General features: G+C 38.3%; 1 protein-coding gene across 7 annotated transcripts; it reads right to left on the reverse strand.

Moving 5' to 3' along the window:
- Nucleotides 1-58899: 58899 nt before the first annotated feature.
- ATP2B2 (ATPase plasma membrane Ca2+ transporting 2) lies at nucleotides 58900-223321 on the reverse strand (the record flags this gene model as incomplete). 7 transcript variants are annotated; one of them, XM_080350817.1, is made up of 22 exons in its annotated part: nucleotides 58900-59494; nucleotides 75882-76064; nucleotides 79192-79299; nucleotides 80140-80351; nucleotides 84669-84882; nucleotides 92825-93016; nucleotides 93751-93857; nucleotides 101335-101422; nucleotides 102477-102656; nucleotides 108354-108588; nucleotides 109173-109414; nucleotides 129190-129432; nucleotides 130851-131065; nucleotides 133299-133463; nucleotides 135187-135228; nucleotides 140029-140088; nucleotides 141510-141542; nucleotides 143354-143479; nucleotides 150345-150470; nucleotides 151409-151666; nucleotides 172404-172595; nucleotides 223117-223321. In XM_080350817.1, the coding sequence occupies 22 exons, from the start codon at nucleotides 223319-223321 to the stop codon at nucleotides 59183-59185; spliced, it is 3738 nt and encodes a 1245-aa protein (XP_080206943.1). In that variant the 3' UTR covers nucleotides 58900-59182. The 7 variants fall into 7 exon arrangements, with proteins under 7 accessions (XP_080206943.1, XP_080206944.1, XP_080206945.1 ...); XM_080350818.1 differs by lacking the exons at nucleotides 140029-140088; nucleotides 141510-141542 and adding an exon at nucleotides 69683-69769 and having other exon boundaries at nucleotides 172404-172601; nucleotides 223123-223321; XM_080350819.1 differs by lacking the exons at nucleotides 140029-140088; nucleotides 141510-141542 and having other exon boundaries at nucleotides 172404-172601; nucleotides 223123-223321.
- Between the last annotated feature and the right edge of the window lie 65037 nt (nucleotides 223322-288358).

Consider the following 288358-nt stretch of genomic DNA (forward strand, 5'->3'; position numbering starts at 1 on the left):
GCAGCTTCTCCCTGTCAAATGGCAAGACCCAACTGAGGTTCAACTTCAAATCTTCACTGAGATACAGACTCCCAGTTGCAGCTACGATCACCAATGTTTTGCTCTGCAACCCCAGAAGATGCGCTTTGGAACACTGTCTCTTAAATCCAGGATTTAATCCAACATTTAAGGTGTTGGCCCAGAGACAGCATCCATGTGAATTCTCTCCCAGTTGCCCTCCAGCTCCCTGGACTTTTCACACCGCCAGGAAAACTGATACCCAGTGAAGACAGTAGAAAGATGCCCATGGATAGATTTTATATTAACTTGAGCTAACTTTGGAAGCTAGAGCCTGATCATACCCTGCTTATACACATAGCTTCAAGTGCAGTTACACATTGAACCTCCTACTGTGGTTAAAGTTTTTGGGATTCTGCTTTTAAATTATTCATGCCACAAGAGTGGGTGTTGGGGCCTCACCCTATATTTTCTGTCAACTATATATCACATAAACACTTGCACCTAACAGGATGAGGCCCTTTCTCTTCTTATTGATACCGACATACATAGCACTAGTCAAATGTATCTCATGAAATGAAAAACTGTGAGTAGTAAAACTATGATAAAACCACAATTCTGATTTTTTTTTTTTTAAAGTATCCTCCACAGATATCATTATCAGAGCTCAGTTTGGTTTTGGGTGGTCTTTCATTCTGTTTTGTTTTTAATGCAGCTGGTATTCATTAACTGAGCATGGAATACTTCAATTTTTCCGAACCTGGCTTTGTACAAACCTAACTCAACTTTGAAGATTTTTGTTGTTTTATTTTTTCCCCTTTTTTCATGTCTAGTTTTCAGCAGGGATCAAAACAGGCACTGTTTTCTGTATTCCAGCCAGGCTGAGCAGGCTCAACAGGACACACTTAAACATCAAAGCTGAAGCTGAATTCTTATTTCATTCCTGAGAGTAATTCTAAAAATTGAGGGAAGCTAAGGGACAGTAAACATTTGACTGATGATTCCATACATGGGAGAGACCAGTCTTATTCAAATAGGCTAATGATACCAAGTCGAAGGGGCCTGCCCCAAAGAACAGTCTATAGGAAGGGTGTCAAACTTTTCACGGGCGGCCACATCAGCCTCGCGGTTGCCTTCAAGGGCGGAATGTAATTTTAGGACTATATACATTCAGCCCTTTGAAGGCAACCGCGAGGCTGACGTGGCCCCCTGGTCTATAGGATGGCTGGCAGGTGCAAAAGGTGTTTAATCACTGCTGATTTGTTCAGTATTGGAAATTAATTCCTAGTGACAGGTATTTTATCCACTGCTGTATTCTTGCACTGATTCCCATGCAGTTTCCTACCTATTGAAGGGTTTATGGAAGTAATTGCTAGCTGATAATCTTTGTGAATAATGAATGGGGGAAAATGTTTGCAACATGAAATTTCCCAAATTTTATAAGAGGTTGATAACCCTGTTTTTTGTTTTTTGTTTTTTGTTTTTTTTTATCTGGTTGAGCCTTCTCTATTGCAATGAAAGAAATTCTCAAGATTACAGTTTACATATCAGTTCCTGCACTAACCTAGCATATCTCATGCTCCTCATAATGAATTCATGCCTGCTTCTGTCAGGCTGTTGGGAGAACTGCACACAGCATGCACTGAGAGCTCAACTCGGTGGCTGGGATGAGAGCAAACCTTGCAACATGGCTGTACTGTAAGACAAGAGACTGATAGTTACCAATATCACAAGGCTGTTACTAGTAAAACTAATATCTACTACTACACATTAGTTGATTAACTAAAACATTAGTGCATATTCTGTAGAAGGGCTAACAGTATCGTACATCAAGTTATCTAGTTATGTCCAAGTAGATCTCTTCTGCATTGTCTACTCCATTCCTGATAACGTAGCATCAGTTCTGCGGGAACATTTAGAATTGTTGCCTCCAACACTCTCACCAAAAGTAAGTTTCTGGCCATTTCTCTAGAGTCCCACATTAAAATTATGTGACCTAAGAAAGCAGTTCAAGTTTTGCCTTATTCACATTTATCTCCTCACACCCAAAGAAGCCATTAGAAATCTGTGTAGGAAGTTGACTGGCATGGGAGTGGAAACCAGATGTTTCTGCTAGCCAAAGAAAGGTGCTGTGAATTACCACATGTTCTAAGACTCTATTTATTTAGGTTTATAAACTAAAATTAATAAAGATGAGAAATCAATACATAGAGTAACTTGATAAAAGAACCTCCAAGAAAAAGCAGGTTTCTGCTAGGATGCTAAAATACATGGGCCAGATACACTGAGGAATATGCACTGTACCCAGGCTTTGCTTACTGCCAGAAGTCATGTTGAGCCTGTTTTTCCATTTATTCTGTTCTGGGACTTACATCGGGTCCATTCTTTCAAGACACAAATACACAGATTGTTAAGACATACCAACACAAGTGGAGAATTAACACTCTCACTTTTTTTTTCTCCTTAGCATCGAACCCCTACACAGTTCAGAAGGCACATGAAAAAAGTGCATGATAAAGTTGCACATTTTGCTTCTTATGGTTTGGATGTTAACTTTTCTTGGAAATCAGGATGCTTTGCTTGTCTGGCACTTTGGATCCTAGTTAGGATGCCTCCTTTTCTGTAGCACTACAGTTGGACAAGCGTGAAGTCTCTGCTACACTATGTAATCTTTTGGCCCACATATGTGCCTCTAGATTTTTGCATTTTTCCTGACTAAAACAAAGAGGTAATAACTACCTGTCCAAACAAAGACTTCTCATTAGGATTAAAGCCATCATGAACAGAGCTAATTTCCTATAACAGATCAGTGCAATGTTCATGTAAGCATTTAATTAGAGGAAAAGTCATGTTCTATAACTTTGGAACTGAAAAGGCTTGAGCTTGGCTCCACTTCTCCTTATTAAACCACAGTAACTCTGTATTGTTTCAACAATATAGAATTCTTTGTAAATATAATTGAAGGGAGGAGGGAACTACAATCCTCTCCAGATTTAAAAGGTTTATTTTAGATTTGATAGAAGCAAAATCTGCACAAGCCATATGTAAAGATTTCAGAAAAGCTCTTCATGGGTAAAATAGCTACACAAAAGAGAATAAATATAGTAAGAATTTCATTAGTGATAGTGATCTGACAACATTTTCAATCAAAAGCCTAAGATCATGAAACAATTTGTGAACAAGTAGGACACCTTTAGCTATGCTATTACACACTGGACTTAAGTCAAAAGCAATAGGCTGTCTGTACCTAATCAGTTTTCTGCAATGGGAAAAAAGATTTATTTGTTGTATATAATAACTTTAAGCTAAACAACAACTGATTGCTGGGGTTCTATTTAGAAAGGCTTAACCTACAATGACAACTGTACCTCTCACCCTGTGAGGCTAAATTCAGAGTTCAAGAGAGCTGTGAAAACCACTTTTTCATTTATTGGTGTGGCCCTTTGGGGGCCTTCTCTTGTCCCTTGCTGTCAGTCTGACATCCATATTTTCTTTCTCTTACATGCATTTTATCTTCCAGACCATCTTATCTTCTAAAGAGGGGTGGGTGAAACACTCCACAACACAGGTTTTCTGCTACAGACTTCTGCTAACAGGTCTTCAGCTTTGGATCACCTCTGAGGCATCTTGCTGTGAAAGGGTTAACTTCAGTTCGCTTGCAGGGTTCCTTAGTGCCTTTTGTAAGACTTTCCCACCATTATTTGCTGACTACTTATATTTTAATATATGACAAAGTGATCTAACGTCTCACAAAAAATAAGAGTGATTCCCATTGTGTTTTATGGAGACACCCCTCTGCTTATGTAGCTAATAGTATATCTTGAGCTTCCTGAACAGGAGGTTTACAGACAGACAGCACTTGGAGGAAACCTCCAATAGTGAGGCTTATACACAACTTCCAAGAGTTGGCAGTCATCTATCCAAACTGAACAGAGACGCTTTCTATGTTGTGTCAAAGTCATACCTGCTGACTTGGCTAACAAAACCATGTTTTTACTTTTGCTAGTGCTTACAGCAGCAAGAAAATAAACAATAAGCAATAAGTTATTTTTTATAAGAAAAGCATCCTCATGCCTCTGACTGTAAAACTTGAGGCACTGTACTTCTGAATAAGAAAACATGAAGTATATTTATATATCTTGACAAAAAATAACCACGCTCCAAGGACTTCAACAAATATATGCAGCTAACGTCGTCCAACAAGACAAAGAGAAAGCAAAACGCACTAGTTTTTGTAAAGATAGGAAAATATCCATACAAATAACAGAACTAGAAGATACTTATGGAATAATGTTTTCATGTGACTTACAAGTAAGACCAAATAAAAGAAATATCAAATAACACCACAACTGCCTTAATAGTAGCAGTTACTAGTCAATCGTTCTTTCAGATCCAAAACTGAACTTGCAGTCTCCATGCAGCTATGCATATCGTCAGTATGCCAAACTCATACTTACTGAGCGGTGCTACCACCCAGAAAATGAATGAACTCTGACAAAAGTTGGTGCTCAGATCCTCTGGGCATATTTACAATTATATTAAGATTCCACAGTTCCTAGTATTGAAAATAGTGATTATTAAAATAAAGGCAGAATTTAATTCAGATTATAGATGCCCTCTGCAGGTACCTAAAGTGCTTTATCTCACTCCAGAGATTGATTCTTACGGTAGATAAAGAGTACAGTAAGGAGTTGCTTTGTGCATTGTATGCTCCACGTTAATTTGGGGAGACTGTTCATATTTACCAGGTTCAAACAGTTTAACAGCTCTCCACCTCAGGTGAGAAAGCGTAGACCTGATAGGAAGCAGCATCTCCCCCAGCCCCTAGGTAATGATTGCATTGCACTGCTGCACAATCAGCCCATATAGGGAGGCTTTGGGTTAATCCATGAATTCCACACAAGTTAACTTGGCATTCAGGCTTTAGATTGAGTCTATTAAAAAGTAATTTAAAAAAATTTCCATCTTATAAGTTAAGTTAAAATAGGTAAACACAGAAACATAAATATCTTGCAATTATATGCCTCCATATATACTATATTTTTAAATGTACATGTCAAGTAACAGAAACATTTATTGATGAAAATTAATTTGTAATGATTCAAGAGCTTAGTATGCTCATGTGTCTAACTTTCCTACTGTACTGGGTTTGGCTGAGATAGTTAATTTTCTTCATAGTACCTGGTATGGAGCTATACCTTGGATTTGTGACCAAAACAGCGTCAAAAACACACTGATATTTTACCTGTTCCTGAACAGTGCTTACACAGCATCAAGTCCTTTCCTGTTTTTCACATTGCTCCACCTGTGAGTAGGCTGGAGTGCAGAAGCTGGGAGAGGACAGAGCTGGGACAGCTGACCCCAGCTGACCAAAGGGATATTCCACACCACATGACATCACGCTCAGCAGTAAAAGCTGGGGGGCAGAGGGAGGAAGGTAGGACGATGATTTGAGTTATGACATTTGTCTTCCCAAGTAACAGTTACACATGATGAAGCCCTGCTTCCCTGGCAATGGCTAAACGTCTACCTATGGATGGGAAATAGTGGATTAATACCTTATTTTGCATAGCTTGCACAGCCGCTTTGTTTTAGCTATTAAATTGTCTTTACCTCAAGATGTGAGCTTTCTCACTTTTGCCCTTCTGATTCTCTACTCCATCCGCCTGGGGGCAAATGAGAGAGCAGCTCCATGGTGCTTAGCTGCCTACTGGGATTAAACCACACCGCCTATCCAGCAGCAAAAGACCAGTGTTCAGTCTTGAACATACAGTGAAGTGTCTAATTGTCCCTCACAAACATGGTAATCTATGCAATACCCATGCTGAGTGAAGGGTGGCAGCAACACTGTACACAGTCTGCCAAATGTAGTTTAAAAAAACCCAAACCAAAACACATGAGAATGAACATTGCAAGTTAACATAAGAAATGCAGTCACAAGATGTGAATGAGGGAGCAGTTTCATTCAATTTCAACTCCAAAAGAAAGGATAACTCATAAGGAAGATGATTTACTTTTCTGCATAAGAAATACATCTGGCAAGTTACTCCCAAAATTCTGTTGAACTCAATCGTATGTGTTACTTTTGGTATTTTATATGTTTGAAAATGAAATGCAATACCAATATATTGCTTCACAATGAAAAAAAGAGGTCTCTCATTTTCAAAATGTTTCCTTTATTGACATTTTTTTGGCTGAAGCTGCATGTTAGTAAAACAAAGCATTTGCCTGAAAACTTTTGACCAGCTCTTATCAAACACAGCCTATCATATTCAGTATTTGCTTACATTTTAGTAGTGTAAACACTTGAACACTTGCAAATCTGGAGTTTCAGAGAAGGTTTTATGTTCTCTAAAGCAGACCTGGTATATTCATACAGCCACTAAGCTACTGCAATGGCTCTGTCACATAAATTACATATGACAAGCTGGACTAACTCAGCAAACAATCCTCTTTCGAGCTGTCTGCTGGCACATTGCTAATTAACAATTAATTGCCTTCAACAAGATTCCTGCAGAGCAGATGATGTGATACTGCAGATGTTTCAGCCAAGTTGCATTTCTGTCCACTGTTGAAAAGTACCTAGGGAGTTTTTACTGCTTTGCTTTTTGGCATATTTTTAATCAGAATTACATTTTGTTCATGAAGGCTTTGGGGTTCTGGTGGTGGTGATTTTGTTTGTGTATGCGATTTTTGTGTTTGTTTAAGATATTGCAGTATTTGAGTAATGAAGAAACTCCTCTTACTAAAATATCTTTACAGCTGTGAAAATCAGCTGTTAATTGACATTAAGCCAACACCTGTAGATTTATATTCTGTGACTGGGTTGATCTAGAACTTACCTAGTAGACCAGAAAAAACAAACCTGCTGTAAAACCACACCCCACTGTGTCCAGCAATGGCAACATCTCAGTGTTTTAAGAGACAAAATATAGAATACTCTCAAACTACGGGATATTCCGTTACTAAAAAGTATAGTGCCAGTCTTGGTGCACGGACTTCTTTGTCTTTCACGGCTAAAAGAGGGAGTAGCTGTTCATGTGGACTCTCATTTAATCCACTGGAAAGGGAGAAGATACAAGAGTACCAGATTGCACATAATTTCATATTGGCTGGACAATTATTTTCCCCAGTGACTTTTTAAAAGTGAGCAAAGAAAATCAATGCTAGAAGACCCTCACAGCAAAAAGGTGTACATCACATTTATGTGAGCAAAGCTCTGTGTCTAGAAGAACAGTAGATAGATTCCTACTTTGCTGACACATTTCAGAAGCCTGATGATGGGTATGGAGGGAGGGCAAGAGAAAACACATATGAATTGCTGCTGCACTCTTTCAGAAATGGATGGCATCTATTTGGGTGTTATGATTCAGGCACAGAAGACAATATGGGCAGATTCTTATGAGCAGGTAAAAGCTTTCCAGAAACTTTTAAGGAAGTCATAGGAGAGTTATTTTAACATCATGTTTAAAGCAGAGGTGTGAAGAATATTATCTAGATGATTCAGAACACTTTTTGTATTTTCTACTCCAGCTCATCCTCTATTCCTATTCTGTTTACAGGAAAGCTGGAACTGATCCTACAGTGTGTGACTACATTGACAAGAGAAATTTGAAATACACTTGTCTCAAATTCTTTTCTAAATGTCTGACGCTAGGTAGAATGATAATACCAGAAACATTAAGCCTAATCCATAGAAAACGAAATGTATAAGAAACTTTTCAGAAGGTGATTTTATGCATAACTTGTGCCAAAGCCTTACATTTGACTTTCTCAACACCCTAGCGTTTATAGAGCAAGTTATAGGCAACATACCACACAGAATGGAGACATTTCATACTTCCTGAGACATGTAGTTCTTCTGGCTTCAGAGCATGAAGATGAACGAGAAGTTTGGCTCATTTTTGTTTACAATCTGAAATAAGAAAGGTGGTAGTAGAACTGCTCAGTGGAAGGAAATAATCAGTTGGTATTCTGCTGTGCTCCCACCATGATGCTTTAGTTCAGGCATAATGTCTGGTGAAGGCAACCCCTGAAGCAGTATCCTATTTCTTAAAATCCTTCTCTAAACAGATTGTCACTGAAAATATGGAGGCAAATGGACCTTTATTCATTATCTTCTATGGAAATTCTTACACTCCAAAAGCTCAGAAAAGCATCACAGTACCTATTGCTATTAGCAAGGTGCCTGAGCTACAAATATAAACCTGATTTATCACTAGAGGTTGAATCCTCAACTGAAGCTACATGCTTTACTCAACGCCTTTTGTTAGCATGACGTTGTATAGTCAGCGATACCTTGATGAACAAGCTCAAAACTATGCTGAACAGATCATTGCAGGAAATGTTTTGTATTGTTGCAATGGAAAATAATGGGTCATTGATTTCTGGAGTGAGGGAGCAATGTAAACCTTAGAATGAAATAAAGTATTATTCTGATTCATTACATCCAGGAAATCTTTGAGATAAGAAAGTCAGGGTACAAGTGGACCTTTTAAATACTTAAAAGGTTAAAAGTTTATAATTTCACCTGACACTGAAAGGACTAATGTCTTCCTATTACAGTTTGCAATTCATCTTGGACTATAATGTAATTCTATTAGTTTCTATAAAACTATGCCCTCAATTAATTTGTTCCAATATCTGTAAGGATAAAAATTGATTTTGCTTTTTCTGTAGAAATAAATTCCTTATGCTGAGGAATGCTAGGCATCAATTTAAAAAACTTTTTTTTTTAAGTTTTTATTCAAAAAACTTTTCTCTGAATATTGTTCTAGTCATCATTTCCTGATGACTACAAGTGTCTAGTTAACTAAAACAGGAAGAGTACTAATATAACTGTCACCAGAAGTAAGGTCTCCCTGCTAGGTGTCAAATTCTCTACTCATCCCACTGAAAAAGGAAGTATTTGGTGATGGAGTTAAGGCAAACAGACCAGTATGTCCTGAAGTGTAAGAGCACAAGTGACAGAGTAGCATATTCACAAACAGCAGATCTTCATTAGCCCTGATATTCACAAGTGTACAACTTTTGAGAGTATCATTCTGTGTTTTGCAATCAGCTTCTCAACCTGTTACTGAGATTAAGTATCATTTGAGAGCAGAAAATCACATACTGAGGAGGAAAACAGTTTATTCTGCAGGGGTATACATAATCACAGCCTTTCAACCTTTTACTGGCTACAGAATATGCTGCAGGTAAATACCATGACATTTTGACCACTGCATCATTTACAAACTTTTCCTCACACTCAACTTTTATTGCCTGAAATTCATTTCTTAATAGACACTGATTGCGGATTTGGGGCCTAAAGATAAAGTTTTCAGGAGCTAAATTTCCAAGGTGGTCTTTTCTGCTGAAGGGGGCCAGAACACGGCACTTGATTAGCTGTTCGCAGTTTGAAAGGGGTTTGTGCATCTTAAATATTGACAGCTGGGATGATTAAAGTAGCTGAGGCTAAGGAGATATGGCTCTGTATCTCCTGGCACTGTAAGTGCATTTATCTTTCCAGAAAGTGTGATAGTTTCCTCAATTCTTTACTAATATTACATACATAATAGAAAGAAAGGTTTTAAATCAGGCAATGGTTTCTTTTGAGGTTTGTTTTTAAGAAGCAGTAAGGGTTTGGAGGAGTTGGCTATTAATGTAACTGATTTCAGGTCCTTGTTAGCAATGATAAGATAGTAATAAATTTCAGATGCTTGCATTAAATGGAGTTTCAATTGTAAGTTTGTTTCTATTTTAAGTCTGTTTAAGCTTATTAAGGGTTTACCAGTTCAGTCCTGGGTTTGACAAGAGCCTTGAACAAGGAGCAGAGAAGAATGTCCCTGTTCTGCAGCTGAGCTAGTCACCCCTTTGAGACAGAGTGATGGTTCCACCTGCTTTCAATACAGAGAAAACTTCTAAGTGCAACAGCTGTTCTTATACAGGGAGAGACAGGAGTTTCCAAAGCAGCTGCTTTCTAAGGGACTGCTTGCATATTCAGCTGAAAGGAATAACAATGTATGTTCATTTGCTGTAAGGAAAATAAATCTGCATCACAGACTGCACCTATTAAACAGGGATTTTGCAAACTGTAACACAAATCACTGTATACCAAATGCTACTATCTGCTGGAAAACACACTGGGTTTTTTGCACTGACCTTTATTGCAGGACTATGATTGTGTCACAGCGTGTTAACCAGTGAAAGCAGAGTGGCATCCTCTGGCAAGACATCAATTTAGTTGTGCTGATTGCTACATGAGAGTGTTCATACTGTATACTCTCACGTATACATAGTTTTTTTAAACACAGTGGCTCTACATGATTCCTTGAATAATTTGTTTCAGTGCTACTTTGCTAACAGCCTCCTGAAGTTCTAAGTCCCCTTTTATGTTTGCAAATCAGAATCCTGGCCAGACACAGAAAACAACCCATCTATGAGTCCATTTGATTAAAACAAAATTTGGCTGCTGCCTAATGCCTTCCTCAGGAAGTGTTGGGGTTGCATTAAAATGAAGAGGCCAAAGAAAGTTCCTGAGCTGCATTCAAAATCTGATGTTAAAGGTCAAAATACCATAGTGAATGGCACCTAATCTGTATAATGGCAAAGCAGAAGTTTTCAGGAGCTTTTATCACCTTCAAAATTTACCAAAATTTACTTTATTCCTAGCTGAAGCAGATATAAATTACATTTTCATATTAACAAATAAAAGACATTCAAGAAAGCTTCTTTGAAGAAATAGTAGCTAAATGCAATACTTAACACACACTTAAGTTGTGTGTTTCATATGATTTTTCCATAGATAGCTTACTCGTGATGAGGACTATTGTTTTACAAGACATTATTTAACACAAGTGTTGTTATGAGCTCCCATCAGGTAGGCTGAAATATCTGAAAATCTGTCCACATCTACAATTTCCACTATAAAAACATCTTTCTGTTCTAATTCTTTGTCTGCTTTTACAGCTGTGAAAGAATTAAAATAATTAACAGCAGTGCTAAGCCTCCATTCTCAAATATTGCAAAAAATAAAATATAGTTAAACCTCCTGCATTCCAAGTTCTAATTTAGGTCTGTTAGAAGAGATAGATAGATCTTACATCTATGTTTGTATTAAATCCAAAAAAGGGTTGCATTACAGTGCATTGTGCTTATGTTTAGTTTCTTCACATGCACCCCTTGCATTTTCAGTCTCTACGATATTCTTAACATGTCCTTTCCCAAATAATTTCTCATCAATTGTTCCTCACCCTATCATATCCACCCCTCCAAACCCTATATAGCAGAGCCTTACTCAAACAGAAAGCGCCTCCATGCAATTATAGTAGAGGGAGAACATAATGCTAGTTATTTTATTTAAGGATTTGGAGTAGTGGGGTGTTTAAAAAGCATCTCCTGATAAGAGTCCCTTTCAATAACAATAATAGTCTTTCCTTTCTCATCAATGCATCCCTGAAGTATGGGAAAAGTAGTGCCTGCAAACTCCATTCGAGTTCTAAGTATGACACTGGAAACTAAATGGCAATAGTAGAACATAATGGTCATTTAAAAATAGTCCCAAAATTATAGTGTACTTCAGTTCCTATTGACATAAGTAAAATAAGTTTCCCAAGATTTTTCAAAAAACTTGCACAACTAAAACTTACATGGCAAATCAAGGCCCATTTTTCTTTCACTTTCAATATTTCATTCATTTTACACTAGTTTTGTGTTGTCTGTTTTTTCCAAGTAAAATCTTCTAAGTTTTTTCAGTTCATAATTTTGAACAAGAGTTTGAATGTTACAAAATTCTTCACAGATATTAATATTTTTAAAGCTAATTTTAATCAAAGATTTTCAGAAGTAGCAAAACACTTAGATCTTCAGAAAACTTTTTAAAAGACTGAATTTCAAATGCTATGTAATGACCTCTGGAAAGACAGGTCCTTTCAAAAGGTAACAGTCTGAGTACACAAAACCACTGCTCATGTTGGCCCAACGGTTTCGCCAGTCAGCTCTAAAGCCAAATATGACAGTCAGTGCAGAGCATTCATTCATTCCACCTTCAAAAATCACATACGTACATACACAGCAATTGCCCCAAATTTGAAAAAACTCATTCACAGAAAATGTATTAGAGTGTATCAGAATAAGACAACAGTTAAGAATATTATTTTTAAAGTGGCTAACAGTATAATGTTACATACATACTAATGGATAAATGGTTTAGGTTGGGCTTTTGGGGGTTTCTTGGGATGGGAATTTATTTTTTTATTTCAATTTTTTAAAATAGGCATAGTCATAAAAACTGAACTGCCACCCTAATCAGCCGCAATTAAAAGTAACAATCACCAGATCAGCTTTCTCAGGCCGGACTGCCCTGTCAGCATTTCATCTTCATTTCAGTTAATGCTTGATAATGCCTTTCAGAGCAAAATTTAATATTTGTTTGCAAGGCATAATTACCTGAATGTAATCAGATACATCTTTTCCATGAATTGATTTAAATATGTCTCAGAGCCATAATTATTTCTGTATTGCTTAATATTATGTTACGCCATTGTTTTAGTTATTATTTAACATATTTAACATTATTTATTGTATTTTTAAATTTATTTAATATTTAAATAATTTAACCTCTAAATGTAATCCTTAAATCCTTTTTCTGCAATTTTAACTCTATAATTATGTTAATGAAATTCTTTATTCAAGTTAATTTCAAGATTTTCTGGTAAGAGGTTTGTATGTTAAGATTACTAAGATTTGGAAAGGACTGAAAGCTGCTCAAGAACTTGTACTTTTCATTAGAAGAGCAGTACTTCTGTTTGTCAGATGGACAACCAAGATCCTACTGCAAATAGGCCAAAGCCAAACCCAAACCCTGGAGAAATTAAATGAAACCTTGGATTTAATTTTGCTTTTGATTTCTTCTCTTGAGATTAGGTCTAACTATATTCACAAACAACAACAAAAAAAAACCTCTACATTTTGTTAGCATAGGAAAGGATGTTAGCATACAAGGTCTACATGTAGACATGATTAATTCTGTAGCTCCTGGCTTAAAATGGGCCTCCCATTTTACACTGTATTCTTTTATTAATATTGACTGACTTACTACAACATATTCCAGATCAGGCTGTGTGTTTGTACCACTTTCTAAATGTAACATATAACAATTTGTAAATGGAGTATTTCTGTAGTTTGCTACACTATTTCTACAGGTAAAGAATGTAAACATGCTACAAATAGGAAGCCCATTGCTCATCTACAAAATTTTGCTGTTCATGTTCTTTGCTTGGGAGCACTATGCCTAATTGCTGTAAGGAGTGATTCATAGAGCTGAACAAATCTTGGCAGTTAAGAAAGAAACTAAGCCAAACTTGTCCCTTGTCAGCACCAGCTATGAACTCTGACCAAATGTGCTGTGATCTAATGGACCTTTAAAGGGAATCTGTGCAGCAACTAAATTCTGCATCAAAACCAGGTACACCCCAGTGGCTGAAGCAGAGTTTTCACATCAGTATTTGGATGCTATCAGATACCACAAACTAATTATTAAATCTCACCTAGACAGAAAACAAATCATAAAATCCCGGGTTGGATGACACCAGAAGGATTACCTGGTCCAACCTCTCTGTAGAAACAAAAATTTTACTTCATCAAGGACAAACAATGTGCCACAGTTGATTTCTGAGAGAGGTAGCATCAGGGATCCTCAGGGGAGAGAACTTCCCCAGCCACAAGAGTTCTTTACCTGTGCAAACCAGAAGTGCCTCAACATTACTTTCCTGTTACCTTTTCCAAAGAGCCTGGTTAAATCTCCCACTGGCTCTAGAAACAGCTTCGAAAATTTATTCTATGACTGTTCCCTCAAAGGGTTGAAATCTACAGTTTATAGCTAAATCTTTGTTACATTATTTATTTTTAAAAAGAAAAGCCTCCTATTGCCAAATTGTCATGTGTTGAGAGAATGGAAAGGTACACTTGTTTTTAAATGTGTGGTTTGCAGCACTTGGTTAATTAGCGTTAACAGCTATAAAAACAGGTCATATCACTCGTTCCCTTGAAAACTGCTTACTGCAATACTAACAGATATCACTGAATGCTGGTAATGTAGTAGAAGTTACTTGCTACATGCTGCTATTTAACACTGCTCCAGCAACAGAGCTTTCTGAACAGTCGCCTTCCTCCATCCCCCTGTACACTTGAGTGGTCACTATTATCTAGAAAATGGGTTTCTCAGCAGGAGGTGTATGACAACAAAATGGGCCCTTGGCTCAGCAGCTCGATGTTGTCAGAGCTGAATATCTGGCTGGAACAGGACTTGATATTCCTTAAAATAAGTTCATTAACTGTTTGACCTTTTCTACTTCCTAGGAAGATAAAAGTATCAATGCAAACTAAATGCAACACTGGACCACCTAGGATGCCATTACATCCGTTTATAAACAGAAATGTGTGTAAAAGTAGGAACCAGCCTCCTCTCGCACACTGACCAGAAAGTACATCAAATGCAATGAAACCAACCAAAAGTCATTAACATTCTCAAACACTTTTCTGGTAGGTACACTGCTACGGAAATACACTTTGTCTGTCGAGTCACAGTACAGACAGTCCCTTTGCCCAAACATCCCCACCTCCTGCTGAATTCCCCAGCTGACAAGTTGCTTCTATGTTTATCACTTTTACAAGTAACAAAATCACTGGAAAACAGTAATAAGTCTGCTTGTGCTCCAGTACTGCACATTTTGTTGCTGCTGTTAATCTTAGTAACAGTCTAAGCTGAGCAACTACATATCCGTGGATTCCATTAACTCGAATGCAATAACGTCAGACTTCCCAGTGCTTTATCTTCATAATAACATACTTCAATACATTTTCAGATACAATTACATGAGTGATATATGATGAAAAAAATGGATAAGAAGAAATTACATTCACCCTGAATGCTTTCTTGAATTATTTTCCAAAGGCTTTTCATGAAGACCATCATGAATTTGTCAAGTACGCCAGAAATCAAATTACTCAGTGGCCTTGTTCTGTATAAATCTCATCTTTACTTTGTGCATTCACTCTCTTTGTTCCCCAAGACACCACTAACTGCAGCCGCGGGCCTTCAAGTCTAGAACACATGACTAGTGTCAAACATTTAAGAAATCCAAATGACATCTATTAACAACTAGAAAACAAAAAATCTCATGTTATATACTGGTTGCAAGAGACACAACATATAATGAATGCTCACTGACAACTATTTCTTCTGTAGTTTCTGGAATCACTGTGCTAAAACAAATAGAAAATGAGTTTTTACTCATAGCCAATCTGTACCATTCTGCTGTCATTTCAAGTTGAGGAAAAGGTGATCTGCTTCATCCTGTACTAGATATGAATGATTAAACATTTACACAATACCAGAAAAACCTCAAAATAACTTCTTCTGGCATAACCAAAACCAAATCAAGTTTCTGAATACATATCAGTTCAAATGACAAAGGAATTCTTACCTTAAACTTACTTCACATACAAACATTAAAGTCAATACATCCTGATTTCTCAGATGACTGTAGCCTGAAGTCTTTGATCTACCTATGGCAAGTTCGTGTTGTGTAAATACTATTAAGAAAAAAATGAAACTTGTTTTAAAAATCCATATTACTATTGATTTCAAGTGCCAAGTATACAGGGGAAAACTCAGACCAGAAGTTAGGAAGTTCAAATCTGGATTTTACATTACAAAGCAACTTTGAGGTCAATGGAGTAAAGCTGTAATCTCCCAAACTCCTTTCATTTCCAATGCAAGAGGAATAACAGTTATAATACCAATACAATAACAGGGAACAAAATAATGAGAACACACTTATGTATAAGAGGTCAGAGAGATCCTAATTCTGCTCCCAGACCATGTATGCAAAAATGCAAAACCTCCCAAATGTATATTATCTTGGAAAAAAAACCCCAACACAACAGACAGCAATTTGTCAGCACTGTCAAAGCCACAATTCTTGATGGCATCCCTGGTGTTATGGGTTTCACTAGAAGGAAAATGGTCAGAGCAGGTAATCAAAGCAGTCCTCCTGGATTAATAACTTTCAGATTTAAATCACGTGCAGTGGGTTGACCCCAGCTGGTAGGTGAGCCCCCACCAAGTCACTTGCTCACTCCCTCAGCAGAATGAGGGAAGAAACTGGAAAGGTAAAAGCAAAAAAGCCCAGCCCTCACAGGCTGAAATAGAGACAGTTTAATACCTGAAGGAGAACATGGGTGGGTGGGGAACCAACCAAACAACAAACCCACCAAAGAAGCAATGCCAAAGCAACTACTCAGCACCACCAGGCTGATGCCCAGCCAGGCTGCAGGCAATGGCTACTACAGTCAAAACACTTTTAATGGTAGGATACCAATATTGTTTTGGTCACAAAGGTAAAACACAGCACTCTGTAAGCTGCTACAAAGAAAATTAACTCCATCGCAAACAGACTCAGTACAACATGTAATATTATGTTCTCATGCTTGCTGCTTACAAAATTTGTAATGTTTTGACAAGAAATTAACAGAAGAATTATTTATATTCATAGACAATTTACAAAGCTGAAGACAGTAAGAGCTTCCTACTAGAGCTACCAAACGGAATGTGAGTACCTAACAAACCCCCCATCCAATTGAAAAGAAAAATCTTTTCAGAGATTCATTAATTCATACCTCATACTTGTCTAGATAAATATTTTCACAGCCAGAATATATTTACCTATGAAAAACTGTTTGTTACTAAACACCAAGTATTATATGGCTATATAACCTTGATAAACTTCATTTGCATGCCAAAGAAATAATGGATTTCTTCTCAAATGCTTCCATTACTCTCAGTAATTGCATTTTTATAAACACATTAAAACTGACTTCATTCTATTCTGCTTTATGAGCAAAGAAAACATAGCTATTTTACTTCTAGCAGGGTAAAATACAGTCTTTCAGTCAGAAAAGGAAATAGCCAGAACAAACTTAATTCTCAACCAGAACATTTCTTGATCAAAAATGTCAAAGAGCAATACCCAAAACATTATATGTATTGCAAGCATAAATATCCATCTTTTCATCAAAAGATATTTATACCCTCTACTAATTTTACTTGTTTTACTTTCAGTTGAAGCATCTTATTTTCATTTGGCTTGGCAAACAGAGAATGCTCATAATTGTTACACAAGAAATATGTTAAATCCTGTAACATGGAGTCAAACAACTACTTTTATTGCTACTTTTGTGAAGTCCCACATCAACCTTTCTGACAGAAAGGTTACCCAACATATTATAAAGCAGACATGGGAGCACAAGAGCAAGAAGTGGACAAGCTATAGGCAAGAAAGAGCAGCATAGACTAAAAGAGACATTAAGAATAAATGCTAGGCATGAAAAACTAGCTAAAATCATTAAGAAGCAGAGCACTGACATTGTCAGGAGCTACGGCACAGGGAGAAATTCAGTCTATAAGCATGAGGCATTAATGCCAGAAGGGTTTTCTAAAGGGCTAAATAAACCAGTAATGCCAATGTTAAAGACTTTGCAGCAGAACAAGGACATCGCCTAGCCAGTGGAAACCTCATGTCCTATTGCAACAGCCACCAGGAATTGTCTCAAAGTTGATCAGCATCTGTGATTAAGCTGTGATCATTCTGTGCTTAGACCGGATCAGAACAAAGTAAGGCTCACCTCATCTGTCCCTGCAGGGACAGGTAGACACAACGGACTGGCTGAGCAGCCAGTGCTTTTGGAAACCCACAAGAAGAGTTCTGAAATGCAGAGTTTGAAAAGGGACATTCCTGCTCTGTCCATAGCGGGTTTGCACGTACAGCAGAGGCAAGACCAGCAGTAACAATTAGAGAAAGAATCATTGTTGAGAATTAGTATATGACTGAGTCATTTAGTTTGATGCTTTACAAATTGTTAGCTTCTTCCTGCCAAAATACAAAGAGAATTTTGTTTCCTGTAATCTTCTGGAACATGTACAATGCTAATCCTGCTAATGCTGAGCAGGACTTGAGGGATATTTTCTTTTTAAATTGACACATTTGCTGTAATACTCTCAGCCTAGTGTATATTTGAGTAGCTTTATGAGGTTTACAAGCAATTATTCCCTGGCCCAAACTGTGTCAAGTTCAACTCTCCATAGGACAATGAGGGACTATTTTTTTTTGTACGATAAAAATGATTTGATGTATTTGTAATTTCATTCCATGGCTACATTTATCTGCTTACATCACAGTTAAGGTTATTTGCGATTACGTTGAGTTCTGTTGTGATTTACTTATTTCGGTAATAGTCTTCTGCATTACTAAAACTGATTTTTACACAGCACAATCACTTAAGATACTCAGCAATCCTTAAGAATACACCCAGTTTTTTAACACATATATATGTAATGTGTTTTTATATATATATAAGGCTGAAAACACAGCAATATGTGGATAAAGCATGCTTAAAGAAGAAATGGAATTTGCCTTGTTCTTTTCTAAACATGATTAGATGTAACAACTGTTCAGTGAGGATTCACTAGGTATTGTGGTTACTAGGACACAGATTTTCCATATACATGGTGGAGAACTTATATCAAACTCCTTCGAAAAATTTAGCTGAGGAATATTCAGCCAGTTGAGTTTCATTCCTTGGATGATGAATACTTCACAAAAGAGTGTGACCCTTAGCTATCTATAATAAAATACAGTCTAGATTTGCAACACATCTGTTAAGCTGCAGGAGAGATTTTTAATAATTCATGTGTAATTTCACATCACTACAGAAATATTTCTAAATTCTGCTGCTGACAAAGAAAAATGTTATAACCAGCAGCTTAATGTTCTTTGCAAGTTATAATTTTCCTTGCAGGCAATAAACAGTGGCTGCAATAAGCAGCAGGTCACCGGAAGACAGCGTGACCTGTTCAGATTTTTTTAAAGCATGTTTTAGACAGCTATTAAAGCAAGTCAGCCAATACACAAGCATTGACTTCTAAAGTTAGGTACAGTTGAATATACATACCTCTGTGATCTTTTTTTAATTAGAAGATGAGCATTAGTTTATTTTAGAAAGCTGAAAGCCTAGTTCTAAATGAAAAGTTGAGGTAAATTAATGAATGATCTTGCAATACAAAAATCTTTGTTTCAGTGAATTTCAAAGTGTATTTATCTGCATTTTCATTTTTGTTTGTCATGTTGTCAGAGAACCCAGTGTATGATATGGTGTTATCACACACTACATTTATAAATTTTTCTGATAGTACAAAATTGGTTCTGAATGAACCTCAGGTTTTTATATTGATATTTTAAACAACGGTTCAGCAAGGAGATCTCAATGGCTAAAAGTATCTGTGCAAAGTTCAAGGGGTGAAGGAAAAGGTTCCAAAGGGTGCTGGACACTGGAACAGGCTCCCCAGGGAGGTGTCACGGCCCCAAGCCTGACAGTATTCTACAAGCATTCAGATAACACCCTCAGAAACACAGTGTTAACTTTGGGGACATTTTTAAGGACATTTAAAAAACAAAACCAAAAACTTATAAAGCAGGAATCACCAAGACAGGAAAAGACAAAAGTTTGTGTGAGGGTGCATTGAGTGCATTCAGTAATACACGGGAATTATTGCTTAGCCTTGGTACACATGGCCAGACTATGGAAACATTTGATCTCAGCATTTTAAAAGCAGCATTAAGCCTTCCTACTTCCCTGTAATTAGAAAATGTGTATGTGGAAACTTGTATTATCACAGTTAATATATATAGCAAAAAGACATTGTCTAGAACAAACAACCAAACAAAGTAACAATTAGACACAATTACAGGCATCCATTCAATGGTCCAAAATAGAGCTTATTAGTGTTGTTCATAAATTCTAGACTTTTGTTCTCAGACAGGTCAAGAGTTTGTTTTGCAGAGATGACATACAGGAAGTAACCTGTATTACTTTCACTCATTTAATTAAAAACTAATTGAACCACAGAGTTCATAAATACCTGTTACAAAGTTAAATACCTTGAATGAAATGGTCTGAAGTTAAACAAAGTTATTCTTTGTCAAGAAATTAGAGCTATTTTAATCTTTGTAAGTTTTTCTTCCTCACATCTCTCTTTTCTCTAAAAAGAAATGGAGTGGCTTCATATGGAGCCAGTACATCATGTTACTATGTTTTAGAGTGAGGTCTTGGAAAAAAAATGCTAGCTACCTGACGTGTAGATATTTTTAGAAGCTGAACATATCATCTGAAAAGTCTGTTCTGCAATCCCAGAGCCAAGATGATGTGTCACACTCAGCTTGGATGCGTTTCTGAAGCCTGCAGGCAGGGATCCACTAGTGACAGTGCATATCAGCGCTGAAACCGAACAGGAGGACCACAGTGCAAACTATAAAATTACTTCAGGCAGCCAGAAAACACACTGGAGAAAAGAAAACGTTGAAATTGCATTCTTTGTATTCATTCTTGCACTTTTTACCAAGAAAGGCAGAATAGGAATACACCTAATAGCAGCTAGATCACTGCGATAAAAGCAGAGAAGCTTAATGTGGCTTATTACAGGAATAGAAACTTGAACACAGTTTGTCCCCTTAACAGGAAGAGAAGCAATCATCTAGAGGACAGGAAGGACAGAACCATCATTGAAATGGCCTTAAATTAAAAGAAAATTAACTATAACTACTGGAGGACCTTGCATTCACATTGCAGGTCAGGCACACAAAATGACGCTCAGTGTGCAGTTGCAATCTTGGTTCCACAAGGGGTACAACTCCTTCGAGTGGAGCAGTAAGGCATTTGAGTGCTGCCACCAAGACACCAATTACAGCCTCAGGCTAAATATTTCACCTCAAAAACCCCTTTAGTCCATTGACTTGCTAATGTGAACACACCCATAATTCTCCTCTGAGACCCTGGGAAAGTTCCCTTCTTCCCTCCCCCCTGAGATTTTTGCTTTGGATCTCAGTCCTATTTTAAGCAAACCCTTTCCCTTCTGTTGGAACCTCCCAGGCTTAAAGGGTTTGCTTCACAGCCACAGCCCTCCAGATACAAGGTACACACTAGTTTTGGAAAGGAACCATCTCACTCTCCCAGCAGAAGTTCAGCCTGATCTAGAAAACAGATGAGGCTACATGAATATGCAACCAGTGCAACAGTCTTCAAATGGCAAATGGAAAACAAACACAGTAAAGTTGTATTGTTCATTGCAAACTGAAGATAAGATACTTAAGTGTCCCTGTTTAAAATACTGATATTTTAAAAATATTAACTGCAGCAGTAATTAATGTGAAAACAAAGTGTTAAACTTTCTGTACTACCTGCAATACTAGCAATCTTAGATAAGATGCTCTGGAATTATTAAAATAATCCTGACATAACTGGTAGCATGGATACATGGATAAATGATTCATATCAAACACTACATTAATTGCTATAACTATGTAAGAAGGCTTAGGACAGAAGTAGAGGGAATGCCATTCCAGATCATAGCCAATCATTTCTTGTTTTCAAGACCTGAAATTAAAGTATCTTCAGTATCAATGTTCTAGTGGACAAAGCACAAAGTGGATTGCTAGTTATTGTCTCCTCCACTCTATAAAACCACACTAAATCAACTTTTTGGCCACATACCCACAATGAGTAAGCTAACAAAAGCCAAACTTTTCGTGCAGATTTTCAATATCCTCAAAAGACAGGAAAGGTCTGAATGACTGGGAAGAAAAAGCTGTGCTAATATTCTTTTAAGAAAAAATGGAAATCAACTGTAGAAATGGTAGCCAGTGATTCTTCCTAGTCAGAACAACCAAAGAGATCCTAGCAGAACCCAAACTAAAAGAACTACAGAATACAAACCAAATAAAGCTCCATTTATGGAAAACAGAGACTGCAAAGCAAACCTGTTATCTTTGATGCTCTTATGAGTTTGGGCAAAAGTGGCAATATCTTGTAGCTCTATCTATTACATTCTAGCCTTTGCTCTTTGATTTGTTTTCAAGAGCTTTACAAAAGCACAGTATTTTAGTTTTTAACCTCAAAGTCAAATCTGTTTGAATTTAACAAATTGGTTTAAAACTATCGCAAAAATGATGGACAGGCAGACTCATACCTAACACGCTCTCCTTCAGAAACCAGACAGAAAAACTAACAAGATCTTAAGGCCCGTCAGCAGCAGTTGCCAAGTCACTGCTCTTCTTCTATTGGAACCATCTGCAGCATGCTCTTTGCTTGCTGTGGACTGCTCTCAGGATATGCAGATAGAAGCACAAACTTTAAAGGAATTCATTTTGGGAGTCATGGCAGACTCCCCGAAGGAAGCAGAGGAACACAAAACAAAACAAACCCCAAACAATCAAACAAAAAAACCCAACCAAACAAACAAACAAAAAACACACAAAACAAACAAAAAAACCCCAACCCACACCAACATATACAGGTAAAAGCAGCAGTACCTGTGTTAGTGTCGCACAAGCACAGTGGGTTAGCTGCAAGACTAGAAAGGAGCATGTCTCCAGAGATTGCAACGATTATTGGACAGCAGGGTGCTACCATGCTCCCAATTATAGCACTGGAGCCCCCTCGAAATAGATGAAATATTTACAATGTCAGAAGCAAACCACAATAATTAAAGAAGAGTTAATAAGGTAGTAAATGCAGGAATGTAAATTGCAGAGCCGTTTATTGAAACCAATCTACACATAAGGACAGTGCTATCCCACTCAGACAACATAACAAAGAATCAGACAACATCAGCAAAAACCAATTTTCTGACTGCCTTCCAGATCAGGGTAGTTGACTCTGTGTGCTGTCAGGCATATTGCCTCTGCTCACCTCTTGCTCTATGGCAGTTGCTCATGCACAGCACCATTGCAAGTGTGTTTTAAAATAAACCTCAAAATGAACAATCGTACCACTACAATTCCAAACACCAGTGTGTTTTGTTATGTTTCTGTGACTTTTAAATCTTAATAAATTACCTATATATGATGCAGCCTTGTTAGACAGGATCATCTTCCATTTTATATAAAAGAAACAAAGGCTGAACCACTTGCCAGAGGTATTGTGCATTATTAAATGATCAGTCTCTCTCAAATTCTAAAAATGTTATGAAAAACAAAAGATCTCTTTCCCTCACAAAAAGATAAGCGGTCCTTGGTAGTCCTCACCATCATTTATGGCAGCAGAACTCCAGTGACCATGCTTAGAAAACCATGCACTGAATTTAGCAAGAAGTTTGACTATTATTTAAAACTGCTATAAAAATGGATGGATTTATTAGCCTCATATATACGTACAGTGAATCCTCTGTGGGTCTGCCTAGAAAAGGATTCTACCTGAACTTCAGCAGCATAAAATGCCCAGGATTGCCCCTCCATCTTTTCTTCGACATTTGCAGGGAGGTATCAGCACAGGAGATGGAGCATTTTCATTACTGTAGTGATGACCCATTGTTTATCTAGTCAGACTAGGATCTTTGTTTGGTTTTGATGAATTACATAATAACTATAATCAGAAGTTGAGGATGCTTCCTAGACAAGAAAACATAGGCAAAAGCTTTTGTGTAGAAGTAAGTGCTGGTAATTAAGTATCACCCATTCTTCCCTTTATTTGGTAAAGCTGCACACAGAATATCGATTGAAACTCCCAAAGTAACCACCACAAGGTCCAAGCTGACCTAATTTGACTCGTCTCTTAGCACGACTGTACTAGTGTAACCAAAACTACCCCGCAAATGGGACACAAAGAAGCAGACACGTCCACACAGGTACGTGTACTAAAAATTCAAACATACACGACGCATCCACTTGTTGTCTTCTTTTATCAGCTGAATTAGGGAACAAGCTTACTTACACAATTTATAGAAGTTATATTTGCTGGTCAAGATAAACGTGCCTGAGGAACTGCTTGCCAAACGTAAAACTGAGTAGGGTTTTGGAAGCCTTGCTTTCTCCATTTTCTTCTGTGCACTAACATGCCCTTTTCCCTCCACATCCCTCAGGCGAACTTCTCTGAGGTAAAATACCTTCTAATTCCTACCAAAAGAAGACATTGCCGGGCTAGCTGCGCTAAACCACCCAGCTCAGCTGTGGCGAATTAACCGCGTAACAGACACAGTTCCTATTTCTCATATTCTGAGGTGAAAAGGTGCAGCTGTCCCCACAGAGCGCGGGCTGGAACCTTCCAGAAGGGCGGGGAGCGGCACAGGCAGCTGGCGCTGTGCGCGGTACTGCCAGAGAGCCGTGAGACACAGGGACATAACGCACATTCTGAGGAAAACGCTGGTCAGGTATGTGTTGTGTAAAATAATTTACGGGAAAAAAATGGGTTATAACGGGGAAAACACTCACCTCAGGTCTGTGGGCATGAGGGGAAAGACTTCCATCGCTTGCTGTTTGCAGTGCTTCCCCAGTGCCAAATCCAGAGGTAATGTCCTGGAGGTAGGCTCAGCAAGCAGAACATTCCCTTGTGCCCGATATGCAGCCTCAAGTATTTGTTTGAGGTAAAACTCCCTGTTGGCCCCTTCAGTCGTTTGTTCCTTGGTGGCTGCTTTTCGGCAAACTCGCTCCTCTCCAGCACGGCCGGGTGGGGCCTCTTGCCCATGGCGGCCTGGGGGCGGGAAAGGAGGGACAGAGGGGAACAGCTTCGGGTTTTATCTCCTTGCTTTGGCTTTTAAAGGTATGTGTTGTGCAATAAGGATAACAAGGAGTCGGCCACGTGCTCCCATTCAATGGTCCCCTCCGGTGCTCCATTATCAGGTCATTGATTGCAATTACACCAATTAACCTAGGGAATGTGGGGAAGGGGACTGACTGAAGGGTTGGTGGTTTTGTTGTTAATACTGAAGCCGTGATGTGCGAACTCCAGTAGTCTTTAATAGTTGTTTTCTTCTATATTATTGGGATTTAACAAGCTTGAAGTATAGCAGCTTTGAGCAACCTTGCTGTATGAGAGACAAACCGTGGATCATGGATGAAATATGAAATACGCCCTTGGAAAAATTTTCTGAGGGCAACCTCTTTTGCTGTAGCCTTTATTAAACATAACTTGTGTAGCCCGTGCCCTGGCTATATCAAGGCATTCCAGCAATGCACTCTTTCACTTTATGATGCATCGGAAAAATATGTGAGGGGGAAGTTTCCCAAATCCTTTCTGGCAGGGGGGCAGTTCCCATCTGGTTTTCCGTGCCCTTTCCCAGCTGCTGTTGCAGACAAGGGGCAAGTCCAGTGCCCACTGCAGGCGCGGGGAACACTGGAGTGTGGCTGGTTCCTCATGTGGGTGTTTGGTTTACCAGCCCAGAAAGGTAGAAGTCTAAATTAGGAATGGAAGGGGAATAGCTATAGAACTTTTTACAAACGATAAGACTTGGCCGCTGTTGAAGCTGTCAGTTTTTAGCATAGCTGTACAGTTAGCATGGAAAGCACAGTTAACACAAGTCAGTCTATCTGATAGCAAAGCAGGTTTGTGGGGTTTTTTTATTTGGTTGTTTTGTTTTGTTGGGGTTTTTTTTGTCCCAATGGGATCACTGTTGTACAAAATCAGCAATGCAGGCTCCCTCTGGTGGCTGATTTCCATAAACGACAGTTTTTTTCCTTCAAAAAACAGTGAAGGGTAGTCCAACTGATTTGAGTCAGCCTGATGAGGTAGAACCTGTATTTGAGAACACGTAGGTTTAGGAAGGTGTAGTTTTCTATAAGCACGGATCAAGTAAATGCTTTTACTATGAGTAGTTTTACGGATACGGGAATTATACAGGGTTTATTTTTTTGCTATGTAAATTGTGAAAGCATACAAAAATGTTCAGTTTTTAAATGAAAGGCTTCAGAATAAGTATATTAACAACAAAATAAATTAAAATTCAGCCTTTTACAAATATTATTAATTCCATCCCTGCTGTATGGAATTTGGAAAATTACCATCCTTGTAATTACCTCAAAGTAGCTATTCTCTTATGGAGATATAGGAATAAAATGAGGCTTAGAATTAAAAAAGGTTTTTAAAACAAACGAAGAGCATAAATACTTGCAAAAGCTGATCGTGGACAAGCATCCATGTTGAGCATGTCTTGTAGCTCAACAAGAACTCTAAATTAACCCAAAGCAAACCTTACCCCTACAAAAACAAATTAAAAAGAAAAACCACCAAAACCCAGGTGATTGTATAACTAACATGATCAGACAGCTTCCAGCAGTTGTGCTGGGCTGTTCAGCCTTAATCCCATGGGACATACCCAAGACCTACCAGATTTTGACTTAAGTAGTTAAAATTTCATAAACGGCTAAATATAGCCTCCTAGTTAGGAAATGCTATTTGTTTTAAAACCTTCTAGCAGGTCAGAAGCAAGCATTTAGTTGAAAAGGGTAACTTGAGCACATTAAAGGACTTGTCCCTGAGTCTTTGTATGGCATGTTTCCTAGTTCTGAGATAACCCTTTATGAAGGTTAAGCCTAGACTGAAGTGAATTCAGTCTAATATTTCATAGCATTACACACTGTTAGAAGTTATTTCAGGGTTGTTTCTCTGCTGCTTGTCCCCTCTCCCTTAAAATGTGTTGGAATTGTCAGAATATTATTAAAGCAAGTTGTGCCTTTAAGAAATGTTCTTCTGTCAGTTTGGTTTATATTTTAGGCCAATGTCTCTAGAATCCTTACCTAACCTTTACCATTCTAGAGAAAGATGGGGGGGAGTGGTTGCTAGGATACTTGCAAAAAGGCAAATTAGCTGCACTAGAACTAAAACAAAAGGATTAAAGATTTCTAACCTTTTGAGCTAAACATCTGGTTTCAACAACTGCCAAAATTTTGTGGTTCTTCTCTGTGAGACAAAAAAATGCAAAATATTAATAACCCCAGTTTCACAGGCATATGGTATTTTAAAGCATTGCCCTAGTGAATCAAGTCTAAGATATGCCAAACTGTATGAGAAGTTTCTTTTGCTGTTTTCAGAAGATTTGATCGTTATTTGTAAGTCTTTTGATATTTTTATATCCATGTTTGGATGTGTAGCTTCTGAGTTCTAGGTCTTCAATAAAACAGTTAGCTCCCAGTTCATGAACACTTACCATTTTGTTTTCAGTGCTCTCGTCTAGTTCCAATCTTGCGATGTTTTTGCTGCCACATAAACATTAAATAGATAAAGCAGGTCCTCCTCACACACGCACAAGCACGCAGCCCTTGCCCGCAGCTCAAGGTGAACAAACAAAATCTCTGGGTAAATGGTGGGCAGAAGGCACAGATGGGGTTCGAACAAACCTAAATCCCTGAAAACAAGTAGAATCTCAGGCTTCAGTGGAAGACTTCCTTTTTGACAGTGCTGTTTAATTCTCATTTTACATCATCCTAGTTCTGCTGAGCTTTTCTCCAGTTATAGCTTTGGCAGCAAAAATCAACAAGACAAAGCTGACAATCTAGATGCATTTTTTTCACTAAAACATGCATTGTCTTGATGAAAACTCTGACAAGAAATCATTCTTTGAACATTTTTCTGCCTCTTCAGTAAAATTCCTGCTTATTTCAGGAATATATTTTTATATATTCAAATCCATTGCAACAGAAAGCTCTCTGTAATTGTCACTACTACACATTAACTCTGCTGTAGATCAAGTACTCATAGAAGGCTATTAGAATTACTAAAGCATATATTTTTTTAGGGCTCCCTATTCCACTGAGGCAGATTCATGTAAAGAATGAAGGCATCATTACTTTGTATAGTGATCTCCTGCCATCTGGCCCCTACAAACCACATAAAATCATGCTTTGTGGTCTAGCAAGTACACCTGCATTAATGGCCCTTTCTTGTTTCCCGTTTACCCTGAATAATGTCTGCAGCATAGCCCTTGCCCTCACTACATGTGTGAGACATTTTCTGGAACACAGGACAGCTTGGGTATTTTTTGTGTTGAGGTGCAGAGAGATGACTATACAAAATTTACTCCAAATATGATAGTGGTCAGCAAGAGGAAACAAGACAGAGTAATGTCAAGCTTTAGCAAGTTACTATTTTTCATGAAAATGTAGCAGGAAAAGCTCCTTGCTGTCAAGTCACAGACAGGATGGATTGCTGGCCTCAGTGCATGGTTAAAGAGAGATGAATGCATGCCAGCTGTCTACACGGCAGATGCTATATCATAAAATGCACCTCTGTTTTTTTTCACATTGTCAAAACTTGTCAGGATTCACTTTTCCTAAATAGCTAGGGATAACTTTTAAAAACTTTAAGGGAAGAAGAATACTGCTAGTTCCGTAATCAGTTCCCGTGACTATGTACTCTTCCGTTCTGATGTCTGATGCCAGTAAGAATTTGTTTTGCATGTTCTGCACCTGTCCTGATGCTGCATAAGTCACAGAGGAAAGATTAGGAGTTCCTTGCTTACAGAAGGAATTGGAGATTATTATTAGACTGCTCTGGCTTGACTATTTCCTTTCTCCAGCTGAGTCAGAACAAAATATTTCACATATAAAAGATGTATACCAGGACCCTTCCCTGATACATCTATTTTCTTATTTAGCCCTTTGACTCTTTTGCAGCTGTATATTTTTCTTTCTCTTCTGCTTGCAGTTATGTGAGTTGCAAGAATAAGGTTGAAGGTTTGGTTATTTTTATTAAAAAACTCACAAAAACATGATCATGTCTGCATAAATGGAACTGGGCTATTCACAGTCTGAGATGGCAAACTGGTAAGAATCCAAATGCAGCTGCATAAAGACAGGGAACAACAAATTGGAATGGAAGCACACTTGGATAATTATAAACATGCCAAATTGGGGAATGTAAATCTCTGTTTAAAAAAAAAATAAAATTAAGAAGTACTGTGGTCTAACAGGCAGGTAATTTTATAACTCCAGAAAACCAGTGTCAGGGCACTATAAGGGCTCGCTGCTCCCTAAGGGATGGGAAGAAAACCATGCCCCAAGTGGAAGGAGGGTCACCAGCCTGTCCCATAGTGCCCAAGCAAGGCAAGCAGTTGGACCCAGAGATGGTAGTCAGGGTCAGCCAGAAAGCCAGATCTTCAGACAAGTCCAAGGTGATGAAGTGTGTTCAGGATCAGAGCAGGAGCACAAGTTCCCAAGTCAGGGTCAGAATCAGATCTAACGATGGTAAGCAGGGTCAGACATAAGCAGTAATTAGCTGGTACATCCATAGGAATTAGACAGGTCCTAGGTCAAGCTGAGAAGTCAGTCTGCAGGTCAGGGTTTAGACCTGCAGCATCCATGGCCAGGCACGACTACAGCATAGCTGGAGACAAACACCCCAACAGCGTAGCTCAGGGTGCGACTAAGTGCCAGGCCTGAGATTAAATGGAGTTCCTGGGCCCATGGACAGGGGCTGCGACCAGGGGCCTCTGGTGAGGCTGGTTAGTGCAGTTGAGGTGCACTCGAGCACTCAAAACAAATCTAAAAGGAGCTCTGGGTCATTCTGTATTATTACATTTATATTATCTTAGAAGTAACTGTGAATGCTGAAGAAAAATAACCATACTTGGGCACTAGGAATACTGCAGCCTTGATCATCCAAATGCTAGTGAAAAAATGGGACTAAAACTTGGCTGACAGTACAATTTCATTACAGCAGATGTTGTGGACATGACCCTATTTTAACAATGTGGAATTGGAGATAACAGAGGTTAAAATAAATCAAACCTATATGGATTTACATGCTCTCAGATGAATGACATTTCCATCAGAACAGAATCAGGTATTCTAACTCTGGCACAATGTAAACTCGAATTTCAGAACTAGCAGAAGTGCTCCAGAATTACTGAAATTACTCTGTTCTTTAGTCTGCTTGAAATTGTGGTTAATGCACATAGATTTATTTTTTTAGAAACAATCTTAAAATAAAATCTCAATATATTTAACAAATAACGCACTGTATGTTAGGAACTCAACAACCTTATTAAAAATACTAAGGCTATTTAGAAACTCTTATGTGTAAACCAAAAATTAATTACATTTTCTATTCTAAAATCCATTAAATACCTTTCTCTTAAGGAGGGTATATATGGTAATCTGTGCAAGATGCCGGTTCTTGAAATACTTTCAATACTTTCAATACTTTCTTGAAATATTTTTTTTCTGTAGTGATAATATTTTCATTTGGTATGCAGTTTAGAAGGCATTAAATAGAGTACATATTCTTCACAGGGCAAATAGACTTTAAATATGCCAGACATTTTTGGGGTATTATTAATAATTTAAGTCATTATAGTACTTGATTAAGCCTGTATGAATTTCAAATTATTTATTAGGTAATTGGAGTAGTTCTTCTTCAGAATATCTATTTCTGTCTTAGAATCATAAGATCCAAATGACTGGTGTATCTCTTGTTTAGTCAAAAAGGTTCAAAGACAGCAAATGAACTTGAACTAATTTAGCCTGATCTAAACATGCGAGTCCTCACCTGGGGAACAGAGAGAACCTGAAAATATAGTAGGCATTACCACAGAAACTTTTAGTAATAATTCGTGTTTGGTAGAAAAAATTTCAAAATCAGACATGGCTGAGGGTGATATGCTATCATGCCAGTGAAATCCAACATAGTTGTGTTATTCTGTATACAAATGTGACATAAGGTTTGGGAGGATCTAACAGTTTGCAACCAGAAAATGGATTTCAGTATAAATGAGAAAACGATAAACCTCGTAGGAAACATGGGAACCTGTGGGTGTTTGGTTGTTGTTGTTGGTTGTTGTATTGTGGGTTTTTTTTGTTTGGTTTGGTTGTTTTGTGTGTTGTTGGTTGTTGTTTTTTTTTTTTTTTTCTGCAGAAACTTCTTCAGTTTTTAATCACATTATAAATCTTCTCCAAGCAGTGTTGTTAGTGAATGCATTGAACCATAAGAGAGGTAGATTGCAGTTGGGCTGAATATGTATATTCAGAGGTATAGTCTTTCCCACTGATTATTTGCTGTGGTATTCCTATTTCCATATTTAACCATTGTCTGATCTAGTATAATAGTTAGCAGATAATTGCTTTCTATTACTTAAAAATGGCGTGCAATGCAGATACTAAGACTCACTGAACTTGCAAACCATTGTCTTAAGAAAACTTTGACCTGTTAATAATGAGTATGTCCTCCCACAAGAAGGTCAGGTTGTTGAAATTCTGGTGGTTCACAGTAAAGTATAACAAAGTAATATCTAGATTTCTCTGAAGTAGTAGATATTTTTGTAGCCAGAAAATATGCATTAAACCATTTTAAAATAGGATACAGTGATACCACTGCGGTACACTATTCAAGTACTTTTCTGCTGTCATCAGAATGAGATGCAAAGGAACACTTTTGGTGATATTGTTGGAGGTTTCAGTGATTATAGACAGAAGATTTCTAAGAGATGCTAATAAAACATTTTCTCTACATCAAGTAACATGCTGACACAGTCTAGAGTCACAGTGAACAGGGGACCGCTTGCTGTGATTTTAGAATTTATATAATAATTTTTTAAAATTATCATGCAAACTCTCTGAAAGAGTCAAGTATGATATTCTTACTGACATGATACTTTTACCTCAGAACACAGCTAAGCTACTAAAAATAAAACATCTGTAGAAACAGAGAAGTTAGTATTGACCTGCCCCCATAGTTTTTCATGTTTCCAGCAGGAATTAGTTTCATTTTTACCCTGTTTAGAAGCTGGCATTAGGACTTTACAGGCCTTTTTCAGACCTTCTTTGTAACGCTGAACTGTTTTCAGGGATTTCTTCTTAAGGGATGAAAACTTTTTTTTTTCCTTTTTTTTCTTCTATGGCCAAATAGCAGTTTTATCTACATTTTTCTTCTGAAACAGGAGGACTGTATTGTGTAAATGTACTCAAACTACCACTTTGCTGCTCTGTGTGTATTGCATAGCCTGTCTGCTTTGAAGAAAAATTAAATCTGCACAATGGCAAGTCTGCTCAACCATTTTGTTGGTGTTGGTGTGGTTGCAACTTCTGAGGCTTCTTTGCCCTGTGCTCCTAATGCTGCTCCTGAATTCCCCTGTGAGGTTCATCTCAGGACATATTTCTGTGCTAAAGTGCTCCTTGCTAAAATATCATGCTTATGTGATGTTTCTTATCTCACTGTAAACACACAACAGCACTAGAATAAGAAGATTAATACCTTAACACCTCTTCAAAGAGATGAATCTACAAACAAAATATAAAATAAATACTTCAGCAGGACAGCGTGTAAGAATTGAATTTTTCATTGAGCTCATTCTAAAGACTTTTTCAAAAATCCTTTTTCCTTTAACAACACATTTGACTTGTTCCTTCCCTCTGTATTTGTTGAAGATTTTGCATAATGAAGTGTTACTAGAAACTTTGTCTATTTAAGAACCACCAAAAGTCTCTCTAGAATAGAGTTTCTGAGCGAAACCGAAAAGACTAAGTGGCTGAATAACAACTTCAAAAAAAGGGGATATGGCCAGTTGCTGTGGAAGAAAAGTCCATTCAGTTGCCAGAGGACTTGGAGATGTTAAGACCACCCGGAAGGCAAGGGGCCTGCCAAACCAAAATCAAAAGTACACCGTGCACCGAGGGCTGCAGTTTGCTTTGAGAACTCTCAGGACTACTGTGAATTCACTTTTCGTGCTTAAGTATTTTGAGCCACAAAGGAGACCCTGCATCTGAAATTTTATTTTATGATTATGTAATCCCATCTGTATGAAAAAGTAATAGACAATAATAAGAGCAGAAGCAGAGGTGAGGTGAGAAGTGCCCCCATTGTGAAACTCGGGCACTGAGAGTTCGCAGTTATTGTAATATCGAGGTGGCTGAGTTTTCCTACTCCAGTGTGCACTTACTATACACAGCATACAACTGAAACAGAAGCAGGTGCAAGAAGAGGTAATAGTAAGAACAGAAGCAGCGTTGTAGCAGAACAGGGTGATTACGGCATTACTAGTGCCATTTAGAAAAAGTTTTGAAAAATGCCACATGAACTCTACCCAGAGTTGAGAGGTTTTTGCACTCGTAATCCCTCAATTTCCAGCTATGTCCTTACTCAATTTCAAATTCCCCTGAATTGGACACCAATTCAAACAAAGCAAAGCAAATGATGAATTTTTTCTAGCCCTTAGAGACATTTGTGTCCAGTATCTGAAACCACCTGTAGTTTTATGTGTCAATGAATAGGAGAATAGCACTATCAGAAATGTTGGAAGATACATAGTGGTGGCAGTAGCGGCTGTTCTATGTTTGGGATTGTCTTCGGAGTTCCCTTTCTGTTAAAACGAGTTTTTAAATTGAGGAATATAAGAACATAGTTCACGCTTTCACTTTAAGATGTAATGATCTGATAAAACATTCAGTTATGTTTATAAATGAACATTCATTTTTAAGATGTTTAATATTTTCCAGGTCTAACTAAAGCAGCTGAATATTCTTCCTGAACACTTGATTAAAAAACCCTCAAAGAAAGACCAATCTATTATTTGAAAACTGAAAACATTTGATTCTTCAATAGGATGACTTACCTTATGCTGAGGCAAGATTTAAACTAACTGCAGATTACCCTAAAACTCATAGACAGAAGGCTATGACCATTCCACCAAACAAACTGCTGTGCTGTTTATTTTAGACAATCTGTTTAATTTTCCTTTGCTTTCATTTTGATGTATTGAAGATCACAACCCTCCAATATGTGCAATTTAAGTTTTCATTGGTGATGACAAGTTGAAATTGGGAATAGTTTTGTAAAATTATGAGTGTCAGTACAGAACAGAAAAATGTAATTATCTACAGAGCAAATCATTAAAGCTAGATAAGAAAAGAAACTGAAAATCAGCTGCAAAAGCAGACGTTTTTTGAGCTTAGCAGCCTCATGAATGGCTTCATATTTAGAGCTGAGCTGCTAGCATCACAAATTAATTCATTATTAATGTTTTTATCAGTCCTTATGTATATGAGTATAACAATGGAGCTTTACCAGTTTGAGAAACTTGGAGCAACAGTAAGACTGTACTTTTTTTTTCTTCTTTTTTTTTTTTCTTTTTAATTTAATTGATACAAGGCTATAATTCTATTCAGTTTTGCCCTTTGGACAATCAGTTTTATAGGACCACTGCAGATATTCACAGAAGGTGGCTGTTGCAAATTGCACATAGCAGATCCGTAAATATTGTAGGGAAGTATCTCAACCCATCATGGGTAGAAATTTTTTGAAAGCTGTTACATTTTCTATTTAAAGTTACAGGATTGTATAACTAGAGCAGGGTGGTTTTTTTTTGTTTTTTTGTTTTGCTTATAGAAATGAACAGACAGAAAACAAAACAAATAAAATTTGCTCCTCATTGGCAAATGAAAAATTTAAAAACACCTGGTTTTGACCCTACATAGTTCACGTCAACAAAATATTTTGTGAGAAAGGGAAATAAGGAAATTAAGGGAACTGTGGTCTCCCTTCATAGTGCTTATAGAGTTTGCCAAGGATAGTTGCAAATCTCTCTTGGTACCCAAGAGGACTTATACCAAATATTATGTGTACATATATCCTGATCCTCAGGCTGGAGTCCATCCTGAAGAGAGAGGGGAAAAAAAGAAAAAAATAAAGAAAAAAAAGAAAGCTGCTAGAAGTTATTCATTGACACTACTGTACTTTGTACGATCAAACGTACAATGCTTTTGGGACCAGAAAATAGGCAGATTTCACCTACCAGTTGAAAGTCCTACCAAAAAAGCTGGCAGAGCTTTCTGTATTTGCTTGTGGCCATGACAGTCTTAAGTATTTTATACAACATGAGACTGCTCCAGCAGAAAGAATTTCAGAGGTTTCTCCTCTCAACATCCACAAGCTGCTTCATAATAAGAAAAAGTGTGAGTTACAACACCTGCAATGAGAGGCTGTGGTGGGATTTCAGTATCGACATTTGTGATGTGTTCTTATTCCTCTCTTACTTAGTAATTCTAGGATACATTGGTTTTTTTGGTGATGGAGGGAGTATATCCTCATTGATGCTTTTTTAGCTGAAATCTATTAGGAAATTTACGTCTGGAAAGGGTATTGGAATAAATATTTTTTTTCCTACAAAAATCACCATTGCCCCCAAAATACTTCTAGCTCCATTTTTTATTTTTACTGTTGGGATGTCTTTAGCCATCATTTCGGGTTTTGCTGGCCAGTACAGGGTGTGCAAAGAGTTATGATGGTTCTTGACTTGTTTTCTAGCACGCAGTTAGCTGTTTTCAGGCTCTATAGCATAGCGGCTCTCTTCTTAGTTTCTTGTACTTTCAATAGAAATGGCAGAGCATTGATTGTGAATGAGACCCATCTCCATCTATCCAAACTATCTGTCATGTCTGCTTAGAGAACAGAAAGAACTACATGAGATAGTAAATGAGGACAATTTTCATGATGACCTTTGTCTGGGTTGGTGGGTGTGATAAATCGAAGCCCATTTTCTTCCATTCATTTCACTTGGATGTATCCTTGGTGCAGCAATGAGCAAGACTGTTGGAGCAATATGGCTCATGAAATTGGGAATAAAATGTTCAACAAAAAAACAAAGTACTGCTTCTATTAGCAGTTCACGGCTCTCCCCAGTTTACACAGTCAACTTGCTGTGCTGTAAAGAATGGCAATGGCTGTAGCTCATACTACCAAATGGGTACCCCCATGAAGCAAGTACAGACATCTGATGAATTGTCACTGCACTGAGCCTTGTAACCATCTTGTAACTCCCTCCTTTGTGGGTATTATGTGATACTAAACTTTCCCGATTTTCTTTCTCAGCCTGTTCAATAGCCTTTGAATATGAAAGCCCTCGTGGTTAGGTTACTGGGGGCAGGAAGAAAGGCACAAGGAGTTTTTCTCAATTACTTCTGACATCTAGTTTAGCTATAAATCTCTGCATGTAGCTGGAGTGCATATACTTCTAAGCTCTAAGGAAGATCTAAGCAATGAAAAGTTCAAGAAAGAGGGTAATTATTTTTCAAGTAAAACAAAACCTTTTAAGGAGTTCCTTCTTAGTTTCCTTATTATGAGTGAAGCATATGGTATGGCAATGTTGTTAAGAGTCATGAAAGACTGTAGTCCAGCAATACCAAGTCATGCACCAGGGACAACAGAATTCTAACCTCTATCCTGTAGTTTTTTAAAAAAATATATATATTAATATATGTGTGTATAACCCTATATATATATAGAGGCTTCAGTTTGGGCTATTTTTAAAGGACCATCAGAAACATCTACCTCTGTTTAGCACTGAAAAACAAGTGTGATTCAAGCGAGCTCCAACAGAGGTCTTATTCTTTAGGGAAATCAGATTGGGTATGGACTTGAATAAATTCAGATTTAAACTCCAGGAGCCTGTGGGAGTCTGTGTATGGCTCATCATGTATTCAAGACACACTGTTAGGTACAAATGCCAACCAACAGAGCTGCAGTACAGCGATCAGACTCTTTTTCCATCTTAAAGCAATGTTTTCTTTACTAAAAAGATACTAACAACAATCCTGCAAAGACTGAGTATTTTTCCTTATCTAATAGTTGGGCTTTTTCTTATTTCAATTAAAGTACTGTCAGTATACCAAGGCTGTAAACAAGGAAAAAGAAACAGTTCACAAACAGAGTTGAAATGATGGAGAAAAATTCTCGTTTATCTGTTTTGACAGATAATAGCTTGTTGCTGTGATCTGTCTTTTGGCTAATTTTTCCCTTCTAACTGGGTGAAATTAATTTTGCTGAGATTTCTTTTGAAAGTCTACATGCGGGGAGGCTGAACTTTCCCACAGGAAAAAGTGCATGGTTTGTTCCATGTTAATCAAGATTTTAGCACTAGCGGTATCCAACGCTGCCAATCACCTGTACTGTGCTTTTACATATGAGGCAAATTAAGCACCTCTCAGTGCTGCAGTTGACAGCAGGAAATCTGGCGGAGATTTCAGAACAAAAGAAGAAAAATTAGCCTGATTTATTTATGCATTGAGCATGCTCCACTAGCACTGTGCATCATGTGATGCTTTGTTTCTAAGGAAATAACTATGATGCTGAGCACATACTCTTCTATCATGCACTGCAGGATATTTTTTTTTGTCCTCAGAGAATTTTTTTAATACATAAATCTGAAATTATTTGCTGCGCTTGAATGGCATTGATTTATATTTGCAAACATATAATTCTTAAGTGATTATACATCTATGCCGAAATTAACTACAATAAATATAGAGCACAGTTAAATTAATTTAATTATATTTGGAATTGAATTGCCCCAGCTTACAAGAGTATAAAGACATTATACAATTGCTGTCCCTAGATGGTGCTTTTACTTTGATTCTTTGCCTTCTTTGAAGGGATAATTTGCATTATGGCTGACTCATAATTTAAAAAAAAGCAGAGAACAACTATTCAAATTCTGCTTTCCTCAGCAGCTGCTTCCAGGAAAGCTGTCTAGATCTCCGAGATATTGCACCTCGGATAGCAATGGGTAATGTAGAAAGGATGGCAACAAATTCGATAGAAATGATGCTTTTATGTATCAGTTGGTGTGAATTGCTAAAATAAAGTAGAAAGGATTTACACATGCACAGTAGCTACAGAAAACATTTCAGTACAACAATAAGGGTACACTTGAAGGATATTCTTTCCCCATTGTTACTAAGCTAACCACTGGCCAAGCAGCTGTAAAGTCTTCAGGCCTGGAATCTAACTCAAAAGGTAGTTTTTATGAAGTTAAAACTTGTTTAAATATGATTGTAGAGTTGCAGTAATTAGGTTGGGTAAGTTGCCTATTGAGTTATTCTAAGCTATGGACTCTTTTTTAATTTATTTATTTGTTTCCAGCATGCTTGGTTTTTTTTGCTGTGTGTGAGTATCATTAGTACAATAAATTACATTATTAAATTCTCTGCAGATTAATTTGTAATTAAGGTAAAGAAATCCACTGAATCAGAAATAAATAGAAAGTGCAAATAAACCTTAATAAAACTATAAATCTAGAAAGATATTAGAATAGATAATTTCTATTGTCAGGAGCACTTGTAGGAGGGCTCTGAGATATCCAGGCAATTGCTCTTTTTAACAGAGGATGCATTTACATCCTGGAAACAAACACTCAGAAGATCACAAAAGAACCAAGACAGAAGTAGAAAGTAGCCAAACAACTAGGAATTATTCTGTGCAGAGGTAGACAGAAACTAGGATGCCTTTTGCCATGCCTTCTTTTGCAATCTGTTTTGGCTTAAAGAAGTTTCTGCCGGAACAATGTTGTTGTTAAGCAAGCATAGCAGTTCTGTGTGGTCCTAGAGGTAAAGGTGCTCCTACCAGTTGGCATCACCTGGCAGAAAATCTGCTCAGAGCACTGGATATAGCAGATGGTACTTGATGTTACCAGGAGATGTGGTCAGCAAATACCACTAGTAGGTGTAATAGCTACCAGAACTTACGAGAGAAATGGAGTTAAATGAACATATTTCGATGTAGATGTAGCCTTGACTGTCCTGTAAGGTTAACCATGAAGGAAAAATGTACTACATTTTTTTCCTAATTCAGCCATAAGAGAAGTTTTAGTGAATGAGTGGAGAACCACATCTGATTGGATGGCTAGCACTCAGGATTAAATGCGAAAATAAATTATTGGTACAGATTGGAAATCTTCAGGTCTTTGACTCATCTCAAACTGGCAACTGAATGAACAGTAAAGTGGGCAGTCATCTCATTTGCAAAAACAGCCTAGCATCTCCATGTGAAGGGACAGATAAAATCCAGCCATTCCATCTTTACTCAGCCTGAGCTTCATTGAAACCATCTGGGTTGCACCAAACTCTGCAGTACAGGGACAGGATACAGGGGGTGAGCACAGTGAAAAGGTGATCGGTGATTTGTAGTATAAAGAGGACTCACTTCTATTTTAGCTGTAACATCAGGAATGCCTCTTAAAGGAGTCTCAAAAACATTAAATTGCCATGACTGGAACATTTCTAATAAGTCATTACAATATACTGTCATGAATTGAGTTGAACTCATGAACTAGGCTGATGACACAAGTTTAGTGCTGTGAAGGAAGTACTATATCTACTTGAAGATAGTTTAGCTCTCTGCTTAACATCTATGCCAAAAAACCCTGTTTAGATTCCCAGGAGATGATTTTTTTACTTGTTTAATCAGAAGGATTTTTTTACTGACTCTGAAATTGCTGCTCTTTCCCCCCCCTTTCCTTCTGTCTTTATGAAAACACTTCCTGGTAATGGGTTTTATAGCAGCAGGGATTTTAATAGGCTAAGCTGGTTATGTTTGCACATTTGATGAAGAGGAACATAATTTCCTCTGGCATGTTAAAAATCAAGCAAGACACAGTGGAGCTTGTAGACATCTTTAGTTTGTATTTTTCAATACTTGTGGTCTTTAGCCTTAAATGCTTTCTGTGTGTGTTTTGTTTGTTTTTATTACACTAAGGAAGATGAATACTGCACAAGAGGCTATTTAATAAGTTAATAGCTGTCAAGCCATAGAGTGAATTTCCATTTTTATAAGTGGCATTGTTACTGTATATCACATTTGACTCCAAATGCTTCCTGGCTTATCTCCAATTTGAAAGCTGATATTGTAGTTGATATTAACTGGCCTCTATTGACTAGCATTCAGGGAGGAGAATTATGCCTGTGCTTTAGGAAGGGACATAAAAATCACAGGACCTAAGCACATAATTTACTTCAAACGTACTATATTTGTCATTCTGAGTAAAGCTGTTTGCTTGAATCAGGATCCTCTTAGGCTGTCTAGTTAAATAGCTTTCTGCTCTGAGAAAAGAATCCCTCAACAAATTCATTGTCTGTTTTAAAGCTTGTGTGATGAAGATTATAGTCTTTTATGGAGAAATTCTTGCTTTATTATATTCTGTTCATAAGCAGAGATACACAAAATTAAAATATATCTATGGAGGTTTTTAGACAAAAATATTAGTCTAGCCTTGTTCATTTGCTTTTACTGGTGGTTGAAAGAGAATGAGTCTTAGCAGTAGACACACCCCAAAATTCATTTTAGCGGCAAAATGCTTGAAAAACTTCACATGAAGGGAAAACAAAAGTTAACAGTAATTTTGCAAGTTGAGACTGCACTTAGGTGCTCTCATCAGTTTTATTAAATATTCAATAGTTTCTTCTTCAGTATTGAATACAATAGAATTAGTGCAGCTTTGCAACATCACCAAACTATTTTGATTTTCATTGCAAAAACGCTCTGTCAAAAAGATTATCCTGTTGAGCTTTATCTTGAATGGGGCCTAGATCTCCAGGCTACTCCATTTTGAAAAATATCTTGAACCTGGATTGATTTTGAAACAGAGCGCGAGCATGGACAAACTGGCAGGGAAACGGCACTCAAAAGCAATCTTCCCTTTAAAAGTCTGCAACTTCTTGGACATTTATCTTGCCAGAAAGCCACTAATATATTTTTGTGTGTGCATTTAATGCTTTTTTTTCTTAAATATAATGCAATACATAAAAAAAAAAAAAAATCATGGCTCATTTTTGTCCTCCTTACAGCATTTTTCCTCCTTGGAAACATCCCAGACTCTCCCAGGAGGGCACCAGGTGGGGCTTTGATGACTTGCCAATCCCACTCAAATCAAATATACTGCAAGACAACAACAGCTTCGTTCTCCTGTAAACACTAGTCCTGCTGTATGGTGTTCTAGGTAAGAACAGAAATGCTCACATTGCCTTCTTTTCATTAATTCCTGAAAGAAACATATATATATAATATCTTACTCTTCATATTGTAGCTATTCTGTTTTCTGATGTGTGTGTATGTTCTTTTAAAGTATGTTTTAATCATAGTAGATACTTTTCAGGCTTTCCTTCCATTATTTGCAACTGTTGTTCTAAGACTTCTTAGAAAGAGGCTTCATTTTAAAATAAAAATAAATAAATAGAGGAGGATAACTTTTCACTGTTCATACATAAATATTTCATTTTAGCAGTTCCAGCTATTTATGAAAAGTATTTTTGAGACTTCTCTTCCACAAATCAATGTGGAGACAGTAGGTTGAGCACTCCAGCAATTTAGGAAAGGCCAACAGATAAGAAGGAGTCAACAAGAAAGCCAACAACATCCATGTTTGTTGTTTGGAGACTGAAATATGCAAAAATAAAAATATATGTTTATTGTATATAATTACATTTGTCAAAATGAATAGTGACAAAAGCTTAGAGAGGATAACTAGTACCAAAGCTAGTTAATTTATTTAACCAAAGCACACTCTGAAATCTTTCTTTGTAAGCAGTAGCACTCAACCAAGTACTGTGAGTGAAGCTCTATTTTATACAAGATACTAATTGCACTGGTATTTGAAATTCAGATTCTGGTAACAAACTATATCAATTCCTTACATATAACCCTTCTAGAGACATCTTAATCTTGTGGAGGATTTCTGAGCTGCTGAATGGTCCTCAGGACATGCATGCCTTTAGGTATTAGAAATCTGTGTTCTTCAGTTTCCCTCCATGGTTCACATTTAACCAGTATTAATTTTAGGTGAACTAAAAAGCCTGTTCACTGCTGTATCCAGGCCATAAACTTTCAGACACGGGCCAACCCACAAGGATTTAAGTCTTACATAAAAATTTATTTACAAGCAATAGATTGGAAGAATGTAAGGCTATACCATGAAGGAAGCTTCTACAGTCAGGAGGCATGGGATGTGCTAAATTATCGTTTCATTTTTCTTTGAAGCACAGTTCAGCAGCTCTGTTGCTGCCTTTTGGCTCTGTCATCTCTTGCACTTTTTTAGGAGCAATCAGAACTGGCAATGTAAACATGGTAACATGAGTGTTTATTAAGAGAGTGGTTTTATTGCTGAAAGGATGGGGGCGGAAGTTCTACTTAAATTCTAGCTATCATCGCTACCACTCTTTTTCAAAGGGAAAGCAGCCCAAAATATCAAAATAAAGATGGGTTTATATCTCCATGGCATTGTTATTTAACACTTATAAAAATGAATAAACAGTTTAACAGAGCTTTCTCTAAATTTACCCAGATTTAATGAACTGATTTCACTGTTTTATTTCCTTGAGCATATAGCCAATATTTAAGGAACATTTAGCAAAACCCAGAATTTTAAAGACTATTAGGAAATATTTTCAGAAAGCAAGTTGCATGTCTATCATTACCCATAGTCTGGAACCTCTGAGTCAGATTTAATCTTCACTAATTTATATTAATATAGCATTGTATATAGAAAGACAGAAGTTCTCCAAAATATAAGCTGAAGCTTGGCAATCTCTTTCAATAAATATTATTCACCTCTAAGGAGTGACTTCACTTTCTCTCCTGGTAGTGAGTAACAGCTTTGAACGGGGCCCTACAGTGTATAATACCAAGAGTTTAATAACAAGAATTGTTCTTTGGGAGATTCATGTCTCTCTGGAAGGAGTTACCAATTGGAGCTTTTGTTATCCAGTACAATCACTGTATTACACTTGATACACATTGGTCTGTGTGATCATACATCGTGGGGAAACAGGATCCAGATAAATCTCATTTTTAGAATTCCTCTGGTAACAACAACATTCTGATTTTCTTACTGTGGTTGGATGGAGTCCTTAAGCATTGAAGTTTGTTCCTGTCTATCTCCCTGCCAGACTATGGTGATAGTTTTAATCTTCTCATTAATTTGGCAGAAGCAAAAGGACACAAATGTAATCAAAAGCACTGTATTAAATGTGCCTGCTCATGAATTGTTTGTTGTCAGCTATTGCTATCAAGAGTGCTGTAGGCCTTCTGCATTATGTACCAGTTACCTTAACCATGAGTGTCTATTACTTTTCATAAGTAGTGTATCTTGTTAGTATTTTTAATATTTAGGCTGCTGTGGAGAGTAAGGGTACACTTTGAATCTCAGTTCACTCCACATCCATATGTCCATAACCTCTGTCTGCAGCTGGATTTTAATGCCACTATAGTTTTGGAGGAAGCTTTCGTGATATTTTTGGATTTAGATCTTTTCTTGGGGGTTGGAACTAGATGATCTTGAAACTCCCTTCCAACCCAAACCAGTCTATGGTCTGTGATCTCAAACGTGCTTTGTAACTTTTGCTTTATGTTTTTTAAAAAAGTAAAATTTAAAAGTGATCAGTCTTTCAAGATGCCTCTATTACCTAGGTCTAAATCTGGACATTACAAACTTCATATGAAATTAAAGCTTTGTGGGGCAAATGTAATTCCAGGAATATAAACCAGCTTATGCTCCAAATACTTACAGTAACCAAGCACAGGGAAGTCAAATGAGGTTTTGCTTTGGGACCTACTTTGAAGCATCACTGGAGTAACTTAGCAGAATAAACCTAAATACTTATATTTCAAACGTCTGGAAAAGTGTTTTTGACATGTAATCACTAGAAATGTGAAACACTAGAGTTAGCACTTTCTCTGTAGATATAAAAAGTATAGAGGCCAAGATCTCAAGCAGAAATGCTGATCACAGCAGGAAGCACTGCAGATGGCTCTTGTCCAAAGTTTCAGGAACACCTGAGGATGTCTTGATTCTGGCTACAGATGTGTCTTACAGGATGAAATAGATTCCCCTTGAGAGCTTATTAATTTATTTAGGAGTAGTAATGTATCTCCAGACTATTTCAAGTACAACTTCTCCAAGCTAGTGATTAGGCAGAATGCCTTTTATTAGACTTTTTGATGGTCTAGGGTGACACTATGTGGCTAATCTAAGCACTGAAATGTCAATAGCAAGTTATCTACTGGAATAACTTGGAATAACACTGACCTCACCTCTTAATTCTAACACTAAACAGGCAAGGTCAGAGCATATCAGGTTTAAGAGGTATGTTGTATGAAGTGGTAAGCATGTCTGAACTTTTTGCTCTTAACTGTAACCATCACAGAAAATCCCTTGATGTACTTGTGCGCAACAATGGAACACATGATCACACTGCAAGTATGTATAGTCTGACTTAAAAGGGCTAGAAGAGTTAGCCTGTGGTCTAACCCTTTTAGAAAGATAAAAGATATGTATAGAATGTCTTTGATGCTATCCTCTTTATCATCTGTTTTGCTAAGGCTTTTAGGAAACAAGCAGTAGGCAATGTTTGTAAGCTAACATCTTGAACTCTTTCCTGTTAGCTTAAAGTTAATTTTGTTTCCTTTGTCCCTGCCTCACCTTCCCTATGGCTGCAGAATGGCAGCCATAAGCTTTTAATACTCTATCAGTTTCTGTCTGAAACTTTTCAGCATGTACCAGCATATCACCTGAGAAAAAACAGTCTGAATCTGTTTGGAAGTGATGCTGTATGATCTGTTCTGGTGACCCTGCTTTAGCAGGTGGGTTGGACTAGATGATCTCCAGAGGTTCCTTCCAACCCCACCCATCCTGTGGTTCTGTGATTGTGCAGCACCTTCCAAGTGAGTGTCTCAACCTGACATGTAACCATCACTTTAAATTGTCTCAGGCCTTATCTTGCTATGAAAACAACTCTCTTCTGTTGTCCTTCAGATACAGCTCCATTTGCAGGTGTCCGCATTTATAGTAGAAAACCATATGGTAGTTTGAGTCTGCTACAGTGTTCAGGGATCATTTATTGCAGCAATGAGTAAGGGTTTTTCATAATTAATTCAAGCAGTTTTGTCTAATCTCTACATAATTAGATTCTGCTCTTCCTTCTCGCTCCCCTTCTCTTGACTTAAACTGAGTGAGGCAATTTTAATAGTGGTTATACTTCTTTGCAATTTCTCCAAAGGCTTGCCAGCCCCCTTCCTGATTTGCTGGAGTGTTTCCCTTAGAACCTGCGTAAAACTGTTTTGCATTCAGAGACTGTCCTAAACCACACTGTCTCCTCAGCTGTTATACTTGTCCCATATTTAAACCTGAGCTGGAACAAATCTACTAAAAATTCTGGGAACAGATCTTCCTTGTTGTCTCTTCCTAGCTCTTTTGAACACCAGTATTTACCACATGCACTGATGCCCTTTGTGACCATGGGTGCCTGTCTCATTCTTTTCAGCTTGTTGGAGACACTCAGCAACTGTAAGTCTATCCCTCATTCAGAGCCATGGAAATTTTGCTGATTAAGGATCACCTGAGATGTTGACTCTCAAACCAGATTTCAGTCACTTCCTTAACTATAACTGCTGCTATTAGAATTTCTATCCCTAGATAATATTTTTACAGCAGAACCGTTCCTTTCCAGTTTGTTTACCCAAAGGGACTTTCTACAGTTAGTTTGCTAGACACCCTTCCTCGTGTTTATCACATAGCTACATAGTAAAAGCCAACCTATTTTGGCTGTCTGTAACTCTCACTTAAATTTTAACACTGACTTCCAAAAATTAGAACTTAAATGTTCTAAGTCATCATCATGTTACAGTCACATTTAAGAGGACCTAGATATTTCTAGTGGGAGCTAGGGGAAGGGGGTGGGTAGAAGTAATGCCTAATGCTTTTGAAGTAGGTCTGGTTTCCTATTTTCTTAGCTGAGCCAAACAGTTCTAGGTATTCTATTGATCCAAGGCATAAGGAAAAGATAGAACTCCAAAGTTTATCCCCTAAAGCTTAGTCTCCTCAATCTCTGGTGGAGGGGCTTTCACTAAGACAGTAAAAGAGTGTCCAAGTGCTATGTTACAGCAGTTTTTTTGAGCAGTTCCCTTCAGTAGTAGCAATCCATTGTGTTCTCAATTACTGGTCTAGAAATTGAGTGATCCTGCTAGCCAGCTAGAATTATCATTTAGTCTATTTCTGTAGTCAAGGAAATGTACTGAACACAACTTACAGTGTTCACTTTCCATCTTCTGCACAAACAGATATTTTTGCCATTGTAAAGACAGACTCAAGTTCTGACACAATTGTGACCAACTTTTCAAACATTATTGACCTTGAAGCTCTCTGCTGGTCATGATTTGTAAGCAACAAACAGGCCAAGTAAATTGATCAGTTGTCCATTTATCTTCCTTATTATTACCTGGTTCACTGCCTCTCCTGGAATCTTTCATCTCAACCATCTACAGCCAGTCCGCTACCTACACTGCTGGTAGGCTTCTTAATGACATTTCAAGTCAAGTCTTAGAACTAAATGGAGTAAATTTAGGCCCTTTTCTGGTTGCACATTTGACTGGATTTTTAAAGATCTGACTTTAAGCTGTATGCTGGAAGCCCAACAATTAATTTTCCTAGATTTTCGTATGGACTATATCGATAACGAGACAAACAAGTATCCTATTGAGTTTTCCACTAGAAGGAAGCTGTATTGTCCCTCTGTTCCCTTGTCACCACCGGTTTCAGTAAACTATTCCACAGAGCAACCTGATTGCTTTTTAAAAGTGTGAAATCAGAAGCGTAGCTGTTTAATGAAGCTTAGATGATCTGCATAAACAGTGAGTATTTGAAGGTCCATGCTTAAAAATATGATACGAAGATACAACAAAAAGATGATCAGAAGAGAGCTAGTCTGTTTAAATGATTAGAAATGAATTTAGACTTGCTGGAGGGTATGTCATTCCACTACTTTGAAAGAGATCAGAAGTATTCCTGCTCTGAACTTATTGCCACATTTACATGGTATGTAGAAACATCATGTTCTCATATCTGGGACAAAAAGTTCTGGCTGTAGGAACCCAGTTTACAGTCTCAAGTCCTGTACACTCTGCAAGCCAGGAATTCTCCACCTTGACAAAGATCTTTGGCCTCAACAACTTGCAGCTTCCCACGCTTAGTCCATCCTCCTTGTCATGCCCTCTGAATGTTCTTCTGTCATTTGCCCTATGTATTCAGTAGGGGAGTAACAGAATTTCCTCCTCTGGCATAGTGTTTTTGATGTGTATTATGCTTATCTATGCTACCAGCAGATCCCGTGCTTCTACAATACACTGTGGATCACACACAGGAATTGCTGGATATGAAAAAGACTACTCTTTCAGCTCAATATAAAAATAACAATGCTTTGAACTTGTTTGTTCATCATTCTTATCCTCGAGATGAATGATTTAATAATTATTTCAGCAGAAAAGATTTAAGTATTATTTCTAAAAATTTAAAATTCTATTACTCAGTAATTAGACTATTATCAACCTTTTTTGCAGACATATTTAAGCTAAATGAAAAAAGAATCCCAAAACATAAAAAAATTCAAAGACATTTATATCACCAGCTGCATTGCTATTGAGCATGTTATTTTATTTTTTTTTTTTAAACAAACCACCCCAAACCTCCTTAATAGGTGCCTAATCTAGTGGTTTGATTTTTTGGTTGTTTTATTTGGAAAATCCAGTTACCAAAAACAGAATACTACCCAGAGGAGTTTAGAACAAAACCAACACCACCACCACCACCGGTAAAAGGGAAAGGAAAAAAAATCAGAAAGCAAAAGCAATTCTTAGAAACAGTTCTTCCTTTTGATCAGAATAACTTCACATCTAAGGCACTGCTTCAAAGCTCAGCAGTTTTCTGGGAATTATTGAAGCTTGAAGAGAGTGTTTCAAGTGATAATCTGCTGTTTTCGGGATGGTGGTGGACTGCACAAAATGACGTTAATGCAATTCAGCTCTAATGTTGTATGTCTTTATAGCTGTATTTTAATCTGCGCTGAGGTCATCCAAAATGGGTGACTGAACGCAATTTCCATTCTATAGAAATAAAAATTCATTTTGAAGATGAAGTTTAGATAACTTGTAAATTACTTTTTCTCCATACAAAAGTGCTAATGTGCTGGAAGTAAGGGTTATGTGTAGGGTATTCATTAAATCTGCTGAAGAATAGGCAGAAATCATTGCTCTTTGGTGACATTATGCAGTAGTGTTGTGCAATGCAGGCTGTAGGACCTGCGGAGAATTTGAGCCCTACTGATTTTACACTCTTGCCCTCTATTGTTATTCATAACACATTCTTCAAATCAAGGTTGTATTAGCTGTATTTTCAACTCCATTTGAAAGAGTATTTCTTATAGCATGCACCATTACCTTTGTGCAGAATGCCTTCTCCCCACATTGGTACCAGATCAGAGGATTGCATTTGTATAATGAAAACTAAATATTGGGAATCATTACAATTACCATCACGTGCATCACCATAGTCCATCAATTCTGGAGCATTCAGGCTGTGTTATACTGTACAATGCTTAAAAGCAGCTTTCAATTTTTAATATTACATCCCTGGGGCATTGTTCTTCCAATGCAGCATGATGTTTTCCTCCTGTGACTCTCAAACACAAAGCACAGCCTTTCTATAACCTTAAAAACAAATGCAATCCAAATTTTCAGAGAACAAGTTCTGATTCGTATTCTGTCCAGTATCCCTTCTGCCATCCCTCTGTGACAACTGTTTCTCTGTATGGATGTGTTCTCAGGGTTAATGGGTATTGCACAAATCTGACAGGTTTACAAGCCTTTGTGTGACAGTGTACACGTGCAGTGTCTGTTTTTAAAATCACAAACCTCTTAGGGTTTGTCAGAGATCGTAGAGACAAGAAGAGATCACCATAGTTTTTGGAAATGTAATACTGCTATTTATTTTTTCAGCTTTCTGTACCAAAAAACTCTGTACTCTAACTGGAAATTAACTGTGTTTTATTAAAATATCTGTTCCTGGCATTTCCCTATGACCGAACCCAAAATATATTAATCTTGTGGCAACAATTCACTGCATTGCTATACTGTTACCTCAGCCTTTCATGCCACAAGAAGCACACACATTAGTTGCATGCTTTCTTACTTTCAGTGTCATAATCTGAAGAATAGGTTGAAAAACCTAACACAGAAAGTTACTCCAAGAAACAGAATATGGCTTGGTTGAAATGGAAAATTATCATTGCAAAGGACAATGGAGATCCACTATGTAAGAGGAGGTCTTGAAAACCATCGCCCTTAGTGCTTAAAGCTAAGTGTCCATTCTCTGCATGAACAGATTTTAAAATATTTAACATCAATACTAAAGACACTATTGCTTGCATTATTATTTACTAAGATAGGCAGTTTAAGATTAAGCACAAAAATAAGCAGTAAGGGAGTCTGATGGAGTTTAGTTTTTCAATAAATTTTGAGATTTATCAGAAGGATCATTAAAATCTCATTGATTTCCAGTGTAGGTAATTCCTACCTTAATTCTGCTTCCCTATATACACAGCAATACATCACAACATTGATTTATGCCTTGCGTATAATCAAGGATTGTTTTTAAACACAGAACATGGCTGCTCACCCTGAGATTCTCTGTGCTTCCACATCAGTGAAGATATCCTAAAAAGCAAACAACTACAAAATTAAACTACAAGTCCATACTTCTCCTGCACCCTTAACTGGCCTTCTATCTTATCAAGCAACATACAAAAAGCACCGATAGCCACTGGTAGTACTAATGAGAAAGCTTATGCGTAGGTGAACTCACAGCAGGGAAGAGATGGCTACTGAAAAAAGTAAAATCTGTGGTCTGCCAGTTGAAATGTGAAATAAAGAGTAATAGTAACTGAGCTAGAGAACAACATATTAAAATCTGGAACACTGTAATTTTTTGTTATTTATAAAAATTACATCAATTATAGGTCTCCAAGTGTGATTTCAAACCACAACAGATTAGAACAGAAGTGAAAAGCAACGACAACAAATGAAATAATTTTCCAAAGAAGTGAAATATTTTTTGTGGATCTGGACTAAGAGGCTGTAAATGGCCATTATTGCCATCAAAGGTAATCATGATTTTGGGATGAGAGAATAAAAGCAGTATTACCTCAGAGGAGCTTTGCTGCACTATTCTGACCCATAAAATCCCAAATCTTAGCAGGAAGTTTCTGCAAGTGTCTAATTACAAGCAGCAGAATGAGACAAACAAAAAGGGCAAGAATATGATAAGACTGTAAATGAAAGCAGTGGTGGAGAGCACCTATTGAAGCCATAGAAAACACTTCATTTCACCAGGAACACCACATCATCTTCCAACCTTGCAGTGTTTGACTAACACACTGCAGGTTAAAATAATCCTGAAGGACACAATATTTGAACAGGAGTTCAAAGCCTTGCCAAGAAATAAAATGGTGTAAACTCCACCACATTGTCAATTCATTAACTGTACCTTGTCAGCAAACCAGGGCATAGCTGTTGGAGCTGCAGTTTGTCCCATAACACCATCACACAGCAGAATTCTTCTTCCCTGCTTCCCCAACAAAGCACCCTCTGTGAATGTGCTTGTTTGCTGTTACATCAGTACTTTGAGTAGCTCACACACCTGCAACTGCTCCATCTATTCAAGCTGACCTTCAATTTTTGGTGATTTTGATGTGCATTATAGCTGCAAATTAGATACATATATGACTGTAGGAGAAATCATTAGCTCAGAGGTTTGATTTTAATAATTGCTTAGATGTATATTACTCTCAACAACATTGTATTTTCTGGATACCTAGTACTTCTGCTGAATAGGACTTCAAATGATTTCCTTTTGCACCTGCTGTTTTTGTTGGTTTGCAAATGCCAACAGTCCCGCTAATCACAAGATTTCAAACACTTGTACCTTTTGACTTAGCCTGTAATTGAGCTTCAGCCACTTAAGTCTTGAAAAAGTCTCTAATGGGTGTTAGCTACAGGCTTCTTTAAATAAATTAACCTTTTATTTCTGTGTTGAAATTATCTCGATCACTGTTGGAGCTTTAGTGGCTTTGAAATAACACAGGACTTTTTGAGAAGACTGTTGTTTAAAGCACAGAAAAAAAAATTGCTTTTCAACTTTGCAAGGTTAGTAACCATAGTAAAATTCTATGTGTTGTAAGGGAGGACAAGTGCAGTAGTTTCATTCTTAGTTTGGCATGACTTTGCAAAGTAGCCTTTGAAATTATAAAGTCTATGAAGACATTACTAAAAAAGACTTATCAGAAATTAAAAAAAAAAAGAGACCTATCTTTTAAAGAAAAATAATTTTCTAATAAAGCATATACTTTTGATTTATTTTGAAGCAAACTTGCATATTATTTCAGGAATTTTGTAACTATTTACAAAAATGATCTTAATAGACATTTTTGCAAGGTGCTCTTCATGTGACATTTTCAAAGCTCATTTTTCTTAGGGCCATAGTGATGAGAACAAGTGGAGGAAGTTATACTGACTTTTCTGCCATTCTGACACCGTTTAGTTGCAGCCTCAGGAAAAAGCACAATATTTTGTTATAGTTGCTACCGTGGTAAAAACAGGATTTCTTCTCCTCTCCTTTGTGATAATACCTGCAAAGGCTTAACATCAAAAATAGGTGTTTTCTGAGCCCAGGGTAATTCAATGACTAGTTGCTATTTTTTAACACCAGACATGGTTTGTATGGGTAGCACATGAACTACTGAACAAAGGCAACTCAATTTGTAACTACAGTTTTGTCCCATTTCAGGATTCAAGAATACAAATGAACACTTAAGTATGGCAAGACTGCTGGGGTTCTCTGTTGATAAAGAATGTAAATCTTAAGCAAACACTGTATTGACTTCCACTAGGCAGCAAAGTATTCCTCTGATGCAATTTGAAGTTGTATCAGCTATTATTTTTAGTGGCTGGTGTTTGGAGGGATGGCAGATTTCCACTCTGCTGGCCTAGCTCACTATTAGCATAAGGATGCTCTGCCAGGGGCAGATCGCAGATCAGCCTGCAAATTTTCAAGAACAAAATGTACTGGCAGCATCAGACAGGCAGGAACACGGAGGAGACAAAATGCTTTGTCACTATTAGGTAGTGCATCTATCCTTAAACATGAAAATGAAAAGAAAGGCAATTGAATCATCCCTACAGCACACTCAACCTGTGTGGTTTTTCTCTGTGTTTTCTTATACTGTGAAAATACAAGTTATATCCAGAAGACATGGGATATAGGAGGCTATTGACATTAATACAATGAAATAGATTAAAAGGTGTATTTTACTAAGACTGTTTTTATCACCTCAGGCTTACAGGTAACAGCACAGAAAATGTAATGGAAAAATACTGAAAATATCCAAATCCCTCACAGGCAGAGAAAATAGGATAATAAAACCCACTAGAATTGATTTTAAATCTCGCTGGTAGATTAAACTCCACCAAAAAAGGTCCATGTGTAATCAGAAATGGCTTGCCTAGAGAGAGACGAAGTTTTACATCCTACAGCTCTCAAAAGAGGTCGGTCTCCCCAGCCTTGCTCGTCCTTCCAGCAAGAATGGAAGTTAATGTGAAACATGATGGTGTTTTGCCAGATGCAAGCACCTGCCTGGCGGAAAATCATTTTGCTTTACAGCAGCCACTGAGCAGATGCTCGTGACTCTGCAGTTCTGCTTCTGAAATTTGAATTCTCTACAATAGGCTTGGTACGTTGATGGTAACACAGACAGTAAAAAGCACTGTGTGCTCAGTCCTTGGGGGATGGAGAACTCTGGAAGCATCTGTTCAGTTCCCTGTGCTGTAGGCCTGGTAGAACACTCATTTTAATCTGAAATAATCGTGGCTTGATTCTCTGATGAGTTGTTGCTGCTGCTCCTCTGCCCCAGCCAAACCATATGGTGAGACCAGCCATGGGACTGGCTAGAAAGCAACTGACGTTATCCAGCAACAATTAAAAAAAAAAGAGTGGATAAGCAGTCTGCTCCAGCCCATGTACCTACATAAACACCAGTGCTGGCATGTAAGAGAGTGCACACAAAGCTTTTTGGTTGAACAGCAAGTTTATCATAGTTAGCTATGTAACACTCAGGCTATAGCATGTTCATTTGTGACAGCATTCTATTTGATAGAGTTCTTTCCCAAATGTAAAGCACTGTTTAGGTACAAAATGACAGTCAGCCCTGCTCTATAACTGCAGTAATCTTTGTGTTTCATAAAAGAATTCCAAACATGGGTCAACTTAACAATTATACCTATACAAAATAAGCATAAGAAAGCTTTCCTGGTTGGCGTGCTTCGATAGGAAAGCATTAGTGACTTACCGATGTTATTTGTCATCAAATAATGGTTATCTTATTTTCTTTAATATTTTTAGAGAATAATTCGAAGTGCCTCTTGTGAAACTTGATTCTGAAATAATTTGATATAACCCATTGATGAAGGCACTAGGAGGCTTTACAAATATATAGGGTCATCTCAAACAGATGATATAAACATTCTATAAAGTTTTTTTCAAGAAAGCTAGATAACTTGTTTTTCTAATTTTCGTAAGTGTAGACTTACTTGTAAAAAATTATTTCACTGGCTATGCGCCAACACTTATACCAGTTCAACTCCTAATGATTCTTAAATGCACATGCATACACAAGGGGTAGAGGCAAGTGCTTTATAATTTGCCTGAGAAGTGAACAGATCCATCCCAGGCAGAATAAGTGGAGACGTATATTGCCTTGGAATTTAACACTTCAGTTGGTACCAGGCAAACATAGTCACCCAGATACACACATAATCAAAGTTTACGTGAACATTTGGGAGAAAATGTTGTTGTAATTATTTCCTTTGATTTGTGTTTTTCAACAGTCTGTCTTGTTTAATAAATAAGTTGTTTAATCATCCTTCTAGTCAGTTTCCATCAGGTCAGATCATAGTATGCCTGCTAATACCTGTTTGTAAAAAAGAAAAATAGCATCAGACACTTCTCTGCTTTATTCAGTGCCTCTTATATCAATGTGCTGGTGCACAAAACTGAGCATTACCTGAACAGATTTCACGTACTGATAAAATTAGAAATGTGGATTTGTAGTTTATAATCCAGGGTTTGGACCCTAGTACTGATCTGAGCCATGAATAAATTTTATTATGTATTTTATTGTTTTCTTATGTCAATGTCTCACGCTGCTGCAGGAATACAAACACAAATAGGAAATGTCTATTGCTTACCTTTCTGTGGTTCCTCAAAAGCAACTATAACAATACTGTAAGACCAGCAGGAAGGTTGAAGTGTTGAACCCTGGTCCTCTCACAGCCCGTGTGAGTAGTGCACTACTGCAGTGAAGTAAACCAATACCACAGATTGTGTCATTTATTTTCCTATCACAGCATAATAGAAAAAAAAATATGTTGGAAGGCGATTCTGGAGATGATGTACTTCTCATCAACCTTCTGGTCAGAGAGATGTCAGGTTTGGGGTAACAGCTGAGCAAGGGTTTTGTAAATCCGTGTTTTCCCACTGGAGGTCTAGCCCTCACTTTGGGACCTCAGCCTATTCAAGAGTTTGGACTTCAGTTGGAAGAGGCTGGTAGAGAAAGAATACTATTTGATTAACCCTTGTTTTAGAACTCCATGTCTAGATCAAGCCAATAATAAGCAATTAGGATTTTATGTCATTTCATTTCAGTTTATAGTGAACTATACATGCACCTGTATCTTCTTCCACTTTCTCCCTGCTTTTCTCTTTTTCGCTCTCCTTCCACTATTTAAGAACCATTTTGCCCATTCCATGTCACTGCAGCATGTCATGACAAATACCTATGGTGGCATTTAGAGTAGCATCAGCATACATCATCAGCACCTGATTTTCTATCTAGGCATGTGTGACTACCCTCATTATCTTCTTAGCACTATACATGGTATGAGCAAAAGAATACCAATAATAAAATCTGGCATTCTTTTTTTGCATCAGAATATCAGTCTTAAGTTCTCTCTGAAGGACTAATAACTTCAAATACTATGTGCCTTTCTAAATCTCCAATTTGATACAAAGAATAGGAAGTTAGTGTAGTGGGGAATTTCATCCCTGTTATTCTTCTAAATTTACATGTACAACTCTCATCCATGCAGTGCTAAGAAAGTACTTTCCACAATCTTTAAAAGGTGCCGCTCATAAAACAGATCTCTGATAGAAACTTAACATATCCCAGTGCTCTTTCTTAGCAACACCTCAATACACACAGACTTTTTTGTAGAGATGAAGAGTCCTGCCAAAAAGCACTTGGACTAGGGCTGTAAATAAAGTTACGTGTGTAGGAAGGAGGTCAATGAGTGACAGAGAAGAATAAAAATATTTTCAGATTGTTATTTAGACTGAGCTCACAAAATCAAAGCAGAAAACAGTTTAAATCCAAAGCAGCTGTAAAGTTCCAAAAATCCAAGAAATCCATCTTAACTAATAACTGTTTTCTGTACGGTTTTTGGTTGAATTCACTGTGTTTAATATATTTTTATTTACTGGTAACTTTTCTCCCAGTGTAGCACTATTCCGTTGTAGTTTTGGCCACTAACAGATACTTTGTCACACAGAATTTGTGGATAAAAGCTTTAAATCTAGGTGACAAGACAGGAAAATCTGTAATTTGAAGCACTTTACCTTTAAAAATGAGATTATACAACAGTTACCTCCCACCTTGTGTGAGGAGTTCAACCCAGTATGTCTGTTTAGCTCATCTGTAAACCTTGCTGCTGCTAGAGCAATAATACTGGATGGTCACAGGCTGTATTGTATGAATAGTTCATGGAACAACCGCATTAGTCTAAGCTTGGAGGAAAAAAAAGAAAAAGGAAAAACCAAACAAAACCCCCCATAATTCTTGGCTGAGCGTCTGAGCACCAGAATGGGAATTCCCTCGTTTTCCCCAGCACTGCATACACACATTTTTTAAGATATTAAGTAGCAGGATCTGAGTCTGGGACAGAACTCCACAGTTCTAGAACAGATGAGGAGAGCAATTAAAAAATATATCTATCTAAATGGAGGAATATATCATATGGGCCAAAGTGACAGGAAAACAGACTGATGTTTGTTGGTCCAAGATTAAACTAGTTCGTTCTTATGCAAATGCACAGGGTCTTCATCCATTTTACTTATTCTTTACTTTACTTACTCTGTATTCAATTTCAGCTGACTTCACTGCAGCTTTCACATCAGCCACTCCCACCACCTTGCACCACCACACCATGGACCAAGTTAGCTTGACCCATAGCCAGACAATGAATTAAAAGCGCTCTGGGCTGACTCATTAGCTGGGTATAATGGAAGTGGAAGCCCTGACTGGTGAGCAGGCTTCTGACTGCCAGCCCAGAAGATCTACATACACCTTCACATGAAAACATCCCAGTGGGAATCCAGAGCTACATCTGATGACTTCAGGTGAAAATAAAGAAAGCTGTTACGTTCAGACCATTATTGTTCATGCTGCTTTGTGAATTTATTTCTTTAAATTTTCCACTTGTGCTCCTGCCAAGAGAGATCTATTAGACAGAAAGCAGCAAGAGTAAAACTGTATCATTTTGTTTCAAACTATAAAATAATTTACATCACATATTTTACTTTTTACTTACTTTTGTCTTTTTTTTTTTTTTTTTGAAACCACAAACATTCCAGCATCACACTGTAGGAATAAGAATAACAATAGAAAGCATAACCTTTTGCATAGTATTAAATGAACAGACAGAGTAAGTTCTTTATTTACAATTATTGTCTAGATAAAAAAATTCATAAAAACAGATGAATGAACATATATTAATAACCCCTAGTGGGATGGATTGCCAATGTACCACTGTATTGTTGTCCACAAATCTCATGCTGCTAAGTACAGTACGTAGAGAGCGAGCATTTATATATTGCAGGGAATTTTAACAAACTGATCATTTTGGTTTTTGATCCATTGTTCCCATCACAGAGAGGTCAAGCAATAAAAGAAAGGAATTGTGATGCACGACTTGTAGTTGAAAGGTCATAGCTATTCTGCTTTAAAAAAAGAGATCTATAATTTATCATATACATAAAGCACAGTCTCTGCTCACAAAAGCCCAAGTTTTCTATGCATCTCAGTTTATATATGATTTGCTATATATACACAGAACGCAGTGTTTGTTTTCTTAACAGTTTTCAAGTCTGAAAATGGTACCTTAGGGAGGAGTACTCCTATAGGAAAATTAAAAAAAAAAATGAAACCAAGAAAAAATATGAAGTGTTTGAAAATAAAAAGGCAAACAGTCAGTGTTAAAATGCTGAAAATAAATTGTTCCAGTATTAATAGCTTCTGTAGATGTTCAAGTCCAAAGCTAGAGGCTTCCCTGTAAATAGGTAACATTTTTTTTTCTTCTGAATATGATATCCCAAATAGGCCATAGAAACCAAATACATGTTGTACAAAGGTTAATCACCGTATTTACAAAGCGAACAATCCTGACTGATTTTCAATCACTTTGTTGCTAGGACTTACCTAAAATAACGATGTTTTCATGCTAGCTTTTTACTGTTAAGAAACGGGTCACACTATCTGGAACAGAGAGTTGTCTACGCCTTCAAAGACCTGTTCTGTTGTTCACTGGAAAGTCTGAATCAGAGAGCAAACTAAGAGTTTGAGCCAAAAACATTCAAGCTTCTACACAAGAGTCCGGAAGCTGGCAAGTCAAGCTGATTAGAGCTTTACCTGGCTGAATAGTCCTGATGCACCCTGAAAACATCTGAGTTCTGTCTGCAGTTTGGCCATGAGTCTACGCTTGGTTTGGAGAGTTCTGGCTTGGTTTAGTTCTTGTGACTGCAGAGATGCACCACTTTAGGAATCAACTTTAAGACAACCAGTAACGCCTTAACAAATCAATTTATCAAGCTAGTTTGAGAGTGTTTTTCAACACATCTGGCAGAATCAATTGTGTGATTCAAAATGTCTGTTGCACTGTACAGTTATGGAAAAGATCATATGCTGAAAAGTCTCCAAGCAAACTTTATATTAAATACAAAAATTATTTATGAAAAATCTGTGATCCACAAAGTGCTTAGCATTCAAGTGGTTGACATAGCAATTATATAAGCTCATAGATTTTAAGTTACCAGGGCTGTTACCATCTTGAAAAATATTTGTCACCCTCCATACTGCAGGTTTTCAAAACAGCTTTCTTCGTAGAAAGCTCAAGATAAAAGAACATATTACTGTGTTACAGTATACCTTGTGACTACAGGAAGACAAGCTTAGGTAAAAAAAGAAAATCACACAAAGCACATCTTAATATACAATTAATAAAGCTTCATTCAGACCTAATAGTGCAGAAATTATATTTTTCTTAAAAAAAAAAAAAAAATCAAAGCAACAACCTACAGTGATTTTCATCCAAAATGCCAACAGCCCATACTTTGTAAGTAATAAGGAAAGAATTGCCTAAATTACTAACTGAAAAGGATTAACACAATATATCACAATACTTCAACATTAGTTTTATCTCCATATAGACAAACCAAATATAACTTATTTTAAATTATATTTATAAACTCAACTCAGTTTCAGATACTATCTCTCTAAAATAGTTTTGGAAGCCATTGCCATATGCTTAAAGAATGAAATAGCCTCCATTATTGTATGTTGCACCAAAACAAATCCAAGCAGATTATCAGAAGGGGAAAAAAAAATAAAAGGAGAGAGAACCTGATCATTTTGATTTTTATTTGAAACAAAGGAAGCCTGTTTTACCTCCCTGTATATAGGATCACAATGCTACATCCAATGTGTTATATTTTGGCTTCTTTTGTTATTTACTAGCAGTATCTACATTATTTAACAACCAAAAAAAAAAAAATCAGCCAGAAATCAGAACACGGTTGTAATAAAATATCCAGGGTGCGATATTACAGACGTTTTCAATGAGCTGAGCTGAGCCATTTTTATACTACTTCGGCAGGAAGTGCTTTCTTAACCCTACAGATAGTTAAGGATATTATCTACAGGTTTGTAAACAAATTACATTCTTTTTTAGGACATAAATAAGTTAAAATAGTCAGAGCAATTTGAGCAGAAACAAGGCAACATGCCAACAAAGAAACTTTATATATATATAACTATATATATATAGATAGATATATACATATATATAATTAATTATGTATATACTTATATGTATATATCTCTATATATAGTCTCATAAATGTTTAAGTTCCTCTGTCCAACTGGTGCAAATCTACTGTGCAAGTTAAGCTTTGCAACTTCAAAAAAGTTATTTAAATTAATCTATACAATTGAGTCCATGCCACACAAGCATTTCAAAAAACTCACAGACCAGTGAATTGGATAAATAGCCTCAGAAAGAAGTCCTCTGCAGTTCCTGCTTCAGGAGAAAAACATAAGAAAGGAACTAAAAAGAAACAAAAAGAGAGAAAGAAGGGCCAGAAGTGTACAGTACATTCATGCAGGAGGATTTTTTTGTTTGTTTTTGTTTTTCTGAAAGGGAACAAGGGGGGGGGGGGGGGTATGTAAATCAGCCATTCATTCTTTCCCCAAAACCATTGTGATCAACAATTCATTCACTTGTCTCAGAGTGAATAAGAGTTCAAACAGCTTTTCAGCCAGCAATGTTTTTAATATATATATTTATATATTTCGGTTGCTGTGGGTTTTTCTATTTTATTTTATTTCGATTTTTTTTTTTGCAGTGACCTTTTCAGCTAAAGTGATGTCTCCAGGCTATGTATTGGGCTTCCTGGACTAGAAGAGGTAGCTGATTTACTTGTATCAGTTGTAAGATTTATTCCACTGTCGATAGCACTGTTGTTCTTGTTCAGTGAAGACGGTGGACTTGAGTTTTTCTTGAGAGCAGAGTCTTCTTCTAGGTCTGTGTCATCAATGAGTGGGATGTGGGGCTGGGAATCTTCTATCCTAAATTCAGGATGAGTCATAAAGTTGTGAATAGAGGTTCTAGATTCTGGTTTTTCTAAACCTTCATAGAGAGAGCTACGGAATGCCTTCACGACGCGGATCTGGGGGAGAAAAGGAAAGGGGCGTCAGAGGCAGCACCTTCCAAGGGCAATGCTCTGTTAGAGAGTATTTTGTGAAAAATGTAGCATATGGTTAGGGCAGTGCAGGCAGCTGAAGTCCATAGTCTCTGGATGTTATATGCATAAACGAGTGGCTCAGTTATGTGCATTTTGAATATCTGTATCAACTGCAATATTAAAATAAATCAAGTTTAAAGCCATCAAAGAACTGATGGGAAGTACTGGTTAAAGAAAGCGAACGTCCACTCGTGTGGTACATCCCTAGTAAAAGACAAGCCATGTTAATTTTAATGCAAATGTAAAACCATGCATGTTGATAGTTTTGCAGTGAGTAAGTAGGAAGGCTTTTTTAATTAAAAAAGTCTCTTTTGTATTGTTAAATAAAAACCCATTACACATAACATATCACACTTCACAAACAGAAAAGCACAGAACACAGACACAGTTGGATGGATACGTATGAGACACACACAGGAGCCAAGTGTAAAAACTATAATATCAATGTTTTAAAGCAAAATCTAAATGAATGCAGCCAAGAGCACAAAAAGCCAAGCAGACAAAGTACTAAGCATAATCATGCCACCACAGGGGGAAAAAAAAATTCACAGTTACCACATGAACAGAGATAACTTGCACACAACAACTACACTTGGAAGCCTGGATAATGTGAACATAGTATTGTTGAACCAACTTGTATTTTTCCTTCATGCATATGTGAGGTAAACACTCGAGTATAGACCCACTGTTCTAGCCATTTAACTTTTTAATAAATATAAAACATGTAATAAAATAATGTATTGATTGTTGGGTTCAATTGAATTACATTGTTAAACAGCAAGCTTTTTCATTTTCTGTGTCTCAGTTGTAAAACTGTAAAGTTAAATGCTGAAAGCGACACAATTGATGCCATATATGCAGTCTTTAAACTAAGTCAGGTCAACCTAACGTCATTAACCACCTGACAGTAAGACCACAGGTGAAAATAAACTACAAGACTCAGCCCACTGGAGTGGCAGGGACAGTGCAAATTGCTTTTCCAGGAGGAAATGAGAGGAGCAGAGCGAGGAGCATTGCGGCCTGGGGACACCCAGGCCTGGGGGCCGGGTAGAGGCAGGGATGCTCTCTATAGCCCAGTGCTCACCAGTTCAGAAAAGAAGTGAAGTTTGGGGTGGTTTAGTGCTGAGAAAAACATAACTTTTTTGGAAGGGGGTGGGAGGGGGCAGAGAGGAAAAAACAGAATGGCAAAACGTGATCTGTTGGCAAATGTTGTATGACTAAGTATGAGTTCTATCCTTCTACTTTCATGTAGTCCATGAGTGAATTTTTAGCATTTCTTAGGGGGGAAACCAAAACACAGGCAGAGGCAGAAAAGGTGCAAGCAGGCATTGTGAAAGCTTCTCCACACACATCTGAAATGGTTTGGTGGTTGGTATGTGTATCTTTTTACATGTAAATAAGCTGCACATAATTGGTTGGCCTAATACACTGCTCATTGGTAAAGGTTTAATTCCTTTTCTAATTGCCAGACTGTATTTTAGTAATGGCAAGGGGTCACAGTGTTACAGCTGTGGGACCTAGCTGATCCTGTGGTTGGAGTTGTCCAAGTTGTACAGAACTTCAGCACATTTGAGAAAGAGGCTGACTTATATTTCATCTGTTTGACCTTTCTCCTTGTTCTCTAAATTCGAATATTCATCACCTTTTGAAAATCCTAATAGCAAAAGTCATGCCATCTTCAGATACATGGCCTTCGGTCAGTCCCTTCTCTTTATACATATTTTTGGTAACAGCAGGGCACAGTATAAAAAGTAGCTCATGTGACTGCTTATTCTCTAAATATTGGATTGGAGTGGTACAGAACAGCTTATCCAGCTCTTGGGATAGTAGAAGATCCAGGAGGTTGGCAGAGGTGCAAGACAACAGGAAGAAGAATAAGTTTTACACACCCCAATCATCTACTGTACCTAACACCTATTTGACGGAGCACCGGGACCTAGAAACCAGGGGTTTATGAGAGCTGAATCCCTTTGTGTGCTGTGCTGTGTGATGGTTCTGCACAGTGAACAGACAGATCAGGATAAGAGATTCATTTGCATTACTAAAGAAAGGATTTAAACTCATAGAGAAGAGGTGACATCCTAATTCCCTCATTATCTATGCCTTTCTACCTTGAATTTTAAAGTGCAAAGTAATTAGGTCTAAACAATGAAAAAATAGTATGTTTTGTCACAGAAATTTTTAAAAATCAGGAAACTTTTTGTAACATGCTTATTTTATGGTATGAGTTTATAGGGTGGCATTGCTGCAAAGCTATGATTTCTACTATCTAAAGAAAAATAAGTCATCTCAGTTGCAGCTGTTTGCTGTATCTTATCAACAAACAGAATCATTTCATTCTCTTGAATACAGCCACTTCTTACTGCACAGGTTTAGACTCTGTTTGCCAGCTGGGTTCTTTTTAACAAAGGTCAATTAAATTTCTACTTAAATGAAAAAGGTTTGCAATTTGCTATTATGCTTGAACAGATCCAGCAGAGTCCAATTAAAGTACAGCTTTTCTTCAAGTCATACAAACTGTATTTAAGCCTCTACAGGTTAGCAAGGGAAGGGCTGATTTCAATTCGTGAGGCTCCAAGTTACGTAGTAGAGGAAGAATCTAGATTGCATTTAATTCCACAATTTAGGTCCTGATTTGCATTTAATATCAAACCTTTTAGCCAATCTAGCTAGCTAACATTTTACACAGCTGAGAGAAAACTATAGATTTAGGTTGTATTTGAAAGCCAATGATGAAAATTTGCCTGCCAGGACCTGAATTGGGTACTCTGCAGTAACTAACAATTGAAAGAAAAAATGATACTAACATCTTTTGTTTCGATCTGTTTACACAACAATCTGAAGCTATAATTGCAGAATGTACCATCAGCCAGCAGTCCTAACACACTACGTGAAGATCTGTGGCAAAGTTTTGGCACGTTTGAGTCTTGCAGGCACATTTAGATGTTACTAGAATAGCTTGTACTTGTTCATAATGATTTTTCCTGGAAAACTAGTTCAGATCTGCTGATGCCTAAAGTAGTTAATCTTCTGAATGGAATGGGAAGGTAAGGGCCAATTGGGCAAATCCCTAAAGCTGAGAATATATAAAGTTAGCTTTCTAATACATTTTCTTCACTAAGGAACTGTAGAAAACTACCTTATTTCTTAAAATTTCTCTATGGTTTCAGAGATGTATATATATTCTCCATTAACTTTTTATTTAAGGAGAAACTCCCTCCCCAACTTCAAATTTTGCGTATTTAGTTTGGCATCTTGAACAAAACATTTTATTAGTGTCACACTGCATTCAGTGACAGAATTTCTGCATTACAGTAGAATTTAAAATCTTGTTGATAGTCTGTCCCCCAATGTATCCAATTATAGCATATAGGAACAAAACTTGCTTCTTTCCTTATGTTGGCGGAAACAAAGGTAGAGGGTTTGTTGGATACAAAGGTGGTGTTTTAATTTCTATGTAATACTAACTACCGTATTTAACATAAGAACTGAAAAAAATATTATTTACCTAGAGTTACATGGCCCAACAGCAACAAATTCTTTTAATACATGCTTAAGTTCAAGGTTTGAAGTAATATCTGGTGTAAAAATATTTAGGGGCTCTGCCGAAACAAAGCCCACATTACTTCTTGAAGATAAAATAAAGCGGATGAACTTCATATAATGTTGTTATGGTTGTACAGCATGTAAAAGCAGGGACATACCCATGATGGATAGAACCCAGGAAGTGTTGGTTTGTTATGAACTATGCAGAGTTCATGTAATGATATTTCTTTATGATACTGACAATGCCAAGGGAAGACAAACAGTGTGATACAGCTCCCTTTTCTCACAGTAATGGAGACAACAGGAAAAAATGAACTGCTTTTAAACAAAAGACTGTGGGGACAACACTTCAGGACATTTTTGACATTGCTATAAGTTTCCACTTCTTTCTTCTCTGTAGCTGTAATAGAAAAAACTCTTCGGTTTCATCCCACCTTGAAAGTTAGATTTATCATACTGCATTAGGCAAGAAAAATAGGAGAAATAGAATTTTAGATACTACAAATTTTTCCCATCAGAAGAAAAAGATGAAGTTCAGAATCGCACTCCTTAGTACAACAATCTAGGCAAAATACACAAGGCTTGTTAAGCATCAACAGGTGTATTATGGTTGGTAGTGTGTGGGCTTATACTCGAATGTTTACCTGGCTTTATATAAGCCAAGTATCTTGAGTTTGGTTCACATTCATTTCAGGCTCAAGGTTAAAGACTCACAACCTCTTTTTATTTCACTCTCTCCTGCTGAACCCTTTTGTCCAATGTTCTCTAGCCCTCTGGGAAAACAAACACATTTAATATTCAGACAGTAGAGAGTAGGGCACTGCAAAAGCAAATAAATTCAATACTGAAAGATCAGTAAGGTGATTAGTATAAAATTGTAAACAAGAGGTCAGTTTTGCAAAGAGATGCCAACTCTTTCGTGCAACTGATACTATTCTATATCAAGACTATAGCTATACAAAGGTAACTGAGTTTGGTCAAGTACTGTCACATATGTAAAGTTATGAAATAAAAGGCACATCTTCAGTATATTTGTTTCTATTTTTGAATCCTCTCAGTTTTAGGTGAGTAAAATCAGAGTAGGTATCGTCAGGAGGAGGTGTTGGCGTGGATTGGAGTCACCTGTAAGTGTTGTGGCTAGTACGTTCTGGGTTGTATGATGCACAAGTTGAGCAAATTCAAAGATAAAGAAAAAAACACAGTAAATTTTAGAAAAATTATAATTTCTAGCTTTCTGCTTTAATTAGTGAAACAGATGTGTAACATTATCTGTGCTACTCTCTTCCTACATAAATATGAAGTAAAACCAATAAGTGCCGCTGAAAAGTCAAACCACGTGTAGCGAGAAGAAAACAGAATACCTACATATTCTGTGAAATCCTCAGGCCTGAGTCTCATATTACAAGAAGTTTGCATGACTGTTATTCCACTGAATTTTAGAGCATGAGATCAGACCCTTCTTGTTGTACCATATCTCCAGCTGAAAACTTGGTTTTATGTACAGAAGTTGATTTTCACAGAGCAGATCCCAGCACGATTGTGAAATTTTGGTGGGAACTTCTACGCTTTAGTGTGGTATCTCTGTCTCTATCAGGTGGTAGTTTAGTGATGTTCCCAAATGGTGGAACTTTTATAAACATAATTTTAAACATGGACTTCGTTTTTAGTCACGTTCTGCTTGTTCCATTTCCTGATGTGATAAGTACAGCAAGTTGCCACAGAAAGCAACTGCCATTTTCACTAAGGCTATTATGGCCACTTGGTTTGGTCCAGATCTGAATAGAGATCGATACTGGACAGTAGTCTTTGCCTTAACATTTATCAAGATAGATTAATGCATGCAAACTTAAGATTTTATCTTAAGATTTTATCTTAAGTTTTAGTTTCAAAGTTTGTCCAGCTGAGTCATGATTACATTTATAAGAAACAAAATATGTAAGAAATATAGAAAGGCCGCTGGAACAGTAAGTAATTTTTCTTGATACAGAAGAACATGATTTTCATACACAACAGATTACAAATAGCTAACTAAGCTCTCTCTTTCAAATTATCTGTTAGTAAATGGACTGTAATGTGCACTAGAATTAAGCTTGCTGAATGTTTTATATTAGTTTGACACAATCTGCAGATGCTTACGCCCCTGTGCCACTCTGAGGCAAATATTGCATGTGTGAAGCTTCTACCTATAAATGACAGTTTCTTGGCAAGTCTGATTAATTTCAACGATTTTTTTAATTAAAGAAAGAATAAAAAAAAATTGTCTTTCCATGCAAATTGGCCCCACTTTTGAAGATTGTAGTCCCTTCCAAAAAGTGAACCAGAGCAAAAATACAGACTTAAGGGTGCTACTATGTGCTGCTGTTGCTTGAAAAGAGTTTTTAAAAATCAACCAACAATTAAAAAAAGCCCTCAAAGATCTGTATGATGGAAAAATATTTCTGAGACTATTTTGCGTTTGGCAAAATTTTAATTGGCTGCTATGAAAGCTGAAGTCATCACTGTGTTTTTCTTCCTGTGTCTTCCTTACAAGTGGCGTGTTTGAGGCCACTGTTGTTACAGTTAATGTAAGTGATTTATAAAACTTCTCAAACTATCAGACAAAAAATGACAGACCTCAACACAACAAAGAAAAAGGAACTTGCAAATACTAAATCTACAGCACATTCGTGATCTGGGAAGTTGCCTTTTGGTGGGGTTTGTTGTTTCTTTGTTGTTCCCCCAGTGTTTCCTACACAACAATATTTTTGAATTACAACCTTTTATGAAAGAAAGGTGTGGGTTGTTTTGTTTGTTTGTTTGTAAGGGACCTGCAGTTCCTGGCTGCTTTCACTTAGGAACAGTATTAACTACCTATGAGAATGGGAAGGAGGAGGGTGAACAAGTACACAGGAATACTAAATATGCGTCTGTCTTGGAAAATCTGAAACCATGTTCTTTTGAAGGGGCTACCTACTGATAATATAAACAACATCTGAGAACCAGATATAAACATATTAGAATAAAGCATAACTTGTTTACTTTGTGTACAGTTAGATCTACTCATCCTCTGCCTAATTAACCAATGTAGTAGCAAAGGCTTTAAGAATATACTTAATTTTAAGGACAACTTAACATTCTGTGTTACTAATTCTGAGCTTCCAAAGTAAAAAAGATGCTGCATTGCCCCACTGGATCTGATTTTCTTTTCCCAAAATAAAACGTAGAAAGAAACGCATATAAAATACATATTCACCAAAGCTGGTCTGAGATAACCTGGTATCTATACCCACTTAAAACTCTGTAGTCCAACAGATTTCTGATGACAGAAGATCGTGTGTGTGTCTGTGGTTCACGCACATGACACAACAAAACCTGAGAAATTGGCCAAGACCATATTGCAAACAGAGCCGTATTTTTTTCTCTGTTTTCATTCTCTGTAACTGAATTGCATGCATGTTAAATCTGTGTGTATGCTTAGTTTGCATTGAAGGAAATTTTCTGCTTTTACCAGAAATGTTCACATTTTTCAAAAGAGACTGACAATACAGGTCTTATCGTTATCAATTAATGCTGACATCTAGAAATTTGGAATTTTTTATTGGCAAAAAAGCAGTGACAGGTAAAAGGTATCAGCATAACTAGGGAAACTTTAGTAATATAGTAAATGTTCCTTTGTATAAATTGCTTTTAATGAAGGTATTCCACAACCCTATGAAAGCTTTGAATGTGCCATATTTTGGAATAGCTGAAAATTTCAGTTAATAATTTGCTAATCTGTTTCACAAACTACTCCAGATGTGGCTGCATTTGCCAGGCAGATTTCTTTTAAGCATGCACTAACCTGGGAATCAAACATTTATCTACCCAAAATAACTAGAAAAAACCACTATTTTTTAAAAAATTCCAAAATGTTATTATAAATCTGCAGAAGAAATCTTACAGATTGGTGAGGTGTCTCAATGAACTATATATTCAAAAGCTATACAATTAGTAAAGAACTGCCTAAATGCTCTGTTAAATCAGACTTACATATTTTTATTGATAAAGCATCACGTGATTCTTGTATTTTTATTAAGTATGGATATCAGAACCTCTGCATTTTGAGCGCACATCTGAAATATCCCGATTGTTGCAACATGCTGAGCACCATTTCTCACAATGTCTCATATTGGGCCCTTTCAACTATTAGACCCTTTTGTCTTTGCTATACCTTTCAGGTTTTCCCTTGATACTCCCTATACTATAGCTATATATATGCAATATTTTTACAGTTCCTGAAGAGAGGAAAAGGCTTCAAAATCAGAGGTACAATGATGCTGTTATTTTCTTCCACTCCATAGGAAGAAGGTGACGATTTAGGGTTCACTTTATTCCGAGCATCTAAGAGGAAAGAAGTCAGTCCTGTCCCACCACTTGTATTTTAAGCAAGGCACTGGAACGTAGACCTAGGGAGGCATTTTCTCAGATTTCTATGATTTTCTATGAAAACACAAAAAGCCATTTCTATGAAGTTTGGATTTGGAAAGGTTTTCTGGGTTCTGAACGATGAACAACCAACTGTAAATACCCAATTTAAAAATAAAACCCCAATTTTTTTCCTTCACTTTTGCACTGTCGATCATTAGGTTTGTGTCATTGTGTTAATAAATCAGAACTTTCTCTAAGGGCTGTAATGTGAAGTACACACTGGTTTGATACTAAACAGATATTATATTGTGGTAATAAAATACTAACAGTCCAGAATAACCACCTGAAAAGGCCCAATCTCTAATTGTCTTCTGCAACAGAGATACATATCTCAAGGTAGCTCAACAAATCAATCATACATATTTTTATTTTACTGAATAAATGTGGCTATAACTGATGAGCTCTGTAGACTTGTTTTATTTTTCCAAATAAAAAGAGGCCTGTAGCAGATCATGCTTTCTCCTACTAATTAACTTAAGCCCATAACCTACTATGGCCTTCATCAAGATGCAAGACACTTCAATCCTTAGCTGCTTTGCTGCAATGGAGAGAAGAGAGGGAAGATAAATTGCCTGTTTTAATTTTGTTAGATCTATCCTCTTAGACGGCTGACTACAGGATGTTATTGAAACCTTTACAACAGCAGAATGAGTTGCTGACTGTTTTCTGCTCAAATGTAGAAATGCTATTATGGGAAATTGTTCCCTGGCTGAAAGGCCGGTTCATGTGTGGTGGTTTGTGTCCTGCTCAGGGGGGCAATGAGGGAACTGGGGCTCTGCGTTCCCAGCACAGGTCCCAGGGCCTGTGACACCCACCTCAGGGACGTGGGTGGCTTCTCTGGGTTGTGCTGCTGCCCTCAAACAGTTGGTGCCAGTGGAGTAAAAGTTAGCAGGTCAAACATTCCACAGAACTTCCTAGCAAAAGCAAAGATTCTCCTTTGATTTTTAATCCCAACAAAACTTCCAATGCATGTATGAATGCTTGAGGTTCAAATGCTGACGGGGTTTGCACTCAAACTGAAGGGAAAGGTCAAGCTTCCTTTTTCTTTTTTTTTTTCTGCAAGAGTTCTCGAATTTTCCTTCCCTTATCTGCCTTGTCTCTTTGGCCAGCTTTTCGCTGAAACTTGCATAAAGAATATACTGCATTACTTTGTAAAGTGAGTTCCATAAATTTAAATATTCTTTTAATGCTGGCTATGCTGGAAAACAAAATAGCTGCTTACAGTCCTGAAGAAATAAAAATGCAAAGTTAGATTGGTAAGAGTCTTCCTGAGCAACTGTCAGTGAGGCAGCCCTTTCTTACCAGCTGTTTAAAGGTTTTATTCCCTACCTCTTCACTGGATGCATTGCATCTGAAAGAAAGCTGGGTCAGGATTGCAGGGTTTAGAAACCTGCTTCTTCAAACAAAGACATTTGTTACCACATCTATTTTGTTCTTTCAATGCTGTCTTTTAACTTCCTTAATGCTCACCTCCCAGTGAACTGAGATATAATAAATCCATTCTTACACCATTCATGGAAACCTTAATCCCTTAGCCTTGCATCAACCAGATTCTCTATTTCCTTGTTCCTTGCTGTACCTGTGCTGATCAGAGGACCTCTTTCTTGGACATGAGTAACCTATAGTACAGAGTCTTCCAGATGGAATGATCTTTTATCTGACAGGCTGTTCTGCTTAGTATTAGATATTTGTAGAATCATTTAAAGTACGTATTTTACAAGCAGCAGAAAATATATCCAATGACAATGAGAAAACATGACAAGCAGGCCTCAAATAAAACCAGAATCTCCATATACCAGATAAAAAAAAATTACTAGAAATTCCTGTCCTAACAGTAAGTTAACAAAACTTGCAATGAATCACAGAGAGTATCTACTGTACACAAAGTAATCATGTTACGTGTTTCTGAGTATGTATAAACTAATATAATAATAAATAAAGGACAAACTGGGAAAGGGCAGAGTAGCTTAGTCTCAAATGACTGCTACGTAAGTTGGCATCTCTGTAGGTCTGATGCATTAAGAATACACACTCACGCCCAGCCGCAGCAGCAGATGTGCTGGTAGGAGAGGAAAGAGCATTGGATAACGATACGTGACTAGGGCTAGAAATATTGGTTACATCCTGGGTCTGGCTTGTGACGGAGGACTGTCTCCTTAAAGCCCCCTGAAAGGAAGTGCCACTCTTGAAAGTATTGACTACTTCGATCTGTAATGGAGGAAAGAATGAGACAAGTTGCTTAAAGTATGGATACAGTTGCATAACTGACAGGAATAATAATGAATAACAATAAATAAACCGTGCACACAGTTTTACTGCAATTGAAATAAATACTTTAAAGTGTTCCTTTTAATGTTTTTAGATACGAAATCATCCAAATTTTCTGCCAGGATAAAATGAAACAGCTCTGTAGGAGGCAGTGGAGCTGCATCAGTTTAAACAAGTAGAAGATTTGAAATAAAAATCTTTAAAACTTAAACCATTTTATTTATATGTAAATAAAGCAAATACAACTGGAATACTTGATATAACTAATCTCCACTTTTTTCCTACTGAGAATAAAATGACTTTCTTAGTGCTCTCTAGGTGTTCTTCCAGAGGGAGGAGAATTCACTTAATTAGAACTAGGGGTAGAGGGATAACACGACACTCAACCAAACCAAAAAAACCTTCATATTCAAAATATGACTCCATTTTGTCTACAAAAACAGGGTTGTCAGTATAGTACTTTGATAAAATAGGAAATGTTCCAGTTCTGACCTTTTCTAAAATTAAGGTTTGTACAGATCAAGCACAGTGATAATGAAAATTGGTCTTTTATAAGTGCAGATTCAAAAATATTAATAATTTATACAAAGTACTTAAAATCACCCAGTTGATGATGTGGAACTGGATTGAGTATTGCAGCAAATAACATTAGCATTTTCTACTTGTTATTTTCATATGTCTATTGTATGCAGGCTTTGATATATCCATCCTGAATGGTGTTTTCATTACCACAGAAGATGAGTTAAAAATAAAAGAGCTGAGTATTTCAAGGCATTCCTTGACCCAATAAAAAGCAGGCTTTGTGTACAAATGTAAAGCCAAGGACTGGCAGTAGATAATATCAAGGAGTAAATATATGCTACAAGTCCCTTCACCACAAAACGTCCTGTTACATTAGTACAACCACCACAAGACAAAGCAGCAGTAGTAGCAGCGTTTAGAAGAGTTCAACCAACTACTTATTTCAAGTAACCCACTGTTCCCAGATTGTATCTTCCAACCCAGATTTCTGAAGATACACAGCCCAGAAAGCATTTGGGAGGAGGTAAAGTGGTACATCTATCAATTAAAATAGCACAAATCTAGCTGCAAGCCCTGCAAGAAATTGGCTAACATCTTCTGCTGTGGTTGGTCTTAGGAATAAACAAATTCATATGGCTTCATCTTTAATAGTACAGTTGTACCCCCTCCCATAATCTTGTCTTTGGACATAATTGCTTATTTTCCTGCCTGTTTTTATGGGAATAATCATATCACAGCCAGCTATAAAAGGGATCAAAGGTTACTGCTGTAAAATTCTCACACTAAACTTTTACTGTACAAACATGAAAGAGCTGATTTGTTCACTGACCCACTGGTTTGAGAGTCCTGTTTACAACATCCATTTAAATGTGCACACTAATAGATGTACAGTATTAAACAGCACAACATTTTACATCTTTGCTCTCAGTGTTTTCTACAGCAGACTTATTTTGAATTACATGTCTAGTAAAAATACCACAGTGAAAAAAATACAATATGAGGTGAGTTAGCATATGGAATAGGGGTACAAGTGAATCATCAGCTAAGGTTCACATTGGCATAAAAAAAATATGGCTTAAACCACCATTTATATATGCAGGCATATTAAATACTCACCCAAAATGTTCACTGTACAAAAGTAGAATTAAATACAGATCTTGGGTTTTCGTGATCTAACACAGGTGACAGAGCACTCTTCAAAAGAGACCATTCAAAAAGAACTTAAAGACTCTACTGAGAGCATGAAGTGCTCACAGATGATAAATCCTAAGCCAAAGAACATTTTTAGATGTACAAATGTCTTCCTAATAAATGGAAATGAAAGACCTTTGTAAAAGAGTGAAAAGGTAAGGGAAGATCTGTATTTAATGGCTTCTCCACAGTACAAGAATTACAGGTATGAAATTTACATTTCTCCCAAAGAAAGTAACTACAGATCTTCATGGATATAATTTGTAAGAGGAGGATGACAATCTTTTCAGAATTAGAAGCTGAACATATAGGGCTGTGTTCTGCCTGAAGCCAAGGAAGAAGAACTTGGCTCAAAAGTTCATCTTCCAAACCCACAAGACAATCAAGAGTTCATAGAAATAAAGAAATAATACATTTAAAATAAGGATTTAGTTATTTAATTACAAAAGAATGGATTTATTTAGAACAATTCAAACCTCTAAAATGGAGAAAATAAATGGTAAGTCATACATCATGAAAAGTCTGAAAGATTTCCAACAAAATCTAGGATGCAATCATGTTTTCATTATAGGCTTTCAGGTAGAGAGAAAAAAAAAAACCTGCTCTACATTTGAAGCTTATTTTTGAAGTCGGATTTTTTCACTTCTCTCTCATTTTTCTATATGTTCTATGCGCTGAATTTTTGAGGTATGCATGGGTAACAAAGATATCAGTGATTAGCAGTTAAAAAAAAAAAAGGATCATATACTAGCAGAACAGCCCTGGCAGAACAAACATTTTTCTGATGTATAGCACAGAACAGACTTTCAGGTCTCATTCACCTATCTCCAACCAGGATTTTTGTTTTGTTTTGTTTAATAACTTTTCTGCATGAAATAAACCAGTTTCCATTCCACTTCCATGGAGCTACTGCAGTGTTTCCTATATTAAAACCTATACGGGAAGCCATAAAAATGAAGTGGTAGCTACTTATCTAAAAATCACTTGCCAGGAGGAATGACTTTCATTGCTATAGGGTTTGTCTGCATTGAAGAGAAAAGTTTTAATGTAGAAGGGAAAGGAAAGAAAATACAGTGCAGTATCTAAAGAGGAATAATCTTTTTTCAGTAGCAGTTAACATGGCCCCTGTATATTTTTCAGTTTTTGCCTTCATTCTCAAAACATTTCTAGACAGTTATTTCCTACCTTAAGCAGATAAAGCAAAGTGAATTACACAGTGAGCAAAGCAATGGAGGAAAAAATCAGGCCTGGTGGTGTAAAAATCTGACACGTAGCTTGAAAAGTTTTCAGATCTCCTAATTTTTCCATATTGAAATGTAGGCTGACTATAGAAACTTTTCAGTATACCATTTTAAAAGATGCCGTGATTTTCGGTTGTTACTCAGTTTTGTCTGAAGGTGAATTTGGTGAACTTTCCAAAGGGTATTAGATCTGCCAAGATGGTGTGATCAGTCCTGTCTCTTCCTTCAGAATGAAGAATTTGTGAGAAACGCAACAAAGGCTTGGAAAAACTTGCTGAAAACTAGCTGAGATAGAAAAGTCCTGGTTTTGCTGCAGTTTGAGACTGCCTTTATATCTTTCTGAAACCTGCACAACTAGGATGAGTCATTTGTGAAACTTTGTATGTGAGGTATCCAGAAAGGAAACTCTGCCATTCAGTGGAGGAGAACAACATGCACCCGTCTGCAGCAGCCTGATAGTATAAGACAGCGAAATATGTAAATGAACAAAGGCAGACCAAAAAAATCAGTAGATAGCCAGTCTCTTTAACTTGGTTATATGTATTTTTTAAACACTTTTCTGTAAAGTCAATTAATGCATGTCTTCGCAGAAATACATCTGACATTTCAGTATGAAGAATCAACAGTGGAGATGTGTTCTCTGGTGGCTAGGTTTGAACCCTCTGCTTTGAAAGAACGTGCAGAAAAGAAGAAAATGTCTTTATTACTGCAAAGTTTTTGTCAGTTTGGATGAGTTTTTATTGGAACTTTCAAGGGAGATCTGTCAGTTATCTGAAAAAAAAAAAAGAAACTATCGTAGATTGTTTATAACTGGTTTAGGAGTGAAGGCCTTTGTTGAGTGCTGTGGCTCTCTCGCCAAGACTGAGTAGAAAATAAGCAAAAATAATCTACTATACAGCACAAGTGTATGATGGTGGAAACTGGTCTTGTTAGGATTTGAATGATCAATCTAGTCGTGAGTCTAGGGTTTATTCCTAATCTTACTGTCATCCTCTGATATATATATAAAGTGAGGGGATGCTCTACCTTCTTCTTCCGCATCTCCAGAAGTGCATTAGCCAGCAGAGGATTCCTGCAAATCCTCCAGCTCCCCAAGGATGCTACAGACATCCTCGTCTTCTTCCACCAACTCTTCTTTAGCTGGCTTCCTGAGAAACGCAGTACAAGTGTATGAATTCATTTGGATGGGCCACAAAACAAAGCGCATCAAAATGCGCTCAGCTCCAGATCCGTCCAACAGTGGATCTAGTTTGACCTGCAGATAAGTTCATCACCCTCCAGTGGACACCTTGGAACTATTTTGAATCTTTGGGCCCATTTCCTTTTTTCATTATCATTCCACAGATGTGAAATGGATGTAAAAAACAAAGTTGCTGAATAAACAAAATGAGAACAATAACAAAAAAAAAATCACAGAGGCCGCTTGGCAGAAGAGAAACAATACATCCTACTGAAAGTATTTCTACAACTAAGAGCAGGAAGGAAACTAAGAAGATGGATGTTAGCAAAGAAATATAATTAATGTTCATTTGGTTTTAAATAGTATAAAAGAAAAATAATTTATCTGTGAATTAAGTGGACAAAGATATGCAGAAGAGCTAAAATCTACCTCTTGGGCTAGAAAAAGAACTGAAAGGATGTAATTTACTTTTTGTGCTTGTAGTTGTTTACACTCACCACAACCAGAAAGACATCCTGACAGAAATGCCAACAGACAACACTCCTCCTATAGCCATCAGGAAGAAAAGAACGCACAATTTAGAGGCCATCTTCTCATACAGATCACCACTACCTGGGCACCTGTTTGTCACCTTTATACTGTGACGATTTGAATTTTCTCTAATGATGAGTGCTCCTGACTCAGAGTCAAGACACACAACCCAAAGCTGAAGATCCGTATTTAATTACTTAACACAAAACCCTGGGAATCTACCCAAACTCTTAATCTCTCTCCTGGCAGTTTCCACCTCTTTCTTTTCTCTGCAGAGACCTAACTGTCCTACTTTCAGTTTACTGCTTTCCCCAAGTATTTTCTAACACACCTGGCTGCATCTCTTTCTCCAAAAAAAACCCAAAAGTATAAATTTGTAGATGGAAAAAGGGAGAAAGCACATCTTTCTTCTGATGTAGAAATTTAATTCTTGAAAGAATTAAATATTTTTCTTAATTATTCACCTCTTTTTCTTGTAAGCATCATGTACAACTTTCAGATCAGATATGGTGGATACATATCTGTCTTTCAGAGCTGCTCTCTTCTGCAAGAGAGCACTAGAATGCTATGAAACGTGCTACTTCACTGCAATGAAAAAGGCAAAATAGTTCAAATATGGATTTTAGCACTACAGGACAAATTATTCTAGATATCCTAACTTGGACTATATTTAGCACCATGATTCAGGGTACATATTTAGTATATTTAGAATGCCATAAGCACATTCTTAATAAAAAGATAGATCATTCTAAGAAATCATCCACAGTAGCCAACACATACATTTCAATATTTAATGGATGCTTAGGCCCTTACTACTAAGAATAAATCCAGAACCACGTTTTTCATTACCTAATAGGAAAAAAAATAAATTCCTTTTAATCATGATAGATATATGGTAGTGCCAGAACAGATTTTTTTTTTTAAATCAAATTATACTTTAGACTCACCAATTTAAATTATTCTGTTATTGCAGAAGTGGTAGCAACAATATATTTTGACAAAGTAAACCAGTATGCTTTAGAAAGCCTTCAAAACATTTTGCTACCCATTATCACAGCATTTTTCAAGCAGCACTATTTTATGAGCTGTCATCACTGGGCTAGAAAAAGAATGTCCATTCACAGCAGTCTCAAAAAACTATTTCTATTTTTTGCGTATTATCATTTTATAATCTTTCACTTTATCTCTCCTGCTGTACACACACACCCCCCTTTGTTCAGTTTACCTATTTTTTCATGTGTTCCTCCTTTGAAACCAGAAAAGTAATGAGCAAATACCACTGTTCACACAAACAAACTCTCTGTGGCTTTCCTTATAACATTATATTGCGTTGATCAAAGATGAAGCATTTTTTTCTAGACCGTGTGCGCATTTACTTTTTGCATACCTGGGTTTGGATTCTGTTGAGCCCTCTGAACCAGAGAATTTGTCCGCGTCTAAGTTCTCTCTCTGCATGATCAATTTCTTCGACATCTTCATTGAGTTCTTCTTCAGGGACCTCCTCCTTCTCCGTGAGCCTCCCTGCCTCCTTTAAAAACTTTAGCCTACTTGTTGGGATGGTTGCAATGACCTAATTACAAAAGAACGTGGATATTATAACGCGATCTATAATCTTCAAGGAAAGCTAAGATAAGCATAATTATAATAGTACTTTACACTTACAAAACTCCATTTTAGTCCAAAAATGCTTAGTTTACTGTGTAAACAGTTAGAATTACTTGCACTGTTAAACCACATTGGCAATACCCAGCCATGGAGCAAGTTTAAGGCTGGGAAAAATGTTGTCCTTTCTCAGAAAACTAAAAGAAGATGTAAGTATTTGAATGTAATTACTTAAAGAAAACTTAGCAAGATTGATACTTCTGCAATTAGAGTTTGATTATTTCTAATGACTGCTAAAAAACTAATATAATGTTAATGTGAACGGGAAATTGCATCTCATGCTTACAAATCTCCCACTACCTTGGTTCATGCACTCAGCTTCCCTTTGGTTCAGCAAGTCGAAACGCTTTTCTCGAAACGCTTTTGACTGTCTCCCTGTTGGACATCTTATAGGGCTACCTCGTACTCCATGTCCTTATTACTAATAAATTCTGATCAACTCAGCCTCTCTTCTTATTCTGTTTGTCCACCAAAGTGGTCCTTGATAGTAATTAATACAGGAGATAGTTAATCTTAAAAATTTGCAAATACTGTAGTTAGAAAATGTGCTAACACAGTTATTTTAAATACATTGCAGTGTTACCCTCTCGGGCAGTCGTTTTCTCTTTGTTCTGATTTCTTTTGTCAGCTTGAATAAAAATACGAGCAGATGGCTATTTAAACAAGATGATATCTGGAACATGTTGAATGCTTAGAAAAAAAAAGAAATCTCTTACGAAGTTAACTATTAGACCTATCTAGCAAAAAAATGCTCAATATTCTTTTTTGTCTTTGTTTCAGCATTGAGCAATCACCTCTGAAGCCCAAATGTGTGAAAGGTGGAGACAGAATCAGACAGTTGCAGGAAAGTTGGTATGAATGTATCTTACAGTTTTGGAAAACTGGAGTGCATATAGTGAAGACACATGAAAAGAGGATGAAGATAAATTATTGATTTTGCTGAGTGTCTCCTTGAGCTTCATCATCCGTAACTTCACTTCTATTATATCATATTTAAAGACAGAGAAAAAAATGTCAAAAAACGAGTTTGTTCGCTATGACAGAACCTTTTTAAAATGTGTTGAGTTTGAAAAACAAGATGCAGACTTTGAAAATGAATGAATTGGTGTGACACGAGCAAAGACAGAACAGGAGGAAAAAAAAGGTAAGTGCTAATTATTTAAATACTTACTGAAACTCCTCGAGCTTGCCAACTTTCAAAACACTCTAATGCCAGTATTCTACAGAAAGAAGCTACTTGAAACTTTTTAGTATCTGATGAAAATGATGGTGGTGAGTACTTGCAAGACAGTACACACAGAAACAGCTGTTTTTGGTAGTGATTCTGTGCAATATAACATACCTCTCCTTCACAACACCTGTCAGCCAGGCTGGTAGATTCTGCTCTGATTATTTTCTTAGAGTGTTTACCTGTCTTTTTCTTTATTCATTTGTTCTCCCTACCTGCAGAGACCTGCCCAGTTCAGGTAACAGCAGACTCAACAGATTGCATGTAGATTAAGGAACTGTTATTCTCAGGAAAATTACTGCAGTTTCATAAGGCGATCAATGATTCTAATTCTAATGGCTAGACTCTCTCAATAAGGCTTGGGCAACTATGCGCATCTCTAAATTGAAAACAGATGCCGATATTTTTCTTAGTTTTCAATGGTTATATAATAATACATCGATCAAAGGCTGTGGGAAATTCTTCCCAGCTGACTGGTCTAATAAAATAGCTGGGGTTTTCTCCCTTTCCCTGCCTTTCTTCCCCCCTCCTGAAGTTGGTATTTTCCAATCAGTTGAAAACAACCCTTTTCTTTCCAAGAATTATCAAACTGATTTTCAGTCTTCCTCCTGCAAGGTTATAGATCAGATCCCATCTTCAGGTACTACGTACAGTAAAACAATCTAACAGTGGTGCTTTTCAGCAACACATGCATTAAAAGTTGTCATGACTCTGAGCTTATTTCTTAAAAAAAATCTGAAGCCAAACTGTCCAAAAAGTTACTTTTTCCGTAAGAGAACAAATAATCAGTTTCGAAAGCTAGCATCTATTAATTACAATTCCATCAGAACCATTTCAGTAGTCAATGCAGTTGGCAATTTCTTGCCCATTTCTTCACAGTGGCAAACTAGTTGCTCTATATGTATCTTTATATCTGTGTCTGGTGGCATCAACTTCAATACATTAATAATGCATTCAAAGGTGAAGAAATTAACATTATTAACTTTGCAATATGTGTTTGTACATAAAAGAATAATGTAGTATTTTAACAATACTGATTGTATCTGTATTAATACTTCCAGACAGAGACTCACATAACTTACAAATAATCACATAATTTAATTAATTATCTCATCGACACTTGGTTTTATATCCATATATAATTTTATATGAGCTAATGATGACAGAAGTTGTAGCAGAATTTTAAAATACATGTGAATTAAGCTGCATCTTTCTGCAAATATTATAGGAAAAAACCCTCCTTTTTCTTTCATCCCCTCGTCCATCCTTCGCACACACAAGTAGGCGGATGGAGGATGTGTATTAAATGCACTGGACTTAGTCCTGTGCCAGTAACAGGGCTACCATGGATTGACAGAACAGCTGTTTCCACAAGAGAATGAGTCGACACAGAACTGGAACTTCTTTTCACTTGGAAAATCTGCCATGGCTGAAGACACACATGCTACAGTGGGTGCTCTGTTGCAGGGAAGGTTACAGTGCATTTGCCCTTACTATACTATTTTGTGACTAGAGAACTACGTTATGAATCAAATGTCTTTCATGAAAAGCCTAACGGAAGATGCCCTTGAGGACAGCATGCCCTGCTTAGGGAAAGAAAAACAAAAATCAAAAGGAACTGTGGGATAAATGACCCTTACTACTATACCTATTCTTGAAGTAGTTAGAGAGCACCACGTATTTCAATGTATGCTAAATATGACATAGTGAGAGATCAAGGAAATGAGTAGAGTAGGATTATGAACAAGATCAGATCTTGGTTTGGTTTATAAAACTGAAAGAAAGCTGCATATTCCTGAATGCTTACCTGACCCCATACAAGTTCTCCTAATCCAATAAATACACACCACATCCACTGGTCAAGCTGCAGGGGAGAACAGCTAAATGGTTTTCCTCCAAACTGGACAATTACTATCTGCAAAGAAAAGCAGAAAAGAAAGAGGGTAAATATTTTCTGGGAAAAAAACCCACAAAACAAAATACTCCCCCGTAAAAAAAACCAAACCTCACCAAAAAAAAACACAACAAAACCCACCAATAACTTTCAGTCATATTTTACTTGAGATTTTTATTTTTGTCTTTCTACATATTACATCTCTGCTGGTTTGATTCCAACATATTTTGCCAGTAGAATCGTCAAACATATTATTAACAATCTATTCTTTAGTGGACTGAATCTAAAGGGCACCCAAAATACCATCTTATATTTCAAATACGTCATTTGACGCTCTCGGGTGGCACCAAGTCAAGCTACTAGACGTACATTTTTGGAACCCATCCAGCAAAAGCTGCAGAATCTCAGTCACTAAAAATCAAACCCTGCAAATGTGCGCAGACTGAATTAAGGGTCAGAAAAAGCCACATGAGTTCAGACTAAGGCTTCATTAGCCTCATATCTAACAACAGTCATATATGAATGCCCAGACAGAAAGAAAACAAGACTGTCCCCCATGCATTCCCCCAGCTTCTGAGTGTCTCAGCTGGGGAGAAGTTGACCCTGATGTAGTTTATTTTGAAATGTCCATTACATGGGAGATTTTTCACTCTAATTAACAATTTATTGTAAACTTACAGACATGTTATCACAGGTAGACTGATAGTATACCAAAAACTAGACCTGTTGGAGAAAGACGGTGGGAAACCCACACACCATACAGCAGGATAACCAACACAAAAAAACCCTAAACACCACCACCACCACACCTTAAGGTAAATTTCTGAAGGAATAGTTACTAATTCCTGCCCAAATCATTACCTGAATAGCAAATGTACCCAGAACAATAGTGCAAAAAATAGGATTTCTGAAGATGCCATCAAAGACATTTCTTTCGCCGTGGATTTTCCGTGCATTGATTTCGTTGAAAAGCTGCATCATGACAAAGGTGTTGAAGATAATGGTGTAATGCTCTGAAGGAGGAGAGTGAAGTGGTGCATTCCTCCCACTGTCAATCTTAAACATTTTCTCACCTAGGTGTAAGACAAAAATAAAGGTTTCCACTAGAATAAATTAATAAAACTTACATTTATATTTCCTTTTTTTTGCTTTAGCTAGTTGCCTCCTGTGCTCTACTTTACCACCTTTCTTGCTGCACTTACTATAACACAGGCAGAACTTACAACACCAGTGAGCAAAAGGCATCTAAACTTTCTGAGAAAGATGCTTCTTAAGTGATGACTTTTATCTATGAACTCTGTATTTCTACGCAAATAGTTTTCAGTAGGACATTTCCTCTAACAAAATAGCAATTATTGTAAGAAGTCAATTATTTCTGATGTACTAAGCACTTGAGACCATTGACAGTACATTTGAGATTTTCTACAATAATTAGAAGCAATCACTCCCCAGCAGTTTTTACCCGTTTGCTAATCCACTACGGCATAACTCTTGACAAGCAGCCAAGGATATTAATGAAAAAAAATATACATTCCTGGTTTTAAATAGATTTGGTTTGGATCATTCTGCTTGTATGCTTTGAAAGCATACCGTCAGGCATTGTTCTTTATTTTGATAATTTGACTATCACTTTTAGAACTGACCAATGGAAAAAAGCACGATAAACCCATACATCCTGAAAAGATCCCTGCGTCTGAGGGACCTCTGTTCTTATAGAATCATAGAATAGCTTGGGTTGGAAGGGACCTTTAAAGATCATCTAGTCCAACTCCCCTGCTGGGGCTAGGACATCTTGCAGTAGATCATGTTGCATCCAACATGACCTTGAGCACTTCCAATGATGGAGCATCACAGTTCTCTGGGCAACCTGTTCCTATGTCTCACTGCTCTCGTAAAAATATTTCTTCCTTATGTCCAAGCAAACCTATCCTCTTTGACTTTAGAACCGCTGCCCCTTGTCCTGTCACTTCAGGCCTTGGTAAAAAGTCTCTGTCTTATAAGGCCTTATATTGGGCTGCAATAAGGTCTCCCTGGAGCTTCTCTTCTCCAGCTGAACCACCCAGCTCTCTCAGCCTGTCCTCCAGCAGAGCTGTTCCAGCCTCGGATCATTCCTGTGGCTCCTCTGGCCCCTCTCCAGCAGGTCCATGTGTGTCCTGTGCTGAGGACAGAGCTGGACCAGCACTGCAGGGGGGTCTCACAGAGCGGAGCAGAGGGACAGGGTCCCCTCCCTCCTGCTGCTGCTGCTCACGGGGCTGGGGATGCAGCCCAGGATACAGCTGGTCTTCTGGGCTGCAAGCGCACATGGGCAACTCATGGCCAATTCCTCATCCACTTTCCTATATGCAAAGTTTACAAATAATATGCCGTTATTGGAAGAGGCATTGTCCTAAAGTAAGGGTGAGGCATTCACATGAAGTGTAAATCATGAATGAAATAAAACTAAAGAAGATTATCACAATACTACTCATTTTCATAACCAGTGTTTTGTTAATAAAAACAAATTGAAACTTGAACATTTTTCTGCTATTCCACTAGCATTATATTCAGAATTTCCAAAGAAGGAAGAAGAGTTTCCTCAGGTTTTCTCCTGAGGTCATTATTTCATCAGCTAAGTTAACAGTGAGCACTTTTTTGCCTTGGGATATTTGAGCAGTTCATGTTCAAGTCACTGGGAATAATGAGCATGTTTCCAAAGGAAGAATTTGGCTTATAGTCTTTTGACAGAAAGTAGAATACAGTATCAGTAACACAATACGAGGCAACAAAATGTTGACTAGGAGACAGCAGAGATTAAGTAGATTATACATCTCCAGAGAGATAACTTAAGTACTGGAAAATATTCCCCTTATTACATAAAAACAATAAATGAAAAAAATAATGAGAGCAAACCGATATCACACTTTATTTTTTACAGATACACACACACACATATACACACATTGCATCTATTTGCTTTCATTCACTACACACACAAACACAAATATACGAATAATACTTTCCTCGGGGAGAGTACCTGCGCTTAAGGCTCTATTATTGTATCGCATCACTTAATTGCCAAAGCAGAACATGCTGCTGTTGTGAACTGGCACTGGTTAAACCCATAGCTAGTTTTTATTTCCAAACATGTTCCAAAAGGCATTATAATATAGTACAACAATTTAAAGTTTATTATGCCTAGTTGCTGAGGCTAAGATTTTTTGTATATTACAGTTTGACAGAACTAGACAGTGGCTTCCGGATTTGTGATGTGCCTGATGTCTTAAAGGCATTACTGTATATTCGAACACAATGTTTTTATTGCCACATTATAGAAGATAGAAAAACTTGATGTAGTAGTCTCTACAGAAACCCAATACAAAAAACCTGAAGTATTGATAAAAATATAAATCATTCTCATTAATTTGGAATTCGCTTATCAAAACACTGAGTTTAGAACATCATCTCACTGCAAAGCTGAGTCTTGTGGAGTTTAGAAAGGAAAAGACTGGATTTCCTAGGCTTGTCAGAAAATTGCTTGGGCTATGTCCTTCAAAGTATACATGAGTTTTCCAGAAATACCCAGAAGTAATTAGAACAGGGTGAGAAAGCCTGATTTTCTTTTCATTGCGGCTCAGTGTATAGTATTTTAAAGCATAAACCTCATCAAAATGCCATTGAAACTCCCCATAAAGTTCACAGACATTCTCATTCCAAGATTCACAGCACATGGATTACCAAGGTCTTATACACCTATTTTAGAGAATCTGAAATTATAATTTCCTTAGACTTGCTAGACATTCTCAAAATACACTGTAATCCTTAAAAGGTTACAGCCTATCTCTCTTCAAAACCTGATGATTATTTTGGTTTAAATAGCTCCACTGTAAACAGACCATCACCTCCTTAGAGCATTCTAAATAAGCTGCCAGTTGCTGGTGATGTGGAGCAAGACTGTAACAATGGAGCTCAAAAAGCTCCTAAGAATCATAAATTTACATTTACAGCTCGTATGAAAGTCTGTATACAAAGAAAAAAATATCTGCAAGACAACACATGTAATTTAGCAGTGATGACACAGTGACAAGAGCACAATAGCCAATTGATAAAATTAACAGTCCTTTGAGCAAGTTCAGTTCTTATTGTAGAGCAACAGAATCTATTATTAGCCCCCACTGTTCCTTGCAGCAAGAAACATTCCTCCTCCTTCCCTCCCCTCTCCACAGTACAACTATAAGAAGCATCCATTACTAGCAAGCCTGAAGAAGAGTCCAGTAACCTCATAAATTAGATTCTTTTTTCCCTTTTAATATCCATTCTAGATATTAAATGTCAAAACAGAGTGTTCTCCGTATCACTTAATATTGATTACTTGCTTATCTATACTACTTAAGATCAGCATTATTTCTTGACTGTGGCAAACATTTTGCTCCCGATTAAAGCTTCTCCAGGTATTGGTAAAATGGATCTTGATTTTTTTTTTTTTAGTGGATTTAAAAAAAATATTATTTGTTGTTACATGCCTATTAAAGATGGCAAGTCTCAAAATGTATATTAGTATAGAAGAACCAGGCTAGATGCTCCAATAAAAACATAATCTTCTATGCTGCGTTTTAACATAAACTTTAGCCAAAGCCCAAACCTACATTTTAATGACCTGGCTGCAGAGACTGAGTGCACCCTCAGCAAGTTTGCTGATGACACTGAATTGAGAGGAAGGGCTGACACACCAGAAGGTTGTGCTGCCATGCAGCGAGACCTGGGCAGGCTGGGAGGACTGGACAGAGAAAAATGGATGAAGTTCAGCACGGGCAAGTGCAGGGTCCTGCACCTGAGGAGGAACAACCCCAGGCACCAGGACAGGTGATGGGTGGACCTGCTGCACCTGCTGGGTGTCAAGAGGATGGACCAGACTCTTTTCAGTGGTGCCCAACAACAGGATGGGGGTAAACAGGCACAGAATGAAGCACAGGAGGTTCCATCTGAACATGAGGGTGCCTGAGCCTGGCCAAGGCTGCCCAGAGAGGTTGTAGAGTCTCCTTCTCTGGAGACATTCAAAACCTTCCTGGATGCATTGCTGTGTGATCTGCTCTGGTGACCCTGCTTTAGCAGGTGGCTTGGACTAGATGATCTCCAGAGGTCCCTTCCAACCCCAACCATTCTGTGATTTTGTTAGGAGGCAAAAAAAACCCAGCTCACTGAGGCCCTTCCCAATGTAAACAACACATGACAGTGACTAAATTGCTCTATTACATCTGTCCTGTTTCCCATCCCATTAAACAGCTCGGTCCTGCTAGCTATTTAACTGTAACAGACTTAATATATGTGCATGGTTACATTTAAAGCATTTTGACGTCAGGCTACAAGACCTAGATGCTTCTAAATGAAGCAACAAGCCTAACAAACTTTCTTACCGACAAAAAGAAGCGTAAATATGAGAGTAAGCTGATAAACAGCATGGCCCAGAATGTTCTTCATCATGGTACGGGATATAAGAGGTTTGTTCCTGCCGTATGGCTTTCTTAGCAATAAAGCCTCTGTTGGAGGTTCGGTGGCCAAAGCAAGTGAGGCAAAGGTGTCCATAATGAGATTGACCCACAACATCTGTACAGCTTTTAGAGGAGAGTCCTGTGGAGACAAATTAGAAAGTTACATTTTTCCTAGAAAAACAATTGTTGTCAGGTCATTTACTGTGATTTCATCTCTTCTGGTGTGACTGCAGGCAGTGCTGAAGACGGGACACGGAAATACTCGCTCCTTTGCATGACCTTTCTTAGATTTCTTATGCAGGACGCTCAGTGATCTGAGCAAAGAGAAATGGTTTCTCTCCAGTCATGTAAATCAGGAATATTTACAATCACACAGTTCTTCTAAAGCATAACATTAACAATTGATTTTACAATACTCTGTTACTTCATGCATCTTGCTGAAATTTTCAGCTGACTGTAGGTAACTAGATAATACAAGTGGGAGTTTCTTTCATGGAAGAAAAATTACACTAAAACAATTTTAAAAGTAATGTTTCCTTTTACTATAACCTACCTGTGGTTTTTTTAGAAACAGCTTGAATTCATTAAAAATTTATAAAACAATTACTAATACAACTTAATACATTTTACTTAATATATTTTAAAAAGAGAAGTGATAAAAAAGGCTGATATTTGAATTTTAAAAATAGTCTGAAACTCATTAAACTATATCAAATATGCAAATGTACGTAAATCTTTATTGTTTTACTGCGTAACAGGATAGCATATTTGTAAGTACGCAAGTGGAAAGAAAAACAGACAATCAAAAACCCCAACACATTACTGCTTGTCAGGATGAAGTCTTTGTTTTCTGAAGCAGATCGCCAACCGCTAGAAGGAGCTCTTTCCTCACTTAAGTCAACAAAGAGTCTATGGTCATTTACAGAGGACTTAAGAGCAAGATGTAAAAAAAAAAACCCAAAAGTAAATAAATAAAGCAAACCAACACAGATCTCAGGAGAATTTCAGATGATGATTATAACATTTTGATTTGTAACACACTGGGGCAGCTGTAATGGCAGAAAGATGCAACTGCTTCAAGAAGCCGTATCGGGGAAAAATGAAGTAGGTTATTTTTCTATATCTAATGACCTCCTTATGCCTTTAGACTGAATACAAACCTGCAGCTTTAGTAAGGTCTGCTTCAAATGTTTCAAATAGATGGGTTTTATTAGGAAAACAGAATCTCAAAAGTAATAAGGTATCAGTGAAGGGAGTTGATCTGCAGTGTGAAAGCTGGAAAATGAGAGCACTCTCTTTGTGCATTACATTCCATGGTGCTGCAGTAGCAAAGCAAAGCAATGTATGGAACAGCATACAAGCCAAATCAAAGCCAATAAGAACACCTTATGAACTCTGCCCTTTTCTTCAAATGTTTAAATGTTAATTTTAAATGAAATATTATCAAATAATGAGGGACAATATCCATTTGGTATCCCAGAGAAATATGGAAAATAAGGCTAAGTGGTTTGGTCTCTTGTAGATCTGGTTTATAGTCCAGCTCTCCTTTGAGATAAAATATTATTTCCTTTTGAAAATATATTTTAGCACTCCTATATTTACCAAAAAAAAGGATATATTTTATTTATTTGTAAAAAAATATATTTTTTTGCTTATTCAAAGGGATGGAGAAGAGCAACCTACTGTTTCTAAGTCTTACAGGTTAGCTACGTCAGGGAAGGGAGGAAGATTGGCATTAAGAGATTCCTGACCTCTTGGTTATGGGTTGCATTAACTGGACTTATCTGGAGAGTTCAGCTCACTCATTTGAATACGCAGCTGCAGAAACAGGAAACGTCTTTGGCTTTAGAGGTGGCTAAAGAACTAAAAGCAATCAGGACTAACCTCATTCCAAATTGAGACCTCATTTTTTTTTGTTAATACTAATGGCTCAAACGCGGAGCATACCTGCACTAAAAGCAGTTTGTTGCTAGGGCTCAGAGAGCCTAGGCTTGGACACAGTATATAGAGAAAAAGGAAAACATGTTTTCTACTGAAGAATTTTCTGTGTCATATTTTTACCTGTTTAGTTAATAAGTTTTCTGGAGAAAAATTCTCTACTTCGAGATGTTACAATAGCTGAATTTCCTCTGCCTTCTATGTCAATAAAACTGCATTTGTCTGCTAAGCTTAATAAATAAGAGTCAAATATTCAGGTGTCTATCAGAGCCTGACATATTCCTAGCATAACGAAAAGTCACATTATTTCAGTCTCTAAATCACACAACTGTAATTGGCAGTCATCAGTTTTGGCAACAACATGTTCTCACCATTTCACACTGCCAATCACCTTGGGTGGCTACGGTGCCCCTAATAATTATCTATTATTGGCAGTGCTACGCTGTTCAGTCAAGTGTGAAAGCTCATTCGAAGCTGAAGCCAAAACATTAAATACACATTAGTCTGGGCAGGCAGTGGAATGAAATTTCCACTGCAACTCTATCTGATTTCTGATTAGTAGGTGGAAACTGAGGAAAATACGTATCAGCTAAGGAGCTTAATCTTCCATTACAGATTTTACTCACTTATGCAAGAGGGATGCAAATTCTATGTTCTTTTCACTGCATTTTAGCCACTAAGCGACTAGCTAATAATTCTTAACTCACTTTCTGAAAACTTTGGGGATAAAAGCTGTTCAAACTGCAAACCACCCAAAATTACCACTTATTTGTCAAATTCCTTTCCACTTGACCTTGGAATAGGTTAGCATTGGCCTAGAGGTAAAAGGAAAATGTCCCTTAGATCAAGTGATGTTACAGTTCATCTTGGAAGCACTTAAAAGTACAAATCACCAAAGGCTGGAAATAAACTACAGATCTTTTGTGACATGCAGAGCCTCACAAATTTTAGAGCTTGTTACTTTTGATTTAAATGACAAGATGTAAGGGAATGAAAAGTTATTTTCACCCTTACCTCTTTACTCCCACTTGTCACAGAACACATGCACGGCTTCATAAAAATGAGCATTTCTGGTAGGTTAACTTTATATACATCAATGCAAAAAAGTCAGCCCTCGCTCCTGCTACTAGATCACACTGGCTACTAATTGTATGGAAGTGGCATCCTCAATTCTATTTCCATGACTCTAAGCCTTCCCAAAACAAAGGTAAACACTTTGATTTGATATTATAGCTTTTTCAAATTTGCCAATGCTATTATTTTAACATTTGCCAAATACAGTTCTGCAGTACAGTAAAACATTACAACCACGTAAATTACTGTCTTATACATCTAAGTATAGATCATCTTCATTTTTTGAACAACATCTGTAAAAATAATAAGTGATTCATGCGGTAGTTCATTGCTACAGTGCTTTTTAATTAACATTTAATTTTCCAAACATAATGTCCTATAGACTCACTGTTTTCAGTTCCTAATGTCTGCTAAAACATTAAGTCTTCCTCCACATACAAGAATAATCATTTGAATGTTAAAACACAGCCATTGTTTTTCTTTAATGCAACCTTTTTGAATAGTTCCATTGCCTCAACAGCTGGAGACACAGGCAAAATTTGGCATGAAGATAAACCTGCCAGCTTTGCAGTTCCAATAAAAAGCATTTCCATTTGACAATCTTCATTTTGTACATACCCAGATTATTTTTAACAGCTTCATGCATAATGACTTAATATTTTCCTGGTACTGTGTATATGTTGGGGATAGAAAACAGGATGAACCTTCTGGCTTTGTAAGGCATGTATAGAACTATATATGATATTAGAGCTGTGGAGCAATGACTTATTGGAAGTACAAGTCACAATTGTATGCAAAGCTCCAAAGAAGAACCCTCATTGAGTCTATCAAGGGCTCTGCAAAATGTTATTCAGAGAATGAAGTCAGAATATAAGAGTTTATATCTCATAAAGCCACTGGAAAAATAAATCATTGGGTTAACCTGAGGTAATGGTTGCTAAACAGAAAGGACAATTATATGCAAACTGTTCAAGATAACCCCTTTTAACCATACTTTTAAAAGAATGCACAGGGCAACAGCGAGAGAAGGAAGCAAGAGGTAAATGAATTAGATTAACTGAAAGATAAGGTGAATTAATACAGCTCAGCTGTACTGCACCACAGAAATGCCCTGACATGGGCCTAACAGAAGGAACAGTTGTGATCTCAGTGGTGGGCGTTAGGGACACGCAGAGCACAAAAGCACGAGCACCTCTGCAGCCACACGTTGGGTGATGCTCATTTTGCTTTTCATCAGACACTTCTTCAAGCTTGGTTTTGTATGACCTATATCTCAGAGGACTGTATGTTATTACAGAATCACAACACAAAAATTCATTATTAGCTGAAAACTCAGAACTCCTGGCTTATACACTGAGCTTCTCTAAACTAAAACAAGGCCCAATATAAGTTAGATCCCAGTGAGGGGTAGCTTAGTTTTGGCAGCAGCCATGCTAAACTTGCCAAGAGTGGCACTGTGCTTGTAATTCCTCTGCTATGTAGAAAATTATTTCTGTCACTTTAATATGACTCTGAGCTGGAGCCTATGACAGAGAATAGCAAATGAGCATTTGCATTGGTCCTGTTTAGTCTGCATAGTAGCTTTAGTAGCCCACTGCTACTCCTTTATTGGAGTAGCATGTAGAGTCATGTACACTTTGTACGTGTAGATAAACATCTGTTGAAACAGCAAACCAGCACAAAATAGAAATAGTAGATACGGTAGATGTTCTCTCTAACAGGAGCATATTGCTGAATCAGTCACTGGGTATATAAATAACAAAGTAATATTTGCTTAAAATTAACAGAATTAAGCTAAACAGTAGGTCCCTGCAGTGGAATTGGCAAGGATGCTGACTTTATTTATGTAATGGAGAAAAAAAGCAGCCGATTATTAAAATAACCACTAATGGTCAGAGGTTCTACCTAACATTTTTTTTAAGGCTCTCGTGACACTTCTAACAAATCAGCTCCTACTTGGCAAGGCATTCTCTGGGTGCTCCTCGGAGATCTAGTTTCACTCATAACAGCACTGGCACAGTTGGATCCTTTCATTAATGCAGAGTTGCTGTGGTTTCACTAGGAGTCCTGCAGGTATGACCACATACACACATTTACACGTACACCGATGCTATTGCAGCACCAAGACTGAATAAAATTAAGTCTCTTTTGTTGTAAAACACAAGCCAAGTGTTAAAAAAAATAGTCAAAACAAAGATTTTCTTATCTTCATATTGCCTTTAAGCACTAACATTAGTAACAGCAAAGAGGCTAGGTGAGCTTGAAAGAAGCTTCATACTGAAAGCATCCCAATGTGCTGGTTCTAAACCACAGAACAGATTTTTTGAGAGGTGGCATTAAGAAGTATGAATACATCGAATTTTTCTCATTCTAGATTTGATGAAATATCACCAAAAGGATAGCCTTTGTAATATTCATGTACCTAAATATGAATTGTGGACTAAATTTATATCCTATGTGTCAAAGAAAGCCAACCTGACTACCTAAAAGCAAAGTAAATTTCAGTCCAGTGGGGACCTTCTTTGTATCATTTGAAGGTCACAGAAAGCTGTGTTGCCTTTTGGAAACTATAGATTTTAGCTTCATTTGTTTGTTAAGAACTTAAATGACTATTTTCACTGAAACATTTAAGACCTGTATGCAATTTTGCAGACTTAGATCTATGTGTGTGCACCTACCCTGTTTATGCAAGATTTTTTGGTATATTTATGCGTTTTGTGCTAGAGCTATTTTGATAGCAACCAGAGGGTACGGTATGTTCTCAAGTGTAATTTTTAGGAAACCTTATGAGCCAAACAAACATAATGCCCTTTCCCTGGCTCGAGTCCTTGAGTCAAAGCCTAACATAATAACACTCGTTCGTAAGGCAAGATGCTTCTTGATTGAGACAGAACTGAGAGCTACTTGAGATGATCAGCAGTCAGGCTGGTGAGTGTAAACAGAACTACAACGGAAAGAACTGCTGCCTTTTTGCCACAATTTCAATTTCAGCTCCTTTCAGACTTCTATTTTGGATTTACATTTTTACTGCCAAATACAGGACAATATTTGAACAGAAATACAGGAGGTATATATTAAAACCCATCAACAGGGATGACAGGCTTGACAGGCTTAGTGATGGTCTTACAGACCACTGGGGCAATATAAATGCACTGGGACTGATCCAAATCCTTCTAGAAGCCAATGCCATAATTCAAATGATGAAGAAAGCTCCAGAACTAGAAGGGGAGAATATGGTTGCACTGATTCAGTGATGTTTAACCTCTTTGAGAATAAAATAGAAATTCCTTAGTTAACAAATAGAATATATTTCCCTTTAGGTTTTCATGAAGTAATTGAAAAAATACTGAACATTAACCAAAAAAAAAAAATAAATAAATCACCTTGATGTCTATTAAACAGGGTCTCAGAAGGAACCACTCGTCTCAGTTCCAATTATAGTATTTTTACCACATTGGTGTTAGCACTTTTATCTATATGGTTTTGTACCACTGATAAAAATCCAGGAAGACTGACGTTGCAGACTTTTCATCCTTATTCACAACCTTCTGTTACCAGCAACAATCACTTTACAGCTAAACATTTTCTCGATATGCTTGGAAATATTTCCCAAGGGAAAAGTTGTCCAACTTCTGCCTCAACATCATTTATTTTGTCCCTTAGCACAGGCCCAATTGTGACAACAAGGCATCACCAAGACCTTGGGGCAGTGTGCTAAAGATCTAGCACATAGCAGCGTGCAATTTCTTCTCCATAAACAAGTGAATTGAGGTTTCAGTGCTTCCTTTGTATGGAATACAATAGTTATTTCATTTAATATCACTTCCGCTTATTTCAATACCAGCCAGTTCTGGTTTCTCTGAGCATCTCAGCCCTAACACAACACTTGTGCTCACTCAGCTCAGAAGAGCCAGATGCTGATGGTTGTACCTCCCCAGGTGTTGCACGGTGCACACAGGAGCTGGGAGCTTGCAGACTCCTAGGTAGCAAAATAAAGGCCTCTAAATGTCAGTCAAGGCTCAGGAGAAGTTTGACCTCATGGTTTTGTAAAGGTACCTGGGTTTCTGGTTTCAAGTATCAATTCCATGATTACAATGTAAGTTTACCCTGGAGCCCAGCTAATGACTTATTCATTGTTTTGCTCATGTGTGCATGAGGTGAAGTTTACCTGCTGAAACAGGTATGTGCGTCTGTGTGATGCACAACAGAGGAAAGCATCAGCTTTCCCATAGTGTGTCTCAAAGGAGGCATTTTGTGACAGCACCTGTCTGCAGCATCTCAAATATGCATTATTTTAGGTAGTGAAGAGCACTAAAACCTGCATATTTTTCTAATGAAGGATAAAAACCTCATACTGCACAACATACATCCTGTTTTCTTTGTAGAGAAAAGAAAAAAAATCATTTTATTCATCAAAAAGTAGTAATTTGAAGAGAAAAAAAATGGTTTGCTTTCACATACAATTTTTGTAAAAGACCTAGACATTGTTGCAAGTACGCCAGGATTGCAATGAGGGATTAATGTAGAGGGAGAAAAAGAGATCCAAGTCCAACTGTATGTGTCATATAACTGGTTTGTCATTTGCATCTGAAATTAAAAGGAATTGCCCGAAAGCAACAAAATAATTTTATCATTCAAAAAGCTCCCCTGCTGGGATTATGTCTGTGTGTCAGTACTGGTCTCTTGAATATAATAATCCCATTCCATAATCCACCAAGAAACAACATATTTAACAGTGAAATATTCTGAGACAAAAAAAGGTATGGTCACATAACTTCCTCCTTCTCCCAGTCCCTGATGTTTCTGTCCTATCATCACAGGCTCAATCATGCCAGTAACAGGTAATCAAAACCAGGGAGCTCTATGGAGGTGGCATAAAGCAGCTCCTCAGAGCAGGTTATTTCCAGAAGAAGATGGATTAGTAGACTTCCTTATGTCAGCGGCTATTCAACATTTAGAAGCTTGATCTTTAATACACTCTTGTTGTACAAAGTAAGAATCAAATGGAAACCAATGCTACTAAGAAGAAAAGGTAGCTTGGTAGGGTTTGGCCCTGCAGTTCCCCTTACCTGGGTGATGCACGCTCCAGTGAAAGCCACAATCACCGCCACGATGTTCACGGTGAGCTGGAACTGCAGGAACTTGGAGATGCTGTCATAGACATTGCGGCCCCACATGACGGCCTTCACGATGCTGCTGAAATTGTCGTCTGTTAGGATGATATCTGAGGCTTCCTTCGCAACATCTGTTCCAGCAATACCCTGGAAAAATTAATGGTGAATAAAATTACCTACTGGAAAGTACAGAGACAGTTAGAATATAAATCTTCATAGTCAAAGTTAAAACAGAGACTTCCCAGCACAGTAACAATGACTGCTGACTATATTCTGCATTTTATATTTGCTAGGAAGTTAACTGATTTGGCCTATTTTTGAAAGTGAATAAGGACACAGAAAAGGGAATTGAGAGAGAGCAGTGGAATTCATGTGATTATAGTTTTGAGTATTTTAAATTAGCACCGTAATGACTAGTGATCTTCTGAGTTTTTTTTTAATCACTGAAGATATTTTATTAATATACATGAGCAGAATTGCTAACAAAAATCAGAATTCCGTATAGTCCTGTATGTTAATGTCTTCAGAGTCAGAGTACATTGGGAAGAGATCTTTACAATTAGTGATGGATTGTACCAAAGCAAAATAGTGCTCCACTGTTGTGAAGAGCACAGGATTCATTTTTCTGTATTGACACAGGATTCTGCATATAGCTAATAATTACCATAGACAAAATACTGAAAAATTATCAAAACAAGCAATATCAGTGAATCTAAGAGAGCAAATTAAAGTATTCTGAAGCAGCACAACTTGCTCCCTCCAATATATTGCATCACTGAAAAGTAATAACTAAGCAACTTTCTCAACACTTAATGAATGAAAAGCCTCTTATAGCAAATTTATAAGGATACAAACATCAGTAAAAATACTCAAAATTATACCATTGCAAAGCCAACATCAGCTTTTTTAAGTGCTGGTCCATCGTTGGTTCCATCACCAGTCACAGCTACAACCTGCCTCTGTTCCACCTGTGTGCTGTCAATAATGCCTGCAAAAAAAATGTGTATGTGTATATACACACATATATAAAAAACCAATCAGCAAGAAAAAAGTTCCCTCTAAAAATAGCATGATCTGTGTAATATAGACTACATTATAACACACAAGTCTTACAAGAAATTAATAGAGTTGATTTTTAAGAAAAATAAGGATGAAAGCAGTGTCATCACTACTGTACAGTACCAGACATCACTATTAGAATTCACATGGGAAGTTCTGATCATGCTTCATCAAAACACCAACAAAATTTACACAGACTTCAAAAGGGAATGAGATCTGCTCATATATTAATAGTTCTTTTGGAAGATTTCTACTATTTAAAATGATGTGTCACAGTAAAGCCATTTCAGCCCAGCTCTCTGACCAAACATCAGTGAAAGGATTTGCTGAAGACTGAAGTTGATGCTGAAAACTCTCCTAAACTGGGACTGAATGGTAATATCTGCTTTGCTGGGATGCCTCTGGCGATCAGCTGAACCTAAAGATAACAAATGCCATTGATGAATTTTATTTAGCTGGAGCCAAATTAGCATTTTAACAGACATGTTCAGTTCTGCCAAACAATAAGAAGATACAATTCTTTAAATTCTGAAGGCAAACATTTTAATAAATAGACATAATAATTTCTACTTTCATTTTGAGATCATTTGAAAAAACAAAGCACTTTTCACTTGGTGAATCAAGTTTCATGCAACTAGCCTGCAGGGAAATATCTTCCACTTATGCAGATGGGGAACGTAAGGAAAAGAATAAAGAATTTTTCTAAGGTTACGGAAGAACTGCCGTTTTTAATCGGATGGAGATCATTCACCACTCATGCTTTTACGTCCATGTCAGAGTCTATTTGAATATGTGTCCAGTCTATTTGAATATGTGTAGGATACAAGAACACCTCCCCAAAGCGGGGGGGGTTGGGGGGGAAACGACAAAATTCCTTTTGCTAACACGTTTTGCACAAAGTTATAGCCTCTAAAAAACAATTATCAAAATCTACCCAGTATGAAAAGCTTTCATTCTACTCTGGAAAGATAAAAAAAAATAACTCACATATCAGATAACTAACCAGAAATAGGAAATTGCAGATTACAGAGCAATAGCTGCCTCTTGGCAAGGTTCAGGCTTATCAGGCACCCAGAGATGGCAATGCAGTATGGAAGCACTTAGTGTCCTGTATTTTTCAGTCTTATGAAAATCGGCAAAAAACCTATTCACTTTCCATTGGCAGTATCAACTCTGATAAATGGCACATTATTCTGATAAAATCTTATAATTAGAGCTTTCAATTTGTTGGGTGATTTGCTTTTGGTATTACTAAATAAACAGGAACATCAGCTGCCATCACTTGTTAAAAGCATTTATCTTGGTCTTCACTTCTCATTACTAATACACCCTTTGATGTTAAATTAATAGTTTAAGCTTCTGAAAAAAAGGCATTAAAATCTCTGATACATCGTGGTATTAACTGCTCCGGACAGGTAGATAACATCCTCGCATCGCTGGATTCCAAATGGGAGCACAACCCAAATCAAGTTGAAGAGGCTCCAACAAATGACCACCTAACAGATACAAATAGTGCTCTAATGTCAATGACGACACTACCCAACTGCTCTGCGTCAGCCAGTTGCTGGATGCAGCTCAGTCATTTACATGGTTTTGTAGTCATTTTTATCCGTAAAAGCAAACTATGCAGCTGGGATAAGCTCAACATCCTCCTGAGCACAGAACTGCATCATCAGCAGTGATGGAAAAACAGAGATGAAATGGTCTGGGTCACCATCAGCATCTCAGCCACACACCTTCATCACAGAGACCCCTGCCAGAGTCATCTGAAGAATGTCAATACGTGGCACAGCAGCATGTGGACACACTTCAGTGCTGTTCAGAGGAAGAGAGATCTTTGCAGAGTTTTCATTTGTACGTCAGACAAATTTCTAAAATGAAGCACTAGCGATTACTTGGAATTCAGAGGATTTATCATAGCTATACTTAGGCTCCCTGGCTTCTGCATCCACTTTTTCATCTGTTCCTCCTCCCCCCTTCCTCACATTTGAAAATTGTCTTGTTTCCAGCACTTGCCTCCTTCCTAACGACATTTACTTTTTTTTTTTTTTTCTTTCTTTGATATCATTCTGTTAATAATTGTGGTAATGTTTCACATCCAGAATTTTCTTCACCATTGAGGAATACGCCTATGTAGATTTTACAGACAGTGTAAGGAGACCAACCAGAAGAGGGATGCCTACAAAGGGGACTCATTCTGCAACCCTGAGCTGGGGAAACAACTGCTGCAGTAATCAGGGACAAATTTAAATATGGGCATCACCTCACAGACCGCCAATAAAGAGAACACCATTTCTTTAACATTTACTGGCCTTTCCACTCATTCAAAACAGCTAAAAAGAAACTTTAGTATTAATTAGTCATGTCTAACAGTCAGGAAGTATCTTAAAAATACACTGCTTTACTCACAGTAAAAATAAAGACGCTTATGTATTTTAGTAACAAGACTCAGCAAAGGTTACTCCCAAAACAGCCTTTGGTGTTTCATTGGTCTGTTCCCTCATCTTAAGCTGTTTAGCCACGACTTTCCTCTGTCAAAACGAATTTTATTCAATAGCCACAGGAATACTCTGAGAGGATAACACACAGACTCTGCTGATGCTGTAGGAATTTAGGGAGGAGTCATGTAGCTTGCATAATGCACACATTTTTTGGAGCAAGCAGCTTGTTTCTGATGCGGGAGAAGATCATATTTAAAACGAGTATGTACAGCTATCAAGAGGGGCTCTATATGCACAAGCTTGCTGTAAAAGGTACCAGTACTGCATCCACAGCTGGAAGTGAAATATATCCTATATCTCCCACCTTCCTCCCATCTGACATTAAAGCAAGCATTAAATCAAATCCACTCCAGATAATAATTTAAAGAATATTAACCAACAATGTGTCTTCCATTTCTTCGACAAGGAACTATCTGTACCCATAGTTCAGATCAAAAACATTGAGTATGGCCTCAGGTTCTCCCGTTATTGCAGGACAAATGCTGCTTTATTTAAACAATTCTTACTTGCATTGTCACCCTTAGAGTCACATCAGCAAGAAACTATTGGTTCTGGGAGGAAAAAAAAATCCTGGTTTAGATATTTCTTTCCAACTCAAAGCAGGCAGGAATAACTTAGCTACAGTTGAGCATTTCAAAGCTGCACACCAGTTCAGGGGCTACTGACACAGTAAAGCTGATCAGCCCATATGCTTACACATATTTATATTTCTTAAACACAGATGCAGTAATATATTTTCATAGGCATGTTCTGTGCGGATTAGTTTTTAATACTTCCAGACTTTTGAAGTTCCCTGTTAATTTAATGAGAATTTAGGAAGTCTGTCTAAAAGAGAAAATATAAATTCACTTTAGTTACGTGTTTAAGTATGTGCAGAAACAGAGCTTTAAAGGTTAATGTAAAAGCACTATATACACCATTACAGACAGCATTGGTAATTGGTAAGTGAACAGTGCTCCACAAAGTTCCTGATATTAGAAAGGCAGAGAAGAACACGTCTAAAACATGTGGATTTCTGTACCAAGTATGCACCACCAATCTGCTTTATATTATAAGATTGACACACTAAAGGGGAACCTTGAAGGCATCAGCGCCTCCCACAAAATGACACTTGGCACAGACCACAGAGACCTAAGTGGTATTTACAGAGTAGAAAACTCTGGGTTCAAATGCAGGATGGCTCCTGCTTCCTTTAAACTATCTTCATGTTCCTGGCTTCAGGGAAAAGTTGGTTGAAGCTGATGTTTCACACAGTGGAACAGGGCAACTTTCTGAATATTGTTTCATATGAATTTGGATAATAGTAAATACTAAATTTTCTTCTCAAATGGAAATCAAAACCACTTGCAATTTTAGACATACTGATATTTCATTTCAGAATTATATTAATACACTTTTAAATATTTTGATTATTCTACCTAGCCTTGGGGCATGTCCACAATAATGGTGTCATGAATAAAACATCCCATGCAATAATAGTTAAAATATTTTACTAATTAAGGGTAATTATTAAAAATCTTTTCTTCTTTAAAGTTCCCTCTCTGCTTGTTAACAAATCAGCACTATGTCAGAATAGAATAGTTGTTTTTAATATCACAGAAAAATAATTCCAGCCTAATTTAAACATATAGGAAAGCACAGCTTCTCTAACTAGGAAATGGAGTATTCATTTGATCTTGTTCATTTGATCTTCTGATAAGATATTTCCCATCAGTACTAAACTGTTGCTTCCCATATTATTGTACAAGACAATATTGAAGTATTTCAGCAACAGCATTATAAGGGCACGCCAGTATAAAGAATAAGCATTTTACTTGTTATATATTTTGAAATAGGGTAAAAAGTATGAAATAATCCACCAATGGATGTCATAAAATCCATAAGAAATTGTCTTTCAGTTGAATTATCTAACATTTCTGTTTTACTGAAAGAGTTTGTGATGATAAACCATTTTGACATTTTTTTTTCCAATCTACCTCTACTTCAAAGCCATAAATATTTGAGAGGACGTGTGTGCGCAGCCTGAGAGGCTGAACCATGCCTTCCTCCAGTCCCTTAGCGGGACTCTAAACAAAACTGGAAAATAAAACTGATCCTTTTGCTGGGTGGGATTGTGCTATGCTAAGGAGAAAAAATATTCCCTCCAGCAGCTGTATGGCATTAAAAATTAAATATGAAAAAGTTTATTTTGTGATGTGTGTTTTTACCCTAGAGCAGATAGAATACATCAAAGAAGAGAAAATCCTCTTGATCCCTCAAGAATCTGAGAAAAACATAACATTTTAACAAGAGGCCCAAAACTAGTGAACATTCAAATAGTTTCTTGTAACTTTTAATGGCCCTTGGAGTATAACCAGCCAAAAAATTCCATCGTGATTTTCCACAGACTTGTTCCTGAACTTCATTAGATACTTAATTGCTCTATCATCTGACCTTGTCGCATCTTTAAAGCATTAACTGTATTAGTTGCATAAAGCATTCAGTAGCAGTAAATATCTTTCAGATTGTCAGAGCGTGTATGCTATAAAACATCAGTAATTTGTTGCTTATTTTTCTTCAGCTCTTTATTGATTTCATTTTCTCTGGCAAAGGTTTCTTTTTTCTCTTAAAGGAGAATCCTGAATGATTCAAACGGGTACTCCCAAGGGACTTATCTGATCCACTTAATGAAAGACAAATTGTTGTGTGTTTGTGAAACAAACTATTAAGCTGTGTAAGTCATGTTCCTCTAAGAAAGTATTTTGTACGCACTAGGAAAAGTGAGGAGAATGCAGCTTTGTGCTGGTTCAATACCGACCTATGGAGCTGGTAACTATGTGTCCAAACCAGTGGTCTCCAAACCTTTTCAATCATGAACACCTACCTATCAGTAAAACGTTTTTGAGCACCCACTCCCAGGACGTGCATATTATTTATAAATGATACATATGTACTAGGGTACTAATATATAATGTACATTATAAAATATACATTAGAAAACATGAGCTAGAGATGAAATAAACTGTTTTAAAAGTATAGTCTCCTATGTAATAATGGTAAAAAATATTTTCTTCCTGCATCCCAGTGGATTGTCCCTGCCGTGTGTGCCCCCCACTTCAGAGCCCACTGGTGTAAGCAGTGGCTGGAGAGGCTGAGCAGCTGTGGCAGCATGGCTGCAGCTCCCCACCTCCGCACCAAGCCAGGCCTTACAGGAGATCTTAGTCCTCCTGCATGATCCATGCTTCCAGAACTCTTCATACCTTGTGCACACCAAGCCAGGCCTTACAGGAGCTCTTAGTCCTCCTGCATGATCCATGCTTCCGGAACTCTTCACACCTCATGCACACCAAGCCAGGCCTTACAGGAGATCTTAGTCCTCCTGCATGATCCATGCTTCCGGAACTCTTCACACCTCATGCACACCAAGCCAGGCCTTACAGGAGATCTTAGTCCTCCTGCATGATCCATGCTTCCAGAACTCTTCACACCTCATGCACACCAAGCCAGGCCTTACAGGAGATCTCAGTTCTCCAGAACAATCCATGCTTTCAGAACTCTTCACATGCACTGGTCCCAATCCCAAAGGACCCAACTGATCCAATCTTTAAATTCATAATGGAATGGCTGCTCTGAAGTCATTTAGGCATTTTAAAAAATTACATATTGCTCAAAAGCCTTTGTAGCCACTCATGTATGGAATCATATCAGTAAAACGTCACCACACCAAAGCGTAGATCCAGAAACTATTTCCTACCTAAATGTACATTATCATTTAAGTAGCAGGCCAGCTTAAGCTCATCTAACTGATCACCTGGATCTTATCCTGAACTTCAGCTCCTCCCAGAATTGCCAAGAAGGGTCTCTGCAGACTTTCTAGGGCCTTAGCAAAATTATCCAGTTCTTTCTTCAGCAGGAAGCCAGCAGCCACAGCCATCCGCCCATGGGGTTTCTGCCTGTGCCAGCCCCACATCTTACCATGGCCAGAAATTATGTTATTCCTGATCAGAAATTTTCTGATTTATCAGCTGTCTTTTAAGTGTGAGCTTCAAAGTCAAAAGAATGAGATTTTAAGTCATCAAGAAGCGTGAGTTACAGTTATGAAAAAGGCTTTAAAAAGAAAACTGCAAACAAATTCCTCTTTTATAGAGCATTCCATCTGCAGATAGTATGGTAAGAGAACATCTTTTGTATGGTGTAGTTTTTGTAGGACAAAAGCAGACTCTAAAATTACAGCCAGAAATCTAAAGGAAGCAAATGCAAATAATACAATTAATGAGCCTACAGGAAAACGGAATTGGCTTAAAATACCTACCTCCATTCATGTAATGCTAAAGAGGGCACCTCCTAATTACATGATCTCCAACAACTGCTATTGTAACATGGGAAGTTTTTTATCTTGGCATACTCTTTAAAAATAATTGTGAGAGAACAGATGTACTTGAGTGACTTGACTTACTCTAAATGAGCTTGTTCTTGTATTCTTCATAAAGACGTATAGGCAAAGACTACAAAAGCTATGGCCCATCATGTTTAGATGAAGAACAATGTATCTGTCAACAATATTTTCTTCTTGACCAGCACACACATCTTCCCTTCCCAGCTAGAGCCTCATTCTAGTCCATTTAAAAGTCACAAGGCAAATATGAGGCTGCCTACATTTACGTGAGAGACATGTTATTGCTATTTCTGTTATTCCCGCTGACCAGTTTCCTATTATTTTCTATTTGAAGGCTCAGGTAGAAGACAAACACAAGAGACTTGGTTACCGAGAAAAAATTCCTGCATTATGCATAGATGTGCAATTAAAGGTAACAACTCAGATAAATTTGTAACAGCAAAATTTTTACAATGCAGGCGATGTGCTGAGCATTCTTCAATAACTTTGGCATTAATTTACACACAGATGTGCAGGTAGTTTGTACGCACCTTTTACCAAAGTGTGTTTGTCCGTGGGAGATGAGCGAGCAAGCACTCGAAGCTTTGGCCAGATTTTGTCAATCCGCTCTTGCTCAATCTGGAGAGAGGGAACACAAAAAAAACCCCAAACAGTAAAACCGTTCTCCTGTGATTAGCAAAATGCAAAATACATTTGTGTCCATGTGTCAGGTGATTCATTTCGCTACTCAGACCTGCAACTTTTATCCAAAAGCACAGAAAAATTTACAAAGCTGCGAATGAAGGCAAGGTCAGAAAAGGCAGTTTGCTACCACCGAAGCTCAGCTGTTGGCTAACATAGGTACATTTTGCAACAGGATCTAATCAGCCTTTCTCAGCATCTTCATGGATGTGAAGTTTCTCAAAGCTGATCAAACATGTTTACAAGTAACATTGTGTTGTTTTATTCTACATTTGAATCAAAATTCTTCACTTTATTTTGACACCAATAATGGCAGAATTTTCCCTGTATACCAACAGCAAAAAGGACTAAAACATTACATATACTCATGTTCCAGGATTCCATCAAACAATGCAAGGAGTAAACAAATGTGTCCATTCGTTAATGATGGACTCAAAGACATGATACAGAGTTTACTTTTTTAAAGCTGACTTCAATAGCCTGTATGTTAGCTTCATCTTTTATAAGGAGTTAAAAATCTTTGGAAGAATACCTTAATTATGTAAATCATTAGAGTGAGTGGATATAGCAGTACAGTAGGTGAAGTGGTATAAAATAAAGCAGTGGTATTAATGATTTTTAAATAAAGCTGGTTCCCAATACAGGTTGCATTTTTATGAGACAGACCTGTAAATTCCTGCTCAGTTCCTTCTCCTCTTTGGCAACAAGCTGCTTTTAATGTGCTTAGTTTGATTTCTCATAGACTAGTCCTGTGGTTCAGAACCTGCTGAATTAGGCTGGCACTAAACTGGCAGTGGCAATGCATCATGAATAGTAAACACTGCATTTTCAGTGGTATTTTGAATAGCAAAAGGCTAGTGGTAGAAAGAAGTAGAAATCTCTCCAAGTAGTCTTGGCTGCTCTGAGGTACACAACAGCACAGCAGAAAAAATATTTCAGTGTTCTCCCTATCTTTGAATACCATATTCACAATATTTAGTGTATCAATTACCTCTCCCTTCTCATTTCGGATCCTTCTGTTAAACTCTTTCCCTTCAAGGCAGAGAAAGTCTTCTCCCGGATGAATGATTCCACATTTTATAGCAATGGCACGGGCAGTGTTGATGTTGTCTCCAGTGACCATGCGGACTGTAATTCCAGCTCGCTGGCACTTTCTTATGGCTTCTGGGACCTACAAAAGCAAGATAACAGGAAAGAAAATTCCTAGATAAGAGATAAAGTTTAAGCCAGCTGTTTCCAATCAGAATATTTTGAGGCTAAGAAATTCATGAAGCAAAAAGAGAAATCACAAGTGTTATGGCATAAATAATACCAACCTGACTATTGCAGAATGGAGGTTACACAACAAGCAAGACAAATCTTGCATCAAGAAGCACACAAATGATTTTTCAGATCAGTTGCCCAAAGCTTCCCCTGACTTCAGTAAAAAGGAGCGTCCTGCAGCTTTTTTGACCTTTAGCATCAAGGTACAGCATGCTGAACCAAACATACTCAACATACATGAAAACAGGAACTGAGAATGTATGTATTTTGTACATAGAAGTATCTAACTTCTGATCCAAACTTTCAATAAGATTATCTAAAAAGTTCTTGTCATTTAGCACTACTACACTAATTCATGCAAGTCAACAGGTGGAATTCCTAAGTATAGAAATTTAAAATTTCATTAATAATTTATGCATTTTGAAACTGTAAAATTTAAACATTATTTTAGTTACAGTCCTTTCTGCATGAGACTTTTCCTTCTGCACAGTGTACATAACCGCTGAGAGAGAATTCAGAGCGTAACAGGTCCATGAGATTAATGTAGAAGCTGTATACTGACTTGGCATCCTATACAGCCTATTTTAAAAGGGTTTTGAAATTAAAATGTGCAAGTGCAAGGAAATTGATTCCTAATCATTAAATAAAACTCTTAATACATCTACTTGGGTATATGAAGTCAGTGCCTATAGAAAGGCTACATGTCTATACCTCAGCATCAGATGGGGAAAAACATACATTCCTTTATATCACAATAATAATGATGTATTAATTATTAATAAGTATCACTCTAATGAATGAATGCAGTCTTATCACACTTTTACATTATTGTGAAAGCATTCTTCAAGAAAAAAATAACATTATTTGACATAGAAGAGACTAAGGGCATCCCAAGATCCTCTTGAAGACAGAAACCCATCCCAGAGCTACAAGAACCAGGACTCCCTTTCTACAGAAGATGGCAAAGGACAGCTATAAAGAAATAAGAGGTCGCACTGGTTCTCATGTGTGGAGCAGCAGAGAGGTACTTGAAGTAGACAAGTGACAGTCTGAGAGGAAAGAGATTCCCAGAAGATGAGCACGACTTAGATAAGCATCTGAACATTAGGCAGTGATCCTAAGTAAACTTGCAGACAATTTGAAGGTTAACCCACAAGTTAAAATAGCGCCAAAGAGCTGGCCCTTGATGCTGGCTCAGCAATGTTGCCTAATACTCTCAATCTACATAATGCGGACATAAACCTTTATTAAAATATATTTTTTCTCAGGAAAAACTATTCACTTGCATAATGGCTCATCTGCTCAGTTGTGTTCTTCCTTCCTTAATCAACAAGAGGCAGTTGTGAGGCTTCTATTTTCCAAAATGCCTCACTAAACTAACACCTAATGGAGGATCACGCCACCCTCTGACTGCATCTACAGAATGTGCTCTTTGCAAAAATGACTCTGTCAACACAGATTACAGAATGAAAAGAAAAAATAAGAGACACAGACTTGTCTTCCCATTTCCTCACCTCTACTAACTGAGAATATCCTTCCCACAAGTTATATCCTGGAAACATTATCTGGACCTGATACCTTTTAACAAATGAAATAGACTTCTATAGGGGACATATAATCAGATTAAATCTATTACTTAAGCAAATAGCTCCTGATTTACCCAGTTTGCACATTAATAATCCTGACTATATCCCATTTGCCCATTTGGAATGCCCTCAGTATCCACTTTAACCGTGGTGAGCCTCTTGCATAGAATATGACAGATTTAGATGACTATCTGTAAAACCAGGACAGTGCATGAACCATGAAGGAGAAAAATAAATTACAATGCAAACAGAAAAAAAGGTCTATTCACATAAAGTGCCAGTCCTATTAAACAAGGTCATGGAAGGACAACCTAGTTTCAAATACATCTCAAATTCATATAGAACTACAGAATTCTACCTTTTTTTCCACCCCCCCCCCCCTATTTTCTATTCTATTTTCCTCTTCTCTCATTTTTTGGACAGCTAGTGGGTGGTATCTGATTTAATACTGTGTACAGTAATTACAGTTAAAATATTGTTCACAGTTTTTTATTGCTTTAAGGAAGAAAGAGTGTTGGCAGACTGAGTGGGCAGTGGAAGCAGATCTTTTCCATCGGTTGTGCAGAGCTTAAGTACACATTGCAAAATTTGCTGGTTTATTTTCTCTCTGCAAGGAAAACCTTCTTATGCAGGCATACATACATAAACTGCCCAATGCAGTAATATCTATCAGAATCAGGTGGCAAATAAATAGGTGACATTTGGAAGTGATTTACGTTCATCTTCAGCAATAACAGATTGTAGGCGTACATTGGCAAATCATTATAAGCCAGTATAGACTCATTAAAACAGATCCAGAAAGACTGTCAAAATCCACAGAGAAATCTCTACAGGAACAACCCATCCTTCTATTTGTTCTCGTGTATTTATCCAAGGAAAAAACAACACACGCACAAACCAAAAACTAAATATCAAGCAGGTAGTTCAGTGCTTGATAGAAACAGATGCTGATAATGAATAAGCTAGTGTCTGAATTAACCTAAATAACCAAGGGATTATGCAAAAGTCATGGTATCCAGTGGTTACACTCCAGATAACTCTGGTCAGTTGCTGGATGTCATTGTGGAATAATGCATCCAAGTAGTTTCTTTTAATGTACAGAAGGAAATATAAGCACAAGAAAGCTCCCAGCAGTATGATGAGAACAGATGTGGCTGGTGTGACACTAGTGACACCGCATGGACCCCGTCCTGGATCTCCCTGAGGACGCACGTGAGCCACGTGCCACAGGAGCTCTGTGCACACCGGGAGGCTCCAACTGTGCACGTGGGAACCCCAATGGCCATTTCAGTGAAAAGGAAAACACCGAGCCTTGCCCAGGAAAAATGGGGATGGAATTTAAGGGAAACTAAGAGCTCCCAGGATGGTGACACTGGACATTGGAATGACCTAATCTACCATTTCTGTCACAATAAATTCCGATATACATGAATACTGAGAATATTAATAGAAGAGCAGGTGTAGTAGCATTTCTAATTTTTATGTTCTTTTTCCTTACAGAAAGCACTTTGAAAATTCATAAAGTTTGATGGAGATTCTATTTAATAAGTGGGTTTAACACTGGCAAAATAGTAAGGTCCCTTGTAACAGCCTAACATCGTACTATTTGCATCTACAGCGGTGATTTCACCATTTTTACAAATGTATATTACAATATTCCCATAAAGTCAGATATTCTATACCTAGCCAGTTTTTCTGAAATTTATGGGGTTTTTTCTGTCTTGGGTTTTTTTTTTGGTTAATTTATTTCTCCTAAGATACTGCTACTGCTTTTTACCAATGTGTGGAGTAGTAATAACTTAAACATTGTTTTAAATGTTCTCATGATGTTATTATCACTTTAAAATGGTTTAAAGGGACAAAGAGGAAAACCAACCAACCAAACAAAAACCAAACCAACAACAAAAAAACTCCACCACCCCAAATTAAAAAAAAACACTATCTGAAACACAAGCAAACAAAAAACAACTGTTGAACATTTGGTAGAACTCTGAAATCGTACACATTTTATTGTGACTTGCAATGAAGTAAGAAGTGTTGCTGCATATTCTAACGTTAAACTACAATAAATTCAATACATTATTAAAATAATTATATAGAAATTTTTTTTCCTACCTTCATCTTCTTTGATCCTTTACACAGAAATCACACTTGACCTCTATTTTTAGCAACACTACTCATTTTTACCTCAAGGTCCTAAGAAATTATTCCCTATGAGATGGGAGCAGCTCTCTGGTAAAACACGCAGCAATCATGTGAAAGGATAGTTTGCGGCTATTTTCAATAATAACTGCAAATCCCGCTGCTCCCCGTTCCCTCAGGCTGTCATACCACACATAACCTGACTTGAAGCTGTTTCCTAACGAATGGATCACGAATCCATTTTGGAGAGAAAGGGGAGCGATTCACAGCTCCAGTGGTCACTGACAGTTGAAAACGTTCCTCCTTTATATATTTGCGAGGCATTGCTGCACACAGAACATTTAAAGAATATTTTAAATTATTTTTAAAGAGATGCAATGTCAGGTGTAGGGACAGATGGACTAGCAGCAAGAGACCACCTGATGACAGATAAAGCGAATAACATTCATCTGATGGATGCAGAGACAAGGAGTTTATCAGACAGCTTTCACCTACTAAGATCTACTTTATATTATAATCTTCTTGATACTGAAAAAACCCAAGAAAGTCCATTATCATACAAAGCATAGCTATGCAGTTGGCACCAGTAGCTATAATTTTACCATGTTAGTTTCCAAAGTTAGAGGAGACAGCAGTATGTAAAGCCTACTTTATAAAGGACTCGAGGAAAAAAATCAGATCAATTTATACTTTTGAAGGTTTTGTAAAACTAAAATAAATTCCTATCATTTCTAGTCTTGCCGTCAATTCTCACTGGATCAAATATAAAAATTTAGATGTGATTTAAAAAAAGATCCAGGAAAAATATAAAATGAGACAGAAGAATAAAAAATACAAAGATGGGTGCCAAACTGCTTGCTTTTTGTCGCATTAGAACCCACTCTTCTTGTGTAAGAGAAATGTGAATTTATCTTTCAATGACGTTACTCCTTAATCACCTACTGAAACAACCAGAGAACGCAAGAGTGGATTTCTGGGAGCGGAGGAGCGTTACTCGCTGCCCCGGCTGCTCCAAACAAAGACAGTGAAAATGTCAGCACTTTCAGCTCTGGGACTTCCCTTCTGCCACTGCTTCCAAACACTAACATGGAATTAAATCTCCACTATCAAGATGAATTATCAATTACCATATACATAGGTCAAGAAAGGTTTTACCTCTTAATCTTTGAATTTCTGTAGTCACAGAATTTCCAAGTGTAGTAGCTGGCTTGTGCTTCCACTGTGCACACTCAATACTGATTTTCTCAGTTTAGTTGGGCTGACATTTTAGTCATATTTTTACCAGCCATTTAGGTATACTATCCATGAAATCTGCAGCCTTTCTGGGGCAGAGCTTTTCCTTGTCCAAATAAAATATTAAAACCATTTTTCCTGAGTAGCCACCCATCTTAAGAGAACCAGTAAAGTGGCCCCCGTTACAGTAAAACACCGATCTCCAAGACTGTGCCATTTTTCTGGAAGGCGAACACATTGCAGTTGTAATCATGGCAACTACAATCACTTTGTGGCTTTACTTTCAGAGTTATGTATCACCACATTACTTAAAGGAAAATTCTTTAATATCTGGAAGCGCAATAAAACTTGTGCTAATCAGTCTTCTTGAACGCTACTCCTTAAGAGAAGGTTAAGTCATCTCAATCCTGGAAGTTCAACAAGCCCTATTTTGCTTTGTTTAAATATCAGGTGATTAATAGTTGATTTCTATCAAGTTAATTATTTGACTTTTTACCACATAAAGTCTGTTTCTAAAGCTGTCTTCCATCTTCTTTGACAAAGCTAATTAAAAAGAAAATAAAAATAAAAACTGCAAGAACTCTGTAGATCAATTTATGTTCAGTTCTCTGAAAAACGCTTTATAATGTCAGAAGTTGATATACCTCTGGCCTTACTGGGTCTTCAATGCCAACAACGCAAATGCAGGTCAGGTCAGACAAGATGTCGTTCTCGTTGTCCCAGTCAGGCTCTGGGCTGCTGCTGAAGTCTCGGAAGGCAACGCAGATAGTTCTCAGTCCATCACAGGCCATCGGTTCGATCACTTTCTTCACCATTTCATCTCGGTCCCGCGGTCTGAAGATACGCGGTTCACCAGCTGCATTAAGGATCCTGGAACATCTTTTTTTATTTATGAGAAGAAACAAAAATATAAAGTTGATAGTGTGATTTGTGGCAGTGATTTGCACGACTGCTGAAAAGTATTCCCTTCTATCAGCTCATTTCATTCAACACTTTCTTTTTTTGATGCCACGTTTTAAATTTCTACTGTTAATTTCTAGATTAAGCAAGAAGATTCACTATTGAAATATCACAGAGTATTTGTTTGTAACTTATTACAGAGACAACAAGAGCTCTTAATCCATTATTTCCTCAATACCCATGCAATTAATGAGCTGACAAAGTGAAATTGAAAAATCCTTATTTTCCAAATAGGTTTTACATAAAGAATACATTCATCAACTACCCAGTGTAGACGCAGTTCTTTGGCTAGGCAGTGATACGAAAAATAAGCCAAACAGTTCTGCAAGAGTTGGTGCTTAAAAAAATGTAGAAAGAAATCAATACCAGTTCATACTACTAAAGAGTGTCATATTTCTACTCTAAGTAGAAAATTCCAAATACCAGAATCCCCACATACGTCTTATTAGTGTCAGAATGTTCTCCATTTTGGAAAAGCACAGCAATGAATCCACAGAACTTACTTCTTCAGAACAATTTCAGAAGCTCCTTTGCTGTACATTCGGAAACTACCATCCGGCATTTTAATGACAGTACTCATCGACTTCCTCACAGAGTTGAAGGTGTAAACTTTATAGAGTTTCTCCTCAGGGATGAGGTTCCGAACAGGTTCATAATCCTGCTTCAAATCCAGGACGAAGCCCAAGAGACCACACTCCGTCTTGTTGCCTACCTGGCGAGGCAGCCCACCCTCCTTCTCTGGTGGCTGAAGAGAAGAAACAAATAGATATAAATGTCTCTAATGATAAGCAGTACCCAGTGCATTCTGAATAATTAATACCAAAGTTGCAGTGTACAGTTTAAGATCTGAAACTCTTATCTGCGCAGTCATGTGTCTCCTGATTTTTAAAAGCTCGCAGCTAATCCACAGAGCTGCAACAGACTTGAAGCACCCGCTCTCACAATGGGAAAATTTCTCTAGACGCAACTACTTCTGGTCTCCTGCACTTCTTTTCAGTTAGCCACTGGTAGCTCAATAGCTTGTGATGGTTAGGAAACACATCATTAAAAATGAAGTAGGTTTTTTTAGGTCAAAAATAATTAATTCTCATTTGTCACAGACTATTTCCTTTTCTCACTTGCTTAGCATTATATTGGTTTGCTGATACTCACGGCTATAATGGTGAGTTAAAGAAAGATTCTGTCCTTTTTTCTACTAGATATTTTTTATGTAAATCATAATAGTAATCATGTAATTATGTAATCATAATAGTAAATCTCAGTGAAAAAGGCATTTCCAACAATCCACAAAATATTAGTTCTAAAAGTACCTGTTTCAAGAATTACCATACTTTAGTCTGCTGCTTCAGACAACAAATGCTTTACATGTTAGAAAAAAAATGGAGTAGGCTAAACATTGTGCAACTCCTGACAATTCTTAGTCCTTCTAAGGACAATGAAGGCTTTACCTTCCCATTCAAAATATAAAACATAAATATATTTCATGTACAAACTTTCTCGGAGGTGCAATAGACCTCAAATAAAACGTTCCTCTGTTGTCAAGACTCCAAATTGACTTGAAGTGACCCGTGTGTGAACTGTAGACTGGCGATAACCTACATTTTCTTCTACTCAGTAGAATTAGGAAAGTGTTGCTTAAGCTAGGGCTAAACTAGACATACAGGAACCCAAAGAAGGGAAAGTCCTTTCACAACTTTAATGTGCATTGAAAACAGGGTTTGATTTGACTCAAGACACAACTCTAAGTCATCATTTTCAATCTGACTTCTGCCTCATATTTTGCAGAATTAGAACTACAGGACTATATTCAGAATCCATGCTTAACTTCATTATAGACTTGAAAATCCGGTGTACATTGGAAATAGGCTTCATAGGCAGATGGAAGCCCATACATTGCCCCTCAGTGGGATGAGGGGTAATGTAGGGAATGATTATTAAAATTAAAAATCAGTAATCCAACTTAGATATTAATTCTTGCAATTAGTATGGCCACAAAAAGGGAAAAGGGAACTTTTAAGAAAGCATTAGCATGTAAGCAGGTATTCCAGAAAAACATCAGTTGCAGCTGGTTTGAAAATTAAGGTCAGGTAAATACTAGTAGACTCATCTACAACTGAAGTAAAGCAAATAAACACAGATTTTCATAAGAATCACCTGTCACCAGGAAAATACATACCCAGTGACACGCAGATTAATGTCATTTCTTTTTCAGAGAGATGCATCTATGGTGAGGAATACATAATAATCTAAAAATCTCTGTCTCAAAGAGATTTATCCTTCAAAGAAGAACTGTAACATCTTTCCTCTATATGAACAATCATTTTTTACTGAGTTATATGGGTCATATTTGTGTTGCTATGACATTTTAGCATTACTCCAGGGTCAATGTAAAACACTGACACTCAGCAAAAATACTAATACGATATATTAATTTTATTGTATGGTATAACAACTTGCCCTGCAATAATCTTATTATGCTGTGATGTAACTTCCTTCTGGATTCTCAAATTCACTTAAGAATCCTTAATTTAAAACCCAAGAGCTTGTAGTTATGTGTATCTGGAAGGATTGTTACATCCAGTGGATACGGAAATCTCAGGAGTCAAAAAAATACCCTTTAAAATACAGTTTTGTTTAAATAAATCAGAGAAATTTTAATGGCATGGCAGGCAGGCAGTTCCTGAAACATGCCAAGAGCTTCATGTTTCTCAGAGCAACAGAGTCATCAAGTTCCCTGCCTGGGTAGTGGTGCTAGGAAAGACTGATTTCTTGGTGCACATCGCATCAAACTCTTTCCATTTTAGATCAAAATCCTCATTTATGCTTTGGCTCGCTCTGCCACTGAAGTCACTCAGTATCAACATTAACTAAAATATGAATGCGATCAAGCGACTAGCAAACACACACTGGAAACCAATGAAAGACAAAGTTCTTGTCATCAAAGACATACAATCCTAGACAATAGTTAATGGATATGTATGATTTCACCATGCCCTGATGTGAGTGGATATTGAGAAAATGAAAATCTACCCACATTTCACAATATGTAAAACTAAATTTTAGGTGTCCTCCTAAAATTATATTTATTCCAACAAAAAGTAGATCACGCTCTCCTCTTCTTACTGTGGTCTAAAAATAGTCATGTTTTAGTGAATGTCTTTTGAATGTAAATACGTAAGCAAGGGAAAAAAAATAGCAGTGAAAAGAAAATGAACAGACATTTCAGAAAGGTTTCAAAATCTAACAAATGGCCACCTCCCTCTAGAGCAGCTGCCGTCCCCATGTTCTCTGTACGTTACATTATAATAAAGCATATGGTGGTGAGAGCTGGCAAGTAGCACTTCCTTCCCTGACTGCTTCAGCTCCCCAGCGACATGCCAAAACGGGGCTCCTTCCAGATTGGTCTTGACAACCCTTTGCAGAAGCTGCTGGCTTTTAAAACTTCCTACTGAGCTGTAGCTAAATTTATTTCTTGCTGAAACCTGCAGTTTATGGCACCTGGAAAACAATTAAAAGGACAGTCTGAAGGGGTTACTTTTGAATAATGAACTAGGAACAGCTTCATTGACTCCTCAGAGAATGAAAACCCTTTGACAACGTTAGAGAGAACACCTTTGAATTGTGATTTGTAAATAGGAACTGAGTCTTTGTGAATGGCCTGTTCCTCCAGAGCTCAGTCACAAAGCAGCCACAAACTGTATGGTCTTCTAGCAGGAGACTGAGACAAGATTTTCTTCCAATAACAACTTTCTGCTGACCCTTTTATAATGTTTTCAAATGTTTCTTCCAAGTCTTTATATTATTTATGTAATAATAACATACAATTGTAAGTAAATACTTGCATGTAAACCAAACTGCAGACAGATGTTAAAAAACCAGTTGTTACAACTATCATATCAAAATAGGTTTCCAGACCAAAGTATAGCTGTATTATTAAGGCTTAGAAATAACCCAAAAGCTAGTACTAACCTAATAATGACTTTGGATTACAAAAGGAATTTTCAGAACTATTGCACCAGAAAATAATTGACTAATGAACAGGTTAAGAAGGGAGAAAGATAAAACTGTGGGTGTAAGTTAAAAAGGTGCTTCAACTTTTAAAATAAGATTAGGAAATTGTAATGCTTCCCTTTCTACCATAACACTTGCTAAACCTCATCTTACTCATTGCCATTTTTGATGTTAAAAGAAAGGACCTGGCAAGAACAAAGTGGTCTTTCCAAATTAAAATGTTAGGATTTCATATACTACCTGCAGTCTTCACTTGTTTTATGTTTTTCTTCTGTGTTCTACAGATTAAACTACTCCTTTAGAACAATGACAACTGTAAATATACCCATTTCATTGAGAGAAAATACCTAACTTGGTTGGACTGTTTTATCCATATTGAGTGTTCTATTTCAACTCCATTCACAATAGGCAAACAGACTTTTAAACAAACTTTTAAAATTAATTAGCAAAAAATTTCTGTTCTATATTATAAAAGAGAGAAAACGGACTAGGATGCGCAGGAATTTTCTCTGTGTATTTAAACATTATATATGCAAAAGCTAAAACAACTGAGACAGATTAATGCTGTTTGAAACGTGATATTTTTATTTTTTAATTCCTAATACTGTAAAAAAGGAGAATTACTCCAAACTGTAGTACTAGTAAATTCAGATATATTTGAGTCAATGGTATAAAAGAAGGCATCTAAAACAAAATTAAAACATACTAAATTTATAATCAAATGTATCAGCTTTTTATAGATTCACGTTTATTCAACTGACTTCAAGCTAAAACGAGACAGACTTAAAAATGACTCCTTATTTTAGAGGAAAACATAAAAATTAAAGGAGTTATTTTTAGCCAAGGATTAAGAATCTAAACCTTTGGTGACTAAATAAAGTTTGGAATTACAAAGTGGGAAATTATTTCAAACGATGTGCTCAAAATAAGAGCAGTAACACCAGACATCAGCTCTTCCAGCGCTCATTTATGATTTCTCTGGGATCTTGTTCCCACAGACCCTTCACCCCAGCTGTAATCCGGATTCTGATGCCAAACACCAGAGACAAATTTGCTTTAGCTTCTTTTTGGTTCTTTACTATTTGCTCTAAGAGTATTTCTTGTTTTCTAGCTGTATGGCCTCTGCATTACTACACACGAATGCAATAGAAACTTTCTTAAGGCTCGTCTGGAAATAGGCTGGTTTTGATATGCAGAGATTCTCTTACAGAAAATATTCTTCACTTTGATTTCCTGTTTCGAAAGTTTACTTAATAATCCTACCTGACTCTCTCCAACTCTCTGCAGTCAATACTGTGGAACTTTCCTTTGGTTTTATCGACCTCCTGCCCGGGTTATACTTTCCACATTATCCCAGTGTCACAGCGCCCTGCTGGCTTTCCCGAGTCATTATACATGACCAGCATGACTATACATGACTAATTAACCAAACGCCAAACATTTTATTAGAATTCTTGAAAAGTCTTATTCTAGATTAAAACAAAGAAAAACAAAATGGTGTCCGAGAAATAAGTTTCATTACAAATACCTGGATCAGCTCTATACTGTTAAAATGTTATGAATTTACTTTCTTAAGGTCTTTATTTAGGAATCAAAATTACTCTTTATATCTTATGCATATTCTGGTCTTTGCCACCCTTGGGGACACATCTAGAATAATATTATCGGCTTGACTGATGAGGAAGATCAAAATTTGTCCTGAGACTGTTTTTAACTAGTTCTAAGTAGCTTTTTTCATGTTAATGATTAATAAGTTGACTCTGTTTTACACAGAGTACAGAAAGCAGGTTGCTTTCTGATAATACACATGCTTTTATAACTCAGAATCATCACTGCAAGGTACAATGCTGTTGAAATACAGTTCGAGTCAGAAGTCAGTTTGAATTGGGGCCAGCATACGGGATTGAAAAAGAACAGTTAACAACTTGGGGCTGCTGCATAATCACTTTGGCATCAGAAGAGACAGACTGTGCTGACCTCATGTACCATTCGCAGCTCACTTGCTGGATTTAAAGCCCAACATTTAAAAGTTTAAAGGTTTGATTTTTTTTTTTTTTTGTAAATTTTTCTTATGTACACCACTCAGTAGACTAACATAGGTCTTCCCATTCACTTATACTATGCCTGTTCATCAGAAAGTAAAATTTATCTCCTTTTTACCTTCAGAGGATTGAAAAACTTCATACACTAAACAGATACAGATTTCTTCCTTCATTTCAAGCTCAAGCAAAACATGTCAATTCCAAAGAACCGGAGGTCCCTTAAGTATCCCTTAAGGATACTGAGCTTCTAAATTCCTGACTTTGATCAGTTTGCTCCATAATGCATCACCTTTTGGTTCCCATGATTACACATTCATAATTTCAAAGCCCTATCGTACATACATTTGGAGTTTGGCTCTAAACCAGATGACAAAAAATGTTTGGGAACCCTTTAATACATGTTGTACATGCTCTGGTAACAAAGACTGGCCATGTTTTCTAAATACAACAGGATTTGTTATTTCACATGGTTTAAATGGTGTTACACAGCACTGTATGGAAGCCAGAAAAATACTGTAGGGTAGCGTGTAATATGTTTTGAGGAACGCTAAAACAGCTCCTCCGAAATACAAAAGTTACGGGCTTAAACAAGAAATTAGACTGTGAAGTGTTTCTGACAGAGAGGAGACTCGTGGAAAAAATAAGACATTCACCACTAATGGTATAATATGTAATATATTGGGCTCGGGGATTATCACTAACAAGTTTTGTAGGAAAAAGAATCAGACAGGAAGAATCAAACAGAAGGTAATAGAAGGGAAAATGTTTTCAGTAAGTTCTCCCTTTATTACCAAGTCTCTCCCTTTTTCTTTAAACACTGCCTACATGATACAGACACACATCTCCATCACAGGCAGGAGGACATGGAGCGTTTGAATCCAAAACCAGTGGAAGGAACAGGATTAAGAGAAATAAAATGCTTTTACATGGATGTGTACTGGTAATCAAGCATGCCAGCAGTATTCCTTAGCACTAAAAAGACTACAACAAAGGAGAGTGTAGAGAGGGAAATAATAAATGGATCACATGAACAAATATTTGAAATTTCTCCATCGCTGACCTGTATTGATGTGTGTCCCATATTTCTATTTTGAAAAGACTGGAAAAGGGGACACAACAGGTAATTCCTTTTCTTTCCCATTACCCACAAAACCCTAATATCAATATCCACAGCTGCTCCATTTCATGGGCACCAGCAGCCACCATCATAAGTCTAGCGAAATCAAGGCAATTTATTCTAAATCCTGACTGACAGGCACTGATTTGTTAGCCAGCCTGATGCGCATTCCAGATCTAGACAACCTAAAACGAAAGCACTCGAAATATGTTTCAGCACTCACAGGAGAGATAAAATCTGAAGAATGAAATCAGAAAAATGAACAACAATATTGTTCAATAATAAAGGTACCCATTGGAAAGCTGTTACATCCTAGCAGTGGCCGGTGAGGCTGCGCGCTCCCCCAACCAGCCTCTGTCCAGCCCCTCGTTCCCATCTGCTGGGTGCAGGCAGCAGCCTCAGTCACTTAGACTTCTATGCCACAGTAAAATTGTAGTCTCAAAGTACATTTATATTGCATGTCTAGCTTGAGTCAGGACCCCAATTTGCTGGCAGTTCAAACTGTTAAAGCCATAAGATAACCTTCACATCCCTCATGGTTACAGATTGCCCAGGACATCCTGCTGAGCCCAGTGACGCCATCTCAGCAAGAAACGAGTAGCAATGAAAAAGCAGTTAAACAGCGTTCCCTGTCACCCGTCAGACACGTGTGGCACCCTCCTGATGACACTGAATTTTTGACCCTGTGTAGGGTGTAAAAAACAATATAGTTGTACAGCCAGAAAGATAGAATTATTTAGGTACAACTGGCATAACTAGATCTACCACAACAGTTGGAGGACAGTCAAATCCAGGCTTCCTACAAAGGTTAGCTCTGATGCAGGATATTTATTCAATTTTTAGGAGGATAATTATTCAATATTTTTTTTCTACTATCTGAAGACAGACTTGAAAACGATGCAACAATCTATTTAATTAACACAGTGCTGTGGTATCATCTAATTCTAATTGCTAGCACTTGAGATGGTACAAAAATGGTTTATTTTGAACATTTCTTGTTTCCTTAAATGATAACAAGGCGATAATCATATAAAAAGGGGCCAGCTGTAATTATGTGAGGTATCAGTGTGACATTTCCTATCAACATGGCGACATTCAGAGATCAGCAGTGATGTAGCTGAGCGAATATGGACTCACGTTTGTTTCAGCTCACATAACAGGAACAAGTGAAAAATGATGCTATCCATAAATTCCCCCAAGAGTGATTATGAAAGAAGATGAAATCATGCATGAAGAACAGACTGAAATGCTGGTGTGACAGTCTCAACTCCCTCTCTCACTGACTTACCTATTTTTACATTCAAAGAAAGCTAACACTTTGCCCTCAATTTTAATAGCAAATAATTAAATTACCCTTTTTGTTTGAAGGACAAATTTACCTTTGATTCAGTTGAATAATAAAAGGATAAGGCCGAAAAATACTACCACAAACATGAAAACCCTTTCTTCTTCTCACTAGCTAAAGGCAAAAGATGGATACCACAGTTTTGCACGTTTTTCACAGATTTAGAGTAGTTGAGGCTGGTAGGCCCCAGCCTCCCCCTTTTGGGAGCCCATCTAAGCCCAATGCCACTGCCAAAGGTGGTGTCCAGTGGGGATTAAATACCTCCAGAGATGGAGACTCCACAACCTCTCTGGGCAACCTGTGCCAGTCTTTGCCCACCCTCACAGATTTCCCATCTTTAAATGGAATTTTCTATGTTTATTTGCTCTCTTTCACTGGGCACCACTGAGAAGAGTCTGGCTCCATCGTCCTTATTCCCTCACATCAGGTATTCATACACATGGATAATGTCCCCTGAGCCCTCTCCAGGCTGAACAGTCCTAGTTTTTTCCATCTCCAACTTGCATGTCTGGCGCTCAGCCCCACCATCCACATCTTTAATGATGTGCAACAGTTTTGGCTGCCCGTACTGATCACTGGGACACACCACCGGTGATCGGCTTTCAGCTGGACTTCGTATCACGGTCCCCAGGGACCAGCACTTCACGCAGGTTTCCCCTCTACTTCACTGCCCACTTTTCTAGTCCATACATCATCTCTTCTTTTATTCCCTCTCAAGAACAGAGGATGTAAGTTAAAAATGCAGGCAAAACATTTATGTTGTCTGTGCATAAATTTTCATACAGGCAAAATGTTGACACATATGAGCAATTTGCACTATTCATATGAGAATATTACTAGATATAAAGAACTTGTTAGAACTAATTAGAACAAAAATTGCTAATTCCTTGAGCTTCACAACCAGAAAAACAGTAGGATAGCTATAGCAGAAGCAATATTGGAGGTAGTTAACAAAGCTAAATTTAACTACATTTATCTATGTAATTAATTAAATTGGGCCCAGAGCAGGATTTCTGATTAGGAAAACATTAACTGATTAAAAAAAATATATAATAATACCTTTTCATAAAGTCCAGCACATGTAACTAAACAATACTTATTCTAAGGAACCAAACATTGGCAAGTATATTATATTTATACATTACAGTTCATTAGCAACTCTGTAATCAAAAGATGTGCCACATAGGTTGTTTTCATCTCTCTAATTTCTACCTTTTCCTTCTTGTAATAAATAAGTCTACGTTTCAAGATTGAAATAATTAAAATAAAAGGTTGGATGTCTTTTAATTGAAAAAATGAAAATAATTTAAAAAAAAAACCCTCTTGATTCCAAAAGACAATTAATTCATGGCTGAATTTAAAGAGAGATACATTAATACACCACATTACAGTGCAAGGAATGAACTCTGCCTTGTTGCGACACTACTGATTTAATCACAGTTATGATTAGGACACTCCAGTCTTAGTGTTTCCAGATGAGATTGAACTGAATTTTACAGACACAGGTTTTTCTCCAGATTTCCCCCAGATGTTATTCATCTGTATTTAGTGACTCTCCTATTGGTACTGATCAAAACCATTCTTATGTTCCATGATAACATATTACTTATTGAATAATTTGGTTCTCTAATTTTGAAAATTACATATTTCTTTTCTAAATCTGGACACTAGACCCCTCCACTCATGTGGTTTTGAACGGTCCCATTCACAGGGAACTGGCAAATGTTCCATTTATACTAGTGCATGGCAGCTTTATTTAAGTGCAAGAACAACTGTTGACAAGTACCCTATGTAATCAGAATAATTAGACACAGCAATTGTTATTAACTTCAATTAACAACCAATTTGCTTTAAATATAGACTTGGTACAAAGTTTCAGTTCAAGCTAGTTAAAAAGAAAACAGCAAGAGCATGTTTTTCCCCTATTACCAATATCATTAGAACGCAGATCAGAGTGACAAATGTGCCATTTCTAAACCAAATCGATTAACATTAAGAACAGATTAACAGATTTTATAACTTTCTGATAATTTGTTCCATATATTGGGCAAAAGCTTGCTGTATTTTCACAAACGAAATCTGAACATTTTTATTTAAGTGCAAAAGGGAAACTGCACTTAATTGCACAGTTGTAATTGGTACCTCCATAATTACAACCAAACATCTGCTACCTTGATTTTAGATCTATTAGACTGAGGTTTTACTGCAATCTGATATTCTGGCTTCCCAAGTGTTGCAGACAGAAAAACCACAGACAGAAGACAAACTGTGTAACCTTGAGCTGATCGGGTAGTGAAAATTAATTTCAAGACAACATCTGCAGTTTAAAAAGTATATTTCCAAATTAGAATCAAGGCTAAGGATTTACATGCTTTTGCCAACACTAAAAGCATTAATACATCTGCTTTAGGGCTGAAACCTCGTCTTTTAGATTTGAGGAAATAAAGCTACATTTTCTTTAGTTATAGCAGTGATCTAACGAGCAATTGTACATGTGGAAAATGTCCTCTGAGCCACTCTAGTACCTGCTTTAGTCATCGCAGCATTTGTCTCCCTAGCAGCTCAAGACTTTCTCTCAGCAAGGTTGCCTGTGAAAACCTTACTCAACATTTATGAACGTATCACCATCAAAACTCCAGTTACATAATCTTGCTCACTTTCAATTAATTAGTTAACTCTCTTAATCGAAATTAATCACATTTTTCAAAGCACCTCCACTAGTAGTCTGAAGTGCATCTCACACATGCTTTCTACTCCCCATTGCATGTGAATTTCAGCCATAAAGTTGCAAAATGCACACCATCCATCCCGTTATTTAAATATACCAACTCTCATTTTAATTTGCATAACCTTCTCTATGCTTTTTACTAATTAGAACTGGAAACAGTTTTGTGCACTGCAGACATTAAATCAGCACTTTGGGCTAACAAATTGGAAAAAATGAAAACAAAACAAACAGCCAAAAAAATCCCCAACAATAAACAAACAACGCACAGAAAAACCCCACAAAACAAAAACCTAATCACAAAAAACCACCAACACAAAACACACACAGTGCCAGTACCTGAACAGTGTGCACTGTGGGAATGGCCACACTGTATAATGATTTAATCATAACATTACAAAGCAGAAAATGCATGGCCTTTGGATACGCACATCGAAAGCCTGAATTTTAACAAAAGAAACAGTCTTTACAGGTAGTTATCTGCACATACAGTCTTCATTTGTGTAAACTTATTGATACTTTGGATTTTCTACTTTTTGACTAAATAAATCTCGGATAGGAAAATTAAATATACAGAAAGACCAAACCAAACTGAAAAATCAGTCTTAATACATACTGGTTGCAGCACAATTATAAACAATTTGTATAGTTAGGGAGCTAAATTTAGTAAGTGCATAGCAAATCCAGCCACACAACACATAAAAGGAAGGGTTTTTTTCACTTGACTTAAGCTACTGATTATAGCCCATCATATTAATAATTACAGATCTTCTCTGTTAATAGTACTCATTTCCAGAGAAAGGAAAAGGGTTCTTTAAACATCCATTTCTAAATGAGTCTACACCCACTAAGCAGCTCTTTCACTTACCATACAAAATGTACTCCTCTTTAAATTTATATTAACACATATCAGCTGAAATTACTTTTAATTTGGTTTTGGTTAGTTAGGAGTTGTTTTTTTGATAGGCAAATGCATGAGCTCAAGTGTATCTAATATGTTACAGCAATGCTTATCTAATATTTTCTCAGAGGGATTTTTTTGCATGATTGATGGGGTAATGTTTGAGATGCATTATAAATTCAGTCCTCTGGCCAGTCCCTCTCCTTGGCAGGATGCTGAGAACGATGCCTTTGCTGGGCAGAAGAGCAGACTCTTGAAACTGCAGCCAATTTTTATCTGATTATTCATTCAGAAGGAAATGGAATTGATGGAGAGGTCGAACATACTGTCCTTTACAGGAAAATTCTCCCAGAAATACTTGCCTCTCACTTCTTCCAAATCTCTAGCCCTAGTAAACCAGCGCTGAGCGCCGTCAGCCCTTCTCCTCTGGAGTGAAGGGAGATGTAAGGTAGTTTCGTTCTCTGCTCACTTGAATGTGTAAACCTCAGAAAAATAACAATGGCATAAGAAATATGCAGTGGAACTTCCTAACATGTTCAATACTTTCATTCCGTATTATGAATAATGAGCTACATCTACTGCCCAACACCTATTGGCAATTCCAGTGTCCCGACTCCTGCTGCGTGTGTGTGCACTTACACACCTGAGGCAGGTTTGCAGTAGTCCTAAATTTTTAAAACTTCCTTTTAGAAGCTTAATTCTTCCATGCAAGGTGTCTGCCAAAACAGGTCTGTTGCTGAGGACCAGCATAGTTCTGACTGCGTTACAACACTCTCGCAACCTTTCGTTTGAAAACTTGCCGTTTCCCTGCTAGGCTCCAGCTGGGAAAAGGATTTTATGTAATGGATGCCTTCTGCCTTCTGTCCATCAAAGTCACGCGGCCCTGAGAAATCAAATCTATCAAAGCCATATGCCTTGGAGAAGTCAGCGCCCTTTGCGGTTTGCTCAGGGTCTGTGGTTGCAGTTCTGCAGAGCCCCATTCATTCTGGAGATGTCTCCAGCATATCTGGCACCATCTCTAAAGGGAGAAAGGCCACTGGTTTTGGACACCTTCCCACACATTTGTAAATAACACAGAAATACGACTGATTGGAATGCAGAGGAGCCGGGAGCTTCATGTACAAGTAGGGAAAACTGGAAGCTTGAAAGAAAAATTAGTAGAGGGGGGCAACCTGCAGAAGAAAGCAGGAGCTGCAGTTTGAAGCATAGGTTTTACTGGATATTTAATAGCAACTTTCTAGGACTAGCTGTGACTAAAAGAAAAATAGTATTTTGCTTACATTAATAGAAATATAATAAATCTTTTAAAGTGCAATTCCATTTGCAAAGAATAGCAATGCCAAGTTGATTTGTAAAGTAACTCCTGCGCATTTATTGCTCTGGAATTAGCAAGATGTTTTCACTCATATACTTCACTGCTGATCATTGTATTTCAGGCACTGTACCAGTTGACTTTTTGGGGGTTGGTTTCTGTTTTGGTTGTTTGGCTCCTGTTCTGGTTTAGTTTGTTTTGTCTGAGTTCTGAGAGTAAAAAGAAAACTTACTAAAAGCTATATATTATATAATCCATATTTATGTAACATATATCTGAAAGAAAATTAATGCCATATTTTGTTAGGAGGTAGTTCACCCACCGCATTGTTTTCTAATGAGCTTGTTTGTGAATCTTCCTTTGATGATAAACCCACTACCATTTTCTATAAATTATTGCATTTGAATTATTATCTTCCTGTTCCTGATGACAGAGAGTACAAAGAAAACCCCCACTAAACCAGATGTGCCTGAAGTGATTTACACCCACTCAAGTAAAAATAATAAAAGCTCCCATCAGAAAAACATGTTTCCTGAAAATATCCCCACCAAGTGTTAACAGTAAATTCTAACCAGCACATCAGTCGGATCCAAATGTGATGACTTCAGCTCAGTAGGGTACCACAGCCATGAAAAGAAGTACATATTAAAATGGTCCATTGTGCCAACATAATTTATTAAAAACCAAACAGAAACCTAAAACTGATCAGAGAACAATAAGCAATATCTCTATATCTAGATGAAAACACCTTGGAATACCTTGCAGGAAACACTGGCTTTTAAAGGCTGCTTTCGTCAACAGGCCTATTTGGAAATAGCTGGCAGTTATTTCTATAAGTGAATCATCTTATGCCAGTACAAGATGAATATAAGAACATGAAAGTAGGATAATAACGTAAAAGAAAATCCTATGCAAGGTAATAGGAAAAACATTGTTGCACCATAGCAAGTAAAAAAATCTAATTTACTCATTTTCATACAAGCAAGCAGGAAAAAAAAAAAAGCTAATGTGGTAAGTGATATTATGGTAACAAAAAGCTTCCAAGTGACTGTCAGTCCCATTTATAATCATGCAGTGATTATCCATTCCAACAGGAATAAATGGGATCTGCAATTACCAAACTGCGAAGGCAAAGAAAGGCAGTATGAAGGAGGTTTTTATTGCCCTGTTTTCTGTCACATGAAGAAAGAAAATAAATAAATATCATTTATCTTGATCATAAACTTTCAGATAGTATGGGTATCATTTTTCTGCTACATTCTACGGTGCAGGATTATTTTATTTATCCATCTTCTCGTCCTTTGTTTGTTGCTGAGGCAGAGCAGTCACCCCTCTGACAGAAACGGAGATGAGGAACACAGAAGATGAGCTGTCAGGAGCTGCAGTCCTGTGGCCAAGTCCATTTACAATTACAGCTCACTGTGCAATGAGAACTTCAGCAAAAGAACTCGTGCTATCTGAGGACATTTATCTCACTTTGTTTGCCTATTGCCGTGCTGTGGGGAAAGCTGCCTGGCCTCTGACAACCTGCCCACTCGTGAAGACACTTCCAGGGGGTTTAACGACATCAGGAGCAGATTTACAGGACGGCTCCCTGATCCCTCTTTGCTCAGGTAAATCCGCCCCACAGCCACAGCAGCTTTCTGGGCAGCTCAGCCCATTCGACCCCTCGCGTACAACTCTCAAAAAAGGAGACTTTATTAAAACCAAGCTTTTTGCTGGCAAGACAAAGCCCCTGCACCCCAAGGGCAGAAAGCCCATGACGGGGACAACATGTCCGATGCCTGACACATACAACGAGCCTTTTCTAAACACAGTCATTTCAATTATTAACTCCAGAGCTAATTTAGTGAGAAAAGCTACATTTGTACCTCTTATTATATAAATCTTCAATGCCAAGCGATGTATGCAGATTATTATTCTCTGCTAATTACCATTCCTAGAAGCAGAGACAATTAACTACGTGATCTATTATCTCTAATAATTATTATTTACACATTAAACAATATGGACGCTATAGGTTGTTTTTTTCCTGCCTAGTTTATTATCAGAAAATGCTTACCAAGGACTATATGAAAATGCTTTAAAGAAAACATTGTTGGGGATTTTTTAGTGATGATTGTCTTGCTTATATATAGAAAGATCCTTTGGCCTGCAGTGCCTGCTCCCATCGATAACACGTATCTACATTATACAGTTGCATAACACTAGGAAAAAATATGGAAAATGGAGATAAACATAGAAATTTACCTATAATTGTAATCATTTTGCCTATGAAGTAAACACTCTTACAATATATACTGGTTTTTAGAAATCGGTTCGATCAGGTCTTTTTTATTTTATGTTAAATGGCTCAAATGTACCATTTAGCAGGAGATTCAGAAACGCTTCAGATAAGATTTTAATGCTGTCTACTGAGCACTTTAAAAACAAGGACATATACAACTTTCACAAATTTCCACTACCAAACCAACGTGCTGAAAGCGGTCAATAAAAGACCTACATTACTATCCTCAAGTTCCTGCTAAGACAGCCTTCCTGACCTCCCGTCATACTCGACTGCAAGATGCCACCTTGAAAATAACACATTGATTTTGTGCAAAGCAGATTTACCTCTGTGTTTCTCCTCATATCAATATATTTAGTAACTTATTGTACCCTGGAGATTGCAGAGCACACACTGTAAAACCCGGAGCAGAGCTTCATGAGTTCATGCAAACCCACTTATTATTCTTTTTCAGACAGTGAAAAAAATTAGTATCATTGAATTTCTACACCAGTTCACCAACCTGCCAGCTGAGGATTCTCTTCTCAGTACCTTTTTCCGTGACATTTTACGGCTGGTTTTAAGTACACTAGAAGATTTTTTCATTCCAACAGGTACAGTGCAGGAAGACAATTCAAACCTGTTGCTCCTTCCTCTCGCCTCCCTCATCCAAAACCAGATGACACTCAGGACAGGCGAGCCCAGTGTCATTTCATGGGCTAAGTAGCAAAAATGCAAAGTTCTCACTGTTTACTGATTTCCAGGAGTATTATATAAGGATCAAACCTTCCACAGACCTATCCTTCAATAAAATGGCTGTCAGCACCACTCCTCCTCCCCATCCTTCTCAACCGCAAAATACAAATTACTGAAATCAGGACACATTATCTAAAGGAAAACGCCGGAAGAAAGAAAGATGAGGTAACAAACAAACCAACCAACCAAACAACAACAACAAGAAAAAACAACCACCACAAAAACCCAACCAACCAACAAAAAACCCCAAACAAACAAGCCAATCCATAATTTAAGCCAGGCTATTCACTTGGGCTCTCATTATCCTTACTAATATTTTCTTACCACTTCAGCCCCCATTCCTGTCCTCATTTTTTGTGTATTTGTTTCTTGTTTGTTTGTTGGTTGGTTTGGTTTTGCTTTGTTTTTTGTGGTGGTTTTTTGTTTGTTTGCTGTTTGGTCGGTTGGTTTGGTTTGGTTGTTAAGTATCTATTGGAACACTCTTAGCAGCAATGGGTGAACTTAAATGGATAAAATAAGAGATGACCTGAACCTTCATGCACAGTAAAAACAAATTGTAATTTTATCTGTATTTTAACACGAAGAGCTTGAGAATAGTTTTTAAGAAAATGGTAACCGAGAGTAAAAATATCTTTCCAATTCAAAATACCAAAATAACTAAAAAAGTAGTTTGTAGGCTAAAAGCTATTTTCTCATGGTTCTCTTTTGAATAAAGAAGAGAAATCTAGTGACATCCAATAGCAGTTTCATTTAGCATGACTGCCCCTGGCAGACAGCTGCAATAAAGTAAAGACTCTTTTGCTGTTGCCTCAGGAAATAGAAATTCTGCTGATTTTCTGTTGATAATCTCATCTATTGGGTTTTGAGCTGTGTGTACAAAACGAAATAACCAGTCTTTCCTAAACAGTGGAAGGGAGTGAATGTTTTGCACTTTCCTGTGACACCTCTGTCTTTTTTCCTTTAAGACCCTCGGTTAACAGATGCCGCTACACTGCGCCACACACTGTGCAATGATACGCCAGATTGTGAGAACCGAAAACAGTCCTCCTGCTGCAGATCCAGACATTCACCTAATACAGGCATAAGTAGCTTTTTTGCTCCCTGGGCATCTCTCAAGTACCAAACGAAATGCCTGTGCGAGATCCTAACAATAATGGGTTCAGCTGGGTCTTTTCCACTGGTGGTGAAAATTACTCAACTAAATACTAATTGTGATCTCTTCTTAATAGGAAGACATTATACCCATCCACCTAGCATGTCATCGATGCCCCCTGACAGTTTTCAGGAAGTTAGAAGAAACAGAAATACTTGACTAATTAAAATTGAATTTATGCAAGCGAGAGCTCAATAGGAGAGTCCAAATCACTAGTTATGGTATTTGGAGGCTCTATTTCATTATTGCTCCATGATATTCAAGATCAATGAACTTCTGCTCCAAGTACAATCAAAGCATTCCCAAAATGCAAGTTTTGTTTTCTGAGTAAGAGACGTTTCACAGTCCTCATCACAGCTCACAGGCAAAATGTACGAAGCCTCATTTTTACCTCCACGTATGAACACTATCTAAACCACCAGTACTGGGAAAGCAGCGTTTTCTGGAGAGCAGCTTCACATAAATAGCGCAAAAGCTGCATGAAAGCCGCTCTGAAGCTGACGGAATGCAAATCAGCTCACCCAGTAACTTAATCCTTGGGAAGCATTAAAAAGAACTATATTTAATGATGCTATTGTTCAGTTGGAATAATTTGTGTTTAATTTCTCAGGGAAATTAAAATCCTTTATCCCAAGCAGTGATTTTATTTTCTTTTTATATTTTTATCAATGGTTCAATTGCCCCTTAATCAAAAGACAATGCAAGGGGGAATATTTCTCATTTAGCAGATCATCTTGACTAATTTTATGGTCCCATATGTGATCACTCTGAACAGAAGTTCATACAAAGTGCAATTTACAGCACGCACATAACTAGATGACTAAAAATAGAATATGTAAAATTCAATCTTAGCGACATAACACTTATGTGCCCTTTGGGTTTGAGCTGATACTTGGAATTTGATTAAATAGGCTCTAAGAATGAGTGCACAAGCGTGCATTCAGTATTAGCAGCCAGAAAAACAATTCTGTGTACTTCATCCTGGAAACAACCCCCTTACCTATTTTTTACTGTATTTATTTATGATTTTAAATGAATGAGGGCTATGAAACAACACCTTGTATCTCAAACTTTAGCTTAAGGTTGTTAAAAACAATTAATAAAATGAACTCCTCTGATACTGGAGTTGATATTCTTATGGGGTCTGTAGTGCAAGGCTTGATCTTATTATGCTGTTCTAATAGCTAAAAAATAATCTTCCATTTTGCACAGGTAAGTTCAAGTAGTTGCCTCACATGCGTCCAGCACAAGGTGATTTCCAGAGGATTCACCCATGTATCAGTTTTACAGAGAGCTTTACAGTCTGTGTAAAGCTAGAAAAGAACTGAAATAATGGAATATTTACTCTTTTTAATAGGTACACATAACTAATTTCAACAAGAATCAATAAAGTCAAGTTAAAAAAAAAATAATAATAATCAATTTGTTAAGACCAAAGCAAAATGTTAGAACTGCTATTGACCAGAAATCTTTTGGTCACATGAAACAACTGAAAAAATGAAAGCACAAGAGAAAGAAAGAACATTAAACTTAATCTTACAGATACAGCACTCTGGAAAATCTGATGCCTTCCTCACAAACCTAAATCTATGGTATGGAAGTTGAACAGAAACACTTTGTCACCAGGTTTGATATCAAGCACTGCAAATGAACAGCAGAATGTGAGACAAACGAAGAACATGTGGCAGCGAGTCCTGCTCTGGCAGTCACACGGGACCCACCTCCCAACCCAACAGTACCAGTGATACAAGCACACGTTTATATAGCTACCTAGTCTCCTTCATCCTAATTTGTCTCTATTACCTTGTCTTAATCCCAGCCTGTGTGTTGAGGATGAGTTTGGTTCTTTTTCGACACGAGGAAGTACCTTAACCTTACTTAGGCTGTACCAATATTAAAACAACCAGCAAGCAAACGTTACACTGATTTGAGAAAGCGCGATCTACCCAGCAATATTTTTGCTGATTTACAAATAGGCAAATCACATTCCAAAAAGCCACTGTACAAAATGCCCACACGGAGCTATTACACAGCATTTGCGCTGAAGCACCTGAGAACCGCAGGCTCACCTTTCCCTTGTGCTCATCTGCTTGGGTTTGGCCCAGACAGACCATAGGAAAAGGACAGAGCAAGATTCAGGATTCAGCTGGGAGCTGGTGCTGCTGGCTGGATTTATGTAGCAGGAATTAAAGGAAATACATGCTCCAGCACTCAGGAGTATTTCACCAATTGTTTTCTGTGATCGCATTTTAAAAGACTACTTTTAAAACAAATGTGAGCTGCATTTAAGGCTATTACACAGCTCGGCATAGAGCTATAAAAAGGACAATACATAAATTCATAAATGAAAAAAAATGTATTTGTTCTGCAGTATTAAGATAAAGCTTGACCTTTCAAAGTACAATCTATCAGAACTGCAAACGTTTTTGGCCTCTTAATTAGCTCTGTACAGAAGAATCTAATGCCGCGAGCATTTGCAGACTGAATAAAATACTTCTGGATGTAATTCATTTGGAACCAGGATGAATAAAGGTAATTAACCTCATAGATTTAACCAATCCAATTTGTCCTATTTGAGAATTAATTGGAAGTTCTTAGACACACAAAAAATAATTGTACGTATATGAAATCTCAGTAAAAACTAGCTGTGCCAGCAAATCTACCTGCACCAAAGCTGGGCTATCCCAGCCTAACAGCAGCAGCAATTTTTTAAATGCAGCATGCTCTTGGACTTAATACATAGTTTTTACCACACCTGTTCTCATTTTGAGGACCTCAACAGCATTTAATGCTGCATAATCAACAGCCGGATGTTAAGGAATTAACATTGCTTAAAAAAATTACAACTCCTTCTGCTACTTTTCATGTTATTGACAGAAGCAGCCTACTTACCAGGATTTTTGTAGTGTAAGCACTGTTGATAGCAATTGCATTAACCAGCAGGTCAAGGGTTTTGGCGGGCACAGAGTCGGGGTCGGGGATCTCTTTGTAGTGGACGTCCCCAACGTAGGCCTGGACGACCGTCATCCGGTTGGTTGTCAGCGTCCCGGTTTTGTCGGAGCAGATGGCTGTGGCGTTACCCATCGTTTCACAGGCGTCTAAGTGGCGGACCAGATTGTTATCCTTCATCATTTTCTGAGGAAAGGCAAAATCAAAAAAAACCTTCAAGATTTGCTTTGACAGATTTTTAACATCAGATATAAAAAGCAAAAAAAGCATGGATTTAGTCTTGTTCATGAAAACACAATGCTCCCAAAACTAGGACTTTGATCAGGGCAAATAACACAGGCTCTAGTTACACACAACGAAACAGTGACTATCCTTGAAATAATTTTGCCTTTGATAAACCAACATAGTCCCATCTCTTTTTTCTCTATGTATATACATTTTAAGAAATAGCTAAAAGTGCAGAGATTAGCTAAAACTGGAGATAACATGATTTTTTAAAACAGTATAATTATAGCAAAAATTAGACTTTATTTTAATACTATTTCCAATGGCAGGATGTTACCTTGCAGCACATAGAGGGAAAATACATTTTGGAAAAGTGAAAAACTAACAAATAAACAAAAAACCCCCAACAAAAAAAAAAAAGTCTTTGTAGAGTGCTCAGGTCCCCAGTGCATATTTTTCACAAGATGCACAGTCATCCTGGAAATACGTATTATCCTGGTATACGTGTTCTCAATATTAAAAAACCCTGTGCCCAGTGAGCCGACCCTCCGTGCCAGACCCCTGGTGCTCCCAGGGCACCGTCTCAGCGGCCGCACACAAAGCTGTGCTGTGGTTTGGTACTGCACGTATACATACAGCATCACTGCTGCACGTGTCGGATGAAAGACATAAGGAGAATGGGAAAATACTTACAGAGCAGCTATAGTCTTTATTAGCAAAATCTCATGTTTGAGATGCGTCCTCTTTTCCTAATAATGGTCATGTTTGGCTACATATAAATCAGCCTATTCCTTCCTAATGTTCAAATGTTAATTTGTTTACATACTAAATGGAAATGAACTTTACAAAATCTCCAGCTAAGATTCCCAGAATGTTAAAATAAGGCCTATCTGACTAAATTGCTAAAACAATCTGAGAAAACTCCTAGATACATAATGGAGTAATCCACAAGTCCAGGATTTTAATCCTTTTGAATTTCCTAATAGAACCATTTACACTTACTACAAAAAAATGCAACTGCATTTAAGAAAAGCTCATGAAAGCTCCAGTGAAGCTCTTATAGTTTTTTTTGAAAAGTGTTACTGAAGACTTCAAATCCTCATTGAAACTGTGCAAGAAAATTTGAAGACAAAGTTATTCCATACCAAAAGACTGAAGTATTATCATAGTAAATTCTGTTCGATAAATTCCTGGTAACCTTGCAAACTAAGTAGGTATTTCTACTGTGTGATATTCCCACACCGTGTAGTTTTAAAGACATTTATTAGAATACACATGTATTTGTATTTATGTCAGAAATACTTTCAACATAAAGCAAAGTTTCACTTGAAAGAAACGTCACTCCTTTTTCTCCCATAATTATTTGTAACATTCCTTACCTTTACAGAATAAGCCAGAGAAATAGTGACAGCAAGTGGAAGTCCCTCAGGAACAGCAACCACAAGTACAGTAACACCGATAATGAAGAATTTAACAAAATACTGAACGTAGACGGGAGTGCACTCAGGCAACCACTGTTTCTTGTTGACCACAAATGTGTCAATGGCAAAATATAGTACCAAAATTATTACAGTGATGGCAGACATCACCAAACCTGAAAATAGAAACAATCAATTACTACAAAACAAAACACAATTAAAAGCACGTGCAATTAGAAATCTACATTTGGATTTCATATGGATTTTTTTTTAATTCTAAATGACATTTTTCACCAGTACCAATAACAATGATAGTGATAAATTTTAAGATGTAGAAAAACCAGTACTAGAATACCTTTGCAACAGCCATACATTGCAGTGAATAAGCAAACACTGAATTCTACAGAACAGCTGAATCACACTTCATTTATTTTTAAGCACCATCTTCCTGCTGCCTTTAAAACTTCTCAGCCAGTCGAGTTCGACAGGAGTTCTGCTGCTGCTGAGGCTCCGTTTTTTCAGTCCAGTGCATTACTTTGCCTGGTAGAACATTTACTTGTCCTTTTAAATGCCACCTTTTAAAAATTACTAGTTTATCCATACTCAAACATTCATCTTTCTTTTACATAAGCTTATCTTAAGAGGCTTGAGAGAAAAGGAGTCTCCTGCAGTTTATGTTGCTGTATAAACTATTTTAGAAAAGCCCTACTGATGCGTCTGGCTGAATACAATGGGACAATAGCACTGATCAGTTTTTAACTCGTTTTCTTGAAAATGTGATCTGTGCCAGTGTTTCCACGGTCCCCCTTTTCAAAGGGACATATGCAAACAGTGCATATTTTTATGTGGAGAGGCTCAAAAGACAGAGAGACTGGCAGGATAGTACAGGAGATGCTAATAAATATTTCCCAGAATTCACAATAGATCCCAGGGACTGAATGTGCTCTCCCAGTGCCACAGGCTTTGCTAGGATGGCATTCCTCCTCCACAGCTCGGTTCCTGGATTGGAGTGTACAAAGAAGAACTCCATTCCGACATCTGTTTTGCCTTGCTATGATTACTGCTCTTTGGCAGGTTCCTGTGAAGCAGTTAAGCCTGCATTTCAGAATGAATTAGTTTTTCTCTCATGAGATCATACAGTAGAAGGAGAATGCTGTGAATTTCACGTGTGACTGAAGTTATTAAAAAAATGCTAAAGGATGCTAAGGTTGACAGGAAACAGATGAGTCTGGAAGTTCACTAAATGCCAGAGGATACGGGAAAATCCATTAAAATACTGTACAGGCAAACACTCATGAGAACGCAAGGCATCCCCATAGATTGCCCAATGACAAAGAAAACCAAATGAGGCGACGATTAATTAATTTAATTCTTATTACTTGCCACATTATGCTTAGAAATCCCTATACAATTACTTTGAAAGTGATATTCACAGGCCTGCCAAAATACCAAAGAGAGTAATAATCAGGAGGCGATGTAGAAAGGTACTTAATCTAAGAAATTAATGATCATGAGAAACAAAGTGTTTTTCTATGAATGCATACTGTCGTACAACTAGCAACAAAGCAGAGAAGCTTCAGGAGGATGAAGCTGGGCAAAGCATGAAATTGGATATTAAAGAGATGATAACCATGGATTCTGCATCATGTGCCGTTCAGGCAAAGAGAGAGAAGTGGCATCACGGGGTTATGTGATCAACTAAGTGTAACAAACTTCAAAAGGAGTGAGGAGGAAGAGCAGGGCTGAAAATCAGACTGGTAAAAAAGGCTAAAGGAGACTGAACAGAGAAAATGTTAGGAATCTGTTGTAGGGCCCCAGCCAAGGATCCGGATGGAGATCAAGATTCCCTTTAATACCACTAGAAAAATGAACCTAATGAACATTATGTCATTATGAAAGATTTTCACTTTCTACCTATATGTTGGAGAAGTGCTACTTATAACAGCAGGGACCAGATGGTACTGGATACAAGAGTCAACAGATGTGTCATATTGGGTAGAAGGCAGGAACATGGATATTAAGGGAGAACAGAATGATTTCAGAATCTGTAAGAGGAAGATACTGTGTGAGTGATATTTTGAGATGATGTTAGAGATTCTGAAACTGTGTACTCAGAAGTTCTAAGAGGAGAGGAAATTAAAGCTGTAATTACTGCACTTGGGAATACTGCCTATGAGAAAAGCTACATTTCATTTTGATTCAAATATTCATTACAATCCAAGTTGCCCCAAGCTTCCAGCTTCTTGACAGTCAAAGCTGAGTTTTAGAAGATCTTCAATACCACATACTGTCCTTAGAACAGTATTATGATGACCTATTTTTAAACATTGCAGTAAAAAGGCCTATCACTTTCAAGAACAGTTTATTTTAAACCCCTTTGTTGCTATTCAGTCAGTCACCCAGCCATACCTGCTTTGCCTATCTGGACAGCCAGCTTGGTCAGCTTGCCCTGAAGAACAGATTTTTCTTTCTTGTGCATGTTGGATTTCTTCTTGTCTTTGTCATCTCCCTCTCCCCCTTCTGCACTCTTCAGCGGCTGCATCTCCATGGCAGCAGCCCCATCCTGCTGCTTGGCTGATAATGCAGAACAAAACGGTTACTCCAAAATATTCTCCACCCTTTCTCAGCGTTGATACTTACTGAATTCAACCAGCAACGCCCGTTCCAGGGGCTGATTGCAACACAGGTGATTGTCACTGTGCACAGAATCACCCTTCCCCCTGTGGCACACAGATGCCCCATAGGACCCAGTGGGGTTCTACAGGGCACAAACATACAAGGGTATGCACTGTGCCACTTGTCAAGCGCCATGAAAGACATTGGGTTTTATTTTTATTTATATATATAAAATATTTATTTTTTAAACCACCAATGACATCCTGTGTTATACACATATATAACACCTAATGACTTGCAAATTACTTGGCAAGTAACAGTACATCAGTACCGCAGGATTTCCTAGAATAGCAGATGTCAAATGCTTTGGCAAAGAGATGATCTGTATTTCTCTAAATTTTGGTATGTCTCATGGACTACAATGCACCATTATCATCATACTTTTAATTAAAACATTTTAAATGCATGTGGTTCCACAGACGATCTGTGCACCACTTCTCATGACTGCAGGGGCACCTCAGTGACCAGGGGACCACACTTTGCAAACCACTATTCTAGATAATACCAGGCTTTAAAAGTTTCCTTAGTATGTAGTGGTTAAGCGGTCTGATGGTGATGCCATCATCATTCTCCCATAAAAAGCATGCACAATTTAAAGGTTAAATCATCCTTTCTTGGAAGAATGCTAGTATGAGGAAACTTTAGTTTATTATCAAAGAGAAAGACATTTTGTAAAAGCAATGACATGCCAGTTTATATATGTGTATGTGTCTGGTTTGCACTGAACATAGATATAAGTAAATTAAATAGAATGAGATGAAACAGCTTTGCTTTGACATTCGTGAACAGATTGTACAAAACCATGTTTATTTGACCTGGAAATCCAATTTGTCTATCTGACCTTAAAACTTACTCATTTAATATAATTTTATTTGTTTGGTACCATTAACCACTGAGTTTATTTAGTTTCTGATCCATCACCTTTGCAATCTTTATTATTATCTGAGAAGAGAAAGTTGTAGTTTATTTACTTCTTTGGCATCACGCAAAGAAATCACAAAAGCTGTGTGCCATGTACTAAAAAGGGAACCATGACTTTGCTTCAGAGAAAGCAAAATATTTCTTTGAATTTCTTCCTGAGATTGCACATTAAATAAGAAACTCGTAAGATTCTTAATCTTCCCATTATTTATCCTTATAATATGCTTTTTACATTGCTAAATAACCTCTTCGCTTTAGAGTTTCTTTTTGGTATTGCTTCACCCCTTCCCTGCAAAGGACAATATGTCTGTACAATGCCATTAAACACCAAACATGATGAGACATATCAAAAATAGGACTGGAAATTCACTAACAATACATAGCATACGTAACTCGCACAAGAAAAATGAGCTTTGTGACATGAAAGTATTATCTATAAATGGCTTATTAGAAATACTGAACAACTTCTATCCTAAATACCTGATCTATCAACATTCTCTAAGTTACAATCTCTTTGGCAGGTTTTTTTGTTGGGTTTGGTTGTTCGGTTGTTTGTTTCTTTGGTTTTCTATTCTATTTGAACAGGGTCATATTTTTTACACACAGGCACAAATCACAAGTTTTCATTTTATTTTTTAACAGCATTTAACTACATGCTAAAAATCAAATCCACAACCTCCTTAATATGAAAGAAGATTACCTTTGTTCTGGCTGTTCTCCATATTCCCATCCTGCATTTTGCCTATATGATGAAAAATTCCAACAGACAACAGACAGTAAACAAACTTCACCCAAGACAGAACATGAACATGGGAATTTAAATCAAAAGGGCAGACAAAAGTAATGAGCATGTTACAGATACTCATTTCTGATCATTGTTATCATATGTTTACCTAGAAGCATGGACAACTTAGCTGGGCACATTGAAGGAACTGCACTCAAGGTCACTGTTGCAACATGTAAAACAACAGCACATATTTGAGAAAATGACATAAATTAAGAGAGTGAAACCAATAAAAAGAATCCAGGGGAAAGCAGAATTTGAATAATATTCCTGAACTGAAATTTCAGAGAGCTGAGGCTTAAACAAATCACAGGTATAATTTTGGCACACACCAGTACAAAGTATGACTTTCTTAACATATTCCAGAATTAAATTCATTATTTTAGTAAATCCAGACTAAATATAAAGAATAGTGCCAATATGATTTTAAAATCACACCTTCCTCACTTGTTGTTTGTTTTATTTAGGAAGTTACTCCTGTGAATACAAGTGCCAGGTGATCATCCTTTTTCAGATTTATCCTAAAGAAAGATTTGCCAAGTGCAGCTGTAACTTCCAATTTAATATTTTAGCTACATATAGCCTTACCATATTAAAGTCATTATTTGTTTTTGTTTGTTTGAACTGAAAATATACCATTTGAAAGTGTGTATGAAATGAAAATGACAAAATACAAATTAGAGCATACAAAACTTTGATATTCAGAATAACCAGTAAACAATTTCACACCTATTCAAAATTCCTTGGTGGGATCCCTTGTGAAACTTTCACAGTGATAGATGAATTTATCTTTTTGGAAAAGCCTACTTGTGTTTCACAAACATTGCATTCAGAATGGATGACATTCCCTTTTTGTAGTTATGGTTAATGCACGATAAAACTAATGCTAAGGAAAATGGATAGTTGAAACACCTTTACAGGATTTTTGACATACTCTAATAAGAAATGTTATCATTAGAGTTCATAAAATACATGACAGCAGTTAAGTGTTGTTCTTCTGGCTTCCTGCAGTAATACAGCTGGGACTGACATGCACAATACAGCAGCAGCAATTATGCTTCAACATACGTATTAATTTTTTCACTCTATGCCATGAATAAATAGCAAAATGGAAGGGCCAAGATGCATTTCTTGCATGTTTCTGTTTTCAGTAACTGGGAGATCACTAAAAACTTCCCTCTCATAAAGCGCATAAATGGCCAAATCAGTCATAAATGTATGACCATAACATCTCAGCGCAGGCTCACAGCCTGCAGCAAATGCACAGAATTACAGTAAAAAATAATCACTCAGTACTCACAGGGATTACTGGAGGATGCTGAAGTAAAGCATTCAGCTTCAACTGCTTGTCTGTATTTCTAACTCTACTCTCACCTTGGCTATCAAATGACTTTTAAAAATGCAGCACCTATTTTCCAAAAACTTATATTTGCAATGAGACATGAATCTATGAACCGGAACTAAGCCCACTTCCATTCTGAAATTCCCTTAAAAGTTTTTGTGCACAGTGCATAGTTGAGCTTTGTATCTCTCTAATGGCCATTTTTCTTAGAATGGTTTTTAATAAAGACAGTGGAAGACATAAAACATCTCTAGAGATTCTGATTCCTGGCTGGAGGATACAGGCTTCCTTAAGCATTAATTTAGAGCAGCCCGGCTGCTCCGTGTCCTGCTCTGTAGTTCTTTTTTCAGAACACAATTCAAAACCTCACAGCAGCATCACTGAAGAGTCTTCAAATAAAAACCAACCAACCCAAACCCGTGACTTTCATAACTGACAAACACCAAATACACTATTTTTTTCTATGTAAATCAAAGTATTTAACTTTGTTGGGATATTGTAATTGTTATAATCAATTACAGTAACAAATCATCTACCTTGGCTACCATAAATTACCACTAACAAAATGGACAATCATTGACAGCAATGTAAACACAGGTATTTAAGAAATACATTCTTAGCTTCAGCAGCTACTGCATTTATGTTCTTGGGGGGTGAGGCATATGGAAGTCATCACAGCTAGTTATATTCCAATTATTCAGATAGAATAACAAAGAACAGGTGATGTAGGTAATTATGCTAAAGAAAAGAATGCTGTAAAATAATTTCTTTCCTACTGTTCCAAATAATTTTAAGCCTTCACTTGGCTATAAATTATGAACGAAGAAAGAAATTAAGATGATAGAATCACTACTGCTGAGAGATCCTTTCTCCTTTCAGTTAGTGCTAGAAATACTATCCCATCTTTCTGACCTGTGTGCATTGGTTAGAAACACTAAGAGAATGAGTATTTATTAATATTTTGATAATATCTTTCTATACAATTCTTAAACAAATACATTTTTATATAATTTTGAAAATAGTTTCTTCTTTTCTTTTTGGAAATCTCAGAGCCAATGCATTAGTAAAACACAGGTTGACTAAAAAAGAATAAACCTTATTCCACTGTATCAAATAGGAAGGTTTAGGTCATGCACTCACTAAATTACTTCACTTACAATTCAGAAAATACTTCAAAATATATTAAAACTGCAAATTGCTTTGCAGGACTGGAACACCACCATTGAAATCCTGATTTAGGAATGGGGCAGTGCCCTACTGGACAATGATAAGCGCACTCCTTCCAAATCAAATTTGGGCTAAACAACCTGTGAATGGTGATTGCTGCTTCCTAGATTTTCTTCTAACATTTCACCTTTTCTAATAACAATACTTTAAAATTAGATAAAATTTAATTAATTAATACCTTTCTGTAAGGTTTTCTGATCTGCTCGTAAGCTTAACTTGTAACCTTTTAAAAACTGAATATACTGTCCATAGTTTTAACAAAGAGACCATCAAACAATCACGTATTCTAATCTCAGCTCCCAGAAGCCACTAGAATTTGTAACAGTTGCTTTGACACAGCAGATAGGAAGCAGGGCTGTGCCACAAACCTGCACGGATTTCTCACTATTAACCTCACTGCCTGAGAACAAAATACTTCTTTTGTGTCAACTGTATATTGATAACTAAGACAGCAACATTTTACTTGAAATGATAGTCAGTTGATTGTCATGTAACAAGCAATAGCGTTTCCTGAACTAAGTACTTATTCAAGTATGTAATATTTTTTTCTTATTTGAAGGTATTTTCTACACAGAGGTATAAGACTTCAGGGAAAAACATTTGTTTCCAGTCGCACTGCAGGGAGAATTCTCAGACATTATTGAAATAATTTACTTCATCCAGACCGAAAAGATATCTAAATAAATTTGACCTCCTTGCTTTAGAACTTATTTTTTCCCTTCTTTTCTCCTCTTCAAACCCACTCCAAAATATATGTACATTTTCAGCAGTCTCTAACTCATTGTCACTGCTGACAATGTGGAGTATAACCAGAAATCAGACTAAGCCGCTCAGATCGATCCATCCTCGCCAAGTCTCGCTTCTCTGAACACAATGTCAGACAAGGTCAGTTGTGGAAAGTACCCCCTGAGCAGGATGATTAAAGACCTGCAGAATTAATTCAATGGCCTCACCTCAGAAGAGTTAAAAGCAAAATCATATTCAGCTGCACAACATTCCTGGTTCCTGGTCTCTAAGGAATCTGAAATTGGGGTGTTGGAACCAGGATGATACAGGCTCCTGTCACACAGTGAGATGTAGGGATTGTAAATCCCGGTTTTCCAGTAAACATAGAATGCGCAAGAGTAAAGTTTTAAATCTGGTTATATGTTTCTTTTAAATTATAATAACATTATTTAAAAATAGGCTCAAAGATTTCCCATGTCGTCGTTTTAAATAAGATTTACACTAGTAAATCATTGTTTAGTACTTGGTATTGCTGTGTCAGAAACTCCAGTTTCGCTTGCATAATGCAACAACCACTGACCTGCATGGAAAAAAACCTTCTAGAACCAGCACAATGCAAAGTAGAATTACTGTTGTCAGTATCACTGGTGCCGTGCAAGAGGGAAGTTCTTCTGTGGCAAATAAAGACTAATGTATCTGATTATCTGAAAAACAGAGTTAATGCCAAGACTAATATTGACCCACTCCGTTTAATACTGGAGTAGACTATTAGAAGATATACTGAAATATCTGCATGCTAAGAAGTGGGGTCAAGAATGTGTACTAAGAGACAGTCAAAACTGACTACAGGAATATTTTCTTCCTTTTAGTAAACACAGGCAGGCTGACGAGATGATCACTAACGGCATAACAAATATCCACAGTCAGTGTCTTCCAAAAAAAGATGCTCAAAGCAGCCAGAGTTATTCCTAAAGCACTGATAGTTGACACGGAGCCAGACGCCTGGCCCCAGCACTATTTCCCAGAACTACATGAAGACTATACAAATACTTATGAGAGTGCCACATTAGAAGAAAACAGGACATAATTCATTTATTGCAGTGTTCTACAGATCTCCGCTGGCAAATGTGTGAAGAGCTTCACAAAGAACCTTCATGTAAAGGCAACTCCAGAGTTCTGAAACGAGCCTTACTTAACTGTTCCTTTTAGGTGGTTTTAATTAATGGCAAATAGATCATAATTCCTACTTCTTCCTCTCCCATGCTTAATTCTGCGTGAATAAAGTAAGTCACAGCATCTTTGTGGCATCGCTTATAAGCTACTATGCAGTTTCTGGAGTAGGATCTCTCAGAGGGTAATCACATGCACACACACCACCTGTGCAGTTCAGAACACAAGAGGGAATCTCGGAGAGTCAGGAGAGAAATCTATCAAACAAAACAAGCTGGGTGTTCTTGACGTACCATTGACTAAGCTGGCATTTGCATTATCGGTGGCATTTGCACCTGCTGCACCATCTGTAGCTGAAGGAGGGTGGGAGGAGGGATGGGAAGAATCTACTGAGCAATAATGGATAAAAAAAAATAAAAATTAAACAATAAATAATAATAACATGAACAAATGCACATGACAAAACAAAAAACATTTAGGGAATAAGGTTTCCCCCAAATCAATCTGTTTTAAATAAATTAACATAACTTTGAAAAGCAAAATGTCATTACAAAGGTGTTACGAAGGCAAAAAATTACACTAAATAATAATAAAAAAATAAATAAACATGAAAGACATTTAACAAAGTTAACAGACCTGGCGAGAACTGACTCTACACAGTACTATGTATGCTGCTTTGGTCCTTTTATGTGTATTGTTTTTTTTACTTTAATGAAACTGTTATGCAAATATTTAAATGGTTGAAATATGATTATGTATTATTGCCGCTACAGCTCAGTCTAACGTAGGTTCAGTCTATTTCCTGCCATTACCTAGTTGATTTGCACAGTGATCTCAGTACAAACATTCAGCTTATCAATATTGATGTGGAAATGTAGAAGAAATATAGAACCTTGGCAAATAAAGTATATTGAGAAGAATGAGGTCTTTAAAATCCAAATAACAGACTTCATATAATAGCCTGCTTTGTGTCAAAATGAAAGCAGTATCAGAAAACAATATTCTGGTTTGGTTTTCAGCAGCTATCTGCATATTAGAGAAATTGGTCAAGCAGTCTTTCCCTAACAGGAAGCTGAAAACCTCAAAGGTTTTATTATTTTATGAAGTCTTTCTATACTAGAGTTCAGCAAATTAGTCTCCACAGATAAGAGATGAAATAAGTTTTGTTTCTGCTGGTTAATTGTTCATGATAGTGAACAGAACTCCTATAATGACTCCTGGTCGAGACTCTTCAGTACCTGACCCATAGCGACTGTTTCACGCTAACTGGTTTCTTATTCAAGAAAAGGGGTCTTGTTTTATTTACTAATGCTAAATTGGGAGAAGAAAGCAAAAAGCATGCAGGATTTAAAAACACACCCTCTGCAACTACATTCATGAAAATTTCAATTGCAAATTTCATCACTGTGATGGTAATAACTTAAACTGTTTTGGTTACTAATGCTTATTTTTTATTCCATTTGGATACCCACACTAACCAGCACAGCATGAACCGCTAACAGCAAATCATGCTTTCCAACATTTAATATGCTGTAATTTACTTCTGGAGAACAACTGATTATTCAAGCTTAACATTAAGATTTGCAACACCAACAATGCGTGCACACTTAAATGCTTGCCACGAACAATCCTGTTGATTTGAAATTAGTTTTTAATTTAACCAGACTGATTCAAAGACAATTATTTCAATCATTAGTTCAACCCTGATTCGCACCAAAGCTTGCTGGCTAAAAGCCTCGTCCTTTCATTTGATGTGGTACAATTCTTACTCTACCTGGAAGCTGATGTCCATCCTCCTGTTTCACACCTGTATGATGATTTTTACAAAATGTTAATGAACGATAAGAGCATACACCCACATAAGACTGAAACAAACATTTCTGACTGGCAGCATTTCAGAGAACTGCAGGTTTATGTATAAGAGTACATTATTTGTGTTTGGCCCTCAATCTGCCACCAGCTCTGCCCAGGACTCCTCAGCAACATTAGAAATCATGAAGGAATTTTCTTGCCCTTGTAGGTATATCCGCTCAGATTTAGTGTGCAAGAAGAGTTCTTGCACACCTCTGTAAGAATCGCTGTCTCTGGGGAGTGCATGATGACCACAGTGCAGTGCGTTACTTTGCTATCTCAGATTTTCTTTCCCTGTCTTCCAAGGCAATCCGCAATGGAACATGAGACAATCACCAGTGTCCTGGGCAAAATCACGTAGAGAAGGCCAACCCAGTTAAATAAGGGCCCTCGGGACAGACAGCTGTCGCTCTCCAACAGGTACTGAGGTTCCTTATCACCTACAATATCCTGAGACGCTGCCAAACAGATGCCGCCAGATCTTGAAAGGTCTGTGTCTATGACTCTTAATGGCAGCAAGAATGGACTCTAAGATATTGTCCAAAACTAGTCTGACATGAAAGAGTTTTACTTTAGGAAGTTTTGGTCTTTCTCCTTTTAATGTTCCTAGAACTTACTATGCCTAGGAATTAGTGTGCTTTTCTGTGTAGACATAAAACATTTCATAAAGCCTTTCATCAAGTTACAAGGGGTTTCCTCAGAGAAACATGGAGTCAGGTGCAACCACTTGCTGAACTTGGTCAGAAATTGAAATGTAGGTCATGAAAACTATTTGAATTTGGGCTTCCTATCTGTAGCTTCAAATGAAAAATGTTGGAATCAGACTGCCTGACAGACACTAAGTAAAATGTTCCCTAAAGCTTTAACTGCTCTTCTTTATTAATAGTGAAAAACACTAACAAGAGGGGAACCTCTAAAATGCCGTATTAATTAGTCCTTCATTATGTCTGAAAAGTAAATATTTTTAGAACAAGCTTGGAACAAAATTGTGAAAGTAGACTCGAACAATTTACAAGACTGTATGAACAAAAACTGGAGAGGACACACATTAAATCATGTTTCTGCTTAGTGTGCAACCCATGAACTAGCAATTGCTGTGACATCACACTACAATAAGGTGAAAAGTCTAAAGAGACTTCTTGATTTCTTTACCTGACAGAGAACATCAAAGTTAAACTCTCTTAACATTTACTGCTTTCTTTTACTATTCTTAGTTTGACCTTTACACCTTAAGAAATTCAAATGGCTCTGAAATCAGTCAGTGACATTAAACAACTAGGAGAGCAAAAAGCCACATCTTATCTGTATTTTATTTTTGAAGCTCAAAGAAAGATGCTATTTCCATGGCCAAGTTGGTTTTTTGTTTTGGTTTGGGTTTTTTTGTTTTGTTTTTTGTTTTTTGTTTTTTTTTTCCTGAAAAAAAAAAAATTACATCTATGTAAATGCACAAGAGCAAAACTATACAAATTTTAGGTGAGTATGGATTTATGTGAAGAAGACACGGCAATGGCAGTATGCCCATGAATTCCCTTGCATTTAATTATGTACTGAGTGTCTGCAGTTTCACACTGGAAAAACATCTTGTTATCCAATGTATTTATTGGTTAACAGCTCTTGCTGTTTTTCTGTGTGACATGTAATGACAAAAATGTATACAAAAAAGCAAGTTTTCAAAATTGTCTTTATTTGTCGAGAGTCGAAGAGAGCTCTGGCTACACGAAGCCCAAGAGCTTTCCTCAGAGCCTCCGTATGTGTTGTGAAATTTACCTTTCTTATCTTTCTTTTCTTCTTCTTCTCCTCCAGCACCCAGCAGAGTGAAGATGATGCCTGTCTGAGAATTCACCCCCACAGCCGTGACAAGCATTCGTCCAGAGCCTTCCATCACATGGGTACCTGAAAACGTGCAATGTAAGTTATGCATAGCTGAAGAAAAGTAAAGAATAACCACTAAATATTTTATGCAACACTTTTACTGTGAGAGATTTGTTAAACTTTAAGAATCTATGTCGAAGCCAATATAATTACATATCAAAAATAACACCTATTGTATATTATCATCAACCAAGAATGGAGGCTTAATTGCAGATCTCAGACTGCACATCCATTAACCACACACATCAGATTCCCTTTATAGAAGCGATGTTGTCACTAACCAAGTTCACCTATTCTTGGAAGATACTAGTTTGTTTTCAAAGGTACAAGAAGAATTAACTGTGTGAAGGTACTTTCCAGAGTTCTTCAAACATTCCTGCGTGACTCTAGTCAAGATGACACTGACTGTAGGTGGAATACTGTTATGTAAATAAAGTGAAAATATGTGTGCAATTTCTCTCATCTTTCTCAGTTATGGTTGATTTACAAGCACAGAGAAAATATTTTTTAAAACAATTTCACATCTTCAAACTTGAAAAATCAATACAGAGAAAAATCTGCGAGGGGATGTTTAATTTAATCAGGAGATTCCCAAATAGCAAGAAGAATCTGACCTGCACCTGAAAACTAATTTAGTATATACAGAGATTTCTATTACTCTAAAACAAATTAAAATGTACATTAAGTTTTTCTGAGAAGGATAATTTGTTTAACTAGGTAATTATATCACTAAATTAAGTAAATTCCTTTTGAGAAATATCCCATGCTTTATTGTCTAGAAATTTTTTATTTACAACTCTTATTCCTACATTGAATCAAACATTAGGTTAAAATGTTCAGATCAGAGGCTCTTAGAAACCTTTTGTTATGAGTTGTGGAACACAAAGAAATAGAAATTCCTAGAAATGACCAAAAGCATTCTGATCTACATTTTGGAAAAATGTATAACAGAGGATTCTATGATCCTGTGTAACAGCATGAATTAGGCAGAATCATTAACCAACTTGTCCTAAACAACTCTGTAGCTAATGAAGTATAAATTCAGGTATGCTTATTCTCAACTGGCTGGCCCTATTGTTTAGCCACTGCCATCATTAATTCCCATTTCATATTTTAAAACTCCATCTACATATCTGCATTACATTGAGTTATCTCAAAAGCCAAAAAAGGGAAAGAGGTACAGACCCGTGTCCTTAAAAATATACATATTTTATATATATATATTCACACAACCTATTTTTTAAAAAATCCCATTTTCTTATTACTGCTCATCCAGTTGCTGTCCTAGAACATACTAAGCAATCAAACTATTTATAATCAAAATATCTTTCTCTAAATAATCAAAATCTCTCATGTCCTAAAAAGGAAAACAGAACCACAGAAGAGAGCGAACATCAGTCAACACTGAGCTTAATTTGAGAGCATAAATATCTCCTCAGAACACTACAAAAGTTTTAGCAGAAATAAGCCATATAGAGGTCCAATATATTAAAAAAGGCAGCAGAGCTGCTTGGTGCATTGAGCACCGTTCCTGCGGCTTTTTGAGATAACGTTGGATTCCTGTAGAATTCATTTGCTTGCTTTCATATGACAGAGCAAAACACCACAAACATACAAATCAGGACTGGCACCCAAACAACAAAACCCAAGTTACATTCAAGATCTTGACAAACCAGAATAGCTTTGGCTGTACTGGTTCAGACAAAATAGAAAATGTTTGAAACGTAACTCGGAAATTTCGAGGAACCTCCTTTAAGATCTAACACCATTCAAAATACATTTTAATTAAGAACTTGCTTTTAGTATTCCTGTCTTCTGTTTTGAAGGAATTGTCTTCTGTGTTGGACTACAAAGGTGGGTAGAAATATCCTCCAGAAAATGGCAGGAACACCTATATCTTAAAGGCAGCTTGATTAAGAAAACCTGCACCCACCAAATTTCAAGCTTACCTCTGCACACCTGGAAAAGGCAAAAATGTCTTAACCTAACACGTCTTTTGAACCTTTTCTTAACATTAGTCTTTGTAAAACATCATTCTGAACTGTTAGGGTGCATAAAGAAGCATGTTTTAGAGGAGGTACTAAACTATCATCAAATTCTGTTCTACTAGCACTATGGGAAAAATTCTATAGCATCTAAGCTAAACTAAAGAGTGGATCCCCCTCCGCCCAACTCTGGCAACACCACCATTTAAACACTATTGTAATTATATTAGCTTGAATAAAGAAACGGGCTCTATGACTTCTGTCAGCTTTTGTTATATAAATGGAATTCTGCAAGGAATCCATGTTTTTCACTTGATCTGTACACTAAGTGTGTATTCCAACTTCATATTGAACAATTCTAATGACTTATTTCCCTCTCAAGACTATTTTTTTTCAATATTAGTAAAGCACATTTTTCCACATGCTGAGTATTTAATTTCAAGTTGATAGATGGTGATTATTCCAAGATAGAAAAGGAAGAAGTCCAGTTTAGTAAGAAAAGTGATAAAAAGATGAGACAGATAAGGAACCTATTAAAACATATACTTTTCAGACAAAAAATGCAACTAAACATGGGACTGCTCAAAAACCCCCAAATCTAATAACAGTACAGGTGAAACAGATTGGAAATAGGGCTGAAAAACAAGAAAAGAAAACCAGAGAATGCCAGTTTGTGGGTTTTACACTGTTTGGCTACTTCAGCAAACCTGTGGTGAACACAAATGCTCTATCTGCCCATCCAAACAACTGGCTTAGTCACTGCAATTCCTGAGAGGAAAGTGCAGTTAATAACAAAGTCAGAACCCATGAGAGTGTCCTCTATGATCAAAAAAACTGTTTTGCAGAAAAAAAGAAACCCTCATCTATAAGCAATTTCAACATATCCAAATAATTTGGAACATTTGAACTTATTTTGCTAATTCCCGCTCTGCTAGCAGCCTAGCTTGGAATATTTTCTGGCAGGGAATTAAGACAGAACTATTTTTCTCCAGGCAATAACTGACCTGATTCGTTAATCAAGCTTTTTATTTCCAATACCTAACAAAGCACCATGACCAAGAGATCACTTTTGTCTAGTTGTTCTTGAAAGAGCTGAGTTTTCTGTGTTTCAAACATGCATTTGTAAATGTTAGGTTAGAATAATGTTCTGCCTCACTTAAGTGGCAACTACATGAGGTGAGCTCCTCTACATAACTCTTTCATACCTTAATCAAACTAATCTAAATACCTGGAAAAGGAGTTTTAAACAGTAAGCCTCATTCGGTATTTTTTGCAATCATGTGCTACCCCAAAATAGAGACCCGATTTCTATTCAGAACTTCTGTATTTAGGAATCACGGATTTCTCCGAACTTGAACTATACAAAACTTAAAGGGCACGTCAGCTCCAATCATACCAGTCTGGTTACCCAAGCTGTCTTCATCACATACCCGTGCTCGTTACCAAGAAATCTAACATCACCATTTCACCATCCCATTTATGCTGATGACTTTTGATGCAACGGCTTATGCTAGAGTATACATGCAAATCGCTGGTAATGATCTAAAACTACTCCTACATTTATACAGTCCTAAAATTACGTTCAGCCCTTTGAAGGCAACTGCAAGACTGATGTGGCCCCCCGTGAAAATGAGTTTGATGCCAGTGATCTAAAAGAAGGAAAATGTTTTAGACAGAGTATAGTGGAACTATAGGAGAGAAGCTGCTGCTTTTGGTTTCAGGTCTATCAGAGTTGTATTTCCATTTCTGCCCTCCTAGGTGGTACCAAATGTGCTATATACAGATGGAAATGAACCATCTGGTTTAGTCAGCACTTGTACTCTTCGAATTGCTTCTCAAGTAGGTAAATGACTATCTGGATGATTAAACAGGACATTAAGCACAGAAACTCATTTAGTTTAAATATGTCATTGAAAGTAATTGAATATTAAAAACGTTGTTTTGGGTGCCAGTGGTGAAAATACTTCCTGATTTGGGGTGTTTATCTTTCACCAGATTTAGAAGCACAAAGCAAACTGTGGCTGCAATTCAAACGCTACCTCTTTTCAGTTATTCCTCTGTCAAGTAAGGACTGTTTTAATTTCCAACAGATGATTAAGGGAGAACAGCAGCAAGTAACATCCTGACAATATTGTATAAATTCCAAAAGCCTTCCTGGAGATAACGTAACCTGAAGATAACTTCAGGTGCAAAGATAAGACGAAAATTTAAGGTCTGTCTGTTGGTTTTGTGGAAAGTTCATTTGGGTTTTTCTTCTTTAAACAAGTTTTATACAAATACAGGTCTAGGCTAACATCTAACAAGACCTTGGTTTTTAACCCAGGTCAAACCCACCCTGAAAGACGTGGTGGTTCCCAAGTTTTTGGACTAACAGTTTCCAGAGGGCACAACAGCTCCTGCATCACTGGGATGAAACCTTGCCCTGTATCTATGGAAGGAGGCAGTATTTGGCATGATAGAATCTCAAACCATCAACTCTGCTCCTGAGCAAATACAGTTCAGGGATTTTCTAACACGGCACGAATAAAACATGTTCTTCATTATAAGTATGAAACAAAGGTGTCTGCAGTGCCTGCTAAAATATATTAATTCTTCACCTTCTTTGTAATCACAAGAGAGATTACATAGTAAGAAAAATAAAGAGTATAAACTTTACTTAACTCTGCAATAAAACCGTGAAGCCAAATTTCTCTCCTTATAGCAAATAAATTTGAGTTTCAGGAAGCAAGAGAAAAACTTCTTTTCCCCTAACTGGACTGCTTCCCCGCTCTCTGCCCACTGTGCCTTTCAGGGCGATACCTTCACATTCTTCTCAGCTACCAGTGAAATCTATGGATATTCAAAACTATCTAATCCAGTCTAGGAATATGTGAGAGTACATGAATCTGTGGAAAGTTCATCATCAGAAAAGCTCTAGAATTCAACAAGAGGATATTTTAATTGATAGAAGTCTGATACTTCATTATGAAGTTTCTATAAGAAAAGATCACTATTAAAACTCTTTAAAATGGAAATTTTATGCCAGTTATGAAGTTGTATTTACAAAATAGTACAAGTATCAGCTAGGAAAAATAAATGAAAAAAACCCCACACAAATATTATCAAGGATAACACTGGGTTACAAATTTCATTTGGAACAGCACCAGTGAGCCACCCTTCCTCAAAATATCACTGCGGCCTCCTTGTTTTCCCACTGGAAACCACCACCAAGAGAATTCTTAAACTACAATCAAGTTAAGCCTAAATATCTGCACTCCTAGGATAAGTCAGATTATTGTAAATCTAGCAAAAATGACAGTCAGCAGCTTCCTACACTACTCACTGAAGTCAGAACAATGAAGTTACCCTACAGCATGTATCAAGAAGCCAGAGGGACAGCGAGAATCCAAAAGCAGCAACATCCCCGCTATTCAGAATTTCTGTGTGTGCGCTGCCTGCAAACACTGAGCTCTTCATTGTAATCTCTCTGCACAAATGCAGCCTTTGGAACTGGCAGCATCTCCACTGATCTTTCTGAGCCTCTACTGGACACGTGCAACCGCATTTTTCAGACATTTATAACTTGGAAAAACTTGGGCTTTTACAACAGGAACAGAAAAGCAATACACTTGGGCAGGGCCACTGCAGCAACAACTTTTTAACAAAAACTAGAATTAGGGTATTTTTTTAAGACCAAATGAAATTTGTTTTGCTGCTTTATTCTCAGAAGTGAAAGAAATTTTTGTATCATTTGAATAAAGAAAAATTTAATACACAGTTTCAGGCAGAAAGATACCTGAAGCTTGCTAAAGTTAACATTAATTAATGTGATCTGTTGTAACTTGAAGTCCATGGGAATGGCAACTCCACAAATAACATTGGCACCTTCTTCATCTTAAGTTAATGCAGCCACCTTTTGACTGAAATTTGATGGGTTTTTACCAGACCACAGTCCCATAATTTACATAATTAGCAATCATAATTGCATAGCCAGTGAACTAACTGTCTGATTAAAAATTTGGAAAGGATTTGCACTGTTAATTCAATAAAAATTGTCACATCCTTGCTTGTCCCTACTGAACAAAAGCCTCTCCCAAGAGGTGTTGCTTGGGCAGCAGGAGCTCAGCGAGGCAGGACGGGCAGGATTTCTGCCCAACGTGCACCCACCTGCTGCACTGCAACATCGCTGTGCCAGTTGGGATGAGTTTGGCTGGCTGTGCAACCGCACAGCAAAGAGAATCCTTGCCGTGAATAAAAAGTTTCAATGTATTTGAAAATGACTGTTTCAGGTTTTTGATGATCATTATGAGATCAGGAGGCTGTTATTTTACGATCATGTCCCAGCTGGAGTATACTGACAACCAAGCTATTTAGAAACTATCTTAATTAGAATTAAGAAACCACATTCTGTTTAACTGATTTACTCTATAGAGTTAAATTACAAAATACAAATATGACAAATAACTTGAATTTACCACAGAAGTCAAGCCCACAATATTTTAGTATATCCATTTCCATTGAAGCACATTGTTTTTCTCTTGTATCTAGTATATACATAAAGGAAGTGTTTAAAGAGACTTTAAAAGGCTTTGAAATTTAATGGCTAAATTAAAACTAGCACACAATGAATTGAAACAATAATTTCCCTAAGTGATACTTTCCTTTTCCTCTGAAAATGTTTAATTACTTTTGCACTTTATAAACTGATGACCAGAAATAATTGTTAATAATAAAAAAACAGTAGCATGCCTTTTGTATGACAGACAAGGCCAGTGTGTGTGTGTGTCTGTGTGTGTGTGTGTGTGTGTGCAAGAGATCAGTTTTATCTAGGCTACCAAAACCTGATGGCACTGCAAACCAAACCCAAAGATGAGCAGAGCAGTGTAGAAAAGATAACTCAGCAAGAATTCAAGCAGATTTACCTGACAGTAGCATTGGGTCTTTGTCAACAGATTTGCGGACTTGGTCTGACTCTCCAGTTAAAGAACTTTCGTCAATTTTAAGATCATTTCCTTGAATAAATATCCCATCAGCAGGCAGAAGGTCACCTTTCAGTAAGAACATGGTAATGGAATAACACAGTGGGTTAGTAAGATTGCTTTTATAATTACATAGTGATTTGTATTATAAAATCACGATTAACAATAATTACATTTAAATGTAGAATGAAAGCAAAGATGAAATAACTACTACCACATCAGTCCGTATCAGTGATATGATTGCAATCCTATAGGGAAGGGTCTTGAGATCGCAAATATTTTTTGCCTAATGCTACCCCAGAATCAGAATGCATCACATTGAACTTATGATGAACATAACAATCACTGAGATTGGGCAGGGGGAGTCGAGCTGCCCTTTCCCTTTCCCCTTCCCCTCTCAGGAGCCCTTAGCTAAGTCCAGGAGAGACCCGATGGCTGATAGAACAGGCGTTTTGCTGGAATTTACCAGTTCAAATGCAGAAAACATGGAGTTCCTGCAAAGTTCTTCCTGTTCACTGGAGTACAAGGCGTTCTATATGGCACATCATTATATAGCATCCACCTGCTAGAAGCACCTGATCTGGGGGGATGTACAGGATCCATGGGTCTGGAGCAGCCCAGGTTGGGTGAGCATCGAGGTACAATTCCCTTTCACAGAGCATTTAAAAGTATTTCCTCTTATTCCTAACTGGACAGAAACCAAAATCTCCAAGTGGTGTAACCTCCATGAAAGAGGATTCATACCTTGGTATGAACAGTTCTTGTCTTTGTCAGTGAAAGGAATTGAAGATTACAGAAATAAAACTAATTACCTAGTGCAATTTTATAGCAAGTATCTTCGGTCTTCCTTTTGCCCTAACAGCCAAATTGTTGTCTTACCATGGACAATAATGACAGCACATAATTCTCTGTCTTTTAAATCACTTCCAGTGAAGTGAGTCTGTTCTACTAGAAAGGGAAAGGAGAACAAAGTTCAGAAAAGTTGTCATCTGGTTGACAAGACTTACCATATTTCACCTGTGCAATGTCACCAACTACTATCTCTGCCACTGGGATCTGGATAACCTGTCCACCGCGGACAACAGTAAATTTCTGTTCCTGCTCAATACGACTTTGAAGCCCACGGAACTGCTTCTCCTTGCTCCAGTCGTTGAAGGCAGTGACAAGTACAACACAGATAACGGAGAGCAGGATGGCAGCACCTTCAATCCAGCCGGCTTCAGCCTCACCTTCATCTTCAGCTCCTCCTGTTGCAGTACCACAGCCTGCAAAGACAACGTTAAGCAGCGTTCAGTCAAGCGAAGATCAGGTTTATCATGTTTATTGCAAGAAGAAAAACCTGCTGTGAAATCACAACAAGGTTAAGGAATAGACTTGCTCTTCAAAGTACTGTCTGCTAAATGAAACATGGCACAAGAGAGAGAAGTAGAAATAAAGAAAAGTCAGGCTGAACAACGGAGCTTCGTCACCAAAGTGACCAAAGCAGACGAGGAATCTTTCCATTCTTCATGGAGAACTGAACTAGACAGACATTTGACATCACTTTTGCAACTTATCCAGGTACCAGGGACTTTAGCAACCATGTTGCTTCCATCTATGACTAAAGTTTAATTTTGGTATATTTGTCATCTGTCACTAGAGGGAATTAACAAGCAATTTGATTTCTATTTTTAAATTACAAAGACTTCCCTGTAACAGAAGCATCATAATTAATTAACCAGCTGAGTAATTACTCTTGCATATGAACACTAACAAAATCACCAAAAGTCAAAGAAAGAAAGATGAGAGTGAACATTCACTAAGTGAACAGAAGAAAATTAAAATAAGTGGAGTTTTTACCAGTGTTCTCTGTAGTTTAAATTTAGACTTAACCTGACTGAAAGACCAAGCACATTCCCAACAGAAGAGGCTTTCCTAGCGGGATGTCCTTGGACTGATGACCCACGTGAACCTTTATCTACAGTACAAGAAGCTTGCTAAAGAAACCATTTGTATAGCACCCAAGAAAGACATTTTTTTGTAAGTTCAGTACCTTAAGCTTCTTAAAACCAGTTGCAAATGCAACTGACAAACTGCATCTTCAGTTTCTTCCTTCAGCAGAACATTACTTTCAGGAAGGACTAATGAACTTTGTGCTGTTTTACCTTAATGGTCTTCATTAGTCTGTTAGATTTGCAATTCCTTTTCCAAATCAGAAGACTCACTCTTGCTTTGTTTGGATTAATTAGTTTCCTAGTACAAGTAATTCTGTTTTGGCAAATATAAGACAAAAATTCACTATTCATTTTTCATTACATATGATTTAGAATTAAGTATCGTGAATATCCGACTCTTAACAGCATACCTCCCATACGTTCCTGCTGTTTCTCACAAGAGAAACATGCCCTGGTCTAGCCATAGTCAAAGACTGGGTTTATTTCCTTTCTAGGTGGTTGGGATGTAGTCTGGCTCATACAAGGTACAAACAGGTGTTTCCTACGGTCACCATTGGTCTGGGTACCCTGAGGACAGTAATATGCAGAGTGACCCTTGGGCCGAGCAGCTCGGATTTTCAGCAGCTTCAGGCAATTCCACTAGGGTGATATTTAGTTACTGTATTCTGTAACATGCTTTCTTATGCTTTCACTGAAAACATTTGTTTTCTGCATATGGATTACTGCTAAATTATACTGTGATATTTTCTACTAAATCAAGAATTCACATTATGTGACACTAAAATACAAGTTTTTAATTTGAGCTATATCAGCATAACCCCAAAAATCAGCTGTTTCAAAGGCAGAAGCTGTATAATGATCTCATTATAGTACTGGACATATTACATGAACAGAACAGCCTCTCTGTACAGCAGAAAGCTCCCAGTTTTGGGAAAGTCATTGCTCTTTTTCCAGAGAACCAATAGTCCTGGTCAGTGCCTCTGAGATGTGCCAGCGAGTCAGAGCACTTGAGCCCAGTGCTAACACACCATACCTGGAATGGCTTGGACAGTGTAATATTTCTGCGTATGTTCAGGAAAACAGAACAAACTAACTTCTTGGTTCAGTACAAACAGGTTGAAAAAAATAAAAACATTCATTGACCTGAATAACAAAATTAATTTTGTGTGTATGTGTTGTCAGAACTCATCTCCATGTTAATATAAACAATACTATTCCTAGCATGTTCATATAAACAGAAAAAAAATAGTCTAACATAACATGTAAATAATACAAGATGTTATCGTTAAGGTGAAAGGAATTGTGTTTACCTGTCTCATAGATTATGCACAAGCAAAGAACATAATTCACTCTTCATATTACAGCTGAAAAAATATTTGTAAGAATGAAAGAAAATCTGGTGAAAATAGACTAAACTTAGGTCAAGCTCTTGGAAAATTTCCCTAAATTTGACAAGCTTCCACAATGCATAACAAATCATGATTTTAACTTTTAAAATCCTGAGAAAAATATTCCATAACCGAAGAGAAACAACAGAAGTCCCCATGTATTTCATTTGTTTCTGTTCATTCAATCAGACAATGCTAAATTCAGATGGAGGAAAGGCATTTGAAGGGGAGGAACGAATCCTTGGAGTGAGAGCCAGAAGTAGAGAACTTCACTGTTAGACAGGGTCAAACCCAGGACTTAGTCTTTCAGGTAGAAGGAAGAAACAGTGACTGGCTTTATAGATGTCAGAATCCTTGTTGGTTGAGATTCAATCTGGCTTCTATGAAACCACACACATTGCTTCTTGCATTGGCCCAGGTGATCCAACACACTAAGCGGTACATCTACCCGTAGAGCTGGACAGGTTGCACAAAGCCGACAGCTCCCTTGGTTTTATTCAATATGACTCAAAATTACAGTCACCGGGATATAGGACACACAAATTCTTGTTTCTGCTGGTTGTTTTGGTTGGGGCTTTTTTTCCCCTCTCTCTCAAAAGATCAGAACTCAAGACCACTATATTAAAGACCACAACATGGTTGTCAGTACACAAATGGGAACCTTAGTGAGTGCCCTGCAGCTCCCCAGTCGTGTCCTCTCCTGAGCACCATGAAAACGTGGTCCTTTCTGATCTAGTTGATTCCTGCATTTAATCCCACATGGCAAATATACAGCGGTCCTAAATGATCAGAAAAAACCCACTACTTCATTATCAGTACGTTTCAGATCAGGAGGAAGCAGAATTTCAGCTACGTGAGGACTCTGAACACAAGGGCCTAGATATCTCCAAGCTCCAGCAGCAGCTGAATGAGGCTTTTGAATATCTAAGATTTCCAGGTAGATACTTGTAACAATGGTTCAGAATGAAACTGCATTTTTGTGGATCTAGTCTAATATAATTAAACCCAGGCTCTTTAAATGATCGGCCAAGCTGATCACCAGACTTTCCCAGAATTTTGTCTTTGCTTTTTACAGTCCTACAGAAATGAAATGGGACAAATTGCTAGATAGTGTAATGTAAAACGTGCACATCATTCTCATTATAAGAATGAACTCCAGCAACTCCAGGGGAGTAAATAACTATCTAGTTCTTACAGCAACCTGCCCTTCAAGAGATGACCTATCTGTCAGGAAACATTTTCTTGAACTATGTTCTGGTTTTGCTTCAAAACGATTTTAGAAGTAGTCCCTTTAAAGAAAAAAAAATGCACCTCCATAGGTATAAGTTTGTAGAATTCTGAATTCTTTCTTATACACTTCAGCAAAAACATATTTTTTTTTCTTTTTCTTCTGCCATTCTATCACACAGGATTTTCTAGAAAGACTTGTATGAATTTACAGTAAGAAACTGTCCATATTCATAGGAGAAAAGCCCCACATACTTCTTAACTGTACACTTATACTATCTGTCCTCCGTCTTGTAGTACACAGAGTGACTTTCCAGATAAGGGGAAAATAAGAAATATACATGAGACACATAAGATATAATAATGACACACCTAAGTAGCAAAATAGAGTTTAAAGCATCTACTGTTTATTAAGAATGCTCACATGAGCTTTAAATAATTGTCTGAAGGTCTAAGATTGCTGTTATGGTTTCCTACATTGTAAAAAAATATGCTTGTAGTTTCACTGAAAGGCACAGACTGAAAGTATCCCTGAAGAATGTTTAATCTGCATATGTGTTGTGTGGTAGGGCTTTTTTCCAACATAGTCAATTGTGAAGTACTCATTTAAAATCCTATTTCACAGAAGTCCTATCTGTCAGAAAATTCCATTTCAAAAACGTAAACAAATTTTTAATATGAAGCAATTTTCTCCCATAAGTACGAACATATGCCATGTGTGTGTCATTCCCCAAAGTCTCATCCTCATGAGACAGAACATGCACACTCAGTTTGAAACCGAGATCATACAGATTTGACTGCAAGTCAAGAATGTAAAGGGTTGTAACCCCTTCGGCAGCTGAAGTCACAAAAGGGATGAGCTTATTCCAAAAGAGGGTGTAGGAACATGCAGCTGAGCTGAGCCCCCCACAGAGGAGCGGGACGGCCTGAAAGTGTAGCCTCCAAGAACATGCTGGAACACAAAAGGGATCCAATGTGACTGTGTCCTCCATAAAGTATCTCTAAAGTACATTATCAAAAACTTGTTGAAGGAGAACAGAATTTTAAAAGCTTAAAATTTGACCAGAAATAGGTCAGCAAACACTGTTGAGAAGGTTCTCTATAGAAGGGAGATGAAAGGGAGATGGAATCCAAAGATAAAGAGGATTCAGGAAAAAAAGAATGGGAAAGTAATTCAAACCAGCCCACGTGGTCGGTCCCTCTGAAGTCGCAGCCACCTGGGTTTCTGTCTCTTCGAGAGCAACCTGGGTGCAAGAGCTGGGGGCTCCAGAACCCCAGCAGGTACCCAGGCGCTCAGCCTCTGCTGGACTCATTTATGCACTCACTTAATTGCCAGTAATGTCAAAATTAGCCTGAGAAGCCTACTCTGCATTAGCAGTGTTTTTATCATATATAAGGTTTTAGAAAGGAAAAAAAAAAATAGCAAGGCCCAGGATATCGAAAGGGAAGGGAACCGTATCATAGGAAAGACTTGAACACACATGTGCCAAAAGGGGAAGGTGAGACAGGAGAGGAAGATCTGCAAGAGCAGGTTAAAGCACTTGTAGAACACAGTAAGCAAGAAACTTCACTGTACCCGGCAGCAGAAAATAATTTGGTTGATGTTATTAATCATTTCAATTTGGTGAAAGGGGGAAAGGAAAAATAAAAAGGAAAAGGCCACCAAGAGCCAGAGAGCATCATCTGACCCATTGCCAGGTGCATGTCCTGTTGGAAACCAGAATGCTTTTAAGGTCACAGACACCATTTCAATACACATTCCTCATAATATCAACCAAATCTGGGCAAATACAGAAAGAAGTACACAAGCACCGTGCAGCTAAAAAGACTGTTTCAGATTTCAAATAGTTATGAGGAAATTCTTAAAGCTGCTTTGAATAGGATAACAATTATAATTACAAACCATACAGTCTTAAGCTGCAGCACGGTAATTTTTAAATCAGAAAAAGGATATTTTTTAAAACTGGTGAACATCTGTATTCCTAAGTCCCAACCTACAGCACGTACCTCTCAGCTACTCATTTCAACCTACACATTTCTATTTTTAAGCTGAGAATACCTTGTGGCATTTAAATTCCCATGGAAAATCTCATAACGCCTCCAGAGGTATTTTTTTTAGTCAGTCAAACTGGTTTTGTCATCAGAAAGACAACAGTTCCCATGATAAAAACTTTTTATCTAATCGCTTTCTGTAAAGACATTTTTCCTTTGCTGCAACTCCAGCGCTGATGTTATTAAAGTAAATTGAGAATCTCTAAGTTACAGCGTTTTCATTAGTAGAGCTGAGCTCTTGTTACTAACATGATAAGTGATGTTAGCTTATTTTATCAAACATATTCAGTTGGGCAGGAAAAGGAACAAGAGCCAAAAAATATGCAATAAGTATCATAAACTCCCATCCTTAACAAGATTTTTTTAAAGCTGTAACGAATACTGTAATGTTTATTTTTACAAATTTCTTGTTGCGTCATATCATTTGCTACAAAATTAGTCCAAAGAGCGATTGCCAGTTCCCGAGGTCCCAGAATTCCGTCCCCCAACACCCAGCGTGTTGAGTCACCGCAGTTGTCGCGCCCCGTCCAGCGAGGGCTCCGCTCAGCCGGCAGCCACAGCCGCCACAGGGCAGAAACCATTACAACTTCAAAAATGAAGTTTTCTGTCTCTCTCTCTCTAAGGGCTTATTCGACTGTGAAAAACATTTTCTAGTTACCTGTAGTTAGGCTGTGTTCTCCGAAACACATTCATTTCTGTGACCAGCCTAGCATAAGGGATTTACTAAAACGTGAGATTTATATTACACACATTTTACCTTTTGGGTGCTTCTTTATTCACTAGAAATGATTTTTGGGTACTTATTTGGAAACAATATTAGAATTCCTTACTTTGTGATACATCAGTTAGTTACATAAGGACTCCAGCGGAAGGGGGTGGGAGGGAGGGAAAAAAAATATACTGTCCCTGTAGATTAGTTATATAACTGTCAACTTTAGAGTTCAACATTAAATATTTACACAGTTTTGACATATTCATGCAAAGAAACAAATCTGTAAGTCATGCAAGCATATATATTCACACATTCCGCAGCCTGATCACAAACATTCGTGAGCAGAAAAATGTTAATTAAAATACTCACTCAATTCCAAGAGATGAAATATGTCAAGTGAGATCCTTCTGACTGGTGCCTCCAAGGAAATGCATTAGGTAAAATTCAGTCAAAAGGACGTGGTCCTAACGCCACCAAAGGCCATGGAACGGGACCATACAGCAATTTCTAGGATGCTTATACTCAGTTTTGTTTCCTTACATTGTCATTTGGAGAACGCAGAGAAAGGCCAATGTGGGAATTTTAATCGCAAGTCCTGTTCTTAGAGATTGCAAGGGAAACCTTGACATCTGATTGCTATACTTCTACTGTTTATTGCTCAGAGCTAAAAATGTCTGGTAAATATAACAACATATTCAAAAGCTAAAATACAATTTTGAAATGTAACAAGCAGAGCTTGAAACTTGTTCTCTATGTTTATTAATAAGAGTTTCAGTGCAGTTACTCAACAACACTTGCAAGGTCGTGTCCTAGCTGAGTATTACAGAATTAATACTTCTGGAGAATCTCTTCCCGGAAAATATGTGAGAAGATTTTATATTTCATCCCAAAGTTCTAAATGTCATTGCCTCATGTCCCTGGTTGGGACTTAAGTCATGCTTGGCAACCTGGAAATCTATCTAATGAGCAATATCTAAAAGTAACCCAGTTTTGTCGATGATCTACACATCTCTAATGAAGGGAAGGTATCTATGGGACTTAATTTTTTGCAGTCCAACACAGATTTGTAGAAACCAGATGTAGGTCACTTTACATTATGAAACAACTATTTAATTTTCAGGTCCCATATGACACAATGTGCACATTTTGCACTTTCTAAGTTCTTAATGTGTTGTTACTGAAGCCAGCTCAAGTCTTAAACGTTTGTCATTTATTGATATTGCTGACATTCGGTAATTAGTTTGCTCCCTAAGCACACCTTGTGCTGGTGAACAATATAGAACTGGTGGTTTTGATACAGTTGAGCATAACCAGAGTGAACCATTCTTTGGACAAACGCTTGGCCCCCAAAAAGCTGATGTGCCACTTCATCCCATCTGTATTTCAGAAGTGATACATCTGCTGTTTTCTGAGTCTGTGATGCATTAGAGTATCATGTCCATACTTACCTGTTCTTGGGCAGAGAGTGATACCTAAATCGGGCTCTCCTTGCTGACTCTGAGAATCTGTGTATAAATCTGTTTTCTTTTGAGTTACTTCTCACAGAGACACCAAATGTGTGGGATTCCCAGATTGCCACATGGCAATAAAAATATCAATTGACACAAAAGCCTCAAACCACTATTGGGTGAGCAGAACCTCACTTGTTCTATTTCATTCTAAAAGTGATGGGTTCAGAGGAAACAGGGGAAAGAGAAAGCCAGAAACATAGCCAGCCAGACTGCATACCCAGCCAGGAGAGCAGGAGATCAAGAACCAGTTTGTCATAGGGAAGCTTCAGAAAAAGACAGTATCTACTAAATAAAACTTCAATGCAACCTTGAATAATCTAGAATTAGGCCATTTGCATGAATTTTAGAATATGGTAAAAAGCAGGAGAGCACATGAAAAACCAACAAATATGTTTTCATCAAAACACTTATAAAAGAGCAATTACCTTCACTTAATTATCTTTTCAGCTAATATGTTTGCTGTGCAACCCAGTAAGAATCTGCAAAACAAGTGTTTTCACACATCATCAAAAATACTTACCCCTTAATAATAAACCATCATAAAGCTTTATGAGCATTGCTAAATGTATGAGACGGTACATTTTTTTTTTTAAAAAAAAGACAAAATAATGGAATGAAATAATCAGTCTTCTCTTAAATTGTGTAAGCAATTTGTTATTTAGGGGTCAACTGAGAGAAGTAAAGGCTGTCAGTCAAACCTCAGGTTCCTACCACAGCACAACCTACTCTGGAGAGCAGGAGCTTCGTCTGTGCTAGAAAGGCTATGCTGGGCTAATTGTAACAGTGACCTCTAGTAAAGAGACAGCTTACAAACACCTTGTATAGCTGTTTGTATAACCTAGAACTATTTCATAAAGAAACATGCACTGTATATAGATATTTGAAAAAAAAAAAAAATGGAAAAAATACATTTGTCAAACCAAATTGTTTCAGATTCGACTTTTCATTTCAGTACAAATATCAATGTCCACAATGAAAATTCTAGTTAAAGGTTGGAAGTTTCTTTGTGTTCATCCACAATGTATAAAAATGTATAGAATTCTCCAAATTTAAGTCACCGTTCCAAGAATGCAGACCAGGATTTTTCAAAGAAAAAAACTGAAAGACCTTGGGTAAGTTCCAATGCAGAATAGAAACATGTACAGTGCAATTTGGTTTAGTGAGCAGCCTTGATACCTCCAGTGAGGCTTTCTGGGGACAACTCAACTCATTTGACTATATCAGAAAAGTGTTTAAGGTCAGACTGCATCAACAAGGCAAACCAATTTACAGCAATAAAGAACACATATCACAAATATGGGATTCCCTTCAAATGATATTATTTAAATATCAGAACTACGACAAAACTGAATGTAGAAGACAGACTAAATTGGAAAGAGATATGTACTAAATTGAATTAACAATGTAGGAGTCTGATCCCAGAGAAGTGCACGAGTCTTGAATCACTTGACTGGAATGCTAATATAAACAGCATTGGCTGGGTCAGAGTGAAATAGGGAGGGAAAGGAGCGCCTGTTTTCATGATCATATACTGTAAGACCACACTTGGAGTAGGCTATTATGCCAATGCAAAAAAAACCCCATTACAAATAAAACTGATAAGAAGAAATTAGAATTCCTGTTAGCTTCATATTAGCAGTAAAGTTGTTGTCTGTATGTTGACATTTATTCACTTGGATTAGTTTTATTAAGTTTGGTTTAGAATTCTAACCATGCTATTAAAAAAAACCTTCGCAGGGAACGCTGCAACTACTGGGGTAACGTTGCCTTAGCAGAGCCTTGTTAAACATGAATGGCCCGTTTAGGTCCTGAACACACAGCCGAAGAACTAAAATATATAATCTCAAGAAAATATGGTACAGAGCAACAAACATTTTATAAATAGATAATCAGACTGAGAGCTGTCTGTCTTGCTTGTGCTTCACCTGCTAAGCCCTTATGAACAAAGCCCATTCTCTTTCTGCCTGAAGCAGAATGATCAGAAGAGCACATCATTGAAGGTTTTTAGGAAGGCATCTGCCTCACTAATGGATGCCTGTACTGTTCCATCGCTCTTTGCTTGTATTCCAAAATAAACAAAATGTACTTGTGTCCAAAAATATTCCCCCTCCTCTTTTTTTGTGCTTCAAAACAAGATGTTCTAATTAAGATGATTTTACAGAAAGACTATTTAACAGAAATGCTACCAAAAATTTGCAAGACAATATTGAAAAAAGTTGACTTTGTCTGAAAATCTTGACAGACATTTCATGAGAGCCTCTAAAAAATAACCTAATGCTCTACTCCCATTGGATGATTGCTGACTGACACACGTCATACATTTAGTCCTTTTAAAGAGTAATTGTAAACCTCTTCCAGCCTACAAGCCCTGCAGAGAGAGGCTACTAAGAATAGGTTACTGATTTTAATAGGCCCCTTCAAAGTAATCCATGGATTCTCAGAGGTCCACAGCTTGAAAGCCACTGATTAAGAAAATTTGCAACTGAGTAGCTTAAGCACCTGAACACAGCTAGGATACTACAAAACCAGAAAATTAAACCAGTGCTCTTCGCAGCTTAGGCTGTGGTGATGTGCTCCTGAGCCAGGTCTGGAAACACGTCAGCCTCCTGTGATGCTGCTACTCCCTCACTCATCACTTGTATTCATGAGAACAAGAAAACCAAGCTGAAAAAGATACGGAAGATTTACAGACCTCAGTCACAAAACCAGCTCATAAACTGCAGTGTTTATTACTTTCATTAAATTTCTCATCTTCGTTACTTTGTGCCATAAAGCTTTAAGAAGTAAAAAATCATGTCAGTAAATTATTAACCATTATATCATCATGTCTTGCACCAGAAGGCATTAAAAAGTCCTACCAATGCTAGCAAATAGTGTAGCCCTATAAAAGTAGTTTTACAGTGCAAATTTATGTGTTAGGGACACATTGTTTCTGGGCCATATTTTGCAGTTTAGTTTCATCCCAAAGGATGGGATGAAATGCCATCTGAATGCACATCCAGTTTGTGCACTCCCCAAAAGCACTTGCAATGGGAGCCAGAGCACAGGAACGGGGGACAAACAGGAGATGCAGTTTCTGAAGCATTCTCTGGATCCAAACTAAAATGTTAATGTAGATACATCCAAAGCTGCATGTAAATAGGATACCCTCCATTTAGAACATACCGTCCTTATATTCTGCATATCAATTTTGGTTTTGACTCATCCAGTTTTTGAGATTTCAAAAGTTCACGCACACTGAAGATGAGCGGCGTATCCTAGAGAGAAATGGCAGAACTTCTCACACAATAACAAAATAAATTGGAATAATTTGTTTAAATTATTACTTTTCTGATAGGAGACATATGTACATATACATTATGTATACATATATACATATTTTCATGTAACTCACATATGTATATGCACACACTGACATGCATACTTAAAAAGCAGTATAATTCAGTGCAGTTACACCTGGTATTAACTCCACTGCCTTGGATGTGGACTGTGATACCAAACACTCACTGTCTGTGTTTTAGTCCTGACAGTGGAGTTCAGCAGGGTGGGGGCTTGTCCTATTCTCTGTCTGATTAAACTTTAAAAACCCCTAGAGCGCAGTGATGAAGATTTGAAGTTGAACAATTTTAAGATCCTTTTCCCCAGGTCCCAATTCAATACCCGATTACACATGTGTGTGCATATAACTTCTTGCTGTGTTTTAGATATTTTGTCTCAGAGGCCTGTTTTATTGTTACTACATTCCTAATTTCTACAGGAAAAAAAAAAGGTGTCCAAGTGCTATATAACTGCCTTATCATCAGTCTTGCTGTTCAAAAAGGTATATCTGCTTTGTTTCATCCATCTGAGCTTAAATAATTCTTCCCGATAATAATTTTCCATTCTAATTCAAACCCACCAACAGACATGAACCACAGGCACACGCAGACTTTGGGCTTTGACATAATTTGTTTGAACCCATGCGGACTAGCTGGCCAACAGTGCAACAGCGCCTTCCTTTGAAACTGTACAACAAGCCTACAATAAACAAATTTTGCAAATCTGAAAAATATTTGAGATTTTAAAGCTGCTAAATTAGAACCGATCTTTTAATTCACAATTGAGTAAGAAAACACTCAGTATTCCTGTATTTCATAATGTTTTCTTTTATAAGGTACAACATTTGACAATACAGATATTTTCAGAGCTTTTGGGTTTTCACTGGTTTAGGGGATTTTTAATTTATTTTTTTTTATTACGAGGTAAATAATTTTAAGATAATATTTTGTTCCCTTTGTCAAATTCAGTGCAATACTGTATTCCTCTGTATTATTGATGTGTTGTTCAACCTTGAAATTCATGTTGAAAAAGCTGGCTAAGTTCCCATAAATAGCTATAATTTGCTACTTATAATCAAGTTGTCTTCAAGTAGACAAAATATAGCTGGAAATATGTCAAATTGGTCTTCACATGCATGTAAAAATAATAACAAGGCAGTGATGTGTTTAAATTCTTGCAATAGACATTGAGGTTATACACCAGGAGTGACTGTCCCACTACATGGACACTTCAACAAATCATCTAGGAAAGACACAGAATTTCCATCACTGGAACTTTTTAGAAAGAAGTATGAGAAATTTCTGCCAAGAGCAGCTTAAGTGTTGTTGATAGTGCTTTTGAGTATGGGGACAGACTAAATGATCTCTGAGATCCACTCCAGTAGGTTTTTTCACATCCTGCCTCTTGGTTGCCCTTGGATTGTCAGTAGGCTGGGACTAACCAGACCAGGGAGGAACAGCGACTGGTCGCTCTCTGATTTATACACCCAGCTCTCACCTCGGCGAGTCCTGCAGCTGAACACCAGCCAGGATCCTGTTCCCAAAGCCGGGCTCCTTTTCCCAAAGCTGGGCTCTTTCAGGCTCATCAACAAGCCACCAAACCATCCTTGGATCATGCTCTCCATGACCCCATCCCACCCAGGACTCTCCCAATTCATCTAGTTTGGACCCCTAAACCTGAATTTGTCCCATTTTTGAATCTAGAAAACAACATAAAAGCAAACATTTTCAGAAATGAAATAGTGCATCCAGGTAATGACAACACAAATACACACAATTTTCTCCTCATGATAAAAAGCCTTATGCAAGTACTGGAAGAGAGTGAGATGATCTGCATTCACAAGAGTTCGGATATGTGTAATAGCTGCACACTCCAACCTGTTCTGTTCTCGGCTCCTGGATATTTAGCCCTTGCACTGAAGTATGATTTAGGACAGCAATTAAAATGTAAGATACTTTCTTAAGCAAATTCTTAAAGGAACTCATTTATTTAATAAAACAGATGGGGCTAACATTCCTAGAAGCCATGTGCTCCTTCACCTCACGCTTTGGGAGGAAGGAGGTTAAATGGGGGGGTTCTGGCAGAACAAGCTGTTTCTAAGAGGACAACTACTTGTGTTTCTCCTGTTCTCCAGAATGCCGACTGCTTCATCCCTTGTGCTGGCACGTGGTTTAGACTGGTTTCAAAAATCCTTCAGGAATCTTGTGGTTTAATTTTGATGAAGAATGATCATCAAAGTATTCCGTTGTCTGCAACAACCCTCCTCAAAAGTTGTGTTTTGATAACTCCAGAATTAATCTGTGCTTTGAAATTAAGCTATTTTATCTAAAACGCTATTTTCTAATAGCTGCACTGCTATTGTCTCAGCTTCTGCTGTGTATTTTCCTCCTTGGACAGCACAATAAAAACCTCTAGTGCAGTGACAGCTGGATCAGTGTTATTTATTTAGTAACAAAGATGATAAAGGGTTCCTATTAGGAGATATCAGCTTTTAAGGCTGCATTGCCTTTATACCCTCTTATATATGACCTGTTTTCCATTGATTCAGTATTCTTCAGTGCCTGGAGAATGTTATGTAACAGACTCTATATAGACTCAGAGAACAATATACGCATTTTAGGTTTTTATAGTCAAAACAAAGTCATTTGAAAGCGCTCTGAAACAAACGGTGATGTGTGTGGAATTCCAAACCTGTTCTAATTAAGGGCTAAAATGAAATAAAGTTAGAACTAAAACCCTCTGAAGAAGTACCTGGTTTGGTATAAGATTATGTTGGACTATACAAATGGTTGACAGTCCTGCAAAATTAAAACTAGTGCGTACGGACTGCAAATAGTGCAGATAACAAAACCGGGAAGGGGCAGCTAGATTGCCCTGCCGCGCCAATGGGCGATTAGTTAACACTGAGAGTGAGGATTACATGACAGTTCAACTGTTCCCTTGACCTTTTAAGATATACAGCAGATTTGAAGATGTTTACTAATTATTGTTATTTTCAGCATCTGCAAAAAAATTCTGAAAATATTTTAAGTAATTGTTCTGGGATGCTGGGCTGATTTGCCTTTTGACTAACACAGGTCATGAGGCAGGGTGGAATTTAAGACTAAAACCACTGCAAAGTATTAAAATGAATGAAATTTCTCTCTTTCTTTTAAAAAGGCTTCACATTTTCTACAACACATTTTGCATTATGGAAAGGACTTCAAAGAGATAATGGATTTTCAATGTAGTAAAACATTACTGGATGATATTTTTTAAAGATAAAGTACACAGACATAGGTTATGGAATCAGTTTTCCATCTTAATGTTGGCTTCATAACTAGGAGAGTTGGCAAAACAGTTTTTATTGTTATGTACTGCTATGATTTTAGGAAATTTGTAAAATAATATTAATGTTTGCCTTACGACGTAGATTTTTATGCTGCCTAAATTAATGTACTTTTAATGCAATCTACATTATCACATGCAAAATTCATCTTCTTAAAGAAAAAAAAAGATTAAGATCTAAAATTGCCAAAAAGAACAGAGAATTAATTTTGTTCAGCCGACTCATTTCTGACATTTCTGATTTTTTCACTAATTAATCAAATATATAAATGCATCTTTTTCAAATCCAGGGAGAGATAAGCAATGCTTTCCTGTGGAGATCTTTGTGTCCCAGGATCTTGAATGGACCCTGCAAGACTCTCAGAATGTCGAAGTCTGACAAAGGACATGAACAAATTCAGGTGATTCGTTACCATGTGAGTAGCCCTACTGAGTTAAAATGCTAAGGAAAACGTGTGATGAAACCCCAGAATGCAACTGTATGAGTAACGACAAGGTAAAAAATGATAAATGTCACATTAAAACATTTATTTTATATTCAATTATACCCACTGTGTCTCACGGGGAAGCAAATGAGCTGAATTACTCAGAGGATTGGTCAACATTTTTGTGTGGTTATTTATCTGAGGCTACTTTTAATTAACTTGAATTACATTTGATTAGAGTTCCTCAATAATTAGTGCTTTAACTTTTTTAAACAACTGCTTAGCCTCTAGGGTCATTTGAGTGAAGGGGGCACGAGTATTTCTTCAATGAAATCTTGAGCCAAACATAGATTTACTAGCACTCACTTCCAGTGTGAAGATATTACAAATGATCAATATTAATAAAGATAAAAACAATATGTTTACATTTGGCAGGAACTGCTTGTACTCTGCTGCAGAATTTAATAATGCTGAGTACCATTTCCAAGAGCAGCCGAGCTGGTAGTGCTCCCGCAGAGCTAATCCTGCTATTGGTGTCATCTCCAACGTTTGTGTCCTGCCCAAATGACACCTGTGTGTTTCTCCTGTGCCAATATGTGTTTGCATACACAAGACTCTATTTTGAGATTTCCCCAGTAGGCATTTTGAATATTTATACAACTTAAGAATAAGCTGATTTCATCAGAAGAATGTAACATTTCTAGACTATCCAGAGAAAAAAAGATCAACCTACTATGGCATTACACTTCTTGGAAAGAGAATATAAGTAGTTTATGATCTGGGCAATAACTCTAAGAAAGAAAAAAGTTTCTCTGATAGTGTGAAGAAAATTGTTAAGAACTGGATGTCGAAGGATCAAGAGACTCCAATCATCAGCTACCTGAAAATACTAAAATGAATATAGTTGTATCACAGCTATTGGTCAGGAAACAGAAGGGAAGAAAATAATGGATTAAAAACTGTGAAAAAGAGAAGAATTTTATCAAATCTACGGCCGAGCTGTCCTGTCATGCATGGCAACACAGAAAGGGGCTTTTTCCTTCCTGTCCCATCTTGCCTGAATTATGGAGACAGCCCAGCTCTCCTGACAAGCCGCAGCGTTGGTCCTTGTGGGGAGGCTGGGCAGCGATGCGCTGCCTCCTTCCAAACACGACAGAAACGCCCATCTCCCTACCAAGAAATTCAGATTAACCTCTCAGAGTTGTCCCCAGGGCGCTACAGCTGTGAGCCAATATTCCCTGTGATGGTGCCAAGGCTGAGTTTGGGTTTTGGTTGGTTGGTTTCTTCTCCCTTCTCCATTTTCTCTTATTCTTAACATGCAAGACTGTGATGGTGACTGGTACCTGCTGATGCAGCACGACAGGCCGAGATACCGAGTTGCACCCTCCAATGCAGGGAAAATTTCTCTACATGCAGAGAAATGCCTGCAAGAGCAGAAGACAAACCTTGCACACGAATGTGGAGGTACAGGATTTTGGCTGATTTGCAAATACAGGGAACAAAGGGAAGGAATTACCCTTGGGTAAAATAAAACAACAACAACCACCAAACAAAAAGCCACAAACAAACAACACCCTACCCCCCCCCCCCCCAACCAAAAAACAATTCCAATTTATGAAAATGGTTAAAAGCTGGAAGGGAAACAACTGTGTGGTGAAGCCCAAGAAATACAGTCTCTTGTAAGGAAACTAAGGCATGAGAGATCAGTGGGCACAGCAGCCAGAGCCCCGAGCAGCACCAGAACATCAACACCACCAGCAGCTTCATGCAAGTGGCACGGGAGGCCCAAATTCCAGGGGACTGTGCCCTGTTTCTGTACTTTTTCCTGTTCATTAACTTGTTGCATAAGTAAGAGAAAGGCTAACCCAGCCAAACCTCCACTGAGCAGTATTAAGCAACGTAACTGATCACGTATTTTCAATATAGAGTTTTGCCTTGGGAACTTTAACAGGAGCTACCTCAACCAACAAGGCTTTCCCTTTCGCGTCTCCCCCCAGGCTGTAAAGAACTGTACACTGAAAAATAAGACACCGTGCCTGCGGCTTCACCTTCAACACTGGGATGGTAAAACATCTTACCTCAGGCTACTTCTTTCCCCTGTTTGCAATCCACATAAGGAAATAGAACTCAGGGAAGAAAAGTTAAAAGGTTTGTTACATTCATGTAAACAGTAAATGATCGTCAGGTGGTTTTTGCGACCAGGTAGTAAGAGCCACATGTGATATAAGGCTTAAAAGACAGTCACAAATAGAGGATTCAAGAAGGCCCAGGCATTGCTAGTGAGGGTGTTGGCAGAAGACTCTGAAAAATTGTAAGCAGTTCAACAAGGGTACGGATGGGGGACGCACCGAACCTGGGCCATGCTGCCGATGTGCTCTGGTGTGCACGGTGCACTGTAGGAAGATGGCTTCAGAAAGGCTCGGAGAATTACAAACTGCAATTATGTCATTCCTGCAAGAAGAACTGACTGTTTCAGCAGAGATCTAAGAGGAAGAGTAGGAAAAAAAAAACCAAACAACCAACGAAAACCCCATACAAACCACACACATGAAAACAAACAAAAAACCTCCCACAAAACAGAACAAACAGCAGCAACAACAACAAAAAAAACCAAAAACAGAAACAAAAAAACAACAAACCAAAACCCCAAACCAAAACAACACCACCACGCCTCCACACAAAAGGGCAACAAAGATGCTGAAGGGAGTGGAGCATCTCCCGTGTGAGGAAAGGCTGAGGGAGCTGGGGCTCTGGAGCTGGACAAGAGGACACTGAGGGGGGACTCATTAATGTTTACAGATACAGAAAGGGTGAGTGTCAGGAGGATGGAGCCAGGCTCTACTGGGTGACAACCAGTGATAGGACAAGGGTTAATGGTTCAAACTGAAACACAAGAGGTTCCACTTAAAACTGAGAAGAAGCTGCTTCTCAGTGAGGGTAACAGAACACTGGCCCAGGCTGCCCAGGGAGGTTGTGGAGTCTCCTTCTGTGCAGACATTCCAACCCGCCTGGACACCTTCCTGTGTAACCTCATCTGGGTGTTCCTGCTCCATGGGGGGATTGGACTGGATGAGCTTTCCAGGTCCCTTCCAATCCCTGACATTCTGGGATTCTGTGAAAACAAACCTAAAAACCAGGTGGGAGATTTCTGCAGATCTGCAAGCAAAATGAGGTGGCGATCTAGGAGTGACTGAGCAGCATGGCCGTTTCTCAGTCCCTTGGTTGGTTTTTGATTGAGTCTGAGCTCTCATTGCCAAAGGCTGGTTCACTTCCACAAGCAGTGTGATGGTTTGAGACCACAGTCCACTTATTTGATCTCATTAAGCAGCTTTTTCTATTCCTATACTATCTTTAAAACCCAGACACTTGAGACTATACAAACTGTATACAAAAACGATCTCACCGTACACTGATACACAAAACCAAGTATTTCAAATACAGCCCCACGTTAATCCATGTAACAACAACAAAGCCAGGATCCCACATATTCATTACATCCTCTTTCTCCCAAAATACATTTGCTCAAATGCAGCAGTAGTTTTATACTTTCTTGAAAGAGCAGATGATGCCGTGTGGATCAGTAATGAGAGCAGTAATTGCCACAGGGCTGACGATAATTTATGCAGAAGTTCTCAATTGCTCCTAATGGCCTGTCAGATGGTAAAAGGGAATGCAAAGCAGATCATAAAAACAACTCTAGCATAGCTTCTGAGAACAAAATTCTTGAAACTTTCACTCTTGCTAAGAAATATGAAAATACAGAAACTGAAGAGGCTTCTGGAGAAGCAATAAAAGAAAACTACCCTATTATCTGTAATTCCTGTAGCTTAGGTTTTGGGATTGCAGCACAAAATTAAATCATGTTTTCAAGATTCACCCATATCTTAAATGAAGAACAAAACCTTCATGTACTGTCAAAAATAGATTACTACTTCTTGCAGTTAAGATTGGTTGAGAAATGTCACTGCTGATACTTCAAAACCACAGAAATGTCAACTCTTTCCAATGGTGCAAACTGAATGCAACTCAGTAGGTAATAATCTGCTTACTTTTCTCAAGATAATACCAAGCTGCATGGTAGATATTTGGAAATGCAATTATGCTACAAAAGATGGAAATTTGGCAATGTATCAACATCCATAGCTTAAAATGGGAAATAATAGTCAATCTAGAAATACACATAGAAAATCAACTTTTGAGCTTATAACTGCCCAATACAGCAAAACGCACAAGCATACACACATTAGACTATACCAGTAGACAAGGTTCCTGAAGCAAGTCATGCACTCTAATAGTTTTTGGATGTGTGGATTTTATCATGCATTCCTCCTTCTAAAGCCTCAGGATAAAAATATTTTACACTTAAACTGCAGAAACCAATTAAATGCTAATTGCACTGTGTCTTAACGTGTCTATTGTCATGTTATTAGCCCGTATTCCTACAAAGAAAGGCTGTAATTTTCATTAAGAGATGGTCACAGCTTTTGAAGTTAGTCCTAAGCAACAAGCGAATGAAATATTGCAAGGCAGTATTGTGTCAATCAAAAATGCTGAAAGAAAACAGTTTTTAAAGTCACTAACTTGATTTATTCTCCCTATGTAAAACACGGCAAAACCTTCCAGGAAAACAATTCTAAAAACATAGGGAAAACAGTGACCAATGAAAAAAATCCTGTGCTGTGGGAAAACACAAACACTTTTTCCCAGGCTGTATCGCTGAGCTCTTCAGACTTTCTCAGAATCTCAGCTGTGTCACAGCTTCCCATGGGAAAGGAACGTTTTAAATGCAGTATCAAAATAAGAATAAAAAACCCAAACAAAACCACACACACACCAAAAAACCTCAACAAACAAAAACCCAAACCAAACAGCAGCTGATGACACATTTATCTTCTTCCTAAAACCTGTAACAATCCTATTTTCAAAATTCCTTTCCCACCAAATAAATTAAACATAAGAGGGTACCCTACACATTTATGCCTAAGAAAAAAGTCTGCAGAATTAAATTCTAATTTTGTAAAGCATTGTTCATGGTTTACAATGTCCTCAAGGTATTCTACTACTATGTCCAGTTATACGAGGAAATAACAATAAATAACTTTTTCTACAGTTAAAAACCAAATGACTCCTTTTTCTTTTCATGTCTAAATCAGACACTTGCTGAATCAATAGTCACATATTCAAAATTCAGTTAGAAAGCAAAAAAATATTATTGATTACATCTAAAGGATTAAAGAATCATAAATGTGACTGAAGAGCTGTGCATAGCTACGTGCTTATTCTGCTTGTGAATGGAAAAGGAAGGAGGACAGGTCTTCACGGGAAGTGGCCAAAGGAAACTGAAGCAAATGTAAAATGCATTTCAAGGCTATATTTAGAGGAAGACATTCTTCAGACATTTGCCAAGCTATTCACGTCATTTCACACAGCATGTTTTATCCAGCTTTGTAAGTCTGTGAGAGCATGGGGAGGGAGGGGGAAATCTGGATCAGTTGCCAGAAATGGAAATCTTGCATTTATGTAGAAGAATGAATATTTTAAGCATGTGAATTCAAGAGTACTTTCTAAAGGGGAGTGGGGGGAAGGGCAGGGTGTTAAAACTTTCTACAGATATTACAGAAGGATTCTGCAGTATATCATTTATAGGCAACATGACCTATCCTCTAATATTCCCTTTTGAGCCTCACCTATATCACTAAAAATACCAAAATAAGTGAATTTCACTAAGTGCAAGTTGTCAGCTGGTATAAACTAGTTGAATACCTGTGCATGGTCACATATATAGGATACATATAGTTATATAAGCAATTATGTATTTCTCCTCTGTAATGTGGTAAACAAGCATCTAAGATGAATAAACACCAGTTTTATAAGAGTACTGTGATTTTTCTTTAACTCGTTTCGCACATGTCACGAGGTTCTGCTATTTGCATAAAGAAATGTCAAGCATACAAAAATATGTCAGTACCAGCTGTAGTGGGGATAGGAACAAATCACAAGGAAATTTCCTGTTACTGACCTTCTGGAGGGTGGGGATAGAATCACTTTGAGATATAAGACTGGTTTTACTTAAGCTTATACATATGACTTCTATTAAAAAGTTTTTACCTTCATTCCCTTCTCCAGGTGGCTGATAAAACGAAAGCCCCAAAGATATGATGGCTGCAATTTCCAAGATTATAAGAGTCACATCCTGCAACGCCTCCCAGACTAGTTGTAAGAACGTTTTTGGCTTCTTTGGAGGTATAAAATTTTTTCCAAAAATAAGCTTTCTTTTTTCTAGGTCTGCAGCAGTCCCAGCTAATCCTGTAAATAAAATAAAATAAAATGAATTAAAATGGCACTGAAATAGAAAATGCTTCCTTACATCTACATTTCAATAAATTACTTCTCCAAGAACACCTACAAGTTGCACCACCTGTGGCATATGAACAAATAGATAGATTTTCCACTTAAATTTTGCTTTTACAAGATGTTTTGTCCTTTTGTTCTGATCAGACTCATTATGGACTCTATTTAGTACTAATTCCTGCCAGTTTTAATCACAAAAAAGTCTTTGAACTAGTAGGTTTACTTCAATAAGACCTATGTATACACATATATCCACACATATAAGCAATGACTTCAGAAATCAGATCATAAAGCACAGATAAATTATATTTGGGATGAAGCTGGAATAGCTGTTAGCAGCTTTTGGTATTATCAGTAGAAGCAGCACATGTCTTCGTTACGACCTCAGGTCGATGACCGCAAAGTATAAATCAGTAAGACATGTCATATTCTACTTCAAAGCATCCACTCTTGCTGCATATTATGTACTGTCACACAGCCACTGGAATGAACTGCATCAAATTTCTGTTAACTGAAGAAAGACACACTGACAGGTTATATATGCAAAGAAAGTAAGAAGGAAACAATATGGTACCTCAAATCAATATAAAATGCATTTATTTTGCATGATACTTCAACTTAAGAACATCTGAATTTACGGATAGAGTGTAAGAACGTGTGGTTGTGCTGAACAATGACAGGTGCTTTTTTCCCTGTTTTTTAATTATATTAATGTATGCACGTCTAGCACCTTTTCACAAAAAAAGAAAGGAATTGCAAGTGTTGGTGCAGAGAACTGCCCGTGCACTGCTCCCAGCAGCATAAAGAACTGCAAGGAAATAAGTAGTTCCATATATCTGTCAAATAATATTTGCCATCAGTTGGGACATTTACAAAACTGTAGGTTTTGAACATGGTCAGCAAGGTAAAGATATTAATGCTTATTTCACACTGATATGACACAACCAAAATACCGAAATGGAGAGTTGGCCTCGGTGGACAAAAGAGGCGCCTGCGAGAGGACAGGACCCCCCGCTCCAAGGGCTCCTCTCCTAGAACGGGCGGCCCAGGGTAAGTCTTTGCCCCTCAAAGCACACCGGCACCCATGGGGAACTTCATTAACAGAAATGCCTATTAAAAGCATCTTCATGATGCCAAGCAAAAGAAATGAGGATCCTGACATGCTGGTGGCACTCAGCCTTATGTCTCGCTTGCTCCAGACAGGTACAACTGTTCCCAGCAGCGTATGCCCGTAAATCAGCCCCTGGATGGAAGCACCAGGCCCAACCACCATTTCCTCATGCCCAACGTGATGCTTTTCTGAACGGATCAATCCTGCCATGGGACAGGCAAAGATGGTGATTCACCTTTCACTTCAGGTATATAATTACAGCTGTTGTGCAGCTTCTGGCTCATCAAACTTTCATTTCACCTTCAGCTTCTAAGAAACGCTATCCCCCTCTCGCAGATAAAGGCACGCTGTAGTTATGATTACCTCACTTCATTTAATTTTCAGTACCTAGTGCTCAGTGACACTGGAACAGACAGGTGCCAGCTATTATGAAGTGTGTCTGCGTTACTCTTCGTGACTTAAAAAAACCCATGTGAAACCTCTCTGCTCCTCCATGAGCTCCCAGTCAGCTTTCAACAGGGGGTAAACGTTTTCCCCTATGAAATATCCATCACAGGCTGTAACCATTTGGAGAGCTGCCTTTTTGGGAAGCGGTGTAGATGCCAGAAGTCGGGACAATACACGTGAGCCATCAGGGGGTCACTCACCGCCGAGAGAGCTGACACAAAGGCGCTGTGATGGGCTTGCGGAGCCCTGTGAAGCTCTTCCACCCAAGGCAGGGTTTTCACTAAATGGCAGGCACAGGCTGCACCAGGCCCCAAACACAACCTACTCCACTTCATACGGACAGGACAGAAAGGTTTTCTGGTAGAAATGTTCCAATAATGCGTCTACAAGCAGCAATACAAACCTCTCAAAGAGAAAAAAGGTCCAAAGCACATTGGAAGCAGAAGGAAGAGCTGTGAGAAAGATGGCTGTTTTCCACTCCAGAGCCCATGTGCACGGGGTGGCAGCTGCAGTGGGCAGGCGGGTGACCAGGTACCCAGCTGCACGGCAGGGACTGCCAGCATAGGACAGGAAAGAGCTGTGGTGTTTTCACAGAATTCTTTTGGTTGGAAGAGACCCTCAAGAGACCAGTGGCTACAAAGATGATTAGGGGCCTAGAGCACCTTTCTTATGAGGTGAGACAGAGAGCTGGGGCTGTTCAGCCTGGAGAAGAGAAGCTGAAAGGGGATCTCATCAATACTTATTAATATCTCCAGTCTGGGTGTCAGAGGATGGACCAGACTCCTTTCAGTGGTGCCCAACGACAGGATGAGAAGCAATGGGCACAGACTGAAGCACAGGAGGTTCCATTTGCATATAAGGAAAAACTTCTTTACTTTGAGCGTGGCAGAGCCTGGCCCAGGCTGCCCAGAGAGGTTGTGGAGTCTCCTCCTCTGCAGACATTCAAACCTGCCTGGACACATTCCTGTGCAATCTACTCTGGGTGACCCTGCTTTAGCAGGTGGGTTGGACTGGATGATCTCCAGAGGTCCCCTTCCAACCCCAACCATTCTGTGATCCCTGAGTCAAACCATTAACCAAACCCTGTCACTAACCCATGTCCCTAAGAACCTCATCTCCACATCTGTCTAACCCCTCCAGGATGGTGACTCCAGCACTGCCCTGGGCAGCCTGTTCCAATGCCCCACAGCCCTTTCCAGGAAGACATTTTTCCTCATATCCAATCTAAACCTCCCCTGGAGCAACTTGTTGCTTGGGAGAAGATACCAACACCCTCCATGCTACAACATTCTTCCAGATTTTTCAACAATACTAATTACATCTACCTAGACATGCTGAATTCATGACTTTGAAATTATAGATTGTATATTTTACTGTCAGGAGGCCATAGAAAGGACACACGTTCTTTGTCACTGATCATTATGCACATATAAATACATGCACATACTGAGAAGTCTCCAAAGCAAAGAGAGATACTGAAACTCAAAAAGCTGCTTTTTCTCTGAGACACAATTGTTCATTCTGACACCATAAAAATTTAGACACCACACAGCTGAGGACCAGACTGAGTTTAAAGCATCTATGGTCACCATTATCTTTCCAGACTACATTCTGAGTAACCTACGATACAATTTAGACAGAAATTTTATTTAGTTGTACTTCTACATTTTTCGTTATAAACACGATCTTCCTTAAGACCCATAAATAGACAAGGGTAAATAATTTATGTAATTTTATTAATTTCTGTAAGTGAATTTACTCACTAAGTCAGTCTCACCTAAAAATAAGATCATATTCATCTTTAATTATTAAATGTATTTTCTTGTAAATCATTTAGAAATGCTGGAAAATGAAATTCCAAGTTCCATTCCATTTGAATGAAAAGGCTCCCCTTCTCCTGACATTTGGCCATCACTCAAAAAAACCCATTCAGCAATTTTATTTTCTCCCAGTGCATGCCAGAAACTCACTCCTGTATTTAGAGAGACAGAGAAAGGAAAGGAGAGAATGAAGAAACCTACAGACCAATTGACGAAATCACATCATAAGAGCCCTAAGCACGACTGTAGAGATGAGGTCAGAAAGGGATAATAATATAGAGAAGCTGAAGTGCTTCCATAAATTCTCTATACCATTGCCAGCAGAAGGTATAAGGGAGCACACTCCTTATCCTTTTCAAATAACCTGCTTTATTCAGACATTTTATTTTAAATAGTCCTGAAGATGTTTTGAGTAAGTCAAACTTAGTTGTTTGAAGAGGATTAGAGGTCACTGCCGCTTTCTGCCGCACGGGCAGATCTGCGGGACGCTGCTTCCCAGCTCGTGCGCACCAACAGGCAGTGCAGATGGAGAAACGGCAATTAGCACAGCGAGATCTGCAAGTGGACATCTGTCCTCACCAGCCCTTTCAACCAGGAGACAGCTTTCCTGCTGCTACATTTCTATCCCCCCTCCACTACACATACTGACTTCATTACTGTTCTGGTATTATTTTTTATTTCTCACTTGTCCCTTAAGTATTGAGTTCTGTGACAGCAATGAAAGAGCACTGCAAATGGAAGTAATCTGAAATATTTCTATATGGAGATATAACGCATCTAAGACAGTGAAAAAGAGCCAGCGGGGACTAAAACAACTTAATAGAAACACCGGTTCAATATGACTTAAGAGTTCATGTTACTGGCAAAAGAAACAGCTTTTTGTCTTATATTCTATATGACAATAAGCCACAGACTGCCTGGTTTTATGTTCATTTGTCCACACAAGCATGAATATGTTCTCTTTTTTTAAGTGCTTTTCTATGTTGAAGCTGTGCCATACGTCTTTGCTTGACTCAAGTGGTTCAGAATGCTTATGCAGATTCGGGTTAAATTCACATACAAATAGTATAAACAGGTTCAGGAAATACTGTCAAGATTTATTAGTGATGCTTCCAGCTCTTGAATAATTTCTGAAGGCTTCAGTTTCCAAAAATTTTGCCAAAAATTTGTGGGAGAACATAAGTGCATACAAAACAATTTCTACAGTATTGTGCAGTATATTAAATGCATTTCTGATTTCATCTGGCATTGTTGCTTTTTTGGAGGGAGAAAAAAGATTTAAAAACTGGAGAAACACCACTTAATGAACTTTCTCTGTTCCTTATCTACATCTGCCAGTTGCTGCATGCTGAATATAAAACCATCCTTTCAATGAATGCTTCCTGGGAAATTGTATTTCTCTGACAGTCATCTCCACTGCAAGCAAATGGAGCATGACAAACAGAGAACGATTTTGATGCTGCAAAAATAGCAAAAGCACATCGCCACTAAAGCAACCATTAAAAAAAACCCCCTCAAACAAAACCAGCAAAACTCTTAAAAGAATGTCTCACATCTGCTTAAATTACGAGATGAAGAAAGGAGCATTTACATTTGCACTAATTGTGCAAATAAACCATTCATTACTTACTAACTTTCTTCTGTACAATTTCTGATGCATCCAGAAAAGTAGATAAAAATTTCAAATAGCAAAAGCTGTGAACAATGTCATTTATAAGTCACAGCATATATAACTTCAAATGAAAAAAATTGTTCATCAAGGAAAGCAAAGGCTTCACAGTGATGCCGAACTGCTATTGAAATGAATCCACAGAGGTAAATCAACTGTCTTAGTGAACTCTCAGGACAGTTAGATACAACATGCATGAATTGTTCCTATGAGACCACAGAACTCTATTTTACCTCAGGAGCTCCAATTGCCCTGGTCTCAAAGTCTCTTCTCAAATGATAAGCTTTCCTAACATCATGCTACCCACATCCTTACAGAAACTAAAAAGTAAAACTGCACAAAGTATCACTTTGACTGTCATTTCATTTTCTTTACCTTCTTCCACCAATTCCATTTATCTCACATTTAACTACAACACCGCCCCTGCCCTTACTGCTGCTACCTAACCCTTTAGTGTCACCTGCCCAGGCCCACCAGCTTCCATAGCTCCTGCAGAGCTTCTCTGAACTTCAGGACATGAATTAGAAATATTAGCCCAGTTACTGCTCTTGTAACGTAACAGAAAATTCAAACCTAAAATGTCATTTGACATTGTTAGCAGGATTTTACTCTCTGGCTTTGGAAGTGGATTTCTGTGCACTATTTTGCTTTTCTCTCTTGAAAAAGCTAGGAGTGACAGCAGGTCTTTTTTTCTTCCGCTTCTTCCACGTCAATGTAAGCAGTATTATCTATCTAGTGCCTGAAAGAGCTGAAAAGTCAAATTTTCAGTTCAAATAAATAGCTAGTAACTAACAGGTTTTGTTTCCAAGATCTACCTTGGGAAACTGTCCCTACCTAAGAAACTGAGGAAGACAAGGAGACATGCCCAGTAAACTCTGATTACTGTTATGGCCTTGATGAAATGCTAAGGAAGATCTATTTTGTCCTGTATGTTTAATGATGTTACTATGCACTATGCACTAATGATGTTATTATGCACTATGATGTAATCCCACATCAGTCTTCCTTAGGTCAGGAAGCCTTGATGACACTTGCTTAAAGGGTACCCAAGTAAAATAAACATCTGCTTCTGTACCAGGTATGCCTCAAAAATATACATTGCATCAAACTACCTGTTTTGCTGACAAAAGATGATAAAACATACACAGAAGATGTGAAACACAAAGTGAAAACATCCACACCAAGAACAGATGCCTCTGTGACATCTCAGTTTTATCAGATATGTTGCTTGAAAATTTCTCCATGTGGTACATTGAAATTCTGCTTAGGTCACATTAAAAGAACATCAGCTGAGAGAATGCAGTCCATCAGTAGGACAGTATTTAATGAGACCATTTACTAGTTTCAGCAAGCTGAATTTGAATTTCACTAGTGAATGAACTTCAATGAATAATAATTTCCTTCTAATCTCGTAACAACAAAGCTGTCTGTAAAGTGTAATGAATCTCATTACCTGTTTTCATTAATATCACTTGCTTACATTTGTTTACATAAACTTTAAGAAATTTGTCCAAAAATTAAAAGCATTTGCAATTACAAATCACCCAGCACATGTCCTGTGAGCATTATACTGGTGCTACAATTTCTCCGAGCCCATCTGGCAGCGCTGCCAAGAGGCCATTGCAGGATTTAGAATCTCCTCGAGTCAAGTGCTTTACAGCTGAATTTAAACAGCTAACATACAGAAAAGAGGGGCACAGAAGTGGCAGCACCAGTGAATGAATTAACTCCTGCATTTCCACATTAATCATCCTCCCTCTTCACCTTCGACAGGCCCAGTCCCCGTGTCCTGCCCTCTCGAGCTCTGCCACAGCTTCGGCTGCCACCGCCGGCCAGGGACCCCCTGCTGCAGCTGAGCAGCACCAAAAACCCCGATGAACACCTCCCCTGTCAGAGATTGCAATCCAAACTATAACTCTGATGTCACACAATGTATATAAATACATCTCTAAATCCATAACTTAAAAAAAAAAAAAAAATAAAATAACTGAAGAGTTTAACATTCTTTCTTATAGAATGATGCCTCTAATGTAAAAGTTAGGAACAGATGCATAACAACTTGCTTTTCTACAATGAGTTTCTATCTCTCACTGTCTTCCTAGCTATTGACATGCATCAGCAACTTTATCTCCATTTTATGAGGCAGAGAAAGGCTGAAGTTCTTGCCCCAGACAGTTTGGTGGCAGTTCAGGGGAACAAATTCACAGCTTCTGGGATTCTTGGTTGACACTCAGCTGCAAGATACCATCCAGGATTTATTACTGCCAAGAAGCACTGAATGCTTCACGACATGTTTCACTCATTTCCCCATCTAGCCATTTTGGTTTTATTTCTTTTATCTTCTTATTTCTTTTTTAAGTAAAATTGCTCTGAAAATAAGCCATTAACGAGTAACAAATAATTTACATAAGATGACTAAGAACAGGAGAATCAGAAATGGTTCCAGAGAGTGACTGTAATGCAGCCCCCCCCCCCAAAAAAAGCCACCCATCCGAATGACATGCTATAATTTGATACTAGTCTAATGACTGGACTTGTGCGCAGTGCATAACCATGAGCCAACATCAAGGCAACAGGCAAGACATCACGTTTTAAAGGCAAGACATGCATTATAACAGATGACTAATATTTTTCTTGCCTAAACAGACAGCAGAAAGCTTTCTGAGAGGCTGGTAACAAAGCATTCAACAAGAGCTGAAGGGACCGTATGAAGAAAGAGGAATTAGGATTTCTTTTTTACACATGTACTGCTGTCAGTGGGCATACAGCTCTTCAGAGGGAAGATAATCATCCCACCAGAAATAATTTCTTGAGCTCTTACTCCAGTCGATAATCACGACACCATTTATATACGTCTCATCTTGTGTATCACATGCTCCTGGATTGTTCTATCTTGGTGTAGTATAAAGTACAATAAAGTCACTACAGATTCAGGGCAGCAATACTAATAAATACTAATAAGCTAGTACATGTAGCCACCTTCCCGCTCCTACCCATGACCAACCAGATATAACGAAGTCCTTAAAAATTCCTTGCTACATTAGATATAAATAACAGCCTGAGCACATGCAAGTCCCCAGTGGGAACACCACCATCCGTCACGCTCCATAGGAAGGCTCCGATTAGATGGGTCAAGTATGTGCCTACACAAAGGCATCTCCTGTTCATAACGATTAAAAGCCTTCAAAACTTCAGTTTTTCCCATTTCTTACCACAGCACAACTTCACATTGCTCGAAGTTTTGCAAGTAAAACATTATGTTCAAAGGACACGTCAATGAAACGTCCCAGCAACTGAAGCATCTGACTGTGATTCTATCCAGTTGAACGTACACTGCTGAGAGCCTCAGCTGGCTTCCCTATAATGTACTTTTAGGCTGATGTGGCCTAGACTCACTAAAAGCTCCTCATGATTTTCTGTTCAGTTCCATAGAGCACATCCACTCAGGATGACACGCATGGTCATCTGAGAACGCAAATGCCCAAGGAATAATAAAGCATGTGCAACTGGGAAAGTGTGGCCTGAGATAGGAAGACACTGCACAGCTGGCAGACTTCTAAGGTAGCACAGCATGAGGCTCTTACACAGTATCCTGAAGCTCCCATGCATCTCTCTTTTTATAGGAAGAATCTTTACTATTACTATTTCTAACTGCAATCACTGTAGGTTCTTTACTATAAGCAGTTCCAAGGGTCTATAGCTCATGTTTATTTGATGAAGCTTACTGGAAAGGTTAAAAGTAGCAGCATAACAACATATGCTCTCATAACAACAGCATAGAAAACAGTTTTGGTGTTTTGGTTTTTTTCCTGGACAGCCAGGAATCTGTAGGTTAACAAAGTTAATTCCTCATATAGATGCTTTAATCTTTTACATTAAAATAAATAAGAAGAAATCTTACGTTCTGAAGAGACACGTTTTTATGATATCTACGAAGGAGTCAAAATGAAAATAACCAAACCCACTTTGCCAAGTCTGCTCCCACAGCATGATTCTTTCCTACCCGCGCTTAGGGGGGGAAGAAAGAAAAACGCAACAAAACCACGACAACAAATAAACCAGATAGCAATGAGCTGCATTTTTCTGAGGTGTTACCTCCAAGAGCTGCTACTTGGCAACTCTTCTTAATCTCATTGCTATCTTTGTCAGCATCATCTGCTTTTCCTGTGAGTCATGTCAGCTTGTCAGCTACACAGCAACTGTACTCACTCCAAGCTGTGCCTTTGCAAGAGGCAGAGCATTTGCTACAGTCGCTTTTATGCTGCTGTGTATTCAGGAGAGTATCCAAGGTACCTAAAAAAAGTGAGAACACTGAAGAGAACAAAATGCTATGATCATTATGCCATCTGCAAGCAACATTAAATGCCACCATCACTCCTGCAAGTGACAATAGTGTCACTCCAAACCACAATGCCCAACGTGTGAGGAGACAGTAAGATAAGAAAAGGCTTTTTGAGCATCCAATGGATTACATCTCATTGCTCAGAAGCATTAAAATAATTAGACCTTTGAAACCTCAAACCTAGCACACACACTGTTGTGCTCACTGTCACCCGTGTATCACGGTTGCACCCATCATTACCCATCTGCTCCATCCTCTCGACAAACAAGTAGGACACATTCTTTAGATCATCATCCGCCTTCCCTGAAAACTTAAGTACTACATAGACCTGGAGGAACAATCAAAGTGAAAGAAGCTGTAAAATTTCACCCAAAGCTGCCAACATGAATACTATTACAGTGAATATCTCGTAACTGAACACAGATATATAGTCAAAGTTTAGAGACACTGGGCACTGATAATTCAGCAAGCCAAACAAGATCCCTATTGCTCCATTTTCTAGATAAATTGAGAAAACATAGCAAAGAAAGTCTCAAGATTTCCTGTCTTCTGCTAATTAAGCCAAAAGCTGCCTAGGTGTACAAGAGCAGCAGAGTAGCGCAGGGGACCCACCATCAATAGCGGTGTTTTCGTTGGGATGATGGCACTGTTGGAACAGACGTAATATTATTCCTCCAAACAGACTTATGTAAATATAATTAAAAGATAATAACATCAAGAGATGCCTCTTTTAACGCTGTGAAACTGACAATGTTTCCTTGACTCCTGTTTTATTTTTGAAAGATTAGAAAACATACACTGTGACCAAAGCAATTCCTGGATGTACTGTGGGATACAGCATTAGTTTATTCTTATAGCCCCATGCAACAGAACTCCATTAGGAACACAACACCCACAGCCATCTCCTAATTTAGCTCACTAAAAAGCCCAAAAGAATACACTGTCCCTTAGATGAAGCATATATTGTCAATCACCTTGATCAGCCTTCAACATAACTAACCTAATCTGAATGCAGTAATCACTACTGAAGTGCCCCAGATTTTTTTCCAGTGCAAATCAAATACTAAATTAAATTATAAAGTATGTCCCCCAAGGAAGGTGTTCTTAGTCACCAGCTGTAGTAAGAACGTAAGCCAGAAACAGTCAAGGGCTGCATATATTTTTACAAACACCTAACTGGTCTCATTTCAAAAATATCGAATCTTAATAGAAACATCGTAGAACTTGTAAGACAAGGTTTGCTCAAAGCTTTCTCGACAAATGAATGGTGTATCGCACTGATGTGTTTTTCGCTCTTTATTGAGTACATAACTTGTATTGTACATTCTGTAGAAAACCGAGACTCTGACCTGCATCTCACCTTGTATTTAATCGCTGGAGTGATGTGGGAACCCTTTTGGTTGGGTAGGGGCTCTCAGACAACTAGAGCCACTGCCCTGGGTTGGCTCACACCTGCGGGACCGCCGGGTGGCAGAGGCAACGTGAGACAGAAATGGCAAGAGCTCACCTGGGACAGCCCTGACAGGAGAAGACTTCAGATCCAAAACCCAGTTCTCACTGATGACAAAAGCAGGAAACATTTTTGAAATACAAAAGAATCTACATGGAATTTCAGCAAGTCAAAAAGCCACCGAAAATTGCACTGAAAATCTATGTGTTCTTTATGTTAAAAATGACTTCTTCCATCTTTTTGTGTTTTGCAGTTTAAGAAGTTGAAGACTTTGTGTGTCTTTTGGCAAGTGAACATTCAAGACAATACAATAAGGCAGTTCTGCATCAAAGCTCTGGCAGAAGTGTGCTCACATTACAAATAAAAATGAATTTGTGGAAGACACATTAGAAGAAATCAAAATATTACGTTGTATCATAATAGAAGCACCAAATTCATATTAAGAACCATCCTTGGGCAGCTTCAGTGAGTAAAAAGAAATCACATTTTCTTAATGCCCCCAAAATAACCCTTACAGTTATTAATTAACTTTCATTATACATGTGGAAGCTTAAGTTTTTATTTTAAATGAGATCTTAAATTAGAAGTCATTTAATCAATTTATGCCTTTAACCATTTTCCTTGCACTGCAGCTACCTATATTTATATTGTGCTGGCCATTTCATTTTACTTCCAGCCCATTAATTCATTGCTTTGCTTAATCCAGCTCAACTGGGAAGTGGCACTCTTAATCCAGAATAAGAACATCCATACAAAGAGTTAATCCGGAATAGATGGTCCAGAACAGGCTGAGAACAGGTAAATCCCTTAGACTGAATTTGATGGGGACCACTTTTCACCTCAGCTGCTGCTGGAGCCATAAACCTGCTCATCCACAGAGATGGCAACACAGCTACTGGGAGCTGGAGCCACACATCATGCAACAAGACAACACAACTATTTACTTTGTCGAAATAGAAAGAAATTGTTGCAAGTAAAGAAAAAATAAAAAGACCAAGAAGCAGAAAAAGGAGGAAAAAGAGATTTAAAAACAAAACAAAACAAAAAGTAAAACAAATGTTCTTATCATATGAAGACAAAGCAGAATTCTAGGCACTTGAAGACTTTTCTCATGTAACACAGAGATTTAGATAACCACTACTTAGGGACTCAATTACATTCTTTAGACTGAAAGAGATGGAAAAACGTAGTTATCCCAGTTATGCTCACCCCAAGGAAAGGAGCAAGTACAACATTCACATGACTTAACCTAGAGGTGTTAGTTTGTCCCATTAGTAACTTCAACTGGCAATCTTAGTATGCTTCTCTCTCAGCAGACCAGGCTTTTCTTTGTGCGCTTCCTCAGCTGGTCAGCTTGTTGTCCTTGTTTGGTTCCTGCCTCATGCAAAATGTTTTGGGCAAAAATCAGTCCAAATTCACAGTAAGGTCACTGTCCAAAACCTCATGCAAATTACCACCAGCCACTGCTATGCAAATATTATGAAACAGAAGTCTTCCCAAGCCCTTTTCAATGGCTGTTGAACACAGCATGATAAGGGACTTTATATTTTTATCGAAACTCAGGCTTCCAAGTTTATAGAACAGAAGGTATTGGAATAAATCTTTCTTAAATAGCAAAAAACCCAAAGATTCCTTTCCTGAGAAAAATGTTTTCAGAAACTGGCATTCTTCCTAAAACCCAGAATGTTCCAGAAACGCAGACTATAATTCAAAAGTATTTTGTCACCGTACAACCATTTTGCTTATAGCTGCAATGCAGCATTCTCGGCAGGACTGTTCATCGCACTTAAAGGATAAAATGACCCAACTGCCTACTCTGTTCCATCATTATTCATTAATGAAGAGACTGGGCCTAGAGGATTGTCATTGCAGGATAAAAAAAAAAGGTTCATTAATACATCCCTTAAGCACAACACACGTTAACACTAAACAAGAGACTAAGACAAGAAAATCAGATGCGCTTTCAACGTATGCCTTAGCAATATTTAGAGAACACTATCCATTTAATAGCACTGATAATATACTATTATACTATGAAATAATTTTGATGAATTGCAGTGCAAACACCTTGAAATAACCGGGCTAAGGACAAATTCATTCCTTTCAGGCAGACATCTTGAGCAGGCATTTGTTTTCTACAGGTTATGTAAACGATAAGCGGAGATGAGCTGAATGGTGACACTGAAATATTTGGGATGCTGAAAGGCAGACCTTTTTTTTTTTGTATTGCCCTAATTCTGCTCTCCCTTCTGCTAAAGATATTTATATTTTTTCCCCTGTCTTCCCGTGTGGCTCCTATATATGCTGCTGTTCCTGAAGCTCATCTTAACAGATCTTCCCTCTTCCCTTTGCATTCTTTTCCGTATTCCTTATTTTCCCCTTCACTTTATCTGCAAAAAACCAATGCCTCTGAGAAATATCAGATAGCTTTTCCTTCTTCACTCTTAGTTTCTTCTGCTCAGCACTGTCCTCACTGCCTCCTTGAAACTTCTTAACCCTTTAGGGAAATGTTCTATCCTCTGAGGCCACAACTGTTTTTCACATTACAGACCTGTTCAGGGGGCGAGGGGGATGTTTCTTTGTTTAATTGCTTTTTTAAAAGAGGAGCATGAGCACAAAATAAGTAAAACTTTGGCAGATCAACACATAGCAATATGCATACACTGTCAGAATGGATGTCTTCAAAGATGGCCATAGAATACTGTGCACTCACAAATGACATTGAAGAAAAGCCCTTTCAAGAAAACAATATATTGCTTATGTTCCAAGACTTCGAAAATTTCAAGAAAAATACTGTTTGTTTAATGATTATGAGCAATAGCAGGCAATTCCTTCAAAAGGAATTACATGAGACTATTAATACCAAGTACTAATACTGCTTTCCATTTACATGCCCTGAAGATTTTAGAACTTACTGGGAAAATGAACAATTCTTGTTATTATGGAAACAGGCTTGCACAACATATAAAGACTCTAACAGCATTAATCTTTTAACTTCCCGAGCTTTGTTTGTGTCACAGCCTTTATTTGCAATTAAGCTTAGTGCATATGAAGTTCACCGCCTGCCAAGCCTGAGGGGACTGATACAGCCCAGGATGGGTAATTCAAGCTCCTTTTACACTGACCTACCAAACTCTGATCTATTAGACCTGTCTGGTAAAAGTGAGAAGGTATTACAATTTCATTCAGATCTTGATATCTGAGCAATTCATTCAACAAGGGTACCAATTATGTTTGATCCCCTCACCTTTTCCCCTGCTTCTGGGCTGGACTGATTTGCCATGAAAGGGTAATCCAGAGTCATGCAGGGTTTGACCACAGTGATGAAAGGTTCTGGATCTTGATAATGATCTTAATTCATCCAGTTTGTTTATTACAGTTCTAATACTATGAAAACACAGACTCTTCATCTATAGTTAAGTATCTCCTGCACTCTTGTTTACATCTAGTCAGGATAACAAACACAAAGACCATCATCTGCACATGAAAACATGTGCATGAGAATGCTTCACAGAGGTTACATGTTCTCTCGTGCTCACTCGTATCAACATACTAGGTCTGCTAAAATGAGAAATGTTTCCTCTGCCAATGGTGGAAGGCAAGAGGTGATATCATTAACTGATGCAAAACCATCAATCCAGGCCACCTAATATGCTTTTATCTTATGAATACAATAACAATGTCCTACAACTAACCAAATACAGCAACTAATGCAATCAACATCTAACAAGAACCAACACAGACCAGCTTTCTCAAAAAATGATGCCTTGAAAGTGTATTTGTTGTTGGATTCACTAGTTCCCCCACTAGAAAGGACTTTGCTTAATCACAGCATTAGGCACTTAAGGCCTCTGACTTCACCACACACACAGCTCACACCAGCAGCACCAAATCATGTCGCAAGTGATGGTAAAGCCTCAGGACCTCAGGCTCCAGCACCAGCCATACAAGCCCCAGCAGGATTCTGTACCTGTGCACCAGGCAGGTACCCAGTGCTGACACCTGTGAAGTCCCCACCTGGTGGTTATCCACCAGAGAAACTGAACCAGCAGCACACACGCTCAACTGCAGTGAAGATGCAGATTTTTCAAGGACTGCTTTATTATAGACACATAGAGTCTGATCTCAGTTCCGAGGTGAGCAGCATTTTTGCTGCAGGGGTAAGCAGAGGGTTCCAAGCCCCGGCACTCACTCCTGCCACCTCCCGTGCTGCTGCAGTGGCCTTTTCCATGCAGATGTGTGGGCAGAGACCCCCCACCTCCCCGACAGAGCAGCCCTTTGCACTTGCTAGGACTGATACATTGCAGAAACAAGATGCAATTGCCAAGTTGTAAATCTTAATAAAAATCTTCTTAAACATAAAAAAAAAAAAGGTCGATGTCAGGCAGAGGCAGTTATTAAGATTTCATGTCAGCCCCTCACTTGGGAATTCTTTTTCCCTATAATGTACCTTTAAGATGTTTTCCTTTGCTAGGGCACTCCACCTTGCTTTTTGTTACATGCCTTCCCCACACCCCAGAATCCAGACTGCATCTGCTGTGCTTTATGTAATGCTGCTTTGTGCGACATCACAGGACCTAACTACAATATTTCATCAGGAAACTGCATCCAAAGATTTTGCTTTTGTTGATTTTAAAGAGTCTGGTATCGCTACCAGGTCCTCAGCTTCTTAAAGTCAAATACCTTGAGGCTGAAAACAGTTGACCTGGTCCTGAATCCTGGCTTTATCAAGCTGCTGCCTTCAGCGCCCTTGGCTTGTCCTTGAAAAGGCTTTTCTGCAGCCATGACTCACACTGCCACAGCGCTCCTTTTGCTGTCAGAAAACTGAGCTGAGTGACAGAGAGTTAATCATGGAGGGATGTCTCTGTGCAAGAGAGACAACAGGGAGATTCCTTGGCCAGGATGAACGAACACCGAGCAATCACATCAGTGTTCCTGCTGCTTAAAAACAGAGAAAAGTGGTATCTACAATTCAATTTTCCTGGCTTCAAAAGCACTTTCTCAGTTCACAATTTCATTTATGGGTAGGAAAAAATAGTACAGCCAAGCTTTAGCCTTACAAGCAACCACTTAAAGGGGGAAAAGTGCATAGTGGGAAGTATTTGAATCATACAAGTATTAGGAGAAAACAACAAATTGCGAACAGGCAGGTAATGAAGCTGTTTGCTCTTCACACACCACATCACTTGTATGTAACCAGCTGGATATTTGCTCTTCAGAAAGAAACTCCTTTAATATTGTATTCCTGGAAACTTTGGGGTGTAATTTTGCCAATGGTACAAAACAAAGGACCAAAAGTTCTTGTGCTATGGTAGACCATGAGGATTTGTTTCAATAGGAAAATTCTGTCTGGAATTTGCCTTCAGACAGATTAAGTAAAATGCCTGAAAGATGTCATTCCAGAGATGACAACACAGTATGCCTTCTGGAACATATTTATTTACCTGAAAAACGTGCATGGTCAGAAGGCTGTTTGTTTCCCAATAAACATTAATAATCTCTCATCTGTGTGGTATCATCTAAGCTTCTCATGTTCTCTCCCATGTCTACTCAGTGTTTACAAATGCTGATTAGACATTAGTCCACTATCTGGCAAAGTGGGGATTTGAATTACGATTGAAGACCAGCAAAACACAAACATACTGACAAATAAAGCAACTTACATCTCAATTTGGCATATCCCATGCTACACACAAGTCATTATGGATATCTGAGTTCATTAATTTTCCCTGAAATACACATGCAATAGCGGTACGAACGTGTAAAATCTCTCTTTTCCCCTGCGACCCGAAGCGCACACAGCTCCCGAGCCAGCCAGGCAGTTTTCCAGATCAGTTTCCCAGCCCAGTTCCACAAACAGCTGTGCTGAGCCTGGAAACCAGCAGCAACAAACAGCTGGGAACTGGAGAGGGTGGTAACAGGCACAGCTTAAAGCACAGAAACTGCTAAACAAGGCTTTGAGTATCAACAGGAAAGTCTTCAAGCAGCAGATGTTTACAAGCACCTATCCCACATAGTTTCAGTGCTGTGAAAATTACTGAAATGCAAAATATTAATCTGTAGCACTACAGCAGCAGGCGCTTCCATGTTCGCGGTCTGTACAGAACGCAGCCATGGTCAAAAGGTTCTGTTTATCCTCGTAGCAAGGCTTGTTTATCCTCTCAGCAAATGCAGCCACACACTGTTTGCTTTTACAGTTCTAATGTTTGCATAACATAATGCTCAAGCTATTAACAGCAGAATACTTCTTGACCCTTACATGCCTATATATTTCAACTGTTTGGATTTTCAAAAATCTTGGGAAGTTTTATTTCTGTAAAAAAATAGAAGATTACATAAAGTTTGTACAACAAATTTCATAACATAGATCCAAAGTGTTTATTCTTGCTTACCTCATATGTATCGTTCACATAATTATCCCTTTATGTTCACAGAGACAGAACATACACAAATGTAGAAAACATGTCGGGGACACCACAGTGGTGATGCAAGGGAAGGTGTGAACCCTGACCAGTAACATGGAACACAAAGCTGAGGCGAGGAGCTCTGGTTTAGACTCAAAAGTTCTCTGTGTGTCTATGTGGTAAAACCTGCCTAAATGCTTTTTTTTTTAATTATACTTTCACAAAAAGATATCTTTACAATAAATAACAGAATGGTGGAAACACATCTCTAGAGAATGGAACTGCCCTACATGGCTTCTGCTGGTAAAAATGGGGTTTTCTTCTAAGGCTCCTTGTCAGCAAACTGATTTAACACAGAAATCTGATGGAGTCTATTTAGAATTAATGGACAGGCATGAGAAGGACATGTCTGCCTGATTGTTAAAGCTTTCATTTCTAACATGCCACACAAAATTAAGGATGAGTAAAGCTAGTATTTTCGTGGACACGTTGGATTCAGTTTGGCACTTCTGTTGTTGAGGGTTTGTTGGATAGAAAGGATATAACTGCTTTTGAAACTTTCAGAAAATTAAATGTAATCTACCTTCCAGTTATTTCTAAAATTACATGGAGCTGAAAGATCACATTAAAGGTCTTCTATTTTGGATCCCTTCGTGCCATAAATCTTCTGATCTGGAAAAAATGTGAGACCTCTAGGAATGATAAGTACAAAAGCATTATCTTTAAATACTGCCAGAAAATAAATAACCACTGACTTCTGGAACTGAAGCTGAGAAAGTAACATACATGTAGACAGGATTTAAGTAATTGTGGAAGTATTTTAAATGTTGTAGGGTTTTGGCATTAATTTATAACTCAGGGTGATTATTATTGCAGTTCTAACACAGATTTCTAACGATTCTGGTGCTTAACAGATTGATTGCTCTTGCTCACAGCTCACGCTCACTTCTGCAATGCACAAAAATTCTAAGCCAGGAAGCAAAATACTTCACAAGCAAGTGGCAGTATTTCTTTTTCTTGAGCTGCTGTCAGTGACCTGGCCTTTGAATTTTTTATTATCAGAAAACTAACAAAATCTATGAATCCCAAGCATTCCTGGCAGTTTACAACATATATATAAAAAAAGCAACAGAAGATACCACAGGGATGATTATATTTCTATTTAACTTATTTTGCACAAAAAATTCACAGTCTGACCTAAACCATAAGAAAGCAAACAAGGCCCTATTATTAATGTGTTCCCCGCAACTGTTATTCCACCCCCCTTAGATATTTTCAGATTATGTATGTCTTGTGGTATTTATATTTTATATTATATGCCACTGTTGTTATGCTCAATTTTAAGCAAATCTGTTTAACTGGAACTTCAAGTATGATCTGATCTGTATTGTGTCTCTTCCCAGATGACTTTTCAGGGGAGTTTGAATACAAATTTTGCCAAAACTACAGTTTATGCCAAGATATGCTCTCTCCTTACTCTTCCCTCCAGAGTCACGTGGACTTAAGAACAGACCAGAGATACCGACATGATGCTGCTACTGCAAAAGCAGGTTCCCACTACGACTCTTCAGACACGTGTTTGATATTGAAGAATGGCTGACCTGAGCACAAACACACCAAGCACATCAGCCCAGGTCCTCTCATCCAAAGGCTACATACAGATATCAAACCATGCAGCAAAATCATTCAAGCCTGTGTGGACTTCATATAGATCCGAGCCAGTATGAGTAATACCGAAAAACAGTGCAAACTGCCATTAGATCAGATTCTGAGCTCTTATGAACAGGAGTAAATTAATTCTTCTACGCAGTTACAACTACAGAATAAGCTTTACTACTTATTTTGAGAGTCCAGGTATCGCAAGCAGTAGGAACAAGACATAGAGCAACAAATCTGCCTTGAGGTATGACGCCTTGAGGACTTTTCAATGTTGTTTCAATTATACCCCTAGAGATCCCAAATAAAAGCAACTTTGGAAAATGCTTACACTTACAAGTTAGCAAACCATCCCACATGGCTAAGCTAATTTCTAAACCATGAACATTTTTTCCTTATTCAATAAAGGTAACTGCACAGTTTTGTATAATACAATAGATATGCAAGGCAAAAAGCTACAACTGACAAGGAAATTATCCATCTATTCTAATTGTGCTGTTTACAAAACTTGGCTCAAAAACTAATCAAGCAAATGGGTTATAACAAAAACTCTAAGAAACACTTCTAACTTTAAAGATGTGTAGTGTAAAGTTCACTTCAAATATTTCTTACGCTTTAGATTTGGTTCCAGTGTCTGGGAAGATTTTTGTAAGACACTGCAACTTCTCCTGCATAGGGTTTTAAAAGTTGTAGGCTCAGTAAAACAAAATCTAATTTCCTAATTATGCTGAACGTACTAGTAAAATCTTTTCAATCCTAAAAATGAGGATGCAGAGTTCAGCTGCTGTAACTCTGTAGCATACAGAAAATCAAGACACAACCACTAACACTCTTTGACTATATAAAATGATTCTGACCCCCCTCATCTCTTTCCTATTTCAATCAAATCACTGGACGAGTTGCCTTAAGTACCCAACAACCTGAAAATGACAATGCGAACCACCAAATACTTCACTTTGGCTCATTTACCATTCCAGTCAATGACAAGAATTTGAAATATTTTTTTGTCAAAACTCAAACTGGTATTGGCTTTTGTTTGGCTTCACAGCATTAGCTGTGGGTATCAAACCTCAAAGGAGGAAAGGCCAAATTCTGCAGCACCTGAACACTTACAAACCTCAATGAAGTCTTGAAGTGGGGGTTCAGTTTCTAGGTATGTGCTATACCAGGTGTTACTGCCAAAAAACTCTCCTAAAAATGCAAGATGTAGCAAACCAGCAAAAACCAAATATTCCTGCCTATAATCAGTTGGATTCCTTGGAGCAGACAGCTGTGCTGAAGGCCATAAGGAAAAATAAAGGAAAAGATGAAATAAAAAGACGTTATTTATAGGGAAAAGAAATGCTCTATAACAGGCTTGAGTTCCTAAGTCCTCATATAGCTGTTATTTATAAATGGTGCTTGAGTTCAACATTTCCATTAAAAACATAAGACTGAGGAAACGTGCTTAAACACTTTGATTTACAAACCTGAGGATGAACACTATGACGGCAGGAAGAAACAGGTGTGAAGAGGCAGCGATGTTCAGCAGATGCAGGGACACAAAGCACTCAGGGGCTGGCGGGGCCAGGCAGGGAGTGCTGTGTGACCAGAGCCACAGCTCCGTTTGTGCAGCCCCGTGCAGAGCCGGCGAGGAGCTGGCGCAGGTCAGAGGCAGGTTTGCTGTTCCGCAGGGCCACATGCGGCCTGGATCGCGGTTTTGGTGCTGATCAGCTTTTCGGTGCAGGCAGCAGCGATGATAATACTGGGCCCTATGGGAGCTGGTGTTGAACTAACATTCCCTGAGGCGTCTGGCTCCTCATCTCCAGAACACCCTGCACTACCCGCACTTTCACACAGAATCACAGAATGTTAGGGATTGGAAGGGACCTCGAAAGATCATCTAGTCCAATCCCCCTGTCAGAGAAGGCTTCTATAGTTATTAAGGATATTCCTATATATTCATTACCTTCACTCAACCCTAAACAGCTGATGGAAGGTTGAAAAATGATCCTTGAATATACAAGCAGGTAAGATACACTATCCAAATATATCTGCTTCCAGAGTGACAGAAATACTCTCCAAAGCTGCTCCGGCCTCCGTAGAACAGGCAGAGGTTGTTAGTAAAATATTGCCTTGGTTCGTGCAAGTTCCTTTGATGTTTCGTAATCCTAAGTGTGCTGAAAACTCAAGTGAAAAACAGATTACTCCCACTACAGAGATCTGTTTCATACACCAGCCAGTTCCCCTGGATATAACATTGATCCCCAAGAGAAGGGAATGACAGACAGCTTCAAAAGACTGTGATAGAGTGTAGGACTTGCCAGTCAAGAATAACAGTGTGCCCCGACTCTAGATAATTGCAGTAAGCTCTCTGGGACTTGTTAGGCATTAATCTTGATACATTGTCAACCAATCATTTCATCTGCATTGATTTTAATTAGTGACAAGTAACTTGCAAATAATAAGAAATAGCTTGTCAGCAACACTTCATTGCTCTTAAAACTGCCATGTGAAGTAAATCCTGGCAAATAATCACACAGCGCAGACAAATGCACATATATACAGACTATCAAAACCAAACCTCCCACGATACCGGAAAGAAGTTTTCAAACATGAACATGACCTTTCTCTGCACATCTGTGTCTATTCCTACGAATGTAAATTGGGGAGAAACCCCAAAATCATCAGGAGTATGTATGTCACATACAGCATTGACAGGTCAGAACTTCTTTGACTTTAAACAAGTGCTTTTATACTGAATGTGGTCAAGGTAGAGGTCAAGCTGATAGGAAACATGAGGAATGCCAAAAGACGTGGCAGTCTGAGAGGACTCCTGGGGAGTTTAATACCCGCCCAAGGGGGAAGAACCACGGCTTGGGCTGGGAGGTGGAAGCAGGAAAGTGGCTCCAGCTGGGAGACAGATACCAGCTCCACTCAAACACCCGCTTTGGAAATGATGCTCAAGGACAGGGACAATTTTAAGTGAAAGTAATTAATCAGCTGAACCTGATGCCTTGGTTTTCCACCCTCCTGACATAGCAGCCTGAGCCTATGCACAGCCCATGGGAAGTTAAAGCAGGTCACTGTCAGAGGAGAACCTTAGCAGCTCCAGACTCTGTACCAACCTACCAAAGACTCATCTCACCATTTCTCATGGTAACCAGAGATCACCAAGGCTTTTACTGAAGAGAAAGGGGCAAGCAGGTAACAGACTTCGCAGTTGTGATGATGGGAGACAGATGACAACAGCAGTCTTTGCTTCCAGTGTATTCAGGAGCTCGCGACACCTCTGCTGTCGTGTAGCGCTACAGCTGGGCTGCAGAGCTGGTAAACAAAGGCTCCACTGGAACCAGAGCTGTGCGGAAATTTGTGTTGGTTCTTTTAATTGTACAGGTTTTGCTAGTGAAGAAAAGTTTGGCGCAGCCATTTCCTGTGGTACCATGTCATACAAGTTTAATGCATCTATTTAAATTCCAGCAAAATTTTAGGCAACTACTCGTAAGTGCTCAAAGCTTCAGGTGTTTTTTAAACATGATGACCACGTTAAGAAATTTATGCAAGATGTAAGGGTAGAGGACACTGCTCTGCCAGCAAGCTCTCCAAGCAAAGGACTCGCAGTTGTTTGTAGCATAGGTCTTGAGAAGAATTTGTGCAGTTTTAATTCCTTCCAGTGGAGGACAGTGGTTTACAACAGAAGGGATTCAATGGCTGCATTTCATCTGGCAAGTTACACGTTTCCTCATGCTGGCAGCACCGAGATCCACGCTCCCCAGGTTTAGGCGAGATAACTATGGCCTGGGGTCTGCCTGTGCTGGTCTGAACAGCAGTGCTTGCTTAAAATGGCACTGGAGCTTTAGAAGGATCACTGTTTGGGGTTTCAGAAAGGGTGAGCTTATGTCAAAATCATAACATCATCACAATATTTCCAAACAGGGACAATGTGAACCAAGTATGCACAATCCTGAAATAGTTTAAGAACTTTTTTGAACTATTAGTAGGAATCAAGATGTATCAATTTAACTGTACAATACAGTGATTTTCTGGTCAAGTCTCCACCACTTGAAAGGCTTGATTTCCAGAGGGAAAAATCTCTTATGTAATATTTAATATTTGAAATAAAATGCTGAGAAGGCATGGATCTTAATTATTTAGCTTCTGACACATACCCTCCCTTTAAAAATTCAGTGTCTGACTGCAGATCTAAAAGACTTTCCTATAAATAAGTTATCTTCTCTGAAGCTGTAACAAATTTCAAGAAGTATTGCAATGGTTCTTAGCTGATCAGAGGATGCACAGTACTATTAAAATGTAAAAAATATGTATTTGAATATTATTTTAAGGCACCAAACCATTCCAGGTTGCTTAGATTCTATAAAAAAGGCTGAAGAGAGCAGCTTTAACAAAATGACTTGATGTTCCCTGCTCCAAGTACGTACTTTCCAACAAGTGGAGCACAAGATTGAGGGTGTAGTTATAGTTTCTCTTATCAGCAACAGACCTGTTTCTGCAGTATCTTCTAAATGGAAAGCATTCTAAATTAATTAAATAAACCTCAAGAGACAGTAAACTAATTATTCTGGGCATACATAAGATGCTGTTGAGTTAATCTCTATGAACACAAGCGAGTTAAGTTTGTATTGACATATTGGGCCAAATTTATTGTCAGAGAAATTAACTTCAGTGGAGTTAAGCCAGGAGTGAATTTTTCCCTCATTAAGTAGAAATGGGTCTATCGCCTGAAGTGTGAGGATTTATTGCCTCTTGGGAGAATCAGATTGCACTCTAGTTTCTAAATGACTACCCTTGCACACTCATATGCTTCAAAATGCACACAATTTTTTGTTTAACCACCTAATAGTTGGACTGTTACATGTGACCCCTTTCAAGTGAGCACCTTCAGCGTAAGGATGCAAGGAGTACTGCTAGGCTATGTCAACAACCTTTTCTTGAAGCTACCTGGAGTTTCCCTATGCTGTTCAAAGCCCATGTACAAGCAGGAGACACAATCCTCATGTATGAATCTAACACAACTACCACAAAGTGTCTTCTTTGCCTACATTTAACCCAACAGAGTTATTTTTCAAAGAGAATCTCAGACAAATTTTCATCTACCACATGGATTCCACAATTCTTCCTACTTCAAATGTCACCATTAATCCAAATTCTGTAACAATTGTGTTGTATACAGTGGCTACAGAATGTCTCATATTTTAAGTTTTTTTGCTCAGAGGAACAGAACTCAAAGCAGTACTTTCTACCACTTACTAAGAAACAGACGTACCAAACTAGGTATGAACCCAGTAAGAACCCAAACTAGGACAGAGCTATGTGGCTCTATGTGAGCATTGTGAGTCCCCCCAGTTCAGGAGACAATGTCTCCAAAGTCCTTCTACTCTGCATGTTCACCTGAAGTAACCACAGAGTCCTTCACTGTGCCATCCTGCATGTCAGAACAGCGTTTTCAGCATTGTGAGGAACACTGTACCAGCAGTCTTGGTGCTCATCAGCATTAATCTTGCTTCAAGACCACTTTGCCACTGAATCTTTTTTTGAGTTTTCCTAAGTCATCTGTCTAGAACTCAGGAATATGTCACATAATTAGTCAACACTGTATACCAAAGGTAAAACTTCGTTCTTTTTACATTTATTGTCTTCTACTTTCCACCGAGCCCTTGTTCACATAAGCATCTCAAACAGAAATCTATTTTCAGCATGGCCAAAAGAGACCAGAAAAGCGCCCGAGGGCAAGCTGGAACAGGCTTTGAATCAGGCTGCAGCTATTCGGAAACAGGATTTGTGAGAACTGGCACAGCTCCTCTGAAACCAGGGAAACTCCCTTGACAAAGCAAAGGCCTCGTATTATTATTAACATTTTCCGAAATGTTAATATCTCAGTTACCCCACCTCTTCATCATATGGAATTCATCCTTAATAAATCTGTACTTCTCATTGTTATTAATGTTATCATGTCAACTCATTCCTCAACAGTCCTTCTATCAAAGTGAGGGTATGACGACTGCGGCACAGAAAAACTCGTGAGAAATCAGCCTGACTTGGGGACATCAGGGTCCACAGGAATTACAATCTACATAATAAGCAAGAGAAAGGAGAGCAGAGGCAGGGAGGTTAATCCTGCTGGCCTTTGGGACCTCAGCCTGGCATCTACTTGTCGCTGTCTCCGCAGCAGCACATACATCAAGTTTTAATTTTATTTAGGCTTGTTCTCATCACTATCTTGGCAAACGTAGCCTGAGCGTGATTTTAAATACCTCTGTGAAAAAGAGCAAGTTAAATTACATTAGAGAAACATCCAAAATTACTAGTTTTAAAATCAAAACTCCCACTGTAGAGTATTATGGTGATCACTGAGAAAATTGCTATAAAAGCTAGAAGGCTGTTTTCTTAGCAATACCAAGAGAATCTTTTCCATTGTTCTTCCAAGACTCGCAGCAGTCACAGAGATGTTTAGCTTTTTCTGAGGTTCATCACTGCACTACAGCTGCTGTTTCTGCCATAGAAAAGTGTCAACCTCCTAGAGAGCCTTAATTAAATAAAAGGCAATTTTAGAGGTCGTGGGGAGTATCATTACAAAGTGAGGCCTTACTGGTTTGGATATCAGTTTATATAAAGCTGTATCACTCTCTGATTAAATTTACAAATTGCATTCAAATCAAAAGCAAAATTATTGATGAATGATTCTGCTTAACTTAGATGTCACCAGAATTTAGGCTGAGGTAGTAAGTAACTTGTGTTACTTTTCAGTATGTGTTCTCAAAGAAAAAGGAAGTCCCCAAATTTCAAGTAGGAGTTCTTTCTTAGACCCAGATCAGATTTTTTCCCATTCTCTAGCACTGCTCACGAGGAGGATGAAGCATGGTGCCTGTTTTCTAGAGATGACGTGGACAGAGGAACTGTGAGCTATTACTGTTCACCGGGAGGGACCCAGACCCAAGGGAATGGTAACTCATCTGAGAAGCAGCAGTTTCCTTATTACAGCTTATTAAGAGAAATGTTCCCTATTAAAAGTTATAGTGAGCAACACTACTGAAACCTTTCCTCCATCTCTAATATCAAAGTGTTGTCAGTGCTGTAAGTGCCAGCTGACTGTACAAAATGACAAGTATCCAGGCACATCCCTTGTAACAACTGGCATCTGCTTTGGAGTCATTTTAGTTGGTTTGAATGGCACTAATTAGAAGTAGTTACATATAAATGACATCCCAAAGACTTGACACAATAAACATTGCTATCTAGTGCCATTCATTTGCTCTTCCCATTCAAATATACACAGTATTTACGATAATTTCCATGTTCACTGCCACCTTTATCCCACAAATAAGGTCATGAGACAGACAGCAAATATATGAAGCACCACATGGAAGTTGAATACATAACAAAAAGCATCTAGGCCAGGGTTTTGATTGCTTCTGAAAGTCGTTAATGTATCTCTAAAAATGCAGATTAGAAGGCTATCTCTTTATTTGACCTTGCTAAGAAGCCATCAAGGGTTCTTCACATCAACCTCTCATTGAGTATCAATTGGCCAGGCAGCTTTATTAACACTATCAGAATTTCCTATCTATTCCTCTTCTACAGGCACAAAATGGTGCTGGTGAAAAATAAAGATGTTTCTGTTCTCCCATGGGTGTAGACCACTAGTAAGGATAATTGAGATCAGAGCTACCAACAAGAAATTGCTCCTTTTGCTGACTAGGATGTCCTCTGTTTTGATGCATACAGCAGTCAGGGCTATTTGTACAGTGCAAAACATTTCACATGTGCAAAAGAGCAGATAAAAAGCTGCAAGAACAAGCTGGAGGTTCTTCATAGTCACATCTGGTTTCTGGGAAAAATCTTTCAACACTGCATTTCTCCCTAGGTAGGTCTAAAATGTCAAAGTACAGCACGGGTGGACACGTGTAGCAGTAGCTAAGTACAGATCTACAGCCTGGCTGGATGGAAAAGTCTGGGACTAGGCATCAGAAGGTCTGAATTTTATACAGCCACAATTAAGATCATTAGCAGATGTAGCTGCCACGAGAACCAGCAGCAAACACCTACCGACTTTCTTTGATTTCCACCATCCTACAATTTTAGCATCCCACTGACGTTTTCTAGACTTACAGCCTTTTAAAATATCTATTCTACTGCACGGTGTCTTTAACACCTCATACCAACTCTCTCACAACTGTATTGGCACAACGTTATTGTCAAACACCTTTAAATAGTGCTGTTGATTAAATAACCTGTCATTAATGTGATTTCAGGAATCCAGAGTGTGTTCTAAGGTGTAACCTTTAACACCGATTGCTAATATAGAACATAAAATGAAGCTGACAAAATTAAATCAGTAGCTTTCAATGCAATGTCAAATTTCTAACAAACTGCATGTTACTAAAGAATAAACTATTTACAAAGTGATTAAAAATTTAGTTTTTCTTAATGATGTTTTCAGGCATCACATTTTGTATAGTTTTTTAGAAGCTGAATGGAGAATAATCCTAATGGATCACACTCAAACCAGAATGGCCATGGAAGATTACTGGGACCTCACAAAACTCTGAATCTCTTCTACCACCTTCTAAAAATGTACAAATGCAGCTTCATGTTCATTGTCTCAGATCTCAAACAGCACGAGTCTTGTTGGTTTTTGTTTTGGTGGTTTTGGTTTTATGTTTTTGTTTCTGTTTTGTTGTTGCTGTTCATTTTGGTTTTTTTATTTGGTTGGTTTTTTCTCTGCCCTTAAACACTCTCATTTCTAGCTTTAAAGGTATATATACTTCAAACACCTTGACAGGAGGGCTTTTGGGTCTTCATTTGTTGTAGTCACAGCATAATAGCAAAACTCCATGCACACTAAGCAACGTCACCACCTAACAAAAAGATGAACAGAGTCTTGATTTTGTGTCCCTGCTAGTATCACAGAGCATGCAAGGCTTTAAAATGATGACAGATGAAACATTTCTCAGGCTCTAATTAATTCCTCTACAGAACAGAGCCAGTTAACATGCAGCCCTCTTTTTACTTAACACCCGGTTCAGTTCTATATATGAATAACGCAATTCCAAATTAAACTATTTGCGCATATGCTTAGATTTATGTATAATTAGTGCTTTAAAACAAGGCAATGGCCCCCACCTCTCTGCAGGTCTCGTCAGCCACGCCTGGTGCCCGACGCCAACCACCCAGGCTGTGACCTTGCACTTGCTGAACTTCCCAGACACTGCAGAGCGCTGTGTTGTGCCCAATATGGTTTCAGAGATCTGAGAATAATTGTAATAACCACCTCACAGTTTTGAAAACTCTCCTGGTTCTGTACAGTGAATGTCACCTTCGGCACAAAGACACTCGTTGGTGTTTGAACTGACCAGGGAGCCTTGGAGCAGGAAACGCTGAAATGGGTGCAGGGAGGTGAAGGACCCACCAGAGCCCTCAGGACTTTGCTTAGAGCTCCACCAGCTATTCCCAACAACGGAGCCATTTCTACCCATCCAGCCCCGTGATCTAAAGCTGTGAATGTATTATAAATCATGCTGAAGAAGAGGAAATTACATTTATATGCTTTGCTATTCAAAGAGATTCGTGAGCAGTAATCTGTAAGGGTGTAAGTCAATTATATATCAAGTAAAACAATTTACTGTTTATTCTGCAACAAGTCCTCACCAAAAATTAAAAAAAAAAGGGTCTTTCTGCCTTTTAGTTTATGTGATGGACATGCCAGGACTGTGCACTCTGGCTCTGTTTTATTTATAAGTCAATTGCTCATAAAGGACTTTTTGAACTCACTTTCACCAGCATCTGTGTAACCTTCAGAGTATAAAATCTATGAAATCTCAAGAGAAAAGACATTAAGTGTCGAGCTTGTCCTGTTAGGGCAATGTAAGATGAAGCCCAATTTTATAAAAGCAGCATTTCTACTAACTATCAGATAATACTGATGTTTTCAAAACTACACAGGTACTTAGGCCACTGACAATACCATTGCAATACTTTTAGTAGATTTTACCAAATCAGAAGTCAAAGCATGCTAAGAATTATTCCAAAATACAGCAAAATCTCAAAAGACAGAGTTGAAGGGTTAGTAATTTCTTTTTATCGTTATGAAATGCATGGAAGTTCCATACAAATTTTTGGAACTATGAAAATTATTCATAACGCTTACTTGCGCAGCAATCCTTTCAAATATCTATAGGTTTTACCAGAAAACCTGCTCCATAACTTCTCTGTGATGTAGATGATCAGTATCCCATGACAGATTTCAAATCAGTTAAGAGTAAGAGCATTCTGTTTCACATTGATGATTCATTATCATAAATAAGATAAATGCTAAAGAATGTCCAAATGCAAATTTGAGTGAACACACTTGACTCTATCATGTATTTTTAATGACTCTTCAAACTGTGAAGCTGCTATTCTAAAAAGCAGAATTAAAGTACCATGCTTGAAACAAAAGTTGTGGGCAACAACCCATATGCTTAAGAGCAATTTCCATATGGATACAGGGTACGCTGCACTGCTTTTCAGAAGAGTCTATCCACAACGCATATAAACACAGCTACAAAACTTCAACGTTCTTCCAACAAATGCTACCATTTATACAGATAAATCGTCCAGTGATACTGATGATCCTCTAACACACCACCTTGCTTCATGCTCTGGAATTACAAATCTCTAAAGTAAAATGCATGTGGACCATGGGGAATTACAAAGGGGAATAAAGCGTGTCTGTGAGCAGCCCCAGCGTTTCCAGGCACAATCACCCTTCTTAAACCCTTTACCAGCAGCACCTTTTTGGTTTTCCTTTATTTCACGGTTGTGGGTTTTGTGGTTTTATTGGTGGTTTATTTTGTGTGGTTTTGTTGTTGTTTTGTGTGTTTTGCTGAGTTTTTTTGGGGGGAGGTGGGGGGAGGCAGGGTATTTCTTTTTTAAAGCATGATCTCCGAAGTCTCTGTTAGAATAACTATGTAAATGTTTTCCCTAGAGACCTTGCAAATAACCACCAACTTCTACACACAGCATCTCTTTCCTATTCAGAAAAGCAGCTCAATTTACAAGGCCTGACTTCCTTACCTGCAGCCAGGGAAATGGTGCTGTCAGGCTCCTGAATGTGTTTGGCTGTGACCTGCAGTAAAACATCCTAGTACTTGTGCATTCTGCACACAGAACAGGGAATGAGGCATTGACCTTGCCACGGCACAGAATCAATTCTAAATATAGCGCAATTTTTAAGTATTCCAATGTTCTTTCACCAGTTAACTGTTAACTCCTGACAATAGGCAGGTTTTGTCCCGAGGCACAGGTTTTTGCCTTCTTGTCCTCTTATTCCAGGTTACAAGAAAAATTAGTAAACAGTAAAGAGAACATTCAGCTTCTCTAGGCAGTTGGTTACTTTCTTTATAAGGGGAGGTAAAATGCACTCAGGGCAAGAGATGCAGTCAAGAATTTTAATTTTGCAAGTCAGATCTTGTTTCTCATTATCCGGGCTTTTGTTTTGTCTATATATGGTGTTGGGGTATTTTAATTACAATTGTATCAATGTTTGGGATGTTGCCCTCTGTGGAGCTGAACAGTGGCACAAAAGACCTGCAAAATAGATTTTGTGTTCTGCCCTAAAAATCCTAATGAAGAGTAAATAGGAGGGAGAGGGAGGAGCTGAGGAATCCTCCTTAGCAAAGACATATGCAGAAATGTCCAGAACAGCTTTGCATATGTTGAATCAAACGTACTGACAGTACCATAGTGTTACCATGCAATAACAGATGTTGCTAAAAGGAGATAAATATAAACATCACTTCCCCACACACACACAATTTATTAGTTTATAAGAATCTCAGTCTCTGTTCTAGGCAATTTATAATTTTTCCTCCTTTGCTAGTCAGGTTTGAGGACAGCAAAATAAAATTGTTCTCTTCTATTCCCCTATAGCTGTTGCTGAAAATGCCTTAAGTGCTGTGAGTAATCCACTGAACCAGGCAAGGTTTAGAATACTGGTCAGCTTCACAGATAGCTGTTGTGTCCTGTGTAACTCTGCAAGAAAAGATCTCCTTCACCATTTTGCAACCTTTAATTCCCCTAAGCAAAGAGCTCTTTGAGGCTCCATTCTACCTCATTTTTCCCTTTGCAAGGCTCTGATGAAGCGTTTCCCGTCAGGCCCACAGCCCCTTCCTCACCACATGCCAGCGTGGCTCCCCACAGCGGTTTGCACACTCCTGGGGAGGACTTTCCTATGCTCACCTGAACTGTTCCCTTTCTGGGACTCCTCATTTGTTTTGTTCAATTAGCATCCAAAAACTATGCGTAACTCTTCTGTTACACATAGGCATCACTGAAAAGCTATTTTGGATGAAGCAACAGATAATTTCCTGTTTCCTACATGAAGATCCTCAGCCAGTGCCTTTCTTCTGTGTCTCCCGTGCTTTGGTGTCCATGGATATTTAGCAGCCCCAGGAGTGCTCCAGCACACACACCTGATCTGCCTTTCTGTAACTTGTTCAGGTATTTATAGCAACAGGGCACAGTGACAGAGCCAAAGGTTCACTGCCTGAGTACTGCTGCTTCTTTCATGCCTTTTGCAGCCTGTGATGGAGTCACAGGTCTTGTGCTAGATTAAATAAAAACGCCTCATACTGCTGTAAGTACCCTCCACTGTGAAGAGCAGGATCTACACCGTATGTATGGATCTTGGCCTTAAAACCCTCACTGCTTGTTCTGAAGATTGTCCTCCAATGTAAACACTTGAACAAAAGTGCTGAAAGGAAATAGAAATTGCACTGCCCTAGAATATTGAAATCCTGCAAAAAGAATCCCCTTGGGAAGTATTGTGCTGCATTTGCAGTGTTGATCTCTCAAAATGTCCATTTCCTCTGATTCAAGATTACAACTGAAGTTTTCTATTATTTTAGCCCACATTTTAGTATTGGCATTGGAACACCTGAAGTCCCAAATCGGAGGCAGATCATAGGTTACTTTACAATTAGAATTTATGAAGGGCAATACATCAAAAAGTACAACAAGGAAATTAATAAGAACATTGTTCTCACGCATAATAAGAATTCTAATACACAAATATCAATTATTTTTCCACATAGAAAGCTTTCAGCAGGAATTTCCCACAAAATTTGAAGATAAGGGTAGAAGGGTTTTTTACTGGAATAATAGCAAGTGTAAGTTGCACTTCAAAATGAATTAAAGAAATAATATTATTTTATTATGAAGTGTAGAAAACACAAGTATTCAATGCAGCACACTACAGCCTTTAACTATATGCAACTTTGTACTACGTTGTTGGCAAATTGCTTTGCTTCTTACCTATAAAAAACTAGGATCTGGGGAACACATCACCAAGAAGACCCCAAAAGCAGAATATTGTTACGGGATTTATCAGAATTAAGAGTTACATCTTACACATGTGCGTACAGAACTTAAACTTCTGGGGCAAAGTCTATGGCAAAAACAGGAACAGTACTCCCACCTGATCCTGGAAGTAATATCCTGATAAACTGCTGGAAACTATGGAGATGCTGAGTATGGGATGTCAAAAATCTCACCTTTCCTGCAGGTATCATAGCTTATAATAATAACATACAAGGGTTAATAATAACAACACACAAGTGTTATATTCTGTACTCATTTCCAATGCTGCTAAGAGGCTTTCTTAAAAATACTTCTGTATTTTGCAGTAAAATGTAATCCCAGGATTCTTCTCTCATTACTGAATGACTTCAAGTTCGTGTGAGAGAAAGCAACATTTGTTTCATACACCTAAACTAGTAAAGCCATTTATCTGTTAATGGAGAACATGACATTTCTACTTCCCCTTTGATACAACCTAACATCTGAGTTTAAGCCATGAATAAAACGTGTGTTTGTGTATAAATTACTTCAAACTCTTATCTCCTCAAATCAGATATTATTGGAGGAATATAACTAGTCACTACTTGACGAACAAAACAGCAAAATGCTCAAACAGAACGGCTATGGAAAATCTTGAGTGGCACTAGAAATGTTTTACTGTTCAACACTGAAATTTGTGACTCGAGCGATCCCTGCCATATCACATACCTTATATAATCTCTCTCCAGTTTCAAGAAGCAATAAGCCGCAATAGGTGGATATTCTGAAAAGACTATACAAAACCAATTTTTGTCTTCTTCCAGAAGAGTACTGCAGCTTCCTCAGGTGTGTTCAAGTTGAAATTGTCATAGACATACTCTGGCACAAAGCAATAATATTGATGGTATGCATGTCAAGGACACCTCATGCCAAACCCAGACTTCTAAATTATTAAAGGCACAATTTTCCTCAGGCATCTTTTTCATCACAAAATTCTGGGAACAGTCACCTCAGGCCTCTCAGGTGCACTTATCTATAATGCACCATTTCAGAGTTTGGCTGACCGAGCATTTACAGTGAAAATCACAACAGTTTGCTGCCATCCTCGTGCATGCAAGACCACAGACAGAAGAGGAGGGTGCCATGTCATATCATAGGCAATTTTGGCCAAACAGATGTAGCTGATGGCCAGAAAAGCAGTACATTTAAATATACATTCCTGAAACTGAGTAGAGGTCTCTTTGTAAATCCATAAATTAGAATGCACAGCAACTAAACAGTTACTTGGAGTAAAGAAGTATAATAAAACTGCTTTTAGTTTCAAAACAGCAGATGAAAAACATAATTTCCAATATGGCCCAAATAAAATAGTCAAAATATAAGATTCTTCTTCCAAGAAAGTCTCTTGAGAGTAATTCCTAATCACCACATTGCTGAGTTTGTCCATTGTAACAATTAGCATCTATGAAAGCTGGAAAACTTTAACGTTTTCCAGCGCTTTTCTTATTCCCGACAAAACCTCAAAGTAAGAAAGAATGACAACATCTTGGAAACCAATGCCATACAGTCATGCAGACATATAATTTAATCGCTTTTCCTTTGAAATCTTTTCAGATTCAACACACTGCCCTAACACTAGTCAGCTGGTGTGACTTTATAAACGTGTAGGCCTTTCTGAAGGCCTATACTCAAAGTGGATTTTTGCAGATCTTACCAATTCAACTGCCCCATCCCTATTGATCCCATGTGATGAAAATCTTATCTCTAAATGGCAGAGAGTGCCCTTTTCTGTCTATGACAGTAAGAAATACCCAGACCCAGATCTATGCTTGCTTCTAGGCCAAACACTACTCCAAGTGAGAGATTATTTCAAAAAATACATGTTGCTCTGAAATTTAAAGTGGATTACTTGTATGTGGACTCTTATGGATTTTGTAAATGAATCTAACTTCCGTTTTTCAGATCAATTAAAGTGCACGTGGAAATAAAGCAGTCTCAGCCAGCCCCCGTTGAGTTATTCAGCAATGCAGCAGAGCTCCCATTCATCAAGCAATCAAACACGACCTGTATTTGATGTTTCTCAAAGCATTGCTGTTTCAGAGTTAATGCCATTGTGCTCTATGCTAGGCAGAGCTTTGAAACTGAGATATAGAAAACCATGGTTCAAAAGCTGGAATGCGCACTTAGATGTGATCTAATTCACAGGTCACATTCAGAATTATTATCACAGAAACTGATGTTTTGGTGTAGTGGCTGACGTGGGTTTACGTACGTTAAAAACGCAGAACGTATTTCAGTGAAAAAACCCTACAGATTAAACAGTGAATTACTTCTATTTGAAACAAGTCATGTTTCACATTATTACACAATTTTCGAGGATGGTTGATACCATATTAAATTGCACTAAATAGAGCACACAAAACTAAGCTAATGTGACACTAAGGAAGATCCATTTTAACCTTGTCAGACATACTTTTTGATACAATTAACCCACAGCTAAAAATTTTCCTCTAAGTCTGCTAGTGTAGCGCTCTCAGTGCTTTATTTAGGTGACTTGGTCAATTAGGATTCTTTTATTAGAATAACTGAAAGAAAATTGTCAGCTCTTCAGGTGATGTCGAGGTGGCATTTATCAGCTGCTGCTTCAGATTTATAGAAAGGTCAATTGTTGACTAAGTGCTTCTGCAGACTGAAACTTCTATTATTTTCACTCCTCCCAAAAGGATTAGAGGGAAACTCTGATTAAACTGCCCAGAAGGCTGAGTATGAACAGCAAACTCAAGCACTAAACTGCAACAGATTCCCAGCTGAAAAGTAGATCCAAGTGAACAAACTCTCATATAATAACTTCAAGCAATATCGTGTCTTTCGGTGATAAACACAGTTGTATGGAAAGCTTCCAGACTAGTTCATCCTCTTCTTTGACAGATAAACCCTTCTGGAAAAGCAAACTCATTCTCTCTAGTGAGCCACTGGCTCCTTGGATCCAGCCCTGTTGTTCAGAAGAGTTAACCTGAATAAATATTGGGCAAGAACATTGTCTATTAAGAAAAGCTTTTATAACTGGATCATATTTTTCCCAGGAAGTCTACAGACTGTTAAGGACCCTGTTATCATAATAATGTTAGTAGTAGTTACAAATCCACAGTTAGCTACATATACTTAATAGACTGGATCTAGGGACACAAAAATCAAAAAACCCCAAACCTAAACAATTTTCCCTACATTAATTACACCTATTGCAGAGGAAATCATGCTAATGGTAGACTCTTTGCATGAACTGGGCTTCTTTTACCCAATGCAAAATAACAGTCAAACAGAAACAAAAACTGGCGCAGTGTAAGATTTGCCATTACATTTCCTCTTACACATCTTCCAGCTCAGCCTGAGCTATATAATAACACTGTAGCCTTTGATAAACCAAATGAATGTATTAATTAATTTTGCCTGCTAGCTCATCTTACTTACACATACTGTCTCAATATTAAATAGAACGTCAGGTGTTCACCTCTGAAAAGACATGGACATGCTTATTAATTAGCTTTGCTTGCCAACTTCCTTTAATGAGTTGTTAGATTATTGAATAAACCAGTGTTTGGCTTTTCAGTAAGGAGACTTTGTACTGAGCCTAACACTTCATTGTTAGACTATTATCTGGTCTTTACTCTTGCCAACACATGCTATAGATGCTCATGCAGTTCATACTGAATGGAAATGTGCTTGAATCCTCAGATTACCAAGATACTTCACTTCCTAAGACTCTCTTCTCTAGTTTCCTGGTCCTTGTAACACCAATGTACTACAGATTGTGGTATTTTTAACTACTATTTTTTCCCTTCAATTTTATGCCTATAAGTTTTTGAGGATTATGTACCATTAGTTTTTCATAATGTTGGACACTGAATGGAAAGTAAGAGCATTGATGTTCAGGCAGAAACAAAATTCTCAGTCTAAGCTTTGATTTGGAAAGAACTCTTCTGAGTGTCTCTCTATTGACTAGTAGAAATGCTATGTGGCTTACTTTGCTTTACACATTGAGCTTAGTACAATTAATTATGGTTCTATAAATTGCTATTCCAGAGTTCCTCCTGGTGCTCAAAACCGAAGTTATCTTGAGCACTTCTCAGTAAGTGTAACGAAGCCTCAAGTAGGAAACAGTTGAGTTTAAACAAATACTTTAAGTAGAAGAGTATCTGCTCATATCATTATACCTTATCACCTTCACCCTATGAAAAACAATCAGGATATTAGTCTTCGTCAACTAATTTCTTAAAAAAATAATTACATTATGTGGCCAGCAGGACTAGGGCAGTGATCATGCCCCTGTACTCGGTGCTGGGGATGCCACACCTTGAATCCCTTGTTCAGTTTTGGCCCCTCACACCAAGAAAGGCCTTGAGGAGCTGGAGCGAGTGGAGAGAAGGGAACGGAGCTGGTGAGGGGCTGGAGCACAAGTGTGATGGAGCGGCTGAGGGACCTGGGGGGTTCAGCTGGAGAACAGGAGCTGAGGGGAGACCTTCTGATCTCTGAACTGCCTGAAATGAGCTTGGAGCCAGGGGGGGTCGGGCTCTGCTCCCAAGTACCAGGTGACAGAATGAGAAGAAGTGGCCTCAAGTTGCACCAGGGGAGGTTCAGATCGGATTATCAAGAAAATTTCTTTACAGAGAGGGTTTGGCATTAATTGTTCCAGATTGTCTATAAGCATAAATTAAGATATGAAAAAGCTGACAAGTAGGAACAGGATACTGAATTTTAAGTATAGAAAATACAGATATTCATAGCAGGGTATACATTTGCACAGCCATATAAGTCTTACATATTAAAGAATGCACAAATGGTTTACAGCTCCTTCTGTACTGCTGCTTACATGTACCAAACGAACAGACACACTGCTTTGCCTGCAAGCTTGAACACATGGCAGGGCTGGAAAGAACCACTTTAAGATCAGTTTTAGTTTTTGTATCTGCAGTTTAATGTTTTGCTTCATCTTGAAACAGTCACATTTGGATAACTAGATTACTTAAATTTATCACGGCAACATTTCTATCATCACTGCCCAGTCACACCAACATATGCAATTATTCAATAATACATGGATAATTTGTAATATGATTAAATACCTTCTAGAGATTATACATATATAAACAAATGTATTATGTTTGCTACACATAATCTGCTAGAATGCCTTTTTCTCATGCCAGGTGTGCTAAACTGAATGCCTGTCTCTCCCAGTGCATTTTCCTGCCAGTTGAGAGCTGGGACCAGTGTCCCCAGCCCTGCTCCCGTGCTCTCTGCTGTCCCCAGAAACTTGCAGGCCCCTTCTCATTGACATCTAATCCTCCATCTGGGGTAAAACTAAATAACCTTTCAGAAAGCTCCCATGCATACAAGAACTAATTTTGGAGATGATTTTTTTTTCTGATTTTTACTATGGTAAAAGTAGTGAAAGAGATAATTTTAAAATATATGTCTAACAAATTGGGGGAAGAAAACTTATACACACAAAAACCAACAAGCAAACACACACAATACCCCCCCCCCCAACAAAAAACCAACACACCACACTATCTGACCACACCTTAACTAATGACTAATGAATTAAATACATTTATGTCATACAGCTACATTGGGAATACCCCTTCAGGAGGGGATTCTTCTGGTATATGCGACGGCAACTTCAGCAAATTAAGCTTAAACCTGTTCTCCTGTAGACAAGATGTACCAGTCAACAGTCACGTTGCTACACATATGCTGAGGATTTTGCTCACACTACAACGTCAGCAAGAAGCAGAATTTTATTCTAGTCAGCCACCACCAGTCACTTGTTAATCCCACAGGGCTACCACAACTTCCATGGACATTCCCAGGCAGGTAAGGTGAGCTACTGAATTTTAACAACAGAATGACCTTTTCCAAAATGTTTCAAAAGGAAAACAGGCTTAAGTCTGTAACTCTCCTTCCACCTTCTAAATTCAAATTAAGCTGGCAAAAATTTCTTCTTAAAGATATCATGGCAACCTCACACAACTGAATCCTTTAAGATATCTAGGAAGACTAAGAAATCCCCCAAACAAATCAAACAAGAAGTCTAGGGGATTCCAAACTGGGTCCCAGATTCAGCACATTCATTTTAAATACCTCATTTAAACCGCAGTTTGCTGTCACCAGAGGAACACAACTAGATAGGAAAGATGACAGGCTTGCCAAAGCACGGGTTGACTCTCCAGGGAAGGGTGCCAGCAGTCACCTCTCACCACCAACAGTGGCTGCAAGTGACTCACGAGGACACAGCGGCATCAGCCCTGCAGGGACGTGTCACAGCCGCACAGCAAGGTGAGGTGTCCCTGGTAGCAGCTCCTGAGCACAGGAGGATTTATAGGAGAGAGAAGCAGAACAGCAGAGACATCAAGATTTCTGCATCCAGGAAACAGTATCAATTGCCACTGCATAGCAAGAACAAATATATTTTTCTCTACGATTTTAAGCTGCTGGCTGCAGCAACGTTCATGTCAGCATCAATATCTCTGCAAAAGTGGAGCAGCAGAAAGCACTGCCAGCATCTCATGGCAGAACATGCCACACTGATATCCTTGTTAAATAGGATTAACATCAGGAATTAAAAATAACATCTAGGTTTGGTGGGGGGGAAATAACACTGACTTCACCTTAAGAGTCTTTTTATGTTGGTAATGCTGGAACAGTTGTTGTTATGAGTTATTTTTAAATCATTTCAAACTCTCCACATCTTTTACCACGCACGCTCTTCAGAGCTGAAGGCAAAAAACGTCTGTTTCTTCCACGATATTAATTTAACATTCAACACAAAGAGTAATACAGGCTTATTCTCAGCTTCTCTCCAGTATTCTGGAGCAGCAGTACACACACAAGTTAACAAACTGAGTGGATTCTTTGTCCTCTACTGAGAGGTCACTTCGAAACAATCAATAAGACAATTTGAGCTTAATGACTTCTGACATCTGATATTTCATATTTAAGCAAATTGCTTCAGCGACACTATAGCATTAAACAAAAACAAACCAGCAGGAACGACTCATTGAAGAAAACAGAACTGATCTTTGCACAGCAAATAAACTTACTCAGTTTTCATTTCTCCAGTAATACAATGCACTATTCAGATCCAACTTCTGAGCCAGTGTGCGTGATGGGTTTGGAAACTACTTCTCATCTCATGATTCTACTTCTGTAGAATCACCAAGACTTCTTGGGAACAAAACCAATGACATATTTATACATATATATTTTTTTTTAATATATATATATTTGTATTTATATATAAGTATTATTTTTCCTTACCTGCCTTGTAATTTTTTTTAAATGTATTTGTAGTCTTTCAGCATCTATAGCTTTGAAGCATCAGTGACTGACAAGGGCAGCACCAGAAAAACGCAAATTTAACTTCCTAGGGCCAACTACAGCCCTTGCGTAGCATCATATCGCTCCTATTTGATGCACCCATGATCCTGGTAATCACCAATAATTTATTTTTATGGTTTCCTTCAGCATCCTATTTCTTAAATCTGAAAAGCAACTGTTCTGAACTCTTATTAAGCACTCTGTTCTGCAGCCCATCTCACATCTACTCAACATACATTGAGGCACCAGGAGCCGGGTCAGCACTGTCAGGCTGCCCTCGCACCCGGAACACACCCGCACTAACTCACTGGCTTGAGAAAACAATAGAACAAAGGAAAAGCCCAAGGACTCCACCGTCATCACATGAGATGTATGTGAAGTCACCTTAACACTTGAATAGTTTTCCAAACTTACACCACACCTTTATAGGAAACAGGGGTGGCTTTAAGTTTTTTGATTTTTTTTCTTTAAGCAAAAATTAGACAATTTCGATAGTGAAAATAATAAGTTCTGATTTGTCCTCTTCACTGTTGTTTTACCCTTTTAATCAATTATCACTCACTATTAGGGGTGACTGTCGCCAAGACAGTCATCATTCTGTACTTCAAGGCTTCCACAGGCTACAAGTCAACTGTGGGACTGCAGTTCAAGCAAAGTGCCACATGTTGGCTGCGGCACCACCAGACTCCAGCTGGGTGGCCTCTGCCATCCACACGAGTGTCATGACCCTGCCGGCAATGTAGAACCATGGTGTAATAATGCAACAGTTCTCTGCTAATTTAAGTTTTATCCTTCGTGAATGAAAAAAAAAAAAACACAAAACCTTCAGAGTGTGATTTAAAAAAAAACCCAAACAGGGAAAAAACAAAACAAAACAAAAACATGAGTGGGCTCAGAAAAGAATCATCATTCCTTTAAAATTCAGACCCTGTGCCAGGGAAAGGGTGAGGGCCAACACACAAGAAAAGTGAGGCAAGCTCAAGGAAACTCATGGTGCTCCAATTTACCACCCAAACGTCCACACTATGACTTGAAACTGCTAGAAAAATGGTGAGAAAAGTGCAAGTAGAAGCAAAGAACTAACTGAGGTGCCTAGAATAGCACTTACGCTAAGTGCTAAGATTATGATGTAATAGTTGCACTGTAATTTTAGAGCATTACCATACATTTGTCTTCCTGTATTAATGCTGACATGATCCTGAACAAATAGTGTTGATCCTATAGCATCTGAGGAGCTGTGCCCTCATTTAGGAAGTCAAAGTGAAAATCTGCTACAGTTAATAGGATACTTTCTGAAAACATTGAGAAATTTCTCCTCTCTAATTCTTTTGTAACTACTTCAAGTGCAATCTCTCCTTTTCAAGCACACCTGTAAAGAAGCAGGCTAGTCCCTCTTTCCCCTCATCTCCAAAGCTAATCAGAAAAAAAGAATCTAGACTGATTTTGAACAACTCTATAAAGCTGGTCCATTTTCCTTCTGATCATTATTTTTTTCAGCCTTTTTGTACCTTGGAGGACTATGCCTAAACTGCCCTCATACTGAAACAGATGGTTCCTCTGTGGGAAGTGGTGCGGCGGAGAGATGGACACAAAACGCAAAGGGAACACTCGAAGGAGCAGCACAGCCCATGGCAGCTCAGGTTTTCAAGTCGTAACAGAACTGACTCAGCTCACAACCCACATGGCAAGAGAGTATCTGCAGTCCCTAAAGAACTTGATCCAAAAGCAAAGAGGAAACAAGGGCTAGTCAATGCTATTGTTACAGAAATAGCAGCTACATACACCCAGCTATTTCAATTATACAACAGAAATACTCTGCATTTAATATAATCCATGGTTGCATTGCCAAGTTCTGGACTGGCAATAAGGACAGGACATTAAAATGGACTGTTTTACCAGCTCCAAGGCAAGGACAGGGAATGGGATTCCTAATGAGCTTTCAGAAATGATTTTTTTTTCTTTGAAAGTTAAAAAGAAAGTTGTTATATCATGCTGCAAACTATGCCAGACTATGTCATCTATTATCACTGAAAAATAGATTCTTTATGTCAGAGGTAATCAGCAATTTCTCAATGTGTGGGGAGGCTTTTGTCCTTACACCTTTCGGGAACTGCAACTGCAAGCGTGTTTTCTACAACACCTACATACATGTGGGAAAAAGTTGCTGGAGGTAGGGTCGAAATAATTTCTAGAGATACTTAGAAGGCAAGTCATTCACTCCAAATGGATCATATTAAAGGAAAGCAGCATTGAGGAAATGCAGTTATATGTTTGTCTTGGAAGTGTATTGAGTTGACTGCCAAAAATACATCTTTGGCTTTATTTTCCACTCACCTCACCTTTATAAATAACAGGCATGTCAAACACCATCAATCTTTGACGTCTTGGAAAACAGATGGAAACAGTAAATTTGATCAGTCTAGATTTTGAGAGTAAGTAGCAATTGCAAAAGGGGACAGGAGGCAGGAAATCATTACTGCATCTGACACTGCTCTTATGCCAAGTCTGTTCACAGCAGTTATCGCCAACAGAAAAATGACTGATCATTCAGTCATGCTAATTCCACCTTCAATGGTACTGAACTCAGACTTCATGTTGAAAGTTACTGCCCCAGCGACAAGACTCTTCAATACTTTACCAAAAAAATTTTCCTCTTCAAAAAATAACAGAAAAAGATAAATGCAATGCTGAATAAAAAACATTTCAAAATTTCAGCTCTTGAGAGGAACAACGTTGTCATCATCTCTCCAGTCCCCGGATGATCCTTACAAAGACTTAAGTAGCAAAGTTGCCCCATTCCTATGGCTGAGCTGGAAGCAGCATCACTGCCAGCAGTGACTCTTGGCAAAACATTTGGAATGCCTAACAGAGATGCAGGAAATTGTTTCATCTTTAAGTTTGAAGGTGGCATTGTAAAGGGAGCACCCCTGTGTCAGCTGAGACAATGGATTAAGGGCTTTGCTCTCATGTCTCCTCAAGCAGGGTCAGTCTCAAAAGGCTAAAACCAATGCATGTCAACTGTGCTTTCATAGGATACTGACAAAATAAGGCAAAAAACCCTTTTGCTCTCTCTGACTTACTGCAAAGGCAAAGCCTAATTTCATCAAGGGCAAACTGACTAGATCGATTGGATTATTCATTTGGTATAATGGACTTTGCTTTCTTCCTGCAGCTTTCTCAAAGTAAGAACAAAATGAAGATAAATCAGCTCTCACTCTAGGCTGACACACTATCTATATTTATGGATTTCTAAGCCCTGCACTTACAAGTGAAGCCAGGTATTCATCACACAGTAGTTTTTTCCCTCTGCAGCAGTTATCCTTGCATGGGCTGCCCAGGAAATGGGCTGCTTTGCAAAGGCTCAGCAGCAGCTCCACGTGTCTCTCCTCCCTCCAGCTCTTTCTTTCCCATTCCCGATAAAACATACAGCTCTTCCTTTCCCAGCACAGAAGCCACTTGGATACATGTGTGTGAGTGCACACAACACAACACCTTTTGATCCTCCAAGCAAAGGACTAATTGCCTTTTTCTGAGGGAGCACCACCAACGTAATCCCGCTTTGCAACTTCCACAACTGACGTAACTGCCAGAGTTTATAAAATCTAAAAATTCCTTCCCCTAGCATTAAGTACACTGTTACTATTACGTTAAAGATCTGGCCTCATCTTTTTTTCACACAATAAATGAGCTAGTTGTGCCATCAAACTCAAACCACTACTTTTAAGATGTGATAAACACATTTATCAACTGCAGCATATAATGGCAACATTTTCCATCACTTATTATTTTGCATAAAGGGAATGACACACTGTATTGCATCATTATAGTTAGGATTGTGGAGAAACCTGTGGCATGATACATTGTGGCAAATGTTAACCTATGATAACCTCTTCAGAAAGAGGGAAAGAATTACTGCAAGTTGCTGGGCCAGACTTTCTCGTGACTTACAACACATTGTAGTTGTAATTGTGCTGATTACAATGAACATCAGACCCGTGCAAAATCTCACATACATTTATTATTCTGTTCAGCTAAATTTGAAGTGGAACAGCAGAATATATGTCTGTAGTCAATAAACATCACCTGCATGTATCTAATGCACTGTCTTAAGGGGAACTGGAATTCAGTTTGCATGAAAATGGCTTTCTTTCTGAAAGTGTTGCACCTGCTGAAGATAATAATTGGAAGGATGATGACATCCCAGGTAATCACATAAATAAATCAGCACTGGCCTCAGAAAATCTCTGATGCTACCTAATACAACAGGCAGAATAAATTCACTTGCTTTCTTCCTTTCCTAAACTTGCTTTAAAGCAATGCCAGTTACACAGAGGGAAGCTTTTTGCAAACCATTTGGAATTCTCAAATGAGTTATTCTAGCTTGTATTCCTTTTAAAAGCTTCATGGGGAAAACGCATCATGCAATATTTCTCTATTTTTCTACAAGTAAATGAACAAAGTCAAAGTAAATCAGCAAGTGGCACGACATGCCAAAACCCAGAAACAAAACGGGCAATGAAATTGTACTTATCACTTAGAAAAATCTGAGCCATTCATTTGAGATGCTTGTGTTTGGGTAACCTTTGGAAGAATGTTTGCTGTTCCATTACACAAACAATGGAAATATTAGATAAGGAAAACAACTGCAGTTGCCAAGAATCAAATCATTAAACATGTAGACATTATTTTATGGATATATAACATACTGCAGACAGGAGAAATGTCAAATGTACAGAACCAATTCATCTAAGGCCTGAATCTGCATGGATCCCAGAAGTACCGCACAGAAGTCCCTGACTCAGAACATCTGCACTGTGCTGATACAGTGAAACACAGAAATGGAAGAGCCAACTTCAACCTCACTAAGGCCAAGTACTACAGCACATGTATATATATATATATGTAGATATATACATATATATAGATATATATATATATTTTTTTTTTAATACAACAGGCATATTATACAGGACAGTGAGATGGCACTGTATGCCAAAGCAAATCTCCTTGTCTCATGTGAGTTAACACACAACCATCTCACCAAGATTTTTTTTCCATCTGTTTACCATCTTGAAAGACCTACTATGACAATGGTGTTTAATGTGAACTTGGGTCAGCCCCCGCATTTCCCCACAGAACAAAGCTGCAAAGAGCCAGATAAATAATAATTCCTTCAGCTTCTTTCCCTGCTGTGAGAGAGCTGGGGAAGGTGCAGAAGGGGAGGTCCCAGACACTCCCTGTGTCCCCTCCTGTGCTTCTCTCACTCCCGGGGGACAGACACACCATGCCAGCTTCCCCAGGCACATTCCCAAAGGTAAGGGCAGAACAAACCCATCTCTGGTACCTGTCAAGGGTTCAGCAGCTGCAACAGTAACCTCAAAATGAGCGTCCAGAACATACCTTTCTTCGCCCGCCAGCCTCCCATGGCCAGCAGTACCGCAGCCAAGCAGAGCTCCCAGGAGCAGCCAGGGACACACGGGGGGTTTGCAGGAACCTGAGCGGCCCAGCAAAGGCAACAACTGTTTATTGAAGTGGCCACAGGAAAATGTCAAATTACCACAAGTTCTTACCAGCTCAACCACGCTTCATGCTGCATGAACAGCCAGGTGAAATATGACTTTTAAGTTTGTTGGTGTTTTTTTTTCCCATGCAAGGTAGGAAAAAAAAAAGTGTTGCAAAATGCAACCCTTGGAGGCCTTCACCAGGAAAATACTGAGGGTTTTTTTCATGGGGAAGGCTGTTTTCATTGTTTAAAGCAATCCTTCCATGTGGAGAGGACATGTACAATTAAGGACTAGATGTGTACTTGGAGTTTGGCTTCTGACCTGGGTGTGTTGGCAAATAGGCCTGAACTACAAGTTGTGTTTTGACACCACAAATAAGCATGAGGAATTAGACAGCACAGCCATCTGCAGAGAGGATGAGAGGGTCTGCCAGTGCAGCACTTTTAAGATGCTGCTTTGGAGATTTCCAAAGTGCTCCAACTCAGCCTCACAACCAGATTTCTTAAAACCTGCTGGCAACATAGCTTTTTTAAAACAAAGAAACAAACAACAACAACAACAAAATTTGCATGAATAGCATAATATTAATCCTAACCTTGAATTTAAGAAACCTTAAGATTTAAGAAAATCCTGAACTTATAAGTAATATTTGGTGGTGGGCGCATGATCAGGTGTATTCTTCTAACAACAGCTAAAATGATGCTATAATCAATTTATTTATTTCCACGATCTATTTTTGACAGTGTGGTTTTATATAATAGATTTCCACCTCTGGCAATCCGTTACTTTATATTTCTATTTTAAGTTTATATTTGTCTAAACCAAGTATCTTTCATTCCCTTCTCAATTTGTTTCTAAATTATTTACATATCTGTAGGTAACTTGACATAAAACAACACAGTAGTGCATCTAACTGAAATTCAGTAGGTACCAGCAGGATTAGCTTCAAAACAGACTATGAAGTTATCAAAGGTTTATTCTTATAAAAGCAAGCTTGAGGAACTGAAAGTTAAAAGTACTAAAAGCAACTGGTTATTTTTGTTGTATTTAGTATTTCTTCATCTTTTGTCTGATAGCCGAAATTGTAAAAGGCTTTTTAGATTGTAATAATGAAAAATAAATACCTACACGATTGGTGTAATTGATACTCAGTCCATATCTCCTATGTAACAAACATGTATCTAAAGGGTGGTAAATGATGATTAAAAAGCCAACTTCTACACTAGACATTTTATCATTTAACTGCTAACTAATACTTTCCCTTGCCACAAAGCCTTTTTCACAGTATCCCAAGAGAACTACAGCTGAAAAAAAACCCCCAAACTCGCATTTTTTCATATTAAAAGTAGGTTCCACTGGCTCACATAATAACGTCACATCTGAAATGTTCTCATACTCCACCAGGCCCCTTCTAGAAGCTCAGCCCATAGGTACCTACAAACACCAACACAACATCATCTCCTGTGGTGCTGTAACATTCTCACCAAGGTGTCACATCTTCTGGAGCTGTTGTTTCAGGCCTGATCGCACAGAGATCACCACAGGAAAAGCTTTTTCTTTATATAAAAACAAAAGAAGCTTCACTTCTGACACACGTTGGCAATTACCGCTTCCAAGTATTTTAAGCAAGAAATCACGGAATTTAATTCAGTAACATATTCTTATGAGGAATAAACATTTTTGTTAAATTAAGGGAATGTAGATTAAAAACATACTGTAAATTGGTGAATACTACACTAATTTGTGGGTGAAGTACAGCTAAGCATTGGAAATAGTGGATTCTGGTCTCATTTGGTATTCATCCAACTAACTCATCACGTTTTACCAGCTGTCCTTTATAAGGTATCACTAATGCTCGAGTGGGCCTCAGAGACTCAGATTGCATGGAAAATTATACAACTGTCATCACATCTCTGCCCAGTGGGGGATTCAGCGCTGGTTTGCAAAATGACAGCCAGATCCTGCTTATTGTCTGCATTACTGCAATAACGAAAGTGAAACTAATCTCCATAGAAATATTTTTAGAGAAAATTCAAGGCAACACATATTTGTATATTTCATATAAAGCATTTCCATAGATTTTGGGGAGGTTCCTGTTATGAGCGCTTAAATGGTAGCTTTTCATTATAATATAATCACTTCAGTGCAGGAAAACCCTTAGGCATAACTGGGAGCTGTGATCCACACTGCACCTATAGTTAGAAAAGCGATCAAAGAAAATTGAAAGAAGAGAGTGAAGCCTTGTAATCCATAATAACGTTATGAATTCATTCCACGTGCAAATATTATTCTACTCAACATTCACCGCACTGAATTAATACGGCATTCAGAAAACACTGATATGTTTATCTTCACAATAGTGTAAATAAATTGGAGTTACACATAAGAAGTCTTACCTTGCGAAGTCCCAGGACTTAAAAACAGAGCTTGAAAAAGGCATTTTCACTGTAACTGAATCTACCAATCCATAGGTGGTACATCAAATATTAACATGGGAAATGAACTGCTGAGTAAACTCTGAGCTAATTGCGACTTATTTTTTAAATATCGAGTAAGCCAGTAGATTCAGATTAGAGCACATTTTACTATAACATAACGTGCCTGCTCCCAAGATATGTTTTTCCTCTGTTTCAGTGACTACTTCAGCCTTAACCCAACAATATGACAAAGACTTTATGAAAATAAATTTTGAAAGAGCTTACAGGCCTGAGAAGAACCAAATTCTACAGTCAAGACCTTTTTGCTGTTTTTTCATATATACTTAGGACTCTTGCTCAGCAAGACTTTATTTGCTTTATTGAAAGAATAAGTGCCCTGCAGTAATGCTTATTCTGTTATTTTGCATAAAACTGTATAGAATGTGCAGCACTCCAATAGTGGAAGTTCACTTAACTGTGCTTAACCGAAACAAGAGGTTGGTTGGAAAACTGATTTTCAGGCATAGTGGCAAATTATGGGATTTCATAAACTTATCCCATGGGGAATCCACAGTTTGCTGCAAATACCAAGAGATAAAACTTCAAGGGAGCCTCCGCTACACATCTCAATATTTTATTTGTAAATCACGTCTACTTAATATTATAATTTCATTTCTGCGTACGAAACTCTTATGTTTCTTTCTTCTAATAGTCATGTCTTCAAGAATATCCTCTTCACTGTATTTTAACTTTATTTGCTGAGCTTGGATACAAGAAAAACAATGGCTATGGACTTCAGTCTAAACTGATGCTTATGTTTGACAGAAGCCTTTAAATTTTTTTCTTATGGAAACTTTCTCTCAAATGTAAATTTCTGAGTTTGACGCATTTCAGAGAGATTCTCTCCCGAAATTATTTTTCCAAGCAAAACACTTACAAATAAGATGAAAACTTAGTGTGACTGGGAATTCCTAACATGTGATCTAATTTAAGACTAAAATCCAGCAGAGCCTTCGTTCCAAGGCTATGCTGATTGCTACTTGAAGCTGGAAATGTTTTTCCCTAATGCACAAGTGATGAAGCGCACGTCAGGCTCGGAGGAAAGTTACCTTATCTGAAGTATCAGATATAGATTACTGCTGGAGTCAGCATGCCACACTAGCTGGACCATACGCTCTGTTCCGATATGAGGAATTAAGTTTCCCTGATGTCACAAATTGAACAGATAATGCAATTAACATTCCCTTTGAAGTTCACATTGACCGGGTAACCACCAGAATGAGTTGGCAAAACTTTACTGAAGTCACCGAAGTGATCTCAGCTCACCCAGACTGAGACTTCAGCTTTGACATTGTATAAACTGCAGAGAGATGTTTAAGATGCTGAATCCCTGGGAGGATATTTATAAATCAGTGTTTATTTTGTCAGGTAAATGTAGAGATCCTGTACTTCTGTCTGGAATTCCCCAGACGTGTCATGGATATGTCAGAATCGCTGCATATTCTCTGAGGAGCTGATTCTCTCGTGTGCAACAGCTACCAGGCTGCTCTCCGAAAGCCGGACGGGCAGCTGGAAACCCCAGACAAGGGCCAGGGGCTCATTTTCCTCAGCACTCCTACTGGGAGCTATCTCCAGATAGGAAAAGAGGTCCTGTCGGAAGGATCATCTATTTGGGCAAGACTAGTAAATGGGAAAGATCCATTACAAAATGTTCCATTTGCCACTAGTTACTCTAGAATACATGATTGCACAGGAATGCTGAAGCACTATTGGAGTTTGCTGCTTGTTCAATCCTTTGCTGAAAAGGTACTGTTCACAGCTTTAGAGTTTATAGTATTTAAACAATACTGAGACTGTATACGATCAAGGGTAGGACGATGAAGAATTCACTTGAAGTCTAGGCATTGAGAGCTGCTCCTTTGGGACTCTTCAATTAGTGCAATTTATAATATCACACTATGTGACGGTACAATTGACGTGTTTATGCTTACACCAATAATTCAAGACTTCCAAGCATTTATACAGAGGAGGTAACTAAATGATTAATTTAAGAAAGGAGAAAATGGAATAAAGCCAAAACTTCTATCTTCTTGAAAAAGAAAACTTAAAATTAACATCTTGGCTCCTTTACAAGACAAAATAAATATTATAGGCTCAAAGACTGAATAATTTCCGAAAGTGTTAATATTCCTTGGAAATGAAAACACAGTGATGAAAAAACAATCTTAGAGTTAAATTTTACCTGCTTTGAAAGAGAAAGAATTGGTGAAGAGGAAAATTGTGTGAGGAGAGGGAAACATCCCACCATTGTTAAAGTTTATGAGGAGATATTTGGGATGAGTGCTGAAAACTAGACTAATGACTGATGATTGGATAGAGAACTCCAAAACCACTTAGAAGAATAGATATGGAGAAGGTATGAATGGTATTATTTAACATAAGAAAGCAAGGAGTTTATACATATAAAAGAAGCCCAACTAATAAAAACATTGATAGTCATATGTTGGCAATTTAAGCAAAACTTTCTATAGTAATACAGTAAGTCACGATTAGTAACCACAATTATGTATTTTCCAAATCAATCTACAAAATAACAAGGTTTATCTCAAAAAGTCATTTTGTATTCTTAAGACATCTAAAGATCTAGAAATTCTCCTGAAGCAATTAGTATGCACCTTCTTACCTCCAAGAGCATACACGTTAAAGACTCTCTATAATCCAATAAAACAGGTGCTGATTTATTTGTCTGCCTTTTAAGGAGAAATAAATGCATTTAGCTGGTTGAATAAACAGCACCTCTCATTTCCATGCTAGCTTTAGCTCCAGCTAGGCATTTTTTATCTTCTTTCTCTGAAAACTTTTCTTTTGGTTTATTATTGTTGGGAATAATGGCAGCGCCATAAGAATTGTGTTCAGGTTTGAAACTTATGCAAAATCCCCTGATTCAACTAAAGGGAAATACACTTACCTTCTGTTGGTGATGTCTTCAGACGTCTGCAGAGCCCCTCTGTTTCCCCATAAGTCTCTTTAATTTTTACTACTGCTTCTGTTCCTCGAAGTTCCATGAGGGAGCGCAGTTCTTGCAGCGTGCACCCAAACTCTCCTGCATGGTTGGCCTCATTTCTTTGGTTCTTGGAATAAAAATCGCTATTTGTCATGTCACCCATGGTTGCCGATTATATTGCTCCACTCGATATTGTTGATACAATCTTAAAACTCTTTAAAAATGGAAGGAATCTTGAATTCCAACCTAAGAAATTAAAAAGAATCCAGTGTGTGCCCGGCGACAATTGTGGAGGATGCCTCTGGCATGCAAGGTGTCCCTGACTGTCGAGTGGTCCGCAGAACAGCTGCTCTCAAGGCTGCAGACCAGCTCCACTCCATTCACCACTTCCCATTCTGCTGCACCCAAGCTGTAGAATCTACATGGTCATTTCTTCCTCTGAACCTTTGAGAACAAACAGAAAGGCCTCATTACAAGAGTGAGCAATAACGCTTTACCAAAGGTGATTTCAAATTGATTCTCTCTATCACACAGTTTGACTTGTCGTTTAAGAAAAGCTCTGCAGAAACCCTGTGCAGACGTCCTAGAGAATGCTGCAGGTAGGCAGAGCAAGCATCGGCAGCAAGGATAACACCAGCTCTTTCTTAGATAAAACTCTCTACAGCTAAAGCACCAATAGCAGTGTTGCTTACTTTAATCAAGTGCCCAGAGCACCCGCTAATTGAGATGGCTCATGAATATTAATAAGTAAGCGATCCAGCATGCTAGATGCACCTCCAGTATGTGCGCTGGTTCATACAGCCACATCAATCTTTCATCTGACAAGAACAAAGACTCTCTCATAAAGGCTACAAGGTAACAAAAATTAGTTAAACACTACTAGTTTTCATAATGGGTTAAAGCAAAACTGGTTTTCAGTGCAAGGACAACAAAACTGGCGGAAAAACTAAAGCCACCATTACAAATTCAGAATACAATTAAATACATCACATCTTGCAGCCTTGCCTCCTGTGAAAGTCAGCACATCCCAGAAAAGAGACAGAACACTTGAGTGCCTTGGCCGGCCCAGCCCAAGCCACAGCTCACACAGGCATTGCCTGCGGAGAGCGCAACAGCCCACACAGCTTCACAACACACCTCAACACCTGCCAGCATGGAGCCAGCACACGCACACACACACACACACACATACATGCCCCCTCCTTTTTGGGGGGAGACAGCTGATTGCTTGCTAAAACCAGCCTTTAAGACCTGTTTCCCCTCCCCATATTCTAATGATGTTGGTTTAAATACTGCTGAAACCAGAGTTTTGACAGATAGTAAAGGTTTCTTTTTTGCCTCATACAGGCTAGTGTGTGTGTGCACTATCTAAACTATTGGTCTCAGAATAGTTACTCCAAATAAAAAAGATCTTTAAAAGAGCATACCATCAGCCTAATGATTGACAAACCTGGCAAAGTGCATATTTTGAATTGTCTAGGTACAGCAACAGGCAGTGGAAATGGGTACACACATAAAGAGGATCCCAAAGTGTTTCAAGTCCTACTTTTATAGCTGTGCAACAATACTAATCTCTTTCTTCCCACATAGAGTCAACATAACATGTAAGCTTGGTATTTCTACTGATATCTTAAGGCATTGCCATTGCTCTGCACGTGAGGAAGCTCAGGCCCGCTGTCTGTGTTAATTCCTCTTTGTCCGCAGTGACCTTATCTGCTTTGGAGTTGTCTAATGCACCTTCCTGAACTTCTATCGGCCTCCTCATTTACAGATAAAAACTCAACATTAGTTTGGTTTCTGTGGAGGGAAGGAAAAAAAACTATTACAGACTGTAATTAAAAGAGCAGTCAATCGCTACATGCTGCTTCTAGCCACCCTACTTACTGACATATTCTAGTGCTAAGAACTTCTGCCAACCTTGATTTTACTTACTGCTTTTCAATTTCACAACAGGAGAAGAATTTCAGCACAAAATGCCACTTACAGTGAGCAATAAAGAGAAACCAGAAGTAGTAATTAAAAAGCACCTTCCTTTGCCAAGCAATAGCCAAGAAGGAGACACTTTGCTCTGTCAACACCACGCAACTTTCCACGCTTGTGTGCTGGACAGCGTTCACCGTATCAGCTCTTTTCTAGATAATTCCTTGTGTATAGCATGCAGGAAAGACCTTATCCACTTACTGCTTTATCTGTTTTTAGATAGGATGGACTGCTATTCTGAATAGAAATAACATCAGCCTGTAAACTTCTTTCGAAAAAATTGCAGGATAAAAATGTCACAAATGTGCAGTAAAACAGATTTCATCCCAAGAGGCACCAGATCACCACTTCCACTGATAATATGCCCTCTCTTCCTAAAAATCAGCATTTCAGACTCTTTGTGGTTCCATCTATGATAAGCTTTTGCTGACAGCCACATCTAAAAGCAGATTCAGATGTGATCGGGAAAAAGAATATCCAGAAAAATGTTGTGAAAAATGAGGCATCATTAATAATAATGAATAGATAAAATGACAGAACGCTATTTACTTCCAGTGGGCAAAAAAGAATCTATTCCTAAGATAAGTAAACTTCAAGACGTTCAACACTGGGTATCTAAAACAGCCGTAATGTTAAAAAATACACCACTCACCTATCAGAGAATTTACAGGGCTTTGCTGGTCCTGAGGCCTTTTAAAACATTCTTCTAATAAAATAAAATTGTTCTTAAACTTTTCCATAACACCACAGTGAAAAGACAACTATTAGTGTTTTCCGAGGAGAACCATCTACTGATTTCACTAGTGATGCAAAGGATACTAAACGCAGTGCCAAAGACATTACCTACGTTATTTTTCGGTGGGATGTGTCCACTACGCTCAGTCAAAGCATCTCTTTTGACTCACTGTGCCATCACTACACACTAATGTATTTGCTTCTCTTCTTAGAAATTCATTGTCATTTGTCAGCCACAGCAAGACAGTGTTGGTGCTTTTTAGTATGTTTGAGTCACTTGCCTGCTTAATTTTTAATTTCACTTTCAATTAAATGTTAATCAATAAATAACAAATATGAAGTTTACACTTCCTTCACTGCTTTAAAATCAAATGACTCAGAGTTTGTGCTCTTCATGATTCACCTAATGTTACAGCACCAGGAAAACACCATCTCACCTTTCTGAAAGGCAGATGGTAAAATACAGCAAGTAAAAAGCACAACTAATATTATCCACTGATAAGGCATCTCTCCAACCCCATGGAACAAGATATGCAGGCTTCATTCCATCTCTGAATCTCTTTTATGAAAAGTCCAGGAACCTTGCCAGGGAGGATACCAGGTCAGCATGACTGACCACCTCACTCTTCCCAAGTGGTTAATATTCCTTTTAAAAGAGCTGAGGAATAGAAAACTTGAGACTGGCATATGGCAATATTGTCCCATCAGTCAGGTGACAGGCTTTCCATCTCCAAAACAAACCAAATTACTAGAAGTGGGTGAAATGTAGTCTCCTCTACAAGTAATTGCACTAGGTTTGGGGGGGGGGGGGGGGTTGTTTGCTGTTTCTTTTTTTTGGGGGGGGGCGGGGAGCAGGTTAGAGAGATTATTTTACAAAATAAACCAAATCACTGATATTTCCAAGATAGGTCAACTACCAAGAAACTCTGATTATAAAAAAAAAAAAAAAAAAAGCAGGAGATAATCATCCCTTTTCAAATCAAAATGGATGCCTGACATTATTCAGGATTCCATTCAGCTCTGCCTTGATCCACAACACAGCTGCTCTCTGGTCTCACAGGAGCTGCAGATCCAGACACTCTCTGAAGAGAAGCAGGCACAGGACTGATCTCTATCACGGATGTCTAAATCAGGTGACCTGAATTTCAAGCTAGGGGTACCTGCTTCCACTGGTCATAGGGCAAGTCTGCATAACTAGCTGACAAAAGATACCCGATGGCATTTTAAACCAATCCCACCACTACGGTCTGAGATCCATGGGGAATAACATCTCCAGCAGGCAAAGGGAACAAGGTTGGGCAAGCCATGAGGTCCAGCAGCAGAAGATGCATTGCGCAGGGGTAGGAACTAGCCAGAGAGATCAAGGACTTCTCCCTTTCTTGTAAGAGGAGGGATGGGTCCCCTCTCAGGGCCCCCAGGCCAAAATTTCTCAACTCAAGGTTCACTCAATCTCTTTCAATCCAAAAACCATCATCTACGGTGTGCATCAAAGTGTTTAATTTGTAACCAAATGCCTCCCAGGGCACAAGGAGCCACCACCCTCAAACGCTGAAGCCCAGCTTTTGACACCATTCTAGCACACCATCACCTCCTCCTCAATTATGTATCTTTGGTCTCACTATTCCCTATCACAATTTGTAGGGAAACCAGTCTTCCACAGACATGGTCGGCAACAGAGAAATAAAAATCTCTCTTAACTGACAACTTAATTTCACACACAATGTTACACTGTTCTTCCAGACAAAAGCGGCAGCTTTTAATAAAGGTTATTTCTTTTTATTTCTTCTCAGCAATGTTTCTGAAGCAAGCTACACAAACAAGAAATTTGGGTAAAAAATTTCACAAGGTGCAGTTTGAAAACAACAGTATGCTGTGGACAAAAAGACAAAATAATAGCCCATCTGGATTCACTGCAGGTAGGAAAATACTTCACATGCTAGAAAACCCGAGTAAAATACTGTCCTTATTTTTCTCACTAAAAAGCCAGAATATAAGTCTTCACCTTGGTCTGAGATTTTGTTTGCCAAAGAAGTCACAGATTTTTGTTGTACAAACACATTATATATTCACATTATTTGTTGCTTGTTCTTTTTCTTCCAGAGTAGCTGTGTCTTGGGGAACAGACTTCCATTCCTGTAGAGCCCAAGTCAAATATTTTTCATCTTCTAGCTCCTTGAAGGAAACGTATGCCAAATAAAACAGAAGCAATTTGGATAAGCTAACTGCAGGCCTGCTGGGAAAACTATTCTTTGATTTCCCTAATCAGGAAAAGTCTCATCTTGGAAGCTTGTAAATATTTCCACAGTGTGTTACAATGATTTCTCAGTAGATATCTTACCAAGTATTCAGACATTTGATTTCATTTGTACTTCTACTGGCTCAAAAATCAGTAGCAAGGTAACAAACAGGATTTTACCAGTTCAGAATTGCAAGACCTGTATTTTACAGTCCTGAAAGGCCTGGACAAATAATGGATTCATGACAACTCAAAATAAAAAAAAAGGGGGGTGGGGGGGCAATATATTAATAACTTGACTGTTTTCTCTAAATAGTCATCTAAGATTATGCTAGCTCTGGTCTCAAAATCTGATGATGAAGGAACTGCTTGCAGTACAGGAAGAAGGATGAAAAGGTAATCGCTTCTTAATGTCCTGGCAGAGGCTCAGCCAGGGCAGAGACAGCAAAGCCCCGTTATTATTCTCTCATCTTGCACCTGGGCGGAAGGCACGCAGATCTGGTGCCCCCAAATTAACCTAAGGAAATTAGCAGTGCCACTCTTCTGTATGCGGCATTACTGTCCCACTCGGATTATTACTTGGCTGTGGATATAATGCTAGCTGGTCCACTGGGACCTATAGAGAACACCCAAATTAAGGGGGGAAACAGCACTGGAAGAGTCACATTTTAGTGAGTAGTAGGTATTTGACCAGATTTATTCATATTAATGGCATTAGAGATACCAGTGCTCGATAAAACAGGACTGGAAGCAAATTTAAGGGAATTTTCCCTTGAGTTTGAGTGAAATAATCTGAGGGTTTTTTTGAGAACACAATTCCTCAAGTTCTGATGGCAGGCGTGGGCAGCAACAGGCTGACAACATATTGCAAAGGATGAAAAACTCGTGGCAGCCCTTTGCAAGGTAAAAACAGTTGAGAAAGAAAACCATAACCTGCTCTGTAGAAGTCTCCAGATGAGCAAAATAAAGTGTGGCCCAGTTGTGCCGCCTTTTACAATTTCCTGTTCTTTTCACATCAAAGACAAAACATCCATCCATTTGTGAATATAATCTGTGTGGACCAGAGTGAGAAAAGGATCGTGTAGCTGAGCAGCCAGTGAAGACAACCAGACGTGAGATGCTCAAACATAGACTCTCTTAAAACAAACACTGACTGGGAAATTTAATTATCAGGAATGCACAAGATGAAGAAGAAACTAAGGAAAACCACCGTTTGAATAAAAGCAGGTTGGCACCTTCAAAAGTGTGAAATTTTGGGTTAATACCAAGAAGCCGAACAGTTAAAAAAAGAGAAACTGAACTTGGTAGCTCAACGTTGACTGAAAATATTCCTGACTTCGTCACTACATTTCTTACTGAATATCAAGTTGCATTAAGGTAAATTGGACATAATTCATTCATGATGAGCACACAAGAATGAGACTTTCGTACACTCCATCTACAAAAAAATAGAATTTCATCTACGATGGTTCCTTTGGCTGTTGTTCTAAGAGAGAAATATATTTTCCCTGATCATATGATGACATAAAGACAATCAAGTTAAGGTATTATTTTAAAAATATTACAGAATTAAAAGTTGTGCGGTTTTGTCTTTTAAAATCACAGACAACTATGATAGTCCCTAAAGCAACAACTGTTCCAGTCCTGTCAGTAGGAACGCACAGCTCCAGGCAGCCTGGGCTGCTTGAACCGGTTTTGCTATCAGGTAAGCTAAAGAAAAATTATTCCATGCCTCCTCTAAGATACTGTTGATTATCTGAAGGCAAAAAAAGGCACTGTCACAAAATGAATCTTTATTAGAGGGGCACAAAATACTATTAATTTCCCTTATAAAATAAGCCTATTGACATAGGGCTTCTAACAAACAGAATCAAACTTTTCCTCAAATTTGCTGATTTTTTTTTTTTTTTTCCATGCTGTAGCAGTAAAGGAAACTTAAACAATTGTGAAATAAACCTGCATCCAGTGCCCTGTTACAGTGGACAGTTATTCAGTCTATGATTTGATACAGAGCTCATTTTCCACCATTACTCATGTAAATGGTTACAGCAAGGCCAAACGAACTCCTGACAGGAACAAAAATACTATTAAAGGAATCAATTCAGTCCCACTACAGTCAACGAAATGACTCTATCATGACTTCTAGGGGACTGGATCAGGTCCTGCAGATGAAACCCTACCTTCTCCGACGCCGCAATTTCACTCTCTATGAATGCTGTTAGCAGACAGACTGCAATAAGAAACCGCATCATGTTTATTATGGCTCATCACTGAGCGCTCGCCTGTGGTACGAAGCGTTCCCGCCTTGGCTGGGCCTCCGTGCCCACAGCCCCCCACGGCACCTCAGCTGCTGCCCAACAACTCACCTCCCAGGCAAAGACATTTCTCTCATCAAGCCTGTACTAGCCACAAGTTTTAAGAGCCCTCTCTCATTTCTTGCTGGTACTAACATGAATTTATTTTGTTTTGCTTTCAGTGATAAAATGAAAGGTTATTTTTCATTAGCTATTTATTCTCCCACTACTCTAAACTGAACACTGAAAAGCAGTTATTGCATTTCTTTTATTCACTGCCTTCCTACACAACACATATTCTTATTCTTTGGGGTTGTACTTCTGGCACCAAACAAAGATCCATTCTACACCTAGATAAGCTTTAGGAAATTCATGTTTTCACGTGTAGTTGCATTGCTTTTCTGCAGCGATTACCACAGCACAGTTGTTCCAAGGAAGGCCAACTTCCAACCTATGTTATCAATGTAATTGAAAACACATCTGGAAAAAAGCTAAGGATATTCAGACTTCAGATATCATTAAATAAAGTACGTTTAGGGAAAAGAAGAAAAGAAAATCTCAGTTAAATGTTGTAAAAGTAACAGCTGCTCAGGTGAGGAACATATCCCAGCACAGAGCCAGGGCCCAGCACAGATTATCGCATCAGTGGCAGAGATGGGGGAGGCAGGTGGAGCTTTTCTTTGGCAGAAAACACACAGAAGAGGTTTCATCCAGGGACGTAGAGAGATCTCCTGATCGGGTATAAGCTCATCTGCATGGTCTCCAGGACAAAATTTTAAACATTTCCTCAACTGGGCTGAAGTGCCCTTTTTTCTTTTTCCCGCCAAAACCTAATGCTGTGCTAAAGTCCATTACGATATCAAACTGCAGGATAAGGATGAAAAATCTTTTTAAATAATTAAAAAAAAAAAAAAAAGTCCAAACTCAGACTCCAATTCAGATGTTTTCTTTGCTTCATTGAAAGCAAATTACTGAAACAAACACTAAAAAGACAGCGCATTCTACATCTGTCCTTCATTCATGCATTTTACATATCACCAGACTTCTTAAATGTAGAATTTGAATTACAACATGACCTTTGCCACTGAGAAGACAGCAGTTTGAAGCACGCAATTTCAAGGGATTTTGAGAAATCTGTGCTTTTACAGTCTATGTGCCTGGTATCTGATTATATCTCATTTTAATCAGCAAATTCTCCAGAACAGCTTAAAGGAAATAGGTTATCTAGCTCCTTACAACATACAGGATCTTCAGCCTGATAGAGACAGATTAAATGCAGCTGACAGTCCTACTCTACCCCACACCACCAAAAATTTTGGATATCTTTTTGAGTCTCTGTTCGGAAAGGACACTGAGTTTGGCTTCTTTTTTTCTTTTTTTTCCTCCATCTAGTCCATTACTAATAATTTCATTATAGAAATATTAACTGACCTCTCTAAATAATCTTCAAACTTCAAGATTAACCCCAAATTTTAATGCTATGGTAGAATCTGCCATTTCTTCTCATAAATACACATATCTTAACCTCAATTTATCTTCCTTTCTCAGATTTTTTTAACAATGTTTTACAGAAACTTTTAATCTTAAAATCTGAGAATAATGAAGCACATCTTATCTATGTCTGACCCATCTATCAGCCTTTTAATCAATAAGCTACAATTTTGACCTGCAATCCTTCTTTAACCTGTAAATTTGGGAACACCAAGCTCTGAAAGTGCATCGTGCTATTCATCTGCCAGTGCACCTCTGCCCAACCAACATCTACCTCGGGCTGCATCAACCCGCTCATTGTTCTGAGAGTTCTTATACAGTAAGCAGAAATACTTCCAGTACTGGTTAGAATTTTGTCATAACAGTAGCTTCAAATACTCAAAGGAGAGGAGAATTATATTATTTTTTAAAGAAGCTGCAGATAAATGGAGGCCTTTTCCTGCTATAGATGCAATCAAGAAGAGCAAATCTGTACTTCCAAGGAAGCACAGAGGAAGAGCGGTCATTAACGTGAAATACACTTCTGATGGATTACTTTTACTAAAAAGTTGACAGGTATCACGTTTATCATAGTATGGATCTATAGGATAACAGAATAAAAACTGAGGAAATATATCACTGGTCGGCTGCAGCAACACGCGGTGGGTTGTGTCCTGTTCTGAACTCTGCAGGTTTGGCCCAAACTGAATCTTGCTTGGTCAACTGGCATTTCTGTACAGCAGCTCAAATTGCACTGATGAAACCAGAATGAAAACTGAACCTATGTCAGCAAACATGGTATACAGGCCAACGGGCTTTGTACCTGATGAAAGTTAGTGCTTCTTGAAAGGAATAGTTTCTTCTACAACTACTTTGCAATGCATACGATTTATAGACAAGATTAAATGCAAATATTTTCACATAAAAGACCTTTCTTATTTTAACATCTAGTTCCAAACTACTACAGTATGACCAGAGTTGACATACACCCCGAAGAAAGGAATACAAAATTCTACATGGCAACCCAAAGGAAACCATCCAGAGAGAAGAACACCCACCCTCCCCACTGAACAATGGACCTGCTATGCTGGTCTTTCTGTTCTTCTGCCAGCATCTATCATATCAGCAGCTATCACACCAGCATCTATCATATCAGGTGCTCACCAAGCCACTTTCAATTATTTACCAGCAGTCCTGGCTAACTGGGGACAACCGAGTTGACTGGAAGTTGGCAAATGTGATGCCCATCTACAAGAAGGGCTGGCAGGAAGATCGAGGAATTACAGGCCTGTCAATCTGACCTCAGTGCTGGGGAAGGTCATGGAACAGTACAGATCACGTTCTTGAGGACATGGTTTAGTGCCAGAGTGAGGTTATGGTGGTACTTGATGATCTTGAGGCTGTATTCCAACCAAAATTACTCAATGACTCTACATAAATCAACCAAACATCAGTAGTAAAAAAGGACCAGTTTACTGTTGGCCATGGCACTCTTTAAAACAAGAAAATGAGATCATATTAACAGACCTTTATTCAAAAGACAGGAGAGCCACAGCATGGCTATACCAAAATGGAATCGGAGCACTGTATTTAGCCAAAAATAGGCTGTTCCAGTCTTGTACATACAATCCTTTTACCTACAAGAAGCTCAAAACTGAGAGGAAAGGTTAGTCGAGAAAAAAAAATCCTTCAGTAGCAAGAGGGGCAGGCAGCGGGGAGCACAGGAACACACAGCGGCAGCTGAAGTCGGACATCGCCACTGTCGGTCAGCAGTTGGCACAGGACTGTTCAGCAGCTGAAATGCTGGAGCATGATACAGAGCTCCACGAGAAACAGCTGGGACAGCAAACAAGAAAAAACTCACCCAAAACCCCAGCACCCTAAACAATTTTCCCCTTGCAGTCTGCATTTGCAGCCTGCTCTTCTGCCCCCTTGGTTGCACTATCAGAGGCATCTTATTAAAGATATAAAGCCAATGAAACTAATGTTGAAGCTTTTAGTGCAGTACCGTTTGTTGTTCATGAGATTCAGAAAATCCAGCTTCCATGCAAAACAACTATAAGCAGAATAATCAAACCAGAAGAACACAAAATATGAAAGAAAATCATATGGTTGCTAAAACAAAACAAAATCGTTAATGAGTGAATAGAAATATATATGAGCAGAATTGTAACACACGCATTATTCATATACACTACTCCTATAATGGCTGTAAAAGAAAACTGCATGCTGTAATCTATTTTTCTGCAAAGAAATGTTTTCCTTTTAACAGTAAGAACTTTATTTTTCTTTAAAGCCAAAGCAGAATTTCTACATAAGATTACGCTATTTCGTTCTTGAGATGGGGTGCAGTTCTCTAAAATGAGAGCAAAGAGACAAAATAATAATTAACAGCTGCGTTTGGTGCTATAAGGATGATCGAAGATGGATTTTGTTGTTGTTGTTGCCTGCATGTTACAAGGCAAGAGACCATTTTCACTTTGCCTGGATAGAATCACAAAATGGTTATGCACAGTGCAAGGACAGCAGCTTTCCTGAATCCTTTAATTTTGTTACGCAGGATTTTTAAGCAAACAGCTATTCCCAGACAACACACCCCACTGAGCAGGACACATCAATCCAGCAGGTGCCAGGCACAGATAGACCAAGCGCTCTGCTCCGACTGGAAATCTCTCAAACATGACATCGCTGCTTCCCGGCAGCACCACGCAGACCTGTAAAATCCGCACGAGTTTTATAAAAGCTTTCTCTCTTCAGCTCAGGTTGTTCTTTAATTCATCCTGCTCCCTCTTGGGTTCCATCAGCCACCTCCAGGTAAGCAATCCATACAGCTTTGTGGCTGCTCCTCACGCCCACGGCCAAGAGCAGAATCCTGTACCTCTCTCTCTAGTTTCCCCACGTACTCAGAGCACCCTCTGTATCTCCTGACGTCAGACGCCCGTTTTGCACATCGCTCGGTCACCATTCATCTCCCAGCACCAAGTACCCCCCCGCTCCTCTGCAGAGGAGAAAATGCCCGTTCCACACTGGCCAGAGCCTGATCTTCATTATCTTGATTTTCAGTAAGAGTTTTTCACTTCCCTCTGACTCACCAGATCAATTCCCACTATTTATAAAAAAATAATTGATAAGGAAAAAACAAGGCGATTCCCACCACAATGCCAAAAATACCATTGCATTCTTTATTCTGTTTTGTTAATACCACTAAGTTCCATGAGGAATTATTTGAAAATAGATCATATAACTGCCTTACCTACCTCTTGAGATGAATTAACTAACTATATAAAACCCAAGCCCGTCCTGCTGCATGCTTAAACATACTCACATACACCTCAGAATTCAAAGGCAGCCTGGGACAGTATAACTAATTTAAAATCAAACATTAAGAGGCTGTAAATTACTGAAAAAATGAAGTATTTTAACACTACCAACATACATATTAGAATTAAGTTACCATAAAGCTTCACATCAGTTTAAATCTCCTTTATGCCACTGAACTCAGTGCATAATTATGCAAACAACAGTTAAAGAAAAAAATCCTTTAGCTTTGCTACATTTTATGGAAATTTTATGTAGCAAACAACAGCTATCTTTCTTCAAAACCATCTATTTTTTAAAATCCACACAAATAATTTTTGCAGTCCCAGCAAAATGCCCAACTTTATAAAATTTCTGTTTAAAAAGGTGAGATTACCTGTCTGCTACTGAACAGAGATCCAAACTTTGTAGCTTTGAATTCCAGCTTCAAACGCAAATGTCCTCAGCCTTCACCATGCACAGATGTTGCAGGTAACACAAAGTTAGAACAATATATTGCGATTAAAACGACAATTACCAGGTTTTCAAGAGCACAGACAATGGAGCTGGAAGAGAGTGAACAACCACCTGCTCTGTCCCCCACCTCTCTCCTCGCTCGCAGGGCAGGTTGTTAACTGGCTCATTTCTATCACCTGCCATGCAAACCACACGTGTTTATTGTTCTCTTTAATCAGGGAGAAGAAAGGGAAGCGTCCGTATAAGACAGAATCAAACATCTACCAAGAAATTTTTAATCTATAAGAAAACCAAATCTAAACATATGTTCTCCACAGTGATTTATAACGCCAAACATCTTAACCGCAGTGAAATAGGAGCAGAGCTACTGGAGAGATAAATCAGCACCACGTAAATCCATGTGAAAGGATAAGAGAGGAAAAAAAAAACGCCCCGCAGGACTCAGTTGTACAATGGAAACTGTCAGCCAAGGTCACTCTTAAGAAAGAGAGCAGCCAAAAAGGAGGTTTTAAATCTCAGTGGGCATTAGCTGAAAGACATACAGTGATGTTCTGCAGCGCTTTTAAATAGGACATTCACAAAGGATTAGAAGTATATGTATATCAGTCAACTCTATCAACATATAAAATTGTTGCAAGATGCTCTCTGCACAGACTATCCTCATATAGAGAAAATCATGAAGATGTTTCAGAAACAAAATCACACGCTACAGTTTTACAGAAATCATAGATATGCACTGCATACCAGCCACAAAAACGGCACTGCTCCTTTCTACTGAAAAATCTGAGAAGGATCAGAAACATTTAACATCACTGAAACAAAAATAAAGAGCAAACAAAACCTACCGCATCAGAGCTGACAGAGCGAGGAGCTGGTTGCAAATGACAATCATCCCCATCTGATTGCAGCTCCTAATTGGCAAAACCCCACACTACCTGCCCCATGGGAAGGCACTTTCTGGACATGCATAGCAATACAAAAGCTGACACTTACCGGGCTCACTAATCCTAAAAATTCATCAGAAAGAATCAAAATAGTTTGGGAAGAGAAATCTCAAAAGCAAACTGTTCTCTACGTTTAGCTTTAAGGAAAGCATTAATTTTAGCAAGCGTTTTTGAAAGCGAGAAAAAAAAATAATCCCTCTTCCCTCAAAAATGTATATGGTACAGACACTACTCTTTTTCTGCTTCACAGCAGCAACATTTGGAAAACTACTTAACCTTTCTATTTTTATCTGGGTGCATTCAAATTACCAATAATGTACAACATGCTGTAACAAAACCACTGATGTAGGGTATAATTTTCCCTCAAGCACATTATCCTAGCTGGTGGCTCAGAAAAATAAGCTGATAAAACAGCAGCAGACATCAATTGATGGATAAAAAGTGATCACAGCTATGTCGAATGTTGCTGCCCAACCTTGAAATCATACAATTAGCCAAAAAATATAAGCAGTAGGATAGGACATACTAACAACCATACATGATCTAGGCGGTCAGCCTAAAAATCCTCCTACAAACTCATTTTTAAATAGACCATCAGATTATCGCCTCATAATTTAGCTATTAACACACAGATTTATTTTAAAGCCATCATCATGCCTGGTACTTTTATTAAATATCTTCTTCCTTGTCAAGTGCAATCGGGATCTCATCCTAACTATGATGAGCTTTTAATTTTCTGTTCTATTAATAGCAACTTAAAAATAAAATGTTCTCTCTTGAAACTACAAAGCTGTAGCTTCTTTAGGAGCTGCAAGGGGGAAGAGAGATTAATCTTCCCACTCTGCATCTCTCAACTATATTAGTCAGCTGCATATATGGGAAAAAAAAAAAATCAAGAGAACAAGTGAGAAATAGGAAATTTCTCTAAGAATTCCTTAACCGTAACTCTATGCAAGGATTTATCATGGCTGCACAGCAGTAATAAGGAGTTATCAAAATAGAGGAAATAAATACTTTAAGAATTTTCACATAGGTTCTGAATTATTCTTAGTAATTCTCTTGTCAGTCATCAATAGATAATAGATTAATTAATGACATAATTAGCTGCAAGATACATAGACTCCCATCCAGCAAAGCCCTTCAAGCAGATACTCAAATTTCAGCACAACTGGGGTCCTCATTAATTCCCCAGCAAATGAGGGAAGATGGAAGATCAGAGATGAGTACCATGGCACTCCGTGGCCATCTGACACGGGGACCGCACTGTTCCAGCTGCTTTGCTTCTGCTGCCTCCTGCAAGTAACGGCAGAAGGAGAAGGTACAGACAGAATTGCTCCCAAGCACCCTCTTGGGTCTAGTGTCAATATGATTAGTACAAAGGACACATGCTGCAGCACTCATTTTTATCACATACTGTAGTGCTGCTTTCACCTGCAAGAAATTAAACCAGTAACATGAAGTCCTATCAAGCCACCTGTCATTGAAATCAGAGAGCCCTGATTCCTGCAGAAAAGCAAACAGTCAGTAACTTGAGCCCCATGTCCTGTTAGAGCAGTGCCCAACAGGCAAGGGATGCACTCCCCAGTTTGCAGATGGCCTGGTTTGAGTGTGCAAACTGGGATATAACCAAGGCACCACAGTGCTTTCAGATGTATTTTCTGTAACTGTCTAAATGCTCGTGACCTTTCTTTTAGGATATGGGCCTTGCCACAGCTATTCAAGCCTATCTTTATCTAAAGATTGGAACACTGAAATGTGTTTTAATGAGGGATAAACTGAGACCATCTGGATGCCTCAGCTGCTCCCAAGCATGATTGTTTGCTGATTTTAACCATGTCTCTGCAGAGCACATAGACCTGTGTTGCACAAAGCACACTAGCTCAGCTTGATTTCTCCTTGCAATCAAACGTGTTGATCTAAAATCTATTTCCAGCAAATTACTTGTCTGTTTTGGGAACAACTCCCTCCTCATCTCTTAACCACAGTGATGGGGATAAGCAGAGACAATTGAGTTGAAAAGGTATTTTTATAAGAGGCCCATAGCAAGCATTCTCAGGGAAATCTTCCATTTTGGAATATGACCACCATTTATTCACAAACTACAGAACAGATGCCAGATTTCTGGATGTTGGACTAAGACCTTGAATTTTCTTTATTTTTTTTTTTAAACTACACATTTGGTATAAAATAACCGGTAATTAATTTGTCACTTTTGTATAGTGTTAGCATTACATCCATTTGCATTTCTTCACATGCATTTTTTCAGTTGTAAATATGCACTTAGTAATGGAGAACTATATTATTATTATTAAACTTAAATATAAAATTTGTTAACCCTGTATATATTCTGCAAGATAAATAGTGAGTCTATCTGGGGAAGTAAGGAAAAACCTACTCTCTCTTTTCTTTTTTGGTAGTTTAACTTCCCACCCATCCATCCAGCAGGTGTCAGAAAAGTGGCAGCACGGCCTCTTCCCACAGCGCTGCCTTTCTCAGTATTACCTGCCTGCTAGATAAGCATCCTAGTTTTTACACTGCTCAGTCAAACCGCACCGTTTGTCGGCAATTACCCAGCAATTTGAGCTTAGCATAAATCCAGGATGCTACCAAAGGGGGGCTTTCCACATTCCCTGCTGGTCCTTTCTGCCAGCAATGCTAATAATGGCCAGCGCTGGGGGAAAAATGCTCTTTGATTCCCCAGCTGAGGTCTCCACCTGAACACGCAGAGTGTAACGCTGTGATTTTAGTCTCGCAAGTGGAAACTGTTCTACTTTGTAGGAAAAAAACAAACCCAAATCCACCATATATTTAATGGTCAGCGAAAGAAAGTGTGAAAATTAATTCTATAGACTACTAATTATAATATTTTCTAGACAGCTGAGAGACTTCTGCTCAGTTCTCAAGTGCAATAAAACCAATAGAGGACTGAACTCAAACTTGTTATGTTCCCACAGAGTTTCCCACATCAGCAGCCTATCGGCACTAGCGCTTTGTGAAACACTACAAATCCTGCAGTCCTTCACAAACTCCATGGCTACTTTTGAAGTGCCCAAAACTGGGTTTGAGGGTGGCAGGAGTGATGGGGAAGGGTTTGGAGGGAGTGTAATGACTTCCACCAATTTAACTCCTGCACCATTAACAATTTTGAATTGAAACATTCTGCATAAAGCAGTTTAAGTGCTATTAATTATGCATTTGCCAGAAATAACACCTTGAACTTCAGATTCCAAGCAGATCTGAAAATTATAACCAATAACTGTTCTTACAAGTAGAACTACTCTGGGGATATTGAGATCATAAGAAATTTAGCATATTTTTAGCATATTTTTTCTTCACCTAAATTAAGTTTCTGGAGAAAAAAAAATGTAATCTCTGTTGATTATACCTCTCAAAAAGCAATCCAACACAGAATATTCTGGGTTTTGACTATATATTTTTTTTAATTAAATCAAGTCTTGCATTCATTTCCTATAAATGCCTAAAAGGGAATTTTTGGAAGAAGCAGCTTGAGACATGTGGAAGAAGTACCCCCCAAAATGCTAAAATAGATTTGACAACTCCTGCTTTTTAAGGTACATCTAGTACCACAGCATATTGCTTTAGTGATTTGTTTGGCTCTTAATTCTTTCAGGGGCAAACATGGCTACAGAAAAATCAGTCAGCTATTATAATATTTTGATTCCCACTCCTAAACCAAAATGGCTTCGCTAAAGTCTCTGAATTCTTCACATCACAACTAAACTTCTGAAATTCAACCATCATGAATGACCATCAGAGATTTATTAGAAAGCCAAGTCACTTAATCTGACACCAGGTCCACAAATACTTGACAAGGATTCTAAGAGAAATGTAGCGCATCCTTAGAGACGCGGATACACTCACAAATGAATCAATAGAACTAAATCTCTTCCTCTACAGGTAGAAGTGGTAAAAAGGGAATAACCCCTATTTTGTCACAAGTTCTGCAAATATCCATGCCAGTGGTGAACGTGTCTGTAACAGCCAGAATCAGTAAAATTATTAATCAGGTATGTAGCATGTTGTGTACAAGGTGTCCAATTTAACACCATCAAGTCTTAAACACTGAGATTTCCCAAAGATGATTAATCTTCGAGCACTGTTTGACTCAAAAGCCCTGCACTGACTTAATATCTGCAAGGAAACAAAAAATGGAACGTAATGCAGTTATTTGCAATGTTTCCATAGTAATCAGCCCCTGTGCATTTCCATGAGAAGGAAATTCATACATCCTGGCAACAGATTTGTTTTTCTCAGTTACATTTCATGGACCCATCTGAAATAATTCACGCATCAGAGACTTAAAATTACTACACTTCTAATAAGTTTAAGCAACCTCTGAATCTGTTTTTAAAAAGATAAATTTTACAGAACCAGTACTCCCCGGCACCGTGTCCAGAATATTGAAAGGAAATTGTTGTCAATCCACCAACGACAACCTTTGCGTGCTCGAATGCAACCTCTAAAAATAAAAATACAAGCTTATCTTAGAAAATTAAGCAAAATTAATCAAGATATAACCCATGCCTCTGATTTGCACGCACCTTACCCACATACCACCACAAAATTCACATCCAGTCCCCTCTTGATCTCAGTGAGCAGCTCAGCCAGGTTGTGGACTAAAGAGATAGCACCTCTTCCTACAGCTTATTTAAACAAGGTGCCCTCTGTGTAGATCAATGTAAAGTTCTTCCAGGTGAGCATTTTAAATAAACATAGCCTTATTCACATACATTCCTGTGTGTATTGTTTGGTCTCCCTTGAAAATGAGCAGAAAATACTTCCTCAGATGTGTTCCTTAATAACCTGATGTTTGTCTTGGTTTTGTAACTTGTAAGATGAACAAAATTAACTTGACCATTTCAAAAAAATACCTACATTCCCATTGTCAAAACTGATTTTTAGCACTTGAGAGTCTGCACCTGTGGAAATACAATGAGAGAACAGACCCATTTCTATTTCTGTAACAGTGACCTTGAAAAAATTAGACAAGTAGTGACTATATACATCTATCATCTCAACTTATTTAACCATTTTTTGGAGCTGCAGGTCCCCACTGTCTTCCTATGACTGCTGAAAGCACGTACAGCTCATTTGAACAGCCGGAAAACCATTCCTGTGGCACTGTGCGTATCCTGTCTCCTCCGTTCCATCACAGTCGAAAGGCAATGACACAGGAAAATCTGTGTGTATGCTCCTGTTCAGCTGTTTCTCTGGCTGACCTGATCTGCCACTTGCAAGCACACCGGAACAACAGCTTATTGCTGAATCTGTTTACCCCAGTGTCACTCAAGATGTAGTACGACACTTAAATAGGCAACAGTCAGATTAATAGAATTGAGGATGTGGTTCAGAGCAGGCAGGAAGTCATGCCGGAATTGCAAAGCGCTTATTCTCTTATGATTAAAACATCCCCAGGGTTAAATCAGTACAAAGAAGCACCCAAATCAGAGATGCACAGAAGCCAGAGGACCTAAAGACGCGAGCTTTTGCTTTTCAAAATAGCTCATCAGTTTGAAAGGAAAAACCACAAATCACGCCAAGATAAGTTGCCATTTTAATTGCACAAGAAAAACTGGTGGATTTGTCATCCCTTTTGACAGATTTTTTTTTCCCCAGAGTCACATTATAACCAGAGCTATATTTCTATTGCATAAGACATTTCACAAACCAGAATGAAATCCAAGCAAACAGATAGAGCAAACCTCTTAAATAGCCTCTTTTCTTTTACTTCAGTGATATACGCTTGTCTGCTATTCCAGAACAGATTAGAAAGACTCTGTCCAAACACAACATAAGAAAAGCGAATAAGGAGCAAATCAGCGACAGAAATGGAGTTAAAAGTCCTCAGCACCATAGGAGTGATGAGCAAAACACAGGTTTCTTTGCACTGACATCACTATTCACAGTACCTGAAAAAACAGGTACACAGATTACAGCGGGCATCATCCTGTAAAGGTCTGAACACTGTTATCACAGGTGGCACAGTAAAGAACTAGAGTAATATTGCTGATGTATCCATTTTCTGAAGTCTCTCAGTTGACGTTCACTTACGCTATTTAGTATCTCAGCACCACAAACTGGAAGGTATCTCCTTCCAACTCACAAGTTGTCATGAGGTCTGAAGAACAGTAACACAATGAGTTAAGTTTTAGTGATTGAAAAGGGCTTATCAAAATATACAATTGTAGGCAATGTTTTACTGGTCCGACAATGTCTGAAAGCAAAATGTCCACAGACAGAACTGCTGTGCTGCAGCTTGAGCTGCACGACAGCTGCATCCTACCCGCCAGCTGAGAACATGGACATGGTGTTAAAACTTGGGACAACAATTTAAGTGACATTTGCCCTAGAAACAAGCCCTCCGACTCACACCAAAGCACACAGGAGTCATCAGAGAAGTAACACACAGAAACTATTTCTGTATCTGTGCACAGTTGATCTTTGCCTTTTCTCTAGCCTAGATTTTGATTTCCCTTAAGTGATCAGTGTTGGCCTAATTCTACTCCCATTTACATCAGTTGAAGCTTTACCATCAACTTCAAAGAAAATGGATTTAACCCAATATAGTTCATTTTGATAACTTCTACTTTAAGAGAGAGGGACCTCTGCTTCCCCATCAGAGGATAAGATGATGTATTTTTACAAAAGGTTCCACAGCCAGATGACATTGCCATGCCCTATACTCATATTCTAGTTTTCAGCATAGCTGCAGTTTTGAAGTAACTCCTACAACCATCGCTTTTTTTGGCTGTTAGTGCAGTTTGCAGAACAGCTTAGGAGCTCATGAACTAAATTTCTTTTGGAGGAAACACAGCGGAAGCCCCACTGCAGGTTCACACCAAAAGCATCCAACACATCAGATCCGAAACAATCGCAGGGCTTTGGAAAGCTGCCAGTCACATGGAGCCAGTGCTTGCAGTCCAGGAGCTCACACTAAACCCAGACCAACAGAAAACCTGCACAGATACAGGGGACTCAGCACCGGTTGCTTCAAGCTATTGATCTGCTTCTAATGCACCAAATGACTTGCTGATGTAGACACATTTCAACCTCTAGTTCTACTTCTTATCTCTATAATCTTTTTATTTCCCATACCATCCTAAATAATTCACTGAGCATTACTGATGTTCACGACCTTCTGTGTCTTATACCTAGATTCTTATTCAAATTGCATAGATTTCCTTTTTGGATTATGGCCTCAGAGCTGTGCCTCCCTCTTCCAGGGAATTGACTCTAATTGTTTAAAATTCTCTCCTAGAATTAACCTTTCAAGACACTATCATTTGTTTAGCAGTGCATTAACCAGCAACTTTGCATCAAGAAAACTTTCATTCGTAAACAAGCAGTCGGTAAAATCCTAGCTTATGCATTAGGCATAAGACCTGTAGTCAGACTTACGTACCTGCGAATCCACTATCAGAATAAAATGCTGAAAAGGAACACTACAGAAACAGCCATTCAAATGAGGGTTACAATTTCAAAATCTAATTACTTATCTAGCAAGAACAGCAGAATTTTAGGCTTTTCAACTTTTACAGAAAGGACAATTGCATAAGGTACATTTGCAGACACCACAATCGTAACAAAGGAGTTGTATGAAAAGACTAATTCAAAAAACTATCTTGTCAGAGCAAGAGTGACCCCAACATAGTGCATCACAGATACTTAACACAAAGACAAGTCAGTATTTGCTGTGACTGCAATTCAAATATTTCAAGCTTTATTCAGCTAAAATTCCATTTAACAATTATATCCTAAAAGTCTTGGAAACCTCCTGTGTGAAGGAGTTTCTCAGTCAGACGCAAGCTGTCTCTCTAAACAATGTTTTAGTTTAATTCCCGTTTTGTTGTATGCTGAGGTTGGTCTGAAGGCCTTTGACTGTCAGATCCGCACTCCTGACCCACTGTGCGCTCCGGTCCCCTCTGCCCCGGGCTGTCCCCTCTGCTCTGCTCCTGCCCACCGAGCCCACTCAAGGACGAGCTGAGATGGCTGTAAAGCCACAGAAATAGACCCACACTTTCCCCAGCAATTTTCCTTTTAACAATGGAGAGAGTAAGAGTTACCCACTGGTTTTCATCCTTGCAACCTTAGGCAGCCCAACTCTGCATTTTAGAAGTGCCACTTTTGTGTTAATTGAGTGTAAGTTTTATCATAGTTCGTTTTCTTCTTTTTCCACAGTTCCCCCTCAGATATAGGTCATTATCAAGAGGATTATCAGATGTATTGTTTACTATTTTACGGTGCATCCTTCATTCATCCCCCTGCAGCACAACTCACCTAAAGGAAGGTGACACTTCCAGGAAGGGTGCTTTAACAACAGAAACATTCATTAAGAAGCACTGTACTAACACTGCAGAAACAAGTGTCAAACTTCTTGCATAGCAAGAAGTATGTCAACTTAAGCAGTCAAGATTAAGTCAACATTTTTTCCTTACTATCCTAATTTTTACATAATTTCATACAGTAAATGGAAAACTCATCCAGAAATTTGGGGCAGGTCACTTTTCACTGTTGCAAGCAACTCCATAATAATTTCTAAAATGGAAGAACATGGAAACTACACCTGTAATGTTTTCTGAATTCCCTACACAGAACAGGACTGTGCTGCTTTCACTCCTCTCCTGTTTCTGCACCTTCCACTCTGACCTGTATGAATTCCACCAACGAAAGAGAATAACAGAAAATCATAAATCTGTCCTGTAAAAATATAAAAACACCAAAAGGGATGGCATGTCAGCCCCACTGAAAGCATAACCTCCCACAATAACTGTTAAGCATGAACTGCCATTTCAAATTAGTGCTCCAAGACTGCCAGAGGACCCATTGGCTCCACAGCATAACACTCATAGAGGTCTCATCAGACTAAGAGTGGGATGTGACACATGAAAACACAGGCTCAGACTTCCATACACTTCTACTTTGAAAATTACCTTCAAATCAAACATCTCTGGTTGGTTTTTTACGTTCTTAACAAAACCATAGGATAATTTAGGTTGGAAAGGATCTTTGAAGGTCACCTAGTCCAATTCACTGCCAACTTCAAATGTGGAATAGCTCGGCTGAGCTCTGAATGTCCCCAAGGACGGAGATTCCCACCTCTGTCTGGGCCACCGTTCCCATGTTGGAACATCCCTCTGGTGAGAAAGTTCATTATATTTAACCAGAATTTCCCTTACTGCAACTTATATCTGCTATCTCACACCCTTTCGCTGTGTTCCTCTGCGCTGGGTAACTGAAGAAAGCAGCAAAACTAAATCGACCTGAGGCATCCCCAGACTGAACAAGCCAGGCTCACTCGGCCCCTCTTTGCACTCCACATGCTCCTCGGTGGCCCTTCACTGGGCCTCCTCCAGTTGTCACTACCTGTCCTCTACTAGGGACACTCAGATTGGTGACAGCACTCCAGATGTAATTTCACAAGCTTTAAGCAGAGGAAGGAAGTTAAAATAGTGGAGCTAACAGTTATTAAAAAGTTTAGTGACCAGGTTTTGACTCAAGCATCACAGATATCGCATTTAAGCTCCATCACATCGCTTTCATTGCTTACACAACGCCATCATTTATACAACACTGCTGAGACTAAACAAAGAGTTTGGATATAATCTGCCCAAGTCATTGGGACAAGAACTTCATTTTCAGAATCAAGGACAAATTTTCACGATTGACACTGGGATGGGAGGAGAAAAAAAAAAAAGCACATTTTATATATAATGAAGCACATCCATTTGATCAAAAACTAAACCTAAAGTGCATTTTCAGAAACACATTTGAACCTCAAGGTCAAATGTTGCAAATCAAGGCTAACTACATTTCTTACATGTAGGATGAGCCACATAAGAGAGGTTCTTCTAAAAACTGTGTTCCTTCAGTCCACAAAATATTGGAATTAAGGGATTTAGCTCCTATCAGTGAAGACGTTCGATATATTTTCAAATCTCTATTCACAGTGCTATCAAGCCAGCCTTGCTAAAATGAACTGATTTTGTCAGGAAAAGAAAAAAAGTTTACTAGCTTTAGCAAGTTGCATAATTACCCAAAATACTCAGAGCAATAATGATTTCTGCTCCATTGGAAGTTTTGTAATATACAAGAGAATGTAATACCTAAAACTGAGCAATACCTAAAACATGGAGGTTTAGGGTCAAAGTAAGACACTATCAGATCATTAGTTTTAATCACCTACACCTTTGTTTTATAAATGTTATTTGAAAAATGAGGCTTTGGTAAAGACACATAATCAGAGAAACATTCAGAGATTATTAACTCAAGGAACTTCCCAAAGACTGAAATTTGTCCAGCAGGGCACTGCTGGAGGAAAGGTCTGAATATGCACTAAGAGGTGGGCAGAAATCACGTAAAGGGGTGGAAAAACAAAGCACCAAATCAATTGGCCACAATATTACCAAAGAGAGAACTTGTGCACCAAGTCGAGTCTCTCTGATGTGCAAGCAAAACCAAATCAGCACACATCTAGAAAAAGCAACACGGGGGCAGCTGGCAGCACAGATAACAAGTGGTAGCATCTCTCAACACAGGAAAGGATGTTAATTTAGTTCTTCAACATCTCACAGCATTCTCTCCCCCTCAGCAGTTGGGCAGCAGGAGCGACGTAACTCGGGCACCTTTGGAGATGCAGTTTGTGGAACGGGAAGTTGGGGACTCAGTGAGTGGCAGCAGTGGGGACACTGCTGTCATATCATGTGTCAAGGAAGACACACAAGCAGAAAAAATGGAGAATGGAGGAGCCATGGAAGTGTGTAAATAGGGCTGGAGAAGCTCTTCAACATCTTCCAAAGAACTGCGACCCAATAGAGAAGATAGGGAAAGACCAGTATTGATACAGGCCTTTGCAGCGAAATTCACGTAAAGGACATTTATTGATGTCACTTTGTAGCATGGCTTTCCCAGGCCGCCTTACAAACATCCTCGCCTCTGCTTCTCAGATACCTGGGCATTGCCAAAACTCACCAGGCACAGAGTAGTTTGCCTGTGTTGTCCAAATAGGAAAATCATTTACAGTTTTTAAAAACAGCTCCACCAAACATGAGAAAGGCATTTGCTCCAGAGAATGCAGCTCTCTGGGTATATGGTAGTTCAGGAGGACTTGCAGCGTTTTTGAATTTACAATCTGCTAACCAAATATGTATGCATATTCCGATGGAATGCTTGGGCAGTGAAGTTCAGAGCAGTAGTCTTTTAAAGCTAAATCCAATTAAGATTGGCTTTAGGAAACTTAGGCGCCCAAAGTTTCAGAAACAATGACTGAATGGCCTTCTAAGGCACTCAAACAAATGTTCTGTTATGATGCATATGGATTTTGCAACACTTACAAATCCCATTAGCAGCAAGGAGAACTGTAGGACTTAATCCACATGATGCATTATCATTGAAATGTTTCCTATTTAATTAAGAAAATGCAAACACTCTTTTCTGTTGATTTTTGCATCGTTAAATAGCTTACAAATTGTTCCACAGACGCTTTTACTGGTGCACATTGGCTCCAACACTTAAGCAAAATTGTTCCTTCACCTCAGCTGAAACCCCTGCCCTCACTTATCAGCAACTGTTAAGAACTGACATCTCCCTCGAGATAGCAGTACACCTTCCCCACAAAAGACTATCATAATTCTTCGGGAGTTTCACATCTTCACTTAAGAAACTAGGCAATTACAGCTTGCTCATGTTCTATTTTGTGATTCCAGCAGTTTTCTTAACCTTGAGAAAATTTTGCATCATTATTCTAATTACAAGAAGTGGGAGTACATGAAATCTTTCCAATAAAGACACTGAAATGGCAGATGCATGAAATTTTAGACTGCAAAATGACAGAAGGGCAAGTAATGACATACAAGAACTGTCACCTACCCAGGTAGGAGTCAGCTGTTGTAAATAAAAAACTACATTCTTTTAAACTCATTCAGGTGTTGATAAATTGACACCGAGTGTTTCTACTGTTACAAAATAAAGCTACAGTAACTATCATTGTTTATTAAAAAAACAAAACCAAAACCAAAGCCCACGTGTCACTATAATACAAAGACAAGCAGCATGTACGTGTTTGCAATACATTTTAAAACCCCAGACCCAATAAAGGAAAGTTCTCCCATGTGTCCTGACGCACAGTCATACATGAAAAATGCAGTCTCCTATTTAGTTTACACATTAGGTTACAAGAGTGAATGTGACGACTGAGTATTTAAATACCCTACTAAGCCATTTACACTTCTCAGAGAGTTGTCTACCCAGGCACCTGTGGCAGCTGATCTGCAGAAGTCCTGGATGCCACTAAGAGTTTGGATCGTTCATCCTCCAGAATTTTGAGGAGCGTGAAGGAGTTCAACATTTCAAGTTTCCAGTGTAAGCCCTCACATTTATGAAGCTCTCTGCGCCAGAAAAACTAGAAAGTTTTTATTCAAATAAAATGGACAATTACGCAGCATTTTCTCAAGTACAGGAAACTTCAGGAAATCCAGTATGGACCTGACACGCATTCCTATTTTGGATGGGCAGAACCAAGGTGTCACAGCAGTCTCTTCCACAGAAGGAAAGTTTGCATATATAGGCAATCAGAGACATCTTAGCACACCTTTGAAATACAGAGCAAATTCAGGTTGCAATCTTTCTTCCAGAAGGCACAGAATTCTCTATGTGGTAGTCGGGAAATCTCTTATATAATTCCAGGACTTCCTTATTTTAAGATGTATCTAAAACATTCTGAGTTTGAGCACAGAGATAACAAAGTAGTCAAACAAATCTGAATGCTTCTTAAACCCCCTTTTTTCTTTTGACAACTGGCTGAGAACAGGGAGTGCAGTGTGCTGTTCCTCCTTTAAATTTAGCTTCAACCTCTGTGGAAATTCCTTCCAACACTCCAAGATTGGCTGTCCGGTCTTTCCAGTCAAGTGGAAAGGGGCAATGAGCCCGATTTGGCCAACCTGTTCTCACGACTAGCTAGGAGCTTCGTAGCTACAGGGAAGTTACAGAAAGGAAAAACTGAACATACTTCTAAATGGAAGACACCATTTATTTCCTTTACATCTAAGACTAGGAAGATTTTTCTATCTGCACGAGCGCTCATCCCCAGCACTGGGCTGGCTGCTGGAGCAGCTCTGCATTTCACATCTTTTCCCCCTCAGCTGAGAGGCAGCAGTGCCGGTACCAGCCCAGCGCTGCCCTCACAGTCCACGTGAGGCTCCAGAGTTGCTCAGGTATCTGATTGAAGTGGGATTTTTCTGAAATTAGAACATCGCCCCATTTTCAATACAGCCTTTAAGATTCCAGGGTTGTCCCTGTTAGCAAGGACATTCCTTGAAAATTAGGACAACAGCAGATAACCTTAAAGAAGGAGGGTAATTAGTCACATCCCTGCAACCTTTTCTCCTAAAGAAACAGTGATAAAAGTAAACTCCTATTAGAATATCGTTAAATGCATCATTATGCAATACCAGTTATATAACCAGGCGTTGCCAGCTCGGGGTATTTTCAGGCAGATTTCGGTTTCACAGGCTTGCCCACATACGAACATTTTTTAAAGTATGGATTGGCTCTCTCCGAGGGGATGAAAAAAGCTTTGGGCTTCGATACATTTCTGGCTAAAGTGATGAATGGCAGACTGCCTGCCAATATCTCACATGGAACTTGAATCCTTCGGGAAAAAGTCAACAAAGAAAGTAGGTATTTTCGAGAATCCCTTTTCAGCTAATTCCTTTCAGAGAAGTCATACATTTCATAGAAGCGTTTGCAAACCCAAATAGATCACCCTATGCAGACATTCTGTACCGTTGGAATTTCAGCTAAAACTGTACTGTGAATCTATTCAAAACTCAAGTATAAGCAAAATTTGACTCCCTAAAACATGACAACTTGCAAAATGTTGCTGTAGTAATCTATTTTCCTCTATCCCTGCTTCAAACAAGCAGCAGGAATAGTGATGCATTCCATGTCCTACTATAATATTTAGTCTATTTTTACTCATTTAACAGGTTTAGTTAGTTCACAAGCAAATATTATAACCTCCAAAATAAATGTTTGAATATTGCGCTTATCAGTGTCTAAGCCCAAGTTAAAGACAAATAACATCCACAGCTATTATTTGAGTCTGAAAGTAAGAAAAGAATGAAACAACAGGACATGTGAATTTCTGACACAAGAAAATCTTATCCTGAATGCATTTTTAAAAGGTCATATTTAAATACAAAGGAAGTAAATTTTCAACATAGAAATCTATGCAAAGTACAATCATTATTTGATAAAGTTCATTAGTACATTTTTCTTTTCTTTCCAAATATTTTTTCAATGTCATGTAATATTGAACATTTACTGTTATCTATGAAATTCATCCCCAATCACTGCATTTGTAATGAGCTAAAAAGTACGCTATGTGACAATTGTTAATGAGAATATAAGCAGTTGATTAATATTTCAGGTACAACACCATCACTTGGTAATAAATCCTGCAAAAATAGCAATAGTTTAGTTTTTCTTTCACATACACAGTTCTATTATAATGAATCATTTCTATTATCATACTTTCCAAAATTAAAGCATAGGGGACGTTTTCAAAGCAATTATCATTTGCCTTCTGGCTGTGCAAACTAATAACGGCCATTCCCTTTCTTCCAAGCCCACATCTCTGCCTTATGACTTAGAAGTAACTCACTATTCACACCACTTGTGTACCTTCCCCCACAACACAAAATATTGTTTAGATGGCATCACATTTTCCTGATGGATAGCAAAAGATAGCAAGGAAGTTACCGTGATAAGCATTGGTCTCCCGTACCTGCAATTCTCCAACCACTGGGATTGTATTACTGAACCAAGAGATAAATTATGCAAGTGAGCCCCAGCTCCCTATGACAGCAGGAAGGCACAAATGACCATAATATGATGTACTCACCCAAGCCCAACTCCAGAGCAGTCTGAACATGTGTTAGAACAGACCCACCTTTCCGGGGGGGCCGTTCTCTCCACCCCCTGGAGATCCCTCTGGCTCTCCAGGCAGCCCGGGAGCTCCGCACAGCACAGGGCAACAGCAAGCAGGGAGGAGGGAACAGGAGCAGCTAATTGCTTTCTTTTATTAACAAATCCTGACAAATAAAATGGCATTGCCTTCCGTTCTAGATCATTTAAAGTGTCTCTCGCAGAATTCCCGGGTTTGCAAGGGAAGGCAGCAAAGCCAGGGGCCAGCAGGATTCGTTTGCCCCATCAGTTCCTGCGTTCCTCATTTTCTAATGCACTGTGGCTCCTGGAGAAATAAAGCCTGGGCTTTGTGCACACCTCAGGCTATCGGGCCTGAGAGAAGGCAGCTCTTGACTCACAAAACAAATGTAAGCATGTGCAAAATTAAGCAGAACAAGATCCACTGCAGTTTGAAGTACTTAAACCAGAAAGAATGACTTTCAAAAACCGCTCTTAGGAAATGCTCCAGAAAAGACAGGAAGCTATTAGAGTTCCAGCCACTGCCTTGGATTTTTACTTATTTATTTATATTTTATACAAAATGAAAGACTAGTAGCAAACAAGGCTTCACACCAAACCCAGAATACCATGCAAGTTATCTGCTCCAAAAATAATAGGTAGTAGGTTAAATGTGATCAAGCACAAGATGAAACTCACTCTGAATCTCTCAGCCACTAAAATATTACAAAAGAGAGGAGGCAACTCAGTCATTGTTCCTAATTCTCACCTCTCTTCAGAGGTTTTGACACCCTCTGTAAACCTAGCTCTCTATTTTTGTAAAACTTGCCTAAAATGAACTCTAACGGGTTGTTTCTATGATTAACACTAATATGTTGAACTACTGTTCTCCACTTGGAGGAAATAAAGGGAAAGAGAAAAGGGTAAAAAGTTCTTAATGGTTTCAATTTAAAAAAACAAACATCCACACAAAAATCAGTGAACCAAGTAGTACAAATCTACATTAAAACAAAACAACCCACAAACTATATTTTCACAGGAGAGAGTATATATAGATGGATATATACACACACACAAAGCTCACATTGGTTGGACTGAACATCCCGGATCTGCTCCTTGTTTCTCCCTGCATTGGAAGGCACCTGGACACACACTGACGGGTGCATCTGGGCCCAGCAGAGGTTCGGTTCTACAGAACAATCCCATCGTACTGCTTGAACATTAAACACTAAGCTTTCAAAACCCATTAATTTCTCACAGATGAATAGTCTATCCCACCAATAAGATAAGAAAAAAAAAAAAAAGGAATTATAAAATTTAAAAAGCAAGATTTTGGTGCAGCTTTTCTAAATTATCTTCAAATCATCTCAGTAAAATTACTATATTTTATTGGTGCAAATTATATTTATCACTGTCACACTGTTGTATTTAAAAATAAGCATTGTTGCACTTTTACCTTAGAAGATCAAATTCTATGAGTTAATGGGTTCTGGACCAATCAGAATTTCAAGTAGGATTTCCCATGTTCAGCCCCTCCACAAGAGGACAGTTGAGGTGAAGAACAAACAGTCCCAGATTCTTGGGTTTGTGACTGTACAAACTTAAAAAACCAAACCCTAGTGGTAGCTTCAGCCAACTAGTTAAAGAAGTTGTTAAAATTTAGGCAATTAAACCACTTAAAAATATTGCAGAAACAAAATATGGCACTATACAACCTCTTTAAAAAAATACATTTGAGGCATGGAATTAAACCAAAGTCAAACAAAATTATACCTTAACCAGAAAGCAGTGTGTGCAACATCCAGAAAATATTGTTCTTAAGGACTGAAAAGAAACTGCTGTTAATCTGATGACTTGTTTCGTAAACCAAAGTGATAAACACAACAAAGATGTATTTGTTAGGACTCAGCCTAAGTACCAATTTAAAAAGCATGGACTTTTATTCATACTTCACATCCAAACAAGAATTTGAGTAATAAAGCAATGAAACTGTAATAAAGTGCTGGTTTTCCTATTCTTATAAATCTATAATGTTACAGCAAATCTGCCTTTTCAATGGCAGAATTAAAATCCACATTTTAAGCACATTTTTTTACTGGTGTCCTACAAGTATTCTACACTGATTTGACTAAGCTTTAAAAATCCAGGTGTATCTTGAAATATACTTACAATTCTGTCTCATAGCTACTTACATTGCAACCCAATTCCTAAAATTACAGCATGTTCTGTTAATCAAAGCAGTTTCCATGCATCCATAAGACGTGCCATTCAGTCCAGCGCTCCCCAGCCCAACTTAGAGCTCACTTCTAACCGGTTTTGCTGAAAAGTAACTCTTTGATCTATAGAGGATTTGCACATATTGTACAGCGTACTATGGGGCTTATTTAGCGCAAACAAAAAGTAACCAGTAAATCTCTTGCCCAATTATTCCAAGTCGCAAAGGCACAGTGACCTGCAGAGGTACACGGTGCACTAGGCAGAGGCGGCCAAGCCCGCAGCTGCGTCCGTGTGTGGTACAATGAACGTGGCAGCACCGCGCGGGAAGAGCACATCAGCACTGGTGTGCTTCAGAATTACACACACAAGATGACAGAAGTTTGCTTCACAGGGTAGGAAATGGGCATGCAGGTCCACTCAAAGCTATCACATTAGGAAGTCACTTTTGCCACTGCCCTAAAATGCGCACAAAGCTCAGAGTTAATTGAATATTATTTTTGCATGATAAAACTCATCTTTGTAAGCCAGATATATACACATTGTCCTGTACATAAATGTAAGTTACTTTGGTCACAGATAGAATGTTGTTTCTTGTCCTCGTAGTTTGTAGGAAATCTGTAAGAACAGTATCACAAGGTTAAAGGAGAGTATCATTTCAAGGAATGAAGAGAGAATGGAGATGATAGAAGGAAAATAGGAGGCCATTTTCAGCAACATTTTAGAATCTATGATCTCAATCAAAAAAATATGCACGAGAAATAAGCAGTAAATGAATCACAAAATTGGGAAACAATAAATTTGGCAAGGGGTAACAGAAAATGGAGGCCACCTTGACCCATATTTCTATAAATTTAGCAGTGAGATTTCAAATTTAAGTATAAACCAGCTCATGTAAAAGAGCATTTAAAAGCAACGAGGATTTTAAAAGAAAACCTGTCTACCAAAAGCCTGAAATAAAAAAGCGCTCTCGATTAAATCGATGATTGTGTCCTCTACAGTTTCAGAGGTGACCTTATATCAGATCTGCCATTTCTCATCTGCCCAACAGTTTTGCTTACAGCAATTCTCTGCAAGGAGAGTTGAAAAAGGTGTAAGAGCTATGAATGATGAAAAAAGCGACAAGGTAGGCACCACATAAGCTAGTGACCTCATGAAAAATCACCTCCTAGCTCCACATTTAATAAATGAGAGAAATACCTCCGTATTTCACAGACATCTCCCCTATACAACGTGCTACAAAATCTGCACGTGTAAAGGCAATTCGACCTCATCTACAGAAAGGTAAAAACAGACTCAGCCCCAGAGATTCTTGTGCTGTTGCAGCAGGATCCAAGACATTCCGCTGCAGCACATTTTTAGACGGATAGATAGCAACCGAGCAGTAATATTTTATGAAGGTGTCAAGTTACTGCCCCAAATGTAACTGCTAAGTGCAAGGCAGCCATTCTGTCTCCAGATTTTAAAGACAATTGCGAAAACCTATAAGACAGCGTCGACTATCCTTATAATACAAACTAATGTACAAACACAAATGTTAAAACCCCTACAATTTAGGCAGGTCAAATATATCTTGCAACATGAACGATGCTCCCAAAGCCGGGGGTGGGAGGAGACATTCACTAAACCTCCTCCAGCAACAGCAACTTCTTGGCTGGAGTTCGGAAAGGACCCGATGTGTGTAACAGGAAAATAGGGCATCGGCAGGAATTTGGTTCGGCCATAAACTTAGGTGCATAAACAAGGCAAATAGTCTTCCTCCAGTGATTTCTTGAGATGTATCAATTTGAACCCATTAAGGGGCAGGCCCCAAAATCTGAGCCAACTATATCTTTGTTATGTTTTATCAATCACTTGCTAGTAGCAGTTTTCAAGCCAGAATAATATAAAGGATTAAAATGAGCACAAACTGAATCTGCTTCATAGTCTCTATCATCTACACGCATATCTTTTATTTGTAAGACCGTCCAATGTCCATAATACAATTTGTTTAGTACCAGAGCTCTCAAGCAACTTTGTTAGTCTAAATTCATCCAAATGCATCTGTCACAACAAATATTTCCATAGTATAAGAAGAGATTTTCTGCTTGAGGAGAAAGTTTCAGAAGTAAATGTTTTGTACTTTTTAAGGCTCTGTAAAAGATTTTTCTTTGCAGAACTACTACACACACTTTTAAAAGAATCCATCTGCTATTTAAGGAGGTAGAACAGCAGAAGCCTCACTTGTAAAACACATTTCAACCTCAGTAAAACTATCGTTTAATTCCATGCTGAGTTAGGTATCCTAAACCAAGACAACAGGATTTAAATATTGCATTTACGTACTTTTGTGCTCAAATTGTCCTCACAGTCTGAGTTCTTTCCCCACCATGGTTTTTCTGCAATGAAGACAATGAAGATGTACAAAACTATAATACGAATACCCCACATGTTTGACCAAAACACAATCACATTTTTAAAACTATCTTGCTCTCATTTAAGGACTACTAACCCCTGATAACAAAGCTTGTCCAAAATGACTTAAGTAGGAAGTTACCATAATTTACAATATTAAAACTGCTATCACAGAATCACAGTTATACTCTGATTGTAGCTACAGAGTCAGTGCCACATGTACATACACACATAATATACTCATATACCAGAAAATTCAAAGAGAGACTCTATTTTCATGATCTAAAGATGAGTAGGGCGGGCTCATTTGGGCTGAACATGTAAGAATCAAAGATCATAAGGCACCTGCTGGAGATCCTCCTGCTCAGCAGACACGTCCCAGAGCTGCGGAAACAGCTGGAGCTGCAGAAACAGCTGGAGCTGCACAAGCTCTCCAGAGCTCTCAGCTTCCTCCAAAGCTCACAGCGGCCACACAAGACGTGCAGCTTGCAAAGCTGATAAGCCCGATAATGCTCACTTGCAAATAAATATCTCCTAAGAAACTTAAACAGTAGCTACTCGCAGAACAATTAAGCAGTGCGTTCAGCTAAATGAACATGGGAAAGCCTGTACTTTTTGTCATCTGCTGTGCTTTGGGTATGAAGTGCCAGTTGTAATATAAGAAATACATCCTGACCTTTTTAATGAGGAAAAAAAAAAAGGAAAGGATAAAAGAGAGAAAAAGAAACCCACACCACCCCACAGAATAAAAAACTAAGGCAAATTTTTTAATAATTTATTTTAAAAAAAAGAGAATTTACAGCTGGCTATAGTTCTGGTAACTACACATCTCAATATATATAATCTCTGGAAAAGTACGTTTCACAGTTATTTGAGTGGTGCAACTGTTCTAGTGAAAAGAGTTATATTTAATTGATCAGAGAGTCTAATGCTGCTCACCCTTTAGCAAGTGCGGTGTAACTGCTGCTTCCATCAGATTGCTCAGGCTTCCACCAGGCTCTGTGTGGAAGCACTGGGACATTTGGCACTTCAGTTGCCAGATCAGATAAAACCAAGATTCATAGTGTCCCTACTATGCTCCTTTATATTTCACAGATTCAAAGTGGTTATTGTTTAATAAATTATTGGGTGTTTTGAAATTCAGGCACATGACTAAAATTGTTCAAGAGAAGTCATGAAAACAGAAATTTTTCTCCTTTTTTTTTCCTCTCACAGCACCAAGGGCCAGAGAGCTCACACAGACTACACCATTTGCACAGACAGTTTATCTGAATTGTGCAGAAGCCAGTCTGGAAGGATAAGAAGAGCTTGTGTAACAACCATCAGTGCAAAGCGTTTTGTACAGCTAAACAGAAGCTTCAGACCTTTCAGGCTACTAAAACACAAGCAAAGATTTTGCAGAAGCAGCAGCAGGAAAATAAAGAAATAGATTATTTGCCCTTACCCAAATGACAAAATCTCTCAGGCTAAAAATGTATAAACCGATATAGGCATTACTTCATATATTTATGAATGTTTCATAGAGAAAAAAAGTCAATCAAGCACTACTTCAGCATGGTAGAACCACGCCACAAGTGCCAAAATCCCAGAGTGCTTTCTCCAGAGCCACTTTTCAAACCGTTTCTTCTTTACAGGAAGTGACCTGAGAAACAGATAATGGGTTGGGGTGAAATACTCTGCCCCAGTGATAGACTAATGCAAATGAGTAGAAGAGATTTATTCTTCATTCCTTACCAATGTCTTGTCTTGTGTCACATCATTTGCCTCAATGGAAGGTGAAGTGACTCAGCAGCCTGAAAATTTGAATACTGGAAACTTTTTATATATATATATATATATACACACACACGTAACAAAGAATTAAAACATTGCCTCTTTTAAATATGAAAGAAAAGTCATTCTTCAAATTTCAGGCTGACTCCAGGAGAACATACATGTATGAGGATAAGAAACCATTGTACACCTGCACAAACGCCACCGATCTCTTCTGCTGGTGACTGCTGCTCAGGGTGAGTTTAAGAACAAGCAGAGTGTGTAATAAGGTTGCACTAAGTGCACTCGGAACAACTGAGTTAATTTTCACATCACCAGGAGGCATTTAGAAATGCTCAAGATGACCATTTCTTGCTGAGTTATGAGATTAATATGAATCCAGCCATTCCATATTAATGACTAAAAATCCAATATGTTAATAATAATAGTTTATTTTGCTCCTACTTATCACCCAGATTAAATTTAATCCATATTTGTATTAATTGCATGAGCATCCTAGTAAAATTTAGAAATAGAAAATGCTGAGCAATGTTACTTAAAAACAATTTTGAACATCTCCAAAAAATCAGTCTCCAGTAGAAAGAAAACAATTCTAATACTTATACATTTTATAAAAATCTAAGCTAGCGATTCACAAAAATTCACTGCATTTTTTGTACAGCATTTTATATTTTTGTACATTGGTGAAAGCAATTTATAGAATAGCTTGAGACATCATAAAATTGAAGTGATACATTTAGGTTATAAGATGTATAATGGAAAGTAATACTGATAAGTAGAAGCTTTACCATTACCAAGAACACTTAAGCATAAAACATTTGTAAGTATCTTTAAACTTATTTTAAAATTATGAGTGGGTGACTTTGATACAGAAAGCTTTGGCAAGCACCAATGAACTATATTAACGTTTCATCTATTTAATCTTATGCACAAAAAGGACAAAAATAAGAAGAGACAGTGCTGAACAGGAAAATCGATTTCTGAAGATATTTGCATCTTCAAATCCCAAGCTCAACATGAGAAGCAGTTCAAGACGATCCATACAGGACTGCACCACCTCCACAGAGACAAACGGACACACTCTCCTACAAGGGCCCCAAGGAACATTCTACACAATTCTAATAGGCATTTGGATAGACTTTTCTTCATCAAAAAAACATTCTAGCATAGAGAAGAAGATTTAAAATGTGCTGAAAAGATCTGCTATTTTTACACCATGACAGAAAAAAGTTATTTTGCAAGCTTTGAAGTTTGTCTGGGTAAAAATAATCTTTATCAAAACCACACCAAAAAATATCCAAACACAGGACCTGAAACTTGTTATACTGGTCATGGGACACATTTTTTGTTCTCGTCATAGGATTCAGAATTTCTTACTTAGGTTCTGGTCCAGAAATTTGCCTCTAATTTAGAAGAAAAACAAAACCAAACTAAACTGTTCTCTCCTGCACCCTCAGCAAACGTATTAAACATGTTAAAACGAACATAGAAGTGCATCTCGATTGCTCATCACTGATACACGCCAATTGAACAGTGCATTTTTTTTCTAATACTAAACTTGTGCCTACACTGTTTAAAAAAACCAGATCCCCTAAATTTGTCATATTGGGCCCTTCTCATTCTATGCTGCCAGGAAGAAAACAGACAGCAAAGGTGAAACTGTTTCCTCCCACCTTAGTATGAAAAACCACAGGTTTGACCATCTGGAACATCTCACTGGAAAAAATGCTGGGTGTTCTTTGGGTATAGTGTTATATCATATCTGCTTTTTTTCAGGAAGATAAAAAGTAACCTTCGGGAAAAAAATAAGTGTGACAAACTATCAAAAGAAAGATTAAATATCAAAATCATGCCATTTATACCTCTTCTATCACACACACACAAAACACAGAAGTTTTGATTCTAAGTTTCAAATAACTATTTACTACTATTTGCTATTTTTATGATACTGTATTAGGAACTGTGAGTAGCACTGCCTTTATAGCCAGCGTTATAAACTGGATGAAGTAGATTCAGTACTACGGGTCACTTTGATTCCTCGACTAGGGGGAGTGGGAGTTCACTCGTTCGGGGTTTTTTGCAGAACTCTAATAAGATTCTCTGTAAACAATGAAATAGTTGTAAAAGTATTTCTAGTGGCCCATTTAAAATGCTGATATTTTGAGAGCCAGATACTCCAAAGCTACTCACGGTAGTAAAAATGTTCCTAGGGACTTTATTATCCCATCTCTCATCTGTTTCATGAAGGGGTTACAGCATTCTAACCACACAGTCATTTGGCTATTAGAAATAACACATTAATTCAGAGTCTAAAACCAATCTATTCCCTGTCAACTGATAAGAAATAAGGTCACAATTATTCATGTGACACACAGGCACCCCAGGAAGTGGTATTTTCTCATAGTACTCTTGCACTTCCCTATATGTTACATCTACCTGTTACTGCTGACCCTTAACTGGGGAGCATGGGCCTTCAGAGCTACCTCTCCTCACCACACTGGAGATGATCTGAATTTACTATTCCAGAATCACTGTTCCTGAATAATAGCAATGGTTTGCATTTGTTTCAGAATAAAAACGCCTGGTGTGTGCGCAGCTCAGCATGTTCTAAGAATAGCTATTTTCATTTACGTTTGTTCTCTACATCAGTTTGAATGATTTTGCATTTACTTTATTTGGTCTTAAATATTTTCATTGTATTCCTCTTTTTTGGTTGATTCTGCCCACCTTCTTGATGAAAATCTGTAGGCGTGTCACACACAAGGATGTCACTGCAGAATTATCAAGGTCTTGTATGTCCTTGAAGAATGACAAGCATTATGATCTTTTTAATCTCTTTTAAACATTTTTTAATCTCTTTTTAAACATTGTACCAGTCCAGTTCTGCATCTGTATTTTCAAGCAGTCACTTGGCTTTTCTCACACAAAAAGAGAGAAGCCACCACATTCTTACTGCAGAAATTAAACTTTGTGTGCTCTGGAAGGGAATGGTGCAAATATATAAGGAGAAAGTTGCACTCGCTGTTAAGAAATAATATTGTTACGTAAAAGCGGTGAAAAGGGAGGTCACTGAAATGGCACAAGGACTGTGTGGTCTGGTCACCTGCTTTTCACACTGAGCAGAAGCAGTTCTTCTCACCATCCTCTTCTGCTGCGTCATCCTGCCCGCTAACCTGATCCACAGCTTCGCACACCACGGCCTCAGCCTTGGGAGCAGGAGCCTTCGAACAGATGGCGATGGTGTAATCTGTGCTTTCTCTTCAGCGAGTAGCACTTCCAGTGAGTCACCATGAACTGACAGATTTTCAAGAGACTGAGTGTCACCTGGGGACATGTCCCTTGGGGCAAGGAAGCCCAACCTCCCTGGTCCTGGGTCTGACCCCGGGGTTGACCTCATGGCCACAGGGAGCAGGAGGTGTTGGGAATCAGCTATTTAAAGCTCATTACAATATCAATGTCAAACTCAAAGGAGCTGCCAAGTCCACTTAATCCTTCCTGCTGAAAACATACCTTTCAAACGGAAAGCATATTTATCTCAATCTTACTTAAGCAAAGCTGACTGTTTTTTCCTTCTCCTTAGAGAAATCTCTGGAGTTATGGCTCAGTTAACTTGCTGCACAGCACCTCTTCATTTTACCCTATTTATACACCACTTAATGGTTTCTTTACTTCTCACATCAGAATGAATTACCAATAAACACTGCTGTAATCTGTTTACTACATCCTGTTCATCCAGTTTAGATTGCACTAAGCACCTGTAACAGCTTAGACCTTCTTTAGGTAAAAGGGCCGGGACAGCAAGACTTACCATGCCTGAGTGCACCAAAGCCTAAACATGCTCTTCCACAATTCTCAACCCACATCTCACTCGAGCTTCATTTAAACTTGCAATTAAGAAATTGATACTTCAGTTCCTATATATGTAGGGGGAACATATTCCACGTGTTTGCCATTGAAGCATAGTTCTTATAGAAAAAACATAAAACATATATTTTATTTCTATTTTTTGCAACTTCATTGAGTTTCGATTTTTCTTTGAAACAGCCTTACTAATAAGAAAATGAATGCACTGTAATATATCTTGTTTCTGGCTGGAAAAGCCATTCAGTCACCGCTGTTTATTGTTCCAAGGAAATCGTAACCATAGACACCAGAACTTCAAGGAATTGTTGCCAGTACTCAAAGAGGTAGATTTACTGAAAGAATAAGCAAACAGGTTTAATACACTTCTCTTTCACACAGTATTTTGCTAATTTACAATGTCCACATGGGGCATACTGATTGGTACAGTCTGAAAAGCTACCACAATGCCTGTACTCCCCCCTTCTCCACTATAATGCAGATTGTATCCATGCCTAATTTTCTTTTTCCTGTGATTAATGCTTCCACACTTCAAATAAGTAGCATACTCTGGCTCCAAGGAGACCTTATTGTGGCCTTTTGATATACAATGGGCACTTATGAGAAACACAATGGGAGACTTTTTTTAACAAGGCCTGAAGTGACAAGACAAGGGACAGTGGGTTTTGAACTGGAAGAGGGTAGGTACATTGCATATAAGAAAGAAAGTTTTTACGGTGAGGATAGAGAGGAACTGGCCCAGGTTGGCCAGAGAGGTGGTGGCTGAACCATCCCTGGAGACATCCCAGGCCAGGCTGGACGGGGCTCTGAGCAACCTGAGCTGGTGAAGATGTCCCTGCTCATGGCAGGGGGGGCACTGGGGGAGCTGGGAAGGGCCCTTCAACCCAAACCATTCTATGATTCTATCTCCTATATGAACTCCGTGATGAGATTTTCATACTGCTCAGAAAACAAATGAAATTATAAATTAATTTTGGAAAAATCAAACTGTCAAGTTATGGCTAAAACAAGACTATAACATCTAGGAAAAAAATAAATAAAATAACCAAAACACAAGTGTTAAATCACCGACTCAAATGTGTCATTAAATAGCCATAGGTGCAGAAAAGTAATTACAGTAAAAAGTTTATGTGCTGCTAGACCTCTCTCAGGAATCCCTCACTTGAGGAATCTTTCAAAATCATTTAAGTAAAGAAATCAGGCAGGAGAAAACAGTTCTAAACACTGAAGTCACTATAAACCTCATAAATTAGGCAAGTCTTTGCAAAAATATTCCACTGATCAGCTTGCAAAGGCAAGCAGTCTTCATGAGGGAAAGGTCAGTAATTCCTGATCTAATCACACTGACCTTGCAAACAGTTCTATTCCTGAATACTTTAAAAATATTGTACTGTAAACCGCAGCAATTCAATAGCTTTTGATAAGATGACAGGTCACCATTTCACTTCCGTTCACTGTCTTTCTTCCTGCTACGTTGACTTCTCTTTTGTAAATCAGAAAAGTAGAGAATTTGAATCCAGTCTGATGGCATCCCAGTAAAATCTTATCTGTTCAGTTCAGCCCCTTTCTTTACATAAAATCTGAATGGAATTCACTGTATATTTTTAATCTCTTTAAGAAATCAGACAAAAGATCCTGTAAAATTTTAAAATTCTGCTATTATTAATCCCACTACCACGTGCTAATTTAGGCTGAAATTTGGAAGCAGCAATATCTGACATGAGGGTAAAACTCAGAAAAGAAGTTGGGAAGGGAAACCAGCTACACAGAAAAATAATACACTGGCTTGTCAGGAGCTGAAACCTTTCAACACACCCCACAAAATGGAGCCACGAAAAAGGGGCACAAACAGAACAACATGAGTGAGGAAATCAATAACCAGAAGTAGGACATCCATGTCTTAGCCTCTGTTGATTTTAGTACAGTTGTTGCACAAAACAGCAGAAAGAGAGTATTTCCCTTCATTTACGTTTCTCATACAAATCCAGGATGTTATTCAAGGCTCCTTCCCGTCCTTTCCCACTCAGGTCTTTCATGAGGAATGTTTGGTAAACCCCAGCGCAAAAGTATGATTAATTTGATGTCTGCTAAAGGCCAGAATACATTTTCTGTAAAGGCTGCAGTAGCCTAGATGCCAGGGGGTTTTGTCTTCCTCGCAGTGTCACTCATACTGTTTATTTTCTTTATATAATTGTTGTATCTGAGGGTGTAATGTAGTTGATACCGACAGCGGGTTTCGGAGGGGATGCCAGCACACTGATGTCTCCTTTTCCTGCTCTCTGGCAGTTAAACAAAGTCGCAGCCTTGCATGGCCAGAGCCAATGGAGATGTTAAGCACATAGAAAAGAAGTGTCTTCATTCCGAGCTAGGCTGCCCATGTCTGACCTTACCCTGTGTGATACTGGAACCAAAGCCACCCACAACCAGCACAGCAGGACCAGGCTGGTGTAAAGCAGGACGCACAAGGAGAGCTCTCCCATCACAGCCTCGGGCATCAGCCCACTGGAGTCAACACGCAGCTACAAGTCACCCCTGAAGGCTTCTTTTCAGTGCTGTGTTGTTCATCTATTCAGAAAAAATATTTTGAAAGGAAAATACACCAAACTGGAAAGATGTGCAAAGAGAATGATAATTATTTATCGTGCTTGATGGTACTGCAGATCATTCACGCCCTAAGACAATTCCCCAATAGTGTCACTGTCAAAGAGCTTAATTACCAACCCCATTCTTAAGGGTTTTCTTTCCCATTGCCAGATGGTGCAGTTTTCACCATGTGCCTTAAAACAGACACCCAGCCAGAGAACTTATGCCTACATGATTGGGTCTCCAGTTGGACCAACACCGAAGTTATAACATTTGAGATGTGAGAAAAAAAAAATTCTGAACTTCTAGGTAGGGGAGAGGGAAAAATAAAAAGTACTACATTTCAGTCAGTCTATTGCTGTCATATTTGCTACTTTTGACAGATAAAATGGAAGTAAATATTCCTGTACTAGTTTTGCAGTCAACTCTCCACAAATTCATTGGAAAAGCACACAGCACTGCAGTGACCAGCACCAAGACTTAATTCAAAGGCTTCACAATGGCAACTGCACCTCAATTTCAGAGCTAAACTTCCACTGCCATAAGTGACTTCCGGTTAGATCCCACGTGTATATTAATAAATACACAGAGTAAATTCAGTACAATATATGAGGTAAAGGCAAATCTTATGGAGTCAGTTATTTCTGAGTCTGCTCAAGGTTAATGACATCAGGCAGACATCACTTAGAGAAATCAGACCATTTGGGGCTTTCAGAACTCGTTACTCACAGTTGTAATCCATTTTCCTAATCCAATGATTGCTATTGAGCAATACAACATTTTGGTCATCTGCTGCAAAAACATTTTATAAATAATTATTTTATTCACTGATACTATAACAACAGAAGTAATTGTGCAATTAAATTAAATTATTTTTGGCCTACTTCTAGTTGAGGATGTCCCTGCTCACTGCAGGGGGGTTGGACTAGCTGACCTTTGAAGGTCCCTTCCAAGCCAAACTATTCCATGATTCTACTATAGCATAATTTGGGATATTTCCCGTCTTTAACAGGTGAATTATAACTCACATGGTATCAATGCGTATCTGAAAGTATTATACACTCCTGCATTTAACACACTACAATAAAGTATAGAATGTTTGTATTAATACAAGTAGATTTTCTGAAACACAGTACTGACACTTTATTGTAGGTGATGCTTGGTTTTCTTGCAGTTTTTATTATTAACACACTGGCAAAATTAGAGGTTATACTCACAAAATCAGTTTCCTCCTCCGTAATTGTATCAAAACACTTCTCCTTGTGGCTTAGCATCTCTCCCCAAGAAATGTGGCTTTTGTAATGCTGTCTATCCCTATCTCCCCTGACAAATTCTGAATTTACTTGCCAGTTACGACTAATTTGATTGGAGAAGAGATAACTTGCAAGTATTTAGGTCCTACCATTCTGAACCATTTGTATGTGTCTCTGGGTCTGATGAGAAGGTGGAAACCTCATTAGCACAGCCACTGTTGGAGAAGTTGTCATTAGCAGTTGTGAGCTTGCCCAAGGGTCAGTCCATACACATCTTCACTAGAGGTGAGCGGCGCTGCCGGCAGCGGGCGAGGGGACACATGGTGTTGTACGGGGAGAGGAGAAGGGAAAGGACGTTGTGCATGAACCACAAGATATTGATATCATGAGGGTGGCTTAGAGACACAAACAACACATGCAATGGAGTGGGGATGGCGCAGTATAAGAATTTAGGGACACAGCATAAGATTGGTAGGTAGCCGGATTTCTGGAACTGCTTTGCTACTTCTTTTTAGCTACTTTGTTTATATAAAAGCACAGTTCTGTCATGTCAGCTACAATCTAAGACACTGGGAATAAATCACAGATAAAAGATACAGAAGGAATAGAACTACTATTAAAATGTTCATTGAAAGATGACAATATGATTGTCAATAGGTAAAATCTGGGTGTAGCTTTAGAAAGTTATCTGAAGCACAACAGCTCCTATAGATTTGGGTTCAATTTAGAAGACTTGTGCTTAGCTTCCGTTGGGAGCACTCTTTGTTATCGTGTTTACATTTTCCAGACTGGTTTACCCATCCCTAATGAAAGATATGTATTTGCCTAATTAGCCTTTTACCTGGGTACTGAGGATAGAGTTGACATAATTTTTGTGAAAAATCTACGATTAAATCAGAGCTCCAACAAAATACATGGCATTACCTACTTCTCACTCCACCAGCTTTAATGATATTATTAAGTATCCTTTTCAGGAAAAAAAATGAAAGCAAAACCAACACAAAATAAATAATAATAATAAACCCACCACTGCTTATGGAGACTAAGCAGAGGAAGAAAACTGATGAGCAGCAGCTGTCCCAGAGTGGGAAGACAAAGACTGAGATGAGAACAGAAGCTGCCAATATCTTTTAAAGTATCCTTCTTTACAAAAATCTCTTCTCTCAATGCCATCTTTTCAATCTTTTAAACTGCTACAACTGCATGAGTATTTATTTATTATTATATTTTCATGTATATGTTCTTCCCTAGAAAAGCTGTCAAAATGTGTGCATAAGAAAAAAAATCTCAACCTTTGCAGACACAGCAGCCCCACGGCTACCGTGCAAACCAATCCTGCACAAATACAGACCTGCATACAAATATGCATATAAAAACAACTGCAGATTTACAACAATACATGTGCCTGAAGTGCTCCTTCATAGTCGTTAAAATATGTTCAGGTGACAGCACTGAAGCCAGTACAGGATAAACGCTCCTGTTTATAACCTCACTCCTTCCTTTCAAAAAAAGCAGCACAACATTGGCACTTGATATGCTGACATCACTTTGCCATTGTTGCTCACAAAGTCTTTACTTAATCCTTCATTATGCTTTATGTAATTAACATTCAAATTAACCTCCACTAAACCATTCACACTTCAAACATGGTCAGGTAATTCGGTAACCATTCCTTTTTTTTAAAAAAAAAAAAAAAGCTTGTATACCTATATATAAATACATATACATGCACAGTGTACACACACATATAAAAGAAAAGAAAACAAAACAAAACAAAACCAACATTTTGGCAATGTTAAGAGTGCACGACTGAGGGCTACAGAGAGAAAACATGCCAGTAGAGTTGATGCCAACATCTAGTGCATGTTCTGCAGGGTCTAATCCAAGGCGGGCGCTGCTGGTCTCGCAGGGTTCAGAACAGCAGCTCCTGCACACAGCAAGCTCACCGGTTTCAGGTTCGCTGGCCCCAGTTGTTGATTTTCAAATACTAAGCTCAGCATGTCCAACAGCTGAGTCAAAACCTATTATATTGGAATGACTGAAGTCAAAGAGGAATCATGATTCTGTGACCTTCCAAAAATGAAGTATGGCTTCAGCAACACATACCAACATATAGAAGGTGTTACCAAAGCACAGTTATTTGATATTAACTTCTAAATGATCTGATGTCCTGTGCTCAGACCATCATAAGCTATTGCCTGTATTTGTACATGCTTTCTTCAGCTCATTGTCAAAAGTAGCCTCCTTATGTAAATACATATTTTAAAAAAGAATAGCTTTATAGAATATCGAATTTTGTCTCCAACACATACTCCAGCTTTTCCTTTTTCTCTCTCATCTACCGGTCAAACAAAACAAGCACCATTGATTCTGACCATTACTCCATATTTCAAAATTAGACTTCTAGTTAAATCTTTATGAACATGAGGAGGAACGGAGGGATGGAAGGAAACGTAACACTGGAAGAACACACATTACCGCATTGCTTGAATTCATGATAAGATTTGTCTGATTTAACTGAGCCAGCACAGACTTTCTCCACAGAACGTAAATAAAATTAAGGTCAAAGAAAAGAAAAAAGATCCATCTGCTACCTCTGTAACAGACTATATTCTTATCATGAAACCAAGAAGGACCAAAAGACATAATCACAAACTGCCAATAGTTTCTATGTGTCGTGGACAGCATATACTTGCCCAGACAGGCTTTGCTGCTGAAGGTTCAGATGACAAGAAGAAAGTAACGCCACTTCAAAGTATTAAAAAAGAAAACACAGAAAGCTTTTAGATGATAATAATGTTGCTCGCACATTTAAAAAATTAACAACACAATAGTAGCATTATGACCACATACATTATATAGACTACAGTCCTAAATTTGCATGAAATTCAATGTCTCATCCAGAGAATGATCTAACAGTCCATTACCATTCACTTGCTTTGCTTTCCACAGGTTTTTTTGGTTGCAGAAATGCAGGTGGTTGTTACACTACTTTGTCCAGAAAATATTATTAAAAATAAATAAGTGTAAAAGAGAGAGCTGATGGCCAACTTATGTATGATTTAAAAGTAATTAGGGCTTTTTTCCTGTTTACTAGGAAAATTCTACATATCTCAAAATATTCAGAAAAAGAAAAAAGCCAAGATCAGACCCATGAAAAGGCTCCGATTGCCCTCCAATGGCATGAAGAGCTTTGGAGTATCTTCAGCTGCAAAGAAGGGCTGATACCTATCAGCACGTCTAAATTACTTATCACAGTTCTGCTTTACAAAAATGTTGCAATCAACTGCTTTAAAAGGAAAAGGGACACTAAGGAGTCCTTGAGTTCCTGAAATAAAGCGTACAATACAACAGAAACTCCTCGTAATCCCAAAGGCCTCTCAGGATGTCGGCTCCAGTGATGTCAACAGGCAGCAATCACATCTCCTGCCATTCGTCTGGTGGTTGTTTTATCCGTCCTCACATCCTGCACTACAGGGTCTCTGCTGTGTTCCTGGCCCAACGTGAGCCTCCCTCCTCATATTGATGTGTATTTACATGAAATGTTTATTTAATAGAAATACTGCATGTATCACACATTCAAATTACGCTTCTCAAAAACAGCATAGTGGGGTTTGTAACAACATTTGAATGTGCAAGCGCCATCCCTTCAAAACCCAGTCACTTTATAAACTTCAATGAAATAATTATTATGAGAACTCTGCAACAAAAGCCTATTGCATCTACTAACCAAGAAGAACATTACAACAGGGTTTTCTAGGAAGCACATCAACTGAAATCTAGCTGTGTCAACCAAAAACGTTATTTCGCTTTAGTCTAGAGATACACCTAAAATACAGACAGAATGATTTCCCTCTCTCTTCATCCAGTTTCTTTAATATGGATTTTGTGTGGATAACCTGCAAATTTTTCACTCAGAATGACTCTGGCTATTTTAGCCATGATGCACCTGATACATAGATGTGGGCCTTATCTGCTGTAGCTGCATTAGGAAGAAATAATTTAGGTTAAAACTCTGCAAATGAAATGTGATTGAAAAAAAAACATGCCGTAACAGTTAGCATATAACAGCTGTATATGCATGAATAATAAAGGCTGAAATGCTTTATACAGACCTAATTAAAAAACTATATATAAAAATAAGCAATTCTAATTCAGCTACTTTGTTTTTCTTTAACCTCTGAATATTTTACTGGTCATGGCCCTACACAGGACACTGACAACTGATGTCAATATCTATCCATATGTAGCTTATATGACTTTTCAGAATCTAATAGAATGTGGGGGGGGGCACAAGGTTAATGGGATCTTTGAAGAAAAAGATACTGATTTTGGATTTAGGACTTGCACTTTTACACAGTATTGCAAACATTTGCCCCAGACAGCAAGTAGGGCAAATTCCACAGCCTCCTGAGGACTGCTGTTCAATATTGCTCTCTGGAGGGGTGTACTGATGACAATCCTCAGTCACAACACAAGAAGTTCCAGGCATTTCTACCAGCACAGGCAGTGTGTGACAGGAATCCCACCATCCAGCTCTGCTGGGTTTAGTGCAGGTGTGTCCCAGCGCAGGGTCCCCATCACATTCCCCCCGAGCTGCCCAGGTCCTGCGCAGAGGGCACTTCATGGCACCAACCGCTGGGCTGGAATTTCCTTACATTTACTGCAGTGACCCCACTAACTCCCAACAACACAAAGTTAAAAATATTCTTTGCCCAACACCAGCAAAACAATTCTGCAGCATCATAGCAGACTACTTGCCCTTGGTTCGAAACATTTGCTGGAATGAGGTTGTTTTGTTTGAGTTGCAACCAAGTACATCACCTTGTGTTACTGTGAATGAATCACGCATACAGATTTTCATTAAAAAAATCTTGTGCATAGGAGAATAGGTAATGTTTAAGAGCAAATAAGATTTGAGTCTGAACGCTAGGCAGTTCACGCTTTCCATGTTTTGATTATTCAAATACCGAATCCTTATCAAACTATCAAAAAAAATAAAGGCTATTTGAGAAGTATCAGTTTTTAAAAGATTAAAATATTGATTATGTGTAATAGTGGCTAAACCACTAAAGATGAGATTGTATTTTATCTATTTAAAAATAGGGGATTTATTATCAGTCTTTTCTAATCATAAACAATATGTTTAGAAGATCTGAATACATAAAAATCAGTTGTTGCAATTAACAGATAATCACGTCCAAAATAAAAGGTACATTCACAAAGACTGGAATGTACCCAGGCGTTCAGTGGCGAGAGAGCTATTACAAACCACAGGAGAAGAGTTAAAATACTGTTCAGAAAAAGTGCATTAAATTATACTTTTATGTTTCTTTCTCTGCTGGCGGATGTACTTCCAAAAAATACTAAAGCTATTATGCCAGATTTTTTGCATCAGGCTATGCAAGAATTGTAAAAATCTAGTAACTACTATTTGCAGAAAACACTAATAGTTTTCATTTAATGTATTTAAAATATATGTGATTGTACCTGACCCCTGCCATTGCTCCCACCTCGCAGAGCCTGTCAACAATGTATTATATCATTTAGGGACAAGTGTGTGTGCATTAGCGATGTTTCGAAAATGCAAACTATGAAAATACTTCACTTACAAAATGTCTTCATCTAGCTCGTGAACCGATGAAATTGTCCCTCTTGTCCTCTCCTCAGCACTGCAAACGTCCCCAAGGACATCCTGACAATGTGGAGCAGCACCAATGCAGCAACAGTCACACCACCGTCACAAATCTGCCTTTATACCAAACAAACATAGCGGCTGCGCATTTAAGAACTAGCAATTTTCTTTCAGATGAAACCTAGAACCTGACAGGACCATATTTTTCAGTTGCCACGTGATAAAATTGCTAGCCAGGAGACCGATGCAGAACTCACATTTGTGAGGGAAGAACGACCAATTCAAACCAGCCTTCCCTGCCTCTGGCTGCCGATGGCTGCTTCGCTTTTGAGTTAAAAGAGACATTCAGTACTTTGGGTTCTCCCGTCGTGTACCGCTGGGCTCTCCAGCTGTGGGCCAGCACCGGCCTGCCCGCCACCTCCTCATCGCAAAAAAGAGATTGCGTGCAGCTTTATTGCTGGCAAGAGCTTCAGTGGAGCTCCAGTGCGCGGGAGTCAGCGCATCCTTGCCGTGCTCTTGCTCACAGCGTTTGGCACAGCACTCTCAACAGCCAGCAAAAAATCCTCCCAGGACTCTGACTGTTGCGTTTCTAACGGGGTCTCTGCCGTCAGGGCTGCTGCAGAGTTTAGTCCTAAACGGTCAGAGCAAAGTGATCTTCGTTAGCAAAACTAAAACCTGCCAGGTACAGCAAGTGGTTCTTAACTCTGCATTTTTCCCAAAATATTCATTAACCTACAATGCTTCTGCATCACTGAAGAGACCTAGCAAGCTCTACTCTACTGTTGCTACACAGAGCAAATACTCCATTCAAATATTGGGAAAAGTTGTATTCAGCTATTACAAAAAAAATTTAAGTGTGGTGAAAAAATTCTAATTTTACTAAAACTATCAATATTAGTCATTTTAATATGAAAAGAAATCTTACATATAAGATTTTTTTTTCTACTTTTAGAGATGAATTGCTGTTTTACAACATAAATAAATGAGCTAATATTATAAACCAGGAAAAAAAACCTGCAGAAATTTGTTTCACTAGTCTTGTTTTGTTTGCTCTTCAAGATAACAACCAAATAACAAAAGTTTGCAGCCATCTTAAACCTGATTTACTTGGCAAATTAAGTATTTTTGAAAACCACTGTCAACTACTTTCAGCCACTGCCGTCACTGGGCAGGTCAGCTCTCTAACCTGGATTTAACAACATGGAACAAAGAGCCGCATTGAAGTCTATTTCTGGAGAATGCCTTTCAATCATGGTTTTTAGACTGAATATAGGTTGGACTAAAATTGTATTTCAGCTTTGTGAGCACTATTTGAAACATTTAACAAGAATTCTTGAACCTTACTACCACATATTTTTTAAAAAGGTTCTTTCTCGTCTAATAAGATGATTGTTAAGTACCATATTTGAGGTGCTTAAATGCTCCCAATTCTAAGAATTAGTTCTGCAGTAGAAGCATTTCTTCCATCTACAAACAAGAATTAGTTCAAAACGCAGACCATCTGTGCTATACTTGCACCACCACAGTTTCTGCATGAATGTTCCCTGGGGAAATATACGGATTTCTAATCATCTGTTGCTTCCTTTTGAGCTATACATGAGAGATTTATGACAAGGGTTTTTCAGACATGCCGTGGGTCAGATAGCTTGAGAGAGAACCACGAGGTTCTGAAAAGCATTCTGACACTACTACTTGGACACTCATAAAAACAATCACTCCCTCTTGCCAACTCCCAGATTATTATGTAACGTACCCAAGCTTTTACATTTATTGGGCATCCACAACTGTGGTTCAATTTGGCATATTTTTGTTTTTTAACTATGAGTAAGAATGCTTCAAAGAATAAAACGGAGTTGGGAAATATTTATATGAGATGCTGAGTATGGATTAATATTACTTGGCTTCAAAAGTAAAATTAGATGATGTTTAATTTAGTCCATTTATGAAGTTGTACTTGTTCAATTTAAATACGTAATCTCCTTTGAGAGAGTTCAGCTTTGCAAAATGATAATATGTTCCTATATTTCTATTAATTGTGATTTACTCTGATTCATTCATTTGTTCAAAAATGTTAATGAAAGCAGATGATGCTGAAGATCAACATGCAACAACAACAAATAATACAACTACTGGTCTGAAAAAATGGGAAAGACAGTGCCAGATAGTCAAGCAAGAAATCTGAGTCAAAGATTTTAACGGAGATGTTGGTCATGGCAAAAACCAAGCACAGGGACTCAGCCACCAGGCTGAACCAGCACGACCTCAATTCTCCATAATGCAAAAAGTCTTGCAATGACACACAGCAAATTACAGTTCTCCTATGGGTATATATTTAAGAGAAATGAAGAGCTAAAATCAACCTTGCAGGGCTTTGCTGATGAGGCTCGAGGAGACAAGTCATTGCAGAAGGCTTGTGGGACATTCAGGTTCTATGGGTGTCTGAAGGACAGACTGACAGCAGCTCTACGACTCTCAGAGTGTTGGGAGAATGCACGTAAGAGATTTTAAATCAGACATGCAGGCTCAGTTTTAGTTGGTTTATCTCCCTGCGCCTGGTTGTTTATGTATTTACCGAATTCCTTGGGCGAGATCCTCACAGTCCCATCACGCCCATGCACTAGGACCACAGAAGCCGCCTGCCAGTGCCAGCATCACCGAGTCAAACAGCTGCAGTCATCAACTCATCATAAATATCCGTGAGGCTTCCTAGGGTCAATGCTTTAGTTTGCAGTGAGACAGAAAAATTTGCCACCAATAACAGAGACCCTCAGAAATACCTTATTTACATCAAGAATTTTTCCATCCTCTGAGCAGCTCAAAAAAACCCACCCTCCAAATGACTGTCACTGGTCTACATGTTTTTTCCTTATGAGACTATTTCTTATGGACAAGCACAGAATATCACACCTTCTGCCTTTCCGTGGAAACTGATCAGTCATCACTTTAAGTCATATAATAATAGGCTCAGGGAGAGTCCTTATTTCTAGACTTCTATTGGGTTTGTTCACCTCACAGAATACAATACCCTCCCTTCTTCCTTCCTAAACTTTATTTAAAAAAGCTTCATGAAGCTCTTATGGGCATCACCATAAATGTTTTGTGTTGTGTGACTTACTGGAGTAAGTGGTTCGTTCCATGGTCTGTCCAAGCTTTTGCAGGAATGGATTCCACAGCTCCTGAGAATTTTTTATCTCAAGCAATCACAAGTGTTCCCATATTTGTCTTTTTATTACCGTAGTGGGACTTGGTTGCTATAAAAAGTCAGAGCCATGGGAGAGAAAAATCAAATCCATATAAAATTTTGCATTAACTAAGACCTCAAGCTCTGAGGCTCTGTGCTCACCACAGAACAAATGCCAAATGCAGACAAACGCGGCACCGTGTTGCTGGCACTGCGGAGGGGAACTCCTGAACAGCAGGATCTGGCAGCTGGAACAAATGTTTCTAGAGAACTAGTTGTAAGGTCCAACAAGACTTATTGAGGAAGGGAGTGGATCTTGTGTGTGGGAGGGAGGATTAAATTGCTATTGTTTCCAAGTGAACCACTGAAAGAATAACTTTGAATGGAATTAAACTACACAGTAAACTACACAACAAAAGGATTTTATAGCAACTGCTCTCTATTTGGGGTGCTTTTATAGATACGTGTATATATGTATATACACACACACACACACATGTATTTTCTTTTCTGTGTTGAAGGATTTATCCATTTGTAATCCAGCCATGGTCAGAACTCTTCTCAAGCAAGGTTCAAAATGAAAACTGTCCTAATTAGCGGAAAATCTTTTGCAGAGTTTCCAGTTTCTGTGTTACCAGTTCCAGTGCCGAGCATATCCCTTCAGTTTTTAGAGCAGTGTCGCAACCCCTGGGTCGCACCTCTGCCTAGAGAGAGTAGGGTTACGTATTATATTTCATTTCATGTAATAAATATGGCACAGAGGCTTTATACGGAATCATAGACCCAAATCTTCTTTGACTCCTACTGATCACAAGCAAGAGGATCTCAGGAAGCAGATCAGTGGAACCGTCTCCCAGTATAAAGGTTTAAGGGAATTATACGTATGCATATTTCTAATTACCGTATCATTTGTTCTTCTGTAGCATTCTCATTCAGTTTCATTTTAAATATTGTAATTATCCTTCCCTCAGGGTTTGGCCATTAAAGCTCCAAAAGTACTGCTACTTACCTTATTGATAACAAAACATGTAAAAATAACACGTCCTCTATCTGCAGCTTTCATCTACTCCAGATAAGATGAAGGAAGGGAACAAGATTTCCTTAAAAGGAAATGGAGCCAGTTAAGAAAGAATATTCTAGTTTTCTCCAACAAGTGAAAAAAATCATTTCCCAAAATACTTTCCTAGCAATATTTTTAAAGATACCTTCTTAATCCAAAAGAAGATATGTAAATGAGGCTTGTATGTTAAGACTCTGTGCACTCAATTTTAACACTTCAAAAGATTCAAGAAAAATCACTTCAGATGTCTTCCATTTTCTCTTTCATTTCTTTCCATCTTCAGTTCTAGTATCAGAATCATGTTTTCAGATTAAAACTTCTAAGTATATTCCTAAACTAGAAAAAGGAGGAGAAGGGCAAGGGCAAGGAAGAGGACACTTAATTTATTATCTTTTCACATTAGAGTTACAGGGAACCTTAATGATATACCAAGCTATAAACCCTGCAGTTGGTTCTCTATTAACCATCTGTCTACAGGAGAAGTCAGATAAAGACATAATTCTATTTCTGCACTGCAGATTTTATATGATCCTTCCTCAGGTTCTTGGTTCTTTTTTTACTATTTTGTAAACATCGCTTTGGAGGAGAGGGAGGACCCATATCAAGGCAGGAAATGGCATAGTAACTACAGTTCCTTAAAATGAACAGCTATATTAAGGTTCATAAGATGATAACCAAAGAAACAGACAGCAATTCAATTTCTGCAGCAGAGAGTAGATTTTTTTAGTGGTTTGAGCACAATTTGTCTCTATCAGCACCCTGTCCCTTCCCCAAGGTCAAGTCTATGACCAGCCCTGGGGTGGGCCAGGGCCCACCTGCCCATTGAAGGTTCGTTGTGTGACACAGAGCCCAGTGGTCTCTATCTACACGGCACCAACCGTTGCACCACATACTCCCGGAAAAGACAGGCTCTCCTCTTTTGTCTTCCCACTTCAGTCCAAACGTGTTAATAAATAAACTCCATCCCTCCACTTTCTATACTTATCTCCAATATTTAAGCACTACGCAGAGCAGAGAAATAAAATCTACTTTGGATGGACCAAAACAATATTTAAAATCAAATGAACAGAGGATTCTGCAAACAGTGGAGCGCACGTGTAAACCAAGTGCCCTGGGGACCCGCAGCTCCCTACATATGCTGAGTAATAAAACATCAGCTCAAACCCCCTGTGTCCTGAAGGGGGATTCTTAATGCTGAAGAGAAATGTGAGGGCGGTCCTGCTGTGTTCCTGCAGGTGGATCCAGCCCCAGCCGCCTCTGCTGTGCCCCTCCGCAACAAGGAGCTCTGTCCTGCCCAACGCAAACTACGGCTGTATGGGGATGAGAGAGGCACCAAACATTTAGTACAAACCAAGGAAAACAACCTGCAAAATTAAGAGTTTGCCCCCAAGCCTATATGGAAAGCTGGGGGGTATATTGTAGGCAAATTAAGCATATAATTACTTCTGTAATCTTCCTGCTCCAATAGTTTGTTTTCATGGCATTTTCAGCCATCTTATTCAGTAATGCTGATTTAGCACTACCATTTAATCTGCAGTTCTCTGCATAACAATTTACTGCTACAGTGTTACAGAGGCAATGAGTCCCACCATAACGCAAATGGGTCCTTGGGTAGCACACAACCGCATCCAGGAAGTTGTGCACAATCCTTCTTTGAATTTCCCAGGTTAGCTAAACTATTCAATAAATAGGTATTCCTTGAAGTACAGGGGGGGAGGGAGGATGCCAGTCTCATTGTGAAAAGCAACAGGAAATCATCATTTAATTGCAATTCCATTTCACCGGTCCCTTAATATCAAACATCATTTGATATATTTTTAGAACAACATGCAAAGTCTTCATTATAATTCAAGCAGAGGAAAGGAATGTCGTAAGCATGCGATGTAAAATTAAATAGTTGTCCTCAGTCAGGACAACAGTTTCTTCCTAAACTGCCTTACAAAGGACACAAATCAATGCTGCCTCCTGACAGCCCACACATTTCCTAAGGAGGTTGGAACAGTTTAATGAGAGCACTGTTCTTTTCTAATTACCTGTGTGATACAACGTGTACCATTCTGAAAGACAAGCTGCAATGGTAGCAGCGTATTTTTATTGCGCTTCATCAGCATGAGTGTTTGTGTCAAGGTTAGTCAGATGCTGAGCATGACCATTACAATATATTCATCCACCCTGGAAGACAAACAATATATATTGCACATGCCAAAAGAACAGTCACCGTACTTCCGTGAAGCGTAACTCTTTTCTCAGAGTCCACAACACACAGAAACCTGCAACAGAGATTGTGCATGGCAATGTCTGCTTTCAAAAGGCAATGGCCTGAGGCAATAAGGGCAATAAGAACAGAGGTCCTCACCATTCCTATTTGTGGAAAAGTGTGCTATAGTTGTGGGTTAAAAATGGTTTAAATGCAGAATGCAGCAGATAACTGGATATGTAGGAGGCTGTAAATATGCCCAAAACTGTTTGATGGTCACGCATAAGCCTGCTTCTTGCTGGCTGCAAGCTGGATGGGCAAGTTGCAAATTTTGGTAACATCTGGACTAAATAACAGTGGGACAACCTAGTAATGAAGAGACATCAGACAGCAGCCCCAATGGGTTTGATCACACGTTATCCTTCTGCACAGAGACTATAGAGGTTTGGAAAACTGAGACCCTCATGTTCCAGAAGAGGAAGCTGAACAACAGTGCTCCCCAAAGAAGCATTCTCGGGGAAAAAAGGGTGCCTAGGATAAAAAAAAATAAAGAGTGGATGAAAGTCCCTGAAAGTAAGGGAAGATCCTGGAGTTCTGAGAGGTGCATGGAGACAAATGCCAGGGGATGCCTAGGACAGCCTGTGAGTGAGACCAAGTAAGGTAAAAGCTCTAAACTTGTTGGATCTTGACTACATTCCAGTCTCCCACAGTCCAGAGTGGGTTGTCATTGCCTGCCTCACCTCTAACATTGGGCTGACACCGTGCTCCTGGACAGAGGAGGTTCACCCTGACAGCAAGTTCTTAATCCTGGTCAGCATGGGCCTACACCTCTGCATGTACTGGCTCAGCTTCCGTTGGCTTGTTTGCTAATGGAAAAAAGTTTGAGGTATTTCTGCTTTTCCCAGAACACTTAAAACTGACTCTATCTGACCTTATGTTTAAAGGCCAGTATAAAATCCCCATTCTATTATGAACTGACAGTGCTATGGTACCACGCAGAGGGACTTAACTTTCACCTAGAATAATTGTTAAATGAACCCAATGGGCAATTTAACCACTGTTTCAAAATTGCGGTAAGCTGCTGTCTCTAGCAAGGTGGGAACTGTCTTATCAGACTTTGGCTGGGGTATACAGAGTGACGAATCCTTGGAGACATTTAAAATGCTCTATCTCATCCTAAACTGGGGTACAAAGTTTGCTCTGAATTGCACTACAGAGCACAATTCAAATAGGAGCATGGAAGATAACTTATCATACTGAAGACAGCTCTTGTCTAAGTACAAATCTGCTCAGACTAAGTGTATATATGAAGAGTGTCATTTATTTAAAATGCATAACTCATTTCCAGAGGTCAGGAGTTAGGAAGGCCAGTGAACAAGACAGGAGACGGCTCTACTGAAATATTTCTTTGCCCAACATCTAACAGATAAGCATCTTCCCTATGCTGTTTCTTCATTTTGTGTGATAGATTTTTCAGCAAGATTCAACTCATATTGGACTAAAACTCATTTTATTTTTAATTCATTTCATATGGTTTTATTTTTAACTCACTTTAATTGAAATGCAGTGAATGAAATTATCAATTGAAATTACTTCATCAGCTGTGAATCTTCATTATTTAAGATATAAAATAAGCTTTCAGTGAACCTAAATCATTGATTTTCCTTTTTTGTCCTCAAAAAAAGTTTATATACATACCAAAGTGCATTGCTGATGCAATGTATTTGACTCCAATATTGCAACTTCCACACTCTTAATTGTAAATGTATCCAGGTTATTTGCCATATTTTGGCATTTTCTACTACCACGGTGCTTCAGTTCTGGACTAAATCTTAAATCTGCAGTTTCAGGTTTAATCCTCTCCTCCCAAGTGACTTCTTGCAATGCAATAGCCAAGTGTCTTTTTAAATGACCTGGATGATACAACTGAGTGCATCCTCTGCAAGTTGATGGATGATACAAAATGGGGAGGTGGGGTTGGTAAGACCAGCTGGTGGAGCTGCCTATCAGAGCAACCTTGGTGGGCTGCAGCAACGAGGTGCAGGAACCTCAGGGTGCAACTTGTGCCCCTGGGGAAGAACAACCCCAGGCAGGACAGGCTGGGGGCCAGCTGGCTGGAAAGCTGCTCTGCAGAAAAGGCCCCAGGGTTCCCGGGGGACCTGAAGTTGACCATGAGCCAGCAACGTGTCCTCAAAGCAAAGGTGGCAACCAGCCTGCCAGGCTGCATTAGACAACGTGCCAGCATGCCGAAGGACGGGAGCCTACCCAACCAGCACTGCTGAGACTTCTGGAGTGTTGCATCTGCTGCTGGGCTCCTGCTGCAAGAGAGACACGGACTGCCCGGACCAAGTCAAGTAAAAGGATGCAAAGACAATAAAAGGACTGGAGCGCTTGGCACATGAGTTGGAGGTTGAGAAAACTGGGACTGTTCAGCCTGGAGAAGAGGAGGCTCAGGAGGACCTTATCAGCATATATAAATACCAGATGGGAGTGAGTAAAGAAGATGGAGCCAGGCTCTTCTCAGTGGTGCCCAGTAAAAGGCAAAAAGGCAATGAGAGTAAACCAACAGAAAATTCCATTTAAAGATGAGAAAACGGTGAGGGTGGTCGAACACTAGCACAGGTTGCCCAGAGCAGTTGTGGAGTCTCCATCCTCGGAGATAATCAGAACCCGACTGGAAATAGCCCTGAGCAAGCTGCTCTAGGTGACTCCACTTTGGGCAGGGGAGGTTGGACAGGACCATCTCCAGAGGTGCCTCCCAACCACATCTGTTGTGGGATTCTGTGACTCAGCTGCCTTCTCCATCCATTTCACCTTCACCATGTGTGGAAAGGAGATAATAGGGAAAAAATGCACAAACTCTTTCAACTAAATCACAATGATTTCTGCTGGTCCTCTGCCAGGATTTCACATGAACGGCCTCTAGGATTTCTCTGATAGCCTGGTGCACAACCTTAAGATGCTTTAATGCTGCAATGGCTACTTTAAAAACAAGAGAAAACATTACCAACAGGATAAACTTGTTCATATACGAAGTGGTAGAAGGGAAATATTTTGTAACTTGGTTACCATTTCTCAACTATGCGAAGTCTGATATTTAACCAGGCATCCCACATCACTTCTGAGTCTTCACATTTCACCCATCTGCAGTGCCATAAAGGAAAATGTCCTGCATCTTACAGTGATTCCAGCCTCTTAGAACAGCTTTCCTATTACTGGGCTATGTTAAAATATGCTTCATTCCCAACCTTTTTATTGTAAATTGATTCTTTCTCTTTAACTGCAGATCTCCAGTTTTAATACACAAAATAAGATCATATCTCAAGAAAAATAACATTAAAAGCATGCCTTTTCCCCTAGACATCAGTAAAACCAGTAAAACTTCAAACAAAAAACCCACAGCTCTTAAAATTGTACCATATGCTTATGTTTCGTACACAAGGCACCAAACTTTAAAATAAAAATCAGAATAAAATGCTATTTATCATCTTCATTGCTTTATGCATGAAATCAAAGCCTACATATTCATATAACCTGCAAAAGCCTATATATCCTTTAGTTATCTATGCCTGCGATATGTAATTGCACATTAAAAAATCTAGCATACAAAACATAACCTATTCAGGAAGAAATACTGTTCTATTATGCAACTGTTCCACTAAGGCTATATTATCTTTGAACGCGCTGTATATATAGGTGACATCCAAGGATAAATTCTATACAGTCTTACGGTCTGGAGCATCCCTGCTGTGCATCCTCTGGCCCTGGGATGGACTGCAAGCGGAAGGTTCCTGCTGGCGAGGCCGAGGCCGGGACTGCAGGTGCTGCAGAGGCAGCAGAACTCTGCTGCTCCATCCTGCCAGGAGCCCCTTCAGAGCCCATTCACTGCTACCTTTGGGCTCCACAAGGAAAGCTGCTTCATGAAAGCATGAGAGAGACTGTCTTCAGCTTTAGCAACACATTTTGATACGGGAATTAACCAAAAAACACCTCTCCAGAAGCAGATGATTTAATCATAAACATCCTTAGCTTTATTGTTTAACCCTTTTTTCAATCGACTTACTAAAATTAGTCGTGAGGGGTTTTTCAGTTGATCAGATAATCACAGAATCATAGAATATCAGGCTGGAAGGGAACGCAGGATCAACAATATATAATAAGAATGTAATTAATTTTTGTTCAACAATCAGCCAGAAAGGCTTAGCAATCCTTGCTAAATTCCAGTGAACTGTAATATCCTTCTTTGTCTCTCCTTGAAAACATAATGAAAAATCTGGCAAAAGGCAAGCTTATTCTCTACATGGTTCCACATCTGAGTGACTCAAATAAATCACTTTCTTCCCTCCAGAACATTATTTGAAGTCCAACCTGTGAAAGTATTTACATTTATTAAAAGGAAGTAGGTTCAATTTACAGAACTATCAGCTGCTGGAGTCCTACTGCAGTATAATGGGGTTTCAGTGAGTGTGAGGTAGTTACAAGGTCATGACTTCTACATTTATTTCAAAATGCAAGAAGGAATCACTACATACACAACTGACATTTCAAAATATGAACTGCAGGATGAAAATAAACGAAAACACTTGTAACATTCTCACATATTAGCCAAATGTATGGTCACATTATCAGTATTCAAACAGGAATATATATATATATATATATTTAATATATTTCTATATTTAGTATAATTTTAAAAATGTTTGCATCCCAAATTCAACAACACTAGAAAATACAAGCTGGGCATTTTAAACGCTGGGACAAGGTGGAAGAGGAAAAAAAATAATCCTTCAAAACTGTTTCCTAGGTACATTATATGAAATGTATAAGGAAAAAGCTCTCACAAAAGTCACTTAACGGAAGCTCTTAAACGAACAGTATGATACCTAGTTCATCATTGTCATGTCTTCTGTAACCTGTAATTCTACTGAGAAGCATGAAACTCTTCCAGGCTGTGTCAATATACATGCAGGAAACCTTTTTATGTATGCAGAAAGCATGAGGAATATCATTTAGTTTTGATTTGCAACAGGAAAAAAAAAAATGACCTTTTGTATGAAAATGCAGGTATATTTACCACTGATGTGCTGGGCCAAAATCGATTTTCCACAGAAATGAAGACAGATATATGCAAAGGATGAAAAAGGGGACACACACAAATAAATAAATAAATAAATATTCATGCTGCATTACTATAGACAACTTATCTACAAACCTTATTTTACTGCCTTATTCACAAACTTATTCATTTTACCAGCACTACAGGGAAAACATTAAATGATTCTTCATAGGAAGCAGTATGGATTTATATGAGAGGAAGATGACCGAAGTAAAAGCTGTATGTGATCAAAGACGTGCCGGATACCTGAGTCAAATAGTTATTTCAGAGCAAGGTGCAAGAGCCAGTCATGCATATGGATGAGCTCTCACAAATTCAATGCTAATCAGGAATGCATCTCAACATTAAAAGAAAAAAAAAAAAAAACACCAAAAAAACACCACCCCACAAGTGGACTATGAGGTAGATCTGTAATCTCCTTTTACTAAGCAAAGACTAACAAAAAGCCCTAGTTATCAATTTCATACTGCATATATCAAATATTAATGGCAAATCCCAGCAATAAAAGCATAATTTTTCCATATTAAGCTCTCTTTCAAACACCCCAAGTTGTGTAATATCTCTGCAATCCTTTGCCAGAGTCCCCAACAGAATGCTATCAGGAGGTCAAACGACCAGGAGTCCTAACAAGCATGCAGCTCTTTGCGTGCATCTGAACAGTCAAGCCAACAGTTTTACCATGAAATAACCCACATTCCCTGTGTGCAACTTCAGTACTTACCTTCCCAAAGGTGTGGGCAGTACCTGGCTAAGCATCTGCTCCTGCCTGCTGAAATGCCCCCGGAGTGGCCAGGGCCATGGTCCCAGCAGGGCTGGGGCCGCAGGGCAGGACACGGCGACTGCCCAGCGCACCCAGGGGATCGGGGTGGGAAGAGCTGCCGGGACCACCGGGCAGAGGAGCTGCCAGAGCCACGGGCAGGGAGCAAACGCACAGAACCTCCCTTTACATAATAGGAAAGGACTCCTGTAATCTTATGGCTTCTGGTAAAGCGATGCCTGTTTTACAAACAGCCAAAAGCATTCCTATGCAGCATTCAGGGATTTAGAGCTGATTCTTCTTTAGAAAATAAATCATTTAAAAAAAAAAAAAAAAAACAACACCAAACCACATCACTAAACATCCATCTGTCAGAATTTGTAGTTATTATCCCATAGACCACAGAAAGCCTTTCCCCACCTTACCATAGGAAACATCATGCATGCTGAAAAGAAATTACATAAAATGCCCTGTTTCTTTAACAGTATTTCCTAATCTGCTTCAATAGAAAGGCGATGTTCGAGTTGCTTTAATCTGTGTGCCCTCTACTTTCAAACATACACATTGGAAAACTATAAGCAGCTCTATAAATAAACTCAGTAGAGGATTACATATTTTGCTAGCAAGATAGGTCTTTGTCTATCATAAGAGAACATTGAAGTTAAGGAAAAAAAGTCAACTGTACTGCTCATATTTTAGCATCTTTTCTGCACCTCTGAAAGAAAAAAAGGTACATCTGATTCTTACCAGCAATGATAAAAGCAAAATCTCATCCACGTGTTTTCCTCATCACCAAATACCAGATTTAATCAAAATCAAGCACGTCTGTTCATAAAACAAGATCATACTGAATTTTCAACCTACAAAGTCTCAGTGAATGATTTCTGACGCAAGAGTGCCTTTCAGCTCTGCAGCTCCTGTTTGACCTTACAGAATAATCCCCAGAAGTTGCAGCATTTACCTTTGCAGAGATTCACAGGGCACGAACCAAACCCAGCGCATCCCTCAGCCCCAGTCTCCACACCATTTTCTCATCAGCTTGCGCCTCCACGAGAAGCAAATTGCCAAATAAACAAGCTCAGAACGGAAAGGGGAAAGATTTCCTTTTTTATTGTTATTATTGTTATTATTCCCATGCTGTGGATGTCGCTACTTACTTGGCTAAGATATCATCACAAATCCATCCAGGTTTCGGTTACCCAGCGGAGGGATCGCGGTCGGGCATGGGAAGGGCTGGCGGGGCTGCGCTGCATGAGCGGAGCGGCTCTGCAGACTGTACCACCCCACGGGCGGCGGGGGGGGCCGGGGGGGCCGCGGGGCTCTGCCCCAGCCTCGCGCCCCCCGCGCGCAGGAGCATGGGCACGGCCCGCGGGGGCTGAACGGGGAGAACGAGCAGCGGGCAGAGCGGGGAGAGCGAACGGTGCTGGGGGAGAAAAATGGACCGAACCACCATGTTGTTGTTTGTGATTTTAATGCTTCCCCTGGGATAACGGCAGAAACGGAAGATGGCAAACTACCAGGAATATGCCACTTGCTCAAAAACGGGAGAAAGCTTCAAGGACGAGGGCTGTCAAGTCCTGTCGCTGTCATTGGGAAGGAAGGGGGGGGCACGAAACGGGGCGAGGGGCCGGGGGGGCAATAACGCCCTGAGCGGGGCGGGGGGGTCGGGTCTGACCCTGCCAGTACCCAGTGTCTGCTGGCTTTGGGAACTAATTACACCTTTGACAGCAAATGCAACAAACATCTCTCCTACAAATTACTTCATAATCACCTTTTGCAAAGATACAGCTTGCTCTCCCTCTCTTGCACTCCATTTATATAAGAACAACGTTGTTTAGAATTAAAAGATCAAAAAATGATTGCAGGGCTGTGACGTTCTGTTAGATCTGTGTTTCTTGTCATGCCTTCCAGAAATCTAAAACCCATTCAGGAGAAGCACACAAAATATCCTCCTGATTAATCTGATGTGGTCACATCAGCACAGGCTGTAAAACCAGACGTGCATGTTGGAGTAGCTTTCTGCCCCCTTTTCTTTTTCCTCCCCCCACCTCCCCAACATAAAGAGCTGGTCCTCATTATAACCACAGCTTACACTTGGATAAACCAGGGCATTTTATTTAGAGCTTCTTACCATCTAATTCTGTGTTATTTCTTTAAAAAAAATAAAATCTACCTGTTATTTGAATTATTAGCACATGCAGAATTCTGAAATGTAAAGGGCTTTTTCAATGGAATACAGTTATAGTTCTGCAAAAAAAAAAAATCAAGTAGTAAAAATAAGAGAGAGGGATCAGTCCTTTAAAAAGCATAACATTGTCTGTGTAATGGCTCATTTTTTTCAAAGTGAATAGCGATCAGCACACGTACCATGTTCAAACTGCAACTTCAAATTCTGTACCTCGAACTATTCAAGACTGCCAGTGACTAAACACAGAAAAACACCTCGTTTCTCTAGAAGTGCATCTAAACCAGTATAGAGAGCAGCTGGAACGTTTTCTCCAGCGTCCTACGGCAGCAGCGGTTGGTGATTTGCGGCGCCTGGGGCAAAGGGGCAGGTGCGGGAGCGCACCCCCCCAGCACTGCCGGGAGCAGCGGTGCTGCTGCTCCGTCATCCTGCCTTACTCGCTGCTCAGAATATCAATTCAGCCGCTTAAACCAAAAGTCTGTACTGCACTGCACCAAAATGGAAGCTATTTAAAAAAAAAAAAAAGAGCTAGGATCATTGATCAGGACTTCTATCTATGCTGATCATTTTTTTAAAATGAAGTAAAATGTAAATCAGGACTAGGATCAATGTAGACTTCTCTCATGTGAAACTGCCTTTATCATCAGAAAGCTACAGGCAATTACATGCATGCCAGGACACTATATGCAGTGACTTCGTGTTATATTAAGCAAAGAGACATGTCCCCTTTTTCTCAGCAAGTCTTTGGTACAAACTGCAGTTTTAAAGAGTGTGGAGCACAGGCACAAAACTGAATTCAAGCACTGAACAAAACAGTAACAGCATAAAAAAGTGTTATATTTAAGATGCGTTGTGCTTATGTCCACGACCCAGAAATGTTGATGACCTCTGCTGCTCTGCCAGAAAAGCAGACATACTAAGATAACCTGCAATCATTTAGCTACTGAAATTCATTTTCTCAGTAGAAATTTAAAAGATGAACTGAAAAGCATTAAAAGGTTGATTGACGCAGTACCAAAATATATTATAGAAGATTTTTTTAAACTGTCTTTCCTAGATGAAGAGGGGGATAGTTTGAAGAAATTAAACACAGTATAAAAACTTGTTCCATACATTTGGCTCTTGCCAGTGTGAGGACTGCTGCTCTAAGATTGTATCTCATACTACAGCAACTTCAGCCCAGGTAGAGAACGAGAATGCCTGCACTATACTTCATCAAGAAATACTCTAATTCTTACTTTTGATTAACAGAATAGGCAAGGAAATAAGAAGAGGAAAAAAATAACAACCAAAAAAAATGTTCAGAAGGAAAAAAAAAATCCTAGTTTGAGCTATCACTATAGACCAAATCCAACCAACCAATTTTTCACCTGAATATTCCCAGTGCTCATTTAACATAGGGCACCAAAAGTACCACAACACATAATATCACAAACAAGCCATGAACCTTTTTGCCAGTCGTCTCAGTTTGGAGCCCATTCACAGTGCTGTGTGTATTTTACTGCTGGTGTTGGTGCCACCTCATCCCAGCCCCATTGGTCACCCTGGGCACAAGCAGCCCAGCCACTAGTGCTGAGCTCAAGGCCAGAAGATGCACCTTCTGGAGTGAGAACTGAACTACTGTGTCATGGCACCACTAGGACCTTGCCCTGGGTTTGAGTCAAGAAGCTATGAACGAAGAGTCATATTATCTACACCCTTATTTAAAGCAACTAAGTGCAAACTCTTCAGAAATGCTCCAAAGCCTTTCTGCTGCTGCCAAAGTCAACTGGTTCCTGCAACAAGAGGGAGGTGCCAGCTCCAGGGATCGCTCGCTGTTCTGAGTCACAAACCCACCTAGTGCAAGGAGTACCTGCTATACGTAGCTACACTGGTATACAACAACCAGAGCCAAACATAGCGATTCCACCCCCAGAAATGGGCCACCTAGTAAATGGTACCAACAGTAAGATTCTGACCTCAGGATTGAAAGGTCTGCCTTTTTGCTTTAGTTTGGGGGTTTTTGTTTTGGTTTGGTTTTTAGTGGGTTTTTGTTTGCTTGGTTTTTTCTTTTTTAAACACAACTGCAAAAAAACCCAAAATTTTCCAATTTGCTTGGCTTTCAACATGAGCAACTCAGAATTACTACAGTGTTAGCAGGCACTTTTTTAAGATATTTCATCATAAAATTTAATAGTAAGGCATTGCAAAACATTTGAACAGTGCATCTCTCATGTCAGCGCATCTTCGTGCCTATTAAAGCATCCAGTGGCATATTATTTAGCTCTGAACAAAGAACAATTTAACACCTTAACTTGGGGGCAAGGAGTGGAAATGGAGCAGAAAAGGAGCAGAAAAATGGAAAGGAAAATGGAAAGATGCTTCTTGGGACTGAGTTTAAAAACAAACAAATAAACAAAAAACCAGAACGACAATGCTTATGAGATGTGAAAGGAATGAGACTTTAACTGTTCAGCTTGCAATGTGACTTGAAAAATTGCTTCTCCAGTACTGACAATTTAGAAAATATTCCGAGGCAAAAGAATGAGTCTATCTAATTTCTTTGCAGAAAAATTTCATCCCATATGTGCTGGTGATAGACATCATAAGTACATTTCAAGGTCTTTATGAGACAATTA

The sequence above is a fragment of the Nesoenas mayeri genome (assembly GCF_963082525.1).
Source record: "Nesoenas mayeri genome assembly, chromosome: 10".
NCBI classification, from domain to species: domain Eukaryota; kingdom Metazoa; phylum Chordata; class Aves; order Columbiformes; family Columbidae; genus Nesoenas; species Nesoenas mayeri.